The sequence below is a fragment of the Balaenoptera acutorostrata genome, chromosome 11, assembly GCF_949987535.1.
Source record: "Balaenoptera acutorostrata chromosome 11, mBalAcu1.1, whole genome shotgun sequence".
NCBI classification, from domain to species: Eukaryota; Metazoa; Chordata; class Mammalia; order Artiodactyla; family Balaenopteridae; genus Balaenoptera; species Balaenoptera acutorostrata.
In genome coordinates this window covers 98,610,143-98,898,500 of record NC_080074.1, presented here as the reverse complement: position 1 = coordinate 98,898,500, position 288,358 = coordinate 98,610,143, and the positions used below count along the sequence as shown (strand labels likewise).

At 37.3% G+C, this 288,358-nt stretch overlaps 10 protein-coding genes across 19 annotated transcripts; 4 read left to right on the top strand and 6 right to left on the bottom strand.

Annotated features, from left to right (window-relative positions):
* Nucleotides 1-24,356: 24,356 nt before the first annotated feature.
* On the bottom strand, nt 24,357-39,027 carry LOC103013148 (C-type lectin domain family 12 member A-like). Its single transcript, XM_028162315.2, has 6 exons — nt 38,914-39,027; nt 32,979-33,077; nt 30,685-30,801; nt 28,108-28,271; nt 25,459-25,567; nt 24,357-24,593 (listed from the first exon to the last, which is right to left on the bottom strand). The coding sequence occupies exons 1-6, from the start codon at nt 38,999-39,001 to the stop codon at nt 24,577-24,579; spliced, it is 594 nt and encodes a 197-aa protein (XP_028018116.2). The 5' UTR covers nt 39,002-39,027; the 3' UTR covers nt 24,357-24,576.
* Nucleotides 39,028-52,823: 13,796 nt separating this feature from the next.
* On the bottom strand, nt 52,824-287,271 carry LOC103012302 (C-type lectin domain family 12 member A). Of its 3 annotated transcripts, none has more exons than XM_057557167.1 (7): nt 287,211-287,271; nt 65,740-65,859; nt 61,021-61,119; nt 60,554-60,742; nt 59,550-59,701; nt 58,127-58,233; nt 52,824-53,105 (listed from the first exon to the last, which is right to left on the bottom strand). In XM_057557167.1, exons 2-7 carry the CDS (start codon nt 65,828-65,830, stop codon nt 52,937-52,939), a joined length of 807 nt encoding a protein of 268 aa, XP_057413150.1. In that variant the 5' UTR covers nt 65,831-65,859; nt 287,211-287,271; the 3' UTR covers nt 52,824-52,936. The 3 variants fall into 3 exon arrangements, with proteins under 3 accessions (XP_057413150.1, XP_007196154.1, XP_007196156.1); XM_007196092.3 differs by lacking the exon at nt 287,211-287,271 and adding an exon at nt 70,573-71,033; XM_007196094.2 differs by lacking the exon at nt 287,211-287,271 and adding an exon at nt 70,275-70,312.
* On the bottom strand, nt 72,449-78,804 carry LOC103012013 (C-type lectin domain family 12 member B). 2 transcript variants are annotated; one of them, XM_007196091.3, is made up of 6 exons: nt 78,714-78,804; nt 76,829-76,927; nt 75,088-75,306; nt 74,433-74,587; nt 74,114-74,229; nt 72,449-72,599 (listed from the first exon to the last, which is right to left on the bottom strand). In XM_007196091.3, exons 1-6 carry the CDS (start codon nt 78,802-78,804, stop codon nt 72,449-72,451), a joined length of 831 nt encoding a protein of 276 aa, XP_007196153.2. The 2 variants fall into 2 exon arrangements, with proteins under 2 accessions (XP_007196153.2, XP_057413152.1); XM_057557169.1 differs by having other exon boundaries at nt 72,449-72,512.
* CLEC1B (C-type lectin domain family 1 member B) lies at nt 89,147-96,365 on the top strand. Its single transcript, XM_007196089.3, has 6 exons — nt 89,147-89,210; nt 89,831-89,929; nt 91,079-91,192; nt 91,355-91,506; nt 93,743-93,849; nt 95,718-96,365. The coding sequence occupies exons 1-6, from the start codon at nt 89,147-89,149 to the stop codon at nt 95,860-95,862; spliced, it is 681 nt and encodes a 226-aa protein (XP_007196151.1). The 3' UTR covers nt 95,863-96,365.
* Nucleotides 99,926-110,617, top strand: CLEC9A (C-type lectin domain containing 9A). Its single transcript, XM_007196086.3, is given in 7 exon segments — nt 99,926-100,016; nt 101,508-101,588; nt 106,426-106,572; nt 108,397-108,530; nt 108,532-108,549; nt 109,698-109,819; nt 110,497-110,617. Coding segments are annotated over 7 exon segments (714 nt in total).
* Nucleotides 106,566-134,716, bottom strand: CLEC1A (C-type lectin domain family 1 member A). 2 transcript variants are annotated; one of them, XR_452337.3, is made up of 7 exons: nt 134,446-134,716; nt 123,692-123,790; nt 122,084-122,260; nt 119,399-119,550; nt 116,404-116,522; nt 115,123-115,452; nt 106,566-110,658 (listed from the first exon to the last, which is right to left on the bottom strand). XR_452337.3 is itself a non-coding variant. In XM_007196087.3 (6 exons), the coding sequence occupies exons 1-6, from the start codon at nt 134,582-134,584 to the stop codon at nt 115,293-115,295; spliced, it is 846 nt and encodes a 281-aa protein (XP_007196149.1). In that variant the 5' UTR covers nt 134,585-134,716; the 3' UTR covers nt 112,914-115,292. The 2 variants fall into 2 exon arrangements, 1 of the variants encoding a protein (XP_007196149.1); XM_007196087.3 differs by lacking the exon at nt 106,566-110,658 and having other exon boundaries at nt 112,914-115,452.
* CLEC7A (C-type lectin domain containing 7A) lies at nt 137,592-149,184 on the bottom strand. Of its 5 annotated transcripts, XM_007196081.1 has the most exons (6): nt 149,016-149,184; nt 147,202-147,300; nt 145,874-146,011; nt 144,641-144,792; nt 143,154-143,272; nt 137,592-138,272 (listed from the first exon to the last, which is right to left on the bottom strand). In XM_007196081.1, exons 1-6 carry the CDS (start codon nt 149,116-149,118, stop codon nt 138,143-138,145), a joined length of 741 nt encoding a protein of 246 aa, XP_007196143.1. In that variant the 5' UTR covers nt 149,119-149,184; the 3' UTR covers nt 137,592-138,142. The 5 variants fall into 5 exon arrangements, with proteins under 5 accessions (XP_007196143.1, XP_007196146.1, XP_007196144.1 ...); XM_007196084.1 differs by lacking the exon at nt 143,154-143,272; XM_007196082.1 differs by lacking the exon at nt 145,874-146,011.
* On the bottom strand, nt 161,538-171,246 carry OLR1 (oxidized low density lipoprotein receptor 1). Of its 2 annotated transcripts, none has more exons than XM_007196079.2 (6): nt 171,109-171,246; nt 169,312-169,413; nt 167,519-167,764; nt 163,573-163,712; nt 163,163-163,278; nt 161,538-162,833 (listed from the first exon to the last, which is right to left on the bottom strand). In XM_007196079.2, the coding sequence occupies exons 1-6, from the start codon at nt 171,182-171,184 to the stop codon at nt 162,689-162,691; spliced, it is 825 nt and encodes a 274-aa protein (XP_007196141.1). In that variant the 5' UTR covers nt 171,185-171,246; the 3' UTR covers nt 161,538-162,688. The 2 variants fall into 2 exon arrangements, with proteins under 2 accessions (XP_007196141.1, XP_007196142.1); XM_007196080.1 differs by having other exon boundaries at nt 162,752-162,833; nt 163,131-163,278.
* On the top strand, nt 178,283-186,257 carry TMEM52B (transmembrane protein 52B). The gene is made up of 5 exons (XM_007196078.3): nt 178,283-178,903; nt 181,029-181,072; nt 182,956-182,994; nt 183,543-183,709; nt 184,676-186,257. Exons 1-5 carry the CDS (start codon nt 178,850-178,852, stop codon nt 184,918-184,920), a joined length of 549 nt encoding a protein of 182 aa, XP_007196140.1. The 5' UTR covers nt 178,283-178,849; the 3' UTR covers nt 184,921-186,257.
* On the top strand, nt 200,361-209,017 carry GABARAPL1 (GABA type A receptor associated protein like 1). The gene is made up of 4 exons (XM_007196077.3): nt 200,361-200,725; nt 205,299-205,377; nt 206,582-206,700; nt 207,629-209,017. The coding sequence occupies exons 1-4, from the start codon at nt 200,636-200,638 to the stop codon at nt 207,692-207,694; spliced, it is 354 nt and encodes a 117-aa protein (XP_007196139.1). The 5' UTR covers nt 200,361-200,635; the 3' UTR covers nt 207,695-209,017.
* Nucleotides 287,272-288,358: the final 1,087 nt, after the last annotated feature.

The window sequence follows — 288,358 nt, the reverse complement described above, 5'->3', positions numbered from 1 at the left end:
GCCAATGAGAATTCAAAGCAATAGCAAACAAATCAAAGGCAAAGCCCTGAGTAGAACAAGGCAAGGCTCAAACTAGTTGGACTTTCATTTAGTCCAGAATAAAAGAAACCCTGTGGCTCACATGTAGTATAGTCCATCTCAACATATAGAAGTAAATATTGGTATTTGATCCTCACTAAAGACCATATATTTATTTGAAGTTTCTCTTTGGCATCTAATTGTTGAGGGCTCTTTTGGGAGACAATGTGGAGGAAATTATTGAGGTAGCTAATTATAGACTCAGAATCCTTACCATCCTTAACACTTTTAATAACAAATGCATATTATTAAGGCTTACCAATTGCTGAATGCTTCTCCATTTGTCCATATCCAGAGTTTGCTTGCATTGTGTTTTTTCAGTCCAATCCAATAAAAAGAGGGTCCCAGATAGGGCATCAAAGATTCCTTTTACAAAATGCAGAGTTCTATAATGGATCTCTCCTAGTTTTCTCATCCTCACTATGGTCCTTCTTTGAGCCCATTACTCTCTTGCTCGAGTTATTGCAACAGCCTGATAACATACACTCTGCCTTTATATTTGTCGTTCACCGACACATCACATTTAAAAGAAAATGATTCTTTTAAAACTTAAATCAGATCATGTCACACTTTTTTTTTTTTTTTTCATTTTCTGCAATATTGCCTTAGTTTTACCTGGAGGAAAAACCAAAGTCTTTACAAAAGCCTACAAGACCCAGATGATCCACATCTCTCACTCACTTCCTCATTTTAGGTACATTGATGGCTGCTTTTTTCCTGTTCCTTGAATATTCCAGGCAAATACCTACCTTAAGATCCGTGCTCTACCTGTTTCCTTTTCTGGGAAGTTTATCTCTCAGATATTCCCTTGACCGACTAACTCCCTTATCTACATTACATTTTTGCTCAAGTGTTATCATATCACTGAGATGACTATCTTACTTGGGGTCTCCCCATTCAAAACACTCATAAGACCCCCTTAACTTATAATTTTTTGCATAAAATTTACTAACTTGCGATATGTTACATAGTTTATATATTTATTATGATTATTTTTTATTCCTTGTTTCTTCCCTTGGGATGTAACCTCCATAAAGGCAAAGATCTTTGACTGTTTTGTTGACTGATCTAACACACCCTTGAAGTATACCTGTCATATAGTAGTGACTCAATAAATTAAATGAAATGTATATTGCAAAGGAAACATCTAACCACTTCATTCTTGGAGTTGAATATGGCCAGAGATCCATAATGGGCCATGCACTTTGCCTGGCCATCTATCCAAGTTTTTCCATATTCAGATTGAAAGAAGCAATTATTATTGATTCGGTTCCAGCCTTGTGGACATATAGTTGCATCCTCAGAGCAGGTCTTGTTGTCAAAGAGCTTTGGATTTCTAGCTAAAATTAACACAATCATAGAGGGAAAAAAATGAAGAAAGTGTAAGAAAATGGAAGCGTTTCACCTTCAGTGTAAAAGATTCTCATATATTTCAGACTGAGAAAATGTATGTTACTTCCATATTCAATTCAAACAATTTTAACATCAATTCAGAAAAATTAAAGATCAAGAACAGAGCGTGAACCAAACCACCATTGAAGAATGCAGATCTATGCATAATTTAAGATAGTAATAATAAACAAACTTCCAGAAACTCAATCTTCTCTAGCCATTTTTCCTTCCATTTTTTCATACTTCTGGTATTTTCTCTATTTATCCATTTTCTTCCCTGTTATTTACCATGGTGACTGGGACACGTCTCACCATAAATGAAGTATTTCTCCTTATTGCTAACCTCAGAGAGCTGGCTCCCTATTGCTGACTTAGCTGAGACTAGATGGTCTTTCAAGAATAGCATCTCTTGTTAAAATTATTCATTTATCCTTAAACTCAAAGCAATAGAGGGGAAAAAATGTTGAAATCTTACTAGCTTTTTACCATTCACTTTTTACTCTCTAACTTACCTCCACTAGGTAGATGAAATTACTTGTTAAGGTGTGAAATCTTCAGAGAAACAAGGTTTAACAAAAGGACACCTCTTACCCACAGCTGAAAGAAATGACTGGTTCACATTCAAGACTATGAATGGAAGACCTCAAATTGGACAATAAACCAGCAGTGTGGGACTATACATATGAGCCGTGGTATAAAAGCCAAGTGGAAAAATCAGGTCACCAATACTAATTTCAAAATGATTTTAAAATGTCAAGTTCAAACAAACAGCTTGTTCAAAAATCAAGTATTTGGTTCAGAACTTGAGTCACCAGAAAGCCAGGTTTTCTCATTCACTCACTAATTTGTTTATTCATTCATTCAACAATTACCATTTGAGCTTCCATCATGTGCCAGACACTGTTGTAGGTCTAGAAATACAACAGTGTATATAACATACAAAATCCTTCTCCTTAATGGGACTTACATGTCTAGTAAGCTATACTAGTTTGTCATAAAATATATCAGAGTGAAGGGGATTGGGACCGTTGGTGGAAAGAGCTGCAATTTTAACGAGGTAGTCAGGATAGTGTTCAATGAGAAGCTGATATTTACTAAGGACTTGAAGGATGTAGCTAGTAAGGCATATACACATATAGGGGAAGATCTTCCCAAACAAAAAGAAGAGCTAGGACAAGGGACAAAGGTGAATGTGCCTGCCTTGTTCACAAAATAGTGAGGATGCTTGGAGGACTGGAGAAGAATGAGTGAAGGGGCAAATAGTAAGAGATGAGATCACAAAGGTAATTCAGTGACTGTATCCAACAGAGCCTTATGGGCCATTGGCAGGATTTTGGCATTACTCCGACTGAATAAAATACCATAGCAGCATTTTGTACAGGTCTGATTTGTCTTAAAAAATTGTTAAAAATATATTCTAGAACTGTCCTGCCCAGTATGGTAGCCACTAGCTACATGTGGCTATTGAGCACTTGAAATATTGCTAGTCCAAATCCAGATGTCTTGTTAAGTATAAAGCACACGTTGAATATCAAAAACTTACTACAAAAAACTAATGTAAAAATCCCAATAATGTTTACATTGTTACATGGTGAAATGATAATATATTGACTATATTGGGTTAAATAAAAATACAATGAAAACTGTTGTCATTTTTCTCTTTTTACTTTCAGTGTGGCTTTTAAAATTTAAATGACATTTGTGACTCACATTATGTTTTTACTGGACAGTGTCACTCTAGGAGGTCAAGGGTAGAAAAGGGAAGAACATTTAGAAGAGAGAAGATGTTGGTTAGGAACCGGGGTGTACAAATGATGAAAAGTACTCAGATTCTGGAAATATTTTGAAAGACCAGGCAGAATTTGCTAATTATATTTGGGCTTTGAGAGTGGGAAAAGAGTCAAAAGATGACTGTAAGATTTTTGGCTTGAAAGCTGAAAAGATAAAGTTGCTATTTCCTGAGATGAGGAAGACCACAGATAGAAAAGGTTATAGGAGATAGACAGATTAAAAATTTCAACTTGGACAATGTTAGGTTTGAGATGTTTATTAGAGAGTCAGTAGTTGGATTTAAAAATTTGGAATTCAGAGAGAAGACCCAGACCAGAGATGTATTTGGAAACCATCAGTATTGATGTAAAAGTTGTAAGTCTGGTTCAGGTCACCAAGGGTACAAAGGTAGATGAAGAGAGGACCTGCTAAGGGATTGAACTATGGGGCAAAGGTAAGAGGTCAGGGAGAAAAGAAGGAACAAACAAAAGAAACCTGCAAGAAGCAACAAATTAGGTAGGAAGCAAAGCATGAGAGAATGGTGTTTGGGAAGCCAAATGAACAAATCATTTCCAAGAAGAGAGAGTGCCGAATGCTGCACAGATCAAGTTAGATGAAGACTAAGAATGGAAATGGAAGTTACTAATGAACTTGAAACATAAAGTTGGTGGAAAAAGAGGAAGTGGGAGCCTGAACAGGGTAGATTTAACAGAAAATGACAGACATTAGAAAAAACTAGCAAAGAAAATTTTTCAAGGAGGTTGCTTTACAGAGGAGACAATGAATAAATTGGTAGCTAAAGGAAGAGTAAAGTCTAGTGAGGTTATTTTTTTAGGGTAGGAGAGATATCACTATATTGTATTGCTGATGCAGATGTTTCAGTTGAACATGAAAAGACTGATGATGTAGAAGAGAGACAGGAAAATTACTAGAGTAATATTGATCAGGTAAGAGGCTATAGGATCTAGTGTAGAACATGAATACTCCACTTATATAGTACCAAGGATCTGGATAGAGTATATGTGTAGAGATAGAGGTAATAAGATAGGTGTGGTGAGGAGAGTTATTTGGAAGTTTTCTACTAATCGTTACAATTTGTAAAGTAAAATTGGAAGCAAGGATATAGAATTGACAGTGAAGATGTGGACTCATTAAAGGTTTGGAGAGAAAGGAGAAAGCATAAAATAATCATCTATGGAAGCGAGAGAGTTAATGCAGTAGGGAAATGTAATATAATTGGTATAGACCCCACCCCACTTCTTTTTAACTTTATCCTAATTACACCTGGTATGATTCTCTGACACTCATGTTCTTCTTCTCCTCTAAGGTGCTCTCTGATACATGCCTACTTGACTTTATGATTCAGCACAAATACTTCTCCCTTCGTAAAGCCTCACTAACTACTAGAGGCAGACTTATAATCTCCTTCTCTTCTGCTTCAAATTGAAAGTACTTCTATTTAGCAGTTATTTTATCGTGTTACTATTTGTTTACATGCTTGTTTCTTCAGTTAACGATGAATCCCTTCCAGGCCAGAAAATCCACTTTTTTCATTTGGGGATCATCATATGCCTGAAGTTCAATAGATATTTATTAAAAGAATGATCATTCTAGAAGGCAAAGCAGGGTGACTAATTTTGAAGAAGAGCTAGATGCTTTGGTTGGGAGAATACTTTCTGAATCCAATTGTTCAGTGAAGGGGAAGGAAAAGTTAGTCACTCGTGTTACTGAATCGATAATAATATTGATACAGTCAACATATTTTTAGCAGAAATTTTTCACTTACATTTTTGAGGAAATCCTAACGCTGCCCAAAGAAGAAAGGCAATGCCTGCACATATCATACTTGATATGATTAGCATTCTCTTTGTTACTACACCTGTGAAAAACATGTCATTGTTTATCTTCTAGAGAAAAACAAACAACAGGCAAATAAACAAAAGACCCAAGTAGTGGTGTTTTTTTCCCTCTATCTTCTCTATGTGCTACTGTTCACAACCCAGTAATTAACATGTTAGCAAAATGAGGAAGGGCACAGAGATCTAATTTTCAGCAGCAGCAGTCTTAAAAGTGCTTTGGCTCCACTTTTTGGTGCCACTTCTGAGAATTATGTTACCCAATCGACCTAAATGGGAAGGAATCTAAAAAAGAGTGGATCTATGTATACATATAACAGATTCACTTTACTGTACAGCAGAAACCAACACAACATTGTAAAGCAAATGTACTAAAAAAAAAAAAAAAAACAAGAAATGGGGGGAAATCTGGTGGAGAGGGGTGGATCCACCATTTCTCTGAAGTCTTTGTTTTATAACGAAGATTGCTTTTACGTAAGGGCCAGATTATGTACGATATAAACCAAAATGCTGCGGATGCAAGGTGGAATCAAGAAAGGATGCTCAGTTCCTGTATCTGACGACAACCTCTGTCTTCCCCCCTTACCTGGTCTTTTGGTCCTCTGCTTCACAGCCTCTCTATTCCCAATCCTTTCACCCTCCATCTCCGACCCTCATGGAGAAAGCTCTTTCACGGTCACAGTTGCTGGAATAATCCTGAGGATGAACTGCTAATTATATCTGATGCACACTGCAAGAAAGCAAGATACCAGTTTTCTCGAGGGATGGGGCGGCAGCAAGACTGAACTGGAAATAATGCAGCAATCTAGCACCCTCCTCTCAGTCCCACGACTACTTCGGCCAGATATCCCCACGGGCGGTGCATATCGTTTATCCTTTTCTCTTCCGTTTTTATGGACCTGGGTAGTAACGGCTCCTAGGCAATTACCAACCCATACCCTAGCCGCAGGCGCAGCGTCTCAGCAGCCCCGGATTGGCTGGAGCACAGTGACGACTCTGAAAATTCGATATCTGATTGGCTCCTTACCTCTCTCCAGGTAACTACTCAGAGCACAGCCGGTAGAGGCGCATACCCTCCGATTTTGGTGTCTTCATACGGGCTCCCTAAAATCTCAAATCTGTGACAATCTGACAACATATGGGGTGTTGGCCAGTAAACTGTGTATACTCTCCAGCACCACAAGGTGGCTCTGCCCAGCCCCCTCTTGCCCAACTTTTTTTTTTTTTTAAATAAGTTTTTTTCCTGTTCTTTTAAACTTCTGAATTCTAAGTTTTACCTGTGGACAGTTTAGGAGGATTTAAAAGTTTCAGACACAAAGTCGAAAAGGTAAAACAGCTATATTATTAATAGTTATATTTTGTGAGATTTGGAATCCAGCTGCCTTGAAGTACAGTAACCAAGAACATGGTACAGCAGTCGCTAGAGTGAGATTGGTCAAGAGAATGTTGCCAGGCAACAGCTCAACCAGTGTCTAGTGTGTAATGATCTGAAGATGGTCTGGGGTTGAGTTTGCTGCCTGGCAACGTTCCCTTGACGGATCTCACCTCCAGCGACTATTGCACTGAGCTTGTGTGGTGCTTGCTCCCCACCAGATCTCCAGCTGTCTTGAGATATAAAGAAAAGTAGAGATGTTCACTACTGGACCAAACACTTGGTGTATAAGTGCATATGCCTCTTATATAGTTTTGTACTATTTCATTAGACCTGGATTGAGAAGTTTGTGCTGTGAAGTTTCTTCTAATAGCAAGTGACTTTGCAGAAACCTCAGTAGCTGTGCTCTTGCTCCATCCCTTTCTGTGACTTGTGAAGGCCAGAGACTAGAGTAGCAGGCAGCCATTTTATTAAAAAAAACACCGTAAATTTCCTGATGCCTTTTAGTCATTTGGAAGATATTAACTGGGCACCTAAATACCTGATAAATGCTATGAAAAAACATGGGATTAGGTAATGGATACAACGATGGATATGTGTGTGGAGGGATGGGTGGTCAGGAAACTCCTTCCTTCTCATTAAAAGAAATTTTTCTGCCTATACAAACTCATCTTCATTTTTCTAGCCAACCCATTCCAATGAAATTACGTATAGGGTGACCAGATTTAGCAAACTAAAACCTAGAATTCCCAGTTAAATTTGAATTTCAGGTCAACAAAAAAATATTGCAAATAAAACAAATAGAAACATTGCATGAGGCATACTTACATGAAAAATATACTATTTTTAATCTGAATTTACAATTTAACTGGATATCGTGTCTTTCACCTGACAACCCTACTTAGGTCACAACAATTCTTTTTTTATCTTTTAAATTGTTAGGTGCTCCAGGGCTTGGCTGGGAGTTTTCCTCGATTCTCTGGTTACTCTCCTCTGTGAAATTTTAGGTAGTGATGCAGCCCAGGGACTGAGAACAGGAAAGGAAATATGCAACAAAGAAAAGACAGACTGCTGTCCCTTCAAGGGTGGAAAGAAGCTAAAGAAAGAGGAAGAAGAAAAAGAGGACATGAGATGCTGAGAAGCAGAACTAGAGGAATCTAACGCAAGTAGTTTATTTTGAAGGTGAGAGAAACACTGAAGGAACAAGAGAATTGAAACAGGGGGCCTGTCAAGCAAGTTACCACTGTGAACATCTAGAGCTTCATTTAGCAGAGGACTTCTAGAAGCCAGTGTAAATACCATCAGGCTGTTTCCCTCTCTGTCCTCCAGGAGTATAGAGATGTTTCTTTTTCATTTCCAGCTGTAATGAGCTTCTCTTGAGCCTGAGAGGGAGAGTTTGCTGCTCTGCCTCCAGTGGCTTAAGGCTCTTATTCCACAGAGGAGAAATTTCAGGCTTTGTGTCTTTTAAACAATGACTGCTCTTCATCTCCCCAGGCCTGAAACATAAGGGAAACTTGCTAAAATGTCATGACCTGCTCTCAAACTTACAGCATCTGGTGTGGTCTGTAAAGCGCCTTCAAGTAGCTGTGATTTACCTTTGCATCTGCAGTTCTCAGGGTGTCTATGCTCTCAAGCAAAACCACAGTCTGCCTTTAGCAACTTGTTAAAAGTTTTGGCTGAATTCTTTATAACAGCTTATATGAATTGAGTATTTTCCCCAGATGAGCAAAATTTCATGCCCTGTCTCTCCTTGGAGGTACCTGTCTTTTCTTGGATTTCAGCTTAGTTGACTGCCCTGTGACCTCAGAGCTCTGCTGGGTTTAAGCAAGTTATGAATTTGCAGATTCTCCACCTCTGCTTTGTTGTAAAAGTTGGAGTGATGTACTTCCCAGCTCTCTGCACTCCGAGTGGAAATGAGTCTTCCCCTCCAGTGGCTGTCTGTTCCAGTGACCCAGCCTTGCAGACCTTACAGGTCCAAGTGTTTGCTCAGTTGCAGTGGGATAGACGTCAGCCACAGTTTAGAGTGAAGACTTGAAGGAATTAATGAATAATGGTGCTTCAGGGTAGCTCCTGTAAGTCTCCAAAGCAGCTGGCTGCAGTTGAGTGCTTAAGGCAAACATTTGGATTGTGTGCTTAAGTGACAGTTCAGATGACAGGTTCTGACACATCCTGCAGTTATAGACATAAGGACTGGGGCTGGTGGTTTCTGTGGTGAAAATGCTGAGGCAGCAGAATGGGGGAGAAGCAAGACTTTCTCATTATACTGTTGTGACCAAAACGCCTAGAACGCAGCCCTCAATCACACCTGCAGGGAAGCTGCTGGTCCCCCAGTCACGCACTTAAAAACCCACTTGTAGCATCTGAATCTCCTTCCTGGAATCTGACATCCAGACCTGCCAGATTACCGTGCATGGCCCCATATTGTGAAAGAGGAGAGGAAAGGTCAGCAACTGCTATGGCTACTGCATCTGTGACATTGTCCCCTAGTAAATGTCCCAGAAAACCTGGTGTGGATGCATTGTTTGACCAATAGCTCTTAAATATATATATGCTCAGTAGGTGTTATACAGTGAGCAATAGGGAGATCTCTCCATTCTGACCATAAAACTGTAGCTTGTATCCCATGAAACCTCCTACAAAAAAATCATTATAAAAGTTGGACAGAATTTGTAAAACAACTGAGAAGACAAACTTGAGGGACTTCAATATACTGCTTATATTCTACATGCCTGCCAGAAAAAAAACCCCAAATGCCTCTCTTTGTAGAAACATATCATTCATAATCTTTACTGTCTTTAAAATTATGAAGTATCCTAAAAAACATACTAAATGACAAAATACTAATTGATAAGCCAACTAATAAAAACTGACTTGTAGATGCTTCAGATACTGATGATATCAGATAGGAAATTTAAAATAAAAATGATTCGTGTGTTCAAGTAAAGAGAGAAAAGTATAAAGAATTTCCACAGCATAGAAATAATTCAGGAGTCAAATGAAAATTCAGAACCTAAATGAATAATAAATGAAATTTAAAATAATTTAATTAAGGATTAAGTGAGGGCAAGATGGAACTCAAGACATAAAATTGTTTAGCCATTGGCAACAAATTCCCCTTTTATTTTTTTTAAAGATTTAATTTTATTTATTTATGGCCGCATTGGGTCTTCGTTGCTGAGCACGGGCTTTCTCTAGTTGTGGTGAGCAGGGGCTACTCTTCGTTGCAGTGCGGGGGCTTCTTGTGGTGGCTTCTCTTGTTGTGTGCACAGGCTCTAGGTGTGCGGGCTTCAGTAGTTGCAGCACGTGGGCTCAGTAGTTGTGGTGCATGGGCTCAGTAGTTGTGGTTTGCAGGCTCTAGAGCGCAGGCTCAGTAGTTGTGGTGCCCCGGCTTAGATGCTCTGTGGCATGTGGGATCTTCCCGGAACTGGGATCGAACCCGTGTCCCCTGCATTGGCAGGCGGATTCTTAACCACTGTGCCACCAGGGAAGTCCCACAAATACCCCTTTTAATGTTTGTACTTTTTTCTATTTGGATCCTGACTGTGGGTTTCTTTTCTGAACCTGAGTATATCACTATGACGGTGGTTTCTCAATTCTTCAATTATATGACTCTGAAGGTATATGTCTTAGAATTTTTATCACTGTGTACTTCTCTTCAACTATCTCTATTTCTCTCCCTAGTTTCCATTGTAATAACCCACAAAAATATATATAAAACAATTTAACTATTATTTATGTTTAATATTGGGAAACATTTGTAATTATATTTGAAGATCATTTGTCAGTATTTGAGTAGAATCAAGACTAACATAGGCTGTGGAGGAGAAAACTGTAAATAATTCCAGATTTCAGTTTATTCATGAGGAAAAAAATGTTTTAGCTAGAGTTCTAAAGATCTGGCTGGGTTTAAATCAAAGAATTTGGTATGAAGTTGCAGTTATTCAAATATTTTCATCAAAGAAGACCACATTATAAACAGCAGTTTTAAATATCTTCTTCTGTTGCACCTGCCTATTCATTACATACTCTTCATTTAGCACTGATAATTTATTAAGCAACTATCCACAGTGTAACAAAGGACCAATATAACATCAGAGCAGGGCTCTGCCCATATACTGGCAGGCTCTCACCCTCCCTGAAGCAAAGAGATACCTTAATTCATTCTTTATTTATTCTTTCAATATATGTTTAGTCAGGTCCTATGTTAGAACCTGGGACACTAACCAGATTATTTATATTTTTATTACCTTTTAAATATACTCTTCAATGCTTGCTTTTTCCTCTTTAGAGTATCGAGATTTACCAGATAGAGAGACATAAGAATAAAAGAAGGAAGAGAGAAAGAAAGGAAGAGAGAGAAGATAGGGAGGGAGGGAACATATGTACAAGAGCATTGTAAGATGCAAAATAAAAAGTAAAAGCCTCCCTTTCCCTCTCTCATTGTTCTTCTGCCAGAAATAAATTTTAAGCCATTACAAAATAATTCCTTCTGAAAAAGAAAGATATAAACCTGTTATATCAGTGTCAATTTTCTCATTAGTATTTGTCTCTTTTCTATTGATTTGTATAAACATCCTGTAAATTTATAAGATGTATGTATATAATTTTTATATACATATTTTGTGTATTATATGCATACATAATACATAATATGATATACATGATTTTATTCAGTTTGCCATGGTAGTTTACTCTATTACACTTTGTCACATTAAGAGCTTTTAACTTTTATATTGTCAATTGTGTCAATCTTTTTAGTGGCTTTTCTTGTTTTGTTTAGAAAGTTCTTTCCCACTCAAGGAGAATAATAAATAAATCCACCAATGTGTATTTTTTTCTAAAATGTTAATCTTTTCATTCTTTGTATACAAATATTTGATCCACCTAGAAGGAAGAAAAGGGCCAGTCTGTTCCCACGGTAAGAGGCATGATAGCCTATGAATATGTATTTGAACTAGACAGTCAGGTTGCTTGGTCGGGTCCCAACTCTACCACTTACCATCTATGCGATGCTGGATAAGGACTTAACCTCTTATTTATTTATTTATTTTTATTTGGTTGCACCGGGTCTTACTTGAGGCAGGCGGTCTCCTTAGTTGTGGCATGTGAGTGGAATCTAGTTCCCTGACCAGGGATCAAACCCAGGCCCCCTGCAATGGGAGCGTGGAGTCTTAACCACTGAACCACCAGGGAAGTCCCAGGACTTAACCTCTTTACAGTTCACTTCTCCATCTGTAAAATAAAGGTGATAATCACAGTACTTAGCTGAAAGACTTGTAAAGATGAAACCAGCATTAGTAAAGTGTGTAGGATGAGATAATCATTATATGTTTTGCATATACTTTCATTTAAATGGTGCTGGAAGTATGTTCATGGTTATATTTTCAGACCAATTTCAATGGTTTTTTTTTTTTTTTTGCAAGTATCAGGGAAAACGTGTATTAATATTTTAATTAAGTTGACATTGTGTAGATAAATTAGGAGGATTGAACTTTTGTCTACAATATTGATCCTTTTACTCCCAAAGCATGTTTTTCTTTTTTTCTCTTGTTTTTAAAAGTTTCAAGATTTTCTTCATGCTGCTTATGCAAATTCCTGGTTAATTTATACCTATTATTTTGTTTGTTTTTAAATTCTTTAGTTGCTATTATAAAAGGGACCTATTATTTTATTTTATCTTTATTGTCTATCCAAACATAATAAAGCAGTTAAATTTTTATTGCATATTTTAAAAAATCTTTACATATTCTCTTTAGTAAAAAAAATAATAAATAAAGCCTCTCCATTTGTGTTATTTATACGCAGTAGTACCAATAAGAATTCAAAGTAAGATTTACAAATGAATGTGAGAAAAGAACTTACTCGAAAGCAGTCATTCCCCAATCCTCACCTCCATCCTGCATACTTGATCAAGAAATGAATGGGACCCTGCCTCCTAGGAAAGCTTGGTCAAATTATGACACTCACCTTGGTCAAATTTATATATCCCCTGGAGGCTCATTTCCTCCCCCCTTATGATGTGATTTCTTTTGTGTTATGATTCCTACGCGTCTTGTGTGAAATGCATAGGATTTCAGCTATGTTAAATAATTCCAGGTGGAGTCACAGTGGCCAACCTGAACGTCCATGTCAGTTGTTTTGAAACGTCTGATATATAATATACCCTTGTGAGTGTCTTCATGTGACAAATTAAGAGGTTTACTTTGGATGAGGAATCTATTTAGTAACGTCCACAGAAAGACTTTGCTAGAACAGAAGGAGGGACTGAGACAAGCCCCCTGGGGTGTAACCATTACACCCTACAGCAGGACGTCTTAAAATGGGACCACTGAGCTAAGCGACTCCGCTGGCGGACCCAACTCCACGCCGCCGAGAGCCCTTCCGGCTGTTCCGGAAGTGGCTGGAGGCTCCGTCTGGGCAGAAGGCAAGTTCCGTTCACACTTCTCGCGAGACTCATTGCCAGACGCGGAACGCTGCCCGCTTACTCGTGCTGAGACGTCTCCTTCCTGACTTGTTCCTGGAGAGGTAAGTTACCCACTTTTCTCTTTTCACTTTTTTAACTAACCTGTGTCGTGTGCTACTTGTGCACAGTAAACCGAGTGATTCATGAACTGAATATAGGCCATGTTTTGTATGTTTCCAACTTACTTGGCCGTATCCCTGGGCTTGCGGCAGGTAAAACACCCCTTTTCAGCTGAGAGTTGGCTCAAATGGATTGAGCAAGTGTGCAGAGACAGCAAGGCTCATCTCAGCTTCCCTGGCTCCTTGCAGGACGTTTCGTCCTGTCCAAAACATCCGTGAGGCATGTGGTCCACTCCAAAAGGTCCATGAGCATACTTGGTCCATGCCAAATAGTTTTGGATGGGACCCCAAATATCAAGGACCTTTCGGTGTGAATCAAATGCCTTATGGACATTTTGGACAGGACCGAATGTCTGCTCCCTGAATCTTATACAGGTTCCCTGACCTGTGGATTCAGTGCTATGATGGCGGGAAAGCCCAAGCAGAAGCTGCTAGAACTGCCTGTATCTAGCAAACAGTAAACCAAAAGCAATATTGGATTCCAGGGAGAATTTCAGAGATTAGTGCCACCCGCCGTCAGGACTTTAAAAATATAGAGGTGGTGATTCCAATGCCATCCCCATTCAACTTTCCTATTTGACCTGTGAAGAAGACAAATGGATCTTGCAGAATGACAGTAGGTTATGGTAAGTTTAACCAGGTTGTTATTCCAATTACAGGTGTTGTACCAGATGTGGTTTCATTGCTTAAACAAATTTATACATCCCCTGGTACCTGGTATGAGGCTGTCGATCTGGAAAATGTCTTATTTTTCATTCTTGCCAATAAGACCAACCAGAAGCAATTTTCTTTCAGCTGGCAAAGCCAGCAGTACACCTTCAATATTCCACCTCAGGGATATATCACCTCTCAAGTTCTATGTCATAGTTTAGTACGCAGGAGTATTGACCACCTGTTCCTTCCACAGATATCACCTTGGTCCATTACATTGTTGATGTTATTCTGATTGGACTTAATGAGTAAGTAGTAGCAACTACTCTAGATTTATTAGTAAGACATTTGTGTGTCAGAGGGTGGGAAATATATTTGACAAAAACTCAGGGGCCTTCTTCTTCAGTGAAATTTCTAAGGGTCCATTTTCGCAGGGCATATTAAGATATCTCTTCTAAGAGAAGATTAATTATTGCATCTGGCTTTTCTTACCACCGAAAAAGAGGCACAACACTTAGTGAGCTTCTTTGGATTTTGGAGGCAACATATTCCTCATTTGAGTATGTTACTCTGGTCCATTTATTTCTAGCTAGAAATAGAGATTTGAGTATTGTCTATATTTTCTATTTAAAGTCATGTACAAAGATGAGAAAGTATATAGTGAAAGAAAAAAAAATGTTAAAACTCTGAGCCAACCGACATTTGAAAGGCTGATTAAGGAGAATTCTACAAAGGAGCCAAAATAATTGAAATGAAAGAAAATGAAAGAAAACCAGTAGAAAATGATAATAAGGAAGAAAAGGATAGGAGAGGTGCAGAGATAGTTCAGTTGATAATACTTTATAAAGTTTAGGTAATGTATACTGACAAGTACACATGGGTTTGGAAATCGCTGATGCTATTTGAAAGTGTAGTTTCAGTGTAGTGATAAAAGATGAATACAAAATGTAGTGTACAAATGAGTAAAATGGTATTGAGAAATATAGACAGCAAATAGATGTCTCCTGACTCTAAGGCTTTACCTACCTTTCATTTGAAATATCCTTGCAACTAAGCTTGTATCCCCATGTAATGCACTTGTATTAAATTACTGAGATTTTTAACCTTGTGTTAACGTCTATTGTCATAATTCCCTTCTTTCCACTAAATATAGACATTTTGTAACCAATTAATAAAAAGCCAGGAGATGAGAAATCATTTTACTGACTAGGGACTTCAACTGAGTGGATCCTAGAACTTTTTAATCAAATATGTTTTTAACATATTGTTCTGATTCATAGTCATACCGACTTCTACTGAATAAATAAAACCATGGAATGATACATAGTTATGATGCTCCAGTTATTCCTGTGCTGTGAGTATTATAATAATGTAATAAAGTGGGAAAAGGCAGAACATTGAATCATAAGACCTGACTTAACTTCACCATGTATTAAATACAACCTTAGTCATAAAACCTAAATTGTGAAGCCCAGTTTCTTCTTTTATCTGTATAAGTGATTATGATAACCTATACAAATCAAAAGGTTCATGTGAGCCCTACAAGGAGAAAATATCTGAAAATTCATTTTTAGTGTCAAGTGCTATCCCACTGAAATCTTTTCATTAACATCATCTTCTTCTCCACTCTTTGGTATATTGTTTCAAAAGTACAATATGTGTAGAATTCCAGTAATAAACATGTAAAGTTAGAGGTAGATCCTGGTTTCACATTATACATGAAGTTAAACCTCAGATAGATTAATATCTAAATGTGAAAATTAAAATAACAATACTTGGAGAAGAAGATACATTATCATTTTATTTCAAAAAAATACCATAGAAAGTAATGAATACATGATTGAAAAGTTGGGAAAACCTATGTTCAAGTTTAAAGATACAGAGGGTGGAAATTTTTGTCCATTTAATTCACTATTGAACTACAGGACTTTTTTCGGATCTCATTTTTTATCTTGACAGGGCGTTGGCAAAGTTCAGAAACATCACTTCTCATGCTTCCATCATTAGTTCTGGTTTAAACTTCAGATTGGCCTTGTAAGCTCCTTTCTCATCAGTAATTCATTACATTTTGTCTTCTTCACCTTTTTATTTTATTATATTCCTTATGAAAATAGGAAGGATATTCTTGACTTAAGGACAAAGGACTAAACTCTAAAATCTAAGCTAATAATGGGAAATACATTTTTATCTACTTTTCCTCAGATCAGTTTTGTTCTGCCACTTCACTAAAACCAGGCATCATCAAAAAATACATATATTATTACCCAATTCCTTAGAAAAAGACTCTTCCTTGAGCTGAACAATCCTTTCAACTTCCACTAGAGCAGTCATGAATATGACAGAATTCTGGTATTTTGTATCAATGTGAAGCTCATAACCTCTAACACGGGACTAAAAGTGTAAAGCAGAAGATTCTACTTAAGAATTTTACAGTAAAATTTCAGAATTTCAATAGCTGTAAGGGAAGAAATAAAGATTACAGACATAGTTTTCAGGGGGAAACTGCAAAATTTTTTTCTGTAAAATATAACCATGGTAGAATATTTGACCTATTGAGAGTAAGATGCTCAATAAAAAAACAAGTACATAGTTTTCTAACCTGTAAAAAAAGAGAAAGTAAAGTGTTCTCTCCCATCTCTTATGTTAAAACTTTGTATTTTTAATACCCCAAAGAAAATTAGTTTTGCTCACTTACTATATTTGAAAGCAATACAAATTCATTTGCAAAATCTGTTCTCATTTTCCCCTTTAATTTAGTCTTGCATATTCTTTATTCTCTCTACTTATTCTAAATTACATGCATATTCTAAGGGGGAAATGCCCTTAGAAGATATCTGGGGTAAGAAAAAGATTGAGTCTTCAAAGACATCCTCTGTGCTAACCTCACAAAAGGTCACAATAGCCCTAGCAAGTGGTTTCTTCCATCTTCAAAAAACCACAGATATTTCCACATGGCTCTACTACTTCTGAGTGAGGCAAACACACAGCAAATATATTTTCTGGACTGAGCTGAAACACATGCTCTAAATTTCCCATTCTTAAGAATTCACAATTTAACAAGCAAAATTGTGTCTAAGTGCTTGTTCATAATCAGTAAGTAGCTTGCTTGAACTAGGGTGGTTGGAGGGTAAATAGGTAACATTAAAATATATAAAAATCTTGTTTCTTTATTTAGAAAATAAAAATGAAGTATAGAAAAGATATTTTCTTTCTGCTGCTACTACTGCAAGAAATCATCACTCATTATCTTCTCTCGAGCATCGGTCAATTGATAATGTGACTGAAGTTGATTTTAATTGGTTACATGATTTTGATATGTCCCACTAACATTAAATCACCTGCACTAGGTGTGGAAGGGTGACTAGGAATTAATTGGGCAAGTATAAAATGTAATACTAAAGTTGCAAGGAGCAGCATAGGCAAAGGCTTGGATGTAAGATATATATTTTGTGGGTTTTAGGAAAGTAAACATAGTAACTTATTTTTACGAGCAATGTGGTACATAAGAGCATTGGAAATACATTTCTTTCCTATGTAATTTAGAGCTTTATATACCAGATATTCATAGAATGTTCTGGGAGAAAAGACAAAGGGAGGGGAGGCATCAAAACTATTTTACACTAGAGTTGTATAGAAAATGAAAAATACGGAATAAATGAAAAAGTTACAGTGGTGTGGGTTATCTCAGGCTGATGGTTTACTATGTAAATAGCATAAAGACATTAAGAGTGAGAGGATCATGTGTCTAGATTATGTACATTTGCGTAACTTAAAATAATTGGGAGTAAGTTCTATGTATCGATGTTATGGTGCATAATTAAAGACCTTATGCAACATGCTAAAATTAAGCTATATTCAATGAAATGCATTCTTTAGGGATTTGACATTTTCTGATATTTTAAAAGAAAGATTAATCTAACAAATGAAAGGATGGAGAAGACCTGGTAGACTACATTATTAGTGGTGAGAGATGATTAGGACATAGAATGAGCTAAAGTGGAGAATGTGATAGATACATAAGAAAAAAGCTTCTAGACTAGATTTATTTGACTTTGGTAGGGGAGGGGGTAAAATTTAGGTAGAAACATAATGCTTCCCGTATTTCTACACTGGAAAATTGGAAGTTGGTATAATAAACTTGGCTTTATTTAGTTTGAGTTTCTTTTGGCTTAATTGGGGAAAACAGACCAATTGGGGAGATTAAAAAGTTGTTTTGGAGGTTAGGAGAGAGGACTGCTTGTGACAATGATGAGGGCTTCATCCACGTTTGGGTAAATGCTGATATCTTGGGCATATGAAGAAAGCAGCATGTATAAAGAAAATAAGGTCTACCATAGAACTTCAGAAAAGGACAGTGGAGAGAGAGAGGAGCCTGAAAAGATAGAAAAGCAGTTAAAGAGCAATAGGATCACCATGAGTGAGGTTAAGGATGAGAGAATTCCAAAGAGGAATTAGTTTTCTATAGTGTGAAATGTTCAAGGACTAAAAATTGACTATTTAATTGGCAATTCTGTGATCAGTGGTGATCTTAAGTGTGATTAGATTTCTCTTAAAGTTTTTTAAGAAGTAATTAAAGATGTGAAAGTGCATACCACAAATAAAAAATACTCATTAAGAGTCTCTTAGAATGAAAAGTTTCCATGTTTGTGAGGATATAGATATCTGAGTTTCACTAGACTGCTGCTGATGTAAGTCTAGAGGATGGAGAAGAGATGACATTATCTGAAGCATATGGAGCTAGAGTGAAATCTCCATTGTCATCCAAAGTACTTAATCTCTTCTCCAGAATTAAAGCCTTCCTCTCTCTCTCTCTCTCTCTCAAACACACACACACACACACACACACACACACACACACACACTTGCACATATTCACTCACAGAAAGAAATAGTATCCCTTTCCAAAGACCATGCCACTCCATGTATGAGCATAACTTTCTCTTGGTTTTAAAATGTTATGTCTGTATTGTATTAGAGCAGGGTTTCAAAGTAAAGGGTGGAAAGAGGTATCATCCTAATACCAATCAGAAGGAAACTGAAGTAGCTATGTTAATTTTAGACAAAGCCAACTTCAGAACAAGGAAAATTATCAGAGATAAAGAGGCACATTTAAATGATGATAAAATGGTCAATTCTCCAAGAAGATATAACAATCTAAATGTGTCTGTACCTATCAACTGAACATCAAAATATGTGAGACAAAAGCTGATAGAACTAAAAGGAGAAATAGATAAATAGCTAGCATAGCTAAAGAGTTCAACACCCTTCTATCAATAATTGACAGATCTAGTGGGCAGAAAATCTGTAAAGATACAGCTGAATGGAACAACATTATCAATCAACTTGATTGAATTGACATTCACAGACTACTTCATCCAGCAACCGCAGAATACACATTCTTATTAAGCTCAAATGAAATATTTAACGAAATAGACCACACTTTAGCAAATTTAAAAGAATCAAGGTCATACAAAGTATGCTCTCAAACCACAATGACATAAAACTAGAAATAAATAAGATAAAGATAGTTAGAAAAATTCCCAAATAATTGGAAATTTATAGCATCCTTCTAAAATAACTAAAAGGTCAAAGAAGTCTCAAAAGACATTTTAAAAATATTTTGAACTAAACAAAAATTAACATGTCTATTTTCTGAACATCAAAATTTGTGGGATGTAGTAAGAACAGAGCTTAGAGGAAAATGTATAGCACTAAATGCATATATTAGAAAATAAGAAAGATCTAAAATTAATAATCTAAGCTTCTATGTTAAGAAACTAGAGAAAGAACAATTTACAGATAAGCAGGGGAAGGAGGCTAGAATGATCTGTGTGGTAATAGATTAGAGTTGGAGACGACAGTATAACGGGTAGCTTAATATAAGCATAACTGACTACTTATAGAAATATTTATAGATACATGTATATACAAGTGTTAGTACACTAACATGTATTTCTTTGCATTTTCAGCTAAAAGAACCTGTAAGCAATTAACATTCCAGTAGCAATGAGCTACTGCCATGCAGATCTTGGTTCTTAATACCACTCTCCAGTAAAGGGAACCAGGTTCCTTAGAGAAATGGTTGCTTCTAGGACTGGAGGTGGAAGTATACAAGATGAGTCTGCTCAAACAAGCAAATAAAGCAACAAAACCTACATTGATGAGGGAGTGTCAAAGGCCACAGAAGCCGTTTGAAAGAATTCTCAAAAGTCAAAATTGCAATAATTTGAGCAACGTAGTAAATAAAGTAGGACTGGATAAATAACCCAAAATATAAAATAAATATTCATGAGTCCTTACTGATATAAATGGTTGAATGAATAAATAAATAAATGGAGAGGAGATAATATTCCTTCCAGGCGAATTCCAAGTAATTTATAGCCTCAAAAATTGGGAACCATAAATTCCCACTCTTTAAGTTTGGGGCTACATATAGTGACTTCCTTCCAAAGAGTACAGTATGGAAAAGGGGGAAAAGAAGAGCAGCTTTCCAGATGTGAAAACAGGTACTATTTCAGTGAGATGATCAGGATCAGTATGAACAGCGATAAATCATGTTTATATTGTATACCCTTAATGTGATGTGATGAATACTAATACTCTGTGGTTTTCCTTCCAAAAACCCATAATACCAGTTTAACCATGAGAAGGGCATCAGATCGTTTTCAATAGAGGGGCATTCTATAATATTTGTCCAGCTTTCAAAACTGTTGAGATGATCAAATAAAGGAAAGTCTGAGAAACTATTGGAGTCAAGAGGACACTAGAGAGATATAAAAATTAAATGTAATGTGATACCTGCTGTGCATGGGGTCTGGAACAGAAAAATATTTGACAACAACTAAGGAAATTTGAAAAAAAGTATAAACTTTAGTTAATAATTTATCCCTATTGGTACATTAATTGTGGCAAAGATACCAGCCTAATGTTAGATATTAATGACAGCTAAAACTGGATGTAAGATCTGTGGAAATCCTTTCTATTTTCTTAATTTTTCAGTAAGTTCTAAATATATTCAATTTCAATAAATACACTTTATTATTTTTTATTTTCCCTTTCCCTAAAGGGATTTCCAAGCTTGTCTTTTTTTAAAGTTTAGCCATAGTAAACATAGTTGTTCTATTTCCATTTTCTGTGCTTGATAAGTCCATGATATGACAAGAGTGACTCATTCTGTTGTTAACTTATTTCTGCTAGTTCTCATAAATTGTGTCCTGTTTCCTTGCAGTAGCCTTTTACTGAGATGTATGCAAGACTGCATGTATTCCCTAGCCAAAACCATATGTGTATACGTATACACACACCCTGGTTTCTCTCCCTACCTTTCCAGAGCAGTCCCCTCAGAGCTACTGAGAAGCTGTTTCCAGGTCTATAGTCCTCAGTAAGACCCTATATAAAATTCAACTCTCAGCTCTTACATTTTGTGTTTTTCTTTCTGTTGACAATCTGTATTCTGGGATGAAGTTACCCTTCTCCAGAAAGGAGTTACATGTTACTTCTCTCAGGATCCAGGGCTTTACCAATTTTGACCCCTTAACCTATGAATAAAGATTGAAATTTCTTGAAAATACAGATGATTGTAACCTGGGCTGTAAGATCTTAGAAGGGCTTGTTTACTTTTGGTTCAATCTTACAATGAAGGTAGAATTATTTGAGTTCCTAGCTCATAGTATGGAGATTACTTTATTCCAACCTCCATTTCTCCAGGACCCAGGCTCTATCTAAATAAAAGGTCAAATTTGTGGGAAATTGCAGATACCTTCTCAGAAAAATAGGCATAATGTCTTAATTAGTTCTCTGAGTTCCTGTTATCTCCTCAGTTTTGGCCTGATTATTTCTTAGCTTTAATGAATGACTAGGGATGTTTCAACATAAGAGTAAAAGAGAGGATTAGTGCTAGATCATACCTTCATTAAGTATCAACTTTATTGTCTTGAGAATACGTCATAGATTTGATAAAAATATGTAATAGTCTGGAGAAAAAGAATGACATGATTATAAAATGGAGCACACCTCAGATGCTAATTTTCATTTATTATGTGAACTTTTAAAAATGTCAGAAATAGTACATGTTTACTCTAAAAAAATAAGTCAGCCATATATCTGATATTAATAAAACTAGTTTACTTCTCAGCCAGAATCAGCACAGGATTATATCTAAAAGGAATTTACTTCTTACTTTTAAAAAATTGCAAAAGTAGTATTAGTTATATGGATGTTTTCTGGAATTTTAATTTTAATTGCATTTCATTTATTGATTAATCTGACAGAAGTGATGCTGCTTTTAGAAGGTTGAACTTTCTATCCAAGAAAAAGTTACATTACTTCTTTTGTTGAACTTATCTTGGTATCTTTCACTATAATTTTAAATTGTCATCATTTTATATCTCTTATTAATTTATTCACATGAATTTATTTATTTGTTATTATGGTGGACAATACCTTTTATATCATTAGAGAGAACAATTTGCTATTGTAACAATTTTCTATTTATTTAAGATAGGGTATATCCCATGGATATTTGTCATGAGATTAGTCAGCTTAATGAATTATCTGTGTCTTATAATTTTCAGTCAGTTTTTCTACATCAAATTTATTTTCTACAAATCCATAATCAGTATTTTGTCTTGTTTTTATAATCAATCATCACTAATTTTTATTTCCCTCTTTGTTTCACTGGCTAGAATTCTGGAGCAATGTTAAATAGTAATGATGATAAAACAATTTTGGTGATTACAAAATGTATAGAATCACTGTTTTGTTTATTTTGGCTGTAATTTTAAATATACAGTCATTAATATGTTAAAGCACTATTCTACTATTTCTAATTCACTCAGATTTCTCCTTTTTCTCCTCTTCCTCCTCTTTCTTCTGCTTCTTAAATCTGGAGTAGATGTTAAATCTATCATATGTTTTTCCTCATCTATTAAGAGATCAGATATAACCATTCAGAAAGACATGCTTAAGAAAGGGATAGGTGTTATAAATATACAGTAACACGTGGAAAAATATGATTATGCAGTAAGTGTTAGGTTCTTGGTGTCATGAATTATTTGCTCAAGTTCCCAGGAACATGAATTGCCAATATTTCACATGAAGTTTGCAATAGCACAAAGAAAGAATTTTACTAAAAGGAAGGCTAAAGAAAAATCACATCGTTTCTAAAAAAAACAAAAACAGAAACAAAACACTTTTTTTAAAACCAAGGTATAGAATATTTGAGTTAAAGGGTAAATAATAATTTTTTACTAATATCTTATAGGTACATACTGAGCAGCTTGAAGGAAAAGACAAAGTCATTGATCTTCTCTATATCCAGTATGCTACAATAGTGGGAGTAAGATAGATATTATTGAATTTAAAAATTGCTATAACCTACAGTATTTAACGGAGGTACTCAAATTGTGCAGTAACTGAATTGTATTAGAGGCACAGACAGATCTTGCTTTTCATGGTTCTCACACGTGCAGATTTCAGAGAGCACGGTTCACTTAAATAACATCAGCCACCCAACTACAGGATTCAGTTTTCATTTACCACAGTATATTAATTCTGAGTAATCGCATGAAGTACAAACTTTGCTGCTATGTAAATAACAGATACTCATTATGGTCAATCTTGTTACTTCTTTTAATATTTCTCCAGGATTGGTTACTGAGAATCTCTTATTCAGTTCACATATAGATAGTAATGCATACCATTGTTTTCCCTCCTTGCCTCCAAGTTTATAGAGATAACTGTCAGCAAAATAATTTAGTTTTTAAAGCACTTCTACTGTTAGATAATGCTCTAGGTCATACTATTCTCTTAGGGTCTTGAGTGAAAATGTGAAAATTTGCTTTTTATCATTAAACGCAACATCATTAATCCAGTCAATGGACCAAGGACTTATTTCAACTTTTAAGATCTTTTATCTTAGATGGACATTTGGACAGACTACAGATAATGCAATCGTAACCGAGTTTTAGAAATATGATATAAAGCATACAGCTGAAAATATTCAAGCATCCTGGCAGGAAGTAACAGTGAATAACATCTTTATAGTATGACAGGAACTTTTAGCACACTGTGCAAATAATAATCTAAATATAGTTATAAAAGAAATCGCTCACTGTGAGAATGTTGACACCGCCATCATTTTAGAGAATCTCAATATGCAGTCAGAGGAACTTACCAAAGAAAGTTTTTTGACATAAATAAGGAAAGTAGTTGCAATGAAGAAAATGACATTGTCTAAAGGAAGTGACACCAGCAAAAAAAACCTTCACATTAAAGGAGCTGTTGGAAATATTTCATGTCTTTGAGCGCAGAAAGGATAAAATGATAGAAGCCGATTCCCAGCTTAGAAAAGAGTGTGACAATTTGCCTAAGATAGAAAAAACTGTTCCATCTGGATAGTAAAGTGTATTGCAAGAAGTTGTACCACTGTTCATGCTACTTTTGATAAACAAAATAAGCCACTTTAATTCTTAATGTTTCTAATATTTTAAATTAAAGTGGACTAGGTAATATTAATTTCACTTTTTAAAAAATTTTCCTATACAATTACAATCAACTGTAAGGTTTTAAAAAAAATTTCCTATACAATTACAATCAACTGTAAGGGAGTTTTTAATGTTTTGACAAAAAGTTTTAAAGGTCACAAAACAATCAGATTTACCCCATTTGATTCTGAGATTGTTTTTGCATAGTTTCAGCTTACACGGTCATTTCTATATCCTGCATTATTACAAGTGTTTGCATTTACATAAGATTGAGAATTTGGTACATCTACTTTGTTTTCACAGATACAATAACTACTAGAGTCATTAGATTTTCCAGTTATTCCATTTCCATTGAATACTGCATACTTCACTGTTTCGGCACTTGAAATACTTATGGAGGTACCAAACCTGGAACAAAAAGATAAATGAAAATGAGTCCTGTGCTTTATGTTGAAAAACAATTACCTCATAAATCCAATATATTGCTTCCAAACTTATCATTTTTTTCTTGTTAGAGTATTTTAGTTAAAAGAGAAGAAAGTGACAATAGCTCTGGTGATTCCTTACACTATTTTAAGAATTCTCCAGCCCCCTCAACTGTCTAGGACCCCAAATTACCTCTGGTCTATCTGTTACCAATTTTACCCAAGAGGTCATTGAGTAATCTTGGCTTGCCCAGGACACTACTGATTTATGCCCGGTGTCTTGGCGTAATTATCAATAGTGCCTCATTTCACTCTCAAAAGTGTTCTGGTTTGGACAATAAATCATATGGTCACCCAGATTATAACTCACTTAAAATACTATCATAATCCTCCATTAGTAAAGTATATAAGCTTATATTATTTCTTTAAACAATGTAAAGTAGTAGAAACAAAGCAGAATTTCTTGGCTCCAAGGAGACACTTTATTTTTTATTGCACTGGGTAATGTCCTTGACCCTGATTTGACTTTGTCCTTTTACCTTGTCTCCTTTCCTTATTGTCCTAGGAAAGCATGGAGCAGTAGTATGAAATAAGGGAAAGGAAGTACAGCAAAGCTTCTGAATTTCTACCCCAAGTGCTCTCAATTCCAAGGAACTCCTATATAGAATAGATTTTTTTTGCTAAAAAAGAATTGCCTAAGTTACAGACAAATGCTCCCTGAATTTCTTGCCTTCTCTTTATACACCTTTGACCATATATGGAGGATGGCTGTCAGAGAAACATCTTCTAAATTAGCATGCCAGATATACCTTTATTATTGACAAAAAGGAAGAGACAGGTTAACTCACATGTCAAAATGGAAAAATTTGAAACATTCTCTGCTGTGTGATTTGTGTTGTCGAGAGTAAAATTCAGATCCGTCCAGGAGATAGGTGATGGAAGACATCTAATGAGCAGCTATAAAAAAAGGAAACATCGGTTACTTTGTACAACTGGGAGCTAATTCAAGTGCAACAGAACCAAGTTCATGTCATCAAAATTCCATTCAACAATCATTTCATTTCTTCTTGGTTCCTTGTCCCTTTTCCCTCAGTGAAATTTAAAGACCTTCTTTATTCTTCTCAAGTGTCCTACTTAACAGCATCACTACACTCTTAACATTTTGCAGATGATAGGCAAAAACAAGTCATCAGATGAGCAAATACCACCCTATAGACATCTGCAGAGGTTCTAATTTTCTTTTCTGCATTCACTGTGGAATAGGTTCCCGTTCATTAAACACTCGCCTTTCCAATGAGGCCCCCCACTCTTTTCCAATTTACTTGTCTCTATCCTACTTTTTAAGATTTTTCCTCCCCACGCTGAACTAAATCATAATGTCTTTAAAACTCTTCCTGGCCTCATGAATTTTCTCTCAAGATATAAAAGATATTTTGCCTTCCATTAACTTCCAAGATTCTTAAGAGAAAATCTGGAGTTTAAGCTCTGTTTTAATGCTTCTTTCTCATTCAGATTTCAAGCCGTCTCTAACTATCCTCTTTGAGGACTGACACATGCTACAGTTTGGATGAGCCTTGAGGACATTATGCTAAGTAAAATAAGTTAGTCACAGAAAAACAAATACTTTATGATTTCATTTATATGAGGTACCTAGACTAGTCAAATTCATAGAAACAGAAAGTAGAATAGTGCTTGGCAGGGGGTGGAAAGAGGGGGAAGTGGGAAGTTGTTGTTTAGTGAGTATGGCGTTTCAGTTTTGCAGAATGAATAGAGTTCTAGAGATTGGTTGTACGGCAGTGTGAATGCATTGAACACTACTGAACTGTACACTTAAAAATGGTTAAGGTGGGAAATTTTATGTTATGTATATTTTACCACAGTTTTAAAAAACTTCATTGGCTGGAATCTGAGAGGACTCTAGCCAATGAAACCCTAATAGTGAGAGTCTGTGGAACCCCAAAACTTTGGAACTTCCTTCTTTGAGGAAGAACCAGCTCAAAAGAATTATCTCTGACAGGAAATAAGTAAGTAGCTGTCAGATAAGGTAACTTCTGAAAAACTCACAAAACCGCTCAGTAAGGAAGCCATTAATGGCGCGTCTGTTCTTCTTTTCCTCCAGTTTGAAGCTGTACTTTTCATTTTTCATAAATGTAACATCATAATTGCAGTTAGATGATCATTTGCATAATTCTTGATTTATTATTTCGATTCGCCTTAGATTATAAGCTTTCGTAAGATTTATTACATTTATTACTGTTATAGCCCCAGCATTTAGTCCACGTTGCAGACCTTAGTAAACCCTTAAGAAGCACTCGTTTGAAATGTGATCAATATTTAAGCCGTATTACCGACTGCATTTAAAATACTCTTGCCAGAGTCATCTTTAAATTGTCAACTAATCCTTTATTTTTAGACATACCCTGGGCTTTGGAGATAGGCAGACTAGGATTTGAGCTTGCCTTCTGCTTCTTATTACTCATGTGACCTTAAGAAATTTACTTATCCTCTGTGAATTTCAGTTTCTGGATCTTAAATTTAGGGATAACGTATAGAGACTGTTTGATAGAAGGCATGATGCCATGGGAACTAATGAAGAAAACAGTTTCGAGAATAGTGCAATTAACAGTGAAAACACCTCAAAATGGTTAAATAATGCATATAAGTAGTGACACAAATTATTTACTATGTGCCTATAACGAGCCACAAACTGGAAATCTGAGTTGGATTAATCAAGTTCAAAAGGGAAAGAAGAATAATTCAGGTAGTAAAACCATAAAGGCCAAAAATCACAGAGGCATGAACCACATTCAGATTAATGCTGATGACAAAATCTTTTGGATTGGAGCATGCTGTGTGTTACAAGAAATTAAACAAATGGATTGTGCTGGATAGTAAGGGTTTTGGCATTCTACAGTTGGGAGTTTGGTATTTTTTCTACACTCACATATTAAGAAAAACAACAGCAAAATAATCATGAGCATTGCCGTAACTTTATCTGATCTTTTTTTTATTTTAACTTTTAAAGAGGGTTGTAATATATGAAGATAAGACAGATAACTTACATGATTGTACCAAGTGGTTTATAGCCCAGAGTATGATTTTTCATCACTGGACAACTGCTCTAAGGGGGAGGAGAATCGTATGATGTAATTTGCATCAGTGGTCACTTAAAATATACCTCGCAATTGGAAATAAACCCTTACTCTCTCCTTCCTGGTTCTACAAAAAACAGAAATCACAGGGAACAAGAAATACCAAAGAAATATACTTCCATAGCTTACCATGTGGACCAGCAAATAACTGTAAATCCTTGCTTTCTGGACCCATGATACAGGAATTTTCCAATGACTCCACTCAGGGAGAAGGCAAAAGTAAAGGGCATGAAGGCCATTTATTAGGAAAGGCCAAGGAGTAATGCTGTTACCCAAATGCTCCTTACCTGTACTTTAACAATACCAAGAAATTTCTATGGATGTATTGCAAATCATAGCACAGACCTTGGTTCTATTCCAGTTTTCCCCATTGCCCATATTCATCAGGGAGCAGTGATTCTTTCCGTGGTCACTGTTACTCATATTCCAACTCATTGGTTCAGCAGAAAAGTAACAGCAGCTACTTCCATGCCATATCCACAACTCTGAGCATAAGTAAAATCCCGGGTCTGAAAAACAAACGAGGAAAGTCTATAAAGATATGATACTGATAACACACATACGCATAATATGTAGGCACAGATAAGCATATATATCAGAATTTCTAAGCATTTGCATTATACATTGAAATGATTAACAGAAGTTATATTTTGAAACAGATGATTGCTTAAAATATGAGAGAAGAGAGTGTGACCTGAAATGAAACAGGATTTGGATCTGGAACAATCTGAAGATAGAAGAAAAATCGTAGCTATAGAGGGGAAAAAACGATGAAGGGATTATTAAAAGCACTCAGAGAAAACTTCAGAATGTTTAGTTTGCTGTAACAGGACCCTAGCCCCTATCTATTCTGCTATGTTTTCTACAGAAACCTTATCACCTCACTGTTTCCAGTGACATTTCTATGAGACTCTGCTTTAAATGATTCATTATTTTCCCATAGATTTCAGGTTGAAATTCAGATTCTCCCCATTATTTATAGGAACCCTCATGGCACTCCAGTTTTAGCTCTTATTAGTCCACTTAGCTTCCTGTCATCCATTTATCTTGAATATCTTGAATTTGTCCTGAGAATGCCATGCTATCTCATTACTTTTATGGAAATATGCCTCCAATCCCTGCACTGAATATTATACCCCTATTCAGTCTGGACTGTTTCCTCCAACTATATTGTTTCTTGCACTATGTGTTTATGTTTATGAGCACTCATTAAACTGAATTGTAATTTTTTTGTTTACTTGTCTGCTTCTCCTCTCACACCGTAAGTGACTCAAGACGAGAAATTGTTATAACTGTTAGGCAGAAAAATTTATATTCTCAGGGTTTCCCAGGTGCTTGACATATGGTGTGCAGTGCATTTTTTTTTTTTAATTTAAGAAGATAAAGAGTGAAGAGAGGGAGGGATAAAATCAGTGAGCATCTATAGAATTTTCCAGAGAGGAAAGGAGATAGTTCATCTCTGGAAAAAATTGAATGAGCTATCCGGCAAAGCCTTGGTTTCTACTGTAATTGTTGGTGCCGTACTTTATATCCAGCTTCATTTAAACTGGAAAGTTGCCTGTTCATCACTCCACCCTGGCCTTCCACCCTTAAAATATCCACATAAATTTCTCACTTCTGGAGAGATCTAGTGGAAAAGCTGTCCTCTTTATTTATTTATTTGGTATCTTCTTTAAATAGCAGTAGCCAGTCCGCACCAGCCATCACTTCCTTTCTTGAATATGAACAGAGAAGCAAGAATCATAGGGTATATAGGAGCACCAGCACAAGAAAGAGAATTCTCATGATAAAAGAAAAACAAAAGAAAAAACTGCCCTCCCCCCAAAAATGAATTTCTGAAAGAAGAGATTGACATCTTAAAATACACCTCTAATTAATATACTTAGATGTCCCCAAAAGATAGTATATACATAAGGTAGGAATAGGATGCTACAAAAAACAACTCTCAAAAATCATTAAAAAATATGATTGTCGAAAAAATCATCAGTAGAAAGATTGAAAAATAAAATTCAGGAAATCTCCCAGAATCTAATGCTAAAAGAGGCAGAAAATACAAAGAAAAGATGACAATCTGCAAATCTGAACATCCAAAGGAGAGAAGTCATGGAAAGAACAGAGGAAATGAAGTAGAGAACAAAATAAACTTATAAGGAATAACACATATCTTCCCTAAATTTGAAAGCCCTAAACTTTCAGATTGAGAAGGCCCACAGAGTACGCGGCAAATAAATAATTTAAAAACACTCATACCCAAGAATATCCTAAAATTTCAGATCCCCAGCAGCCAAAGTCAGGTCATTTTTATAGAATGAAAATCACACTGGGAACAGACCTCTTACTAACATTGTTTGCCAGAGACAATGAAGTAACTCTCTCAATATTCTCTAAGAAATGAATTTTTAACCATCAAATTTATAGTTAGCCAAATTAAAGACTTTTTCAGACATGCAATAATACAGAACATTTATCGCCCATATACCCAGCTAAACTCCATTATAGCTAAACTCCATTAAAATGTGTGTAAATGTCAGTGTTAAAGAAGGAAAAAAGAAGAAAGAGGGAATCAAGAAAACAGTCTAACCCAACAGAGAGAGAGAGGAAGGAGGTTAGTTTGATAAAAATAATAATTAAACATATAAAGAAACTAAGTCAAGAAAGACAAAAAGTATTTACTTAATAGAAGAATTTGTAAATGGTTACCATATTTCCATGTTATTTTTTAAATTTCAGAAATATTTCAAGATTTTGAACGCAGTGAAAAGACAAGGGAAAATTGGAGAAAACTATGTTACTGATGAGACTCTGAAACAGAGAGATCTTTCACTTTCATTTTCCTTCTGCTTTAACTCTTCAAAGTACTTTGAGGTAAAGTTATTCAACACTTGTAATGTGTTTTCTAACATATTAAAATGATGTGCTCACCTGAGACATTTGTAGGCATATTCGTGGGTAATGTCGTAGTTCTCTCCACCCGTTCCGTTACATTTTCTTGCGTGTCATAATGTGTCCTGCTGCCGAAGATGATAAGTTTGTAGTAATCTATAAGTCATATCAGGAGATTAATGACTTAAACATACTCAGAATCTACCAGTAAATTATACTACTATCACAGTAGTCATTTAAAAATTTAATAGAGAGCACATATTTAAATGATAGCTACGTAAGTGTAGAATACTATATACTTTTAAGATTAACATTTATTTGAGATAACAGTATTTGATGTTACTCAACAGAGTACTAGTTCTTGTTTAAGGAACTGCCCAAATAAGTTTAAAAATACAAAACAAAAAATATCTATGAGAAACAGAGATTTCAAAATGAAAGTGCAATTCAGTAGTTAGTTTTTAAAAATGCAAACCACTCTTTTGAGATTAGGAGGCACCAGAATACATTGGTGAGCCTATGCGTTGTAATTTTGAGTTTCTTGGACAGATATAACCATAATTTATGGATACAGAGTTAGTAAACCAGCCTCAGAATTAAAAAAAATAATTTCTGAAGATAGGAATCATGTATCTAAGAACTTCAGAAGATTCAGAAAACATAGCATCTCCATTTTGCGGATTATTACACAGAACCTATCTTTTCTACAAGACTGATATTAGTTTATCTGCCAGCCCTTCCACCTCATAGAATCTTTCATTTTTAATTTAAGTTTTATGAGGATTAAATGAGAAACAATCACAAAGAATGGACACTCAAGAAATGTTAACAATTTTTGTCCTAATCATCCTCTATTTCCTCAGAATGGCTTTGTACCCACTGTTGTCGGAGGGAAGGGAAAGGGAATAGCATTTCCCAATAGCACCCAGGCTTGAGAAGCGATGCTCCCCAAATACTGAGTTGTTTAAAAAAAAAAAAACCTTTTATTTATCAAATACATAATTAACGGATATTTAAAGAAACAAAGTATTGTAATGATTGGGAAGACAGTCAAGAAAGAGAAAAAAACATGCTCAATATAGCAAAGGAAAGACAATGGGGTATTAAACCATAAAGTGTAAAATAAAATGATAGATGTATGATCAAATATTCCCCACTAGTCACTTACAAACTGCACAGAACTGGAAAAGTACTTTGGGCTCTCTGACTCTGGAAACTGAGGAAAAATGTAACTATAAAGTATGGTTGGGGTAAAGATTAAAGGAGATAATGCATGTGAAGAGCTTGGGAAAACAGTACTCAAAAAGGTAAGTAAATTGTTATGAGAGTGTTTATTTACATTACTCAATGAAATGTTGATATAAAATGATATCCATGATACAAAAGATATTAATGTATATCTTTATATTTTAATAGTTATTACCTCCCATTGGCAGATACTAATTGCTTTCAGTTTCTTGTCCTTTCCTATATTTTGAAGTTTTGGCAAGATCTTTATTGCAAATATATTTTAAAGTACTTGAGATTCCCTTTTTTCGTAAATGTGGAACAAACTGCTGAAAGAATAGGTTGAGATGTGCTTTTACTTGTAAATATACTTCAGCTTTAATAGTCAAAAGCCTACTAGTTTCTGCTTGTTTATTCATTTGTTTGTTCATTCACTCATTCGTGTATTCAACTAATACATTCATTCAACCAAAAAATGCAGAGAATGAATAATCCACAGTCTGTGCCCTTAAGAAGCTTGCAGTGTATTGGAGGAAAGAGACTCTACCCACCAATTATTATACTATCGTCAGGAACAATTATGGAAATTCTAGAAAAAATTAGTTTATCATTTGGGAGAAATTATTTTTCAAATGACAGCACCATGAAGCCAGATCATATCTATCTGAAATTGTGATTCTTAGAATAAAATAACTGGCCTACTAATGAAAAAATTAAAGAAAATCAAGTAACGATAGTGGTATCTTGAAAGATGTTTGCAATTAGAATGGGTTGGGCAGGGAGAAAATGTCATGAAAATAAAGAGTTTGTTTCTAATAAATGAAATCATCATGAAAACTCTCAGAGTATAAATTAGTTATACTTCTGTCGTTGTACTGATTTTATAACTTAGAAACATAGGCTTTACATTGCTATCTTCATCATTGGTTGCACTGAAGGAATCTGATATTAAAATAGCCTAAAAAGAATGACTAATGTTACATGGTCATACAGAAATGAAACCTGTTTTCCTGGAAATTTCATATGGGTATGTCTCAGGACTAGGATTCATTTGTGACATGCCTGATAAAAGCAAGGGGCAGCCTCAGAGAAAAGTGGAAACTTACTCATTAAGCCCAGGGTTCCCAGTCCAGCCAGCACCACCAGGTTCAGCAACAGTGAAATGAAAGCAATAGGGCACCACACCTTCGATGGAGTGCTACGTCCTATGAGGAAAATGACAAGAAGCCACACATTTTAGGCTGCTTCCTCTTTCCTTAACCCCTTCCATCCCCTACTCCTCTGTTCATAGTAGTGTTGGATCTCTATTTTATTGTTTAATTAAAAATACTGCTTGTAAAGTCAAGGAGTTCTCATTTATATTCAGCCAACGTGAATACACCTCTACATTCACACTAAAAACACAGAATTTTATGTAAATGTGATCATATGACATATTCTGGATATTTTTATGAATACTCTCTTGTTTATATTTTAGCAGTCTTTCTTCCCCTCTACCTTCTTAATCTTGTTCTCATTGGTCTACCTTCCCATCTCCAGGTAATCAGTGTTAACCACCTGCTGGATGTTCTTCATTACTTTTTCCAGGCTCGTTTTGAAATATACTATTTAATGTAATTGCCAGTCGGTTCCCTGATGATTTGATCTTTTCAAGTGATCTATTTAATATGTTAGTAGAAAATCCAGTCTCCAATATGAATTTTTATAGTACTTTCATTCCCTCACTGCTTCTCTCCCTTACCCTAGGGTTTAGTAAAATCAGTTCTAGACTATTATAGACTTTCTCTCGCAGTATATCTATTTCATTGAAAAATTGTTTAGCACGTTTATATTTATAGTTTTCGTATGATGCCATTATCAGCTATTATTTTTTTGCATGCCTCTAAATGTTCCCTTAAGTTCTTATTAATTAATCATGTGACTGGAAATTTTCTTGAGTATTTCTCAGATGGTGTGTATGACGATTTTTTTATTTTGCTAAAATGGATTAATTCTATCTTTTCTGATTTCAGGATGAATGAATGACAGTTATTTTCTCTCCATGTTTACTCAATACTAGATATATCTAATTACTTTATTTCCTTGTTTATATCTATTCTTTTTATTCTTTATGGAATCTTATTATTTACATATTAGATTACTTGGCTTTATTATCCAATCATGATTTTCATATCTCTTTAATTTTGAATAATTTCTTCTGTATGATCTTTCAGGACATGCAACTGGGCCTTAATTATCATTTTCTCTTTCAACTCATCCACTGGAGTTATTACAGTGAAAGTGATGTTTCAAATTTTAAAATTTTAGTGCCATAATTTAATGTCATAAATTATCTTATTATGTTGGTTGTTTAATTTGATTATCTTTCCCTTCCAGGGATTCTGTTTTACTAGGAGCTGCTTGTTAGGCTTTTTCTTCCTCCTCTGGCTTCTGGGTCCCCTAAAATTAGTTGCTTTTATTTGTTTTCCCTTAGTTTTACTGACTCTTGGATTTGAGATCAAGCTTTGGAGTACTTTGAGAAGCGTCAAATCTATGTGTGATGGAATGCACAGTTGTTTCTTTCACTGTGTCAGTGGCACGCCAGATGACAAGCTGTTAATTTTATGCCCCATAAAAGAAGAAACCTGGTCCATTGTCTTCTCAGATGAAGTCTGGTGCTCTCTATGATTTAGGATTACAGAGGGCCTTTTCTGCATGCCTGTTTAGTTTGCATACTAATCCTCTGAGGCCAGAAAGACAAGTAGGTCCTCCCAGGACCACACAAGAAAGTTGGTATCACCTTTTTTCTATGGAGTCTAATAATCTCAACAGACTAAGTTCTTTCTAGGCACCAGAGAGGCCTGAATCTTCCTCTAAGCCTTTTTTCTGTGAATATCCAGGCTGTTAAGTAGCACAGTGGTACACAAATCTATCACCTCTTCTCTTCATTGGAACCTCATAAGAGTTTGGGGCATAAACATATCCCCAATGCCCTGCCTAGCTACTAGCCCCTACAGTTGCTCCTTTCAGGGGAAGTATTTGCTAGTAGGAAATGGGAAAGAAAGGCAGAATGAAAGTACATTTGGGCTGATTGAAATGTTGATTAAAAATCAGTCTGGAATGAATGGTTATAGATAGATATCATCCCTTTACCTTGGTTTTCTCTAAAAGCTCCAATAAAATATAGAAAATAGGTTAAAGAAGGTGTAGATTCACAATAATAAAGAGAAAGGAAACCACAGAAATGGCATTTTGGAAGGCAGATAACAGATACAAAAGCTACTAGTAACTTTTTGTACACCCTTAGAAACAGAAGCAAAGTCAGCAGTGAGAAAACAGAAGAAGCAAGCTGATTCTCACTTAAGAACCCCAAAGGCTCCATGTATCAGTGATACGTGGTACTTTATCTTTCCAAGTGGAGATATGGGTGAGCCTGAAAACTGAAAAAATACCTGAAAGTCGACATAAGATGTTGGTACTCCCCTCATACCATATTTTTCTCTCCACTTCGTACAACTGAGTTACCCTCTCTTACCCATTATAATAGCAGAATACCCTGGGCAGAGTACTGGAGGATTCATTCATCTCTAGAGCAATTTAACTGGCCCAAGAGGGGAAAAAAAAACATACAAATATTGAAAATTGGATTTCTCAGTGAACTGCTCCAGTCCATGAAGGCTACCATTTAACAAGCCCATCTCATCTACACAAGGTCTCACTAAATCAATTTAGTACCACACACTTAAATGAGTGCAGGCAACCAAGGGTCATCAGATATTTTAAGAAAGCAGCCAATATAAAAGACTGAAGAAACAGAAAACACAGACAGCAAGAATTTAGAGGAAGCAGAAGTACAATGAGACCACTTCAGAAACTCTGTCAATAAACTAGAATTCTCTTAGATGGCTGATGGAGGTATAAATGTGGAAAACAGTTTTGTCCATTTCTTATATAGTTAAACACACACCATCCAACCCAGGCTTCTACTCCAAGGTATTTACCTAATAAAATTTCTAAAAATATGTCTACACAAAGACTTCTACATCATAGCAGCCTCATTTATACTAGCTCCAAACTGGAAGCAACTGAAATGTTCATCTACAGATAAATGGATCAACATAGTATAGTATAGCCACACACTGGAATACTACTCAGCCATGGAAAGGAATTCACTGCTAATGCACAGAACATGGATGAATCTCAAAAACATTATGTTTAATGAAAGAAGCCAGTCACTGAAGAATATGTATTATTTGAACCTATTTATATAAAGCTCTAGACTTAACAGATTAGTCTAGAATGACAGAAAGTAAATCTTTCTGATTAGCTGGGGCTAAAACTAAGACTGGTGGTGATGGTGGTGAGGGTAACTTGAAAGACACACAAGGTGTCTTCTTGGGGTGGCGGAAATATTGTATCTTAATTTTGGTGGTTTGTATGCTTAAAGTGGGCATATTATTTTGTATTTAAATTACGCTTCAATAATGTTGACTTGAAAGTACAATTTTTAAAACCATCAGAGAAGTAAGATAAGATTTTGCATCCACACATAAGAATAGAATGCCATAAAAAAAGCCTTTAGAAAACAATAGCAGGAGTTCATTGAAAATAAAATAATACCAGGAACACATTTTTAATAGAAAAAGATAATTTAAGAAAGTCACCCATGAAATATAATAAAAGATAAAATGATGAAAAATGGGAGGGTTAGTGAGGTTAATATTATAAAAATGGTAAAGATCAGAAAACTATATGAAACCTCTGGAGGTAGATAGAGAAAATAATCAAAAAGAGATGATTTTCCATAACTAAAGGGCATGAGTTTATTACCTTTGGTTTATCCTCCCTTTCTCAAAATTTTTGTTTTATTTTTTGTTGAAGTATAGTTGATTTACAATGTTGTGTCAGTTTCTGATGTACAGCAAAGTGATTCAGTTTTATATATGTATTTTTTTCAGATTCTTTTCCATTATAGGTTATTATAAGGTATTGAATATAGTTCCCTGTGCTACACAGTAGGTCCTTGTTGGTTATCTATTTTATATATACTAGTGTGTGTATGTTAATCTCAGGTTCCTAATTTATTCCTCCCCCTGATCCCTTTTGGTAACCGTAAGTTTGTTTTCTATGTCTGTGAGTCTGTTTCTGTTTTGTAAATAAGTTCATTTGTATCATTTTTCAGATTCCACATGTAAGTGATATCATATGGTATATGTCTTTGACTTACTTCATTTAGTATGATAATCTCTACGTCCATCCATTTCACTGCAAATGGCAATATTTCATTCTTTTTTATGGCTGAGTAATATTCTATTGTATATATGTACCACATCTTCTTTATCCATTCATCTGTCGATTTAGGTAGCCTACATGTCTTGGCTATTGTGAATAGTGCTGCAATGAACATTGGGGTTCATGTATCTTTTCGAATTACGGTTTTCTCCAGATATATGCCCAGGAGTGAGATTGCTGGATCATATGGTAGCTCTATTTTTAGTTTTTAAAGGAACCTCCATACTGTTTTCTATAGTGGCTGCACCAATTTACATGCCCACCAACAGTTAGTAGGGTTCCCTTTTCTCCACAACTTCTCCAGAAATTATCTATCTTTTATTTTTAAAAGCAATCTTTATTTTTTCTGCCCCAGCATCTCCCACTATGTCCTTAATTTTCTTCTTGCCACAGTGGCTCTATTTATTGAAGTAGGTCTCACCTCTCACAGCTCTGCTCTTGGCCGCCTTGGCTGTGCCCTCAATGCTCCCTGTTGCAGTTTCAGCTGCAACACCCAGCTCCAACTCAGGCACTTCATGGTTGTCTTTTCAGGAAAAAAACAGTGGCAGTGTTTTTAAAAAATCAATCTTTTCTCTCACCTTCCTTTTACTTTCTAACTATCCAGATATTCCCAGTGTTCCTGGCTTGATTCTGATTCCGATGATAGATTTTTTAAATAGACACTTTGTGACCTTTTATAAAAATGGAATTCAAACAGTTTACTCAGATGTATAGAAAAGGAAACACATATTAGGAAATACGTATCAGAACATAAATTGCATCTCCAATTTTATAAATAGCTTGAGTCAGTGGCCTATGATGTCAATTGGATGGTGAGGATGTGGTACTTCTCCCAAATACATGCAGTGCCTTCATCAAACGTTATAGAGACAGAGAAGATGACTCTTTGGGGGGAAACTAGTCCCTAAAACATCATCCACTAACCTGATGCCAAAAATTCTATAATCAATCAGAGATTTGTTCGTATTGAGTGCTTTTACTTCATTATTTAAATGTAAAATACTTTGAGGTAGATTTATGACTTTAAAAAATCCACATCTATATAGAAGATATAATTTTATATTAAGATAAAAAGGACTTAAAAACACATACAAAAGCAGAAAAAATAATGTAAATAACAAATAACAAAAAAATAATCCGAGGGAATGCACAAGAAACCATGTATCCCATAGCAATAAAGAAATGTCAGTGAATATGACTTTCATGTTTCTAAAAAGTATCTTCCTACTGCTTCATTGTTATTAACTGTCTAGGAATTGAATCACAGACTACAATTCTATTATTCTGAGATAAGGAACCTTCAGTCTTATTCCTTCTCAGAATGAAATAAATGTTTACGACGTCATCACTGACTGGGGTGCCATGGTCCTATGAAACCCTTAGCATATGCCTATTTCATATCTTCTAGCAGTTAAATAAAAACACTGGATAGTTATGTTCATGCTATTACTGTCTTTCCTTCCCCTAATATCCTGTGTGTAAGATCATCCTAAAATGTCTAAAAAATATAAGAAATGCTACTTTGGTGGCAACGGAGATCTGGATTTCCAGAGGCTTAGACCACAGTCTTTTTTCACACACTATGATGATCTTACAAACTAAATAAGATAGACAAAACTAAGCTCTGGTGTAGTGACTGCTGTACGGACTAGCACTCCAAAATTTAAATCTCAGGGGGGACTAACAGCCTTGAGTTGAAAACACGAGAACCCACCAGCATAGCTGAATAACCGCTTCTCTGGTCTTTCTGATCCTCACTGAGAGTCTTACCCATTCTTTTGAGACTGTGGCTCTCCTGGGGTTCCTTCGTCTTAGGACTTGAAAACTTGAGAGTTGCATAGGTCACTTCTTCAGGCATCACTGAAAGAACAGAGCACAATTCAGTCACCCTGTGTACTGTGCATATCACCCTGAACTCGCAGAAGCTGCTGTTGGGTGACCTATGCACGCAGGCACTGAGTTGACTGATCTACCTTTGTAAAGACCAAGCAAAAGAAGTAGTGCCAGAAAACAGAACTGTTCCACTGAGAATTTCATAACTGCACTATTCTCACCTCTGTACATCCCTCTTACCTCTCGTTTCCTAACTTCCTCCAGTAAAACACCAGGTTGAAGAAATGACTAAGAGAAAAATGTGGGTTTTAAATGTAAATAATCTTTTTTTTTCAGCTAGTGGGAAAACCGTCTGGATCTCCAGACTCGAGACTATCCTAGGGAAATACAAAGAAAGTGTATTTATTTCTGCATATATAATCAGCTCTTAATCAGCATGTGCCTGTGAGAACTGTGTTGTAATTGCATGCAGTACGTAACCCATGGCTGACTCCCAGGAAATCACAGGAGAGTTAATTCTCACCAAAACATTTTTCCTTCCATTTTTCCTTTATTTTTGTGGATTGAAGAATCCTGAGAACTTAAAAGCAGAATATTAATGGAGCAATACAAAATGAAGAAAAAGAGAGCTGCAGTGAGCTACACTAAATAAAGATTGTCCTTCCCTCTCCTCCCTTTTATTGACTTTCAAGAAAGATTGGGGCATTGTGCAATAAGCAGACAGAACCTCCCACCGAATTTTAAAAAAGAAAGAAAAAACTATAAGGAGTAAATTTAGGAAAGTGTTATGAAACTTGATACAAGGAAAAAGACATTACCTTAAACTACAGACTTCAAAACATTTTAAAAACAGAATGGTTCAGACCCAGTAAGAAATATTCATAACTCATTGCAATCAGGTAGGAATACAGTGAACTTTTCTTTATGATAGAGGGGAGAAACTGTACTCCAACCAGGGGTTGGAGTGGAGGCAGGGATGGGGCAGGAAATATGTGGGTAACATGTGCTTTAGTGCTTTCTTTAATATTAAGTAAATTAGGGAAGTCTCTAGGTGTCACCTCACTTATTTATTAAAAACTAAATGGATGGACCTAAAGCTTTTTTTTTTTTAACATCTTTTTATTTATTTATTTATTTATTTATTTATTTATTTATTTATGGCTGTGTTGGGTCTTCGTTTCTGTGCGAGGGCTTTCTCTAGCTGTGGCAAGCGGGGGCCATTCTTCATCGCCGTGCACGGGCCTCTCACTGTCGCGGCCTCTGTTGTTGCGGAGCACAGGCTCCAGACGCGCAGGCTCAGCAGTTGTGGCTCACGGGCCCAGTCGCTCCGTGGCACGTGGGATCCTCCCAGACCAGGGCCCGAACCCATGTCCCCTGCATTGGCAGGCAGACTCCCAACCACTGTGCCACCAGGGAAGCCCTAACATCTTTATTGGAGTACAATTGCTTTACAATGTTGTGTTAGTTTCTGCTGTATAACAAAGTGAATCAGCCATATGTATACATATATCCCCATATCCCCTCCCTCTTGAGCCTCCCTCCCACCCTCTCTATCCTACCCCTCTGTCACAAAGCATAGAGTTGATCTCCCTGTGCGATGCAGCTGCTTCCCACTAGCTAGCTATTTTACATTTGGTAGTGTATATATGTCAATGCTACTCTGTCACTTCTTCCCAGCTTACCCTTCCCCCTCCCCATGTCCTCAAATCCATTCTCTACATCTGTGTCTTTATTCCTGTCCTGCCCCTAGGTTCATCAGAACCATTTTTTTTTAATTCCATATATATGGGTTACCATACAGTATTTGTTTTTCTCTTTCTGACTTACTTCACTCAGTATGACAGACTCTAGGTCCATCCACCTCACTACAAATACCTCCATTTCATTCCTTTTTATGGCTGAGTAATATTCCATTGTATATATGTGCCACATCTTCTTTATCCATTCATCTGTTGATGGACACTTAAGTTGCTTCCATGTCATGCCTACTGTAAATAGTGCTGCAGTGAACATTGTGGTACATGACTGTTTTTGAATTATGGTTTTCTCAGGGTATATGCCCAGTAGTGGGATTGCTGGGTCGTATGGTAGTTCTATTTTTAGTTTTTTAAGGAACCTCCATACTGTTCTCCATAGAGGCTGTATCAATTTACTTTCACACCAACAGTGCAAGAGGGTTCCCTTTTCTCCACACCCTTTCCAGCATTTATTGTTTGTAGATTTTTTGATGATGGCCATTCTGACCGGTGTGAGGTGATAGCACATTGTGGTTTTGATTTGCATTTCTCTAATGATTAGTGATGTTGAGCATCCTTTCATGTGTTTGTTGGCAACCTGTATGTCTTCTTGGGAAAAATGTCTATTTAGGTCTTCCACCCATTTCTGGATTGGGTTGTTTGTTCTTTAGATATTGAGCTGCTTGTATATTTTAGAGATTAATCCTTTGTCAGTTGCTTCATTTGCAAATATTTTCTCCCATTCTGAGGGTTGTCTTTTGTCTTGTTTATGGTTTCCTTTGCTGTGCAAAAGCTTTTAAGTTTCATTATGTCCCATTTGTTTATTTTTGTTTTTATTTCCATTTCTCTAGGAGGTGGGTCAAAAAGGATCTTGCTGTGATGTATGTCATAGAGTGTTCTGCCTATGTTGTCCTCTAAGAGTTTTATAGTGTCTGGCCTTACATTTAGGTCTTTAATTCATTCTGAGTTTATTTTTGTGTATGGTGTTAGGAAGTGTTCTAATTTCATTCTTTTACATGTAGCTGTTCAGTTTTCCCAGCACACTTATTGAAGAGGCTGACTTTTCTCCATTGTATATTTTTGCCTCCTTTGTCAAAGATAAGGTGACCATATGTGCGTGGGTTTATCTCTGGGCTTTCTACCCTGTTCCATTGATCTATATTTCTGTTTGTGTGCCAGTACCATACTGTCTTGATTACTGTAGCTTTGTAGTATAGTCTGAACTCAGGGAGCCTGATTCCTCCAGCTCCGTTTTTCTTTCTTAAGATTGCTTTGGCTATTCGGAGTCTTTTGTGTTTCCATACAAATCGTGAAATTTTTTGTTCTAGTTCTGAGAAGAAATGCCATTGGTAGCTTGATAGGGATTGCAATGAATCTGTAGATTGCTTTGGGTAGTATAGCCATTTTCATAATGTTGATTCTTCCAATCCAAGAACATGGTATATCTCTCAATTTGTTTGTATCATCTTTAATTTCTTTCATCAGTGTCTTATAGTTTTCTGCATACAGGTCTTTTGTCTCCTTAGGAAGGTTTATTCCCAAGTATTTTATTCTTTTTGTTGCAGTGGTAAATGGGATTGTTTCCTTAATTTCTCTTTCAGATTTTTCATCATTAGTGTATAGGAATGCAAGACATTTCTGTGCATTAATTTTGTATCCTGCTACTTTACCAAATTCATTGATTAGCTCTAGCAGCTTTCCGGTAGCATCTTTAGGATTCTTTATGTATAGTATCATGTCATCTGCAAACAGTGACAGTTGTACTTCTTCTTTTTTGATTTGGATTCTTTTTATGTCTTTTTCTTCTTTGATTGCTGTGGCTAAAACTTCCAAAACTATGTTGAATAATAGTGGTGAGAGTGGACATCCTTGTCTTGTTCCTGATCTTAGAGGAAATGGTTTCAGTTTTTCACCATTGAGAACAATGTCGGCTGTGAGTTTGTCATATATGGCCTTTATTATGTTGAGTTAAGTTCCCTCTATGCCTACTTTCTGGAGAGTTTTTACCATAAATGGGTGTTGAATTTTGTCAAGAACTTTTTCTGCATCTATTGAGATGATCATATGGTTTCTATCCTTCCGTTTGTTAATATGGTGTATTACATTGATTGATTAGCATATATTGAAGAATCCCCTTCAGCCTGTCTTCACACAGCCATCCCCAGTCCTTTCCCTGGGATCTGACCTCCAAAGCCTAAGCCTCAGCTCCCAGCCCCTGCCCGCCCCGGCGGATGGGCTGACAAGCGTCTCAGGCTGATGAGTGCTGGTCAGCACCGATCCTTTGTGTGGGAATCTCTCTGCTTTGCCCTCCGCACCCGTGTTGCTGTGCTCTCCCCTGTGGCTCTGAAGCTTCCCCCCGACCACGCTACCCCCCGCACCCCCCCATCTCCACCAGTGAAGGGGCTTCCTAGTGTGTGGAAACTTTTCCTCCTTCACAGCTCCCTCCCACTGGTGCAGGTCCCATCCCTATTCTTTTGTCTCTGTTTTTTCCTTTTCTTTTGCCCTACCCAGGTGCATGGGGAGTTTCTTGCCTTTTGGGAAGTCTGAGGTCTGCCAGCATTCAGTAGGTGTTCTGTAGGAGTTGTTCCACATGTAGATGTATTTCTGATGTATTTGTGGGGAGGAAGGTGATCTCCACGTCTTCCTCCTCCGCCATCTTGAAGGTCTCTCAGACCTAAAGCTTTTAACCTATTTTTTCTAAATGTATATGATACTCTCATTCTACTTCTCCTTCCAAGAGTGAATCTATTTAATGCTTCTTTGAGGTCTTAAAACATACATTTGCTTTGAGCCAGTAATCTCACTGTTTGGACTTGATGCAGAGATAGATAAAGATCTATGCACTTTCATGTTCATCATATTGTTAATTTATAAAGGGTGAGAAATGATAAAAGAGTTAAATATTAGACAAAAAGAAAAATTGAAATTCTTGACCATTCAGATAATGAGATCAGAAGCCAAGTTGATGTTTTGTACCTCTCTTCTTAACAGAAAATGTGTTTATGGTGTACAGTGTCTAGGGTAAAATAAAAACATTATAAAGGTAGAAGTTAAGGAATATTTCATGTGTTGTTGAGAAAGAGAATATAAATATATATATACATGTATGTATGAAAACCACGTTCTGATATGTAAACCTCGATAAAAAGGGAAAGACCAAAAACTCTTACCCTGAAGCCCAGAATTTTCACTGTCTTGAATTTGCTCTGGAGGAACAGGTGTTTCCACCATCCTCCTAAATGTGCATCCTCAAGGATACTACCTGAGCAAAACTCATTCAATATTCTAATCTACTTTCTGAAAACTTGAGTAGTAGTTTACTTCCTAAATCTTCAAAGGATCAGCTTTCTTCTCCCAGATACAGATGTGCATCCCATCTTAGTCTAATCATAATAAACTTTGTCTCCATAAATATAAATGCAATGTATTTTATTTCATAAGTGGATTCTGCCTATTAACTTTGAAAAGTAAACATTTTTCCTTGGGGGTTCAGAAACATTTGCTTATTCATCCATTTATTCATTCCTTTATTCAACAGATTGAGTACCTACTGTATGCTATGCAATATTCTAGAGTAAATGATAGAAACTTTTTTTTCCTTGAGGTAGTTTACATTCTATACTTCATATATTACTTGTAAATATATATTTTATATTAATATTTTATATATTTAATCATGGATAAGCAATATAATGTAAAGTAGTGACAAGTACTATGGATAGAAATAAAGCAAGGTAGAAGAAAGCGTGAGAGAGAAAGGAGAGGAGGCTTATACTAAATGGGAGACTCATGGAAGGCCTCTCTGTGGAGCCGTCATTTGAAACAACCAGAGAATAATGACAAAAATATTATTCTATGAAAACATGCTAATTAAATACTGTAATACCTACTATCTTTTTTAGTTACTGAAATCTAAGAGTCACAAGTTATTCACTCTTCAATTTCAAAGGTTTCAGTTCCTTTTAAATTTCCCCTTTCTTTTCAATTTCATCATAATATGTTCCTCCTTTTCAACTTTTGGCCCAAAACTGATCCCTTGACAAATTTGACCAAGGCAGGAAATGTGTCAAATATTTGTTCTCATTTGATCTGAATAAGAATTACTTCATGTTCCCAGCCTCTGATCCACTGATGCAGTCCTGGTAACTTGGTGCACATTGACTCTTGGGTGTGTTTCACAACCAAAGATTCTTTATCTTGAAAGCCTGAATCACAACCCCTTCATCCCTGGATATATCCAAACCGACCGATTCACAAACATGGTACCAGCTGGAAAAATAACAAGCCAGCTAAAGAAGGCAGCAACCAAAAAAGCTGACAGATATGGGATCTGGCTAACAGTGGACAATCCTCACAAGTGCAGTAACAAATGTTCCAGGCTGATTATTGCAACAGCTCTTGCAAAATACTGGTACAGAATGAAGTAGGAGGACCGGGGGAACTCTGGGAGAACAGGACACATCACAGAATATGCAATATAACAATCCAAATATCTGGAGGATATGATATAAGAAAAAGTAAGGAAAGAAGAAAGGGAACTAGGCAATCAAGAGGCAAAAGCAAAAAACTAGAATAACTATGTTCAAATGTGAGGCAAACACAAATTTGGCATGACTGAACAATTAGACAGATTCCATTTGAAATTTATGCTAAGAATATTGTCCTTTGAGTTGCTAAGTGGAGATGCAGAGAAAGATTTGCAATCACTGCATTGAAATTAATCATTATGCAATTGTAATGTGATAAATAAATAAATGCATTTAAAAAATTCACTTTTAAAATCAGCCAAAGGTAAAATCATGAAATAATTATGACTATGGAGTATATGCATACTATTCATAATATTGAAATATTAGCAGTATAAAAGCGGAGGATCAAATGACAGAGACTAAGAGATAGTAAGATGAGAAGAGAGAGGGGGAGGACAGGAGAATAGGAGGAAGTGGAGAATTTAGATATATGCCCCATGGTGGTTAAATAAGAAATAAAGATTTATGTGAAGGGGTGAGGGAAAGGAAGTGAGAGAGAGTGGTCTTAAATGAATCATTTATCAAAACAGAGCCAGTAGATAATTTCTAAAGTTTATAAATCTATATAGAATAGTATAAATATTATTTAAAGCTACAAAGGTAATCACTGTAAGAAATAAAAACAAATTATTAAAAACAGTTGCCATTGAGGAGCGAGACAGTCATTTGAGGGGAGATGTTTTTATTGGCTAATAAGCTGTTCTGGTCTATTTTGTTTTAAACAAGTACACATATTACTTTGAAAAAATGAAAATAATAGCAATTGTGTATATTCATATCTATTAAACAAGGTTCTCTCCATTTCATAATTTGCCTTCATTCTGACCTTGCCTCAACAGGTTTCTTTACTGTTGATTCTGCCCTCAATTTAAAACCCACTGATTAGCATATTAAACTTTCTGCGGTGAAGTATGGGTACAGATTATGAATTTTATATATATATATATATATATTTTTTTTAAGATGTTGGTCTATAATTTTCTTTACTTGTGATGTCTTTTTTTTTTTTTTTAAGCCAGCATTTTATTTATTTATTTATTTTTGGCTGTGTTGGGTCTTCGTTTCTGTGCGAGGGCTTTCTCCAGTTGCGGCAAGCGGGGGCCACTCTTCATCGCGGTGCGCGGGCCTCTCACTATCGCAGCCTCTCTTGTTGTGGAGCACAGGCTCCAGACGCGCAGGCTCAGTAGTTGTGGCTCACGGGCCCAGTTGCTCCGCGGCATATGGGATCCTCCCAGACCAGGGCGCAAACCCGCGTCCCCTGCATTGGCAGGCAGACTCTCAACCACTGCGCCACCAGGGAAGCCCCTTTATATTTGTTTTATTCCTGTATATATAAATTGAATCTCTAAGTATTAAAGTTTACAATTAAAATAATTGATATTCATTTGATAAAAACAATATAAATGTATCACTCATTTGAATAACTTTTAAACAAATGTATTGGAAATGTTTTCTTTAATGACACTAGTGCATTCTATAATTAGTTCAGGTACATTTACATAATTATGATTGAGACAGTTTTCAACAGTTTTTATTTTTTGTTATTTATAGATGCATAAACTAAGAAAATTCCTGTTCATAAAAATAAAAAGATGAAAACAGAACGATTCATTCTAGCAGTGCCACTCGGCTGTTTGAATTCCTTGTGAATTACCTGCCAAGGTTACATAGTTATTTAATAGCAAATATCACTTATTTACCTAATAAGCTGATTAAATCCTCTCCCAATTTTTGTGAAAGAATTGGAAACCATGAGAAAATAATTTGCTACCTAGTCATTAGTTTCATTCATTTTCTCAAGTTTGGGGGAAAATATAAAGCTTAAGATTTATCTCTGTGACAGCTCTATCATACTTTTTCACTTAGAGACTACTAGTTGAACCCAGTATACTCAGAGCATGTTGAATTATCAAAATCCTATTAATTCCATTAAACTCCAACATATTTTTAAAAGAAAATGTTTATATCTCATTGTTTTTAGTATATCTGTGTCAATAAAGGATAGCCACATAGTTCAATGAATTTATGAAAAATATTTTTTATAATCTTATTGACAAACCTAGTAATCATTATCATCCTCCAATCTGACTTATACAGTGTCAAAAAATACCTTATTCCTATTCATGTTAACAATATGCATTTTTAAGAAATACGTTAAAAGCCACTAAAGATATATTATGAACTATATTTGTAACTCCAAAGTAGTTAAATCATATTTAAAATAATGTAGACCTAATGAAGTTAATTTACACACTTTCATGTTATAAAGGTAAAGTAATCAATTAATATGTTATTTCTCATTGCTTAACTTGTAATCATGCAAGGTATGGTGTTGGTAAAATTTTAAGATATAAATGGGGTAAAGTATAGAACACAAGGCACAACATTTTATCAATTTAGTTGTGTGTGTGTTTGTATGTGTGTGTATACACATGCATGAATCAAATCCATGGTCAAATTTTCCAACATATATAATTAACCCCCTCCAAATATGTATATATTGTCCTGTTGAAATCTACTCTGTTAAAAAATCGGTATATAATATCTTCATTAACAAAAGTTAAATAATTTATAAAGTGAAATAAAATGAGGCTTGATTATATTTGGAAAAGACAGGTTATGATAGAATTTGACCCAGTATTTTTTTCAGACAACTTATTTTTAAAAATCAAATGAAAGTTTAGCCATGGGTTTTACTAATTGACTTTAAAAATTGGCAGATATGGAAAAAACTTCAGTTACCAGAAAGAGACTCATTATTACTGACCTATTATGCTTTGAGTATTCAGTGGTGATTTTTCAACTTACAACACATCCTTGGGACCAGTATTCAGAGTAGCAAAAATAACTTGTTAACATTGACGTAGTGAAAAATAAACATTTTAATGCTTAATTTTAGCTTTACTCTAATGGAACTTTTCCTTGAGAAAATTGTGTGATTAAACACAATTTGTCATAATTCCTAACACACTGTCACATGTCTCATTTCAGAGCAGCTCACAAGTGTCAAGAGATTTCACGCATAAACAAAGCTTCACTTTGCCATTTGGGCAAAGGCAAAAGTCATTGCTTAGTTACTTTCCATGTACTTCATCTTGGAAAAAAAATTGGCAAACTGTCCCTACCAAAACAGTTTGGTGGGAATGACTTGGGTCATTCATTCCCAAGTGAAAATGTATTAATTCACAATGTGGGGATAGGATGAAATTGATTAATACACTATTCCCAAAAAATAGACCCTTTCCCTTCAACTACCTCAAAGTACTACAGAAGTATGGTAGAAATGGGATTTAAAAGGTCTCAGAGAACACACTCCTTACATAATTGCTTTTTACATTGGCCAGGTGATTGGCTTTTTGATCCAACTTATCCCCTGCATCCTGTTCTTATTCTAATATTTGGCATATGAGAACTATTTCAACAAAATAATTTGTTAAAGAGGCAATTCAACAGATTGTTATGCTTCCTTTGAAATGAGGCACATTGATTAACAAAAAATCAGCAAGTATATAGTGGACTTGAGCAGATCTATCAACCCACTTGATCTGTTTGACATTCTACATGAACCAATGATGAATAGTCAAACATATTGAAACATACTGAAAAACATACTGAAAAAGAAAGACATATTGGAAAACTTACTGTCTACCTGACTTAAGACTCTTTAAAAAGCTATCATATGTAAGACAGTGTGATGTTATTGTCAGATAAATAATTCAATTAAAAATATTGAAGTCCATAATAGACCCTATGTATGTGGCCAGTTGATTATTTTTCACTGAAGACAGCATATTAATTTCTAAAGTAGGATATCATTATGAAAAAATGGATTTTTATCCATACTTTGCACCATAGAAAATAACAATAAAAACAGCAACAACAAAAACTCATGATGGATCATAGACCTAAATGTAAAATCTGAAACTATAAAACTTCAAAAAGAACATAAAGGAGAAAATGTTTATGATTTGGGGTTAGGCAAAGATTTTCTAGATACAACACCAAAAGCAGATCCAAAAATAACAAAATAAATAAAAAATTAGGCTTGATGAAAATTAAGAACTTCCACTTTTTGAAAGACACCTAAGGACATGAACAAACAAGCCAAACACTGGGAAAAAATATTTGCCATTCACATATCTGATATAACACGTCTGATATCCAGACTATATAAGGAACTCTCAACACTGAAAAATGATAATAAAATATTACAAAATGGGCAAAAGATTAGAACGGACACATTATCAAAGAAGTTATACAAGTGGCAAATAAGCACAAAAAAAGACAGTCGACATAATTATGCATTGGAGAAATGCAAATTAATATCACAAAGGACACCCCTATATAACTCTTAGAATGTAAAAATAAAACTTACCATATCAAGTCTTGGTGAAGATACTGAACAAACAAAACTCTTTTTTCCCCAGTTTTATTAAGATATAATTGATACACAGCACTGTAGAAGTTTAAGGTGTACAGTGTAATGATTTGACTTACATTGTGAAATGATGACCACAATAAATTTAGTTATTCATCATGTCATACAGATACAAAAGAAAAAATATTTTCCTTGTGATGAGAACTCTTGGGATTTGCTCTCTTAACAACGTTCAAATATACCACACAGCAGTCTTAACTATAGTCATCATGTTGTACATTAGATCCCCAGGACCTATTTATCTCATAACTGGAAGTCTGGACCTTTTGACCACCTCATTTCATATCCTCTCTTTTGGACTCTTGATCTGGGTCCGTGGATGTATATCTATCCTGGTATCAAAACTGTTTTATTATTGTGACTTTAGAGTAAGTCTTGTTATTGAGTACTGTACTTTCTCCAAATATTCTTCTTTTTCAATATTATCTTGGCAATTCTAAATCTTATGCATTTCTGTGTTAATTTTAGAATTAGCGTGTCACTTTAAAAAAAAAATCCATCTGAAAAGTTCAGGGATTGTATTAAATCTAGAGGCAACTTTGGGAAAGTAGACATCCCCCAGATATGAACTTTTCTAATCCAAGTATATAGTTATCTCTCCACTTATTAAGGTTTTCTTTAATTTTGTCAGCAACATTAACAGGCTTGATTTCCAAGGAAGCAGATTCTGAAAACAAGATTAGTATGATGGAGGTTTATCAGGGACACCCTTGGTGCGTCCACCTGTGGAAGAGAACAGAAAGAAGCAGGGTCGGGCAGAAGGGGAAGTTGGGCTGTGATGGGTTCTCAGTGAGGCCTCAGTCAATTCCAGTTGGAGCTCTGAAGCTGGTATAGACCTTTTGAGTTTGACCCAGTTAGGGCAGGACAGCCAGGCCTTCATATTCCCACATCACTAATCCTTGGATATGAGCTGCCTTGGGAAGGCAAGATGACCTTGGTTGAGTTAATTCTCTTCAACAGAGGCAAGGGCTCGTACTTGATGGTTGTATGTTGACAGCTCTCCCAGCAACCAGAAGAATAAGCCCTTCAGTCCTGAAGAGGGATCTGTGAATTACATTATGGAGTCCACTACAGTTTAAGTTTCTTCAGCCTAGATGTATTCCTTCATGGAAGTGAAGCAAGTCCAGGTTGAAGGTATGTCTCTTTTCTTGGAATAAACTTGTAAGAGGAAGGTGTGTGGAATGAATTCTAGCCCCTGGCGCTGCAGCTGAGCTCAGAGTCACAACTGATCTTCATCGTCTCCCTCTCCTATTACTCCTCCTCAATTCCTCTCACTCTCAGCACCTCTGCTGATCTTAGAGTCACCTACCTACCTGGGGTCTGAGCCCATCCTACCATTCTCAGGCTGTGACTGCAATTTGTCTTTTTACCATCAAAATAGGGGATAGATTAGAAAGATGTCCTCAGCTGGAATAACTGGATGCCAAACATCTTTCTTCCTGTCCCTATTGTGTAACAGCAAACTTACCCCTCTCCTGTTGATCGGCGTCAATTACTCATCCCAAGATAGTGATTCATCTAACAAGATGTTGTGCCCCCTGGTGGAAGTTTTTGTCCTTTACAGGCAAGATTGGACAGAAGGCACACATCTCCCAAGTTGGTTATTGGAAATGATGGTAAGAAGGATCACTCCTGCTTCTCCCCTTGGTTTCTAGACCCATGTATTCTACCTGCTGAGAACACAGCACTATATAAAGGTTACTGATTTAAGTATACATTATAATTTGGAAGATGGCATCATGTTGTCAGAAGTATTAACTCTGAGCTGGTTCTCCAACTGTGCTTTCAACAGGCCCTGAGTCTTGCCATTGTGCTATCTGACCTGCAGCTGTATGGGGCTTCAATTTGTGATATAACTAGTGGATCTCATGGTCAATTGTCCAAGCCCTTACCTCTTTGCTAGAAAGCATCAGACGTGGTGTTATGTAAGGTCCTATTCTAGTTGATCAAATATTCTCCAAGTTTGTGGATATTGGTTCTGGCTGAACGCTATGGACAGGACAAGCAATTCTATACCCAAAATATGCCTCTGTTCCTGTCAAAGTGAGTCATGGCTCCTTCCATTGTGGAACGGGTACATATTAGCAAATTTGACAGCAAACAGCTTATTGTTTTCTCTGAGGCATCTTACAGTGGATTCCTGGTCCTTGCTATGCCGTGCTTACCAGTCACTGGATATAGAGATCCCTCGGAAGGTGGTGTAACTTTGGGTGAGGCAATAGGATCACACAGCATATGATATTTACATGTAGAGATTTTTCACTTTTTTATTATTATATTTATTACTATTTTGTTTTTGGATGCTATTATCAATGGTATTGCTTTTTAAATTTTATTTTGCATTACTTACTGCTAACAAGGAAATATGATTGATGTATATATATTGAGTATATATTATATATAATTTATCAGTGACCTTGATAAATTATTTAACAGTTTATAAATTATATTTGTTTTTATGTACATAATTAAATTATCTAAAAATCGTATTTCTTTCTCATTTTTTATATTATTAATTTTTTTTCTTGCTTTGTTTCACTTCTAGAACCTCCAATAAACAGTAGAGGTTGTTGAATAAAATAATTGATAAAGACAATTTTTATATTCTTCCAGGTTCAAAAGAAAAACTTTCACTCTTTTACTAGAAATATGATGTTAGGCTTAGGGTTTTTTGTTACTGTTGTTAGTTGTATTTTCTTTTTTCTTTTCTCTTTTTAATGTCAACATTATCAGATTAAAGATATCTTCTGCTTCTAGTTTTCTAAGCGATTTTATTATGATTGGGTGTTGAATTTTATCTAATGCTTTTTCTACATCTGTTGAAATAGTACTGTATTCTGTTTTATTTTTCTTCCAAAAAGCAAATCAATGTATATTGTCCCACTTGATTATTTCTATATATTCCAATATTTAGTTTTCTTTGATTTTCTGTAAAGTTGATATTTACCATGTTTCTGGAGAAGCAGGAAAAATTAGCTTCAGTTTCTGTATTCTCACCCAAAACACTGTTTATGCGCAACGGTATCTGGCTTGTATCTGGATGATAAAGTATAACTTTAGGTATGACTTTAGGTTCTATTCACTTAGCAAACGAGGAGAAAGAAGAAAGTTTGAAAATTTAAATTGTTAGGAGAGAGGCAGAAATGTAGTCTCAGTGCATCTTTATTCCATTTGTGTGATCCGCAAGATGTATGCTCCCTAAAGTTGCCTTTAATTGCAGGATAATAGCTGGGGCAAAATAATTGCACTAACTACATTCATGCTTCTGGTACTTCACTCATTAGTATACTCTCAATCTTCACTGGATTGGCCAGCTTCTCACATATAATACGTTTAGTCTCGGTGCACCTAGTATGATAAACATATGTGTTATCTGTGTATCCACAATACATCCAGTCATCTAAGTCATTTGTATTTCTTGTAAACCTGAAAGAGAAAATAAAGAATTACACTTGGCAAGTCAAACATTTGAAACACATTCACAGAAAAAAAATTACTTTCCCAACATATCATTGCTCCTAGGGTCTGCATTGTCTAAAATAAAGTTTAATCATTATTTAGAATGTCAAGTGTCCAAATTACTCATTTTTATTGACAAATATGCAGTGTCACACACTGCCTGATTTCTCTCTGCCTTTTCTGCTTTCTCACATCTGGAATAGTTGTTGTCCTTTATTTCCAGACACCTCCCTTTCCCAATACCTAATATGATTTAGAGTAATGCAATTCTATTAGATTCTCTAGGAAAATTGGACCAGTAGTATATCTTTGAGACTGTCCTCCTCAAATCATAATCACCGAAACCAGGAATTAACCTCATCTGTGATACCTTAAGCTCAATATCATCTCCAAGTGACATTTCCCTCCCTCCAGCCATTTTTTAGAGATTTTACTATGAAGTTCTGAATAATTACCAGCCCCTAATACAGGATTACTGATGAGGGACTATGCATTAAAGACAAACTTGTAAACTGAGTATATTATCTTTGGGAAAAAATGTAACATCAATATTGGGTCAATAAATAATGATCAATCAATAAATAAGGTCCTCAGTTACATTTTCAAAAGTGAAATTTCCCACTTGAAGTGGCATAATACAGATGTTATTGATCACATCCCAATTCCAGAAACAAACCCAAAAATAACATCGAGGATAAAAAACAAAAGGGAATTACATATATTATATATGATAATATATACATAATAATGTACTATGCACCTATACTAGGATATAATTTTTATTTCTGTATTATTTCTTGATGATTTGAAATATTTACTATGTTTTCCATCCCATTATAGATTACCTTCCCATTAGCAATAGTTACAAATAAACACGTGGAAATCCTACTTTTTGAAATGAGTCCATCTATACTGTTCCCTGATGCTCACATTACCTTTACCTCTAGTACTTCACGCCAAATGAGGTCTTCAGAATAGATAACCTTCTCTCCTCCATTTGTGCATATCCTATCCCCCATTCTGTGCTATCATTGTAGACTGCCAAAGATAGAGCTGCCTTGTCTTTCTGACCCCTATTCCTACACATACTATTTCTATCGGATGGAAAAAGCAAACAAGACAAAACAAAACAACAACAACAAAAACAATCAAAGCTTCTATTTGCCACTTTGCCCAACGTGGTGAGTACGGAGGAACCTCAGGGTTTAGATTCAGGCAGCACCTCAACAGCTATCCTGAGCTCACCCCTGCTTGATGTGTCCTCAACCAGCAAATACGTATACATTTGTGAGATTGGGACAGCATCCAGCAGCTTGAGGCTCTGGTTTCTTTCTTTAGTCTAATCCTGTCTGCTTCCCAAATTTAAGGAATTATAAAACACAAATGGATAAGCCTAACACCCCCCCCCCCCTTATAAACAGAACAAATGCAACATATGAATCCATTTATATTTATAACCACATGTCTTAACCACAACAAAATATTTTATATATCCCATATATGCAATATATCATGCCCATGTTCATTTTATTCTCTTTACCAGAAATGTTCTTCTAGTCAATCTCTAAATTTTTTATTCACAAAATGGCCATTTCAGGGCTTCCCTGGTGGCGCAGTGGTTGAGAATCTGCCTGCCAATGCAGGGGACACGGGTTCGAGCCCTGGTCCGGGAAGATCCCACGTGCCGCGGAGCAACTAAGCCCGTGCGCCACAACTACTGAGCCTGCATTCCAGAGCCCACGAGCCACAACGACTGTAGCCCGCGTGCCTAGAGCCCGTGCTCGGCAACAAGAGGAGCCACCGCAATGAGAAGCCCTTGCACCGCAACGAAGAGTAGCCCCTGCTTGCCGCAGCTACAGAGAGCCCGCGCACAGCAACAAAGACCCAGTGCAGCCAAAAATAAATAAATAAATAAATTTATTTTTTTTAAAATGTCCATTTCAACTGTCAGTTATAACACAAATTTCAAAGCTAAAATTTATTTTTTGTTATTCCGTGTATCCTTACTGAAGCATTTATCACATTTTATTCTTTTCGTCTGTAAAATTGTTTAATTAGCCTGTGCATACAATTAATGGTTAAGTAACTAAGGGAAGAATCAGTCTTTCATTCCTCTTTGAATCCCAGCATTTAGCACAACTTTAAGTACATATTCGAGCCTAGTGAATTTTGTTGGCTTCTGTAATTTTCTTAGATAAACGTATTACTCACAGAAATTCTCCCTTATTTGGCTTATAAGTTCCTTAGTCACTTGTCAAGATAATGGGAAGACATTCGCAGAAACTTTTTCGTTATTAAACACAGTACAGAAGCCTGATGGAAAAGAGTTCTTTAAAGATGCAATTTCAATAGAAACTAGTTTTCACTGTAATCTACACTGCTACTATAGTGTAGGGAATTCGCCTTTACTGAAACCAGCTATAAAACTTTAACAACCGTATTACCAATGATAATAGTATTTTGAACTGAAGATATGATGAGGAAACAAACTTATGTATAGTCAATCTTTTAATTAAGCTTTGACTGTTTGGGGAAGGGAAAGCGCCTCTTAATGAGGTGACTGTAAAACACTTAGGGTCTTGTCTCTTAAAATGGCTTTAAATCTTGACCTTAGGAGTGATTTGAAGTCCTATACTGCAGTGCAGATAAGTGGCTCAGTTGATCACAACTATATTTTAACAACTTTGTTCCCCTAGTGTGGTAAATTGACCGAGAGGTGACCATTTGTAAAACATTTGAAAACATGTTTTCATCGTTCCACTTTCAAAAGTATTGCTTTTGTTAAACCCAATATTTAGCTTTTCTTGTGATACATTCTGTTAGCCTGTGTAAAAGGATTAAATTTCAATAGGGTTGTAAAAATTCTATTTTTATGTGAATTTAAGTGCAGCCACATACTGTTTTTTAAAGCATATGTTTTACCACTAATTTCCCAAAGTTACAATAAAATCCTACAAGTAAAAATCTACTAGAATTTACTGTAAGGCAGACTGTAAAATGGTAGAAAATTATTTCACAGGTTAGGCACTGAAATTTTGAGGTATATTAGGTGTATAAGGCACTTCACTTGGATGCCTTTTCATTTGTAGGCAGCCTCAGGAGCACCAAAATAAGTTGGAATTCCAGTACTAAGAAATATTTATGTTTGTAATATTGAAAGGCAGTGTTCGTTACTTGGAAAGTTGCGGCCAAAGTAATCAACTCTGTAGGCTCCAAGCTGTTGGGAATGCTGGTACTCATTAATGTTTTTTGCTGAATGGTTGGAATCACATGATGCACCACACCAATTAATCTTTAAGTAACGTTATTTTATAGAACTGTTTAAATGGTGTGCTTTAGATGAGGTGTGTTCCTCTCTGCGCATTGTCTTAAACGAAACATTTAGGGCTGAACAGGCTTTATGTAATTCCTCATTTCATGGTAGAATTTGATCCCGTGGGTTAATTTGATCCCGTGGGTTAATTTGATCCCCACTTAAGTGGGTTCTTGTTTATTGGGTTTTAAACTATAATTTGCATGCCATGGAGGAATTTGAATACTGTCTTAATGAAGGACATGCTTGTAATCACATACTTGCGTTGCTCAGGTTTCATTACCGTGTGATAAGGTTTTTTCCTCTAACTTGACATTTAAAAACTATTAGTGATTTCCTGTTTCTTTTATTAGTTAAGCAGTCTAAAACTTGGAACGTTTTAGCATGGAGTCAACAGTGAAGACTACCAGATGATTTTGTATTGGAGAAAAGAAAAGTAACCTAAATTGTGAATTTCAGTGCTTTATAAGGTGTCTTCAGAGTCAGCTTTTGCATTATAGGGGCTGTTACAGGCCAGCTGAGATGACCACTTACAGTTTATACAGAACTCATATGTATAAATCAACATTCTTAGGATATTACTATATATCCTTTGAATAAACCCCTGTGAAGCACTTCCTCCCCCCTAAAATGGTGCATAACGTAAACATGAAATGTGTAGTATGCAGATACCATTTATTAAATAGTTTGTAGTGTATAAATTTAGAACATTTCTTTTCAACAAAGGGTGAATTGATTGCTAATTTACCATTTAATTCTCTCAGGAACAGGCAAAACAACTTCTCATCTTGGATAATCAGATGCAAAGTCATCTACGAACTTAGAGCTGAAGTTAGAAATAATATAAATGGCCCTTTCAAGCTTGACCAGCTGAAAATAACTAAAACACTTTTCTTTAAGTGAAAGTACAGGATTTTTCACATCTAGCAATTTTAGAGTTCAGTGTTAACACAATATTTCTAGTGAGAAATTGTTATTAGAAGCATGGGAGTGAAATAGTATGAAATGGTGGTGAGTGCGTCTATCATATTACTGTAGGTACTTGGACTGGTGCAAACTTGATTCCCTTTCACGGCCCTATTTAGGAGCTGTTAAAATCCAGTACCATTTTTTGTTTCATGTAATAGGAAATAGCCAAATTCACTTTAAAGCTTCTCAACTATTTATGAAGAGCTCACCTGTTTTAATTGAAATTCACTAGAATTGAATGTGGCATGAAACCACTTAGCCTGTGTATTGGACAAAAATATTAATATCATAATAAAATTCTACATGTTAAGAGAATTCTTGTAGGCTTTTAAAAAATGATTTCTTTTTGGTTAGGTTTAAGAAATATGTGCAATACAGGAAGACAGATCAGGTGAACGTGTCGTAGCAGACAATTTTTTAAAACGGTGTTAGACTTGAATTCATCCAGTTATTGTTTGAATGAGGGTGGGTGGGTAGAAGGATAATGAAATTACTGTATTGTTTCTTTCCTTAAGGAAAAAGATGTGAATCCTAGCCTTACTTAGGGAAGTCTTTGAAGCTGTGATGGACAAAAGTCTAAATTAAATGTATGTATGCTTCATTATATTGCTCTTAAGACTACTGAGATGGCAGTTTAATTCTTAAAAACAATAAAATGAAAGCATAAATACTAAAAAAAAAAAATTCAACAAGAATAAAGACTTACCAGTCAGAGGATATAATTGTCTCATCCAAGATCTTGTAGCCTTTTTTATATTTTCTGGGAGATAATCCCAGCCAATAGTCATATAACCTCAGGGATTTTATAAATTCCTACAGGAAGCAGAGGTTGTTTGTTAAAATCATTTTCTCCCATTTCTATAAATTACCTCACAATGTAATTTCTTACAAATTACTGTGCTAAGGTGACATCTTTGACATTCTACTACTATTTTCTATGCCATTAAAACAAATTGAGACAAAGTGTCTCTTACTGTAAGATTTCCTTCAACATTTATACCTCAGTTACTGTCTCACATGGAGAAGGATCTACTAATCCATGTGTAACTTTAACTTAGGGTCAGTGAGGGTCACAAACTTCAGGATTCAAATGCTAAGCAGTAAATACTCAGTTCGGGGGCAAAAGAGGTGGTTATTCACAAAAACACAAGTTAAGAGAAACACAAGGAGCAGGAGAAAAATATAGGAAGGTCAGATGAGAGTGGTTATAGAATAGAATTCAAAACCAGTCCAGAAATTTGTAGCCAAAGTAATAGTTTTTTCTCATATTCCAGTAATTCGTTGAGCAAATAACTATGAATGGATCATTTGAGAATAATCAGATAAGGAAGAGACTATGGATTGATTTCCGCTCTTCTATAAAGGAGGGCAAGGATTCTTAGAGTAGGGAAGCTGAGACTTTTGGGGAAATATATTTTTGCTTAAAAATAAATATGGGATTACTGTCTGAAAGACCAGAAATGCTAATTAATGAGTAAAATATAGAGATATTATTTAAATATTAGAATAAATAAATAAATATATAAATAAATCTTCCAGAGAACTCACTTTTCCTGGGACCCAGGAGGAACTCAGTGCAATATATCTGCTTGGCACTTGCCTTTGCTACCCCATCTTAATTCTACTTTTTTATACATATTTTATCCAAGCTATCTTTTTATTCTAATACATGTTGGCTTTTTCTCTTAGTTTAAAAAATACAAAATGGTGGAAACAAAGAACCTCCTCCTGTGTAGATCTTATGGAATTGGTAACAGTCAGGAATAATTACAGATCTTCTGTTTTTAGATAAATGCTCAGAAATAGTGCTCTAAGAGTTGATCCTAAAGTTCCAGTTTGGAAATGTTCGCAGACCTAAAGATTCTGGGTGCCCCATATCTACCCATCTGCCCTTCAGCCTCTGAGATTCCTCTGCTGCTAAGGTCCTAAGCTAAGGTTTCATATGACTAACCTTGGCTTGATACCCTGAGATAAGTGTACTAAGTTTTATTCACCTCATACCCCAACTAAAATAAGCCAGACTCATGTCTGGACTAATACAAATCTTCCGCAACATGCCTCACTCCTCTCTGTTCTATGATGGGGAAAGTGACTTCCTTCCTCACAGGCAGAGATCCGTGAGATCTTACCAACATGCTTTTGTTTGTAATCTTCAACAGGCTGGCATTGTGGTCAGAACATATCTTGTCACTCTTTTGCCACGTTTCGTAATGCATAAATTGTATATAACACCTGTCCTCGTGCCACATCCATTTCTTTGGACAAGGTTTACATTTGTGCTCTGGAAGAAGAACATACTTTCATTTGGTTTGTGGGGTTAATCTTCATAATTCTTATTATTTCCATTGTTCTCTATGTTAAATTAACCACATTTACTTGTCTTTCTTCTTACATCAAAGGTGAAGAAAATAAATCCTGTGTTCCAGGCTTCTGTATACCACCACAATGTGTCCAAAACATAATTAGAGCATATTTGAAGTTAAACACTCAGATTCCAGTGTATTTTCCTACCTCAGGAGCCCTGAATAGCAATTAATTAATCTCCTTCTTTCCCTTTGTCATTTTGCGTATTTCTACATGGCAATAAAAGGTAATAACAAGAAACATTGCCTCTTCCAACTAGAGCATTTCCAGGTCTCTGACTTGCTGAATATTCGGAAGACTTCTCAAGAGGACAAAGAACATGTTTTAGTTATAATAACTATAGAAACTTAGAGATATTAAAAGACCAATTCCTCCCAATTCCAAAGGTAAGACTTGACTTCTTTTCTTAACGTTAACTCATCAAACACTGACTGAAATTTAGGAATGAGGTCATCTGTAAAGAGATGACCTATCTTCCATCGCTGTCCTTTTTAAAGGATTAGAGAAGGATTAGAGAAACTGTAGACTGTCTAATGTTTTTGTAAGTAACTATCATCTTCTGATAATTTGGGGGCCTATAGTTACTATTCTGTTTTTCTTCTAACTGCACAGAAATATCAGTGAGTCTTCTGTCAACCACATTTAATTCTTTCCTCCAAATAATGGTTTCCTAGGGAAAAGCTGCTAGCTGTTGATGAAATGGTTCTCAAGTGACTCCTAGGTTTAGTTCATTGTCTAGTAAATAACTCAGAGAGAAATATAGGATTACCTGGGATTTTTGTATATAACTCATGACATAATTTGGTGGCTGTTTCTTGAAGTGTGATAGAGAGATTCCTGATCTTCTCAGAGCTATTCATGTTATGCATTAGTTGTAGAGAAACATTTCTCTGAAGTTCTTCTTTGAAATTTTGTAGTTTATTCAACTTTTCCATGTCTATCTTCGAAGTTATGTAAACTCCGGATTAAAAAAAAAAGAGATGATAAAAAATTGTAATCCCTCAGTACAACCATCACCTCCTTTTTGCTGAATTGTATTAAGAATATTAAAGGTCTAGGGAAGCAATTATTTCATGAGAGTGAGAGAAAGAGACTAAGTACCGTGTTGTAAGTACCTAGTTATAAGTCCCTTTGTGGGCATATCACCTATAATCATTCCAAAGCCTCAAATCAAAGAGTAAAACTCGTGCAATTCTAGGTGTTTTCCCTGTCAATAAAAACACAGGTAATACATACATAGGCTTCCTAAGACTCCCAGTCCAATCAGCAGCAGAAGGCATAGAAGAGTCAGAGCCCAGGCTCTTTGACGCCATACGTGGGACGCAGCAGGTGGTACTGTTGGAAGCAAAATTAGCAAAGACACCTGGAATGGTACACATCTTAATTTGATTCATGCATTCATTTATTTTGCCTTTATTTCTTTCCTCCCATGTCCCTGGTGAAGGAATGCATTTTGCTAGAAACTCAAGGATATTTTAAAATAACTTTTAAGAGAATAACTCAAGAAGAAGTCAAAAACATTTTGTTAATTGTTTCGCATGCAAACTGATTCTCAAAGGAGAGGCTGTTAATTCATAGGCTGATTCAAGAAACAGGCAAAAATTGGGTTGAAAAAGAAGTGAGAAGACCAATCAGTCTGGAAATAACGTATCTTGTCTGTACAAAATTGGGGAAACTGAGTAGCAGGCAGCTAACAGAAAGGTCGATTTGAGTATTCCTTCCTTGAGTCGACAATTGTGGCGTGTCAGAGAAAATAATTTCATTTATTTATGTTTGCCCCAGGAAATCCTGAGAGTTCGGCTGTGGAACATAAATGATCAGCTGTCTCTGTAATGTCTCTGGCTGTCCTCCCATCAGCCAGATCTTAGGCTAGACTTGCATAATTTCCTCAGAATTTTTTCATGCTTTTAGCAACAAACTTTTGTTGAATGTTTCTTTTTTGCTGAACAGTGAGGCTCCAAACAGATCATTTCCCTACTAAAAATCCTCCAGTTTATAATATAAACTTTATATTATAAATTAATTATTAAGTTACTATGTGATTTAAATTATCATCATTTGTATACATGGATGCTAGATATTTCAAGAAAATATAATTCAGGGTTAACATTACCTCACTATACTTCTGATCTATGTCCTACATATCACAGTTGGTGATAACAGTGATACTGTGAAATATAGAAAGAATTGAAAATAAAATGTGAAACAACTTTTTTAGACCTTGAACAATAGTTAATGGCAAAAGAATTACATAGTCAAGATCATATCTAAGGTTAGAATCATGACTTCAAGTGCTATCATTCTTACGAACTTTTTCTAATGTATTTATGTATACAATTAATCAAAAATTATCTATTGAATACCATCTGAACACTGGACACTAGTCTGGGTGCTAACAATACAGAAGTGAGCAAGACATGCCAGTTCCTGCTTTCATAGGAGATTAATTTTAATTGTGAGAGAAAATAAATGGATAGATAGGTGATAGATACATGATAGATAGATAGATAGATAGATAGATAGATAGATAGATAGAGATATATCTCAAATTGTTATATGGTATGCACAGATTTGAAACTGAGTTATATTATAGAGAGCAGGTAGTTCAGATCTTATGGCCACTGAGAATCAGCATGAAAAATCAGTGCAAAGAAATTACAGACAGCAAGAACACCTAGTTCAAAGACTCTAATTTTGGGGAAAGCTTTATCTATTTGAAAAACAGAAAAGATTCAGAGTGGCTAAAGAATTGTGGCCAAGGTGAGAAATGATATTAGAAGTGGTCAAAGAAAAAGTCTGGAGACAGATTTACAGGCTTTGTTAGCCAGAGTAAGGGCATTGGAGTTATTGGGAAAACCACTGGAGGGGTGCAATCAGGAAGAGAAAATAATTAAGTTTTTTTTTTTAATAGAAAGATCACTGTCACTGAATATAGAGAGTGAATTGTAGGGCTACAGTATTGGAAGCAGGAAGAATAGCAAGAAACATTTCAGTATGCTACACATGAGAGAATGGTAGCTTGATTTTACTAGTATTAGAAAATGATGACCCATGGATAGATTAACAGTACATCTTATAGTTAGAATCTATAGTTCAAATTTATGAAATGTTTATGAGAGCTCCAACTTGATAAAGTTGGTAGATAATAAGATGTATACATTTATAGGCAGTACAGCATTATGATAAATAGCACAGCACATTCTCAGATTAGTGTGCCTGGGCTTGAATCCTGGTTCTTCTGTGTATCACCCGTGGGACCTTGGACAAGTTATTTAACCTCTCTGTGTCTTAGTTTCTACATTGGTTAAAAAAAGAGAGCCACAGAGTTTCAGAGATTAAGTGATTTAATATTTGTAACACAATTAGCACAGTGCTAGCATATGGCAAACAATTAGTGATTGTATTTAAATATGTATTTATATTTGTAATGAATGAGATGAGGATGATTGGAGAGAAGAAATAGTTTTAGAGAAAAAATAAATGTTTCTATTTTTTGTCTTTTAAATTTGAAATGAAATTAGAACCCCATGTTCAGTGACATAAGAAAAGGGGACCCAGAACAGAGCCCTGAAGTAATCTGTAGGGAATCTGATACAAGGGGAAAAGTTGAAAGAGAACATTGAGAGGGCGCAGCCACTGTGGTAGCAGAAACCATGAGGATGTGGCCATGAAAGTGGGCAAAGACAAGTATTCAAATAAAAGGGACTGTTCAGCTTTGCAAATGCTGCAGGAAATCCAAGTAGTACAAGAACAAAGATGTGACTGTCAGGGTGAATCAGGGAGGAGGTCATCTGTGACCTAGACAAGAATCGTCTCCATGAGACAATGAGAGCAGAAGCCCAGGAGAGCCAGATGAGAAGAGAACGAGAGATGGAGAACTGGGAGTCTGTGACCAAAGACAATACACTCGAAAAGTTGGGTTGTGAAAGGAAACAAAGAAATGGAAGAATAAATGGAGAGTTTTAAGTGGCCAAGTAGGGACTGTGTTTTGTTAAAACAAGAGTAGCAGAGTATGTTGGTGCACCAAGGAGGGGTAATTAACTAGAGGAAGGAGAGAGAATAACAGAGGAGAGAAAGGAGAAAATTATGGAAGAAATGTCTTTGAGAAGGACACCTGGATTGAAATTTAGAGCCAAGTGAGGAGGTCTGCCTTTTGATAAGAGTAAAGAAGTACATTGTAAATATTATCTAGAAGTAAGGCAGAGAGTATGAGTGAGGATATGGCAGGATGGAAATTCTGGTAATAGAGAGAAAAGGGGTGGTGTGAAGTAGGAGCAAAGCTCATCAAGTGAGAGTAAGCTGGGCTCGAAACTTTGTGTGTTTTTACCCGCAGTGTTCAGCTGCTCAGGTGGGGCACAGACTGGGTGGATACTTAAATTTAATAAGAATTGGAATTTTTCAAGGAAAAAACAGAGGAGGGGGTGTATAAGAGAGTAAGAGAGTAAGGGTAGATGTTAAATAATACAAAACTTATATTACATAATATAGACTTTAAGCTGAATAATGAGAAGATTAGACAAAATTGAGAAAGTCAACAAGACATACGAGACATGGATTCGAGATTTCTGCAGAGACAAGGAATTTCTGAAGTGCAAATTTAGAATAAGGAGGATTAATAGGACAGGAAATGAGAAAGGATGTGATGGCACATGTAAAGAGCAATGATGGTATATTAAGTTCATGGTATGTTCCTCTCACACCATAAAAAAGGAGAAATACAAACAGGGAAATTCAGACAGGAAGTATTATAAAATCAGTAACTTCCCACCCTTTTTAAAAAAGTCTGTATTAAAGGAAAAGGCCACAGAATTAAGCTGATATCCTTTCTCAGGATTTACAATGCTGATGATAAATGGCTCCAAGGTTTAACAATGAAAATTCTGTTCACAGTAAAGTTAGAACTTTAAAGAATGTTACATGTTGTATGGGGAAAAAAAACACTTAAAGAATGCATGAGAATTTTTCTATTAGTCCCCTTCTCCTAATTTCACTGTTTCCACCATGTTTTTTGTTCTCCATATGTACTGTTTAATTTATACACACTGATTTTAAGTATGGATATACTGGGGCAGATTTCATCCAAAAGGCCAGAAGCCAGGAGGTAGAAGCTACTTACAATAAGAGAAATATGGGATTCTGAGTAGGATGGAAATTAGGGTATACTTTATTGAAGTAAAAACTGAAAGGAAACACAAGTAGTCCATTTATCGTAATTAAATTTGAATAAAAAAATACAAAACTTCCAGGCACAAGGTGGATTTGAATGTTGTATCTTCTAATATTTCTTTATCTCTTTTCTTTCTTTAGTCCTTGCTGTGTCTTTTCATTTAACTGAACCTCTTCTATGTTTTAGAAAGTTGGGAAAAGATCTCCAAAGAAGTAGGAAAGTTTTTAGAGTAATATAGGCCCAATTTGGTAAAAAAATCAAATAAAATCCTCTAAAGGTCCTCTCTGTCTGTCTGTCTCTCTCTTTGTCTCTCTGTCTCTATTTCTTTTTTAGACATACATACATACGCACGCACACACACACACGCACGCACACACACACACATGCGCACACACACACACACTAGCATTTTCTTATAAAAAAGAACATACAAAGCCATGACTTTCCTGGACAACACGTCTTCATTGTCCATGGCTTCCTTTCATGGGGGAAAAATGTTTCACAATCCAGTCATACGAAAATACTATCCTGTCCTAATTATCTTGATCGTGATATGAAAACAAAACAGAAAATTTGTAAAAGATTGAGTGTTCAATGCACTGATCATTGCCTTAAAAAAAAATTTATAGTCATTTTGTATGGACATTTTTGGTAAAAATAAGAAGATTAATTAAAAATTCAAATGGAGAGTTCATTGCCAATTCACTAACACCCAAGGGGCAGGGCATCTGCTCTTATACTTCTGCCACTTTCTGCACTCTGACCACATCCATAGCTTAAAATCTTACCTTTTATCCCAAATTTGTCAAACTCCTGGATTTTTCCTGTCTTACTGGAGTCCTGGAATTTTAGATCTGCATAAGTGACTTCTTCAGACATTGATGGCTATGCAAAGAAAGCCCGACAAACTGCAAAAAAAAAAAAAAGAAAGAAAAGAAGAGGGTGAACTAAAAGAGTTGGATGATAAACAGGAGTTGTGTTTTCAACTTCTGTTTATAAACCAAAGCTTAAACTTATAACCTTAAACTTCTGGTTTTAATGCACAGTACCAATCACCCACACTCCCGGAAACGAGCTGCCATACATGGCCTCAGAGAAGAACAGAGAGCATCTTTCTTCTTCTTATCCCTTCCTTTTCTCATTTCTCTATATCTACTGACCACAGAAAGTAGTTTCTAAATTTGTGTTTGGATATTGTTAGTGTTGTGCGAAGGGGCACAAATCACCAGTGCCACATGGTGCAGATATAACATAGAGTTTCTTGGAAAAAAGTCTTAAGGAGAGAAATAACAGAAAGCTCACAGCCCTCAAGCACTCACTAGTCTACAGCCATGGCCTGTATGTGTCGTGGCAAAGGTCCTGATAGAGGGATTTGCATCAGCCAGGAGATCACACATGCACAGAGAGAGGGAGAGCGTAAGCCCCACCCCGTCACCCTGTTACACAGGTACAGGATAGACTAAAAGGACCGAGGGAACGCCTAGTTTCTCTAGTAACAAGAAATATACTAAGCGATCTGGAATAGGGGCTGTGCTAGGGCGTGTGCATACTGACAGCTACGGTCAGTATACCAAAGCCCCAGAAACAGCTTTGCAGGTCAGGAGGTTAGCAGACATTTGGTCCTGGCCAAAACGTCCATAAGACATTTGGTCCATGCCAAAAGGTCCTTGAACTTTGGTCCTATCCATTATGTCCATGAGCATATTTGGTCCACGCCAAATGGTTTTGGACAGGACCAAATATGACCAAGTATCAAGGACCTTTTGGTGCGGATCAAATGTCTTATGGACCGAATGTGTTATGGACATTTTGGATAGGACCAAATGTCCTGTAAGGGGGAATTCTGCCAGCTGCTGAGTATATCTATTCTAATTGTGCATTCCGGAAATGAAAAATAACCACCAAAAGGGTTTGGGGACACAATGGGCCCACTGTGAGATGGACCTAAGCTAAAACTCCATTGGTCACCTGACCTCCATAAGCTCTTACTCTGCCTGGTGGGCCACAGTGATATTTTGGGTCTCCTGGAATTAGTATAGGTTCAGAGCATTTCCTTAAAGGTCTGACTCTTTTCTTTTCTGAAATGCACAGCGACCCTAGTAGACTAGCCGATTTAGGACCTGCCAGTCTAGAAGCCCTGGTTTCCGGAGTGGGAACAATTTCCTCAGGCAGCACAGAGAGAATCTCGTTCACGTGTAAGCTATGGCTGCTACTCTGCACTTCTTATGCCAGGAGCCCAGCAGGAAAGAAAATGAGTCACAATCCTGACGGGGCTAATTAAACCTGATTATCAGGAGAATGAAGGGCTGCTGCATAAGAGGGAAAGTGAAGCACGTGTTTGGCCCCAAGCTGACCCACTAGGATATCTCTTGATAGTCCCCTGTGAAATTTTGACAGCTAATAGGTAAGAAATGGTATTTTGTAGCCAGGGGCTTAGAGCCCTTAGTGATGAGTACCTTGATCACCCTACCAGGTAAAACATCTAGTCTAGGTGAGGGTGTTGTCAAGGGTGCGTGGAACTGGAATGGTGGTGGAGTAGGAAGGTGATGGATATTAGCTACAACTTCAAGACAAACTGTAATGACGGGGAGTGTGGTTTGTCCCACTAATCTTTTGTGAGTTTCACCAGGAAAAGAGACTGAATAGAACACTGGAGGGGCTGGGCAGGGAACATTTATATACTAACCAAGCAGATCAAACAGTGCGAGAGTAGATTGCAGCAGATGCTTTGGTTTGCTGGCCAGATACTCCTGTCAGGACTGATGTACTCACTTCCCAAGCTACTGGGAATGTTAGCAACTGAATTCTCTCTGCTGAGTCTTTTTCTGGGAATTGCTCTCTGCCAAAGGGAGTCACCCCTCTCAGGGACAGCCTGCATCAAATGAGTAGACAAGGTGACAAGTTGGGGGTAATAAAGGTCCAGCCTTCTGGCCTCAAGATGTGCAACTTTGAAGGATCAGCCTAGCTCCAGAGTTCCCCATAGGATTAGCTGAGGCCTCAGTGGCAACTGAGTTGTATGGATGAACTTTTCTCTTTATCCAATGTTGCTTCCCTCACCCTCTAAGCTGTTACTCACAAGGGCATTTACCATTAAAGCTTCTACACAGAAATCCCAGAGTTTTAGAGTCTATTTCCTAAGGAGTCTTATATATTAAAAAAAACTAAAGTGATTATTTTCTTGATCCACTTTATATTTTTTAAGGGAATAAAAACATTTTGTCACATTATGACTCTGGTTGCTTCCTTTTTACTTAACTTTTATTGTACTCACTCTTACTTATTCATTATCCATCCATTCAATGAATGAGCATGCTCTAATTGCAGAAACTATTATGCCTAAGATTATACAATAAATAGTTTACTTGTGGGTTTTCGTGTGGCATGTAAGGAGGTTGGAAATTATCACTCCCATCCACATAACAAGTAAAAAACCTAAAAGGAAACAACCCTTCTTAGATGCATCAGAGAACTGAGGTCACAGGGCAAACCACTGTGTCATAAATCGAAGAGACAGACAAGTAGAAACGGAGAATCACAGCTCCCTAGAGCAGAGGCCTAGGAGTAGAAAAATCCACAAGAGCTGGTACCAGAGCAGGAAAACCTAAACTTTAATTGACAAACTTATGAGAAGGAGATTAAGGGAAGGTTCTGCAAAGATAATGACAGCCCACCCAAACAACATCGATGAATAGAGTAAGTTCTGTCAATCAAAGAGTTTCAAAAACACAGTTTCTGCATGGGATATATTCTTCAACAAATACAGTACCATTAAAAATATTCCCTCTCCCTTCTGAATTCTTTGTCAGGCAGTTTGGATATCTCCACTTCTTTAGAGTTGGTTACTGATGCTTTATTTTGTTCCTTTGGTGGTGTCATTTTTTCCTGATTCCTTGATCCTTGTAGCCTTGAGTTGGTGTCTGCACATACGATGAATTAGTCTTCTCTTCCACACTTTGTAGACTGGCTCTGGCAAGGAAAGCCGTTTACCATTTAGCCCTGCCAGAGATTCTGGGAGGTCCTGGTGCCAGAATCCACAGACATGCAGGCCTGGAACCTGGGTCCAGGGGCAGTTTGGCCTAGTGCCTGGATCAATAGGCACCGGCCGAATTATTGGGTAGACTTGGAGCCTGGTTCTATGGAGGTGGGTCTGGAGCCTGAGTCTATTGGGGTGGTTCTGGAGGATGGGTCAACAGGGGCTGGCCAGGTGCCGGGGTCTGCAGGGACTAATTTGGTGCTAGGGTGGATCTAGAGCCTGAGTCTGTGGCAACAAGCCTAGAGCCCGGGTCCATGGGTTCTGGATTGGAACGGGGCTGGCCCAGCACCAGAGTTCACTGAGGCAGGCCGGGTACCAGCGTTCATGACAAAGACAGATGTTCATTGCACTCTCTTTACCAGGTGGTGCTGCATTTCATGGGCTTGGGGAGGCATGATGCAAGTAAAGTGAAACTGTCCTTCTTACTCTCATCAGTGTGTCCCTTCTTATTTCTGTGTTCCACCTGTTGCTGTAATCTCTCACCTGGATTCCACTGCTCTTGTGAAGGTGTTTCATATGTGAATGGTTGTCAAATCAGTGTTTCTGTGAGGGATGAGGACCCTCCTATTCCATCTTACTGATGACTCTTCCTCAATTAATCTCTTAAGGAAAGATTTTTCCTAAAATAGTTTAAGTTCACAGGTCTTGTACTTTAGACACCTGTCATAGATTGACCAGTACTGGCATGAAGCTGGAACTCAATATTGCTTCCTATATTGTTTCTCTTTCTGTCGTTACTTATCTCAAATAACAATAGGTCTCCGTTATGCTTCGCGTCTACTAAGTGCCAAATGGCCTTAAAATGAAATACTCATGAGTTCTGAGAACATTTTTTTTAATATGATTGTATAATGAAATTAGCAATTGAATCATAAGCTGTTATCACGATATTCTATAAAACATTCACTGGTGTTCTCTGGTGAGGGATACATTTTCCCAATATTCTGTTTCTTTCTTAGTGGAAAAAGGCCCAGTTTCAGCTGTTGAAGATTGATCGTATGTTCCAAATGCTAACCCTTTCCTTTGGCTGGATCAGAAGAGAATAAGAAAGATAAATGAAGATATTTTGGTAGTTTTTTGGATACTTTAGTCTTTTCACATGTCTGACGGTTTGTTTTGATAGAGAAGTTCATACTGAATTACACAGTGTATCATCATACTTTTGGAACTTTAAACTTCTTAGAGAGGAGCTTCAAGACGGCAGAGGAGTAAGATGCGGAGATCACCTTCCTCCCCACAAATACATCAGAAATACATCTACACGTGGAACAGCTCCTACAGAACACTTACTGAACGCTGGCAGAAGACCTCAGACCTCCCAAAAGGCAAGAAACTCCCCACGTACCTGGGTAGGGCAAAAGAAAAGAGAAAAAACAGAGACAAAAGAATAGGGACGGGACCTGCACCAGTGGGAGGGAGCCGTGAAGGAGGAAAGATTTCCACACACTAGGAAGCCCCTTCGCGGGCAGAGACTGCGGGTGGCGGAGGGGGGAAGCTTCGGAGCCACGGAGGAGAGCGCAGCCACAGGGGTGCGGAGGGCAAAGCGGAGAGGTTCCCGCACGGAGGCTCGGCGCCGAGCAGCACTCACCAGCCCGAGAGGCTTGTCTGCTTAGCCGCCGGGGCGGGCGGGGCTGGGAGCTGAGGCTCGGCTTCGGTCGGATCGCAGGGAGAGGACTGGGGCTGGCGGCGTGAACACAGGCTGAAGGGGCTAGTGCGCCACGGCTAGCCGGGAGGGAGTCCCGGAAAAAGTCTGCAGCTGCGGAAGAGGCAAGAGACTTTTTCTTCCCTCTTTGTTTCCTGGTGCGCGAGGAGAGGGGATTAAGACCGCCTCTTAAAGGAGCCCCACAGACAGGCGCGAGCCGCGGCTAACAGCGCGGACCCCAGAGACGGGCAGGAGACGCTGGGGCTGCTGCTGCCGCCACCAAGAAGCCTGTGTGCGAGCACAGGTCACTCTCCACACCGCCCCTCCCGGGAGCCTGTGCAGCCCGCCACGGCCAGCGTCCCGTGATCCAGGGACAACTTCCCCGGGAGAACGCACGGCGCGCCTCAGGCTGCTGCAACGTCATGATGCCTCGGCCGCCGCAGGCTCGCCCCGCCTCCTCCGTACCCCTCCCTCCCCCGGCCTGAGTGAGCCAGAGCCCCCGAAGCAGCGGCTCCTTTAACCCCATCCTGTCTGGGCGGGAACAGACGCCCTCAGGCGACCTACACGCAGAGGCGGGTCCAAATCCAAAGCTGAACCCCAGGAGCTGTGCGAACAGGGAAGAGAAGGGGAAATCTCTCCCAGCAGCCTCAGAAGCAGCGGATTAAAGCTCCACAAACAACTTGCTGTGCCTGCATCTGTGGAATACCTGAATACACAACGAATCATCCCAAATTCAGGAGTGGACTTAGGGAGCAACGATATATATATTTTACCCTTTTTCTCTTTTTGTGACTGTGTATGTGTATGCTTCTGTGTGTGATTTTGTCTGTATAGCTTTGCTTTTACCATTTGTCCTAGGGTTCTGTCTGTCCTTTTTTTTTTTCTGTAGTATAGTTTTTAGCACTTGTTATCATTGGTCGATTTGTTTTTTGGTTTTGTTGCTCTCTTCTTTATTTTTTTTATTACTTTAAAAAAATTTTTTTAATAATTATTTTTTATTTTAATAACTTTATTTTATTTTACTTTATTTTATTTTATCTTCTTCTTTCTTTCTTCCTTTTTCTTCCTTTTATTCTGAGCCATGTGGATGACAGGCTCTTGGTGCTCCAGCCAGGCATCAGGGCTATGCCTCTGAGGTGGGAGACCCAAGTTCAGTACATTGGTCCACAAGAGACCTCCCAGCTCCACGTCATATCAAACGGCGAAAATCTCCCAGAGATCTCCATCTCAACGCCAAGACCCAGCTCCACTCAACGACCAGCAAGCTACAGTGCTGGACACCCTATGCCAAACAACTAGCAAGACAGGAACACAACCCCACCCACTAGCAGAGAGGCTGCCTAAAATCATAATAAGGCCACAGACACCCCAAAACACACCACCAGACATGGACCTGCCCACCAGAAAGACAAGATCCAGCCTCATCCACTAGAACACAGGCACTAGTCCCCTCCACCAGGAAGCCTACACAACCCACTGAACCAAGTGCATATGTAACAACAAAGCAAGAAAACTCTTTTATTTGAGAGAGAGAGAGGAAAGTCAGTGAAATGAGTCTGAGATTGAATAAGAGGACCATAGAACAGCTATTCCTGTAGGTTCCCAATGAGTTCAATACTGAATAACAAGAACATCCGATCAGAAGGCATCAGACGATGAGGTGGAGACTGTCTGTGAAGCAGATTTACTCACCTGTTGCCTGATGGTTTAAGTACACAGTCACTATTTAATCTGTTTTGGGCTCGAATAGTGTAGCTCTTTCCTTCCTCACATCAGCTTATTCACAAGTCCGTTACTTCCTGGTGAATTTGAAGGAAGCATATTAATCCAAATCTTCAATCTTCACTAATGCAGCTGTCTTCTCACAAATCCAAGAAATTTCAGCACTGCAGCGGGAAATATAAATATTCCCTCTTTGAAAATAAGCACAGCCTTTGGATCCATTGACCTGGGCATATTCGTTAGTACTAAATCTGAAAAATAATTTTAAATTAACTACAAATGTCATATTTGAAACTGATCACAATTCAGTGTTCTCAGGTCCCCTGACAACAAAATATCATACGTCTGAATGCGGAGAGACTTCTACGGCCACCACCCATCAAAATCCCTAAAGCTGGCATATCTGAGTTTTTTTAATTTCAAATTAATCATGATCTCAGATAGAATTATTTAAGAAGGAAACTTAACTTTGGGGTTGAGAATATTTATTCTCTCCATTAACGTGGTAGAAACTACCCAATGCAGATTATATTAAAAGTACTAGAATTTCTTTACTCTGGAACTTTCTGAAGAAAAACAGAAAAATAAAATCACATTCTGTGTAAAAATGTATTACATCTTACTATGCACAAATATAATTTTGTATATGTTTATACATATGGAGGAGGTGAAAAGAGAGTAAGAGATTAAGAGAGAAAAATGAATGACTTCATAGATGTGTTTCTGCTATCGGCTCCTAGTTCCTCTGCTAAAGAATGGATGATAGGGCTTCCCTGATGGCGTAGTGGTTGAGAATCTGCCTGCCAATGCAGGGGACACGGGTTCGAGCCCTGGTCTGGGAAGATCCCACATGCCACGGAGCAACTGGGCCCGTGAGCCACAACTACTGAGCCTGCGCATCTGGAGCCTGTGCTCCGCAACGAGAGGCCACGATAGTGAGAGGCCCACGCACCGCGATGAAGAGTGGCCCCGCTTGCCACAACTAGAGAAAGCCCTTGCACAGAAACGAAGACCCAACGCAGCCATAAATAAATAAATAAAATAATAATTTAAAAAAAAAAGAATGGATGATAATTCTTAAGTAATGTCATCAGAAAATTATGCTCATTATGTCTAAATCTTCTGTGTTCCCCAGACTGCTTTTATTCAAATGATTCAAATGTTCTGCGTTACACTGCAATACTCTTTTCTTGCTTCAGGGCTGGGCTTACTACTAGATCTTACTCATAGTGTAGGCACTTTTATTTAATCTCTCTACAACAATTTTTTTTATCTATAAAATGGGAATATAACAATGTTTTTATCATAGGGATAATATTTTAAAATACTTTAAACTAGTAAGTATTACTTGTGTCAGTTAAATAAAGAAATAAATTTATTTATTTATTTATTTTAAATAATTGACTTCTTTATTTTATTCTATTTTTTGGCTGCGCAACATGTGGGATCTTAGTTCCCCGACCAGGGATTGAACCCCTGCCCCCTGCAGTGGAAGTGTGGAGTCCTAACCACTAGACTGCCAGGGAAGTTCCAAGAAATAAATTTAAACTAATAGATAGAGTTCAGTGTCCTGCCATGAATTTATCTCATGCATGAAACGAGTTACTCCTCCTTTCCATCTCTATTAGTGAAGCTCTCTTTTCTTTGTAGGTTGTACTCTTTTTTTAATCTAGATTTACAATTCTTACAATTAACATTTATTTTCTTCGTATTTCATTTCTTCGTATCCTTAGCTTTTTTATTTCCCCAATAGTTAGAGACTTACAAGGATGGAGAGGGGCTAGAACCATCCTCCCATAGCCAACTTCTGCCAGATGGGTCCCATGATAATCCCAAACAGAAGAAAGGAAACTTGGGTAATGGCTGTGACTTCAGAAAATCCTGAAAGAGAAAACAGGAAAAATGTTCCGTGAGAGCCACATTCCAGTTTGTAGGAGCAAGAGAGATGGGAACATTCATCAAATTCGTGTATTAATTCTTATTCAAGATGTACTGAATCCCTACCATGTGAGTCAGAAATTCCATTTATTTCCTTTCCAGTATATGGATAATTTATATAACCAGGGAAGGAGATTCAACCAGACCTTTTCCTCCAGGCTATCTATCTTCACCAGCGTGGAGTTCTTATCCTTGAAGCTTTTTCTACTGTTAGGCCAGGTTTTCTCCTCATTTGTCACAAAATAATAGCAGCTGTTTTGGTACCATTGCCAGGTCTTAGGACAAGGATTACATTTGTGGTCTGAAAAAGAAATTACACCCAATAGCACAAACTACACAACTTTGGAGCGGCTAGGGACTGGAAAGTAAATCATGTAATTTGACAATAGAGCCTCAGAGCCAGCACCCTGAAAACATACTGCTTTAGGAGCCTCTGAAAATGAAGTCACCCCCGATAATGCATTGGGACAATGGTGATTGAAATACTCTTTTCAGGGCTCAGTCTTCTGGCTTCAGAATTACCAGCTATACTTTTAACTTCTTATAACAACAGGATCACCTAAAAACAGTTCACAAAATGAGGGGCTGAAGTATCCCGATTGGTATCATTCCAAGGTGATTCCCAAATTCACCTCTGTGTTTTCAAAAAAAGGATTTTGTATCTTCCCTTGTCTTCTGTAAATTTAGTGCAGCATCATTAGAAGTCATTGGTAACACACTCTCATATTCCGAGGTGGTGCACGTAATCAGCTTTAGCCAGAGCAACAGATTTGATCTGACTGGTCAGCAGGTCCTGATTACCTGAAGTGTGAATGATTAGCTCTTGGCAGAGTTTGATGGCCATTTGTCTCTGCCTCTTCAATAGACTGGAGATCTGTGACTTGAGAAATTCCTTCTCCATGGGAAAGTTCCTGTAGTTGCTCAGCTGCTGGGATAAGTTATCCTGCTGTTGGTGGATGATTTTCTGAAGTTGACTCAGTTTCTCTGAATCTGAGTTAATTTCATTAGATGTCTGCAAAACTCCAAGAAAGAACAGGGGACAAACTCATATATCCTTCCATTCTTATTATAGCCATAGATAATTCTCTTAACACAGAAATATTGTTTAATATTTATTAGTAATTCCTAATAATCCAGGTATCATGGAAGAAACACACCTGATGCCTTTCTATTCCAAATTGTGTAGAGCTTATCCTTATAATTTTACTTATATTTTTAATTATGATTGTACTTGTATTAAAATAATAAATTAATAGTTATATATGTCTGAAAGTTCATCTAAGGTAGTACCAGTCATTTTGTCATTCATAGTGGTGGATTTTTTTTTTTTCTTTTTGGAGTTGATTAATGTAATTGTTGTTTTAATAGGAACAGAATCCTTTGGGGCCATGGGTATCTCAAAGTATGGTCTGCATATTATCTGCATCAGAATCACCTAGGATATTTGTTGTTTGTTTTTTTTTTAAAAAAAGCAGATTTTAATGCCACACTAGACCATTTTTGGTCCTGAATTCATAAAATCTGAATTTTTAATAAGCACTTCAACTGATTCACCAGCACAATAAACTTAATAACCATTGCACTAAAAGTACTATAGGGAAAAAAAAATGTTCACCCTTGTATGGTGAACCAATGAATATATATTGTTGCATTTCATTCATTCATTTAAATATACATATTGTAGATCAACTGCTAATCCTCATAACGATTGGCTCCTGAATATCTGTTACTGCTGCTAGAACATCATATTTCTTTCCACAAAAGCAAGCTACATCATTAGCCTCTATTTATAGGTCTAAATAAGTATAACTAAATTCCAATTATCCTTGAGATGAAAAGAAATGAAAGTAGCAAAGGAGGTGTTATTATTCAGCAAATAAACTTCCTTGGTACCAGTTCCCTGAAAGTGAATGCTGTGTCAACTCACCTACTCTGTACCTCATATACTTAACAGCATCCTTCAAAATGTGTGTTCTCAGGACATTTTTCCACCAACTTTCTATTTACTGAGTAAGATATTATCAGGCAAGTCTTCCTCCTTGTTTGTATCTTTTTTTTTTCCTTCATAGCAGTCAAGCTGTAGCTGCTGTTTAGAAGTTTTTTCTACCCTAGAAAGGTCTTGGGTGAGAAGATTAAGCCAGTCTTGAACTATGTCTTAGAGGTAAATGAAATGTCATGCCCTTCTTTGAATCCACTTCCCTCAACTCCCTGTTTCTCAGCATTGGAATAATAAGTGGATGTGTGTCTAGGCAGACAAGAGCCTCCTTATTCCAATCAATAACTTGAAAAATAAAAGTTGTCTTCATAGTCCAGTCAAGTTTATCAAACAAAAACCATGTATTTTGGGCAAAATCCTCATAAGAATGAAGTATGTCCCTTGCAGGTTTATCTTGGAGACATGGAGAATGAGAGGGATAGGAGGTGCAGAAGATATTAGAGGATTCGGAATGCTAGCACCTATCATATAATCTAACCTGAATTTATATAGTTTACAGCTATGTTTCCTAACCACCTTTCTTGGGTTTGATGCAAGCACACTTACACATAATCCCCAAGGTCACCAGCCCAATCAGCAGCATCAGACAAAGAGTGAGCAGACCCAGGGCAGCCTGACGCCATATGGGGGATGGAGCTGGATACCCTGAAAAAAGCCAGCAGAGGGATTAGCAAACAGAACTGCCTTGTGATTGTCACACTTTGAGTTGATTATTTCTCCTACTTAGCAAGCTTCCAGATATTAAAATTTCTCTCTTGCTTCTTCAATTCCCCTATTTAGAAAATACCTAAAATGATGCACCATAAGGGCCCCACCATAGTTCTCCTCCATATTTTTTCTTCACCATCCTCTGTTCCTTTAAGAGTCTCCTAATTTTTAGGTTTTTGCTTTACATCACCACACACCTTTCTTCTTCAGGATTACTGAATCCATGTATGAGATGTTGTGGTAACTTGTTCTCTGGTTGATCCTGACAATGGGAGAGACCCCAAGTTTTTGAGATTGCAAACCTCCATAAGGCAGATGTTTTGTGAATTCTGTTTTCATCTATTATATATTCTAGTTTTCACCTAGTAGATAATGAATTAATACTGAATGAAAGAATGAATGAATAGGCAATCTAACCTGCCAACACTAGAACAGACCAGAAAGCCAGATGATAACTCTTCAATATTTAGCATCTTACATATATATATATATGTGTGTGTGTGTGTGTGTGTGTGTATACATGGTATGTGTACATATATATATGATTTTTATACTTGCCTCACCTTCCTATTCCCTAATTCTGGATCTAGTGGCATCTAGCTCAGTGTCTCAGATAGATTAATACAATCTCCCTGCCAATGCACCACATCCACAACTGCCTTTTTCTCAAGGATTAGATTTTTAAAAACAAAACAAAACAAAGATGTATAACCACCTTTATCAGACACACGCAAAGTCTATTCCCATCCTCTTTTTGGATATCATCCCCCCAAACCACATACACACACACATACACACATATACACACGTGCTTAAAATAAAAATAAATCTAAAGAGCCGGAGAACGTTTTAGACGATTCAGGACAACAAACTGTCCTAAACTGTCAACAGATTCTTGAAGGTAAGGGATGTTGTCTGATACATTAAATTGGATTCCTGACCATAGAGACAGTTATTTCTCCCAGTTTGATACAAGGGACTGAGTGGAAGAAAAGAACTGAGTCTCAACTCTACCACATAAGAGTTGCATGAACTTGGTTAAATTATTTAATGACTTTCAGCTCAGTTTTCTCATTAATACACTGGAGAAAGTACTATTATTCCATTTCCTTCATAGTTATGTTTTGATAAAGACATGGTATAATGTATATAAAATACTATACAGATATTAATATTGATTCAACATGACTAATTATACTGGGAATTTCAACCTACCTTTAAAAAGTTTCTAAATACTTATAAGACAGAAACCAGCTCTTACCTCTTTCTGACTCATCCTCCAATTTTTCTCTTCAGTTATTTATACCTTCAGAAAGAAAAATTCCCTCCACCTTCTCTCTTTTAGAAGGCTCCAAACTGGCTTCTAAGAGGATATGCCCCTTGGCATCTCTCACAAGGTATAAATATCAAGGACTACAGTTATAAAAAGAAATCTCTTAGCCCCCAAACTCAGTCTCTGGCATATTTAGTCAAAATGATTCACTATAACACAAGAGCTTCATGACACATAGCGATATCACACGATCTTAAAAGGTCCTGGAAGCCACATATTTCCTCCTCAGTGAGGGAAGCCCCACTCTACTAAAAAATTCCCCAACTTTGTCTCCATTTTGGAGATTCCACAGTACACCTGTTTTTAGCATCAGTATCAAAGCCAGCACCTCAAGGCATCTAACACCTGTCCATCCTCCGAGATTACATCTTGCTTTCTCTGAACTCCGACCTCTTTTCCTTAGGTTATTTCTATCCCAATTATTTCTTGCTGCAACAGAATCCTGAAATGTGAGTGTCGCGTAGGTCACTTCTTCAGACATTGTAGAAGAAAGCTCTACTCTAAGGGTAATTAATGTTTCAATATCTTCAGACCAGGAACAGGATGTTCTTTTCAAGGCTGGGAGTTCTTATATCCACACCCAACCGACCCGAGACACATCCCACGTTCCCTCTGTAAAGACAGAATGAAGATCAGTTTTTCTGCAGAGAAAGTAAACTATTGCCCTTAGAAATCAGAATACTATAGATCTCAACTGTTTGCTCCTTCGGCATTGTTTCTTTTTTTTTGTTTGTTTGTTTCTTGCTGTGAAGCAAAGAAGGGGTACTTGCAAGCAGAGCAGGGATGATGGTTTCGTGGGGAAATTCCCATAATCCTCAGCACAGGGGCTGCTCTGAGTGTTTTACTAAAGGCTCGGGTTGTCCTCTTCACATGTGTCAAAGGTCAGCTAATCCTGTATGGAGGCTTTAGATCTGGTTTACACTCAGCCATATCAGATATCAAGGAGATACACATACTAAAACAGCAAGAGCCCTGTAGTTATGCATACTGAGACAGGAACAGCTGTATAGTTAAAAACCACCCACACCTGGTTGCAGATTTAAAAAACCAAATGTGTGTGAGAGACAGACAGATGGTGTTGGCAATGTGCTCGGAGAAGAAATTAATAGCTATTAAAACTGGGCATGAGTGGGAGTTTCCTTCTTACATGGCTACGTTCCTAACAGAATAATGCTCCTTTAGGTAACAAGTAATAACTCAGGACAAGATTTTTAAAACGACCTCCTGCTGTTTTAGAAGAGTGAAAAAAGCAGGCAGATTCTGGAGAGAATGAGGCTGGCACATGGGAAGGTGCTTTTGTTTCTGTTTTTAATTTGTTTGCTTGCTTGGCTTTTAGCCCGAGGGAAGCCCACAGTCACGGTTGTGGCGCAGCTGAAATTCCTATAGAAAACTTACCGTCTTCCAGGTCCCAAAAATCAGAAGATAGAGTGTGGGGTAACCACAGGCACAGATAGTGCTAGATACTCATATTGAACACTGGATATGGGGAAATCTCCAGAGTGTCTTTATGCCTGAAGTCTCTTTCAGCTACAATTTATTTACATTTCATTAAAAAATAACCTGATGAACTAACCAACCTCTATCTCCTCTTAGGCCTAAAAATGCCCTGAAAAGATGTTTCCAAAAAAACTGAAGTAAACTCACTGCACAAGGATTTACCCGGTGATACTGTAGGTTTCAACAACATCACATGAGCATTAAAGAGGTGACAGTTTATATAGAAAGTGTTTTGGCTGTTTATTGGAAGAACATGAGAAAAGACAGCACACTGCACATGTGGCTGGTCGTTTAGTCACAACAAGCATCGGATTTACAGAGCTCTTAAAGGACTGCATCTACTGCTAATCCACCATACTTTTCATAAAACATACTAATTTATTCAAGAAAATAAATTGTTGTTAAGAACCTGTGTTAGGCAGAATAATAGCCCCCCAAAGATATCTGTGTCCTAATCCCCAGAACCTATGAATACGGTAGTTTACATGGCAAAAGGAACACTGCAAATATGACTAAGATTACAGATTTTGAGATGAGGAAATTATCCTGCATTATCTGGGTGGGCACATTTTAATCATAGGAAAGTGGAGAACCATTCCTAGCTGTGGTCAGAGAGAGATGTGACAACAAAGAAGGGTCAGAGAGATACAGTGTTGCTGGGTGAAGGTAGAGAAAGGGGGCCAGAAGGCAATGAATATAAACAAGCTAAAGGATGAAAAGTTGAGGAAATGGATTCCACCACAGAGCATTCAGAAAGGAGCACAGCTCAGCCTTAACTTTACCCCAGTGAGATCCGGGTCAGACTTCTAACCTACAGAGCTGTGAGATGATAAATTTTTGTTGTTTAAGCTGCTATTTTTGTGTGATTTTGGTAAAGCAGCAAATACAGAACTCAAAAAATATTTGTGGGCAATACATGAGGAAGGAAACTGAGGAATCATTTCTAAAGGTCTCCTTTGGGGTGAGGAGGAGAAGATTAGGTAACTGTACTCAGGAAGAGAATGTGGGTTGGGTTTTTTGTTTTCAGATGGCTGGGGGAGTGATCCAGAACCTCCCAAGGTTCACCTCTGTGTGAAGATTATTTTAGTCACAGGTCTCCAGAAAGAATTGCAGCTGCTTTAGGGGTGTGAACGATTATCCAGTGGGCTGCAGAAATGCAATGTAGCAATAATAATTCTTCAGAATTATTTCTGTATTTATATTTTCTGTATAAATACAGAAATGTACATATATTTCTTGTTTTTTTTTTTTTCAAACTGATGGAGAGCTCAGTACAAAAAAAGAAAAAGAAAAAAGTGTGTGGAAGCTCTGGGTCATAATCAACTAAACCCCACCACCAAAAATGTGAAAATGAATAATAAATCTATGCTTATGTTTCTATTCTAGGTAAATTAGGTAAAGGCACAGACCATTGATATAAGCAAAAGTTAAATCAAATAGGTGATTACAAAAATTAGAACTTGGGAATTCCCTGGCAGTTCAGTGGTTAGGAGTTGGCGCTTTCACTGCCATGGGCCCGGGTTTGATCCCTGGTTGGGGAATTAAAATCCTGCAAGCCACGTGGCCAAAAAATAAATAAATACATAAATAATAAAAAAATAAATAAAAATTAGCTGCCCATTAAAAAAAAAGAGAACTCAAGGGTGTTTTTCTTTGTTTTGGTCTTTCACTTAATTTTGCAAAGACTGTGTTTTCATTTTCATTTCCCTAATTCTTTCATATGCCTTAAAGTTCCCTTAAAAAGTATTTAGTTTCTTACTATCTTATATGAAATAATGCTTCGGTTAAACCATGATGAGGAATCTCATCTGGTTCCTAATTATTTCTATAGCAAAGAAGATTGATCATACTTCCTACACACTTTCTACTATTACATGATCCTAAAATGCTATATTATCTGTTATTAGTTGATTTTAGAAATTACTGTCTACACTTTCCCCCTTAAAAATATCCAGCTCCTCTGTAGCACATTATATCAGATTATACTATCAAATAACACAACACGTTGCAAGCATCTACAAATTCCAGGGCATTTCTCATTTCTTTACCATTTTTTCAAATGTCTTAAATCTCCTTGTTCACCTCTATTACTGTCATGATTATCAGTAATTTCAGTATTCTTACAGGTGAAAATTCCAATACCCTGTGCTCCCAGGTCCTGGATTTACCTCCAGTCACCTTTGACCACACCACAAATCGACCACTCATTATGGTGATCATTCATTAAAGCTATGCTTTCCATTATTGTCATTACTAGCCACATGTGACTATTTAAACTTCAATGAATTAAAATTAAAAATTCATTTCCTCAGTCATACTAGTCATACTTCAAGTGCTCAATATCCACAGGTGGGGCTCTTGGCTGTGGACCTGGACAGCACAATGTATAACATTTCCATTATCACAGAAAATACTATTGGACAGTGCTGCAGTAGATCCAGACAATTTCATTACCAATGTGAGCACCCCCTCTATTACCTCAGTTGTAGATTTCTACTCTCTAAATTCCAAGTCTTTTCTTTCCAGATCATTCCCTAGAGTGAGTCTATGGCCTACGGTACTCTGATGCCCCCTGGGGTATCAAATTCAGTGACCATGCCACCTTTTCATTGTCCTAAATCCTTCATGTCTCATTTCCTGTTTTACCTGGCTTAGACCGTTTATCAGGGTCAATTATAATGATCACTTCCTTACGTACAGCTACAAGTTCAATGCTTGTCCCTTCCTTCATTGTAGCTATCCGAAAAATGCATCCCGGTGACTCCAACTCTACCTACTCCGTACTTGTGTACGAGCAGCTAAATGTGACCGCATTCTCTGGTCTTATTTTACATTTTTGAATGATAACTTGCCAGCAGTCTTACTAATCAGTCTATTCTGTGAATCTGCTAGAAGATTACTCCCAATTTCTCTTTCTTTTTCAATTCTCAAATTTCTGTTCTCCTTTTTCAAACTCAATTAAAAACCTGGCCTCTTATCTTGAGAAAATCAAAATATCAGAAGAGCATTTCCTCTGCCCCATGAGCAAATATACAAAAAATATTTTACATCTGTATATGTAAAGCAATATCATTTTCAACCGTTTTCTGTGGTTAAATTCTACACACTCTCATCTATTGTCAATCTCCATCTACAAATTGAAATCCATTCCATCTGCTTAGTCAAATATTTTTAACTTGTAAATATCTCTCTCTCTCTGGAATCATCATTTTTTTAAATCTCTAGTGGTTTACTCACCTTAACTTGTAAACATGATATAATATTTCCATTAAAAATAAGCCAAAAAATGTTTGCTTACACCCCTGCCACACACACACACGCACACACACTATCACCCCATTTCTCTAATTCTCTTAACAACAAAAGGGTTCAAAAGCTGTCTATGCCTGCTGGATCTTCCTGTTTTCCCGAACCCACTTTAATCAGGCTTTTCCCCTCACTATTTCTAGTAAGATGCTAGTAAGTCACTGTTAACCTCTACATCAACACATCTAATGGCTATTTCTCAGGATTCATTTTACTCAACCTATAAACAGCATTTGACATAACTGATTATTCCCTTTAATTTAAAATTCTTCTCCAAAATACTTTGCTCTCCAGGACACCATTATCTTGTTTTTCTTTTACTTCATTACCTAATCTTCCATCAGATTTGCTGATTCCTCCTTAGCTGACTTCAAAATACTTTTGAGCCCCAGAGTTCAGTCCTTGACCCTCTATCTTCTGTGTATTCTCATCGCTGGATGAGCTCTTCCAGATTCAGGGCTTCAAGTAACAGCCATACATAGATGACCTCCAAATGTATATCTTCATGCCAGAGTTTGATCGCCAGGTTCAGGTATCTGAATGGAGACTTGGCATATTCACTTAATATGTGAGAGAATTTTCAGACTTAACACATTAAAAAAATGAACAACCGTTTTCCAATCATTTCACTCTACATTTCTCCATTTCAGTAAATGAGAACTTCACGCTTACAGTTCCTCAGCCAAAAACTTAAAATCACCTTTGACTTCCCTTGCTGCCCTCACATGAATTAAATCCATCAGAAAATACTGTTCATTGAAGAAAATAAGGGAACACAGGCTTTAAATAGAGAAGTATTGTTCACCTGGGATACATGAAAAGAAATAATGAGTTTACACCATGGGAAGTTGTATTCTCACTTTGTTCTTCAATGATCATTCCATTCCCACGTATTATGCTTATGTCAGAGAACACTTTCAAAGAAGGACCTATATTGGATAGTACCCAGAGAATGAGCAGAATAGGAATGAATTCAAAATTATTTACAAAAAGGAATGGAGAAAATTGAAAATTAAACCTGGAGGTACCAAAAGACCTAAAGAAAAGATAAAAGCAGAAACAACAACAACAAATGACCACAAGGAGGAGCCAGAGGATGAATATAGGAAAGAATTTAGTTTTGAAATGTATCAACAGACTCATCCAATCAGGGTAATAAAATATCCTGTTTAAAATAAAGGACTATGAAGACAGACCGATTGATTCAAATCCTGGATCAACATTTACTTGTCCAGTGACTTTTGGCAAGTCACTTAACCTCTGTGCTTTATTTTTCTTTCTAGTAAAACTGGCATAAGTATAACACCTACCACAAAGGCAATTAATACAAGCATATAAAAGCAATAATAAATGGTATCGTTGTTATTATATCAGAATTAAGCATAAATTATTTTGGATGCTCTTAAAAGTGGAAGATTTTGCACAGCAAAGAAAACCATTGACAAAATGAAAAGACAGCCTACTGAATGGGAGAAAATATTTGCAAAATATGGATGATGATAAGGGTTAATGTACAAACTATATAAAGAGCTCACACAATTCAATATCGAAAAAACAAACAATCTGATTTAAAAATTGGCAGAAGACCTGAATAAACATTTTTCCAAAGAAGATACACAGATGGCCAACAGGCACATGAAAAGATGCTCAACATCACTAGGCATCAGAGAAAGGCAAATCAAAACCACAATGAGATATCACCTCACATCTGTCAGAATGGCTCTCATCGAAGAGACCACAAATAACAAATGTTGGCAAGGATGTGCAGAAAAGGGAACCCTCCTACACTGTTGGTGGGAATGTAAATTGGTGTGGTCACTACGGAAAACAGTACAAATGTTCCTCAAAAAACTAAAAATAGAACTACCATATGATCCAACAATTCCACTCTTGGGTATATATCTGAAGAAAACAAAAACACTAATTTGAAAAGATACAGAACCCCAATGTTCATAGCAGCACTACTTACAATACCCAAGATATAGAAGCAATCTAAGTGTCCATCAACAGACGAATGGATAAAGAAGATGTGGTACATATATTCAGTAGAATATTACTCAACCATAAAAAAAAGAATGAAATTCTGCCATTTGCAACAATGTGGATGGACCTGGAGAGTATTATGTTTAGTGAAATAAATCAGACAAAGACAAATATCATATGATATCACTTGTATGTGGAATCTAGAAGTTAAAATGAATGTGTATAACAAAACAGAAACACACTCACAGATATAGAGAAGAAATTAGTGGTCACCAGTGGGTGGGGGAGGGGCAAGATAGGGGGATATTGGATTAAGAGATACAAACTGCTATGTATAAAATTAGTAAGCAACAAGGATATGTTGTACAGCACAGGAAAATATAGCCATTATTTTGTAATAACTTTCAATGGAGTGTAATCTATAAAAACATTGAATCACTATTTTGTACACTTGAAAAATAATATAATATTGTAAATCAACTATACTTCCATTTTAAAAAATGGAAGAAAACTGTGCAATTCTCCACCCCCTTCTAGTAAAGGTTAAACAAACCAGTTCAAATGAGCACAACCAGGGTTGCTCCAAGCCCCACAAATAAAGCTCTATTATATGACTTTCTTCATAGCATTTATGATGATCTGAAATCGTCTTGCTCTTTTCTTTCTTTTCTTCTTTGCTATCTGTGTTCACCACTCTCCACTAGAACATAAGCTCAATAAGAGTACAACTCTTGTCTGTTTCGTTCACCACTTGATCCCCAGAAAATAGGATAGTGCTTGGGACATACACAGTGATCAATAGATATATGTTCAAATAATTGATTGGTTAATTGTCCCTGAAATGTAAGTTTTACAGTGATTTTAATAGGACACCTTGTATCCCGATATACTGTGACGTGAATACTCAGTTCAAATATGCTTGATCAGTTCACGTTCCTTGATCACAGATCACACCATACTCATTCCAATCCCTAACTTTGTTTCAGATGCGTGCCCTCCCTGATAAATATTCCCCTTTCCTCTCTCTTATTATGCAATCTTCGCCTTTCTGTCAAACCTTAAGTCTTATCTATTCCATTTGAATATTATTTGACTTTCTTACTTACAGGGATTTTGTATGCACATGCATGATAAACGTCTCAGTGTTGTGAATGTGGTCTAACACAATTTTCCCCTTCATTTTATCTACTATTTTGTAACCAAAAGCTCTGCCACAGTTGTTGTCTGATAGTTATACATTTAGTTTATTCACTTTTAATAAAGCTCATTCCACTTTTCAGTCCACAGGTTTAAGCTTTCTGAAAATGAAAGAGAAAGTGTTAATTAGGCATTTTTTTCATGACAGGAAATTCTAGCCTTTCCCAAAGATAAACAGTATTTGATATGTGTGTAGAAGGCTAGAAAGTCAGAAGTGAACCAACAATTTGAATTCAGAGGACTGAGAGAGGGAACAGGATATCACTGACAAATGCACCTAAGGGTTAGCTTAAAGGTGATGTACAGTAAAATGTCTATAAAAAGATATTACTAACTGCAAAATGTTCATGTCCTTTATATTTTTTTTCAGTTTAGAGACATTATTATAACACTCATACTAGTCAACATCATTTTCTTTTTGTCTTTCTTTTTTACACATCCTCTAGCCATCATTATATATTGATCAGTCTTATCCACCGTGCTATGCATTTCACTAATTTCCTTTGTTTTTGTATCTATACCTTGTCATTGTGATCCTAGTGTCTTTTACTGGTTCTTCAGCTATAAGCATAGAAAATGGAGTCTGGGTAATACCTAAATTTGAAAGACATCATAGTACAGTGGAAGGAACTTGGAAACTAGGTAGATGGTGACGCTTTTTGCAAAAAGCATGATCATAGAAAATTCCCAAGATTCCCTAAATTGCTTTCTGCATGTGTAATAGTCCAATAAATGCCCATTTTACATATACTCATCCATTCATTCATTCATTCCTTCACCAAATTTCTACTGCGTGGTAACTGTATGTCAGTCACTGTTTTAGAGCCATGGAATACATTCCTGTGAGTATACATGACAAAAATGTTATATATATATATATATATATATATATGTACACACACACACACACACACACACACACACACACATATATGCAATGGAAAAGAGTGAAACAAGAAAGAGGGACAAAAATGTGGCCTGGGGTGGGGTGGAGTGGAAAGTTGTTCTAAATACTAAGAGGCAAAGGTTAAGTAGCTAAAGTCTAAGACTCCGTGCTCCATAAGGACTAGTGCCATGATTTTCTCCATGAATACTCGCTATTAATTTCAGTGTCTGACACATAATTAAATTAATGAGATATTTGCTTTAAAATAAAAGAGATAACTTATGTAACACTCAACCTCTACAATATTAAACAAAGGTTTTTATTCCAAATTCAAACTCATCAGGATATTTGGAATAAAGACTTCTTCAGCTATACTTTCCTAAGCCAAGAAAAGAGGGGGCGATAAAATATGCAAGTAGAAATAAAATGTCAATGATAGGCCTTATAGGGTGATTGAGAGATAGCTGGAAAAGCCTCTGGATTTCGGAAAAGAGAAAAGAAAATTTTGTTGTTATCTATTGTTTTTTCCTGCAGTTCTCTGCTTAATTTTTTTTTAAATTTTTTATTTATTATTTATTTATTATTTTTATTTTTGGCTGTGTTGGGTCTTCGTTTCTGTGCGAGGGCTTTCTCTAGTTGTGGCAAGCGGGGGCCACTCTTCATCGTGGTGCGCGGGCCTCTCACTATCGCGGCCTCTCTTGTTGCGGAGCACAGGCTCCAGACGCGCAGGCTCAGTAGTTGTGGCTCACGGGCCCAGTTGCTCCGCGGCATGTGGGATCCTCCCAGACCAGGGCTCGAACCCGTGTCCCCTGCATTGGCAGGCAGATTCTCAACCACTGCGCCACCAGGGAAGCCCTCTCTGCTTAATTTTTGCTGAGTAACTCAGCTTGTATTTATGGGGTACGTGGAGAGAGGAAGCAGAATTAAGACTAATGTTATCAGGGCCTCCTTTGACCCTGACAGTCTCTGTACTTACCCAGCATATTTCTAACACCACAAAGTCACGCTTGATGGATACAAATAAAGGCAAATATATTTTTATGAAGCAGAGATCCAGCCATAAGACACTCAGCTTATGGTTAAAGTTATCAGAGATCCAAAAGCCATTCCTGGAAATTTACTTTAAAGTGAAAACATTACTGAAAGGCAATATATCAAGACATTAATTTTGTATTATTTCACTTTATTAGATTGTTTTCCTTTGATGCCTAAACCTAAGCCATATAAATCCTGCCTCATGTGGAGTTCTCAAATTTTTTAAAACTTTGATTTGCAGGGGCTAAAGAGTATAATATAATTTGAATATCTTTGACTCATTACTTAAAATGTCAGCTTGTTCAGTTTTTCATTTTAATGCAATCAAATAAATGGATGGATGAATAACTCTAAAAAAAAACACTTTGATTTGCAAAACATGCAAGAATTTGGATGAATCTGGGTCATAACTAGACCTTCTAACACAAGACCATGAAACATCTAATATAGCTCATCTTAGATCAGATTATATTAGAGTCTTACACCACAATGAGATAGACTCTATATCTGTTGATGTTTTATCCATGAGTTTTCATCAGAAATAAGTTCATTTAAACAACATGATTTAGACTCTGCCAAGGTTAAGATGAAGCATGAACTTCTGTTCTTTGAAAGGATATACACGATGGAATAGTCAGAATGGAAGTTAAGGAAACAGGAAACAAATGCCATATCTACTCGTTTACCACAAGTTATTATTTTTGTGTTTTGGTGTTCAAGGTCCATGTATATCTGAGCGGCTATTAAAGGGCTTCCTGGAAAGAAACAAAAAACAAAAAATCATGTGCCCCAACTCATACGTCTCCACCTTACCAGAGAGAGGAGGACCACAGACGGGTAGACATTGAAATCATAAGGGTGGGCACTACATGTTGCAAAGTCATTGAATGCTGAGTTCACTTTCATTCCAAGGGAAGCCATGCAGGATGAAGATGGATATGTCGCCTTAAATATTAAAACTCAAAAACCAGCTCTCACTTCAGGTAAGAATGCCCAGAGGCAGCAATTTGGAAATTAACTGTTGAAATGGATCCACCCTAGTTTCCTTTTTTCTACTAGTGATAGCATACATAGTTTTGTTTTATTTTCCTGAATGACCTTCTTTCCCTACATCATTTGAGTGGTATCTACAGGGGCTACCTGTGTTATTTAGAATATAAACAACAAATGATACAAGCAGGGCACGTTGCATTAAGGCTTATAGATTTAAATGCTGGAGGGAATAGAAATCTAAGGTATAAGAGGAGGAAATGTTTGAAAACTCCACTTTCTAAGATGTCAGCAAGTGGGTGTGATTCCACAGTTGTGGCTTATAAACACCATTATTTAGAGGAGTGAGCACAAAATAAAACAAAGACAAACACAAACACACAAGACCTTAGCTGCTAGTTACATTTTGACTCAGAGAGAAGTCCAGTGGGAGTGGGGATGGAGTGGGTTGTGTTTACTGTTGGTGATTACCAAGGGAGCAAAGGCAAGATGGGCCAGAGAAGCTGTTTATATCACTTGGACAATCCTGAGAGGGCAGGGGATGGGGGTGAAGCTGTCCCCCAAAACTATGCCATACTGCCTGCCCCCTAACATCTTGATTGTATGCCCACAGTTGACCCTGCTTCCTCCTCTTTGTGGCGTGTGATGGCTTTGATTCTGCTGATCTTGTGCATGGGGATGGTTGTTGGGCTGGTGGCTCTGGGGATTATGTGTAAGTATTGACTTATTGCCAATGATTTGATCTGAGGAAAGCAATACGTAAGTTTCCTGGTGTATGCCATGAAGCTTAATTGTCACTATATATTTGTCGCTACTGCAATTATCCTATACATAGCTGCCAGGATATTCTCAATAAAGGAGAACTCTGAACTTTACCTTTTGATTAAAATTACCTTTTAGGTTTTAAAATTAATTAAAAATTATTGTTTAAGAATTTTAAGCTGGTCTTTAAGATCTTCCTCAGTATAGATCCACACTATCTTTTGAAACTTTTTATTTTTTCCTCCCTATTCTGTGCATCTTAAGATCCAGCCTGAGATTTTGCTGATTCTATCCCCTCTTCCTAAAATGTCCTCCTTCCCATTTTTTAAGATGAATGTATTTACTTCCACTGAGACAATTCATATCCCACCTAACTTATAAATATTTTTTCTTCCTATACATCTAAAAGCCCTCCAATGTCACATTATCATCTGTATAATTGTTGTTTGTTCAGATACTTGTTTATTTTTTCATAAGATATTTTAGAACTTTGCATTCACTACTTTGATTTACCTGAATATCACAGTACTTCGAGCACAACAAGAAATCAATACTTTTTTGTTTTTGTTTTTTTGTTTTTTGCCATGCCGCAGGGCATGTAGGATCTTAGTTCCCCAACCAGGGATCGATCCCGTGCCCCCTGCAGTGGGAGCACGAGTCTTAACCAGTGGACCACCAGGGAAGTCCTCAATATGTATTTTTTAAGTGAATGGATATTCTGGCATTACATAGAAAACATAACAGCAGAGGTCATTCACCTCTGTGAAATGTGCTTAGAAATCTGTGTTCAAGGAAAGGTCAAAACAACTGCTTTGGGCATGCGAATTGATTATGGCATGTTCTTACTTGTGGTCATCTCCTTCAAATAGTTTGCCTATTCTTTTGGAGAGCTCTCGGTTGTCATTCTGCCTGGCACTTAATGTTTTCTTTATAACCCCTTTCCCTGATCCCTTTTCAGCACACTTTTACTCATAATGTATCTAGTAAACACTCCATAGATTTACAACTCTACTGAACATAAAGTTCATTGAGAGGACTTTTTCTTTGCATCACTCCTTATTATCCTAATTACAAATTATTATCTAATTTTTACAACTAGCTGTCACGCAGCAAAACTACCTACAAGCTGAGAATGAACATCTCTCAGGAACTCTGAAACAATTAGCGAGGAAGTTCTGCCAAGATTTACTACGACAATCAGGACAAAAGGAAAGTAAGTATGATTTGGTAGTCTCTTCATCTCCCCTAACTCTGGAGTATTCTTGTGATGCTATCTGTCAGGAATCTTGAGATCTTCAGGAAACATTGAATATGAGGAAAAAGTAAGACCATCCTTTCAGAATGAAAGGCATCCTATGCTTGGATTCTCCTTAAGGCCATAAATGCAGCCCATGTGACGTACACTGGAGATATTATGGAGACAGTTGCTATGGATTCTTCAGGCACAACTTGACATGGAAAGACAGTAAGAAGTACTGTGCTGATGTAAATGCTACTCTTCTGAAGATCACCACGGAGGACATGCTGGTAAGAATATTTCTATGTCAAATATTTTGGAGTCACAAGGAGAGAAATCTCAAATGAAACACTTGACTTTTTTTTTTTTTTTTACATTTTTATGTCTTGCAGTTTGTGCTAATCTCAGAACCTTATCAAGCTCAGTAAAAATTACATTTGAGAGTAGAAAGTGCTGAAATAGAACTAATGAAACTTTGAGTTCTGGTCTTGTGTCTGCAACAAGAGTTAAGATCATTTCTTGGCTTCCTTAACTCTGTTTATTAATTCAAAACAGGATCTGAAAGTATAAAGAAATTCAATATGATTGTAAAATATAAATATAAGTGTTATCCCAACATTACATGCATTCTCAGTTTTTGCTAAATTATTGACACTTTGAACGAACCATGATGCAAACTCTATCTTTTCATAGGCCCTACCAGGCATAGTTTGGGGCACAATCTTATTTGCATAACACACAGGATTTCAGTTGAAAATTTTTTATTAAACATGTCTCCTCTTCTATATTTCCCTTTTTGACAGCTTCTAACAAAAGCTCTCTTTTCAAGTAATGTACATTCACATCCACTAATGCACTCTCCCTATATTATTGAATGTAGCTTTTCTTTTTCATAAATCCTGGGAGCAAGCCAGGAACCAAGCCTTGGGGTCTCCCTTCTACCCAATAACAGTTTGTCAAAACATATATTTTTAAAAAGGCAGAAATTATTTATTGTACTTATCCTACAATTTCTAATATAGTAATTATTCACATTTTTGCATATTGAAATAAATGCAAATATAAATTGGAATAGATGATCAGGATTTGGGCTCTATGCAGACAGAAATTCAATAGAATTCAAATATTCAGGCAAGCCGTTTTCTACAGAACTGCTATAGGTAATCAGCAAAATTGACTTGTGCCTTACTGAGAGCTGAAGTAACCAGTAGTGGACCAGACATGAGGAAATCAGCCCAGTGATGTCCATGCTCATTTGGGTGTCCTGTTATTCTAATTTGCTGTACCATATACTATTTTTGTGGCTCAGACTCATAGAGAAGATATTCAGATAAGTTAACTTCTTTGAAATCAGGCAAAATAAGAGAGTACCTGCTTTGAAATCTCAATTCTATTACAAAGAGATTAATTGGAGACTAAACAAGTCTTGAATCTTATTACTCTAGGCTGATATCAGGTTGGAGATGAACAACTAAAAGAGGAAGTAATGTAATTTTTGAGAAATAAAAAATAGTTAAATTTCAGGTAGACTGTATCTGTCAGGTCCTATAGTGAAGTATACAATATGGATGTACTTTAAAGAAAAAAAAACATAAATTAACAAAAAGGTGACAGGTAGCTCAAGCTTTAAGAAATAAGTGACTCTCACAAAATATCTCTTATGGAATGCCATTTTGTGTCTCACGTGTCTGCCAAGATGCTCAAGTCATTTTTTATTTGCCAAGAATGTGTCCTCACCTGTTTTTTCCGGGAGGTATGTGATTACGTGAACATTTGACCTCTTTTTAATTCTGTTACCCATAGATCGATTGATTGACTGATTTATTCATCCATTAATTCAACAAATATGTGCTGGAACTATTCCAGGACCTGAACCTATGTGTTAATAAAACCTACAAAAATTCCTAAATTCATGGAACTTTATTCCAGTTGGAGCAATAGGCAAAGAACAAAATAAACAAGTATAGTATATAGTATAGTAAATAGTGATCATTTCAAAGTAGAAAAAAGTAGATGCACGTCATTTGTAAATCCCTTTGAGAAAGACATTGTATAACTCTCTTTTACCCAGTCAACTAAAATAAATGAATATTCCTGTATGCAAGATTTTGTAGGCAAGCTAAGCAATGAAACCAAAGCGAGTAGAGCTTAATTCTAGGGAATATAACGTTTCATCAACAATGTATTTCTTTTCATTTTCCTTCTCTAGTTGTTTACCACTCATTTCATTTAAGAGCCATATTTGATACTTTATTTGGGATTCTAACCTTCAATTGATGGAAGATAAACACATAGGAATATTAGAATATTGTCTATCTTGCTTACAGTTTTCCCTGTATCCTGCAAGTATTTTTATGCAAAAACAAGTGAACTTGGTACAATTCTAAATATCAAATATAATTAGTATTAATATAGACATATAATCTACTTTTTATGTCCAGCATCTTATCATGAAGCTTTGCCTTTATGCCGTTACAAGAACTGTAGAAACACTCTGACCATTATATTTACTTGTGTTTGCAATAGCAATACATCAGTAGCAGGACTGGATTAATTCGTTGGGTTGGATTGTCCCGCCAGAAATCCAGTGACGTCTGGATGTGGGAAGATGGCTCAGTTCCCTCCAAGCATTTGTAAGTTATTGGATGCTCAGAATACAAGGCACAACTAGGAATTTTGAGTCCTGAGGTCTTCTACCCTCTTGAGTACAGGTTACTTAAAAGTTGGGAGGTGGCTCTGTGGTTTACTGTGTGTTACATAAGCATTGGCTGAGTCACTTACACCATAATCCTAACAACAGAGCACTTGTAATAAGATTCTACTTTCCTACTCTCCCATTCCTCTGCTTTTTATCTAAGTCGCAATCCACCTCTGTTCCTGATACTTTTTTCCCATTCATTTCTACCCTTAACTTCACCACTGGAACATTTTATGTATGTGGTTTTGTTTTGTTTTGTTTTTTTAGCTTGATCTGATTCTCTTCACATATTTTCAGAACAAAATTATCATCCTCATTATTTTATGGTTGAAGGTTATTTCTTTGAGGCTTCTTTTGACTTTTTAGTATCATTTTACCTCGTCTTTTACCTTAGGGGTATCCAAGAATCAGGCACATTATCAGTCACAAGGTGATTCTAATGTTCATGTCAAAAGGGAGCCCCAGACCTCAGCTAGAAAGAACCAGACCAGAATCGGCCCCATTTTGAGTTCGTGCCATTTGTCTGTAGCCTTCTACAGACAATCCAGGCAAAGGGCCCAATTACATTGGGTTACTTAATATGGTTTTCCAATCTCTAATCACCTTTTGTTAATCTTGTGCAATGTCTCTCCAGTTAAAATTTAAACTTATAACCAAAAACCTATACAATCTGATCATTACTTAAAGTTTTAATTAATTTATTCAACAGATATTTATTAAGCATTTACCCTGGGTAGGAGCCAAGAATATTATGAGTACAAGCAAGTTTCTTCATAGACCTGGGTTTTATTCTTATCATTTGTTGCCTTATTCATAATAGTGCAGGCACGCTGGTGATCCCTCTGTTCTTTCAATGAATCAAACATGTTTTGAGGTCTTAGGGCTTTTTGTACTTGCTCTTCCCTTCTAGAAAGCTCTGCCTCCAGAACTCCATGAAGGACTCCCCCTTGTCACTCAAGTCTGTTTAATCCTCAATTCCTCAATGAGACCAGCTTTAATTACCCAAACTAAACTAGCCTCCCTCCACCACATGCACTTGAGTCTATCATATCACACTGTCTGTTTCATCATGACTCTTACCACTCTCTGAAATTTTCTATTTATCTGTTGGCTTCTTACCAACCTTCTCTCATTATAATGTAAGTTCCCCAGTAGAAAGGACCTTGTCTTTGTTTACCACTCTGTCATCAGCACATAAAACAACTTTGGCTCGTAGTAGATATCCCATAGATATTGGCAAATGAATGAATAAATATACATTCTTTGTCCTCTTGTCATAGCACTGTAGCAGGAAATATAACAAGCAATTACAATACACTCTTGTATCCAGCTGCCCTATAACATAAATCCCCATTTCAAAAATTTTTAATCAACTTATTTTTCCTTGAGCTCATTTCCAACCTGTGCAGCTACTTGCCTTACAGGACTCCTCTCTGTTTATCTAAGTCCTACCCTTCCTTCAAGGCAGAACTAAAGTATGATCTTCCATGAAAAGATGAAAAGGTAAAGCCTTTCTCATTATTTCAGATACCCATCCATCTTTTCCTCTGGACTCCTATTGTACCTACTGTTCACTTCTGCTTAATCTTATGCCATATTAATTTGCTATCGAGCTATTCAAGTGTACATACTTTATACTCCCAAGCAGATTGGAAGTTTCTCAATGATCTGAATGTTGCTTTTTAGTTTTTTGCCTCATACTTCTTATCTCCACTTTATGCAACAAAACACTATACACAGAGTTTGATTGTTGATTGTTTATTTAGCTTTCAAAGGAACTCATTCTACCTTTTCCATTCACAGGTTCAAACTTTCTGGAACTGCAACAGAAAATATGAATTGTGCTTATTTTCATAATGGGAAAATTCACCCTACCTTCTGTGAGAACAAACATTATTTAATGTGTGAAAGGAAGACAGGCATGGCAAAGGTGGACCAACTACTTTAATGCAAAGACATGCACAGCATGTCACAGACAAGTGCTTGATAGTACAATAAGAGATCTGGATGAAGGAATCACTAGCCATAGAATTGCTTATTTTTCCCTTTATTCCCCTTAGAGTCATCTTTACATTATCTTTCCTACCAACACCACTTAGTTCCTTCTTTATATAACCCTTTATACTGAGGAATAACTTAGTGCCTTCTTTATACATCCAGAAACCAGTCTATGAGCTGATTGTTTGTTTCCCAATGGTTCTGCTTCCATTAATTTTCATTCTTCTTGTCTTCCATTCCTAATTATCTCAACATGCTGTGATTCACTGCATCTTCAGACATAAGCATATACATTTTACATTGAAACAAGAAAGGCTAGCGCTTAAATGACTTAAGCTCTGCAAAACATCTAAGTCTGAGACTATGCAAAATATCTAAGTTTGAAAGACAGCATAAGATGGTGGAAAGTACACTAAACTTGGAGTCAGTAGAATAATTTAGATGGCATGATCACTCAAGTACAACCATGGCTCAATCATGTTGCCTCTTAACTTCCATTTTCTAATATTTAAAATAGGATAACACCTGTCTTATATACCTCACAGTTCCACAACCGAAAATAAAACTTCAAAGTATTAATTATATCAGAAACTCCATGAAAGCAAACCCCATGACTTTCTTATTTTCTATTCTATGCCAGCAAGCACAGCTCCTGGCTCACAGGAAACAGAAAAATATTTGCTTCTCTTTGTGTGAGATAGTTCATTAGAAAGCACAGCAATCAGTAAAACACTATACAGATAAAATTTCTATTCCAAGTCCCCCTATGGTCAGACTCAAGAGCAGTAATTTTCTGTCCAAGAGAAGGATAATAAAGTTTGCAAGAAAACTGACAGGGCTTGAAAATGAGTAAATGCTTTTTAACAAGTTGCACAGGCTAGTTGAACAGCAAGCAAAAATGCTTTATATAGTTCTTTTCCTGACAGCTCTATGTTTGGCTTTTGCTGAGTAACTCATGCAGTATTTATAGATATGTGGAGAGGCACCCTTTAACAGGATAATAGGCAAAAATTTCATTTCTTTTCACAGCTCCCCTGAAGGTACTCTTTCTCCTTAAATTCGTGGCAATAAAATTTATGAACATGATTCTCAAACATCTCAACTGAGGTGCTTGTTAAAACATGCAAATGTTCAAACACAAATACTTATGGTACTCAGTGGGAAGGCTGAGGAGACAGAGTCCTATGTTTTTAATAAGCACCCTGACTTGATTCTGATACAAGTATCCTTTAGTACATTTCGAGAAATGTTACTTTGGAACTTACTCTCTATCTGGCTTTTGGTAAATTGGTTAGTCTCTTTAAAACTCAGTTTCTTCATCTATGAAATGAGTTTAATATTATTACCTTACTCATAAAGTAATTGTGAGGATTATTTAATATAATTATGTAAGGCATTGAGCAGAGTACCAAGCATATAATTAATACTCGATGAATATGTGTAACTTTTATAGCTTTGTGCACTGACACCTAAAGACACTTGAATCTATTTTGTTTTAGACTATCAATAAACAAGCAGGTTTGGCAGGGGAGGGGCAGCAAGAGGGGGCACTGAGGAAAAATAATAGAAATACTATAGATTCTGCTTCCACTTGAAATGTGTTGAGATCTTGGCTTTTGGGGTATAATGCCATTATTTTCCTGTTTTTACTTGTCTATTTAGAGAAACCAAATTGGAACTAATAATTCAGAAAACTGCCCAAAAATCAGCCATAGCTCTGAAATTTAATGTTTTATCTCCCCCAAATGGAAAAGCATACATTTTATATCACTATTCATGACTGAATTTTAAAGAATAATATTGTAGTGGATGGTAAAAGTGCAATTAAAAAATGTGAACCAATCAAACTGTACCTACAAAGATTCTTTTTTTCTGATACTCATACCAAAAGCATCTTATACATAAAATCAGAATAGCATAGACTTTAGTAGCACAGGTAAGTGAACTTGGGAAAATAGTTTGACTTCTCCATGCCTCAATTTGCAATTTTGTTACAACATACTAATAATAGTAACTATGTCACAGAGCTATTTTGAGAATCAAAATAATTCAAGTAAAAGGCCTTTGAAACAGTGCTTGGAATATAATGAACAATAAATAAGATAGCATGATTAAAAACATTAAACGTCATACAAGTAACACGCTAATCTTTGGCTGGGAGAGCCCAATGTTTCCCCCAAAGATTTATCAGAGAACATACTGTATTGGGGAAAACTAGATCTTTCTGAGCCTGATATTTAGTGCTGATAAAATTTGAGAGCCCCTGGAAATTAATGACAACCACTGAACTTCCGTTCCTGCATTCCTCCTGACATTGCTCTTAATGCATATTTGTTGTGCTTATTGTTTCTTCCTCTTCTTCACCTCAAGATAGAAATTATTTTAATGTAAAGGCTATAGGGAGTTAAGTCACATTATTTTCTCTGTCAGAATCTCAGGTCACATAAAAATCATATGACATATTTGGAGAATTTGCTGGATATTCTCCATTTGCCTCTTGAGATCCTCTTGGCCCCATCCTATGTCTTGGGAGGCAGAACTCCAATGTACAGCAATATCTGGGCAAACTTGGCCTCTGGCTTCCAGTTAATTCCTCTATTGGGAGGTACTAGCAGTGATCAGGGGCGTGAAAGGGGAGAACGGTCCGGGTGTTTATGCCGCTGGCTGTCGCCTACCACACCCTGGTTTGGCAAAGGCTGCATTTTCTGTGTCTTAGGCCATGACCCTTTCAGATAGGTCACAAAGTTCCAATAATCACCCTCCCCTTAACCCTTCAGGCCTGGGTGTGATAATCGTTCCCCAATGCATATTTCACAACCCCTTTCTGGTTTCCTTAATCCTTCCCCAATCTTTATAAAACCGTCTTTGTTAAATGCCCTCAGATGCCCCCTTGAGTGCGCCATTTGTTTTCTTCTGTTACAGAGATCAATGGTTGATCCAGTGAGACACTGTGGCCTAAAGGAATTTTGCAGATTGTTGGGACTTGCAGACTGTAAATTACTGAGACACTACTTTTGGCCGTAAGGACAAATGGCCAATATATGAATGATGATTAAAGTATCAAATTTCTCAATACCAATGCTGTAGTCACAGGATGTGGCAGAAACAGCCCTCTATCCACTAAATAATTCATGCTTCCCTTCTAGAGTGAAATTATTATAGAAAGTTTGCTAGCCAGGCAAAAATTAGGCTTATCAGGACCAAACTGTAGATCCAAACAGGGCATTATTAGTGGATGTGAATGTCACACATGATAATTCAAGGTTACGGCTTTTAAGAAGCAGATGTGGATATGCCATCTTCTCCTTTTCTTTCCATGGGCTAGAAGTATGACATTCCAACCACTCACAAAATAGAAGGAGCAGGGTTGCATTTGGAGGAAAACTACCCGCTAACCAGGATTACTGGAGCTAAAATGTTACGTGAGCGAGAAATAAACTTTGTGTTAAATGACTGATATTTTGAGGGTTACTTGTCACAGCAACTGCATCACCCCAACTAATACAGTGTGTAAATTTATTTGAGGGATGAAATCCCTTCCCAGTTTTCTTGTTTAAGGATGTACAGTGATTACAATTCCTTCCACGCTGGTTGGCCCAATGTGAGCTATCCTTGTATTTTTGCTATTAAGGTCATTCCCACACTTCACATCCTATACCAAATGTAAGCTCATTCTCTGCACTTCTGGCCTTTTCATTTTAACAGTAATCCAGTGCTATCACCTTCAACATCTGCTACATTGTAGAAACCAGAGCAATAACCTATTCTATTATTGGCCATTTTGAATTCAGTTTCTTTCTCACGTCCCTCTTTACCAAGTTATGCTTTGGCTTAAACTTCTACTTTCTGGATGAAGATGCATCTATTCAATTCCTTAAACTCAAACATATTTCCCCACTGGTGTGAAAAGATAGCTAATTTCAGTTCTTCCATTAATCCGCTCCTGACTACAAAAGGAGTTATTTGTCTCAGCTTCTCATGTGGACCCCCTTACCTATCAAAGCACCTCAGACATGCAGGAGGAAGAGACATACACCTCTCTTCAGTGGGATAATCCAGCACCAAACCCTTACCAGAAACATCTGTCTTCCACCAAAAATTCAGGTAACCAGTTCTACTTATTTAGACCAAGACCTTGTGGTTTATGGGTTTTCTTTCTTTCCTGTTCTATGATGAGCCCAAGGTGATTTTTCTAATCTGAGATAACCCACTTAAGAGTATTATAATATGCATAATATGATAATATTAAAAATGAAATGAAGTGGAGGAGGAGTAAGTAAAAGTGAAAAAGGAAAAGAGAAATAGACTTGACAAATATGTATTACACTGGTTTTCTCTCTCTCTCTCTCTCTCTCACTGGAAAGACAAAGAATTCCTGGATTTGGAAAATAAGTGAAAACAATCATATATTTTGTGTAATTTTAATTCCCACGTAAAAACACCCTGCACATTATCTGATAAATACTAAGATGTAAAAGAGAAAACGTAGGTTGAAAAAACTGGCAAACACTCATCAGCCTGGATCAGTTCTGTCTTTATAATTTAATATTCGTATTAGTCTCCTATTGTTTAGGTAATACATTACCACAGACTTAGGGGCTTAATACAACACAAATTTATTTTCTTATAGTTCTAGAGATCAGAAGTCCAAAATGGGTTCCGCTGGGCTGAAACCAAGGTGTCATGGGGCTACCTTCCCTAGAGAGGCTCTAAGGGGCAACACATGCCCTGTCTTCTCCAGTTTCTAGAGCTGCATTTCTTGCTTTCTTTAGCTTATGGCTCCTTTTCCATCTTCAAAAGACAGTAGCACATTTTCAAATGTCTCTCTGCTTCCTCCATCATATGGCAGTCTGTACCTCTAATCTAAATCTCACTTATAAGTACCCAGATAAAACAAGATAATCTCCCCATCCCAAGATCCTTAACTTAATTATACCTTTAAAATCTCCTTTTCCACGTAAGGTAACACTTACTGGTTCCAGAGATTAGGACATAGACATTTCGGGCAAAGCTGTTATTCAGCCTATGACATTATCCAAAGATAAATTTTATACATTTTTCTGTAACTAGCATTAAGAATATAACAAATCACACATTCATTTTCCCTTCCTGAATAGTTGCAAAATTACCTTAAAAAAATTGTCCTCATCCAAAATCGTACGTTTAAAGGGAAATACCTTTGAACCAATCATGCTCAAGTGACACTGACAAGAGATGAGGAGATTGGAGACAGCCTCTTTGCTCTCAAAAACTAAAGCCTGCTGCCTGGCTTGCCATCATCTCTAAAAGATTGTTGGAAGAGAATACATCTAACTAGTTACTAAGTTTGTGGTGTTATATAAGGATAAGAGAAGTATGTTATTAAAACTGTTCAGTTTGGCATTTTTCCAAATCCAGTGTATTCCAAGTTATGACTTGCATTTCAAAGAGTTTGGGTTCACCTTTTCCTGTTACACACAGTTACACGGCCTCGCTGATTCTCTAGGAGGAATGTCTAATGTTAACTCCCTAGTTTACTCAGTGTCGTCCTATCCTGCCCCACCTCTTTCCTCTACTTTCTCTAATACAATTTCATTGTCTCTATTCCTTGTTCAGGAACGTGGTGTCTCGTGACAGTGGTTTTATGTATCTTCTGCATAGGCTCATTAGCAACCTCCATTTTCTTGGGTGTCAAGTGTAAGTACAAAAGGATATCTTCAAAATAATCTATAGATAGGTTACATACTTCATGTAGTGTTATATACAATTATATGTATGTATGTCATGGAACTGGAACTTCATAATTTATAAATGGATAAACAAATCAGTTAGAAACATCTAAATGACATAAATGATATAAAATAATGGCTTCCTTATTTAAGTTATGGGACATTTATTTGATATAACTCTCTAAGCACTCGGATGCTAATGATAACTTTTTTTTTTTTTTTTTGAAAGGAAGAGCCCAGATGGCCAGTCTCAGATGGTAAAGGCCTTTATTTTTTTTTAATTTAAATTTATTTATTTATTTATTTTTGGCTGTGTTGGGTCTTCGTTTCTGTGCGAGGGCTTTCTCTAGTTGCGGCGAGTGGGGGCCACTCTTCATTGCGGTGCGCGGGCCTCTCACTATCACGGCCTCTCTTGTTGTGGAGCACAGGCTCCAGACGCGCAGGCTCAGTAGTTGTGGCTCACGGGCCTAGTTGCTCCGCGGCATGTGGGATCTTCCCAGACCAGGGCTCGAACCCGTGTCCCCTGCATTGGCAGACAGATTCTCAACCACTGCGCCGCCAGGGAAGCCCTAATGATAACTTTTAATTGTTCAATTGCATGTTGTTTAACTCAAATCTAATACCATAGGTCTGTTTGGGGAAAATGATGCAAATAATTGCTTATATCATGATTCAATTTATGAATCATGTTAGTATGCCAAAGCTTGTAATTTGTAAGTTTTCAGTATAGGCTCTTCCTTTTCTAATATACATTTGTTCTAAATTTGACTTATACGATTATTTTAATATGAGTTTTTCACTTTATATTTGATGAGGTACCATTTAGTATGTTTAAGGTAAATGTGAGAACTTTGAGCCAATATTTAACCACATTTCTTTATTCCTTTTAGTCCAAACTGAAGACATGTTTCTATATCTAGCAAATGAATTTTTTATAAAATGTAACAATTACAGAACTGCAGGTTCCAGAAAAAGGACTAAGACCCTTTATTATCACTCATGCTAGCACTAAGCAATATCCTTAGCAAGACAGAGATGAAGGTTATAGTCTGGATAATTCTTATTTCTTGTATACCTTGGCAAATCATTTTTCTGTCTAGGAGGAATTAGCTGGCAAAGGAGAATTAGGAGTTCTGAAATGAAGAAGAGAAGAGTACAAGGTTTGCTTCCACAAAGTACAGGAAACTTGACCTTGTTCATGTTAGCTATGATCTTATTTTCCTGGTGGTTCAGAGAGGAATGTTTTAATAATTTCTAGGCTCTCAAGAAGTAATTGTTACCTTGTCTATCTCCTCAAATAAAATTTCACAGCCCAGCATAAATGTCAGAACTTCCCTTATCTCACCCTATCCTCCCTCTGTACTTTATTAAAATACACATAAATATAAATATATATAGTATATATAATATACTATATATATTTATATATATAATGCTAGTCCATTTTTAAAAGAAATTCACAATTAATTATCTGTTTATCAAGCATATATACTGGAAGCAGATTTGCAGAGTTGGAAGAGAACTACCATATATCCATAAAAATCCAGTTTTTTCTGTAAAAACTGGGGACTCTCAATGAAATATTGCCAAGTTCCATTCTAACTGCAAGAATACATATTTATCTGACATTGCAAATATCAAAAGTTATGGTTCAGGTATCAATTCTGTATAACAAATTTCAGTGTTATTTTATAAATATTAACTACTTGGGGTAAAAAGATGAAAGAAACTTGAAGTACGGAGAACAGTTTCAATTCAAAGCAAAATAACTGAAGGTGCAACATCTTGAAACAATATTGTCAAGTGAATGGAATGTAGAATTTGTGTTATACATAAAAATAAATCTATAGTCTCCAATCATCAGTTATTATATAGCTAAAAAGCATATAGTACATACTAAGGATGTTGATAAAATCATACTGTACATTTTTATGTCCTCAAAAATCTTGCTCTCTGATGGGCACATAATTTTGTTTTCTTCTCTGTCTAGTTTATGAAATCTGTTAAGATCAACCATGACAATCATGTTCTTAACAAACTCTGGGTTATCTTAAACTGAATGAATTAATTTTGATCTAGAAATCCCACTTCTGGAAAGTTTTCCTATTGATAAACCTGCACATGTAGCAATAGGAAGAAAAAAAAAAAAGATTGAAAAAAATGCAATTGCCTATCAGTAAGGGACCACTTAATTAAAAAATGATACCTCCACACTGTGGGATACCAAGAAGCAAGAAGAAGGAGGAGAAGGAGGAAGTGGAGATGAAGGTGGCGGAGGGGGAGAGGGAGGAGGGGCGGGGAAGGCACTAAAGGCAGGATGTGTATTACAAAAGTGTCTGGAGAGACCAGGTTCCAACAGGCACCTCTTCCTCTCCATGTAAGTGTCCTTTCACGACCCAATTTCTCTCTTGGATCAGGAACCACCAATGTGTACACAAGACACCTTGGTACTTGGGAGCCCAAAATGAAGTCTTGTTTGGGAATTTATGTCTTGCTGACCACGTGACATATTCCTGAGAGGTAACTAGCCTCAACAGCAGAGCCTTCTCAGGGTCTCTTTGTAACCAGGGACAAATCATCAATCGTATGTCATCAATAAACAATGCTGACAAGACAGTATAATCTGGCCCCCCAAAACCTCATACCCATGATAACAAAGCTACACTATTCATTTGTATGTTTCATGCCTTGTCCGGAGATCAGTGTCATGTAGGAATTTTAAAAACACTGCTCAGGTTGATTCCAGGCCAGCCCGAATTAATTCTCATGGCACAATAAGGACCACATATATAAGACTAGAAACCCAATGAAAAAAATTACAAAGGATATAATTATACACTTCATTGAAAAGAAAATACAACTGACGTTTATTTATACACGTGTGAAAAGAGTTTCAACATCAAACATAAAAAGATACATGCAAATCCAAATGAAATTGAGAGAACTTTTGCATGAGATAATAGAAGACATACATTAGTGTCTCTCCCCTCTACTCTGCTGTGACAAGGGCACTAGGAGTATCTCTTGTCCTAAAATTTGGTCTTTGATCCCTTCCCTGACCCAGGGCTCCTGAAACGCTTGTAAATTCCTAAGTGAAAAGAACACTTGGAGCATCTTTTGTTCTAATGAGGTGACTCTGGGTGAGCTCCTGTGTGGGGGCTGGTCACCAGCAAGACCACACCATGATTAGAAGCTTGGAATTATCAGCTCCACCCCCCATCCTCCAGAGAGGGGAGAGGAGCTGGAAATGGCATTAACAATTGATCATGCATGGGACTTCCCTGGCGGCGTAGTGGTTAAGAATCTGCCTGCCAATGCAGGGGACACAGGTTCGAGCCCTGGTCTGGGAAGATCCCACATGCCGCGAAGCAACTAAGCCTGCGAGCCACAACTACTGAAGCCCACTCACCACAACTACTGAAGCCCACGTGCCTAGAGCCCGTGCTCCACAACAAGAAAAGCCACCCCAATGAGAAGCCTGCGCACCGCAGTGAAGAGTAGCCCCTGCTCACTGCAACTAGAGAAAGCCCACACGCAGCAACGAAGACCCAATGCAGGCAAAAATAAATAAATAAAATAAATAAATTTATATATAAAAAAAATGATCATGCCTATGTGAGGAAGCCTCCATAAAATCCCTATTGTGTGGAGTCAGAGAACTTCCAGGTTGGTGAACACATCCACACTGGGAGAGTGACACACCCAACTCCAACTTCATGGGGACAGAAGCTCTTGAGCTCAGGACCCTCCCAGACCTCTCCCAATGTATCTCTTGACCTGGTTGTTCATATGTACCCTTTATCATATCCTTTAAAAAACTGGTAACTCATTTCCCTATCAGTGAGCTGCCTTAGCAAATTAATTGAACCCAGGAGGGAGTCATGGGAACCTCCAATTTGTAGCCAAACCAAACAGAAGTTGTGGAAACCTGGGGACCTACTACTTGCATTGGCATCTGAAGGGGGGAGCAATCTTTGGGACTGAGCCCTTGACTTGTGGGATTGTTACTTTCTCCAAGAAGATAGTGTCAGATTGAATTAAATTATAGGACATTGAGCTGGTGTTGTGGAGAAGGGCAAGGGGGGTGGTGGTGGGGAAACCATACATTTGGTGACCAGAAGTGTCAGAAAAGTCAAGGTGATTCACAGGAGAAAGGCTTATAGAAGGAAAAACTGAGTTTTTCCTATACAGTTTGCTTCGGCACACATGGAAGGTAATTTGGAAATATCTAATACAATTTAAATGCACAAAACTTTGACCTATCAATGTATCTTACAAATATACTTACACATGTGTGAAATCATGTATAACTAAGGTTCTTTATTGCAGTATTTCAGTAATATCAAAAGATTACAAATAGTCTAAACTAGAGAATTATTAAAATAAATCATGACATATCCATACAGTAGAATCCTATATAACAAAAGAATGAGAAAGCTCTTTATGTACTAACACAGTATTATGTCCAAAATATATTTTAAGTGTTAAAATAAAAAGTGAAAAACCATGTAAAAAGATTGTTACCATTTGTGTAAAGGCGAAGGAGGGGATTTTATATTCATTTGCATGCAAAGTTCAAAATATCTCTGGAAGAATAAAAAAGAAATTGGCAAACCTGACTACTTTGGGAGACTGGAATTGGGTGAATAAGGAAACAGGAATGGCAAAGAGCCTTTTTGCTGTGCATTCTTTGTAGGTTTTAATCACAAATATAATCAGTAATGTGTAGTTCTCTTTAGTCTATGTTGAAGGTTTACTTTGTTATATGTCAGTATTTTATCAGGAATGGTTGTTATTGTTTGAAGTGCTCCAGGTGTCCACTACTGCAATGAAGCAGCAAGAAAAACTCATCCAATGGGACAGAGTACTGCTCAACTTCACACAGTGGAAGAGAAACCATGGCCTCCAGATGAAATATTGCCAAACATTGAGGCAGAAGTCTTTCAGTTCAGGTAATTGATACAAAATCAGTTTCCACTGCGTGGATACACATGTATACACCAATTCCTCAAAACAACAACAACAAAAAACAAGTGACATACATTTTATTCTTTGTAAAATTATAGTCAAGATTTCATGATAGGAGAGAAATACTTTTGATCTACTCTTCAGTTCAATCTCATATATATACATATATATATCAATAGTATGTGGAAAATACTGAGGTTCCAAGAAATACAGATAAGGAAAATATACAGTCAAATGTCAAAATGGAATATGTGAGATTAGTAGGTAAGATTAAACAACAAAAAATGCAACATATTATGTGTTATCCAATCATTCAAATTTATGTGTATCTTTAATTAGAGCTCCAAATGCCTCAATTTATTTAGTTTAGATCTTGCTTTAGATTCAAATTTAGATATCTCTTGAAGCAGAAAATTCATTTTGAAAATCAGGGTATTTACAAAAATTATAACAATGCAGGGTTCAGCTCTTTTTTAAAAATTCTATGAAGTGACTTTGGTTTTATCTTTTTCATCCCTTACAAGCATTTTAAACCTGTCTATTTTGACTTGTTAATAGTGTGTCAAGTACTCTGTGGTTACTTAACTAGCGTTTAATAATACTAATACATAAAATTTAGAGAATTAACTTCCTTGTAGTGGATATCATTTTAGTAATTGTCAATAAAAGAGGTCAAAAACCTACCATAGCTCCTTCTAATTGAAATTTAGTCAAGTAAATGTTTAAAAAACTTCCATGTTTTTAAATATAACAGACTACTGAAAGCATGAGTTAGGCCCACCTCTGAGCCATCAACCTTAAATCAGTGACAATATCCATTTTGGAGACTTACAAATCCAGCATGTTCTCAACCTTTCAACTGCCACCTCAACACTACTTATGCTATGACTTTAACAATATTCAGGATACTGATTAGAGTGTATTTCAAACAAAGGATATTGAAGAGCCTTAAATAACTTGACATCTGTGCTGTGGAGACTGATAATGAACTATTTTTGGTCTTAAGTAGAAGGCTTTTCTCTAATAACTAGTGTTCTGGCAGTTTCAGTGTCTTTCCCTCTATAAAACTGTGCCAGAAACACTTGGTCAAATTCTTCCTCTTTGGTTCCCCTTTTATACATTTAAGCATCCTTCTTTTGTGAATACATTCTTTCTTAACACAGGTTCTGTAAAACTGGTTAAACACTATGGCTTATTCTTAGTTATATCAAAGTCCTAAAATAAACATATTGGTCACTTGTGTTTTTGTTTACTTTTCCTCACCCACAAGTTTTAAAATCATTCCTCAAGGTGCATTGTTTGTTCTCTCCATTCTATGCGGAAAAGTTTTCATGTTTAACTCTCAGAATTTAAACATCAACTTGAGGCTTATTATGCTACTCAATTAATTGGGAATGTACTTATTATTATGCTCGGTACATTCCCAATTAAATTGGGCCAATAAGATTAAAAGACATGAAACAATAAGCAAACAAATGAAGATTATAAATGATGTAAAGTTAAAAGAAGGAAAGATTTCTAAAAATAGAATAATCAGATCAATTATTATAGAGGAGGAACAATTTGGGAATAGATATTCTCAAATTAATTTTATCTTAAACTAATTCTTAGAGACCTACTGCACTTGGAAATAATTGTATAAATCTTACTGTATTCAGCCTCAAAGCAGCTGAAGTTGGTAAGTACTGCATCATATGAACCATTGGGTTAAAGAGTCCAGCTTTACTGGGAGTGACACAAGGGTTCTTTTGAGAAGATATGCTACTAATATTTTTACAATAACTTTAATAAAATGTTTATATTTGAAACCCATAACTGCAGCCCTTGTCCAGACAACTGGATTCAGAATGGAGAAAGGTATTACCATGTCTTTGAAAACTGGACAATTTGACACACCAGTAGAGAGGATTGTTTGAAGGAGGGATCTAAGCTTCTACAAATAAGACAGCAAAGAAGAAATGGTAAACACTGTTTTATGGTTTCACATCATTCTGAAAATACCATATTACCCATTAAAAGAAAAGACTGGTTCTCATAAGACAGAATTCCTTGATACTCTATAACAATGGTAGATTTGTTGAAAAAAAGGTTTAACACACAAAGTAAGAATTAGCATGGCTTGTTTTCCTTTTAACTGGAGAAACAAAAAACGAGATGGTTATTCAAAAATCAAGGAGAATATGTTAGTTCTATGTCCTTTGTTAATCAAAAAGGGGAAAGGGTAAGAGAAATACCGTTTTGTAACATGGTAACCCACTCCAAGATATGCATACATTATAAGTGTATGTATGTTTTAAATGTCTTATTTTCAATGCTGTAGGGAAGTATAATAAGCTATAACAATTTTGTAATTATCAAGAAAAGTAGAAGTATAAAAAGTGAGATGACATCATGAAATGGAGAGATTTATGAAAATAAGCATCTGCTAAATGAAAAGTTTAATTGACCTTAAATCTAGTTTACTAACATCTTAACGAGCAAACAGTAGGATGTTTCCCTGAAATCATTCTACCCATAAATTATGTGCGAAGTAGAAGACATATTTACACATTTATGAATTTATTAAAAATATATGCCTACTATATTTAGTAACGAGTCAAAGTTCATTTTTGCAAGAGTAATAGTAGAACAATTTGTTAAGGCTATACAATAAACCAAGGCAACTTGGACTAACTTATTACAATTATGGGTTCATACTATTTTTTCTGTGCAAATTTAGTGACAAAAGTTAGAAATATTTCTTCTCACAAAATATGCCTACCGTTAAGTTGCTTCTGGAATCTTCTAAACTATTTCTGACATTGAAATATCCTGGGAAAGTCATATACTATATGCCAAATTCTGAATCTGTTAAAACTATTTTGATACCAGATGCCTAATTTTTCCATAGTCCTTAACACCACATTGATCATTTAGCAATAGGGAAAAAGGTATCCTTTCTTTTAAAAATCCTCTCTCTCTCTCTCTCTTTCCAGCTCTCAAATTCTAATTACTTCTGTGGAAACAAAATACCACACTTTATATTTCATGGTAATTTATTGGGGTTTTTCTGGTAGTACCCCCCTGCCTCTCCATCCTCGGTTCACTGTTCAAGTCTTGTTTCTTATAGGACTTTATCACTGGCAGCCTGAGGTAGATCAAAAGAAGCTATGATTACTGGGTGGGACTGTCTCAGGATGGGTCCAGCCAACCTTGGCTTTGGCAAGACGGCTCCTCTCCTTCCCCTGATCTGTAAGTCTCTGAGGGAAACATTCCCAGAAGAATTAGACACAGGAGGGAAATCAAAAGTTCATTTTATTTTATACCTTACATTTCCTCCAGAAGACATAACCAGCATGATAATTTCACAGGCTTCTGATTGGAATCAAAGCCAAGATAATTTAAGAATGGCTACATGACTTCTAAATTTTCTCCATCTCAGCCCCACTGCCATTACACTGTAGCACATTCACATCAAAATTTGAGAGTCTGAATGAACAATATTATGTGATTATCAAGTACATTTCCTTTGTATCATTTAAAGGCTAGAGCGCTAAGGGCAAGAGACTATAGTAATTATTAGGCAATTTCCATAGTAAGCTTTCAGAAAGAACTGGGGAGGCTGGTCAGCAGCCTTTGTATTTTGAGAATTAAGAATCAGAAAAGAGATTCCAAATTAGACCCTATCCTTTTGTATCCAAGCTTTTTTTTTTTTTTAAATGCTGCTTGTTGAAGTAATATTTACATACTTTATTGAGAGAAAATAGTTCTGTTATTGAAGAAGAAGGGCAAAACTACCTCAAGAGGGTAACAGATTAAAACAAAAGGAAAAGCTGTGCATCTCTCATTTTATTGCCCAGAGGACATTCCCATAAGCCCAACACCTAACCTCAGATACACTGACTTGCCTCTCCAGGTCACTAATACAGGGACCCCCAATCAACTAACCAGGTCTGTGGATACCTCAGAAACAACGGCCTTTCTTCCGCTAACTGCAGCATTTGGAAATATTTCATCTGTGAGAAATACGCATTAAGATCTTCTACCTGAAAGAAATTTTGCTTGAAGTGATTGCTCCATTACGGTAATACCTGCAACAGATCATTGGAAAACCTGTAACAATGAGTTTAAGAGCCAGCGCAGAAGTAAACCAGTGCAAGGGTTGTGAAACCAGCTACCTGAGACACAGAACCTATCTTGCATTTACACTGGGTAATATTCCTCAACATTTTCCAGATGTTCCTTTGACATTGTTCAAATTAATTACCAAGAATAAAATTGGTTTAGAGCAACAGAGGACAAAACTCTAAAGAGTGAAAAACAAGCTGAAGAAAAATCATTTCTATTTGTCATTTTTTTTCTTCCTCTCTCTCTCTCTCTCTCTCTTTAATTTAGAGTGACTGTGAACTCCACAGAAAAATCTATAAGTCACTGGGGAGATGATGCAGTTTTAGCTGACTGATGCTCTTTTTAATAAATGAATAAATGTGATCTTTTAAACTCACTGTCTGCCAGATCTTTCTGTGCATTTGCTGGGTTTCCAGGCATTATGTTATCGGATCAGTAGGATAGGAGGATAGAGATATGGATTTTCAAATTGGAAGGAAGACAGCCTGCTATCTGCTGCCTGTAAGACAATACGATTTTTAGGACTGCAGAATTCTACTGGAGAGATGAACAACCAGAGCTACACGTAAGTGGAAAGAATAGTCAGGCTGCCAATATCAGCGTGTCTCCAGTAAAGAAGAGCTGCGAGCTGCCTTCCTGCCTCTCACTGACCATCCCCACCACTCGCAAATCAGAAGACTCACAATCTGGATTCTCAAGGTTAACACTCCAGCACTTCTAACTACTTGTCTCTGTGTCTCAATGTCCTCCTTGAAAAACAGTAATAGAACTTGCTTCAAAATATTGTTTGAGGACTAAATTATTAATATATGTAAACTTGCTGAGAACTCCATCTGTTCTTGCTCTTGTTACCTGGAGCATCAGTCATCTCTAGGCACCAACCTCATTTCTGTATTCCAGATAAAAATGACCCCTTTACTGCTCATGTTATAAGAAGATTGAGAAGATAAAGTTTATGGGTTAATTGTCACCAAGTATCTGGAGAGAATATCTGTCTTAAAGCCAGTAAATCTATAGACAATCTCTGTCCTAGGTCTGCAGACTCCTTGAAGCATGGACTAGCTTGTTCCCCACAGACAATGGATGTGAAAGTGTCTGATGACTTACAGAAAGGAAAATTTCACTCATTATTATTACATTACTTTTCTACCACTTACCTACCATCCCTAGAAAAACACCTTACCATTCAGTAGATTCTCATCAAATAGATGTTAAATTCAATATAATTTTACTTACTCTTTCATTTCTCACAAGGAGTAGCTGAGATACATTAGATTCTCATCTTTCTCTCCTCATAAAAAAGACACCACTTAAATAAATAAGGTGAAATAAAACCTAATTCACGGAGGCAGTAGAAATCATTTAAGTGAACCTGGAAGTCTATTGTAAAAGATGACCTCTGAAGGAGACATTCCTTTAGGGATGGGAAGGGCATGTTTTTGTGTTTTGTTTCTTTATTTACCCTTGACTTGGAGCTTAAATGGTGGGAATTTCAATAAAAGGGATTATTCTCTAGTTTTCTGCTGAACCTAGAAAAGGAAAATAGCAAAGAAAACACAGTATAAATTGTCCCCTCTGGTTTTTACAGCTGGCAGCTCAATGTAATAACCTGGAATAAAGGGGAAATAATAGCAAATTTTAGAAGCAAAGACTGTTTGTCTTCAAGATTCTTCAAAGTATTGTCATGGAGCTGTGTTTAGAGAAAGGATAGGAAGCATTTAATAACTCTTTTTAGAAGAAGTACAATGAAGCCAGAGGCAAACATCCTACAGCTGACATCATCCGCCAGCATGTGATGCAGTATTTACAAGTCCGAGTTTTATCTACAGAGCAGCTGGCATAAGCTTCTACAGATTTCCTCAGTGGTAATACTGCTTTCCACACAGATGGTATGGGGGGAAGATTTTTCCTTGCAGTTTGCTGTTGGCCCAGAAAAGCAAGGCCTTTTTCAACACAGTGGTAAAAGACTGGACCTTAACACCGGGATAATCAGTTTCATATCCTAGTCCCACCAATAATGAGCTGGGTATCTGATCCATCTCACTGAGTTCCAGATTAGTTTTTAAAAAGGGAAAGGATAGAAAAAATAAAACCCTGTCCTATAAATGTAAAGACGCTTTTTTAACATGCTCTATCCAAAGGACATTAAACGTATGAAAAGAAAAACTTTGGTAATATTGATAGAATAATAATATCATTAGATTCTAAAAATCGATTCATACAATGAAACTTGTAAAAGAAGTTATGTACACTTGAAATCAGATTATGCAGCTTTTTGTATTCTTCAAAAACTGCAAGAATTCCATTAGAAAGTATTCGACTCCCAAATATTGAGGGCAACCCTGAGGCAACTTTCTAGACCTTTCTACGTATTTCACCATCTGCTACTATCTCTAAAGTAAAAGCTCCCAGCACACTTCTCACATTTCCTGCTGTTACAAGGCCCCTGACCTGTTTCCTGTTGATAAATTTTAAGAGCTGGTTCAATATCCTCAGGAAAAGAAATAGCTCATTGTTTACCCTGGGGAACTCGGATCTACCAGGAAAGGCCATGTTCCTCATTTAACATTTCCCCACAGTTTCTTCAGAATTACCTAAACACACAAGAGCCTAGAAGAAAAAAAGTTTTCTCGTGTTGGAAAACCCATTCACAGGGTGCTACCCTCTCTGATTCTCAACGGAAAATTGTTCTCAGAAAGTCATATTATGATTATTGCCTATTCTTAAAATTAAAAAAAAAAAGTTTGTGGAGTGAATGCTGTGCTATACTCCTTTCTGTTCTTCTGAAATATTTGCTCATGTCGTGATTAGTACTGTGGATTTTATTAGGTAGATGAGGAGGCTGAGGGCAAAGATGGAGAGGAATCAGCTCAAGAATAACAAACGTCAGATATATGCTGTTATTTTTCCTTCCTCAACATCTAAAGTGACACTTTCCCTTAGGCTGCAGATCTGGAGAGAAAACACTAATCATCACCCACTAACCAGGCAGCTAGACTTGTTAAAGCAATGACATTTAAAGAGACACCCGTCATCCAGCCCTGAACTAGTCTGCAGTCACGTAAGATGCCAGGGGTCAAAACTGAATGAGTGCCACCTCAATTTTACTTAGTTCACAAAATCATTTGACTTTCTCAGATTAACCATATTTTCCTTCTGCAGTAACAAGGCTTAAATAACACTTAATTACTTAACTAAAAGTCTAATCCATGTCTCTCGTTATGTGCTTATTATATCAACCATGTTCATTAAATATCTGCACCCATCATGGAAAATATTTAGTAATATCCACAGGCCCCCAGTGTAGGGGCCTCTCTATAATTTGTTCACGAATATAGATCTCTGAAGAAGGTTGTTTATGCTTGCTTTCACTTCCCTACTTTTAAAAACTAAATCACTCCTAGGCTTTTCTACATATTTTTAACATCCCTTACATTTTACATTGCAATGTAGATTATGAAACTAATTCCACATGTACCTCATTTCAGCCAACAATAACACCCTGCGGAAACTGTAAATATGTCTACTTTATACTTGATGAAATAAGTTTTGTGAAGTAAAGGGACTTGCCAGATAATAAATTACAATACGGGATCTAAAACTTCATTTTATGGCCACAAATGCAGTTCTTTTTGCAGGACACAATAAATCGATGCAAAATTTGTTCAATGCTGAAGAAATTTCCTAACTAATTAACAGAAAATTGAAGGGAAAATTCTTAAGGAAGAAATCTACAAGCAACGATTGATAAGTGACACAGTCTTACAGGAATAAATACAAACATCTCCCCTTTATCATGTATTTGCTAATTCAATGTCATTTCACCATGAGATAGATGTTTACTGAAAATAAAACTGAAGCATCCCAGTTTCCACTGTTGAAAACAAAGAATGATAATAAATTATCCTTTCTAGTGTTAAACCCCTAAAATTGATTTATCTCTAAGTCGATGAAGTCAGTGGTTGTGATGGTGTTATTTGCAATGATTTCTGTTATGTGCGTGCATATTTTCCTGAGCTAGGGGCACCTGCACAGAAGCCAGCTGTGTATGCAGATGTCACAGTGTCTCTTTCACTTGCCATGACCTGATTGGATAACTCACCCTATCACAATTCGGTCAACTCATCTTTAGCCACACATTGATGATATAAACGTGCCTCAAAAGATTTAAAATTTAAAATGTTAAAACCATCCTCTTGAAGACAGCATGCCTCTCCAAGACTTCTTATTTTTCTCAAATCATGAAATAATCAGTACTCTTGTAGAGTCCCCACAAACTCTCAGTAAGGCACACACAACCACAACACTGATTGCTCTCACATTTTGAAGAGCGTCTTTACGTTGAATTTTTCCCCAAATCACAAGTCCATTCTAAAACCACCAACACTTTCCATTATTTACATTTATTATTATCAAATCTTCAGTACCTGGAAGGTATAAACAGGGATGAAATGGAAGGAAAAGGAACAGAAACCACACTAGGCCAGGCGCACATAAAGAGCTTGACTTTTGTTCTGCAGAGCAGAATCTTCCACTTCTCTGAAGGGAGGCTGCAGTTGCAGCTGTAGTTGGAGAACCATTGGCCTCCGTGTCCGGCTCAGAGAGGCTCAAGGAGCCTCTGCAGTTTCACTGTGGCCGCAGCTCTTTCACACGCGCATCGCCTCAACTCCTTGCAGTCCTTGGAGAAAGCCTTTCCATTGAGGATGGTCACACAGTCCCTACTTCTTAGGCTGGTGAAATCTACTACAATCTCAAACCTCAAAAAAGAAAAAAAAAAGTCCATTTTATCATAGTTTACTTGTAAAATACAAAAGTCCACAGAGAGTGTCCTAAGCTTGATAAAATGATAGAATAGACACCCATAATGAGTTTACTGGAAAGATGGGGCCACCAGACTCTTTCCTCAGTTTCCATAAGCATTCTTAGAAGCATCAGGTCACCCAAAACAACAAAAACTATTTCTAACTAAAATTAAAATACACGTCATGATCCAATTTATCATTCGATTTTACTGCCATCTGAAAAATTATCTACCTTCTCTGTGACTCAGTTTATTTAACTGTAAAAAATAATCACATTGAATATGTACTATCTCCTGGAAAAAGAAATCCTATATTGGTATATAGAAAGGTGTCTGCTTAAACAAGGCTTTAAACTGTAATATATTTTGATATAGATATTACACTCACCGATCTCAAACAATATACCATACACATTCCTATCTAAATGCTCATATAAGTAAAACTAATTTTTGATAATATTACTGTTTATATTGTGAGTAAATCTATTCTCAGAGACTGTATTTTGAGAGATGTTCTCCCCATTTCACTGTACAGAAAGCCAAGAAATCTGAGGTCTTATACTTTCTCTGGGTATTGACAAGTTGTAGAGTTGTGCGATCTTAGGCAGGTCACCCATTACAACCTGGGCTTCAGTTTATTCACCCATAAGAGAGCCCTCTCTCTCCCTCTCTCTCCCTCCCTCTCTCTCCCTCTCTCTCAGAGAATCCCGGTCTGTCTCTCTCACTGGTTTATGAGCCATTCTGAGAGTAAGTACTATGTTTTATACACCTTTGGAAGTCCTCCTACAAACACAGTATCCATACAAAGCAGATGTTCTCGCTTGTTGAACCAAATGGTTGGACTCTTGTCACTCAAGCAAAAGCTCTCTATTAAATGCCTTTCCCATGAAATGTGCTGAAGGCTTACAGTTCATGGGAGTAAGGGGCTCCGTCCATCCACAGCCAGGCCTTGCCATTGCCGTTGCGGGATAGCCCTGTCCAATAAGAGTAGAAAAACTCAGAGTAGCTCTGAGGCATGGCAAACTCCTGTGAAAGGCACACAAGAAAACCTTTAGCTTTACAATTGTTATATACATACAGAGATGTGTAGGGCTGGCCCTCACTTTTAATATGAGAACAACACATGAGTCTTGCCCACATAGATGATAGTACATTTAAGAAAAAGAGTGTCCATGCTGAGGTCAGTTAATTTGTCCAAGTTAAAGAATTATTTTGTCTTAATAAGCATAGACTATATGCTGATGTTCCAAAACCAAGAATCACATCAACCAAGATTTATAAATGACCCATTATTTTCAAGTCACAGGATTAAACAAGATTGATATAAAAAATATGGGATGTAGAGATGTGGAGTGATTCTGGAAACTGGAAGAATCTGGAAGGAAAAGTGTAGGAATGGGAAGTAATCTTCATGAATACATGTGAAAAGGACTGACCAGGAAGGAGAAAAGAATAACGAATATACTTTAATGCAAAGAGGGGTAAAAGAAAAACTTATAAGGCTGATTTATGTCTCAGACTGAGACGGGAAAAAAGAGAAATGTTTCATATATATGCATATACATTTTTGTGTATTTACATATATGTAATTCCTTTTCTACTATCCATATTGAAAAATGTTTAAAGTTATTTATTTCCTTCTATACATCTCACTCTTTAACACAGAAATTATCTAAATCTTTTATCATTATCCATTGTTATACCTTCCTTTTCCACGATACTATGAGTTCCTTAAGGACATATACTTTGTTTTGTTCATTTTCATATCCTCAATCCCTCGGATAATTAATGGTACATATTGGTTCAATAAAAGATTATTGGAAATATAAATGAAACTATCATTAAGCGATAGTTACAGAATAGGCATATCAAAGAAACTGTAGTTGAAAATATTGTTTCCAACTGAATGGTGGCCCCTTCACATTAAAAGTTCTATAAATAAATCGTATGAAAGTGACTTAAATATATGCAAATTCGTGAAGTGCATGAGATAAAATTACTACGTAACTTTCATAATAATACTTCTAACCACTGCATGTAGTATACTTCAGTGGTATATCTGAATCCTCAGTTTGTGCTGGAGGTGGAGGAAACAGAGAATAAAAAAAATTAGGAGGTTTTATGCCAGGATACATTGGCTTAGTCAAATAAATCGCCTCTTTCTCTGCCTAAATTGAGCCATCAAGAGCCACCTGGAGGGGTGGAATAGGGAGGGTGGGAGGGAGACGCAAGAGGGAGGAGATATGGGGATATATGTATATGTACAGCTGATTCACTTTGTTATACAGCAGAAACTAACACACCACTGTAAAGCAATTATACTCCAATAAAGACGTTTAAAAAAAAAAGAAAGGATGAAAAAGATTATTTTAGAGGTTTGAGAGAGATCGCAGAGTTTCATTCATCACAGATTTCAGGAAGTGGATAGGAATTAAGATGTAACTAGAAAGATGTTAAGAGTTTGCACAGTTAGCAGGGTATTAATTTCAATTAAATAACTCTTTGTTGATAAACTACTCTGTGCCAAGACCTCTGCTAAAACAATGATAAATAAATAATGGTCGTACCACTTGAGGAATTAAATCCAAAGTCTATAGATACAGCCACTATGGAGAACAGTTTGGAGGTTCCTTAAAAAACTAAAAATAGAACTACCATACGACCCAGCAATGCCACTACTGGGCATATACCCTGAGAAAACCATAATTCAAAAAGAGTAATGTACCACAATGTTCATTGCAGCACTATTTACAATAGCCAGGACATGGAACCTACCTAAATGTCCATCAACAGATGAATGGGTAAAGAAGATGTGGCACATATATACCATGGAACATTACTCAGCCATAAAAAGAAATGAAATTGAACTATTTGTAGTGAGGTGGATGGACCTAGAGTCTGTCATACAGAGTGAAGTAAGTCAGAAAGAGAAAAACAAATACCGTATGCTAACATATATATGGAATCTTAAAAAAAAAAAAATGGTTCTGAAGAACCTAGGGGCAGGACAGGAATAAAGATGCAGATGTAGAGAATGGACTTGAGGACACGGGGAGGGGGAAAAGTAAACTAGGACGAAGTGAGAGAGTGGCATGGACATATATACACTACCAAATGTAAAATAGATAGCTAGTGGGAAGCAGCCGCATAGAACAGGGAGATCAGCTCGGTGCTTTGTGACCACCTAGAGGAGTGGGAAAGGGAGGGCGGGAGGGAGACCCAAGAGGGAGGAGTTATGGGGATATATGTATATGTATAGCTGATTCACTTTGTTATAAAGCAGAAACTAACACACCATTGTAAAGCAATTATACTCCAATAAAGATGTTTAAAAAGAAAAAATCCAAAGGCAATAAAAAATGTAAGAGAAAAGGGAACAATCACGTCATTTTAATAGTGAACTTTAATTGCATGTACTTACTCAATATATGCCAATTTCATTTTCATATTTGCCTTGACCAGTCTATGTTAGGGTGTAAACTTCTGGAAGGCTAGATATTTATTTGCAGATTATGGCAATGATTTAATTAAATGTTTTTCAATCAAAAGTTTTGTCACTTTCACATGGAAAGACAGGAAGTGCTATTTTCATGTCTCTGACGTGGCATCAATATTGTTGCCTTCCTCCCCAAACCAAAAGAGGTTAAGAAATTAAGACCCTCTTCATTTGATTCCTGACTGATGGGGAACTTGAAGGTCTTTCTCTCATGTTTCTAAGGGGTGGATACTTGTGGAGATCATTCCACAAATGATGACCTCATGGGATCATTCAAACCAATAGGAATAAGACTTAGGCCTTGATTGCAATAAACAGGAGAGTCTGTGGGCTTTGACTCCTTAGAATCTTTGAAAGATTTCTTTCTGAGAGTACTTCAAACACTGACCAAGCCTCAGGAACTTACCAGTACTTCCTGTGTATTTATCTTCAGCATGGTCGAGTTCTCAGCAATGCAGAAATATTCACAACCCTGCCAACTCTTGCTTTCTTTATAGAATTGGTAGCATTTGTCCCCATGCCACTTCCATTTTTCTGGGCAAGGGCTGCATCTGTGTTCTTGAAAAGAAAGCAAATTTAATGTTATTTTCTACCCAGGTCTGTTGTTTTTGTTCTCTTGAAATTACATAATATTTGATGATGCAAGAAAGAACTGATTCCCTCGCTGTTAGATATTTAATCGCCCAATGATAATTACAAATATCTGCTGAACACCCACTATCTGCCAGGAATTATAATTGGGTATACAATGGGAATTAAAATAGACACTACCTGCTTTTATGGACAATGGAATCTAGTAATGAATGATTGGAACGTCAGTGTTCCTTGCCCCATGTAATTCAGCATACAGAGAGGATATTCAATTTCATAAAGAACTTTTCATCTGTTCAAAAACTCAATATGCATTGGATTTGGGAAACCATTGAAGTTTCTGTAATTTTCTTCCACAAAATCCACTTATATAGTAGTAAAAGGATTTTTTAATGAAATATATATCAATAAGATCTGGATTATTTTTTCATTCAAAGCATAAGTGAATAAAATTTTAGAAAAAAATCACATAAATACAATACTAAGCCAAGCATGAGTTAAAATGGTAAATCTCCATGTGTCAGAAATTGAAATTGTCATCAAAGTCAGAGAAATAAGTGCACAAGTCAAGGGTAAGAGGACTGAGTGCGTCGTGATTGTAAATATAGGAACTAGGCCCTGAGAACCATGGTCTTATCACCTATGTGGATACATGGCCTTGGGCCTTTGAGAGTTGGGCACCTGTATCCACATCCCTTGTTGGTGTATGGTGAGATGGGAACTCAATGATTCCACAAAAATGTCTTTATTTTTAAAAGCAATCCAGTGTCAAAATGTTAACATGTGAAAATCTGAGTGGTCAATACACAAATGGATGTTACATTATTGTTCGTATTTTTCTGACGTTTAAAATATTTCATAAGGTAAAATGAGGTTTTAAATAAATCAATAATTTGGGAGATTTGCTTTGAAAGTCGGGTTATATCTCTGGCCCAGACCTTTTTCCTTATATATCAAACTGCCTACTCCTATCACCACACACATCTAAGGGATATTTCAAAGTCAACATGCTCAAAACAGCATCCCTGGTTCCTAACCTCCCCCCTCATGACCACAGAATTCTTCCCCATTTCACTTGATCACATCTTTATGCTTCTAGTTGCTTTGCCCCAGAACTCTGGAGTTATCTTTGACTCCTTTATCTCCCTCACACCCCACTTTATTCCATCATGCATTCATCTCCACCAATAATATCCTAGCTTGAGGAACCATTCCCTCTTTCCTGGATTATTGCAATAGTCATCTCTTATGTGATTTCTCTGTTTCTATCCTTCCTACCCTCTCCCAGTCTATTTTCAACATATTTGTAGAATGAGCCTTTAAAAACTCATGTCAGACATGTATTTCTCCTGCTCGGGGTCCTGAAATGAATCTTTCTTTTGCTCAAAATAGAAGCCAAACCCCTTACAATGTCCCTTAATGCCATGAATAATCTGGTAGGTGTGTTAATTATCTTGATCTTGATAATCACTGCATAATGTATGTGTATATCAACTCATCATGTAGTATACTTTAAATATATATAATTATATTTGTCAATTATTCCTCAATAAAGTTAAAGACGAATAAAGAAAATAAATAAAATTATGACCACTGAGATCATTAGTCGTGTAGCAAAGAATCACTTAGAGAAGTGGAAGTGTGCGTGTTGATGTTATTTACTGGGCAGCAATGAAATCAGGCTGTCTGGTTAGTGTGGAAACCAGTCTGTGTGTGGAAGACTAGGAGATTTCATCTTACTGTAGAGTCCCCGAAAGATAAATCAGAGACTTGGAAATGTGTCTGGCTTCCTGTGCACGCATAATAAGGAGAACAGAAAAGAAGACAGACTTGAATAGAGCTGGGTGTTATGAAACCCAGAAGGATAGAAGAAAAAGAAGACAAAGAATTAAGGTGATGCTTCTAGGCTTGTCCAGTAGTATTTACCAAAGCACAGTTCATCCAACATTGGCATTGTCATCATAGGTGGTCCTTAATAAAATGCAGATTTTTGGTACCCAGACAAGTCATACTACATTCAAATAACTAGAGCTTGATTCCATTTATCTGTCTTTTTAACTCGATTCCTATGTGATTCTTAAAATCCAGGAACTATAGTTATGAGTTCTAACTCTAATATGAGTTATTAACTTCTTAATGAGGAAGGATTTGTGAAAACATTATGAAATGTATCCTACTCTTAGGTATTTATGTGCCAAGGTCAATTGAGAAAAAAACCTGTATTTTATTTACTTGTAGTGTTATTTTGGTTAATTGAAGTTAATTGTATTTATTATTCTAAATGTCTGAATTTGCTGAATCCCTTCACGTTCTGTAACACAGACACAGCTGAACTACATGATCCCAATAACTGGGGATGATCTGGATGTCCAAACTCTTTATTACGTTTGCCAGACAACTAGTTGAATAATACATGGTTCCCAGGTACACTGATGGGAGAATCAGCCCTATACGGACAGATATCCTGAGGGCAGAGGGGCGCTCAATGAACAGGACTCACCTCCAGTTTTGTTATAGAGCTCACGACAGAGTTTTTCAGCCACGTGATGCAAAGTTTCTGCAAGCTTCCTTTTCTGAGTTTGGAGAGATTGCAGCTGTCGGGAGAGATTCCCCAGCCTTTCTTCCTTTTGAGAAATGTTTTCTTGCTGAGTGTTGGAGAGCTGGTAGAACTGAAAAACTAACCCAAGTTACCAAGTCAGACTGGACACCTTATAGGCTTCACTTCTATTTCTATTTCTATTTTCTACATCTGGGGAAGACAACAACAGTATGTTATTTAAGATCCCAGGCTCTGGGCGCATTGCCTACACTCAGGTTTGGACTATAGTACATAATAAATTGTATTGCCTTGGGCAAATTAATTTCTGTTTCCGTATCTGAAAATATGGAGTCATAATGACAATTCCTGACTTCAGGGATAAATTCCTTAACCATATTTACTGCTAAATAAACCTTTCTGTGTACGCTGTCAAACCATTACTCAACCTAAAATCATAAATCCATTTATCTAGTGATCGTTATATTGAGTATTGAAAATGTACCATATATTGTTATCCCATTCAGTCACTGCAAGAGTCATGTTATTGTTTCTATATTTTTATAGCTTTGCAACTGGGCTCAGTGAGAATAGGTAACCTTCTCAACATCACTTGGCTAGAAAATTTCAACACTTAGCTTTAAACTCCAGGTTTCTAAATCTAAGTAAAAAAAATTCTTCATAAATCATGAGAGTTGCTTTATACCGTTAAAAAGAATGGTGTATGCAAACCAACAGTTATATCAAAATGAAGTAAAAATTTGGGAGCCAGGGTAGAAACACTAAGATACATTTTTTTTTTAATTTTAAAATGTAAGATTACAAACAAGTTCTAAAATTTCCTATAAAAATCCAATTTTGACATTTGAACCTGCTTTTCTATGTGATCTTTTACCTTGAACCACCTTCTTCAACTGTTCAGGACATATTGCCGTAGGGTCCCATCTGATGAAACCCATTTATTTACTCACTCCCTTTTTAAGTTTTTTACTCTGCCCTTACTAGTTTGAAATTTAAAGACTTTATACGTGAATTCTTCCTTATTTGATTTTCATGAATCTTTGCAAAATGATTCTATAACTTCCTGGACTTTTTGAAAAACATTACAGCGATTAAGACCTGGTCTATTCTCCGTATATTGAGGGGGGTGGGATATAAATGAAATCTTTTCCTCTGATTAGCCCACTGAGCCATGAATGCTAAAAGCAAAAACCACCGCCGCTGTCATCTTTTGTGGAATGGAAGAGGGCTGAAGTATGCATTCATTAAAAATTGCTGATGTTAAATATTGATATATAAACAAACAACAAAAACCTTATCTCAGAATGTAAAAGTCTAGCTGGTAAGTGACTGTTGCATTTTAATGTTTCTTCCACTATGCTCATCATTTACAGAGTTGCATTAGAATAAGGTACATCATTTACAGAGTTGCATTAGAATAAGGACTTATACACAGGCTCCAGAATCAAAGTAAAAAAAAAAGAAAAAAAAAAAGAATATCATAACAAGTATTTCTCATCCCAGACAAACCTTGGAACCAGGATCTTCCCCCAAGTCAGAGTGCAGACTTACACACAAGCCCCAGAGCTGCCAGGCTAATGAGCAGCACCAAACACAGAGTCAGCAGGATCAGGGCCACTGGACGCCAAGCTGAAGAGGGACGCCGGTGCTCTGCAGGGGACAAAAGAAAAGACACTTTTTCTTCCTCCTGGATCTATGTCAGCAGCAAGCTAGTGAGAGGAGTTGGTTCCGGGAAGAAGCACAAATTTTCAGGGCAACAGTATTCAGGGGCTAGATAACATTGCCTCTGTCCTGGGAAACGCTGTCACAAGGCTCCACGCCGAGCCTCACTTATCACGGCTGGATTCTTTCACAAGCCCCACCCACTCCTACCCTCCCCATCCACCCCGTCCTACTTTGCACTGAATCAAGTTCTATGCATTACCATCATCTCCATACGGCTATTTGTATAACGTTCTTTCTGTCAAAATGAGAGTTGTAAAAGACTCTTATGAAAATGCCTTCACAAAGAACAATTTTTCACATCATCAGAGAAGAGGCGGAATTAATTTGTTGTTACTTTTTGCAAAACGCCCCCCTCCCATATGGTTCTTCTGAAAAAGCAAATTGCCTATCAGTAATGAGAAATGATTGTTTTACTGTTTCTTTTTGGGCTTTTTTTGTCAGAAGTCTCTCTCTTGTAAGGATTTTGTTTGCTCCTTCATTTGATTTTATAGCTCCAAAAATAGATTCTAAAAGCAACATGATCATCAGTTTCTCAAGGATGGATCTAAGTGATCTCAACTTTGTACCTGTTAAGGAAAAAAAGAAAAAAAAGCTGTAGCCAGCATCCTTCCTTTGCCCACACCCGACGGGTTTGCCTTGTGGTGATTGCAGAGGCTCTGCTGGGTCAAGAGTAAGCCCATCACCTAGTGAGGTCAACTATCAATCTGAACAGCCAGCAATATCTGATCAGGAAGACCCTCATTCAGCTGCAGGTATCCTCTAGCATTGTGATTAAAATAAAAAAAAGGGACAGTAAAACTCTCAAACAAACCCTGGTCTCTTCGTGACCTGTGAGTTTTGCTTCATTGGGAATTCAAGTCAGGTTCGAAAACAGAAACATTAAAGACACAGAAATTCGTTTCCTCTTTAGCAAAGTCCTCTGTGTGATAAATTTCAGGTACAGAAATTTGTGTTAAACATTATTGCCAAATGGGGAATGATAACTAGCAAAGATAGTATAGAAATAGAAAATATGATCAGGATCCTCTGAGACTTACAATCTAACAGGGAAAACAAGTAAAAATCAGGATACAGACATTGATATATTTTAAAATGTGAATCTTATTTTCACTTTATAATCATATCCTTCATAAAAACTTTCAATAGTGTGCATTATTTTTAGATTAAAATCTACAGCACTTTTCCTAAGACCCAGATGGCTCTTTTTTAAAAGTGGACATTTTATTATGGTACGTTGTGACTTAAAAACTGCCTATAGTTTTACTGTACTTAGAATAAAATTCTACAAGAATCTTTTTCATCTGGACCCTGCTTAGGTTTGTCACCCATTTCTGAACTATTCTTCTCTCACTCAAATGCTCTAGTCACAGTGGGCTTCTGTTTATCCTTGATCCAAACAAGTGTGTCCATGTCTTGGTAACTTTGCATTAGCTCTTCCTATTCCCTTGCATTAATCAGTCCTCAGATGGGTTATTGGTAACCTACTTCCTGTTACCCAGCTTTCCACTTAAATGGCACATGGTTGGAAGGTGTCCTTGGAAGTCCATTTCTAGCACATCACCGCATTATGTATGTTTTTTAAAAATAAGACTATTAAGTGATATTTCCATGGTTTTTCTTTGTTTTTGTCTATCGCCTCCCCTTGAATGTACCTTCCATTGAAACAATGATCTTGTCTATCTTGTTCACAGTGTATTTCCAGTACTGAAAATAGTGCCTGGCATATAAGGGCTGAATACATATTTGAACGCGTGAATGAATGAAGAATGAAATTATGAAAAATTAATATTACCTAACTGTAATTTTTACAGAGGCACAGAGCCTTGTGGTGACTGCAGAGGCCCTGCTGGGTCAAGAGTAAGCCCATCACCTAGTGAGGTCATCTAAAATAACCTAGTGAGGTTATCTAAAATTAAACTTTACAGGTTGATTTTTTAAAAAAATCTATTGACTTTTCAGCAATATTTCTGTCAGCACAGGGCCGACTCAGCTAAATTCATCTCCTGGCCAAACTGCTTTCTACACACTGACTTATGTGGGATTCTGAATCATAAACAGATATAATAGAGATTTGCTTTCTCCCCTATTTCCTTCAATTAGCTGGCTTATCTGATTTGGCCTAAATTTTTCTGGAAATTGCTAGCTTCTCACGGCATTGTCCTTAAGAATATCTCAAATCAACAGAACATAAAAGAGTAAGATCACAGAGCAGAATATAGCTTAAGCTAAACATCCTCTCCAAAACCCTACGTCTCTTTAAAGTTCTATATAGCCCAAGAAAATTAACCAGGTGGATGTTTCTAGACTCCAGAGGCAAGTACATATGTAGACCCACCACCATGGTAGCTTTATTTTCTCCATCATCTGTTATTACCATCAAATATACTCTATATCTTACTTATTTGAGGGAAGGGGGGTTATGTCTGTCTTACTCCAGGAGAAAAAAGCTCCTTCTTGGAAAAGACTATTGTCTGTTTAGTCACTAGAACATCAGTTCTGGCACCTAGAACATCAGTTGAAATAAGTTCAATTAAAATTGAATGAATGAATGTGTTTAGTATGTATAAATATCTCTGTTATATACTTGGCTCCTCCTGCTGAAACCCATTCATATTAATACACATCTCAAAGGCATAAAATTTTAAAAGATCCTGTCCCTTTTTTATGATTAATAATTCCCCAGCCAACATTAGAAAGGAGAAGAAGAACTATGTAAATCAACCAAATCATTTATACCTCCAGAAACCCACTTTTCCTTGTATAATATTTGGGGCAAGGGAGATGTTGATTTTCTGCTCAAAGGATCAACAAGAGTGGACTTAAATCCTTACTGTGAAATGAGGGGATGGAATTTAGGGATTAGAACATTATTTAATAATAATTATATCCATGCAAAGAATAAATACATGATCCTTCCTAAGGCTGCCTCTAGGACATAATAAGAAAGAAGTGTAGTGTATCTCTGCTAAAGGAAACAAAGTTTTAAAAGTTCCCTCCTAAGGAATTATCTTTCCCTGATCATTTGGAAATGTCTTTACCCGGACTCTCCTCTCTCTACCTCTTCCTTGCTCCCTGTCTCCTTCCCTCCCTGCTTCAATATTCACAATCCCTCCTGTTTTAACTAAGGACCCAGAGAAACACAACCCTAGGGAGTTTCTACAGCAGGTGTGACCATTTCCTAGTAAACCAGGCTTCCATGATGGAAAGGCTATAGTGTTGAAAGTTTTACTTTTTCCTTTTCTTTGAAGCTGTATTTCCCTCTAGGTATTTTCTTTTCTAACTGTGGGTTTACCATTCCTGAGTTTTATTCCAAGTGCCCTGATCATAATGAGGTGTCTCTCTAGGGACCACTCCCACCCTAAAATAAGAAAAAATAAGCTGCCTGGGAGGTGCTTCAGTTTGGCTTGGCTTTCTTGCGGTTTTAGTTTTTGGAAGAGAACCCCTATGCTGTCTCGAGGCATGTTTAGAAAAAGGTGTGGACAGGCCAAGGAATGATACAAAGATCCCTAGGAATAATATGATATATATAGAAAAAAACACCCCTTTCCTGTATCCTCTTACTATAACTATACTATAAAAGGCTACAGTGCTAAGGTCAAGTTTTGAATATAAATCCCTTTGTAGTTATGCAAAACTTTGTGGATGAAGAAAGTTGTCATACTTGACCAGCTGCCCTTCATCAGGCATCAGAGGGAACACTTTGTACACCTCCACTCCCAGGCCTTCTAAGAAATGAAACAAACATTATCAAATGTAGGCTATTAATATGCCTCTGAAATAGAAAGGATCGTAAAAGCTTGAAAAGACACAAAGAATTTAAATAATTTGCACAAAGCCACATTGCAAACTAATGGCAGAGCCAGGATTAAATTGTCACGCTTAGCACCTCAGTTTGTACCTTTCCCTGTGAACCATAGCACATCAGTTTCTACCCTTCCTGTGAACCAGCCTCACAGGGACATGGGGCTAAACAGGTGACAAGGTATATAATATTTCAGAAGTGACTTGCCTCATCCTTTAGATTACTGACAACATTTTTCAATCATGAGACATTGCTGATTATATATCTGACTTTTGGATATATTTTTAAATTTTAAATATTGTCTTTTTAGCAACTTTGTTTCCTTAATCCTCGCATGTGGTACACAGTAAACCTCACGGGAAAAGGTTGGAGGTTCTGTGGTTTGAGCATATTTTTCAGCGTTCGTGAAAATGCATGTTTCCTTTCTCTTACGAATCGATTTCAGATATTTGCTATTTTCATTCTTAAAGTAAATGAGTGTTACTTCTATAATTTCAACAGACTATACTTCTAAAAACATATAAGCTATTTCTAGAATATCGAGTTTCTAATTCACAGCGATTAGAAAGTCAATTGTATTTTTCCTTCTCCTTTTGAGCAAAATTTACATGAGTCCATTGTACATCCAGTCAAGGGGTTTTGTTTCTGAAACATAATTCAAAAATAACATTACTATTAATGATAATTGCTAACATTCCTTGAGTTGTTGAGATAAATGCTGTATATGAATTATCTCATCGATCTTTACAAATACCTTATGAGGTAGATGCTATTATAATCCCAATGTTATAAGTAGGCAACTGAGACCTAGAGAGCTTAGTTGCCTTACCCAAGGACACACAGCAACTGATAATAGTACTTACTGAGTGTGTTATATATGTTGTAGTATTTCATTTGAATCTCCCAATAATTATTCAAGAGGGCACTATTTTTTTTTTTTTTTGAAACTTTGGAAGCCATTTTAATAAATGAAAAGTCCAGCAAAGGTACATTTACCGAGAATAAAGCTGCCCAGGATAATGAAAGTGCCAGGTAGTTTGAGGTGTTTTTTGTTGTTGATAATTGATGTTCTTTTTGCTCCGCTTTTGTCTGGAATTGCAGCGGACACTGTGGTGCCTGCTCCCCCCTTGCAGAGCCAAGGTTTAGAGCAGCTGTTGTACCAGGAAGCCCTTGAACTAGTTTAACTCGGTGGGTTGAGACTCATGGGCGTTCCCCAGGTGACAATTCTTCCATAATGCCCTCAAGGGCTATCCATGCTGTCACAAATGGCAAGCTTCCATTCTGTTTTATTCCATTGTATGTATTGGTGATGATTTTCTAGATGCAACACCAATGGCACGATCCATGAAAGAAATAGTTGATAAGCTGAACTTCATTAAAATTTACAATGTCTGCTCTGTGAAAGACACTGTGGAACAGCAATTTCCTTGGCTCTTGTCCTCTCCAGGGAAAGAATTCAGATGAGAGGCATAGAGCAGTTTTAAGTAGTAAACTGCTACTTTAATTAAGTTTAATTAAGTTTAAATTAAGCAAAGGGAAAGTACACTCCCAAGAAAGGATGAGAGTGGGCTGTCTGGAAAGCAGAAGCAGCCAAGAAGGCACTATTTTTAACCTTTATTTGGATAAGAAAACTGCAGTGCCCAGGAGCTGCTTAATTTGCTTTGGGTTGCACAGCTAGTAAATGATGGAGCCAGACGTTCTATCCAAGCACTCTCATTCCAGAGCTGATTGTTTTATTTTTTTTAATTAATTAATTAATTAATTATATTTTTGTCTGCGTTGGGTCTTCATTGCTCTGTGCGGGCTTCCTCTAGTTGCAGCGAGCGGGGCTACTCATTGCGGTGGCTTCTCTTTCTTGCAGAGCACGAGCTCTAGGCGTGCGGGCTTCACTAGTTGTGGTTCGTGGGCTCTAGAGCGCAGGCTCAGTAGTTGTGGCGCACGGGCTTAGCTGCTCCGTGGCATGTGGGATCTTCCCGGACCAGGGCTCGAACCCGTGTCCCTTGCTTTGGCAGGCGGATTCTTAACCACTGCGCCACCAGGGAAGTCCCCAGAGCCATTGTTTAAAATCATTTTCCAACCCTCCCAACAAATCCCACATTAATATTTGTCTGTATATGGCAGTTCCATATGGAATTACAGAAACACTAGCATTTTACAACTTGCAACTTTTCACTTCTATATTGTGAATATGTTTGTAATAGTCATTTTAAATCATACATTCTCCACTCTACCACCAAGGTGAGCTTACTAAATTTACTCTCTCCCTTAAGGAGAAAATATCCCTCAGCATGCTATAAAAGGCCCTCCACGGTAGACTCTCATCCTACTTTTTAGCCACAGCTGCCCCAAACCCCCTCATCCACCCCTTCTTTGAGGACTACCCATTCCTCAGACAAACAGCCTACCTTGCCATCCTGTTTGATTCTGCTGATGTCTCCCAAAATGATCTTATCCTGATCTAAATTCCAATCCAAAGTCAATACCTCATCTCTTCCCTCTGTACCCTTGTCTTCCTTCTTTTACCCAGGAATACACTGCACCAAGTTAGTTCTTATCTCTGTGCTTTTAGCTTTGCACGTGTGTTCCTCACTCTGGAAAGGTCACCCAGTGCCTAAGTTGCTCTTCCTGGAAAACCTAGACTCAGACTTACCGACTAGGTCAAATGTCACCTCGACCAAAAATACCCACATGACTAAACATGGTCAGTAACTTATTCATTCTTCTTTGCTTCTGTGGCCTCCTACATATGTTCAATAGCAGTGCATGACATGTTCTTCTAATTAGTGATTCAGATTATTCCTTCCACTTCTCCAAGCACCTAAAAATAGAGTCTCCCCAGTGCTACCATAATGCTAAATATTTAGTAGGCATGAATTAAAGATTTGTTGAATCAATTAGATGAGATTTATGCCATGACTTTTCCTTTTTTAATTTTTATTGGAGTCCAGTTGATTTACAATGTTGTGTTAGTTTCAGGTGTACAGCAAAGTGAGTCAGTTATATATATACATATATCCACTCTTTTTTTAGATTCTTTTCCCATATAGGCCATTGCAGAGTATTGAGTAGAGTTCCCTGTGCTATATAATAATCTATTTTCCTTCTTATTCCTAAAACAGTAAGCTGTTTTTTGCCTTCCTCATACTTGTACTCTCTGCCGTATTGACTGTTTATTATTTTTTAAATTCACTGTTCATTACCATTGACTTGTCCATTTCTCTTGAAGTTATTGTCTCTTGGCTTCCTCTCTCCCGTTCCACATCATCATTCCTTACCACTCATCCTTAGCAGCTCCTACTGGAGTCTCTTTCTTAGCCTGCCCCTCAGTTGTACTCCCTAAGATCCTCTCTTTGGCACTCTTCTCCAGTGTTTTGTCTTGTTTTGTTTTCATTTGCATTTTACATTCCCCAGTGATCTCACTCAGAAAGTTTAATTCCTACCTAAATGCCAACAATTCTCACATGTATACGCAGTTCAGAATCCTTACCTCTGACCCACACGCTGTATATACAAGTGCCTTAGAGCAACTCCAATTGCATGTGCCTTCTCTTACAAGCATCTCAAACTTAGACTGAATCCATCATCTTTCCTATTCCTCCTGCAGTTTCTAGCTCACGTCATGGTAGCGCCATCTACACGTCGTCAGGTGGAACCTACTCCACCTATGCTCTCCCTCTCCTTGCCTTCCCCCTTGTAACCAGTCACCGATTCTCTAAACTCTCCCTCCTCAATATCTCTTATATCTGATTCCTCCTCCTCACTTCCACACCACTTCAGTTCAGGTTCTTCTCCTCTCATCCTTAGACTAGTGCAAAATCTGGGTATTAGCTCATCCAGTTTCATACTCCTCAGGCAGCCTAGATGGTCTTCTAAAAACACAAAATTGATCATGTTATTCCCTGTTTAAATCCTACTCATTTCACCTACTGAATAGAATCAAAATACCTCCGTATGACATGATGTCTTCCGTAACTTTCCAGACTTACCTCTTGTCAACCTTCCCCCTCCAACTCTGCCCCTCAGTCATAACATATTTGTTAATGTCCTCTGAAAAACAGTTACATAAGATTGCCATGGCTCTCCTCTTATGTGTCTGCCTGCTTGTAGTGACTGCAGCCACTTAAACCTCCCATTTCTGCTCCCATATCATGGGGAACATCTTAAAGTCAAGTCCATTCAATGGTCACTCCCTCTCTCAAACTTTTCCTGATCTCTACCCCTACCAGACAGAAGTGACCAAGCTCTCCCTTATACCAAGCTCATGCCCCATCACGGCACTGTATCACACTTGCTGCTCAGTTGACGGTTGTATTAGACTTTAAGTTTCCTCATATGCAGGGATCATGTCATGTTTGACGTTGTATCCTCAGTACTTTGCAACATGCCTGGCATAACATGACCCCAAGCATAAATCTAGGGAAAGGAGGTCTGAGGGTGTTGTCTTTCGTTTTTACTTTCTATCCTCTGAATGATTTGGCATTTTTTAACACAGACATAAATTTTATATCGAAAAATTGAAAACTAGAAAATAAGTGAATGTGTATCATTTATTTTTATTAATTCTAAAGAAAATATTAAAATTTTCTAGTCATAGCTGTGCCCCGATATTAAGTTGAATCTGAATCTTCTGCATTGCCAAAAAATTCCCAGAGTAGTTGTTGCTATTATTTTTAACAGCAAAATGATGTCAGATCTGTTTTTCTAACAGATAATTAGACTTCTAGAGTGACATTCCTCTAAACACTTGCATTATCACCAGATGGAAACAAAATGTCAGACACATTGGGTAAGATAACTATTTTCAGGTGTTTGCCTCCAAGATCCTTCTTTGTAACCCCTATTCCTGCTGTTTCCATTTCCATTCTTACAGAAAGGCTGCCAGATGTTTCAGCTGGTGCTTTATCCTGCTCCACCCCCCTCTCCACCCTCAACCTCCGCGGAACTTATCTGTACACCCTGTTCTTGACTATGCTGATCACTAAGCCTTGTGAGAATTCCCAGCTCTAGTCAAAGGTGAAAATGAAGTTGTACACAAACCACTTGAAACCACAGCTGGCTCTTCACAGGATTTGTTGGAGGAAAACATACCGTGTCCTGTTACACATATCCGGTGGCTACAGACACTGACATCCCAAAGTTATCACTTTGCTTCCCATCAAGGAGGCTGGAAATCCCCAGGACCGCCTCACAACTTACTAGATAGTTTAGTAAAACTAAATAAGTAAATAAAAATGTAAAAAGCAGCTACATTAGTGGGTCTCAGGTCGAGGGTCATTCAACGAATAGAAAGTGAATGGAAAAGTTTAGTAAGAAAAGGGAAGAACACCTAAAAGTTTTTTGATAAAGGAGAAAAGGAAGAGAACGGTGAAAAAGTGAGCGCCCAGATTTTAAAAGGTGAAGAATATCTGGATATGGTCAAAAAGTTAGGACCTATGAAAATACAGGCACTACATGAATCTCTCTCTGATGCAGATACACACAAAACTTTTAAACAGATCACTTTAAGAATTCTCAAGGAATGAAATATTGAAAAGGAACTCACATTTTTGATGTGTCTACAACGTACCAAGGACTTTTATTACTTAGTTATCAACCTTAGTACTTAGAGCCACCTGATAAGAGAGGTTTTGTTACTTCTATTTAACATTAGTTCAAGTTAAGATGAATTAATATGTATAAGTGCTTAGAACAATATCAGACACATAATAGGCACTGTATACATGGTTACCATCATTAACATTTTATAAAAGAAGAAGCTGAGGCCACAGGATACTTAAGTTACTTGTCCAATATCACACAGTAAGTGACACCCCTGGTATTAGAACCTAGTCCTGTCTCTACTACAGTTTGATGTCTTTTTACTTGAACTTACCTCACATTTCTGCCTTAGATTGGCTGAGTTTCCTAGGAAATAAAATCCTTCTTTATGTGTGTGAATTGTCTCTTCAATGGACATAGTAATAATATATATCATTACATAGTAATGATATATATTATTACTATGTCAAAGGGTGAATTATTTGAAATAGAAGCAAAAGATGTAACTAAAACTAAATACTTTCATAATTTAATCCAATCATCTCAATAATATTCTAGGAGTCAACAGAACAAAAGGGAATGGGATGGGATGTAATTGCATCTGGGGCCACTATTTACATCAACAAGTCAGGATTTCAAAGGTGAAGGGACCTTGGAAGGCATTTGATTTAATGCCCTGTCACTTCATAGATGATAAAGCAAATACTTAACGTTGGCATGACTCTCACAAGACCTCACAACTTCAAGATGCAGAACTATTATAACAAAATATCAGGGTTGGTGTGTCTGCTTGGAAAACCCCCTCTAAAGCCATGAGTTCAAAACTTGCAAAAAGGTAGCCTTTATAAATCTCAATTTCCAGATCAGATCACAGCTGGTAAGTAAAACAGCACTGGATCTGGCCTTCACGGGAACGCAGGAAGGGGAAGGGACATTGCACTCACTGTAGATACAGTCTCACGTCTCTGTGCTGAAACTGCTTGGTAAAAGCAACACACCCTCAACTGCAAACCGCTCTGCCAGAGACAGAATCTTAGAGAAACATCTATGCATATACGTTTAATTTTTCACACGTTCATATATGTGGCAGGCGAGTTGTAGAAAGTGCACCGTTACACATTATTGTAAATCATGAAAACATTTTCTCTCTTTCCTCCACTTTGTGCATTCCTAGGAGAGGTGGCTCATCTTGTGCATTTCTCAAGGGTCTGGCCAATTTGGACTACGGGAGACAGGGTACCTGTGTGGCCAGGCTCTGGCCGCTGGGTTGCAGTAGAGGCTCGAGAATGCAGGCTCATCGTGGTGTCCCCATCAGCGTCCAGCATGTCCCTCGTGCTGCTGTACTTGGCCTGCATCCGGATTCCTGCAGTGGTGGCCATGAGCTATGATGGTTGGATTTCCCCAAGTGAGACAGCTCAGAAACCGAGGCACTGAATGGCATTCCTAAGGTTCTTCTCTCTGAGCAAGTAGCAGAGGAAGCCTCCAACTCCAGTTCCTGTCTGGAGAGGCCCAGCCCCTCTCCTGTGAACTTGGACTCTGATTGCCAAATTGGTCAGGGGGAGGGGAAGTAGCATGTGTTTTCTATTTGGGCGGTCTCTGAACAATTACCGAAGGGGTTGCCCTTGTCAGCTCTCTTTTGCTTACTTGTTACTACTTCCTGTGTAACTGCAGTGTAAAAGGTGGCAAGAGTTTACAATTGCCGAAGATTCCTTCAGACTCTGCAGAGCAATAAGCCCAGTCAGAGGGACCTCACCTGGTTCTTACCCATCATACACTCACTGTGTCACTCAGAGTAAGTTTAACCTCTCTGTGCATTTGTGAAAAGAGAAAAGACTATAGGACAAGCCTCTTCCTTTCTCCAAGGGCACAGTGTAAAGCATCATATACACGGAATGTCAGCCTAAGAGAGCCCTTTGGGGGATATCTAATTGATACTACTCTTTCATTTTACAAAAAGGGAGATTGAAGTCCAGCTAGATGAAGTGACTGCTCTAAAGTCACATAGCTGGTTAGGGACAGAATTAGCTTTAAAAATGCTCTCTTGTAGTCAATTCAATGATCTTTCTTCGTACAGCATGTGGACTCAATTTAACATTTTGTATACAAAACATTTGGTACACAATGATCATGAACAATCACATATTTTACTGGAAGTCAGGACTTTTAGGATTATTACTACCTATGACTTTAGAAAACCAGGTAACAATTTTTTGCCTAAATTTCCTAAGCTGAGAGGGAAATCAGAAGATTGCTTTAGATAATATCCAAAAATTTTTTCCAAATAAGTACAACAGAATTACATTATTCTATCAATGCTTTTCTGTATTTTGGGAGATAGCCTGGTTAAATCAAACATACTAAACACAAAGGAATGTGGAAGATGCTTGGGCTGGAGCAACCAGACCCTAGGAGAGATGGATCAGGAAGCATATACTGTGAATTCACTATGTGTCTCAAGCTGTGCATTGTTTCATCAGATCATTTTAAATTAAACAAATCTAAAGAGACCTTTCTCCTGCATAATGCCCTATAAAAAGTAGCATATCAAAAGTTATTTGGTCATTTGCATTGGATTGATGTATTAGAAAATGTTACAGGAGAGAAGGCAGTATAAAATTGCAAGGGAGAGAGGTAAGTGAAGCACATATGAACATGAAGTAAGAAGATAGGATATTAGAAATTGTCACAGCTGAGGTGTTATAATTTAGGAGGTGCTGATAATTACGATTCCAATGAAATAGCACTTAGAGTTATTTCTCAAGCTTTATTCAAGTAGATCCTTGATAATTTTTACCAACCCACATTAACATTTTTAATACTTGTCCTTAAATATTTTTTTCAACCATGACAAAAATATTTTTTGGATACCTACTTTATTGCAGGCACTATTCTCAGATTCTGAGATCCATCGTGGAAAACAAAACTCTCTGTACTTTTAGTGCCTACATTGTACGGAAGAAGGCAGATGATATACAAGAAAGGTAATAAGTAAGTAAATAGTAGAATATACTATACTGTGATAAGAGTTATGGAAATATACAGAGGGTGAGCGAGGTTAAGAATGTACAGGAAGGTGGGCTGGTAATTTTAAATAAGGTAGTCAGAGTCAGCCTCATTAACACGTGATACTTGGGCAAAGACTTGAAAGAGGTAAAAGAGTAAGTCCTGCAGGTATCTAGGGTAAGAATAGTTCAGGTAAAGGGACGGGGAAGCTCAAAGACCCTGAGATGCAAGCATGCCAGCTGTGGCTGGAAACAATAGAGAAACCATCATCCTAAATGGAATGAGTCATGAGGAGAAAAGCAGCTTAGCTCGAAGGAGTAAATGGCCAGCAATTGTCTTGGTGAGTAGACAGTTGTAAAGGTCTTTTGGTTTTTGTTTCACTTTATTTATTTATTTTTTACTCAGATATGCAGGAAGTCAAGGAGAGTTTTAGTAGAGAGCTGGCATGGTTTGTTTTAAATTTAATGGAATCAGTCTGCTACGTTTGAAAATGGACTATAGAAAGACAAGTGTAGATGCTGGGAGACTTCCTTGAAAATTATTGCAATAACTCAGGCAAGAGGAGATGGTGGCCCTTGAATAAGTAAGTGTTTCCTCTAGCATGATCATTACTCATCTTGAATTTGCCCTTTAGACATACGTCAGCTAGTAGCTATTTTCCCTTTTCTGTCTCTTGGAAAAGTGTGGATGTTTTCTGTTCATTCCCATGCACGTTCCCACTTTGGCTGTGGTATACACGTGTATTGACAAGTGAGGTATGGTATGCCTTGGACAGCCTAGAGCATTCTGACTTTACACCATCACTTTTGTTAAAGTCGTGCTTTTATCTTTAAGTTATGGGTTATCGTTGCCTCACCTGTCTGGTCTAGATAAGTGCAGCTGGACATTCAGCATACAGAATGATTTCCCTGATTATCAAGATTTCTTCAACTCATCCACTCCATTCGGAGGATACAGGAGACCCAATTAAACCAAAAACAAAATTTAAATGCATGGCATCGCTTCGAAATCCCATTTTATGCCTTAATTTAACTCTCAACCTGAATTATCTTTGCCCTTCCACATTTCTTTTCAGACAGTGACAACACAAGTTAGTGTCTTAAAAGACAATAGTCAACCTCACCAAAAATTTCTATCTTCTTCTCTTAGGTTTTTAAATATTTAAGATCCAAAATCTATTCTTCAACACAAAACTACCTATTATACTACCTCCTCCCCAGGGCCAAATTCATCATCATTTCTGGGGAGAGGGCAAATAGAGATAGTGTTAATTACACAAGGCACATAATTTAAAGGCCAAAGTTTCTTTAATTAACATTTTTTATTAAAATGAAGTTTGCATAACATTAACCATTTTAAAGGGAAAAATCCAGTGAACGTGATGCAATTTCTGTTCACATATTAATGAATACAAGAAGGCTGTAAATGCCTCTCCAGTAATATGGAAATCCCCATTGGAAATATAAATAGCACCAATGGGAAAGTTTAAAAGAAAATAAGAAAGAGACAAATCCTCACATGAGGGAACTTAGTTATGTTCCAATAATACCTTTTTACAGTAATTAATTCCTGAGGAATTGCTGAAAACTGCAAAACAGTAATCATAAAAAGTAATAAAACATGTTTTGCATTACAAAATGTTAAGACCTCTGTCAATAGGACAGTTACTTTTTTATATTCATTATCAGATCTTTTTTTGATTGATAGTATTTAAAAAGGAGAAAGCTTTCTTATAACAGCAGATTCCCTACAATTTCACATTATACAAGATTCTCTTAGAGATATGGCAGACATATTCTCTCGGCTGTTTGAGAAAAAAAGAGATGGAATTGGATGATTTTTTTATGATGCTTTTGGTCATAAACATGTTGTTTTCTGCCCTCCTTACTATCTTACATATTTCTCTCTGCTCCTCCATGGCAACATCCCCACCGTTATATTGACAGCTTCTTCTCACAAATACTGTATGAAGGCCGACTACAAAGTTGGTCGTAAATGACTGACACATGAATCCATACACAACTGTGAGATGAGTCTTGTTTGGTAACTGTTCTGATTTGAAACCTGTTAAAATAAAATACAATAAGGTAATTGTATAGAACAAACATAAGGAATGTTGTCCACTGTCTCCACAGTGTTGAAATAAATTGGTAAGGATATTGGTGAAAAGTTTCTGAAGTGTACATATCATTGAAAAAGGAAACTTGAATTTAGATTCTATTTGTTTCCAGTGGTAACAAAATAACTTTCATTACTAAGGCATAAAAATGACTCAAAAAAATTTTAAGAAATACTACTAGTTGCATAAAATTAAATAAAACTGACAAAAAAGAAAAACTATTTAACGTTCTATAGACAGTTCTTTACTTCTCTTTTAACCTTTTACCTAGAAGTATGTTTATCAAATGAAGCAACAGTTTAGCGAAAATATTATTGGGTATGTTTAGTGAGTAGACCAAGTTGAAGCGTTCTTGCTAAAAGTTATTTAGAACCAAATGAAGAATCATTGACATCAAAGCCATTTAAAGGCAGTTCAAACAACCGTATATTTTTAATGCATCCTGAAGTTTGCATTGTATTGCAATATAATGAGAGACGATTATGAGAACTACCATGGGCAAATAGAAGCATGACTCTGTTCTACTTGCTCTTTAGTCTCCTAAAGGAGCAGTGTTAATTATTTAGTCAAGCTCAAAGGGCATCACTGAGCCTCAGTGTAAAAGCTATGGTCTGGTACTTTTCATCCTGTACATCTATCTCTTCTTGGCCCTGGAGTTGGAGGACTGAGAGAATTCTTCTATTGAAACAACTAGACTAAGGACATGAAACAACTTTGATCCAGCCTCAGAGAGAATTCTGACCAGTGATCTTCTCCAAAAAATTTTCTTGACCTCTAAGAGATTTTGGAGTATGTACAGAGCCAGATTAAATTACTGTCACCAATGAGTAGTTACATATCAAAATGTTAATTTGGACCTACTCTTATGACTTTAGAGAGTCCACTAGTCATTTTTTAAAACAGAAAAGAAAACACAAGACAAAGGGCTATAGAAAAGTAGGAGATATATTTTGTCAAGATTCTTTATTAATAAATTCACTGTGCTTTGGCTAGTGGAAGTGAAATAGTTAAGTGGTATTAAAATCAAAATGTGATAATACTCAGTTTGTACTATTCATATCTGATGGTGCTTGCCAGAAGCAAATGAAACGCTTCTCTATAAACTTCAAATTAATTCTACAAACATTTAAGAGATAATGTTAAGAGCACTATCAAAAAAAAAAATCAGACATATCAATATGAATAAAAATTAGAAGAAAAAGATAATAGAAACAGTTACAAATGAGTATATGACACTGGTATTATCAAACACAAATGTTAAAACAACTATACAGTGTTTTCTAGGAGTTAAAACACAATACTGAGAATGTTAGAAGAAAGCTAGGAATTATAAATAGTAACTGGGTAGATTTGAGAAATTGTAAAACTGAAAAATTCATCAAACAAAATTAAAAGCTTAACTGAGGCTTTCAATGGCAGTGTAGCTACAGATGAGGAAAAATAAGCACTGGAAGATAGGTGAGAAATAAATACATAGGTTACAGAAAAAAGGATAAAAATATAGGAAAAAGCAAATGAGACATATAGGATATTGTGAATGGGTCTGTAATACATTTAACTGGAATTCTAGAAGAAGGGAATAAAGTCAGGAAGGAAGCAACATCTGAAGCAAGTGTGGCTGAAAACTTTTCAAAGCTGAAAAAAGACATCAGATTTAAAACATATATTACTTTCAAATAGCTGACTTTTCAAAAACAACAATAAAAATAGAATACATTATAATAATATCTTTGAATGCCTGAAAGAAAAAAACCTACAAATTTCTAATTTTATACTCAAAATATTTTTTAGAAAAGTTGAAATAAAGACAGTTTTAGACAAGCACAGAAAATCTGACCTTAAAACTTCAACTCTAAAGGAAATACTAAAGAGTATTCTTCAGATTTAAGAAAATGATTCAAAATGGAAGGTAGGAGAGGCAGAGAGGATTAAGAAGCAATGAAAACTGTAAATATGTGGGAAAATCTAATAAACTGACTGCATAAATCTATATTGTTTTCTAGGGCTATACTTTTATTGAATCCAAGATGCCATCAACCATTGGTGTACCATTTATTTAATTCTGTGAAATAAATGCCTTCAAGATGGGAATTTAACAGAAAACCCTGCAGAAGCTGGAAAACAAAGGACTATTTTGGTGCAGGAGTAAATGAAAAATAAAACTGCCAAACAAAAAAGAGTAACAATGAAAAGTGCATTTCTCAATCTTGCCACCAGGTGGAAGGTGGGAGGAAAAAATTATACCCCCTATGATGTTGAGCCACAAGCTGCTACCCATACAATTTTTCTGTCTGAACCCATGATAACAGTATACACACACACACACACACACACACACACACACACACACACACACATATATATATACAAAACCCCTAGTGGAGTGTTTAATTTAAGTAGTCTCAGGTTTGTGGTGCTCCTCTTTGACTGGCAGAAACAAATGCTAAGCTTTGACAGAGCTCAATTTTAGTGCAGGATGACAATGATTATAAAAGACCAGCAGTTGTAAGACATATGCCAATTTTAGAGATACTAAAATGTGGGAAAATATGGGCCAGAGTTAACATACACAAAAATAATAGCATGTAATTTGGGGAGGGAGTACACAGAGTAAAGAAATACTCTAATATTTTACAGTGCATAGGAAAAACATGAAAAAGCCAATTGATATTAGACTTCGATGAGTGAAGACTATATGTTGAAATCTCTAGAGTAACTGCTAAAATTAGTTAAAAAGTAAATTCTAAATTAACATAAGAAAAGGTGGAACAATTAAAAAAAAAATTCAAAAAAGAGGAAAGAAAGGAAAGAAAAAGTACATTGAATGAGCCTGAGCCTGCAAGATATAACAATTCTAAACTATATGTGCCTAATAATATGGCTTCAACACATCAACAAAAATGTTTACAGAATTGTGAGTAGAATTACTGTGGAAGATTTTATTGTAATTCTCTCAGTATGGGAAGATGAAGCAAATAAAAACAAGAGAACTGTGAAATCCCTGGTGGTCCAGTGGTTAGAACTCAGCATTTTCACTGCTGAGGGCCTGGGTTCAATCCCTGGTCGGGGAACTAAGATCCTGCAAGCTGCGCTGCATGGTGTGGCCAAAGAAACAAACAAACAAAACCCAAAAACCCAAAAACCAGAGAACTGCAATCACACTGAGTATGTTCTCTGACCACAATGGAATTAAGCTAAAACCTAAAACAAAAGGATAACTATAAACACACAGATATTTCTAAATTAAGAAATACATTTCTAAGTAACTCATTGGCCAAAGAACAACTCACAATGAAAATTAGAAAGTATTTTGAACTGAATGAAAATGAAAATACACTAAAATTATAGCCTTAAATGTACATCTTTTTTTTTTGAGGAAAAAAAAGGATGAACTTCATGAGTCCACACAAGAAATTAGAGAAAAAGTAGCAAATTCAACACAAAGAAATTGAATGGAAAGAAATAATAAAGGTGAAAACCAAAATTAATGGGAAAAAAAGAGAGAAAAAAAGACACAGAGGGAGAAAGAATCAACACAGCCACAAGTTATTTCTTTGAAAACTACACCCAATGAGATTGATTAAAAAAAAAAAAGAAAAGAAAGAAGAAAGCACACACACACACATATGCAAATACATACACACACCAATAATAGAAATTGAAAAGGGGAATATAATTTCATATTCTGCAGATATTAAAGAAAAAATGAATGACAACTGCAGTGAGGAAGACTTCAACACTTTGTGAGAGTTAATTTCATGTGTCAACTTTACTAGCCACAGCCAGATCAAACATTATTTTCGAGTGTGTCATTTGAATCAGTGAACTAGACTCAGTAAACTAGACTTCACTCCCCAATGTGGTTGGGCATCATCCAATCCATTGAGGGCCTAAATAGAACAAAAAGGCAGAAGCAGAAATTTGTTCCTTTCTTCCTGCCTCACTGTGTGAGTGGCGACATCTCATCTCATCTCACCCTCTCCTGCTCTGGCACTGGGTTTTACGCCATTGGCTCCCCTGGTTTTAAGCCCTTCATACTTGGACTGAAGCTCATACACTACATGATTTCCTGGTTATCCAGCTTGCAGACAGCAGATTGTCGGATTTCTCAGTCTTCATAATCATGTGTGAGCTTATTCCTCATAATAAGTCTCCATATGTAAATTCTTCTTCATCGTGTGTATATTAGTGCGTACACATACAATGAGGAAAAATTTATAATCATGCAAATGTGCATATGTCTAAAAGAGCTTTATAAAATGTGAAATGTAGTTGCTTTTCAAATTAATAATAATAGCATGTATCACACATTTACTATGTGCAAGATGCTGTGCTAAGTGATTTTACTTTTATCTCAAAATCCTAAGAGGTGCGTACTATTTTTATTCTCATTTACAGATGCAGAAAGAGGGGTGCAGTTAGATTAAGGAACTCATCCAGTTTCACACAATGAGTGGGCCAGTCATTGACTCAAGCTGAGGACTGACTTCAAAGCACTGCTCTTAAGCACAGTTTTACACTGAGTCACAGTGATTGCTCCTTCCTGGGGAGCTTCAAACACATGCCCTCCTAGTGAGAAAGCTGAGGGAGCACTTGTGTTGACAGCTCGAGATGGCCAGTCAGCTCTTTGTGACTCTTAAGTCCTCCTCTACCCTCTTTTGTTTTTGTTTTTGTTTTTTTCCTGGCTCACTCTTTCTCTCTCCCCATCACTATGTATCTTTTTCTCTCTCTTTCTTATTATGGCCAACAGATCAGATTCTTAACTGCCTGACATGTTCTCACCTCTCTGAGGAAGAGTATGAAGCTTTGCCTCTCCAGATACTTACAAGTTAGACAACAACATTGAACCATCGTCCCAGAGCCATTGTTCTTCAGTCTGACGGCGAGAAAGCCCTATCCAAAATGAATGGTCAGGTTGGGAAGACACTTGCCTAGATATAAATTCCTGTAAGGAAACATAAATACAAATACAAGTCAAGGAGAGAGAGACAGTGTGATAGACAGAGATGATAGAGATAAAGAGAAGATACAGAAGCAGACTCTTAGAGATTTTGAGAAACAGAGATTGAGTCACCTTGGTGGGGGTTGCACACATATACTGGCATCAACCTAGACAGAAGTGTCAATTCTTGAATGCCATTGAGTGTCTCAAAAGTCATATCTCATTTCTTCAGAGTCGTTATTGTTTAATTTTCCAATAAAGAATAGATCCTTAATGTCAACATTGTATGGCCTGCATTCAACCTACCTGACAAAATCCAAGGGAGACAAAATATCCTAGGCAATGTTCATGGATGACAGGCCACTATCTTCTCCACAATTTTAATAGAAAATATAAATTTACATGACTTTTGTCAAGAAATGCTTCTCAGAGTTAGATGACAATTTTAAAGTAGTTTAGTCCCACTGCATGAGTTATGCATAAGTAACCTGGGGGTTAAAGATCGTATTTGAATTGTTGACAAATATAGCACAACATAGCGGCAATTACAGGAAGGTCTAAAAGCCAGACAGACTTCCAGTCCTATGCTCTTTTTTAAATCATACATCTACTTCCATTAATTTTTGTGTGAACTATAACTGTTGGGTAAGACAGAATATAAACAAAAAAATGGAGTAGTAAAAGTAAGTATAGAAGTTATAGATTGTTTAGATTTGTAGTATAGAATGTTTCCTGACTATTAACCCCTTCTCATAGTTCATTGGAGTTCTATCCGTCATTCAAGATGCATAGTAAGTTGCACTTTTTCTGTGAAATTTTTATGTCAGCAGGGATCTCTCTGAATTTCTATGGCATTTGTTGCCAGTACGAGATATTTTACTTTTAATAGCTGAGTTGTTTCTATTTTCTTACAAATTATTTGAGCATTGCTAAAACAAGCCTACTTTTTAAACATCTTTGCCTTTCCTAGTATCTTGCAAGGAGTAAATGATTTATAAATGTATATTATCATAGCTGCTGTTTTTCTTGATAATTATGATAACAAGGGGAAGATTTTTCTATTTCACTCTGCCACATTTACAACCTGAAATCCAAACCCACAAAAATGAGTAGTGGCCTGATTATTATAGTCAACTCGGAGTTGTGCTTAAAGGATTTATTTTAAAGTAAAATGTGTTCATATTTTAATTAATTAATTAAAAAGAGAAGCATATATTATGCACTTTACTCACTTAATGTATGCTATTATTATAATTATGGAGAATATGTAAAATGACTTTCTTTTAGGGAAAATCATCATTACCTGGAACCTACCTCTATTTTTCTGTTCAGTATAGACCACAGATAATTATAACTGAAATCTACACTTACCAACTCTTTTAAGCTGTCTATCTTCAGGAGATTAGAGCCCAGTTGAAAGCACCGTCTTTTACTTGTATCCCAGGAATCTAATGATGTGCTAAATAGATAACAGCTATTCTGATGTGTGATCCAGTTAGGGGGACAAGAGCTAGAAAGAACTCCTGGAAATAAAAGATAAATACAATGAGATTCATACTATACCAATTCCCTCTTTCAGTGCAAGTACCATGCATCCTAAGGACACTTAATAAATAATCAATGAATTACCATTAATAGATTTCATTTTCAATTCAAACTGTATGGATACAACCTTACAGAAGAGGCTACATTAAAACCCCTTATTCATTTACAATTAAAAAATGAATTGAGTGACTATAAACAGTGTTTTAGACAGTGAACCCTCTTTTCCTTCTTGATTTGTCTTCCATTCCTTCAAAGTCAGACCAGAACTCCTTTTCTCCATGATAACTAATAAATCAATTCAAAATCAATCACTGAGACATACAGTAATTTCATGTTAACTTATTTTACAAGTGTGAGATCCATTTCAGAATGCAATTTTCCAAATAAGAAAAGTATAAGAGCAATCATTCACATTATAGAGTAATGTGATACAAATAGTGAGAAGGTAGGTGTCCAGAGATGGAAAATTGCAGTCAAAATATTGCCATAGTCAATAATAATGCAATTAGAAATTGAAGTTTAGTGTATATAAAATTGTAATTAAATAAATGAACTTGCATGATTAAAGAAAAACAAATTTAACCAGAGTTTTCAGAAACATATCTATTAGGTTTATTTCTTTTATAAATGTTTAATTCTTAGCAACAATTTCCCTTCTTTCCTTTTTCTATCCATTTTTCTTTTCTGATGTCCTATTTCCTATTTTAACTATATCACTTTAAAATGTCAATTCCCTAAGGGATGAGAACACTTTTTGTTCCTTCACATCAAATTATACAATCTCCTATAAGCCTAAATACATAGCCTGTGATAAATTAGTTACTGATTTTAAAAAAATCCAAATAAGTTGGAGATTCAACTAAGTTCATAAGGTATTTATGATATCACTTTATATATGACAGGGGATGTATTTTACTGGGACAATACTGCTGTGGGCTTTCCTTGGATGCACAATCACCACACGTAAAAGTACTTTCTTCACCCCTTGCTCCAAACCTTAGCACCAATAATTAACCCTTCTGAATCAAGGACTTTATTAATCTTTTAATTCTGCCTTGCCTGTGGTCGTGAGAGCCTTGGTAGGAGCCATATTCCTTTCTAAAGACGATTGTGTGGGTTGACTGTGGTTCTCTTTATTTCTTGATTGAAAGCTGTTATTCTTCAACAGGTTGCTCCCTGAACTGGATCTCCAGATAGCTTCATATACCAACAACAATAGTAATTACAGAAGAAAAAGTCATTTTGCCATGTTTGAGAATTAAAATCCCCAAACCCATATTTTTGTTGGAATGTAAAGGGTTACATACTTGATTAGTGATAGATAATACATTGCTGATGGAGAGGTAAAGTTAGATGATAGATAGATAGATAGATATAATAGATGATAGATTAAATATATAGAAAAAAGAAATAACTTCCATGAAGAAGGTTTAATACAAAAGAGAAAAATGAAGCAGATGGAGAACGAGTATGAGGGGAAAGTAAGAGGTAAATGGAATACAGTCAATTGGTACTATGATAGATTTGAAAGAGTAATAAGTCTTCTATCTTTCTTCTATTATTTAAAAATGAGAGTCCCTTGAGAGGCCGCAATGGTGAGAGGCCCGCGCACCGCGATGAAGAGTGGTCCCCACTTGCCGCAACTAGAGAAAGCCCTCGCAGAGAAACGAAGACTCAACACAGTCATAAATAAATAAATAAATAAATAAAAGAACGTGAATTTCTTTAAAAAAAAAAAATGAGAGTCCCTTGAGAACCTGCCTGGTGCCTATAACATAGAATGTACTCAATAAACACTTACCTATTTAAGAAATCTTTCATATAGCCTCTTTGAAGGTACAATAATACTTTATTCAATTTTGAATGCATGAACAATAAAATCTATGGAAATTTATTCATCCGTCACAAAATAACTAGTTAGTATTTGATAAGTGCCTCAGGTGTTTCCTGATATTATCCAAAGGAGTTTAGATTAAAGATCAGGTATAAAACAATTTCCTTAAATCATGAGACATAAAAAATAGTTTATAGTCTCTTTAGAGAATTTATTTCGTTAGGAAGATAAGCACCAATTGTACTTCCTTCTTTACCTCCGCTGGTTTACTTTCATTAACTTATCCTAGGAATTCCATAGCTTTGAAACCAGCTATTCAAGGAGAGCATGCAGTTAAGAGTATGAGTTTTTAAGACAGATCACCCAAATTTCTAATCATGATCCTACCAATAACTAGTTTATGACCCTAGAAATAAAATGAGAACTCATAGCGCCAATTCAATAGGGTCAATACACAGATTCAATTAGATTATGTTACGCTCTTAAAAGAGTGCCTGGAACAGTATAAATGCTTATTAAATGTCTGTTGTTAATCTCTCCCACCAATACTCACCCATGGTACACAGGACCACAGTTATCACCAGCATTACCAAGCATAATATTCCCAAAGTCACAGCAATGGGACGCCAACGAGGGGAGGCAGCACAAAATCCTGAGGCGCCACAGGGAGCAGAAATTGAGTAAAGAAATTGGATGATGGATCACAGAGCACTTCAATTCTACAATTCATCAAAATCTGACACCCAGATAAGCTACACATCTAGGATTAGTCTGAATTTTTCTCCACCTTTAGCATACCTCTTCAGGTTCTGAAACTTGATATCTATGCACTCCTAATTTCAGCTCCACATTGATGTCTATAGTTCTTGACAGTACCAGGATTCCAGAAATCCTACCTATTCTTAGAAGAGATAGCTTAATGTAGCAGAAATAATTCTGGTTACTAAGGGTAATCTTCCCCTTTCACTTATTTCTTGCACGTCCTTGGGCAAATTACTTCCTCTGTTTTTCCATTTCTCTTTGTGAAAAATTAGGTTAATAATACATCAAAGGATTATTGTGGGCATTAAGTTAACATATGTAAAAGTACCTAGTTTAGGGACTACTAACACATTATAGGTAACACAATTTGTCCACACACATCTATAAACACACACATGCCTCCTTACCTCTTGCATCATCTAGTTTTTCCACTCTTCCCCATCAGGTTGCCCAAGAAAAGAATTGCATAAGTGACAAGAGGAAAATAATTGTGCAATGGGAATAAACAGAAAGCAGAAGAGAGTAAATTCTGCCTTCAAAACCTGTGAATAATCTCTTGATAACAGGAAACTCGCTTTATATTACTATCACCACTTAAAAACGGAGAATAAGCAATAAGAGTATTTCAGAGAATTGTCAAATAGGGGAATCATAGAGGAGATTAAATTGCTCATTCAGTGAAGAGAGAAATCTTTTAATGCCCTTCTCCAGATTTCACCTCTTTTATGTTATGTCTAAGACTCATGTCCTGATAATGGGATCTTTTTGTCTAATACATATATATTTCTTCACTGGTATACAAAGAACTCCCTTTTGTTTAAAAAAAAAATGCCAAATCAATCTCATTACCACACACACACACAAAAACAGACTCAGGATTCTAAACCCTATGACTTCTGACTTCCCTTTGGCCTTTTCCATAAAATCACAAGTTGTTTTTTCCATCTTTTCATTCTTCTCATTCTTATCTCCAATATCCTGATGTTGTTCATATACACTTCTTTGTTTCCTTGACCTCCATTCTGCAATTTACTCTTTTATGTCAAATAAACAAGTCACTCCTATTGAAATTCTTTCAGCCTTGCATTTCATCACACTTATTACCAACTCCTTATTTTTGAAGTGTCTGTCCCTATAGAACAGAGAAATTGTGAGTATTTTCTATCATCATAATAATTAAACACAGTTGACCCTTGAATGACACAGGGATTAGGGGCACCGCCCCTCCCCAAAGTCAAAAATCCCCATATAACTTAGAGTTGGCCCTCTGTATCTCAGTTCTTCCATATCCACAGTTTGGAATCCATGGATTCAACCAACAGCAGATCGTGTAGTACTGTAGTATTTACTTTTGAAAAACATCCATGTATAAGTGGACCTGTGCCATTCAAACCCATGTGTTCAATGGTCAACTTTACTAATGATTAGTCACTGAATGGTTACCAAAAGTCTTAGTGCACATTCAAATTACCTTCAGTGACTTCTGAAAACCTTTTACAATATATTAATAAAAGCCCGACAAATCGCAAGTCTCTCCAATTTTTTCCACTTCCAGTTTTAGTTGATAAGAATGTAAATGTTGAAGTCAGAAAGAAAAAAATATACCTTTCTCTGAGACCACAGATTTCCTGATGATATTGCAAGAGCTGAAGTCTAATTGAGTATATCCATCTTCATCCAAATTTCCTATGGAAGAATGGAATTCCATTGTTCGATTGAGTTCCTGAGTTGCCTCAGCAAATGAGAGCTCTTTCTCCTCTTCTCCGAAGACAACTGCCTGTGGGCAAAAGAGGACCTATGAGTCAAGTCATGTGGGGGAGGCATTTACTAGGCTTTAACAAGTTGAGCTTAAGCAGTCCAACCAGATACCCAAAAGCAGGAAATGAAAAATATGCTCTGGTAATTTCCCATTGGTATCTTTAGATCCTGTTTTTGAGACTGATGATTCTTAAGAGAATTATAAGGTAACACAATAGATAGATCTTTGTTTCAGATCAAACATAAGAAAAATGAAACCATTAATGTCTTATGCTGCTTTCATTATTCTCACAACCGAACTGGACATCATTAATTGACTTGGCTTATGTAAACCTAAAACAATTTTGGTCCCTTGAGTTCACCAATACTTTGTTACAACTGTTCATTCATTCATTTATTCATGTACTGCTCTTTCAGTAAACATGTATCAAATGCCCATCTTTTCAATTGACAGGAGGTGGGGATAAAAGGATAAATGATACCTGTGAAGAAGCTCATTGAGTAAAAGAGGAAACCCACAGATAGGTTCATGAAGGATACCATAAGGAGGTACATTGTTGTAACAACAGAGAGAGGAAACAAATCTCTTTGGGGCTTGTCAGAGATTTATAATACAAAGTAGAAAATTATTTATTCAACAATGACTATGAACTAAGTACTACCCATTGCACATGTTTTCTCATACAATCTCAGTTTTCCAACAAGTCTATGAGATAGGCACTATTACTCCTATTTTCTTTTTTAAGTATAGTTGATTTACGATGTTGTGTTAGTTTCTGGTGTACAGCAAAGTGATTCAGATATATATTTTTCATATTCTTTTCCTTATGGTTTATTACAAGATATTGAATACAGTTCCCTGTGCTAGACTGTAGGACCTTGTTGTTTAGTCCTATTTTCAAATGACAAAACTGAGACATAGAAATTTTACTCCCTTGCTCAGTTTTAAGAAACTAATAAAAATATTGAAGCAAGCAAGCAAACCAAAGTCCCCTCTTACTGCAAAACTCATGATCTTTTCTGTTATGCTACCCTGCCCCCTTCACCATTCTGTACACTTATATTGCAAGTAACAGCTTATGGAGAATTCTGGAACTGAAATACTATGTTAAATGCTTAATGTTTCCTCTTTGCCAATTTCCACAGTAATACCCAAGTTAATGAGATATGGAAAAACATTTATCGTTGCTAGAAACTAGAGGTACCGATCTGTTCACAAGACTTCAAAGCAAGAAGAATGGAAGAGACAACTGGCTGTTGTAAAAGATAAAACCAGACACTCATTAAATGTAAATTGATACAGCCTCTATGGAGAACAGTATGGAGGTTCCTTAAAAAACTGAAAAGAGAACTACCATATCACCCAGCAATGCCACTACTGGACATACACCCTGAGAAAACCATAATTCAAAAAGAGTCATGTACCACAATGTTCATTGCAGCATTATTTACAATAGCCAGGACATGGAAGCGACCTAAGTGTCCATCGACAGATGAATGGATAAAGAAGATGTGGCACATATATACAATGGAATATTACTCAGCCATAAAAAGAAACTGAGTTATTTGTAGTGAGTTGGATGGACCTAGAGTCTGTCCTACAGAGTGAATTAAGTCAGAAAGAGAAAAACAAATACCATATGCTAACACATATATATGGAATCTAAAAAAAAAAAAAAAAATGGTTCTGAAGAACCTAGGGGCAGGATAGGAATAAAGATGCAGACGTAGAGAATGGACTTGAGGACACAGGGAGGGGGAAGGGTAAGCTGAGATGAAGTGAGAGAGAGTGGCATGGACATATATACACTACCAAATGTAAAATAGATAGCTAGTGGGAAGCAGCCGCATAGCACAGGGAGATCAGCTCGGTGCTTTGTGATCACCTAGAGGGGTGGGATAGGGAGGGTGGGAGGGAGACACAAGGTGGAGGGGATATGGGGATATATATATACATATGCTGATTCACTTTGTTATACAGCAGCAATTAACACAGCATTGTAAAGCAACTATACTCTAACAAAGATGTAAAAAAAAAAAAAGCGGTGAGGACAGATTTCCTTCAGTAATACGATTACAACGGAGAAGAGGGCCCAGCATAAACTGAACTCAACTTCCCCAAAACAAAAGACTAGTGACTTTTTAAAGGCTGGGCTGTGCTAAGGGAAAGGCACTGAGTGGTATTAAGAGGGTTAATCCATGTGACTAGACCATGTGGATGTGTTCATTGGTGCTTCTCCGGAAGAAAAACAAGCTTCTTCTTCCTTTGGACCGGAGACAGTGTTGCGTATTGAAGCAAGGTTGTGCCCCATTGAAGCTAGGGCCCTACCCTCCCATGGGGACTGGGAGAGGGCAGGTTATCTCCCTAACTAATTCCCTGAGTGTTTGCTTTCAGAGATGGCTCTCAGGACCCTGAGGAAAGTTTTAGGTGGTAGCTTTACACCTCAAAGTATAGTTGATTTACAGTATTGTGTTAGTTTCAGGTATACAGCCAAATGATTTGGATATATATATATATGTGTGTATATTTATATGTCTATATTCATTTTTTTGTGTTCTCAATAGTGGCTTGTCTTTAATTTTTTTAATTAATTAATTTTTTTATAGTAGGTCCTTATTGGCTATCTATTTTAAATATTGCAGTGTATACATGTCAATCCCAAACTCCCAATCTATCCCTCCCCACTACCCTTCCCTGCTAGTAACCATAAGTTCATTCTCTGTTTCTGTTTTGTAAATAAGTTCATTTATACCATTTTTTTTTAGATTCCACATATAAGCGATGTCATATGATATTTGTCTTTTTCTGTCTGACTTATTTCACTTAGTATGATAATTTCCAGTTCCATCCATATTGCTGCAAATGGCATTATTTCATTCTTTTTAATGGCTGAATAATATTCCATTATATATATATATTCCATTATATATATATATATATATATATATATATATATATATATATACCACATCTTCTTTATCCATTCATCTGTTGATGGACATTTAGATTGTTTCCATGTCTTGGCTATTGTAAAGAGTGCTGCAATGAAGATTGGGGTACATGTATCCTTTCAAAACATGTTTTTCTCTGAATAAATGCCCAGGAGTGGGATTTCTGTATCATATAATAGCTTTATTTTTAGTTTTTTTAAGGAACCTCCATCCAGTTCTCTATAGTGTCTGTACCAATTTACATTCCCACCAACAGTGCAAGAGCGTTCCTTTTTCTCCACACCCTCTGCAGCATTTATTGTTTGTAGATCTTTGATGATGGCCATTCTAACTGGTGTGAGGTGATATCTCATTGTAGTTTTGATTTGCTTTTCTCTAATAATTAGTGATGTTGAGCATTTTTCATGTGCCTCTTGGCCATCTGTATGTCTTCTTTGGAGAAATATTTAGGTCTTCTGCCCCTTTTTTTGATTGGGTTGTTTGTTTTTTTGATATTGAGCTGCATGAGCTGTTTGTAATAATTTTGGAAATTAATCCCTTGTTGGTCGCATCATTTGCGAATATTTTCTGTGGGTTGTCTTTTCGCTTTGTTTGTGGTTTCCTTTGCAGTGCAAAAGCTTTTAAGTTTAATTAGGTCCCATTTGTTTATTTTTGTTTTTATTTCCATTACTCTGGGAGATGGATAGAAAAAGATATTGCTGCGATTTATGTCAAAGTGTGTTCTGCCTATGTTTTCCTCTAAGTTTTATACAGCAAAATGATTTGGATACATATATATATATGTATATATATGTGTGTGTGTGTGTCTATATTCGGGTTTTTTTATTCTTTTCCATTATAGTTTATTACAAGATATTGAATATAGTTCTTGTGCTATACAGTAAATCCTTGCTGTTTATCTATTGTTTATCTATTTTATATATGGTAGTGTGCATCTGTTAATCTCATACTACCAATTTGTCCCTCCCCACCCTTTCCCCTTTTGTAACCATAAGTTTATTTTCTATGTCTGTAAGTCTATTTCTGTTTTGTAAATAAGTTAATTTGTACTATTTTTTAGATTCCACGTATAAGTTATATCATATAATATTCTTTTTGATCACACAAACACATCAATTTGTACCTGTCTCAGGAATGAATTTTGCGCTTATACTTTGGCTAATATGCTTTGCCTTGAGAACTTTGCATGGTGGGGTTTTTCTTGATAATTAGTTCTTAGTTCAAATATCACTCTTTCTGGTAGGTCTTCCCTGATCATTCAGTCCGCCGCAGAATATGACCACAGCACCTGTCCGTCACACTGAATCACATCAGACAGCTTTTCTTTTTTTCTCTGAAGTGCTTCACACCATTGGAATACATCTCATGTGTTTGTAGTTAGACTCGCCATGTTTCCATGTTTGCAAGCCCCATGAGTTAGGAACCCTGCTTGTTCATTTCTTGCTCATTCACATATATATCCCAAGAACCTAGACTAGTTTCTGATTCATTGTAGGTTATCAGTAAATATACGTATAAAAGATTATGAGAAGTAAGCAAAAATACTTTAAAAATAATAATACATGTACAAAATATATATAAGTGCCTACCTATATTATAGCCTAAAATTGCCTAATGCTATTGTCTGGTTCAGCTTATAAACTCCAAAAGGACAAGCATTCTGTCTCTATAGGTATTCTATGTCCAATGTCTAGACCAGTGTCTTAATGGTCCTGTCTATTGGGGGAAATAGGCAAGAACACTAACAATTATACTTCTTATGAACTAAGAGCTAAATTGTTGGAATTCCAATTTCTAGTCCCAAATCACAACCACGTTGTCTTTAAATTGACTGTGGAGAGCAGGGGAAAACAAAGAATGGTGGGTGTTATTTTCAAGTGGGAAGTGTTTCTTGTATGTACGTTTGTTTATTTTAGGTTACCTGTGGCATTGTCCCTGTTTTTTCCACCCACTGTGGCTCTTCTTTCTCCATTGCATTTGCTTTCGTTACTGTATTGGCCAGTCATGTTTTGGTCAAATACGTTGACTATATTTTCTTTTTTTCCTGTACCTTTAAACTCTGTATCATCTTTAATAGGAAGAAAAATATAGCAAAATGTGATGCAGTACAAGCCAAACAGGAAAGTGTCTAGACTGTCCCAGTATCAATACAACCAGAGCATCCCTGATTTTACTTGTTTTATATCTGGCAATTTAGTACATAATTTTATTGAACCCATAAAATATTTGGAAGCTATTCACCTGGTATATTCTATTCATTTCTTTTTAAAAGTGGAAACAACCTGAGATAAGGCAATTGAATTGCAGAGGGGGAAAAAAATCTCCAAGTTATTGGCAGAATTTCTAAATTCAAAGTCCACATTCTAGCTAATGAATGAACGATGTCCCTCCTGATTCTGTCACTGGATTAACTGAGTGACTTTAGATGTATTGTTTCATTTTCTCTGCTTGTTTCCTCACCAGCCAAACGATGATGGGTCTTTAAGCCCAGCTAGTATCCTTGGATGGTGAATAAGAAAGATACAGGATAACTAAAAAAAGAAAACAGAGTCCCTGTGGGGTGTGGTCTGAGTCAATACGAATTCATTAAAAAGATTTAGCAAAATCGAGCAGAAGTGAATGAGGTGATGGCGCCACCTGCTGCTTTATATTATGAATTTCAAGGCAAATTAGAGGAAGTTAATCTGTTTTATTCACTTGTGAGTAAAACTGAAGCATTTCTGCAGGGTGGACCTGACTCATAATAAAAACGTGACTTTCACTCTGCTTAAAGGCATCTGTATTACTTTATTCTTAAGAAATTGTAGTTGTTGGGAGTTATTCTATTGTGAGCAGCCGTTGGATTCCTTCAATAATAACCACATATGTTTATTGTCCTTTTAATTTTCAATGTCTGCCAATGTGTCATAAGTTCCTGGAGAGCAGGAAACTTGTCTTGTTCACTACAAATTCCCAGCATCTAGAGTAGTGCTTCACATATTAAATGAATGAATAAAATTGTACATATGTAGCTATTTTTAATTTGTTTGTTTTCTTCCTACACACTAGACTGTAAGGATCCTAAGGATAGGCTCTCTGTATGTTAATTACTGCCTACTCTGTTAGGACTAAAGAAAGAAAGCATCTGAGTGAGATCTGTTAAATAAGTGAATGTGTAACCCCAAAAAAGTGAGAAAAATTTCTAATCCACATCTCTGTCACAGCAAATTAGAATAACTTGGAGAAAGCAAAATATTCTGATACTATTATTTTGATATTTAGGTTACTGAGGTATATAAGCAGGTGTTTTAAAATTATATATTAGGCATCCTACTTCATTTCCAATATATAACCCACATGCTTAATAAGATGGGCATAATATTGAGAAAAAGTTGTCTATTTAATTTTTTTTTAATGTTTGGGGTCTGTTGTAAATAAGTAAAAGATTTAGTGCTATAGAAGCATATCCCAGAAAAGAGCTTAGCAAACACAGATGATTTAATGTTTATGAATATATTCAGGTAGATTCCTGCTGTCTGTCTTATAGGATGCTTTACTAAGCTTAAATTATGTATGTTCTCTAAGAGCAGAATTATAAATCATCTGTCAGCTGTGCTCTTAATGGGGTAAAGAACTAGGGAAGCGCTGAGGCATGTGGCTCTTCACTGGAGAGTAATGTGGACCCCTAAGTTTAATGGGTTCTACAAATGTCCAATCTAATAATTTTCAAAGCCACTGAGATTTCCTTGTGGTTCAGGTACAAGTCAAATACCTAATACTCCTACTTAAAATTCTATGTTTTCGCAACCGTGCAAATGCTCAGGACCATGTACTTCTCTCTCATTTTTAAAATGTGCTCCCAGGAAACGAGTGGTTCATTAACTTTCTGGTTCATGGCATCCTTCATGGGTTAATACCTTGCACATCACCAGGGTGAGGATGACTGATCATGGAGGGGATTTTGGAAATAAATATAGGTGCAAAGAAGGTACATTTGGAGACATTAAGGTATAAAGATCAGATATTTTAAATTTGCTCATTTTACTTGCTAAGATTTAAAAACTTGAACAATAGATGCAGGAAAGCATACCTATTCTGCTCATCTTTCCAAACCAGAACAGCCTAACTCTGTGAAATACTCTAAGGTAATTCAGTATTTTAAATAGTATTCACTTATATACCATCTATTCTCATTGACCCAAATGCCCTGCAAGCCCTAATAAACTCAGAAAATCTCTACAAAGAAGAAACTGAAGAAATGCTGAACAATACTCTTTATGGTTCACGAAACAAGAGGCAAGTCAGGAGGTATTCCACAGGACAGTATTTCAACAACAACAACAGCAAAAAAGAATCCTAAGCAATGTTTATAAACACCATTAAACCTAAGTTAAGGAGTTATGTGGTCAATTTGTTGTATGAGATTAAGAACCTGCTACCAAAAACAGAAACACTTGTAGGACACTATAAATACAAGGAAAAAATGAACTAATAGTATAGTTAACATTTCTTCAACTCTAACCAAATCCTAGGCACTACATGAATTATTATATAAACATTATCCCATTAAATCCTCATATATCTATGACCTACTAGAAATAAAATGAAGATCTACGAGTTACTAGTGTTATTCCTATCTTTCAGTTAAGGTAATCAAGCTAATAAAGATGTTAAGTAACTTTCCTTAGATCACAGAGATGTAAAAAACTGGGATTTGAACTCAGTCCAAATTCAGAGTGCATTCCCTTCATGAGAAATAAACATGGCCTAAACAGTAAGTTATTTACATCAGGGGTCAGCAAACTCTTTCAGCAAGGGATGAGAGAATAAATATTTCAGACTCTGTGGGTCACTTACAGTCTCTGCTGCATATTTGTTTTAATAACGCTTTAAAAATGTAGAAACCAGTCTTAGCTTTCAGGGCATCCATAAATAGACTGCAGGCCAAGGCTGTAGTTGTAGCCCTCGTTTAAATAGTAACAAGCAAGGACAAGAACATTTACGTCTTTGGGATCAAGAAGCAGTCTATAAACTGAGAGATATATCCCCAAGATAGATCAGATTAAGGCAGTTTCCTCCAAATCTAAGGTTTAGGAAGACAAGTTGCCAACGTCCGGAAGAATTGAAGACAGAAATAGTAAAAGTGACTGAATAATGACTCATCGGCACTGTCAGCTTGGCTAAAGAAGATAGCTCTGTTATCAACTTTGAAATTTCTATACCAGACACAGAGGCAAGAAATTCATCTTCCAATCTGGACTAGATTTGCTTTTTCCAGGGATCCTTTCAGCCTAACATGTTTTTGTTCAGAGATATCAGTAGTTCCAACGGAAAGAGAAACTAAAGTCCCTAATTACAAAATCCTTCTCTTGGACGTTTGTTCAAAGCCAAATGGAGTAATAAGGACCGTGCCACCTACAAATTGGCTCTTGCCATCTACCTCTACAGGGTTTAAATCATGAGCCGCTGTAGCTGCTGACCTTCAACACCCCTGAAAGGAGTTCAGGGTGGAGATCAGGAACGAGGCCCTCTGTGCTCTGGGAAAAATGGGCAGAACAGGTTTTTAGATAGTTAGATATTTTCAGGAGAAAATTTTATGAGCCTAATTCTTGCATCTCCTCGTACCTAGAAAAGCACTAAAATCATCAGTGGTGACATCTGCTCCTCGTGACTAGCGGCCACCCTCTGCCAAGATGTGTGCTTGACTGCACGTCCCCCCTTCACTAAAATTATATATAACACTGACCTTCCCCCCTACTTTTTGGAGGCACTTTCTCAGAGCTATCTGAAATGTCATCCCCTGGGCTATAGTCCTCATTTTGCCCCAAATAAAACTTAACTCACAACACTCATGTTGTGCAATTTTTTTTTCAGTCGACAGCTGGATTTACCTTCCAACCTGACAGATACAAACAAAAACAGACAAAATGCATGAATCAGCAGTTTTCAAAACACTGGATATCAAGCAACAAAGCAGGACAATGATCTATGAGAGATGGAAACAAACAAGGTGAGTGCCGGGATTGCCCCAGTTTACCATGCTGGTGGAGTTTGCAGGCCACACACAGGGAAGGGGAACTGAGGAGATTACTGGAAAACCCCTGAATTGAGACAGACAAAGGCAGCAAGTGTTCAGGCAAGAGAGTATGAGAGAGGAGAGCTGCACAGAGAGAGAACCCCAGAGACCTGCAGAGAATCTCCTACAGATCAGAGCATGAGTGTGAGGGAGTAACCAGAGGGTCTGGAGAAAGAACCATGAAAATTAAACAAAGGGGTTTTGTTTCCGGTAAAGTTGCTATTTTTGCTTATTAATTCTAATAATTCGTAGATCTGGGGGGGATTTAACAAGCACTTAATGATATCATCTGCAAGTGATGACAGTCTTATGTCTTCATTTCCAATCTTAATATCTTTTAATTCTTTATCTTATTTCATGGCCTATAGCAACTTTACTGGATACAAAACCCCATATTCAAATATATGTTGTATTTATATATACCAGCAAAAATAGACAATTTTTTGTCATTTACAATAGCAAGAAAACTATCAATATCCTAATAATAAATACAATAATAAATGTAATAAAAATGTGCAAGAGTGTTATATTAAAAGCTCCAAATTACTGTGCAGAGAATTTTTAATAATATCTAAATAAATGGAAAGATATATCATTAAAAAAATAAAATAAAATAAACAAAGGAAATAATGCCCAAGTTCACGTGGGGCAGGAAACAGTGCCCTTTCCCAACAGCAAGACTGGACAAGAGCATAGCCCATTGAGTATTGGGTGGGATACTCAGAAAATATTTCCTTCGTAATGGAGAATCATTAACCCCAGACTGAGAACTTCTTTGGCACTGCCTGACAATCATAAAAGCAATACTCAGGAACATCACACTGTTTCTATGTAACTTAAATTGTTCTCACAGTAAAACTCAGGAATATTTAGAGGAATGAAAAATATCTAGCATTGACCTAATATAATATTGTAAGTCAATTATACAGTAGATCCTTGAACGAGATGGGTTTGAAATGCATGGATCCACAAATATGTGGATTTTTATCACTAAGTCCATACTACAGTACTACGCAATCCACATTTGGAAAGGAGGATACAGAGGGCTGACTACAAAGTTATACATAGATTTTCCGCCTCATGAAGGGGCTGGTGCCCCTAGCCCCCGCACCGTTCAAGGGTTAACTGTACTCCAATTAAAAAATAAAATTACAAAAAACAACTTAGAGGTTAGAATTAGAAGGCACAGACATTAAGATAGTTAATATGTTCTTCATATGTTCGTAGATTTAAAAAGCTACATAGAGACATGGAGGACTTGTTTTTAAAGGATACTTCTAGAGATGAGAACTACAAAGTGTGAGATGAAAAACACGCTGTATGATATTAATGATAGACACTCAGTAGAAAAGATTCATGGACTTGATTATATAGCAATAGAAGCTAACAAAAATGAAACACTGAGAGATAATTTTAAAAGGAAGGAACAAGGACAGGGAGGGAGGGAGGGAAGAGAGCAGGAAAGAAAGAAGTATTAGGGCCCTGTGGCAGCCCAATATTCACATAACTGGAGTCCCTCAACAGTGTGTGTGTGAATAGGGGCTGGGGGGAGGGGAGAGAGGTGGAGTGAGGGGGATACTGGGAGGCGGGGCAGAAAAAACATTTGAAGAGGTAATAGCCTAGCAGCTTAAATTTTTTTCAAACTTGATGGAAAAGAAGAAAGATTTCCTCACAAGCAGACCCTCACTATAGGAAATGATAAAGAAAGTCCTTTAAGAAAAATTAAAATATCACATGATGTAATGTGGATCTAAAAAAGAGATGAAGAGCACCCAAAATGGTCACTACATGGGCAAATATGTAAGATTTTTTTTGCTTACTGTTTAAATGTCTTTAAAAGATGATTTACTATTTAAGCAAAAATGATAACTATGCATTGTGGTGTTTACAACAGATATAAAAATAAAATGTATGGCAACATTAGTGTGAAGGCTGGGAGAAAAGAAATGGAAGTATGCTATTCTAAGGTTCTATTCGTAGACATGAAGTTGTATAATATCCCTTCAAGGTAGACTGCAGTAAGTCGTGATGTGTATATAAATCCTGAAACAACTACTAAAATAACAAAACAAAGAGTAATAGCTAATAAGCCAACAGGAAGATAAAATGGGAGAGTAAGCAATATTTAATTAATACTAAAAAAGGCAAGAAAAGAGGAAAAGGCAACAAGGACAATTGAAACAAAGTGAAAGGAAATATCAAGATGGTAGACTTAAATCTAATTACATCAATATCACATTAAATGTAATGGTTTAAACACACAAACAAAAGACAGAAATTGTCAAATTATATAAAATAGCAGCACTCAACTATTTGTCACCTAAGAGAAACACACCCTAACTAAAAAGACAAAAAATAGGTTAAAAGTAAAAGAATGGAAAAAGACATATCATATTTACATTAATCAGAGAAAAAATGGAGTGCCTGTATTAATTTCATTCAAATAGAGTTCAGAGCAAACGTTATAGAGCCAAACTGATTTTTTTTTTAAAAAGGGGAGGCATAAATTAACAATGTCAGGAATAAAAGAAGTAGCATCACTACGGACTCTAGAGATATTGAAGTAATAAGAAAATATAAAGAAAAATGTTAGGCCAAAAAAATTAAACAACTGAGATGAAATGGACAAATTCCTTGAAAGACACTAACCACCAAAGCTCATTCAAGAATAAATCATTTGAATAGCACTGCATCTATTAAAGAAACTGAACCTTTAACAGTAAATAATTAAAAATCTTGTGAAACAAAGAAAACTCCATGCCCAGATGACTTCAATGGCAAATTGCTTCAAACATTGAATGAACAAATCATAGCAATTCTACACAAAATCTTCCAGAAAATTGGCATAAAGGAGTACTACTCTGAAACCTAAACCAGACAAAGCTGTTAAATGAAAAGAAAATTACATATAAATATCATACATAAACATAGTTGCAAAAATCCTAAGCCAAATTTTAGCAGATCTAATCCAGTGATATGTTAAAATGATAATACATCTCGAGAATCGAAAGTTGGCTTAAACTTCTATAACTATTTAAGTTAATTCATGTTAAAAAACTAAAAAGAGAAAAGAAAAACTATATGATCATCTCAGCAGATATAGGAAAAGTATTAGACAAATCAATACCCATTTCTGATAAAACCTCAGTATTCTAGGAACAAAAGGAAAATTTCTCAAACTGATAATATTCATCTATGAAAAATATACAGTTAACACCTTACTTAATGGTATAACATTGACTTATTCCCAAGATCAAGAACAAAATAAGAATTTGCACTCTCACCATTTTTATTCAATATTGTACTGGAGGTCCTAGTCTATGAAATCAAGCAAGGAAAAGAAATAAAAATCATCCAGAAAGGAAAAAATAAAAATATTTTTATTTGCAGATGACATGATTATGTATGAGGAAAATCCAATGAAATACACACACACACACACACACAAATACACAAACTTACTAGGAGAAATAAGCGAGCTTATCAAGGTTTCAGGATATAAGGTTAATACAAAAAACTATTATAATTCTATACAATAGCAAAGGACATTGGAAATAAAAACTACAATGATAACAATACCATCTACAGTAGCATAAAAAATGTGAAATACATGATGATAATCTAATAAAATATGTGAAACAGCTATACAGAGAAAATTACAAAACATTGCGTAAAGAAAATCCATGAGTTGAACAAATCAGTATTTTAAAGAATTCAATTTCCCCCAATTTATCTATAGATTCAGTGAAATCACATTCAAAATTTCAAAAAGTTTTTTTAGAAATTGACAAGCCAATTCAAAAATTAAGATGGAAATGCAAAGACATAGATTAACCAAAACAACATTGAAGAACTACCTCCATGTGATTTCAAGATATATTATAAAACTACAGAATCCAAAATATCACAATGGTGTTATGCACAAAGAATATACAAATAGATCGATAGAACAGAATAGAGTCCAGAAATAGACCCAGACATGTATGGATAATTGTTAACAAAAGTGCAAAGGCAACGTAGTGAAGAAAGAATAGTCTTTGCAGCAAATGTTGCAAAAACAATTGAATATCCACATGCAAAAAGGAAAAGAAAAAGAACTTCCATACATCCATACGTGACTTACAAATTATCCCCCCAAAAGTTATAGATTTCCACATAAAATCTGAAACTATAAAATGTCTAGAAGAAAACATAGCAGAAAAATTGTTGTGACCTTGAGTTAAGCAACAAGTTCTTAGAAACAACAATAGAAACAGGAAAATGGACTTCACTGAAGACTGGCAGGGGGGCTTGGAACAAGCTAGGTGAAAAAAATATACATAGAGAATTGAAACTTTTGCTATCAAGGTGTCAAGCAGCTGGGCCCCAGTCTCTGCTAAGGAGTTCTGCACTTTAGCTAGTAACAGGAAGTTCTCAGGGCTTTTATGGTTTGCACCTAAGTGACGAAGTATAGCTTAATTTTCAGAAGAAAATTCAAAGGTCTTCTCCTCCTTTTCTTCCAGAGCCTTCACATTCACTGTACTCTCAATACGTTCCCCTTCTTCTGACATATACTGAATGCAGTTAAAATGCAGTTTTCAGCAAAAACAGTTCCCCTTTGTATATATGCACAGGTGCCTGAAGGATACATCTGGAAAGCAGCTCCCTGGAGTCTAAACCTGCAGGCAGGGGGAAAAACAAATTTAGATTTACTGCCACCTTGTGTCAGGCACTTAGCCTTGTCTGAAAGCTTCAAGTCAGCAATAAACGTGAGAAGGAAAATTTAAGAGAAGATCTGAATGGGTAAACGGGCAAGTCCCTGTGTGAGAGAGCTGGGGAGAGAGATTCAGAAATTCCCCAAGCTTCTTTCCAGCAAGAAGAGGACATTGTGTGGAATGTGGCAGTAACTTCACTAGTAAGTTCAGCAAAGAATAGGAAACTTACAAGTGGGGCATCAAAAAGAATAGGCAACTTACAAGTGCAGCATCAAAAAGAAGAGGAAGCTTACAAGTGGGGCATCAAAGGAGAACCATCCTCCCAGAGCCATGAGTAGTTGGGTTTCTTCAGAGACAACCCCATCCAGAATGGGAAACTGGAATGGGCAATTGCTTGCTGGATGAATTCCTGTGGGAAGTAACGTTTCTGAGTTGATGAAAGAGTCGATGTGGACTTTTTAGATTAGATTCACAAAACGAAAGAAACCAAAGAGCTCTTAGACATCCTCTTGATGGCTTTACAGAAATTCTACTGGAGCCTAGAGATACTTCATAACCTGTCCATCCAAGGTCATGCATGTAACCAGTGGCCAGCCTAGGCTAGAAAACAGGTACATATTCTGATTCTCAAGGAAGGCCTTAACCTGATCTATTTCCCTGTAAACCAATATTCCAGCCCAACACACATCCATTAAAAACTCACCAGATCATCTGAGCTATTAATCTTCAGCATGTGGGCATCCAAAGACAAGCAGTTCTCCCGGCTTTTTTCCCAATTAAATGGGCCAGAGGAAAATTGGTAACAGTTTTCTTCATGCCAGAGCCAGTCTTGGGGACAAGGACCTAGGAAATGTAATATACTTCATTAGTGAGTTATGCCTGAGTAAAAATATTGCTACAATTCTTAAATCAATTCATCTCTCAGGGCTCTCACATGCTACCGCCTCTTCTTAATTAGAACTATACCCAGACTCTGCAAATACCTAAATAGCCTAGAGTCTTTATTGCTCCATTTTTTGGAGAAAAAAGAAATGAAGCATTCTGATTTTAGAAAACTCAATTAAAAAGCAAGGCTTGAGCTGGGATGTAATTTTAGAATCTGATCTAATTTTTTAAAAATTATGTTTGGAATCATGGAAGTGAGAGTTGGGAGGATGAATATGTAATAGCTATTCTGCTACTAAAACAGATATGCTTATATATTTTAAAACTTCAGGTCTTTGAATGATGGATTTGGGCTTAGATCCTGTGCCTCCTGTTTCTGGACATGTAGCCCTTTGTGCCTCCTGAGTACTTGAATTACGGCTAGTCTGCATTGAGATGATGTTCTGTAAGTGTAAAATATACCCCTGATTTTGAAAACTCACTATGAAAAAAAGAATATAAAATATCCCATTAATAATATTTATACTGATTAGTGTCAAAATAATATTTCAAGTATATTGGGTTAAATAAAATATGTCACTAAAATTAATTCATCTGTTTATTTTTCATGTTTACTGTGATTCCTAGGAAATTTAATGTTGCATACGTGGCACACACTGTATTTCTTTTGGACAGAGCTGTTCTAGGGAGAACAGTATATTGATGCAAAGAGAGCATCTCAATTTAAATAAGATTTCAGAAAGTAGGGAAAAGTTTTCAGCAGAAAATTCCCAGAGAGTCCAAAAAACTCAACTCAGGGCTTAGGCGATAGGCAAAATATGTGTTTTACAGATATTTTAAACGATCCCCGAATCCTCTTCCTCCTCCCCCTTCCCCTCCCCCCTCCTTCTTCTCCCCTTCATCAACATCATCTCTTCTGTGTGTTACTAACACTTGGAATCTCTTTACTGGGGAACAAAGCCCTTTGTTCTATGCTGTGGCCAAAAAAAAAAAAAAAAAACCAAACCTCAAATCCTTGAGCAAGGCAACATTTTAATTTCAATTTTCATTGTGGCATAAAACCATCGGATAATTTTGTAAGAATAGGCTTTATCAGAGAGGACAAAGTAGAAGGGCACTGAACTAGGAAAGAAGAAAGTGAATGAGAAAGGGCATACATAAGGCTGGATTGAAAGCAAAGAATGCAAGCTTCCTAACTTATTAATTTGCCTAGTCCTGTCTTACTATGTCAAAGGAAAGAGTATATTGGTTTTCCTGAACTAAAAGAAAGGTCTAGGTAGGTTTTCCAAGCTATGAAAAAGTGAAAAAGATGAATGTTAAAATGTGGCATTCAAACCACCTGTATTTCCTTTAATTATTATTATTTTTTAATTTAACAAACACAATAACCATTGTGTTAACCAACGTGCCAAAAATGGTTGGCAGTAATTTTTATGTATTGGCTCATTTAATCCTCATAACCACAGTATGTAAGAGTTAGGTTAATTTTCTTCCTTTGAAAGATAGAGAAAATGGGAATTTGAACATGGGCAGTCTAACGCTAGCATCTATGTGTTTAATCACTATATCACACTACCTCTCAAACTCCTGAGTTTGAATTAACTGAGGAAATATTTCTTGATGCCCCTCAAGATATTTTGATACAGGGTTTTGGGGTAAATCTGGAACTTGCCACTTTTAACAAGCTACTTAGGTGATAATTTTGTACACTAAGGGTTGAGAACCAGCACTAATTCCGGTGCTAAAATGTAGTCTGTTACTTTGAAGACTGTATCTTTCTAGCTGGCTGACCTCAAGCAAATCACATATGCTAATTTCTCAGCGTCTTGCCCTCTTCATACATATACCGAGGACCACAGACTGGTTAGTAAGAAAGATAAAACTTGTCTCAAACTTGAGAAAACTGGCGTAATTTTTTTGCATAGTATTTTATTATTAATGTTTTTTTTTTTTTTAATTTATTTATTTATTTATTTATTTATTTATTTTTGGCTGTGCTGGGTCTTCGGTTCGTGCGAGGGCTTTCTCCAGTTGCGGCAAGTGGGGGCCACTCTTCATCGCGGTGCGGGGACCGCTCTTCATCGCGGTGCGCGGGCCTTTCACTATCGCGGCCCCTCCCGTTGCGGGGCACAGGCTCCAGACGCGCAGGCTCAGCAGCTGTGGCTCACGGGCCCAGCTGCTCCGTGGCATGTGGGATCTTCCCAGACCAGGGCTCGAACCCGTGTCTCCTGCATTAGCAGGCAGATTCTCAACCACTGCGCCACCAGGGAAGCCCTATTAATGTTTTTGAGAATCTTCTCAAAGCTGCTTGATGAACAGCAGTGCTTTATTTGGCATCTCTACTAATTGGCCTTTATCTGACACTGCCAAGGAATGAAAACACGTTACTTGGTGTATCTACTACAAAAGACATATCATCTATTATTTTTGATTAGTTGTCCACACTTGGCATCTCTGGGATATGGTTCTGAACAATCCTGACATAATTTTACTCCCATACAACTGATAAAAACAATACTATTTTACAGCTCCACCTGTGAAATAAACCATTTTTGGTATGTAGCTATGTCTGCTTATATAAACATTCCTGTCCTTGATATATTAGCCTCCTTCCTTTAAGCCTTCTTTGAGATGGTTTTATTTCCTAAACAGCTCTTTCCTTAAAGAGATTCAATATATGTTTGACACTTGCTAAAAAAATCAGCTTGTCTATAAACGTCTGCTAATTTTGGAAATTTAAATAACCCTGTACATACTGAAGGGATTTATACACTGCAAAACTTTATACAAAACTACTTATCATTATTATCATTTAACTTACCTGGGTTTCAATTTTTTCTTCTATAAAATAAATGGATGGGTACCTATAAACTGTTACTTTATAATCTTTATTCAACAAAATTACGTGGTTGAGATTAAGGTGAGCTGTACAAGCAAGAAGCTGCAGAAATCTCTGTCTATTAGTGGCAGCTAGTTACTAATGCCAAGAAAGCAATGTACCACTGAAAGTGACTCTATTTCACACTTTCAAATTCTCCCCATGACTAAAAGCACATACCTGATTTAATTATACGTTGTAGAAAAACTATACTAACTGTACAGATGACTTCTGTAATATTGAGTTCACATTATCATCTCCATGTTAGAAATGTTTCTATCTGCCTCCTAGATTCTGAGTTCACCTAGTCAGCTGAGATCAACTCAGTCCTTCTCATATACAGTGACTTCCTGGGCCTCTCATAACTTTGTCTAATTTGAAGTATCTACTTAACACTTTCAAGCCAGCTCACCTCTATTGATTCAATTTACATTGATGTAGTACACTTTATGAGAAACAGTCCCATAGAATAATGCTAATGAAGAGGAAGGGGTCCCCAGGACAAAGGAGACCCCTTAGGAAAGGAAATCAATGATTAAGATACATTGGAATGGAAAGAGAGAAGAATCTGTGCAAAGGGTAAAGGTGAGGGATTTCTTCCAGAAAAATCTCAAAACTAGAAACTTAAAAAGAAAGAGAAGGCTCTTGTGAGGCAGGAAAACTTAAATCCACCAAAAAGTATGGTTAATTGAATCAGATTAACTCAAGAACTTGGCATGGGATAGGGTGAGGATGACAAAAAGAGAGGACTTCTGGTGTAGAACATGATGAACAAAAAGGATACATATATCAATATGCCAATTTTGTGCCTAGAGATATTTCCAAAAAATGTTAAGATTTACAGAGAAGCTTCCACTGTCTCTCTTCACTCCTCCCTCCCTCATACCTGAATAGTTTGCTGCTTTTTTCAGAGCTTCTTGGAGATTCAGGTTCTGATGATGAAGTTCCATTAGTTTCTTGGATTTTTCATCCAGCTTGTGGGCAAGGGTTTCTATCATTTCTTTGAGTTCCCATTGTGACTCCTGGGAAGATTTTTCTGTCTGGTGCTGGGCTGAAATCTGTCCCTCCAGGATATCTTCCTGGTGAGTAAGGTTTGCTTGCTGTTGTTTTAGGAGATCAGACACCTGGGATACTAAATCAGAACTGAATTAAGACTCCATTTCCAACCCCAGTAAAAATTCCTCCACAGGATTTTGAGCAAATCAAAGAACTGAATCAAACCATTTGTTTTGACAACAAACTGCTGCAAGATGACCCAAATTTATTCAGGAATTACAGATTTGGAAATTATTTGATATTCATGCAATATTTTTTTAATTTGAGGAACTGTCACAGATACTTGTGATTTAAAAAAATAAAGACAGGATTTTACTCGTTGTTGAGAGTTACACACAAGTTAAAAGGAATCACAAGATAAGTCTTATACGAGTGGCATAAATAAAATATAGACAATCTAAGATAGTCAGACACCAACCAGACTCAGTGACTGTTAGTAGCACTGGTCATTAATGACTTACTCTAGTTGTGTCTTAATTCCTCTGACCTTTCTCTACCCTTCCACATTTCCTGATTTTAGTTAAAAACTGTGACACTCAACCCGTTTTTGAGAAACCCTCCCATGGAATTTTTTTAAGCTGCTAACACAAGAGTCTGAAAACATATTTTTCAGTTTTAGTTTGTTATTTTCTTTGTTTTTTGTTGTTTTTTTTTTGTTTTTTTTTTTTTTTTTAGGAAGGGTGGAGATGAAAGGAAAGTTGTGAAATCAAGCGGGCAACAAATGTTAAGGGTCCAATGTCTCAGTTCTAGAAGCTTGACGGTTCAGTACAAAGTAGACCTCTTGGGTTGAAAGCCAGATTTGACCCTGTTGCAAAGTGGTCCAAGCCTCAGAGGAAGACTCTTCCAATGACCATCTCTGAGTCAAGGGCTCTTCTCCCAGATCAGTAGGAAAAGTTTTAAAGATTGAAAGTGTTCATAGATTGAAAACATAAGTTGTTTGAGACCTTAAACAACCGAGAAACAAATTAGCACTTCAAAGGCCTTAGTAATCTGGATTCTAGGACTCTAGAGAGCTAGGATTCTAGGATTCTAGAGATAAATAACTCAGATCCATGCCCTAAATACACAGGTGTATTAGACGGATGATCAGCACCATTTTCTTTCTTTCTTAGCCATTTTCATCTTTCCTTTCATTTCTTTTCCTCTCAACATCCCCTCTTTCCTAAATGGCCATATTATAAATTTGAAGAATGTTTTGTTTTAAATGTTTTATTTATGAAGACTGTATTTCTGGGCTCTTTAAATGGGTATTAAAACTCTATTAAAGCTCAGCATGAACTAAATGAAGTTTCTTTTACTTTTGGGTCCCTCGGGTGACCTTGTGGATTAGTAACTTCAAATTATTTTCTTCCTTATTATTCTGGGATTTAAATAGGCTTTATCCATGAAGTTATGAAAACAAAACCAAACAAAAACCTACCATTCATAATCTTCATCCCATGCCTCAATCTAGTTGAGGGAAGAGCACAATATACCCATTCATCTTCCCACTCACTCTTAAGACAATTTGCCTAAAATGTATCTAAATCAAGGCTGTTTATAGTTGTTATGAAACCAACAAATAAACCATGTTTATAAGTTCTCATTTTTTTTTCTCCAGCTTTTCCCGGCTTCAGCACTTACATTGGATTATCAGCAATATAACGGTCACCAGTAATCCCAGACAAAGGATCCCTAGAGTCATAGCAGCAGGGTACCACCTCCGAGAGGAAAGAAAACGAAGACCTAAAGTGACAGAGGATAGATTCAGAAAGACAAAAATGATGGAGGCAAGGGATCAAACAATTCTTTGGATACTGTCTGTACCTGGTACTTTGCATTACTTACCTCTAGTATTCCCAATGGCTTTGCAAATAATTCATTACTCACATTTACAGATGTGAACTATGTACAGTTAAAGAATTTAAGTAATTTACCTATGGTCATGCAGCTAACAACATTTAGGAGCCAGGATTCGATACCAGATATTTGACTCCAGGTATCTGATTCTAAAGCTTATGCTTTGTCTACTGTCCCCACAGTGAGTCTTCAAGAAACTCTCAGCCCAGCTTGGTTAGATTAACTTCCTCCACAGGGTAGAGAGCCTGATGTTTTTAATATGGATCATGTGTATGTACACACACGTGTGCACACACACACATGCACACACATGCACACACACACGCACACGCAGTTATAAGTAACATATCATAAACGAATGTCAGATATCAAGCAAATAAGCCTTTAGTCAGTTAACCGAGAAAACCTCAAAGAACTAATACATAATTTTGTGCTATTCAATTTTTATTTGGAACTGGTGTTATTGACCAAAGAAAAATAGGAATGAAATCTCAATATTCACTTGATTCATATTAACATCATGTCCACTACTCACACCAGCTGTGGCCTTCTTGTTACAAGAGAAAAATTCACCATTATTATAAAAATAAATAAATCATGTAGCTCACAGGTGTACGAATATCTTATTATGAGGTCCACCACTTAAAAAGCACAGATATTACTGGTTCAGCAGGAAAACATTTCGTGTAATGGATTTGGACTCCTCACCTTGTAAGATAAACAAATAAGGCACTGACAATGTTACCCTCTATATGCAAACAAGGAAACTGACAATTCAGTGACTTGCCTAAGATCACACAGATGTTAAGATCCAAACATAGGTCTTTAATCCAATTGTCAGTAGCTATGTGACTTAGAACGTCACATCACAAAACTTCCAGCATGAATGTATAATGATCCAAATCAATCAGTGGTCACATATATTCACAGAGTTCTCATGTGTCAAAAGCACTCCTAATAGACCCTACAGATGATCCAAACAAAATAGAAATTTTGACAGGAAGCAATATGGTTTATTCTCTGATGCAAAAGTTATTAAGCTCCTAGAAATGTGTATGCAAAGTTGGCAGAAAGGAAGTTGAAGACAGTTATGTGTCTTGCAAATAATTGCCCAATCCTAGCCTTGGAGGCAAATATCTGAGTAAATCTTTCAATCAACATTTCTCTCTGGTCAATATTCATTCCATCTTATAGATCAATCCTAGCTCTACCACTTACTAGCCACATAAAACTGGGTAAAACTCTGTAAAAGGGAGATAGTATTAGTCCTAATCTCAAGGTGTGAAGATTTAGAGAAATAATGCATGTAAAGTGAATATCATAGAAAATAGCCTATAGCAAATGTTCAATAAAAGTTAGTTTCCACCCTCTACTACAGCATCATTCATACCAAGTTAGTTTATTCATCAACATCATCTTCGTTATCACCATTATATCTGACTTGTTTTTCCTTTAAGTAAGTGCTATTAACTCTTTAATATTTTCCCATATTCAGGTGTTGTAGTCTTCTAATCCTATATTCAGTTAGTTTACATTTCTAACCTAATTCTGTCCCTGTACATATTTAGCCACCCCTAGTACCTTTGTCTCTCTCTCCATTTGGCTTCTGGTCAAGTTGATCCTTCATACTCTTGCTCTTGAGGTCATCAAAAGTCATTTCCAAATTTATTCCAAGAATGAGAGAGTGAAGCAGTCAAGGACTTCTACAAAGTAAAAATGTGTGAGCTCCTGCTGGAGTGTTTAAATAGCTACTGATATCTAGTAGAATGACTCAATCATTGGTAGGAGGAAGGAGAGGCTTTGCTTCATACTGGGAAGTTGGCTGACGCAAACTCTTGGGTTATGTCTATTGCAGGAGGGGAAAGTGGTGATTCTGATAGTGTTTCAGGATATTTCACTAAGTAATTTATAAAAGGGAAAAATGTATTTTCCATGAGCATTAGAGGAGAGGAATTTGTACCCACGTTTCAGATATGGAAACTGAAATTTAAAAGGGTAATTCACAGTAAATTTGTGGAAGAGTGTGCATTAGACCAGACTACTTGATGCCAATATCCATATTTGTTTATTTCACTGTAGCAGACTATCTCTATACTGAGTCTTTCATAAGTCTCACATTTTCCTTTTTAATTTTGACTTTTTTTCATCAGCTATAGACTTGGGAATTTGGGGATTAATCACTTATGACTCATGTCTCTAGCCATGATAACCTAGGTAATTTTAGAACTTAGGAGTGCTATTTCATACAGTGGCAGTATAACATAGCAGCAGAGAGAACTTTGGAGCCAGATGGAGCTTGTTTCATATCCTTCCTTTGCTATTCCCTTGGTCTCTAATCTTGGGGAATGTCTTTGGCTATACATTAGGACATTATAATGTCCACTTGATAATGTTGATAATGTTGCTATAGGTGTTCAAATGAGATATTGGGTGAAAATGCTAAGCTTTGTACTTCAAACATAATAAGAAATCAATAAATGGTAGTTATTAATATTAGCAGTAGTAATACTCAACACAGTGGAATTGCTCATCAAAGAATACATTTTATATGTTTGCCTTGAGTCACAAAGACTTCTATGGGATCCCAATAAAGATACTATATGTATTCACTGATAGAATTCTCAGCTATTTTTCCCTCACAACCTCATAACCAGAAAAAAAAATCTTGTTGCAGTTATACATGCTTTTTAAAAATATCCTTATCTTTTAGAGATATCTATTAGAGATATAGCTAGTATTTGCTTTAAACTATACCAGGAGAAAAATAAAAAGAAGGGAATACATAAAAGATTGGAGAAAAATATGTAAATAAACAAAATCTAGGAAACTATTAGGAAAATGAATAGTTTTCACCAGTAATAATTTTTCACCAAAATGAAAGTCTAATTAGGATTCCATTTCTCTCCTCCTCTCTAAATTTTTTGTATTCCCCTTTTCTGTGCAGGGTATCTGAGGCCAACCTGAAAATAGTTGATCATTTAAAGTGCTACTCTATGAGACAGATCACAAAGGAAGCTCAGCAACTCGCAAATACATCCTAGTCCAATCAGCTTGTAACAAATCAATGTTACTTACTTTTATCCCTCAAGCCCCATGCCACCTCCCTTGATTGTGAGTGCCAGGAAGCAAGGTTAGACACATTACTGCATTTGCCAAGGGGACTTTCACATAAATAGGATCTCAGGAAATTATTTTAATGATGATTAATAAATACTGAAATGATACCACAATGAAGTGGACACTTTATCATTTCCCACAGCGATGCTATTTTGGATGCCATCAATATTCTAGTGGATTAAGATGAGACATATAGGTACCCTTGTTGAGGAAATGGACATGACACATATTTCTTGTGAGCCCATCACATCCTCATAGCTTTTTATGGGAAGAAGTATCTCAGAAGGATGCATGTGAGTATGTAGTTAAAATGCCCAAAGAAAGACACAAGACCAGAAAGAAATACGTTCCTTACAGAAGGCCTAAGATTGAGCTAGATCGCCCAGATTTCTGATATTCACCTCCACACTTCACCCATGAGACCCAGGAGAACATAATCATCCATTGTCCTTTGGGTCAATACTCACAGGACTCTCCCTAAGCAGTCCAGGACTTGGTGGTGAGCTCTACGAGTCCTATACTTCCTTCAAAAACAATTTTTTTTTCTTTAAAAAATCCTCTCACCTTAACACCCACAGGTCGGATTGTCATCGTCAGTTTCTTTTTCTCCCCTCATTTTATATACTCTAACATGCACTGTATTGATTTTCAACTTCATTAATGTTATTCCATTTCTCCAACTAAATTATAAGCCCTTTAAAAGTAAGGATAGACCCCCTTCTATTAAGGAAATCTCATTCTTTTCTACCACCCTAGCATACCATACTAATTGTGCTAATATTCTAAAGACAGTTGACAGTTAACACGAGATTCTTAATTGTGAAGACATCACCAGCATAAACTGGATTTTTAAACTACAAAGAAATCTAAGAAAAGTCTATCTCGATTCTTTTATTTTGAGAAAGTGGAACTAAAGTCCCCAAAATTTAAGTGGTTTACTGAATATCTCTTTTCTACCTGATGCTAGACAAGAACTCAGTTCACTGTTCTTTCAATTATACCAGATCATAAAAGACATAGGTGACTTCTTCTAAGTGATATTATAAACGCAGTATGAATCTCTCTCAAAGGATTCAGTGAGAGACTTTTCAGATCACCAAGGCAGAGCATATCCGCTTCATAGTAGACTTTAAATGTGGTATGCAGTAGAGGATGCCCACATCAGGGGCACCCTCAAATCTTTTCCTGATGTCCCTCCAACCAGAAGCTCACGCAGAAGTGCCACAACACGGACAGTATGAAAACTAGACCAGTCACCATCTTCTGGGTGATCTAGCCCCTCAACATGGCCATATTTTGCCTTTTGTTATTCAAACCTGTAGGTGTTAAGCTATTCCTCTCTCTTTTTATTGCGGTAAAACTTACACAACATAAAACTTTTACCATTTTAGCCATTTTTAGGTGTACAGTTTCATGGCATTAAACACATTCACATTGTTGTGCAGCCATCACCACTATCCATCTCCAGGACGTTTTTCATCTTCTCCAACTGAAACTCTGTATCCATTAAACAATAACTCCTGTGATGGTTGATTTTATGTGTCAACTTGACTGGGTCACAGCGTGCCCAGATATTTGGTCAAACATTCTTCTGACTGTTTCTTCAGGGGCGTTTTTGGATGAGATTACCGTTTTAATCAGTAGAGTAAAGCAGATTTCTCCCCAAGTGAGTGGGTTTCATCCAATCAGTTGAAAGTCTGAACAGAACAAAAAACTACCCTTTCTCCAAAAAAGAAAAAAATTCTCCAGGAGACAGCCTTTGGACTGGAACTGCACCATTGGCTCTCCTAGGTCTTGAGTCTGCCAGCCCACACTACAGATTTGGACTTGCCAGCCTCCATAATTAAATGAGTCAATACCTTATAATAAATCCCCTTCTCTCTATATATACAAATTCTATTGTTTTCATTTCCCTGGAAAACCCTGACTAATACAACTCCCCGTTCCTTTGTCCTCCCAGATCCTGGAAACCACCATCCTACTTTCTGCCTCTGTGAATTTGACTACTGCAGGGACCTCATACAAGTGAGATCATACGATATTTGTCCTTTTGTGTCTGACCTATTTCACTTAGCATAATATCTTTAAGGTTCATCCATGTTGTGGTATGTGTCAGAATTTCCTTCCTTTTTAAGGCTGAATAATATACCACTGCATAGGTATACCACATTTTCTTTATCCATTCATTCATTGAGGGACATTTGGGTTTCTCCTGTTTTTGAAACATCCACGGGAATAATTTCTACAATTTTTATGTGGCAGATAGCTGGACAGACTTGACAGGCCTTAAGTGGTTCTCATTATCCCTGCTTGTGTAATCGCCTCCTCTTGAGTGTGGGTGGGATCTGTGGCTTGGAGTGCAGCAAAGGTGATGTAATGTAGGTGATCACATATATGTGGTTACGTAAGGTGTAGTGCCTATCTCACTAAAGCACGGATCTCTCCCTGTGCACTCTCTCTCCCTCCCTCTCTCTCCCCGGCTGTATTTAAAGAAACAACTTACATGAATCTTTTTTTTTTTTTGGCTGTGTTGGGTCTTTGTTTCTGTGCGAGGGCTTTCTCCAGCTGCGGCAAGTGGGGGCCACTCTTCATCACAGTGCACGGGCCTCTCACTATCGCGGCCTCTCTTATTGTGGAGCACAGGCTCCAGACACATACGCTCAGTAGTTGTGGCTCACGGGCCTAGCTGCTCCGTGGCATGTGGGATCTTCCCAGACCAGGGCTCGAACCCGTGTCCCCTGCATTGGCAGGCAGACTCTCAACAACTGCGCCACCAGGGAAGCCCAACTTACACGAATCTTACAGCCACAGAGAAATGAATTCTGCCTAGAGAAGCTCAGAAATGAATCCTTCCCCAGTTAAGCCTTTAGATGAGAATACAACCCAGCAGACACCTGGATGGTAGCCTTGTGAGACCCTAAGCAAGGGACCCAACTAAGCTGTGCCCACACTTCTGACCCACAGATACTGTGAGATAATAAATATGTGTCATTTTACATTGCTGCTTACATAATTTGTGGTAATGTGTTACATGGTATATAAAGTTAATAATTCTGTGATAATCTTAATCCTCCTGTTTTGTAAAATTCCTTAAATCTCATCCTATCACTGACTTTCAGTGCCTCTGAGGTTCCCACTCAATACTTAGGCTGCTTAAAAAAAATGAAAAAAAAATCGAGGACTTCCCTGGCAGTCCAGCAGTTAAGATTCTGCGCTCCCACTGCAGGGGTACAGGTTCTATCCGTAGTCTGGGAGCTAAATTCCACATGTCGCGTGGTACGGCCAAAAAAAAACTTAGGCTGCAATCATGGTTCATAAAGTAGAGACACTATTATTTTATGTCTTCCTAGTGGAGCTTCCAGTAGATGCAAGATAAAACTGGTTTCTCCTGCCATATTATCTATTTTTGAAGCCGTGGCTGTGGTCCAACCCACTGTCAGCTCTTCATAGCTCACTCTTGGTGTCTCAGAGTAATAATAGTCCTAGCCTCTGTTTCATTGAAGCACAGAGAGGAAGGGAACCTGCAGTGAGTCACCTGACCTAGGCAAGGTCAAAAGGAGAATAATCAAAGGAACCAGAAGAAATTCTTTAACCCCACGTGTTATAGCTGTTGTTTAACAATTCCCTGAAGCATAGGTGAAAAGGCTTTGGTGCAGTACTCTCCATTTGTTCCACTCCATGTCCTTAACAACCTGGGCAGAAGCTAATGATTCACAAGCGAAATGGAACACAAGACTGTGTAGGGTTGTAATGAGTTCATTCCCCTCTACCTCACGTACCTGCCCTTCCAGTGTGGACCTCTTCTGTCTTCCCACCCGAATCCTCTTTCCTGTCTCATCGTTCCCTACATGGATGCTTTGATAGGGACTGAGCTCAGAGTTAAAACTGCCACAAGGCATAATCACTTCCATTAGGATAAACAAGAAGTTCTCTTTCTCCTGGGAATAATCCAGTGGAGGGAGGGGTGGGGGGAGGGCAAGGGGCAGTAGTAATTCTAAGAAAGAAAAGTAACAAGAAGGTCATTAACAGAATTCCATTTTGTTCTAACCTGTTAGGAAGCTGGAGGGCAAAGAGATGATGGCAATCACATGGCAGGAAAGTGCAATTGGGGGGAAAAAGTCATGTTAATGGGCAAACCTGTTCATGCAGGTGAAGGCTGGCAGGGCTGGGAGAAGAGAGGGCCAGGACAGCAAGGGGAAATACTCAAGAACGGGAATGCTAGGAAAGCCAAAACAAGGTCATGGTAACAATACACATGAGAGGCAGGAGGACATCAGTTATCCAGCATATTGAAGGGAAAAGTTACTGTTAAAATTGAGTGGAAATCAAGACAATCTTAGTTAACACTTACAAAATACTTGTTATATCAGGACTAGTGTATGTATTTCATACACGTTAACATAGTTAATCTCTATAAGTGTATGAAGTAACATTATTTTATCCATTTTATATAGGATGAAACTGAGCCAACAGAGAGATGTAATAACTTGCCTAAGATCCCACACCTAATAAGTGACCAAGTAAGTATTATATTTAATCCCAACCAAGCTGGGTTCTTAGCCATGATGCCCTACTGCCTGTCTGACAAGAGAAAGAGAAGGGCAAGGTTAATGATGTTATACGAACATGTACATGACACTCTGACTAGAAATATTCTAATCAAAATGCCTTCATGATGCAACATAAAGCAACATCTAGGGCAGGTCCAGTGGGCATTCCACTCCTATTTAATGAATGGGAACATTGAGAACTGAAGAAATTATATAATAATTTAGTGGAGGGCCGAGATTAGAATTCTGCTCTCTTACCCTGTAAAATACCTCCTACCTGGCCAAGTTTTCTGCTGAAATTTGGAAAGTACTCTTACATTTAAAAAAATAATGTAGTGTTCATTTATTTTTGGAAATGAATGATTTTGAATCACCAGTATCATACCAGATTTTTCTCTCACTACTTGATTTCCTTAGCTAAGAAATAAAATTAAGTTTATATTCTCCACTCTCATATCACATTGTTATGCGGTGGGAGGGCTTTGAGAATCAACCCCGCCCAATGGTCTCCCCTCAACAACTCAGTAAAATCAGATTTTCAGAGTTAGTATCTGAAAGTTGTCTTTTTCCCAATGTTTATAAGATAGATCCCTGTAAACAAATGTCCAATTTTCTCATGAAAGACTTTGTATTTAAAAAAATTTTAATACTTTGTATTAATTAAAAGATTACTGGCTTAAGCATACATCATTTATACAGAATTCATTTGTTCCTATAGAGGTGCATCTTTACAAATTTTCTATGTCCTTACCATGTGTGCTTATTTTTGCTCTGACTTTACATAATATGAGAGAGACAGAGCGAGAGTGAGAGAGACATATAGATCTTGAATCTTGTTTTTAAAATGTCTCTTTAACTATTTCAATGGGAATTGAAGTCAGGGTGGAGGGGGATTTCATAGACAGCACCCAGAAATTCTAATCTCCCCACCTGCTTTCTCCAAAGATGCTATAGATTTCCAGTTCATTTGGCAACCTCTCAGCCCTACTCCAGTGTCTAGGAATAAATGACCCAGAACCAGGAGAGTTGATTATCAACATAGTGAAGGGGAGGCCTGCATAGTGAAGGGGAGAGCAAGAGAGGCGGGCTAATCATACAGAGAGGGGAGTGAATGGAGATTGGCAGGGTGACTTTCAACTGCCAACAGTCACCCTGGAGTGCTTGGGTGAAGGACCAAGAATATTACTCCTTTTCTGATGGAGAAGAGAACTTATGTGGTCACCCTCAACATGCCTTTGATTCTCCTTCAAGTCCAGTTTCTCACCACTGCCTAGAAAAATATCCAATTCACAGGACTGATGTGTCCTTCCTGAACGTCTTCCTTTTTGGAGGCAGTGTGAGAAAGTTAAAGACATCTAGAAAGGACTAAGAGTAGAATGGAAGAAGAGAAGACACAGGGAAGCAAATGTGGAGACCTTAAAACCAGGAATAGAAATAGAGAAAGAAGCTAGGATGAAAGGGGAGAGAAAAATCACAGAAAATAACAGCCCGAGGGGGTAAGCGAAGAGAAAGAGAGAGGAGGAAAAACCGATTTATTGCTGAGAAGAGTTTCTCTCCTTAAGTCCTCTAGGTCAAGAAGTCAGACATGGCACAGAGCATGGAAAGGAGGCAACGGATGCCCAGTGCATGATCTGGAGAAGCAGGAGTCCAGCCCGATGGGAGTGCAATCCCGAGCCCCGATGGCTTCTGCCGTGGTGTATTTCATCCAGGTGAGTTGTGAAAACGCAGGCATAAGACTTCTGTTTGTTTCTTTGTTTCTGAGATAAATCAACTCTCAGAAGAACCTGGAGGGAAATGAATGAGGGGGGAAGACATATACAGAACCAAAGGGATGGTAGGGAAAAGAATAACTAGAATGTTCCCTTAGTATTATAAGGTTACATATAGTGCATGTATGACTAATGACATCAGTGAAAAGAAGGACATATATACTAGTAGGAGAGCAATGGCAATTTAGAAGTGTCTCTTATGTATATTTCTCTCTTTTAACATCTCTTCACCTGTCCCTCAAAACCCCAAGTAAGTTACTGGGAATTCCCTGGTCGTCCAGTCGTTAGGACTCCTCACTTCCACTGCAGGGGGCACGGGTTCGATCCCTGGGCAGAGAACTAAGGTCCCACAAGCTGCGTGGCATGGCCAAAAAAAAAAAAAAATTCCAAGTAAATTATTAAAACTAAGTACATAATTCCCCTAAATGGTGTTTCCCATATCAGCCCTAATACTACTCTAGCAGTTTAGGTGCCTCTGGATCAGAGATAAATTGAGAAAGAAAACTCTTTTAAAATACTTTGCACTTTTTATTTCTCCCCACTGAGAAGCAGAAGATTCTGAGTAACTCATTAGCCGAGAAAGAGTCATTGGACTGAGGAATTCTGGATCACTTTCAGGGGGAAATTGACACAGATATAAAATCTATTAAGAAGAAAAACAAATGAAGAAACGGGCTGGTTTCAGATTCCTGAACAGCTCCTAACAGGGAGGGTGCTATTTTACTTCCTATATACCAGTTAATTGAATGTGTGAAACCATAGCTTTTTCTTTCTTTTTCTTGTATTTTCTTTTTACTTCTTCTTCTCCTCCTTGTCGTTCCCTTCCTTTCTTTTCTCGTTTCTTCTCTTTTTGCAACAGGCCTGAAAAGAGGCATTTTATCGGCTGAGCACTTTAGGCTTTTTTTTTAAACTTTAATCAAGAAAACAAAGCGAAGTACCAGGGGTGGGTTGAGGAAACACATACTTTGTCATCCTTAGTGGCCATTTATTTTAAATTAAAACAAACCCAGGAGTTTCTCAAATGTTTTCTGCAGAGATCAGCTGTTTGTTCTTTTACAAATCCTTTTCCCCCAATGTCACATGTAGGTGTGTCCCCTGCCTGCCTCCACCCTCCCCCCAAACTCCCAATAAGTACAAATTCTTGCCTCTTTTTAGAGTAACTTTGTGGCCTTTGTTGTTGATTTCCTGAAATATCAAGTCATCCAAGTTACTGGAAGAGAGAGACAGTTTCTAGAACAGAAGTTTACCTAGAGAGGGTTTTGAAGGAGAAAGTCAACTGAAATATAAGGTAAAAGAAGGAGTGGGACATTCCTTTCCTGGGAGTAGAAGGGACCTGACAGCAGTGTCAACAGTTGTTAGAACAGACTTGTCCCTGGTTCTAGTGATTCATTCCACACATATCCATGAGAGAGTTTGATCTGAATTCTGGCCAAATCAATAGGTGTATGCAGTTGGTCATGTTACTCAAACCTCTCTGCCTTAGTCTCTTAACGTTTCAAAATAATGTACCCACCAGCATGGTTATTGTGATGAAATGTTATGAAATCTTAAAAATTCTTAGCAATCTGGCTGGCACAGAGTAGCAATTCAATCAATAGGTTTTTCCCCTCCCTTTCCCCCCTTCTTCTCTTGTACGGTGAGTTATTGACGTACGGAGGGAATAAAAAAGAGCAGTGGGGTTGAATTCAACTTGTAACTGATAGAGAATTAGGAGAAAAAGAACAGTATCCTGAGAGGCAGGTCAGGAAATTTCTAGGACAAACAAATTGATATAAATGCTGTCCCTCATTCACAGAGGCGGTGATGTTCACCCACCACCAAAAAACCAAAACCGAAACAGATTAGCTATTTGCTCTTCCAGGTTTTCCCACTGCGAATTTAATAAAGATCAGGTATAGGAGAGATGAAAACGGTCCTGAACATGACTGACCCCATGACCTTGTCCTTGTATTTGCCCTGCTGTCACCAACTGACCTGACAGCGCAGTCATGAGGGGCGGCTCATAGGCTGCTGAGCAGAGCAGATGAGACCATTTCCCTGTCTGAGATTGTTTCCCTTCCTACAGCTTCCTTGGGCAAGATGTGAGGAGAACTGTGTCAATCCTGAACAGTAAGTATCTAAGAGTCCACACTGGGAGGAAAGCATGACAGACAAAGACATCAACACCCAAAACAGGGTCAAAATGTCTTGAGATATCTCTGACTTCCCTTATTTCTACTTAAATGGCATCAAGCCACTAATCTCACAGACAGGTTATCCCAAAACAGGTGTTCTTGTCATCCTAAGTACTCAAGATAACACTGCTGATGGCGTTTTTCCAAAGCCAATCTTCCTGTCAAAACAGCAGACTTAATCTCAATTTATACAGTCACAGTGATTTGCAAAAGATTTTCTTTCCCAAGCCTCTCAGTGAGTCACGGAGACAGACAGGATTCGATACTGACCCGCAGATATACTTGGGTGATTGCCAACGTAGCACCACCATTTCAAATCTGCAAAGCGTTTCCTATTTTTCAGGGCATGTTAAAATTTATTGCAGACTTCATTTAGCTATCACTTTGAGGTAGTTATCCCTCAATCTAAGCCTGTCACAATTAGGTCCTGTGTAGACACAGAGGACACAAAGATAAAAGGGAAGAGTCATTCCTCTTGGAGGTAAACTATTTAAGAAAGCAGGGACAGTTTGAATGAAAAGACTTAACTTAGGCTGAAGGAAAACACATATTTAGCCAAGGGAAGAGTTTCCCTACAGCCAAGTCTGTGAAACCCAAGGGAAATGGTGATGGCCTTGGTTACTTGCCACAAGCTCTCTGAGGTTTTAGACACCTACCACCATAAGAGGGATATTTTTAATAGAATCAGAATTGTAACATTGTACAACTGGAAGGGGCTTTGAACAAACGGGGAATGTGAGAACACCTAGAGACACTGTTCAGTGAAAAAGAAAACTGTATGATCTACAACTGTGCAAACAGAGAGGATATAGAAGTGGATTTCAACAGATCACTAGATCATAAAGTATTAAATGTATTCATCTTCAGTGACAAACAAATATTTTCCTTCCTCTCCCCTTCACACTCCCCAACTTATCCCACACTCCTTCTCCCTTGTAATCCATATTATCTTCATTCTATAGAGAAACTTGATAATTGCCCTAGTTCATTCAGAATATTTAATTAGCTTTTGTTGTGATGAAGTTGGTTTCTACATTTTTTCCCCTTTCTTGTTGGGCCTCAATGGATATGCTTATCTGTTTTGATCCTGGATGTGAAAATTTAAAGCCCTTTTTACGGTGGGAGTTTTTATGGTGGCCCTTTTTTTTTTTCCTGCTTTTTATTTTTTATTGAAGTATAGTTGATTTACAGTGTTGTGATGTGTTAGTTTCTGATGTACAGCAAAGTGATTCAAATATGTATATATATATATATATATATATATATATATTCTTTTTCATATTCTTTTCCATTATGGTTTATTATAGGATAGTGTGTATAGTTCCCTGAGCTATATAGTAGGAACTTGTTGTTTATATGGTGGCCCTTTTGGCAACAACTTGCAAAACATAAATTACAAACTATCATGCTTATAACTGAAATTTTATGTTTAACTTTTATTTACCTCAAATATATACAAACCTTAACTTTCACATTTATTTTCACTCTTTGTAAACTTGCATTGAAAGTTCTTTCTTGGTAATTGTCATCAAAACTGTTTACAATGGTCATGGTTACATGTTCTATTAACATTATTTTCATGATCACTAGTTTAGTCTGTCTCATAATGACTTACACAATGCCATCTATAATATAAATCACTACTGAAGGCATCCCATTTCATAATAGATTCAGCTGGTTACATCGAAGTTAATATAACCTGTGATGCTTTTATTATAACAAGGTATCATACATTGTAACTTGTATTTCTGATTCTGGAATTATAACAGGCATTGACTATATTTTTATCGCAAACAAACCTTTATTCTTTCTCCATAGTTGCCTGACCACAGATTGGGTACATCTCTGGTATATATGGTAAGTTTCAGCTATATTACCCAGAAAGATGTTTAAAAGGGAGTTTTTCTCAGGGGGTATTACTTTTATTTATTTATTTATTTATTTTAGTTTTTAAATATATTGACAGCAGAAAAGAAACTAAGACATCCAGCCTATTTCCTAGCATCTCATGGAGTAAAGCTTCTTTACCTCATCTCTAACCTGTGTGACAATATACCAGGATTTCCTATTTCAATACCATCTCCTGGGCCAACATCAACGGATTATTGTGTACTTTCTCAGGGTCAGCTCTAGAGAAAGCCACAGAGAGGAGATTACTTCAGTGAAAAGTAGCCCCTCCAAACCACGTTTAAATCTGTCATGAATTGCTCTAGTGAACTGACTTAGTCTTGCTGGCAAAATAAGGAAGTATACACGTGAAGGGAAAGCCTGGGAATTAAAATCTGATAGTCATTCTATAAAACACTCAAACAAAAATCAAAATGCAGACACTGAAGACTGATTACGCCGAAGTTGGGAAAAACTCCAGACCACAGAGCTCTCACTGCTCGGTGGGGCCCTTACAGGTTGCTGGTGGTCATCGGCGCGCTGCTTCTCCTGTGTGGCCTGACTTCTGTGTGCTTCCGCTGCTGCCTGGGTCACCAGCAAAATGGGGAAGACGAGGGCCGGCCACCCTATGAAGTGACGGTCATCGCTTTTGACCAGGACAGCACTCTCCAGAGCACGATCACTTGTGAGTACACTAACGTAGAACATGGGAGGTGAACCCGGGTTTAAACGATCGCTTAGGACAGTGCAACGGTGTAAAAACATTGATCAAATAGTGTTAAAGTTTCTAAAACTTAGGGCAGCTTTAATTTCCCAAAGCCTGATGGTGCAGTGACCTGGTCTCCCATGGATGCTGTATTTTCAGTTTTTGGCCAGATAATGGAGTGAAGAAAGAAATGAAATGTTGGAGACAATATTGGAAATGTCTTACCAGAAGAATTCCCAAGTTTATAAATAATTATTTTAAGCTCTGAACATATCCCTTTTTCGAAAATGTCTTAGATTTTTGTGAAAACTTACACTTTCTATTATCTATACTAATTTTTTTTAACTTTGGAGAAATTAGTCGTGTGTACTTTCTTTATTCACCAGGTCTTAAACCATTAGATATTAAACCCAACACTGGATGATCATAAAACACTTTCCTTTATTTCCCTCTGTTCTCTTCTTTGGATTATATTCTTTCCTAAAATTGGAGAGTGAATACAAGGCAGAACAGCAGGCGGTAATACCCTGTGATATTTATTTTGAAAAGAGAGAACGCTATAGCACATTGTTCACCTATCCTGCTTTTCTTTTCTCACTGTCATTTTGGGGAAAAGATAAATAGGCAGAAACAACTATTTCTAAGGAGTCTGCAACTTCAGTGTGTTGGTATAAAGTGTTCCAAATCCATAAAGGGGAAAGGGCAGGGTTGTGAGATATGGGAGCCCACTTTAGAATTTGAGGAAGCCAGAGAAGACGGAATCTCCTAGCAAAGAGTGAAGCTGGTTTCTGAACAAGCTTCACAGGATTTTCCTAATATCTGTGGCCAAGAGTGACAATGGATTTGGACACCTGTTTAAAATGCAAGGGGACTGAGTGTGCCGTAAGTCTCTGGTTTCTGTGGACGCCGCGTTTACTTGAGCTCCCGTCCTTCTTTCCTCTCCAGCCCTGCAGTCAGTGTTTGGCCCTGCGGCTCGAAGAATCCTGGCCGTGGCTCACTCCCCCAGCTCCCTGAGCCCGCTGCCGTCCTCCCTGGACACCCTCCCAGGGTATGAAGAAGCTCTTCACATGACTCGCTTCACTGTTTCCAGGTGTGGCCAGAAAGCACCTGATCTACCCCCAGTGCCAGAAGAAAAGCAGCTGCCCCCAATGGCAAAGGAGTCTCCTCGAATAGAACACCGTTCTAATTGATGGGAACTCTGGTTTGATCAATGGGTTGGGGGTTTCCCCAGGGTTGGTAGAGATTCACAGACAAATGGAACATTTTTTTCCCCCTAACTTTCAGAAGGCTTAGGATGGCCATCTAAACAACATTCAGTGGCAAAGATGGATTCCAACCCAGACACATATATTTTCTGCTATGGCATGCTCTAGTCGAGAACTCTTCTTTATCCAGTGGCCACAATTTGCAGTTAACCTGTAGCAATGCTGATTACTACTGAACAGGAAAGCATCAAAGGGATCTTGGATTCCTTCAGCTATTGAGTTCCTTTCCCCATAGGATGCTGCAAGTTGCTGGTTTCTCTACCAGCAAATAGATTATGTACACTTGTAGAGAAAGACCAGCCTGCAGGCACAGCCAGAGACGTTCATGCACTGAATTCATACATGCTTCCTCTCGAGAGAGCATTCACTTTTATGCTAAATGACAATGATAATTTTGTAAGTCATGTAATGCCTCACTGGACATCCAGAATCCAGGGGTGGGATTGCAGGCCTGGGCTTAGAGGACACAGCAGAGTAATGAAGTGCCAAATATCAAGGTCTTTCTTTCACTCTGGTTCTACCCACCAGCAGTAGGGGAAACTGCATAGAATGCAGTAACAGTTCTATTCATTTTTTAGTTCCTCTGCCCTGCAAACATACGCGCACACACGGAAGCACGCAAGCATAGACACACGCACGCTTTTCTAACTCTGAAAGAATAGTGCCGCTTTGCTTCTTTCCTCTTTCCTGCTTTGACCAAGTGTCTCTACAGTAGTGACAAACACTTGCTTCTAGTGGTGGCCTTCACTGCCACCTAGTGGAGCCATGGTAGAAATGCATCCTCCTGTTGGAGCCCATCTGCATACCTCTCTGGTTTCTGGAGCACTAACTGGGTGAGATACTTCCCAGGGCACGATCATACTGTGTAGTGCTAAGCTGTCCACATAACATACTACCTCCAAAATGTACTGTTATTGGAAAATTTATAGGACGTGAAGTGTATTGGGGGAAATACTGCTTGCCAGTGACCTTAGAAAAGTCATTGAACTCCCTCAGGCACAGTTTTCTCATCCATAAATTAGGAGATACAACTCTTCCAAGGATTGTTGTGAAGATCAAATAAGCTATATGTAAATGTGACAAGATTTGTAAATTATTATGCACATGTATTTGTTACTCTTATTCTTGACAACTCATTTTCACCTGCCTGCTATGACTCTACTGAAAATTATGTTCTGATTTGCCCTTTGGCAACCCAGCCTGCTATGTCATTGCCAAGTCACACCTGATGTAGCTTTATTTCATCAATAAATATTTGTTGATTGAGGTAAACAACTGAAGACATGTGATTCCTCGTGATATGTCCTGTGTAAGAAAGGTAAGAGAGGTAAGAAATATTTGAGAAAATTTGTTTATTAGGCAAATAGGTCCATTCCTCAGGGAGCAATACAGACCCGGGGATGACTGATTAATGCACCACCTCATTAAATACTTTCTTGGGATGTTCACTCAGCCAGGAGGGAAAATGTTCTAAGCGAGTATAACCTGCTGGTGATCTGAATTTACTCTGAGTCTCTTAAGACATGGCCTCTGGAAATTGTTAATGCATGAACTGTTAATAGCACCCGAGGGGGCCTTGTTTTGCCACTGCCAAATGAATCTCTTCATTGTTACATATTCCATGAAATATTCTAGGCCCTTTCATTCTTCAAAATACTACAGTCTTAAAGACGTTAAAACGTCCTTGGGTATAACAAGATCTTGAAAGAAATCCTGCCTGTAAGGATCTTATTCTAAAGAGATCTCTCCGCCCCACTTTCCCCTCCCCCTTGCCCTCTCCTTAGCCACAGAGAGTCACCTTAGCATTACATCACAAGCAATCAGCAGCCACTTGGCTTCACTCCTTTATCTCCTCAGCCGAAGACATCTGTTCATCAGCTCGGTCACTTTCACCATTGGTCTCAGTCTTGTTTAACTCCTTTTAACTTTCCTCATACCCATCCGTCAAACTTTAAACATTGGTTCAGTGACGCTAACTGATTTCTCCCCAAAGCCTACATCCCTGAGCAGTGCTGCAGTCTGAAAGAGACATTGGGAAGTAGGATCACCAGGACTTGCTGATGGATTGGGTAGGGAAATGTAGTAAGGGAAAATGATTCCTAGATCAGTGACCCGAGCCAACGTGCGGAAGGCATAGCTGTTTATGAGGATGGGGAAGGCTAGCAGAGACCTGATTTAGGGGGAGATTAAATTCAGGGATTTCTAAAATGGGGGAAAGGCATTCTGTGGCAAAATATAAACCAAGTGAGTCTGAAATGAGGTCTAATACACGAAAGCAGCCAGGAAGGTTCAGGTGCGCCAATGAGAAAAATCCTTTTCCTCGAGATTGAATGAGGAAAGCCTCCATCTGTCAAAAAGAAAAAGAAGTTTCATATTGGATCTTGATACTCAGCAGTGTTTGTAAAATAAGCCCCTGAGAATGGCCCAGAGATTATTGGGATTTGCCAATTTGGGACTCTGGGGTCTGGACAGAAGGATATGAGTTTGGAAGCCATCAAGTTAAAATGTATATTTATAGATATGGGTGTAAATGAGATAACTCTCCCTCCTCCTTCTTCCTCTTGCTTATTTTTTAATTGTTCACTTTCTATTAGTTTCTTCCCTTTAGTATACATTAGTTTAGTATGCATTATATATTCTAAAAAGAAAGGAGAGCATAATTTGAAGGAGAAAAGTATCACATTGTTAAGCCTGGCGCTAAGTAATTCAGACGCTGCGCTTGAAGACAGCCACGAAAGTTTTTTAGCAGGAGAGATCCATGGGGTCAATGTTTTCGAAAGACACTGATGAAAATGTCTGAGGTCTTAGCTGAAGTGTGAAGAAGGCAGGTCTTGCTTCCAGCCAGGAGCATATATTAAAAATCCTAGTCAAAACTGATGAGAACCTGAAAATGAATGGGAGGCTGGGCGAGAAGTGGTGGTGATGAAATGAATGATAATCATTTCTTCTTTTCAGCAGAGCTCTGAGCTGTGCTCACATTGCAAAAACAAATAACAAAATGGTTAGGAAATATAACCTTTACACCATTGTTCTCTAGGTCTTTCCTCTAATTTTAAGCAGTGGAGAATCTCTGCCACCTCTTTCTCAGTCTGAATGATACAAATATGGATTGATATAAACCTCCTACAGCCTGGCTGTGAAGCTGCACTATTCATTCTCTACAGCTTAATTTGGGTTTTCTGGCGGTGAGGACACTAGTGAAAAAAAACCCCACATTTTAAAACATCATTTTTTACTTGCCAAAACTGAAATTCTTACAATCAGGGCTATGTCCAGTATCTGAAAGGAAGTGTTAATATCTACATAGCAAGAGGAAAAGACTCTGAGAGCATGAAGTCCCTAATCTGTGAGACACCTGGAAGATGGGTCTGGATTAGTTTACACAAGGATAATAAAGGCACTCCTTTCTGCAGGAAGATGGGTCTGAGAGAAGATTGATTGGGCTGTGATGACTGGTTTTGTCTGAGGTTTGGAGGCAAATAGAACAGTACAAGATACCTTGTAGTGGCTTGTTTCTGATCCAAGTCTAGGTCAAGAGCTAGAGCATAGAATCTGGTTGAGTTGGCCTTATGGGTCTGGCCGATGAGACCTTTATTAGACGGTCTGATTAGTTAACACATTAGGAGTGTACTTGTATATGAGAGCATGGATATAAAGCAAAAATGGAATTTATGTAACAAATATAAGAAGCAGGGGAGAAAAACTGCAAAGTCTGGGAACAGTGAGTTTTGTTTTCTTTCCATTTGTTAAGCAGATTGTCTGGAAGGCAATAAAGAAGCCAGGATAGGAAGTCCGCCCTTGAACAGGCTGACCGGGAAAAAAAATTCAGTGATTTATGGATTGTCCAAGATATATTGAGCATTCAGCTGTGGAAAATATTTTACAAGCTGTGTCTGAATAATGTTGGCCAGTGTCCTTCTGTTGGCACCTCCACCTCAGCTAAGCCAGAATTGCGCTATTTCCCACCTCAGAATTCCTCATATCTGTAGAGTTTGGAAAGGGTGTCATGAAAGTGGTCGTGTTTGAGTTGAAACCTGCAGGATCATAGAACTTTAAATGTCAAATAGACATTATAAGTGCATTTTCTGTCTATGAGCAAAGATGAGAAAGATGAGAACGTGAGTCATGGAGAATGTTAAAAATTCCAAGAGTGATAGAAAAGGAATGGATCTGAAAAGATAGGTTGCCATCTGTTTATGGGAGGCATTAAATATTGTAACCAAATGCAGGTTTGGCCACTCGCTGCTCAAGAGCCAATAACGAATTGAGGGGCAAGCTTCAGTAGAGAAGAAAGGTTACCTTACTCAGAAAAACCGGCAATATGGGGAGATGGTGGACTTATGTCCAGAGACCAACTCTGAAGATTCTGCTCAGCCATGACGATTTTTAAAGGGAAAACAATCTCAGTTAATCATTAAGGCAGAAGGTCAGATTCTTCGTCATCTTTCCACTGTGTGCAAACCTGCTGACTTCTCCTGATCTATCTTGGGACGCCGTCTTGCTCATGTGGCCCACCTGCAATTGGATGTTCTCTTGCCCACGTGCTCTGCCTCTACATGTGAGGTCCATCTGCAAATTTACTAAGGGAAAGCTAGGGGTAGAAGGTCAGTCATTCTTTAACTACTTAATTCTTCATTCTTATTCCTTCTAATCCGGGAAAGGAATCAACAGGTTAGGTAAGGTGTTGTGTATGTTTAGTAAAGCAGAAATCAGGAGCTAAGTTAAATGTTGCCTAGTGATCTCATCTTTATGATTAAGGTCTAAAGAAAACAGGGATGGACAAAAGAAAAGAGGCAGAGGAGCTGCTTACAATATGAGCTTAAGCAGTTCGGTCTTTATCCTGCCTTGTATGAAAGCTATTGAAAGTTTTTGAATAGGGAAAAGAGATCATGTAACTTGTAAGATGCTTCAGTTGTCACTAGAGGATGAATAAGAGAAGTGAGATGTAGAGGACAGGGACACCATTATGGCCCTTCAGCTACCCCAAAGACAACACTCCAATTTCTTCCATAAGAGCTTAGTTATAGGCAAAGTTATGGAATAAGGCAGACTAAATTTAAAGCCTCTTCACTGTGTTTCAGCTTCCTGGTAGGACTCATCCTACGTGTTTATGTGGCCCTTTGGTAATTACTGTCTTTGTTTCACAAATGATATCAGTGTTCTTAGTGTCTGGACTTTCTTGGGTCCCAATTTGAATATCAAACTTGCCTACATAGGATCTGTCTTGTACAACCCTCTTGCACTAGACTTAGCACCTGCTCTTCCTTCCCATGTAAATTCTAATTACTATGGGTGGTAGAATTGAGTGCCCTCTTCTCCCTCTCCCCCAAAAGAGTGTAAATCCAAACTCGGGAAATATCAAAGTAGATAAATGTAAATCCAATTCAAAGGGGACAAAAGTTCATCAGGAGTCAAACAATTGGTAAGTAATCGTAACCATTTGAATGCCTTCAGTGCCCTATCTCATCCTCCAAACTATGTGCTCCCTTTTGTCAGCTTTGGAGGCTGAGTTGCAGGCAAGTGATGTAACTGGTGGAGAGCTGAGTGCCTGAGCTGGCTTTACACTCAACTTCCTCAGACTTCAAACACCAAACTGGAAAACATTTGGCTCTTATTTTTTTCATTTAATTTTTATTCCTTTTAATCAAATGCACACCTTCATACAGATTACAAAGTCAAATAGCTCTACAAGGCTTGTGAAGAAAAGGAGTGCCTTCCCACCACACGCATACATGCACATAGAATCCCTACTTTTTAGCTGACTTTTTAAAAATCTGCATTTCTTCAAATACTATACATATGTTTCTATTCCTTTTCTCTTTTTTCTTTGAAGTATAGTTGATGTACAATGTTGTGTTAGTTTCAGGTGTACAGCAAAGTGATTCAGTTATATATATATATGTGTGTGTGTATATATATATATATATCTTTTTTTTCATATTCTTTTCCATTATACGTTATTACAAGATATTGAATACAGTTCTCTGGGCTATATAGTAGGTCCTTGTCATATGTTTCTATTCTTGATTTTTATTTTCAGTTTGGACCATTATCTATTGACTTGCCATTATGGAAGATGAAAATATGGCCCTTTTTCGCCACCATCCCTACCGTTGCGATCACGACACATCTGAACATTTCTTGTGCCCCCCTATTTTCTAAATATAGTTATATCATAATTTTGATTAGCTGAGTATAATGGGAAGCAGGAAAAATGACTATTAAGGATTAAGTTCCTGAAACCAGTCTTTCTGGGTTAAAATTCTGGCTCTTTCCCTTCCTCTTTGTCCAATCTTTCTGTAGTGACTTAACTGTTTTACGCTTCCATTTCTTTTTTTTTTTTTTTTTTAAAGGATTTTCTTATTTATTTATTTATTTATTTTTGGCTGTGTTGGGTCTTCGGTTCGTGCGAGGGCTTTCTCCAGTTGCGGCAAGCGGGGGCCACTCTTCATCGCGGTGCGGGGACCGCTCTTCATCGCGGTGCGCGGGCCTTTCTCTATCGCGGCCCCTCCCGTCGCGGGGCACAGGCTCCAGACGCGCAGGCTCAGCAATTGTGGCTCACGGGCCCAGCTGCTCCGTGGCATGTGGGATCTTCCCAGACCAGGGCTCGAACCCGTGTCCCCTGCATTAGCAGGCAGATTCTCAACCACTGCGCCACCAGGGAAGCCCCTACGCTTCCATTTCTTAAGCTGTAAAATGATCGTCAAATGAGTACACATACATTACATTATTGCGTGAGGATTATGGAGGTTAATACATATATTCATACTATATATAAAGCGTGTATACATGAATAACTATCAATTACTTTTACTATCTTGAAGATTATCTTCATCTCTCTCGTGTTAAATCCTGTCTTCTATGTCCCATGTCTTTTCCTTTCTTGGTTTACTTCCTCATCTGGGGGCTGCTCCTGGAAAAAGGTACATAAGAAGTGAATTTTTGAAGAGCTTCAATGTTTATGAAATGTCTTGTGCTACCCTCATACTTAAGTAATAGTTTAGCTTTGCATAAAATTCTAGGAAGAAAATAAATCCCCTTAGGATTGTGTAGGCATAACTAGCTTTAAATAAAATCTGACCTCCCTCCCTCATTTTCTGAAATCTCCCTCTCTGAGATTCCTAGTATTTGAATGTTGGACTTCTAATTCCCCTGGCCTCCTTTTCCATCTTTCTGTTTTATTGCTTTACTTTCTAGGAAATTTCATTAACTTTCTTCTAATACTTCTATTGAATGTTTTCCTTCTCTTACTTTTAATTTTTAAGATTTTTTTATATGAATACTCTTTGGTTGTAGCTATTTTTGTTTCATGGATGCAATATCTTCTTTTGTTTCTCCAAAGATATTAATGATAATTTTTTTGGTATTTTTATCTCCCCGAATAGTCTTTCTTATTTTCTCCAAGTTATTTTTCACTAATTGTTTACTTCATATTAGATCTTTTTTTGAAATCCTTGAGTCCTTGCTGCCTGATCATACTTAAGAACAAGGCACTAAAAAGCTCATTTGAAATTTCTGTATGTGTGCAAAAACCCAGCTGGGCTGCTAGAATTCTGGGAACAGAAGGAGGAAGAAGGTTGGGGGTTCAAGGGTCAGTATGTAAGTTCTCACCTAACCTTCCAGTTTTCAGTAGCCGTCTTCTACTAAGCCCACTTTCCCCCCTAGCTTTCCCAGTCCATAGACCTTGTTAATCATGCAAAAATAAATCTCCAGTCTCTACAGGGATGGGGAGATAATCTGGAGGTAAAGATGGCTGAGCCTTTCTAAGTTCTGTAAAGGATAATGGACTACTTTAGATCTTCCCTAGCACCAGGTTTGGACTGCCTTTTTCAGATCTCCTCTGTCGTTTATTATTTGTCAGTCTTCTTTTTAGACACCAATATTGTTTTCTGTTTTCTTCTTTTTGACTTTGTGAGTTTTTGATTCCCTTTTTCTCCTTTACAGTCTGTACTTGTTTTCTAGAGCTGAAGGATTCTTTTTTTAAATTTTTGTTGGAGTATAGTTGATTTACAGTGATGTGTTTGTTTCAGCTGTACAGCAAAGTGAATCAGTTATACGTATACATATATCCACTCTTTATTTTTTTTTTAAGATTCTTTCCTCATGTAGGCCATTACAGAGTATTCAGTAGAGTTCCCTGTGCTATACAGCAGGTTATTATTATTTATCTATTTTATATATAGTAGTGTGTATGTGTCAATCCCAATCTCCCAATTTATCCCTCCCCCCCATCCCCTGGTAACCATAAGTTTGTTTTCTACATCCATGACTCTACTTCTGTTTTTTAAATAAGTTCATTTGTACGCTTTTTTTTTTTTTTAGATTCCACATATAAGCGATATCATGATATTTGTCTTTCTGTGTCTGACTTACTTCACTCAGTATGACAATCTCTAGGTCCATCCATGTTGCTGCAAATGGCATTATTTTGTTCTTTTTTATTGCTGAGTAATATTCCATTGTATATATATGTACCACATTTTCTTTATCTGTTCCTCTGTTGACAGACATTTAGGTTGCTTCCATGTCCTGGCTATTGTAAATAGTGCTGCAATGAACATTGGGGTGCATGTGTCTTTTTGAATTATGGTATATACCTAGGAGTGGGATCGCTGGGTCATACGGTAGTTCTACTTTTAGTTTTTTAAGGAACCTCCATACTGTTCTCCATAGAGGCTGTACTAACTTACATTCCCACCAACAGTGTAGGAGGGTTCCCCTTTCTCCAGACCCTTTCCAGCATTTTTTGTTTGTAGATTTTTGATGATGGCCATTCTGACTGGTATAAGGTGATACTTCACTGTAGTTTTGATTTGCATTTCTCTAATAATTAGTGATGTTGAGCATCTTTTCATGTGCTTTTGGGCCATCTGTATATCTAGAGCTGAAGGATTCTGATGCCAGTTCCCATGTGTGGGTTTTTTCCCCACACCAAGCAATTCTCGTACACCAGCTGGATGTCCTACAATTCAACTGAATTCTGACACTATCTCCCCAGATCCCACAGTTAAGGACTCAGTCTTATAGGACTACCCTCCCCCACCAACACACACACATCATTTCAGATGCCAATCACAAGTCCAGGTTGTCACGTGGGATTCTGACTGATAGACTATAGTTCAGAGGTTCCAATGACCTCCTCTTCTCGTTTGATTAATTTGCTCCAGCGACTCACAGAACTCTTCCATAAGTAGACAAAACAGTTTACTTATGGATGAGGTGCATAGGGCAGGGTACGTGGGAAGGGGCACGGAGCTTCCGTGCTCTTCTCCAGTGAGCCACTCATCTGGCACCTCCATGTATTCATCCACCTGAAGGTCTCAGAACCCTGTCTTTTTGGATATTAATGGAGGCTTCATCACTTTGGCAAGCTGGATTATGTCATTGACTATTGGTGATTGAACTCAATTTCCAGCCCTTTTCTCCTCCCTGGAGGTGGGGGTTGGGGTGACTGAATGTTCCAACTCTCCAATCACATGGTTGGTTCCTCTGGTGACCAGCCCCTATCCTTAGGTTACCTAGGGTCATTCCAGAAGTCACTCATTAATGTAACAAAAGACACGTTTATTGCTCTCAACACTTAGGAAATTCCAAGAGTTTTCAGAGCTCTGTGTCAGGGACGGGGTGAAGACCAAATATATATTTCTTTGTACAAATCACAATATCACAGGCTGCCATAAGGACTACAAATTGGATGGTTTAGACAACAGAAATTTATTCTCTCAGTTCTGGAGGCTAGAAGTCTGAAATCAAGGTATGAGCAGGGTTGGTTCCTTTTGAACGTGGTGAGGGAGACTCTGTTTCCTGGCTCTCTCCTAGCTTCTGGTAACCTTCAGCATTCTCTGACTTGCAGATTGCACTTTTCCAGTGTCTTCACATCCTCTTTCCTTTATGCATGTCTGTCTCTGTGTCCCAATTTCCTCCTTTTTAGGAGGACACCAGTCCTATTGGATTAACATCTACCCTAATGGCCTCATCTTAACTTGATCATCTGCAAAGACCCTATTTCCAAAGTCACATTCACAGGTACTGGGGTTAGGACTTTAACATTTTGGGGGGGTGTGTATTTCAACCCATGACACAGTTGCTTACAGCAGCGGTCCGCAACCTTTTTGGCACCAGGGACCGGTTTTGTGGAAGACAATTTTTCCACGGAAAATTTTTCCACGGATGGGGGATGGTTCAGGCAGTAATGCGAGTGATGGGGAGCGGCGCATGAAGCTTCACCCCCTCCTCCGCTGCTCACCTCTTGCTGTGTGGCCAGTTCCTAACAGGCCGTGGACCGGTACTGGTCCGTGGCCCGGGGTATGGGGACCCCTGTTTTAGTGGAATTTCAAGAGACAGCAAAGATAAATATATCCTTTTCCATCTACCATCTTAAATCAGAAGTCTACCCCTTACTCTTTTCACTATCACATACTGCACATTTTTTGAGTCTTTACTTTGTATCCAAAGTACTGAGAATATAAATACACATAATATGCCATCAAGTGACACAGAAGCAACTGCGAGAGACTACCTGAAACTAAGGACTTAAATGCCATTAGAATTGCCTCTAACTCTTTATCTGTCTCTATCCCTACCTATATATCTTGCCTCTCTGAATATCATCTTCTCTATCTCTTGTTGGAACCCAGAACAGGCCATCCCAAAATATGCCTCAATGGCATATTGATTATTTTAAATTAAAGTTACTTCAGAAACAGCTGATGCAAGAGGGACACTGACCCTCCTCTCTGTCTACCTGAAAGCAGGAAATAAATCTCCCATGTGAAAGGTGCACTCCCTGCATCTAAGGTAGAAGGACACTTTTATTGCCAGATATGGGAAATTCAGGGACAAGAAACTTGTGTAAGCAAAGCTTGTTACTTCTTTAATTTACCACTGCAAGCCCAAACTCTGTTTAGATTCTTCATTAATTGAGTACCCTAAACCTGTTTCTTTGCCCTGTCAGTTTCTCACAAATGTGCTGTTTCCTTGTCTAAAAAGTATAAAAGATGACTGCTTTGCCCATTTCTCAGATCTCATTTCTGAGATTTTTGTGTGCACTAATTAAACTTTGTTTCTTTTTCTCCTGTTCATCAACCTTGTGTCAATTTTTTATTAGTCCAGCTGCAAGAACTCATGAAGGGTAGAGGGGGAAATTTTCCCCTCCCAGATATTCTTTTATGTTGAACTGGTACATTTGGACTGCAGGAGACTAAAACAATGGCTCCTGTAAACCTGTGATCTTACATCATCAAAGTTCATCTCCAAAGTAGAGGCTCACTTCTCTTAGTTCACAAATGAGAAGTTCTAAGGATAGATTCTGATTAGTCTTGTGTAAAGTTACTTGGCCTTATAAATGGTCAAGGCAGTGAGGGTCTATAATTGGTGGATTCTACTAGAAGAATTATGTGGTATCAGTGAAACGAGAAATTCCCTCTAAAACCATGCATATCCCCCGCCCCTCCCCCCCAAAAAAAACTCAATGAGAAGTAATAGGCATAATATTATCTAATGTACAATACATCATTACAAAATGCGTTGTGACAATGACAAGCACACAATGCTTTGGAGGCCGGTTGAAAGGATACAAAAGGATCCAGGTAAATGAAATCAAAAAGGTTTCCTGGAGAAAGTGATGCCTGTACTAAATCCTGAATGATTTATAGGAATCAGACAGAAAAAAAAAATAGGAGAAAATGTTTTCACAGGAAGAGGCTTTGAGAATATCCAATGGCCAGAAACAAGGGCAATATTAGAGAAAGAGGTAACTTAAGTGACTTAGTATGCCTGAAACAGAGAGAGCAAAATAGGGAATGGCAATATATGAGGCTAGCGAGAAAAACATCAGCCAGATCCTAAGTACTCCATTTCTCTACTAAGGAATTTGTACTTTTTCCAAAGACTACAGAGAATCTCTGACCACTGAAAGACATTAAGAAGAGAAATGATACGATGAAATGTGGTTTTATTATAGTTATTCTGGTATCAGTGAGCTTTTTCTTTCTCTATCTCCTAGAAACGATAAAGATAAAAATTAAAGACTAAGAATGGATTTGAGTAATAATGGTGGTTTTAAAACATGTCCACAAATTCTTTAACATTCCTTCCATCTAGGTTGGAATTACCCTTCCAACCAAGGGTAATTCCTACTTGGTTCAGGACATCTTTTTCTTTTTTTAAAAAAATAATTTATATTGCAGTATAGTTGATTTATAATGTGTTAGTTTCAGGTATACAGCAAAGTGAATCAGTTATACAAGTACATATATCCACTCTTTTTTAGATTCTTTTCCCATATAGGTAATTACAGAGTACTGAGTAAAGTTCTTTGTGCTATACAGTAAGTCCTTATTAGTTATCTATTTTATATAAACTAGTGGGTATATGTCAATCCCAATCTCCCAATTTATCCCCCCACCCCCATACTCTCTGGTAACCATAAGTTTGTTTTCTACATCTGTGACTGTATTTCTATTTTGTAAATAAGTTCATTCATACCATTTTTTTTAGATTCCACATATAAGCGATATCATATGATATTTGTCTTTCTCTGTCTGACTTACTTCACTCAGTATGACAATCTCTAGGTCCATCCATTGCTGCAAATGACATTATTTCATTCTTTTTTATGGCCGTGTAATATTCCATTGTGTATATGTACCACATCTTCCTTATTTACTCCTCTGTCAATGGACATTTAGGTTGCTTCCATGTCTTAGCTCTTGTAAATAGTGTTGCAGTGAACATTGGGGTACATGTACCTTTTCAAATTATGTTTTTTTCCAGATATATGCCCAGGAGTGGGATTGCTGGATCATACGGTAGTTCTAGATTTAGGTTTTCAGGGAGGTTCTGGACATCTTGATTGCTTCCAAGTTTTGGCAATTATGAATAAAGCTGCTATAAACACCTGTGTGCAGGTTTTTATGTAGACAGAAGTTTTCAACTTCTTTGGGTAAATGTTAATGTCGAGGAGGAAGAAATTTCCCTCTGCCCTTCTTGGTTCTTCTGGCTGGTCTAAGAATTAAATCGACATGAGACACATTAACAGGAGAAAACCAAACAAAAGTTTAATAACAAATATACACAGGAGAGACCCAGGAGAACAGAGTAACTCACCAAAATGTCCGAAGCCCTTACCTTAAATACCTTCCTCAGCTAAGGACAAAAGAGGATGGATGTTTGAAGGTGGGGAGAGTCAGTTATGGGAAGTTACCAGGAAAAACACAGTAAACAAGGGTAAGGTTATTTTGCAGATTTAAGTCCTTGACTTCTCTGTTGATAAGAGTTTCTAGAGATTTGGCCACAGTCCTCTGCCAGGTGCAACAAGGGAGACATGCTTATAAAGGAGATTTTCCTTACAAACACAAATGTCACTTACAAAAGGGTAACTCCTTAGTTTTCAGAGTTTTCCCCATGTGTGCTGTTTCTTAGAAAACAACCAGCTTAAAATAATTAATATACCAGAGATATCTTTAAGGTGGCAAATTCTGCTCCCCCTACACTAAGGGGTTGATTGCTATATTTTATTGTAAGCGTATGTTTAGTTTTCTACGAAAGGACCAACCATCTTCCAAAGTGGCTGTACCATTTTTCATTCTCATCAGCAATGAATGAAAGTTCCTGAAATGTGAAATTTTCAATATCGCCTTTGGTTAAAAGGGGGATTTGGAAATATTTTTATCTGAATGCATGTTTTAATTTATAAAATTACCTCCTATATAATATTTTAAGTGTTCTGCTACAAATAAAGGTAGAGAGCAAGCTGTGGGAGTTGAAGGATTGGGTAGTCTAAGATAAAGTATTAGCATTTAGAGAAGCCTTAAGGCAGAAAGAGTAATTGAAATTTCATCTCCAAATTATTTTTCATATATACATTGCCACTGTGGTTAGGTATTTTTAAAATAAAAGTTAAAATCAGCTTTAAACTAGCTATGATTGTTTCCAGTAGATCTGATGGGAAAACAACACTCTTAAAAAATATTAATCTCCATCGTAATTACTTTTCTCAATTGGTTTTAAAGTACTCCTTTGAGAGATTTAGCTATATTTGGGTCAAAGCTCAAATGAGCTAAAATGTTCTGTTTGAGAATAAGGACTGAACATTATAAACATACAATGTGATAAAAGAATTCCTGGATTTTCATACATGAGAAGGATTGAAAAATGCCAGAGAGAAAAATAATGAGCATCAAAGGCTATGCAATTCATTTTCCTTGTTTCAATAATGAAACTTAGTTTCTTTTCTTTTGTGGGTTTGTTTTTCAAATCAGAGATAAGGAGACCTTGCTGAAAGTAGACAGGTGACTGGGGCCACTGTTGTCTCATACATTTTTTCAGAACTTCCGCGCTTTGTTTAGGGCAAAGCAGCCCTTCATTCTTCATCTTTTCTTCACTCTTTTTTATCTTACAATTTCTGCTGCTCTTCCCCTACAGGTCCCTGGAATCACTGTCGTTAGTAGTGGTTGGAAAGGCCTTTGTCCTCGGATTCTTAGCAGGGAAAGGGGAGGGCCAGAGGGAGGCGACACTGGCACCAGGTCCACCCTCCGGTCTGCCACCAGCCCTTCAGGTGGCACTTTGTATTCAGGTTAGGAGAGGAGTAATCTTCTCCCGTGAATTTTTGCCTTAGGAAAAACAAAAAATGTTTGAGGACTACTGAGTTAATCACCTGAATCGCTTGATATTTTCTTTTCCGAAGACAGATCCGACTTCTGGGTTAAGAAGAGAAAGTAAATCATTTCTATATCTGAACGTGTGTGAAGCCCTTCGTGGTCGGGACTGACATCACTTCTCTGGACCTTGATTACACCTCTTGCCCTTCACCTTATACGTCTCTTCAGATCCCTTAGTCATGCTCTGTTTGTGCCGCTGCTCTAGGAGCAGCCTGCGGCCAAGACCTAAACAACATGACGCCAACGTGGTGAAGGAGGGGTCACGGTCGGAGGCAGCCAGCCCAGCACCGAAGGCGCCGGGCGAGTGCAATCCAACGAGCGAAGGGCGAAAGGCAAGCACGGGGCACCTCTGCATGGGCCAAAGGAATGCCAGGACCCCCATCCCATCTCTTCCCCGACTCCTGATCCCAACAGGCTGAAAAAAGCTGGATTTTCGCCATCTGTATTTGTTTTGGGGCCCAACCAAGAAACTGCGAAGGAGAGGGAAGAAGACATTTTTAGAACATTTTTTTGTTTGAAAAACACCTTTAATGTCACAGTCATCATAAAATAAGAGGTGAAAATTGCTCGTGTTCCCAGTGAACTCTATTCAAGGAAAGTTTAGATGGAAGGAGAAAACACTGAAACGGACAGAGTTCCCGCCCACCCCCATCGCGCGGACCACGGGTCGCGGGGGGCGGGCCGGGGGCGGGGCTTCGTGACGTCACAGGACCAACGCGCCGCCGTGTTGTTTTTGTGCCTGCGGGTCTCGGGAAAAGCCTCCGGCAGTTCTTTACCTGGCCCTCCCGTGCCTCTGGACCGGGGGCCCCGAGACCCCTTCTGAAAGCTCTGCGGAGCCGCGTTGCGACGGGGGCTGGCCTTCCTGAAGCGGGTCTGAGACACATTGCGATTTGTTCCGAGGGAATCAAGACGGGAGAGACGCCTTCGTCCGCGAGGGAGGCAGGCCCCGTCCGGGGATCTTAGAAACCCTGCGGTCCATCATGAAGTTCCAGTATAAGGAGGACCATCCCTTTGAGTATCGGAAAAAGGAAGGAGAAAAGATCCGGAAGAAATATCCGGACCGGGTCCCTGTGAGTGTGGAGGGGGAGGAGGGGAAATGAGGGGGGGGGGCGGCGGAGTCGTGATGGCTGCCAGGGGCACAGAAGGGTGGCCCCGAAAAGTACTTAACCTGGATGCCCTTCACTGCGGAGAGAGCCAGTGGAAGGAACGTTCGCACTGCGGACCCTTTAAAACCCGTATCCCCAGGGCCCCATCTTTGGAGCTGACCGCAGTTTTAGCGCGGAGCCTACGTTTGAGTGACTCAGCAGTATTCAGAGGATGTGTGAGCTGGGATGTACTCAAAATGTGGGCCTTTTTGTGCGAGAATGATTAGGTTGGGGCTACCCATTTGCTGCCTTTAAGACTACATGGAAATTGTTCTGGGAATAACAGATGCGGTGGATTTGCTCCCATCTGTTTTCTCCTTAGGTGGGTTTGCGTTAATCAAGTTGACTGGCCCTTAGAGCCTTGGGTTTGGGAGGGAAGTGTTCGGAAGCCAGTGGATCCTTTATTTTTGTCTCTGAGGGTTAGGAAGCGGGGGTGGGGGGATGGGGGCGCCCCAAGACAGGCCTGGCCCAGAAAACAAGGTCACGTTCTCCGCGCAGCAGCCGGGTTGCCTCATCATTGTTGGCCCCGGGGCGTGTGGGGCTGCAGCCAGCCTTCCTCCGGTATTTATCCTGAACACATTGTACCTGGACACAATGAGGAAGGACTGAGACCTTTTTTCTCTCGGGTTTTTGGACTCTGGCGTATGTAATGTAAAAACTAGTGCAGGCAGTGAGGAGGTACAGGGAAGAAATAGTAAGGCATCTTTCCGCATCCGGGCGCTTTTCTCCCTCTCCCCCTCCCCCCTCCCCCCGCCTCCTGCCTGGTTTTTCTCTACTGTGGGCTACGCAGCCGGATGGGAAGACAGAAGGCTTTGAAGTGTGGTGGAGGGAACAGTCGCTGAGCTTTGGCGATGGGGGACTAGAGACCCTAAGACTGTGCTCTTTATCTTCGGGCAGGGACATTCGGATAAATATTACAGATAATTTGCAGGTAAAGGAATTGCCATTATCTGATGGTGAGAGGTACTCTTGAATTCCTTTCCAAACCTCATCTAACTCTGATGTTCTTACAGCTGCCAGAAGCGACCTGGGCCGTATAAATCCCTTGCAGTCCTTTTCCTATAAGGGTAGAGGAGATATTAGAGCTGTTCCATTCCCCAGGAATTACGTACAAAAGGGTTTTCAGCTAAAAAGGAGAGCTAGCCCTATTACCCACTGACGGATTCGTGACAAATTGATTTCTTGGTCTGTGGACCTTGCATGACTGCTTTAAAAGTTTCCCCCAAATCTTGGTGATACCCATCCTACTCTCTTATAATAATATTTGAAAGGGACAACTAACTTTGATTGATAACTTACCATGTAGCTGGGAGTATTCTCAGTGCCCCGTCTATATTCATTCACTTAGTCCTCACACCGTTATAATCCCATTCTGCAGATGCAGGATCTGAAGCACAGAGAACTGAAGTAACTTCCTGAAGGGTTTCACAGGGCTGCTGTGTGGCAGAGCTGGGATTCTGACCCTGGCTGTTGGGCCCTCCATGTCGTATTGTTTCTCAATCTCTAATGCAATTCTGTTCAACAGAACTATTTAAGTGTGTCGTGTGTGCCTCGCACTGTTAGGTATTGGAAATACAGAAGTCCACTGTTGCTGCCTTCAAGAGTTCGCAGATGGTAGTAGGATGCCAGAACGGCATCCCAGTCAGCAAAATGACTACCGTGTATTCAGAACGCTAAGTATGAGGCTCTGTTCCAGTAGCTCCGTATAAGTCACAAACTCAGAATTGTACCTGTTCCTAAATCTAGTTAAAATTCTCATCCATTTCCTCAAAACAGTCTTTTCCATTTCAATCATTTACATGCATTCACCCAGAATAGTTCAGCTAATCCCCCCTATTTTTGTTCTGCTCATTGTTTGGTGTTAAATGTTTTACTTCTGTGATAGTTTGTAAGCCATTCTGACTCTCCCTTAGATCTCATGATTCCTCCAGTTAGGTTTTAACCAGTGGTCAGCCTCTAGCTGCTCCTTAGGTGCTCAGCCTGTGGCCTTCTTTCTAGTTGTGATGCAAAAGGATCTCTACCCTCTGAATCCTAAGATTTGGTGCATGTTCTGGGCAGAACCCTGAATCTTGCTGTGCTCAAGTGTTGTGTTTACGGAAAAGAGGGTTAGACTAAATGACTGCTAAAGCCCTTTCCCCCTAGACCATTGGTGTAATTAAAGCAGTCACGTACCCTGACTGCTTACGTGACTTGAGTGTAGCCTGAGCACCTCTGTAGCTGCCGCCCAAAAGAATAGGCGTGCTTGGGCCTTGAGAGAGTTTCATGGGATTTTGAAGTTACCTTTCTAGCTACAGTGTATTGAAAACTTGCAACATAGCAGGAAACTGTTAGGAAGAGATTGCCTGTTTTTTGAAATTCATGAGCAGCCCTATGGAATATTAGTCACATTTCACAGAGGAGGAAAACTGAGACCCAAACAGGCAAAGCATCTAGGCCCAGGGCCCACTGTTAAGTGAAGGGTTCCTGGGAACTTGAATATTTTCTGGTAAACGAAGGCCTTAATGATTCCTCCTCCCCTCCTGTTCCTCCACATCCCACCCTCTCCTCCCGATGTCACAACTGCACTTGGCTTTGTCGCTGTCTTTTTCTGCTCCCTTCACGTGGTTTCCATGTCTTATTAATCTGGGCTGGAACTGCCACGTCGTCTCAGAGTTCCTGCGTGACACAAGGCAGCCTCCTTCCCTTTGATTTTATGCGCCTGCGGCCTCCTGACCATCCTCATTGTTGGGCCATCACTGGTCTCTTCCTACTTTTTCTTTTAATTTCTGACTCACATATCACTGCTGCAGTTTTGATTTTTATTTATTTATTTTTTCTTCCGGTTTTATGGAGATATAATAGCCATATGGCGCTGTATAAGTTTAAAGTGTACAGCGTAATGATTTGACTTACATACCTCATGGAATGATGATCACAGTAAGTTGAGTGAACATCCATGATCTCATACACAGATACAAAATTAAAGAAGTAGAAAAAGAATTTTTTTTTTTGTGATGAGAACTCTTAGGATTTACTCTCAAAGTGTAATTGACCTACAACACTGTGTTAACTCCTGTTACACAACGTAGTGATTTTTTCTATACATTTCAAAATGATCACCGTGATAAGTATAGTTAATTATGGTATGTCACCATATTACTTAGTTATTATTATATTCCTCACACTATACATTTTGTACCTGTGACTCATTTATTTTGCAACTGGATTTATTTTTATTGTTAAGTGTGATCATGTCCTTCTGGTCTTCCAGGTGCAGGATTCTTTTTCTGTGCAAAAATAAGTAGGTTTTTCACTTGTTATTCTCTCCCCTTAAATTTAAAAGCTTCAGATTTCTCCAAATCAATCCTTATGTTTAGATCTTTATACTTTACAAAGCCTTTTCACATAAAATTTTATGGATTATTCAAGTTCATTGTCTCAGTTCCATGCTTCTGTAAAAGATGTGTTTGAAAGTTATCGTCTTCCTTTTACTTGTCGGAATGCTGAAGCTCAGAGAGGTTAAGTGACCTGTTGAAGGTCACACAGCTACTAAGGATACTTGTCCAGTGTGTATTTCTGTTTCTTTAAATTTTCTGTACTTCCTATATCTTCTACCGAGAGTGATTGTTTTCTAAACTAAAAATCTAAAGCTGATGGTTTTAAAATAGATTTTAAATATTTCTAAATTAAATTAAATTATATATTATATCACATATAATATATAAATAGTAAATATATTTATATAATATTTACATTTAAGTATATTTAAATTAATATTAAAAATTTATTTATAAGATATTTTCTATTTTATAAATCTTCATGTATAAAGAGTCTTTAAATTTTACATATCTTTTTTCTTTTCGTTACAGACATATATGATCTTTCTAAAACTTGAAATATTATAGAAATATTTAATGTAAACATTGAAAATCTCTTAAAATCCTAACAGATAATCAGTATTGATTAATGGGTTAGTTATTGTACTGACGTCATTTTAAAGAATATAAGAAATGTTTTAATACTTACTTTTTTTAGTTAATAGTGTCTTGAATATGTTTTTTGCAGTCGTTATCAAAAATTTTGACAAAGTATAAAATTTGAACCACATTATCTGTACCTTTAATAAATAGCATTTACAAGAAAGAATAAAACTAATAGGTACTCAGGACCATCTGAGAAAATTCACACAATCTTCTTGGTGCTTTAACTAAATACCAGAAAGTATATATCCTGTAGTATACCTTACAGGTAATTCGTAATTAAAATCAAGGTTTTAAAATCTTTACTTTTCATAACATGCCCTCCTCATCCTCTTGTTATTGCAGTAATAAAACTATAACCTTATTACGAAAGTCCATTTCCCCATACATTTTGTAAGGGGTAAGGGGGAATAAGAAATGGAACAGCTTTATTGGCCCTAGACAAACTCACTTCAGATAGGGCAACTGTAGGATGTAGAGGGGAAAATGCTAGGTTGGATTCTGCAGTTTTTATCCCCACTCTCTACTTCTCCTCCCAGGTGATCGTGGAGAAGGCTCCCAAGGCCAGGGTGCCTGATCTGGACAAGAGGAAGTACCTAGTGCCCTCTGACCTCACTGGTAATGCTCTTTCCCTCCCCTGACAACGTCCTCCCATGGGAAAGCATTCCCAGCCTTCTTGTGTGCATGCGATTGTGGGATTGAGAGGAAGCAGAATTGAAGAGAGTGAGTGGGATTCTCCTGAGAGGTGATTCAAAAACGGTGATGTCATAGTTCTTTCCCATCACCAATTTCCTTAAGCATTTCCCATGATAGTGCTTTGTTTGATTTAGATGCAGCAAAGTACGAAAGCTTGAGAGAAAAGATCTGAGGTCCATTATTTAAACCGCTTAAAATTCAGCTTTGTTATTGTGATACCAATTTACTCCAAAAGGAAAACCAGACTAGTTTATTGGGAGGATCACATTTTAGAGATTCTCAGCTGACTACCTTGTCTCAAGCTACAGTTTTTTGTTAATACATCTTGTAGATACTGTTTGGATAGGATATATTCATTCTTCACGTTGATTCTTAATGGAGTAACTACTGCATCCAGGAGACCCTTGGAAAGATTCTGTAGATGTGTTTGCTCCAGAGTTATTAGACTTGCATATCAGCCTTCTAGAAATCTTTCAGTGTGCTTAGTGAAGGGTAATGCATTGAACCCCACTTATTGCCCCAACATTGGGATGACTCATTGTGCTGAGATTACTGCAGCCTATTAGACTGCTTCCCATCACAAGTTTGTCTTAGCTGGGAGTGGGAAGTGTGTTTCTTTCTTTCTTTTTGTTTTTTTCTTCTTCTTTTTGGCTGCACCACGTGGCTTGCAGGATCTTATTTCCCCGACCAGGGATCAAACCCGGGTCCTGGCAGTGAAAGCGCCAGAGTCCTAACCACTGGACTGCCAGGGAATTCCCTGGAAGTGTGTTTCAAATCAGATTTAGACAATGATGGGAGTGTTTCAGTCTGGAGAAACATTGTATTCCCTCAAAGGTGTCTTCAGGCTTTGAGTGGATATGCTAACATTAGGTCTGAAATTGAGTAAAGTGGGGAAGGATTGAGGAATTAAACTCCTCCATGGCATGTCAAGAAATATGCAGGCTTCTTTGAGTATCACTTTTTATTTCTAAAGCTGTAGGACGGTATTGGGCTCTGCTCAGGTGATACGTAAGTCTGGTACTTTTGGAAACAGGTGCAGTAGGATTTTTTTCTGGATCTTACCGTTCTGCTAACCTCTCATTTTCTTCCGCCTTTCCTTCCTTTTCTAAAACCTACCTTCATCCAGTTGGCCAGTTCTACTTCTTAATCCGGAAGAGGATCCACCTGAGACCCGAAGACGCCTTATTCTTCTTTGTCAACAACACCATCCCTCCCACTAGCGCGACCATGGGCCAGCTGTATGAGGTAATGGTCCTGGTGACAATACTGTGCAGTCTGGCCTTCTCTAGCTTTTGTCCCAGGTGTGTTATCAACATCCCAGGTGTGTTATCAACATACCTGGGAAGTGGGGCAGGAGGTGTTGTTTATCAGGTTCCTTTCACATGGCCGTGTCAGGCTCTGTGAGGTCAGACGCCACTTGTCCCTTAGGGAGTGAGCAGCCCACTAGATTCAGCCCCTTTGAATTCTCTTTTCAGTCTCGCCTTGCTATAGTGTTTTAACATCGGATCGTCTTTATTGAAACAGCAGGAAGTGGTCTCTGACTGCAGAAATTCCAGATAAAATGAAATTTAAAATTAAGGCAGTCTTTAAATGGATTCATTTGCCTTCACAGATAAACTCAGTTGGAGGGAATAACTTGAGTGTTTTATTTGGTTTAATTTGGTTTAACTGTCAGAATCTGATGAGAAAACTATAATAAAGGACTTTATCATGCTGTATCACCTAAGATTGTTACTGCATTATTATTCCTTAAAGGGTTTCACACAATACTGCCTTCTTTTTGTGTCCCATTAGTGACTTGCACAAACTTTTCTAATAACCTCTCATTTTTATTCCACAGCATACATTCCCTATTAGTTTTTACTCCAGTATATATAGTTACATTGTATCTATGTATATAGTTACATTGTATCTATGTTGCCCTTGCCAGAATGAGCTTTTTAGGGGGGTCGTGTTTGTACCCCTGATGGGTATGGTGTTCTCCACAAAGGTGTTTGTGAACTCAGAGTTCAAAGTTGAATCCCAGCCACTTCTGCGTCTTCTTCGATCCTCTTTTCAGTGGGGACTAATGATACCTCCTCTGCCTACCTTACAGAGTTGCGTGAGGCTCTGAATCCTAGGGCTAATGAATGTGATGATGTTTTCTAAACCGTCGTCTTACCTCTTCCCCTAGGACAACCACGAGGAAGACTATTTTCTGTACGTGGCCTACAGTGACGAGAGCGTCTACGGGAAGTGAGTGGCGGACGCCGGCCGATGGGAGCACCCGGACTCGGGGCAGGGGGAGGGGCGTGTGTGGGGCTTGGGGAGAGAGAGGGGGGAGGGCTCCCCCCGTGGAGGAGACGGAGGTGAAGACATCTGGAAACACTACACTGCACACACCATCACCATATTTTCACATGCTCAATTGATGTTTTTTGCTGCTTTCTCGGCCCGGGGAGAAAGCATGTCAGGACAGAGCTGTTGGGTTGGCTCCGTAGAAAAGTGAAGATGCTCTAGTCTGACCACACTGCTGCGAATTAACTCTTGTGGGATTTCCATAGAAGAATCGGGGGGTGGGCAAGTTGGGGCCAGAGATCGTGGACCACCAGTAACTTCCTGCTCTCCTTCTCTTCGGGCAGAGATTCTGTTTTTGACATTTGCACAAGACATGTAGGGAAAGGGGATGGGAATGTTTTAGGACCACTGGTAGTGGACCATTCCTGGGGACCAAAAGAGACCCACTGTAATTGAAGCATTGTGACCCCTGACCTCTCCTATCTCCACGTCTCCTCCCGCATCCCAATTGCCATCTCACAAGCATCACAGTCCCCACCCCAGTGGTGGCAGTAGACCTCAGACCCAGACACTTAGATGGAGCTCTCCTCCCGCTGGAAAATAGGGGCCAGGCGTGAGGGGTGGCAGGATTGCGAAGATAGCATTGATAGCATTAAACTGGAACTGACAAAGTATTGAGCATCTCTGTCTAACCTGCTTTGCTCTTTGGTGCCCCTTTTCCCCACACCTACCTTGGACTTGAATGAGCCTCAGCCATTTCCAGTGATAGGCTAAAACCACTCGTCTGGCATTTCCCAAACTTCACTCCATGAATGGGGACAAAGATGAGTTATGTATGGAAGGGGCAGGTATGAGGTAAGATGGATTGTCCACACCTCCAGCTCATCCAGAATTCTTGCTCCCGGGCTGCTGTCCTTCACTCTCACACGCACGGAAATGCCCAGTGAGGGCCAGCTGCTTCCCTCCTTGGGTTTTCACTTACCACGGCTGCTAGATAGAAACATTTGAGAGGGTGACTTTTAGTAGCTCCTGGGGATTCTATCTGATTCCGATTGTTTTCACTTTACGGGTTGTGATGTGGGTGGGAGTGGGAAGCAGGAATCGCACTCAGATGGGACATTTCAATTCATCTCATACATGACACTTCAGTTCATCTCCGCTAATGAAAAGGGTCCTTCCCGTGGTGGAAATCCGTGTGTCAGTTCTGTCAGCTGCAGGCTCTTGTGTCACGAAGTTTCTGCTGTCAGGCCGAGGAAATAAAAGAATTGCATACCTTAAAAACCTACCGTGAGTTCAGAAATGTTGCTTTTATTTAGTAGGTCTTAGAATCGACGGGGTGTGGACTCCCAAGTAGAAAACTCTGAGCTGGGGTGACTGTCGGCTGGGTGCCCACGTGCGGGCAGACGTGTACCTGCCTGTCACCGCCCAGGAGTCACCGGCCAGAGGTGAACGGAGGCGGGGCGGCGTGCCCAGGGTGTCGGTGGAGCGTGGGTGATTTTCTCCTCCGCAGATAAATGCCTTGTCACCGCTTTACGTGTTCCTCAGAGCTGAAGGTGGAAGGCTGCCTGCGTTAGAAGATTGGGGGTGGGGGAGGGAGGGGTGCTTGTTAAAATGCAGATGTCTAGGCCTCGCCCAGATTTGGCTGACTCAGAACCTCAGCGTGGGCAGCTGTATTTTTAACCGGCTTCTCGTGACTCCGCTGCACGCCGAGGTTGGAGAGGCGTTGCTCTGGTCCCTGGTTCTGCTGTAAGTCCTAACCCAACCTGTTCTTTCCACATCCTGGTCAATATGAGGCCACCATCTCCCAAAGCAACACCTGGCGCCTCCTTAAGGCTCCTGGGGTCAGAACGAGCTCGATGCCTTCCGAGCTTCGGAGAGTCTTCATTCAGGAACCGATATGTAGGTAGGCGGCGGGGTGCCCGTTGAGAGACAATGAAAAACAGATTAGTAGAAATTCCTTTCTGAAAGAACTTTAATATCCATTTCTAATCTTCTTTAATCTCTTGCAGGGCTATATCCCCACGTGGTGTCTACCTCTGTAGAGTTTTATGGAAATACAAGAGTCAGCAGAAAAGAAGTAGGTGGTCGTAAGGGATCCATGGCAGGATTCCACCCATGACCAAACCCAAATCATGCCCAGTGTACTGACTGAGAGTTAAGTTAGGACTGAGAGGGAGGGTAGAAGAAGCCCAAGCCCAGCAAAGGCCACATGCAGGAAATACAGAAAGTTCTAGGGAATTTTCACGTTGACGTCAAGGCATTGGAAATGGATACCTGTCACTACTGGGCAAGTATTGGGGTGTTGCTGATAAAGCCAAATGGAAGCTAATACTGGAATTGAGATAATGAACTTGAAACTAAAGACTTGCCCGCACTACCTAGGAATGAGATTGGGTAGATGTTTAAAAGAAAAACACATGGCAGGTCCCAGTCCTCCGTACACATTGGAAGCAGTGGTGCGGGAGACTAGGCCACAGCTAAACCAAAGAAGTGCCCTGAATTTAGAGACTGTGCCTCCCCCAGGAGGCCTTTGCTTATTTTGGTCCTACTTACCTCTAGATTTTCCTGGTAGAAGAAGTTTATCCTCGGATGGGACATTACATACCATATCAGACCAGCCCTCTGACCTAGGTGCATAAAGTTTAAACAACTAAGTTGAGAGACAAAGGCAGGCTGGATATTTCATTGTTCTCAGTTGGATGTGATGCTCTTTCCTGCACATCAGTATCTCAGCAGCATTTCCCTGTTTCCTGCTGGTCAAGCTTTAAAGCTTCTTAGCACCCTCAGTCCATTGTGAGTCATCTTGAACTAAAAGCAGGTTAGGAAATGTCCTTTCATTAACTGGGTCCCATGTAAGATTGACTGACACCCTGATGCATATTCCTGGGGACCAGTCTTGAATGATGTGTCACGTAAGTCCATTCTTCCCTTGGAGGCCAGTATGACATCAATGGCAGAGTTGAGTCAGTCCTTAACTTTTACTATATATTTGGGTAGAAGGATCTCAGATAACAGCTGTAGGATAAGTATACATCTAGGTTTCCAAGGACAGTCTAGATTTATGCTTATTGTCCTGATTGGTTTATTAATGGTTCCTTATTGCACTGCCACAAGTCCCCCAGTGGACAAAATGTTACATGGTCACGCTGCTTACACTTAGTATAAAAAGGGAAGCTTAGTTCCGCCACCCATCCCAATGCAGCCTGCCCCAGCACAGTGTGGGTAGAGACCAGAAAAAGAAGGCCACTCCTGAATGGCAGATTGTTCTGCTTCATTCTATTTTTTTCCCCAGTGCAGAGTTGTTTTCTTCCTTTAAAGCATTGTGTACTTAAAAAAAAAGTTCACAGACCATATTGTGAAATCAGAAGTTAAGATTGCAAAAGAACAAAACAAATGGTTAAATCGTGAATAGTGGCGATTAGGCAGACAGATGCACTGCCTTGCACAACTCCAGGGGGTGCCCTGCCGTGGTGGTGTGAACAGCACTCCCCAGAGCTGGCTGGTGCCCAGGCTCTGCCTTGGTGCATTCACCCTTTGGACACAATATTGTCAGTTATTGCAAGTTGCTGTGACTCTGTTGCGTGTATTAAGCACACAGTTCTGTCAATACATCGCCTCTGTCGGTAACCACCCAGTATGATAGGTGCGGTATGATTTTGAGATTCTCTGTGTGGGCTGGGACGGCACATGTACACTTGCCCGTGGATACAGCCCCAAGTCAACTGCGATAACAAGTCATTTCTGAAAAATAAACTAGTTGATAAACTGATTGCATCCACTTTTTTTTTACTCGATACAAAACTTGGAATCAACTATTTCTAGCTGTGTTTTCTTTGAGATATATTTTTTACTCTGACAAATTTGACCAAGTTCCAAGCATTCATCCTCGTTTTGTTTTTGCTGCATGAAACCACCAGTTATTTTCAGAAACTGGTCCACTTTGTCCTTGAGTGGCTCTGGGTCCAGTTGGTCACTTTACTGCCGCCCGAGTAACCAGTTCCTTCCTATGTCCCCTGCTCCTCACCCGCCCCTTTGTTTACCTGGATATTACAGTGCGGGGCCTGCAGTTTGGTCCGCTCCAGTCTGTGGCGTACTCCCGTGGATGACTCAGGGCTTCAGAGCTTGTTTTTCTCATGCTTCGAACCGCCCACCGCCCCAAACAAAAAGCATTGAGTCCTCATCCCCAAAGCTGTAAGATGTGAAGATGTCAGCCTGTTTCCCCTGTTGTGTTATAGGACCATATATATATATATTTTTTACTTTTATTCTTACTGTTAAGGGCACTTTAGTACTTTGTAAATACAGACGACCAGGTTATTTTCAAAGTTTGAAGTAACAGGAAGGGATCACCCCTAGAAGGAGTCAGATGACATCCCCACATGCCACCGTGCAGGTGCATACATATTTCAGCAGTGACTAACGGACGACCCTAGTCCCTCTCTTGGTGCATATTCCACAGTGTGGACCCATCAGTTTTGACAGTTCTACTTTCAACATAGCAGTGGATTTATTTAAGAGCCTCGTGGCTTCTGTTCAGAGGTATTTAGCACCTAAAACTTGCATGAAGTGATCCTGACCTCTTGGGTTGGGGGAGTAAAACACATTTGTTTTTACACATCTCAGAGGGCTCAATGTTGCCTCACATCACTCAATCAAAGCTTGGTGATTGCTTGTTATTCAAAGAAAAGGAAAAATAAGCCATGTTATAGGTGCTAACATTGGCTAACTAACTCCCTACCGCCTTCAAGTCTTGGCTCAGCTGTCATCTCAGGCTACCCAGAGCACCTCTTTTAATATCTCAACAAGCTCCACCCACTCGCAGCTCCCACTCATTCCCTCCTTGATCTACTTTTGTCCTGTTCGCTGAGCACTGATCACCTTCTGACGTTTTCTCAAGTTCATGGCCTGCTCTCACTAGATTGTAAGCTCCACAAAGGCAGAAGCTTTATTTTGTTCCGTGGTTTACACAAACTGGTCAGAACAGTGCCTGGCCTAGAGTTGATGCTCAAAAAATAGTGAAAGCATAGTAGCTTCTGGTAGGATTGAAGGTTTCAGTTCAGGGACTAAGGTAATTAAGAACTAAATTATCTATAAAAGCACAAGTTACAAAAGGGCCATTCAAGGAACTTTGGGAACACCTTGGAGCTTACTAGAAAGAAGATTTGGAGGCAGGGCATAGGGCTTGAATCCGAGCTCTGCCACTTAACCAGCTAGGTGACGTGGACCAATTTATTTTTTGTATTAAAGGAAATTCAGAATTTCCTTCCTGTCAGATATAATAATTACATCATAGGTTGTGAATACTAAATCCTTTGCAAATCATTAAATAGCGTTATTGCATATTAGTAAGTTTTATTTAAAACTAAAATGCCAGTGACTTAGGCTAGCTGGCAGGAATAATCTAGGTTTTCATGTTTTTATCCTTTGGTAATACCACAGGACCTGATTCATCAGCAGATGCATCATGTGGCATATGAGTCAGGGAAAATGGAACAGCATATGTTGAGCAGGGTGTCTCCAAAAACAGTTTTCAGACTGATGGGAACTACAGCCAAGAGGGCTCTTTTCCTTTTGGTTAATAAACTCTCCTTGAGGATTGATTTCTTGCTGGCAGTAGCTGCTATTTATTTTCAAAGATGGTCTTGCCGTTCCCCTTTTCCAAAAAGAAACCTAGATGTGGGACAGAATAGCTGGAACATTTTTCAGCCTTATCAGGTTAGAAGCAATATGAATCTTTTTTTTAAGCTGATTTTTTGCTAAACAACTATAAAATGTCCAAATATTCATCATGCTGTACACACGTTAACAAATATAACTCCCGCCCATTAGTTTTTATAGCACCCAAGCCCAAGGTACTGTATGAAACACTGCGTTCTGGAGAGGATGCCCTCGGCTGGGGTGTCCTGTATCTCGATGTGACTGCAACGCCCAGAAGCACTTTCTCCTGCGTGCGGTCCCAGCAGGCTGGTCCTGGAATGGCAAATTAGGTGTCTTTTTTGTTTGCCTTCTTTGTCAATTTTATGCTCCCTAAATGACAGATCCCTTGAGGACCCACACTTCTTAAGTACCCACAAGTGAGCCAGGAGGCAAATTCAAGGAGAAAGGGTGGGAGAGAACAAACCTTTATCGGCCAGTTATTAAGTATAAATCACTGTGCAAGATGCTCAATGTTTTCTCACTTAATCTTGGAAAATAAACTCTGAGGTGAATATTTTAATTCAATTTGCTAAATAGGAGAAAGGAAGGTAACTTTTCCAAGATCAAATAGCTAACTTTGAGCTAGATTCAAACCCAGGACTGACTGATTACAAACTTCACGTGCGGGTCTTCCCCATGGTCAAAGCAGGTTAGGGCTTTTCCGTGATTCCACGTGCAGTTTTGATCAGATTAAAGGCTGAAGCTATAAAGTGTTTCAGTTTCTCCTTGTGATGGTGCCCTGTCCTGATTTGCTTGTGCTTGCTGATTACAAATATACCAAGTACTTTTACACTCCAGGCTCTCTCCTTATATCTCTCTCTATCTGGAATCCCCTTCCTTGTCCTGCCTCTCTACTGAACTCTCTCCAGAAGTAGCCCCAGTGTGCGGATTATACAAGGACAAGTATCATGAAACTAAAATAACAGTGGCTTACACAGGACATTTACTCCGTTCTTGTGTAAAAATGTCCAGTTCTGGCATGATGGCTCTGCCTCCTGAGGCTACTCTTGCCCTCTCTGTTCCATATCAATTGAGTGTAATCCTCAGCCTGAAAGTCAGAGGCAACATATGTTCCCTGTAATCCGAGGGAGGAAGAGAGCCAGAAGAGGACAGCATACAGCCCCGCTCTCTCTGAAGGAAAGTTCCCTGAAGGTGCTAAGGACAGCACCACTGATTTCTACTGGCCAGAGCTGAATAACCTGGCCACTCCTACTGCAAATGGAGTTGGGGAAATCTAGTCTGTGTCTTAGGTGACCATCCTCCTGGCTCAAAACTTTATTACTTTGGAAAAAGAGCAGAAAGGATCGTCTATGAACCAGCTCCTAATGACTCCAACACTTTCTTGGAAAATTTGGCAACATAATTCTCTGTGCAGCTACTGTATCCTTCTACACTATACTTCTGCTGAAGCATGGTACATTTCACTGTGTTATGTTTTGTATTGTTTATTTTGTTTCAAAGATATCCTTCTTCCCAAATTGTATTTTTAGGGCTGGGACCGTATCTTATTTGTCTCTGTGTCCCAGGTAGCCAGCAAGTGACTAGGAGCTAGTGATTGTTAAATGAAGTAATGAATAAATAAACATGTGGATGCTTTTACCAGAAAATGAGATTTACCTATTTTAGAGCATATCCACCTGAGCTCTTTAACTTAATCTAGATACTTCTGGTATTACTTTCTTAGCCAATCAACTAGGAATACCTTTATATCATTAGTGGCATGATTTTCAATAAAGTTATATAGGAGATATACTATAAAATGAATTGAGAATGTGGTATCATTGTGATGCAATTATCCATTAATGGATGTGTTTAATGTCCTAACCACATAGTAATAAAACAGCATTACCATTCTTAGGTTTCCAAGGTCAATTTTATTACTAGCATAATAAGGAATTGAGTTATTTTCATGAATATAAGGCAAATTGCCTCACTCTCTTTTTCTCCCTTGGCTAAAAATGTATAATAGGACTAAAGTGAATAGGTATTAAGTAAAATTAACACTTTGAATCTCTATCTTGACCCTTTCTTTTGCTTATAAGGAATTTGAGATAGAAGTCAAGTGATTTGCATAATGTTCCCAGTTTTAATAATTTTCAACCTTTTTTGGAAATTTAATTATTGATATACTTTATGAACATATTCAATTATTGATATACTTTATGAACATAAGTTCTTTTTAAAATGCAACTATAATTATAGTTAAAAAAAAACAACCAAAACTCTAACACAGGGACCAGCACAAGTAACTAAAGATTAAGGTGGTAGAAAGGATCTTAAGAGTGTGAAAGAATCTTAAAAGTAAGTATTAAGAGCTGAGTCTTAAAGGATGCAGCAGTACAATTTTCCAAATGACCAGGTCTCCTTAAATGGGCAATTTCAACTCCACAATACACATACCTATAGATGCATGATCCATGTTTGTGTATATACACATACACATACATGCATGCACACATTAAACATATCTGTTGAACAACAAAAATGATGACAAATTCCACTAGACATATATATACTCAAATACAATTTTAAAATCTAATATGTTGACAGTTGTATTTTAGACCTAAAGTTAATAGCTTTAATTTTATCGTCTATTTGCATAGTTATATATTGTGTATGTTTACATGATAAATATAAAAAATATCTTTAGATTGTGAATTGCGTTTAAAAAAAAAAGGAAAGATGCAGCAGAGACGGCTTGTCCTTCCCTCCCCAGAATCCATTTTCCTCTTCTCCCATAGCAATAGATTTCTTAGCCAGGTACATGGCCATCCAAAATAAAGATGAGATTTTCCTGCTCTACTTGTAGCTCTGTATAAATATACCAGTTACTTTTATAAGGTTAACTTTACGACTTTCAACTTCCTCATCAGTAAATTAGAATAATACCTGGCTCTCATAGTTTTGTACATAGTTCTATTAGAGTGGTGTTAATCCTAAAATACTGTAACTTTTCCTTTAGGTGTTTCTCTCCTTTATTGTCTTGAGTTCCTTAAGACCTGGATTACATTCAGTTCATCTTTATGTCCCATTGCTCAGTTCTTAGTACATTTTTGTTGAATCTAAAACTACCATACAGTACAATACAGCAAGAAAGACTAAAGCAGATGGGGCATTTTCCATATCATGCATATTAAATACAAATTTCAAAATTCTCTAGCTAGCAGAGACATCCTTGGAAGCAAAATTAAACCTTCAAAGTCAACTAGAAGAGAACATAAATTGGTAAGTTACTTCCTCACTGTTTGTTACTTGCTTCTGTAACCACCTTCAACTAGGGTCACTCTGCCCTTTGCTGTTTATGCTGTAGCTTTAGTGGTTCTCTCAGATCCTCAAACTCACCAAGATTTTTATAACCTCAAGACTTTCCAAAGATTTATCTGGAATACTTGTCTCACTATATTAGTTAAGGTTCTCCAGAGAAACAGAACCAATAGGATTATAGAGAGATATGTTTTTACAAGATGTAAGTACATACCTCATTCTCCCTTTTTCTTCAAAAGTTGTTCCTCAAACATGAACAGTCAAACTACTAACCACGGTTCTATCTTCAGGTTTTACTCATTTGTCTTCTACTTGAAACATACAATGAGAAATCCATTTATTTGGCAAGAGAAGTATATCAGGGAACATTCAATAGGAGAAAAAAGAAAAGAAAAAAAAAGTAGCATTCCCTGTTGGCAGGGGTCTGTGTTGAGCTATGATTCCTCCGAGAACACTGAAGAAGACGCTTGGCTTTTTCTGGTGAGACACACCTGCAGGCATTTCTTGCTGGGAAGTGGTCCCTCCCACTGCAGTCCTGATGGTCACAGCTGCCATGGTTCCAGCAGGCAGGGCTGGTGGCCCAAGCCATCTGCTTCAGACTGTGGCAGGATATTCAGCTGAGAGGGCAGCAGGCAGAGATGGCTTTTTTTTTTTTAAAGCTCCTGAAAATAGTTACAGGGTTCTCATTAGCAAGGCTCTTCTGAAAATTGAAAACTGGTCGGTCTTTGTAAGTATTGATGGCTTAAGCCCATCCTTCAGGGCAAAAAACAGAAAAGGTATCTCTCTAAAGAGTGGATATATGTATATGTATAACTGATTCACTTTGCTGTACACATGAAACTAACACAACACCATAAATCAACTATACTCCAATTAAAAAAAAAAAAAAAGAAAGAAAGAAAGAAAAGGAAAAGATGTCTCTCTGTGTTCCTTGATGGGCAAGGCCTCTGCTCTCGCCCTTTGACCAGCAGAGCTGCACCTGGCTCCGCCCCAGATCACCTAGGAAACCTGAGACAAGGAGAACACTAAGTTATCAAATCACAGAGCCACCTGGAAGGAACCTCTGGTTTCTCCTTTACAGTATTTAGCTGTTGGTTTCCCTTGGCTGAAGATTTGAGCATGCTGATTCCACGCAACCCACCAAACTGCCAAGATAATACATAAAACATATGTTTACCTTTTCCAAATCCTTTCCAACTCCATTGTCTTATTTAATCCTTACAACAAACTCTTGGAGTCATTATCCGCATTTTGCAGATGAGAAAACACTGTCAAAAGGTTTGTGTCCAATGGATCAGGGTTAGACAAGCATGGCCACCCTTCTCTGTTTCCTCATCTATGAATTAGTAGTAATGCCAGCTGTAGCAGTGGGTGTTGATTAAATGAGATAAAGCTTCAAGCATAGCTGTGACTCTTTATCCTGGGTAAATGTTCCCTTTCTAGTTTTTAGTGAGGAAATATGCTCAGAGGGTGAAAGCATTTATGCATGGTTTTACTCCCAGTAATTGAGAGAGCTGGGATCCAAGTCTAGTCATTTCAAATCCCATGCACTTTCCCTTATATTGATATATAGGCGTGGGGCATGGTTCCTTCCTGAAAACGTGTTAGGAGGGGGAGGAAAAAATTCTAAGAACAAGGAGAAGTTACATCAAAAAGCCATCAAGGAGGATGGGGTGGTATGAGGAGGTCAGTGATTCTCAAATTTAAGACTGTATCAGAATCACCTGGAGGGCTGGTTAAACTATTTTTGGGAGCCCCACTCCTAGAGTTTCTGATTCCAGAGGTGTAGAGTGGGGCTGGAATGTGAATTTCTAAGATGTTCCCAGGTGATACTGATACTACTGGTTCAAGGATCACACTTTGAAAAGCACTGTAGTAGAGAATATTTGAACATTCCTTATCTAAAACACACCCCACACCCTCAGTGAATCAGCAAGTTGCGTGATATGACTAAGCAATATTTCTGTGAGATGCATGACATTACCAGCGTCTGATTCATCTGGATTGGTGGCTAAATATGGGAGGTTTCTAATCACTCCTTCAAACTTAGTCATGTGAATTTCTGAGAGGTAAATACAGGAAACTACGTTTTAAGCAAGGTTTTCCGTATACAGATGGACTCTTTAGAACCACTAGGTAGAGTTTGTTCTTGCCAAACAATGAGAGAAATTCACAATAAGGTCCACAATAAAATGTATCTAGGCTTAAAAAGGAATGAAAACTAGGAGACTACCATTAGGGATGGATATATATATATAGATATAGAACAGATTTATTGGGGCCTAGTCAAGAAAAATTTGGGGTTTCTTTTAATCTAATTATTTTAAAAATTTGGATAACGTTGGTGTGTTATCATCTGCATATGACTGCTGTTATGTAGGGGGGTTTGTTTATTCTTGAACAAAATAACCTGGGTTTTTATAACCACATTCAATTAAAATTACCAACCATCCCACTGAGTGGGTTTAAGGTACATGGTGTTTCCAATCCCGGTTGCATTGGCATCAGTAGTGCGTTTTTAAAAACTGCTGAAACCAACCAGGGGCCCTCTTCAGTATCGGGACATAGGGGAGGGTCTGGGCATCTTTACTTTTTACAAACCCTTCAAGGGATCTCTGCAGCCACGGTTCTGAACAACTCAATTGGATGCTTTTTGTCTAACAAACTCATTGGTACCAGTTCTGGAAATAGTAGCTTTTCTTCTGAATTTGCTTCATTTTCCTAGTAAGTGACAGCCCTAGAATAATTCTTGCCAGATCTGTATTTCCTTCTCCATTAATCCTTGCGGTGCAGCAGAATCTAAGACAATCCCATTCAATGAACTAGATTTCTGCTACAGATGAGTGGAAGCTCTAGAATGAGGCTTCTCGCACATCTTTAAGAAAACAAGCCAACCGTCTTCCATCCGCCATGACTCTGATGCTGTTTTTTTTTTTTTTAAACATCTTTATTGAAGTATAATTGCCTTACAATAGTGTGTTAGCTTCTGCTTTATAACAAAGTGAATCAGTTATACATATACAATATGTTCCCATTTCTCTTCCCTCTTGCATCTCCCTCCCTCCCACCCCTCTAGGTGGTCACAAAGCACCGAGCTGATCTCCCTGTGCTATGCGGCTGCTTCCCACTAGTTATCTATTTTACATTTGGTAGTGTATATATATGTCCATGATCTGAGTGAAAGGCTGATGAGCCAACTTGCAAGACAGCCCCCAAGCCCGGAAACAATTATGTTATTACACTTCTGGCCACAAGGTGGCGGGCCAGATCCGTTTAATTAGCTTGAATTGCCACTGGCTGCAATGATCATTTTCCCATTTACCACTAATAAAAGAGCGTATCACTGTTCTGTAAACAAAGATCACAGAATCTTAGGACTAGATGGAGATACGAGATCATCTTGTTCATTGATTGTCAACTTTTTAATACCTCCCGAAGTAGGGAGATGCATTACACATTTTAAATAGTTATTCTGACTTTCTAGTGTCTCTTTCAAAATCTAAATAAATACTGACACTCTTATCTCAGACACATGGATATGCCTCTGTTCCAAAAATTCCCAGTGATGCATATCCAGGAATGCAATTACAGGCATACCCCAGAGATATCACAGGTTCGTTCCAAACCACAGCAATAAAGTGAATATTGCAATAAAGTGTCACAAATTTTTTGGTTCCCCAGTACATATAAAAGTTATGTTTGCACTTTACTGTAGTCTATTAAGTGTGGAATAGTATTTTGTCTAAAACAATGTAAATACTTTAATTTATTGGTAAAAAATGCTAACCCTCACCTGAGCCTTCAGCGACTTGTAATCTTTGCAATAGTAACATCAGAGATCACTATTCACAGATCACCATCACAAATATAATAATAATGAGAAAGTTTGAAATACTGTGAGAATTACCAAAATGTGGCACAGAGACATGAAGTGAGCAAATATTGTTGGGAAAATGGTGCGATAGGCCTGCTCAACGCAGGGTTGCTACAAATCTTCAATTTGTGAGAAATGCAACATCTATAACATAGATTTGTTCCCTCTTTCATTTTGTAGAGGGAAGACCAAGTAAAGATTTATAAGGGGGGGAAAAGCAAAATGCTTATGCTTTATCTCAGTTTTTATATCTCTGAGAGTATTTACCTCTATAAAAAGTGAAGTTTTGTTGATAGACCATCACCACAATCCAAAAAGCAGGTATCAATTATCAATTCCTTTTTTTTTTTCTTTTTAATTTTTTGGCCACACCGTGCAGCATGTGGGATCTTAGTTCCCCCATCAGGGATCAAACGTGCACCCCGTGCATTGGAAGCACGGAGTCTTAACCACTGGACCGCCAGGGAAGTCCCTTAGCTATCAATTCCTTTAAATGTCTCTCAGAACTGACTTTGGTCTCATTGCCTCAATGTTACCAATTAATGAAGAGCTTCCTCACGCGGAGGTGGTAAAGGCGGATGAGGCAGGTAAAGGAAAGGGAAACGATCACTTTTGAGCATCTTTTTCCAAACGTGCTCTACTCCTAGTTTGTTTAGGAGACTAAGCTTTCAAATAAGGATAAAAAGACTAGAACTACATTTTGGTATTGCCTTAAAAAAGAAGACAAAATAAAATATTAAAAAACCTCTGCAGCCACAAAATACACACCTAAATTTGCTTAAACTATTCAAATCTAAAGAGATTATATATATACAGTAGTCCTCTGCTTATCTCTCCAACCTCATCCATCACTTCATCCATCGCATGTCAATTGCCCTCTCACTAATTAATCTTGAACCACACTGGTCCTATATCTGTTTCGGGAACTACACCAAGCAGTTTCCTATTTCAGGGCCGTGCGCATGCTCGTATGTAAGGCAAATGCATTTTTTTCAAACATTTTCCAACAATAATTTCTTAATATCATCAGTTAGTTTATATTTTTAAAGAAGATTAAATAGTGATTCGCTTCTGAAACTGGTTGATTCATCTTTACCTTTGTTGTTGTTATTGTTGTTTATATTGCTGACAAAACTGGATTGTTTGTCCTTTAGGGTTTTCTATACCCTGGCTTTGCTGATGTCATGCTGTATTGTTGTTCGACATGCTCTTTTGTTTTTTCTATTTCTTGTGTATTGATAGTGAAATAGATACTTGATAAGATTCAGATTGGATTCACTTTGGAGAAAAAAAGCGCCCTACTATTTTATAAGGGTTGTGTACTTGCATTCAGAGAAAGTTACTATTTAGTGTTTTATTTTTGTAATATTAGCAGCAGTTGATGATCATTAACTATATCCATAACTCATTACACCTGGCAAAATACTGATTTTTTTTAACATCTTTATTGGAGTATAATTGCTTTACAGTGGTGTGTTAGTTTCTGCTGTATAACAAAGTGAATCAGCTATATGTACACATATATCCCCATATCCTCTCCCTCTTGCGTCGCCCTCCCACCCCTCTAGGTGGTCACAAAGCACTGAGCTGATCGCCCTGTGCTATGCAGCTGCTTCCCACTAGCTATCTCTTTTACATTTGGTAGTATATATAAGTCCATGCCACTCTCTCACTTCATCCCAGTTTACCCTTCCCCCTCCCCATGTCCTCAAGTCCATTCTCTATGTCTGCGTCTTTATTCTTGTCCTGCCCCTAGGTTCTTCAGAACCTTTTTTTTTTTTTTTTTTTTTTTTAGATTTCATATATATGTGTTAGCATACGCTATTTGTTTTTCTCTTTCTGACTTAATTCACTCTGTAGGACAGACTCTAGGTCTATCCACCTCACTACAAATAGTTCAATTTCGTTTCTTTTTATGGCTGAGTAGTATTCCATTGTATATATGTGCCACATCTTCTTTATCCATTCATCTATCAATGGACACTTAGGTTGCTTCCATGTCCTGACTATTGTAAATAGTGCTGCAATGAACATTGTGGTGCATGTCTGGTTTTGAATTATGGTTTTCTCAGGGTATATGCCCAGTAGTGGGATTGCTGGGTCATATGGTAGTTCTATTTTAGTTTTTTAAGGAACCTCCATACTGTTCTCCATAGTGGCTGTATCAATTTACATTCCCACCAACAGTGCAAGAGGGTCCCCTTTTCTCCACACCCTCTCCAGCATGTATTGTTTGTAGATTTTTTGATGATGGCCATTCTGACTGGTGTAAGATGATATCTCATTGTAGTTTTGATTTGCATTTCTCTAATGATTAATGATGTTGAGCATTCTTTCATGTGTTTGTTGGCATTCTGTATATCTTCTTTGGAGAAACGTCTATTTAGGTTTTTGGCCCATTTTTGGATTGGGTTGTTTTTTTTTTGATATTGAGCTGCATGAGATGCTTGTATATTTTGAAGATTCATCCTTTGTCAGTTGCTTCATTTGCAAATATTTTCTCCCATTCTGAGCGTTGTCTTTTTGTCTTATTTGTGGTTTCCTTTGCTGTGCAAAAGCTTTAAAGTTTCATTGGGTCCCATTTATTTATTTTTGTTTTTATTTCCATTTCTCTAGGAGGTGGGTCAAAAAGGATCTTGCTGTGATGTATGTCATAGAGTGTTCTGCCTATGTTTTCCTCTAAGAGTTTGATAGTGTCTGGCCTTACATTTAGGTCTTTAATCCATTTTGAGTTTATTTTTGTGTATGGTGTTAGGGAGTGTTCTAATTTCATTCTTTTACATGTAGCTGTCCAGTTTTCCCAGCACCACCTATTGAAGAGGCTGTCTTTTCTCCACTGTATATTCTTGCCTCCTTTATCAAAAATAAGGTGACCATATGTGTGTGGGTTTATCTCTGGGCTTTCTATCATGTTGCATTGATCTATATTTCTGTTTTTGTGCCAGTACCATACTGTCTTGATTACTGTAGCTTTGTAGTATAGTCTGAACTCAGGGAGCCTGATTCCTCCAGCTCCATTTTTCGTTCTCAAGATTGCTTTGGCTATTCGGGGTCTTTTGTGTTTCCATACAAATCGTGAAATTTTTTGTTCTAGTTCTGTGAAAAATGCCATTGGTAGTTTGATAGGGATTGCATTGAATCTGTAGATTGCTTTGGGTAGTAGAGTCATTTTCACAATGTTGATTCTTCCAATCCAAGAACATGGTATATCTCTCCATCTGTTTGTATCATCTTTAATTTCTTTCATCAGTGTCTTATAATTTTCTGCATACAGGACTTTTGTCTCCTTAGGTAGGTTTATTCCTAGATATTTTATTCTTTTTGCTGCAATGGTAAGTGCGAGTGTTTTCTTAATTTCACTTTCAGAGTTTTCATCATTAGTGTATAGGAATGCAAGAGAGTTCTGTGCATTAATTTTGTATCCTGCTACGTTACCAAATTCGTTGATTAGTTCTAGTAGTTTTCTGGTAGCATCTTTAGGATTCTCTATGTATAGTATCATGTCATCTGCAAACAGTGACAGCTTTACTTCTTCTTTACCGATTTGGATTCCTTTTATTTCTTTTTTTTCTCTGATTGCTGTGGCTAAAACTTCCAAAACTATGTTGAATAATAGTGGTGAGAGTGGGCAACCTTGTCTTCTTCCTGATCTTAGTGGAAATGGTTTCAGTTTTTCACCACTGAGGACAATGTTGGCTGCGGGTTTGTCATATATGGCCTTTATTATGTTGAGGAAAGTTCCCTCTATGCCTACTTTCTGGAGGGTTTTTATCATAAATGGGTTTTGAATTTTGTCGAAAGATTTCTCTGCATCTATTGAGATGATCATATAGTTTTTCTCCTTCAATTTGTTAATATGGTGTATCACATTGATTGATTTGCGTATATTGAAGAATCCTTGCATTCCTGTGATAAACCCCACTTGATCATGGTGTATGATACTTTTAATGTGCTGTTGGATTCTGTTTGCTAGTATTCTGTTGAGGATTTTTGCATCTATGTTCATCAGAGATATTGGCCTGTAGTTTTCTTTCCTTGTGACATCTTTGTCTGGTTTTGGTATCAGGGTGATGGTTGGCATCGTAGAATGAGTTTGGGAGTGTTCCTCCCTCTGCTATATTTTGGAAGAGTTTGAGAAGGATAGGTGTTAGCTCTTCTCTAAATGTTTGATAGAATCCGCCTGTGAAGCCTTCTGGTCCTGGGCTTTTTTTTGGTTAGAAGATTTTTAATCACAGTTTCAATTACAGTGCTTGTGATTGGTCTGTTTATATTTTCTATTTCTTCCTGGTTCAGTCTTGGAAGGTGGTGCTTTTCTAAGAATTTGTCCATTTCTTTCAGGTGGTCCATTTTATTGGCATATAGTTGCTTGTGGTAATCTCTTATGATCCTTTGTATTTCTTAAGTGTCAGTTCTTACTTCTCCTTTTTCATTTCTAATTCTGCTGATTTGAGTCTTTTCCCTTTTTTTCTTGATGAGTCTGGCTAATGGTTTATCAATTTTTTTTATCTTCTCAAAGAATGAGCTTTTAGTTTTATTGACCTTTGCTATCATTTCCTTCATTTCTTTTTCGTCTATTTCTGATCTGATCTTTTTTATTTCTATTCTTCTGCTAACTTTGGATATTTTTTGTTCTTCTTCCTCTAATTGCTTTAGGTGTAAGGTTAGGTTTTTTATTTGAGATTTTTCTTGTTTCTTGAGGTAGGTTTGTAATGATATAAACTTCCCTCTTAGAACTGCTTTTGCTGCATCCCATAGGTTTTGGATCATCGTGTTTTCATTGTCATTTGTTTCTAGGTATTTTTTGATTTCCTCTTTGATTTATTCAGTGATCTCTTGGTTATTTAGTAGCATATTGTTTAGCCTCCATGTGTTTGTATTTTTTACAGTTTTTTTTCCTGTAGTTGATATCTAGTCTCATAGTGTTTGGTTGGAAAAGGTACTTGATATGATTTCAATTTTCTTAAATTTACCAAGGCTTGATTTGTGACCCAAGATATGATCTATCCTGGAGAATGTTCCATGTGCAGTTGAGAAGAAAGTGTATTCTGTTGTTTTTGGATGGAATGTCCTATAAATATCAATTAACTCCATCTTGTTTAATGTGTCATTTAATGCTTGTGTTTCCTTATTTATTTTCATTTTGGATGATCTGTCCATTGGTGAAAGTGGGGACTTAGAGTCCCCTACTATGATTGTGTTACTGTCGATGTCCCCTTTTATGGCTGTTAGCATTTGCCTTATGTTTTGAGGTGCTCCTAGGTTGGGTGCATAAATATTTACAATTGTTATATCTTCTTCTTGGATTGGTCCCTTGATCATTATGTAGTGTCCTTCTCTGTCTCTTGTAATAGTCTTTATTTTAAAGTCTATTTTGTCTGATGTGAGAATTGCTACTCCAGCTTTCTTTTGATTTCCATCTGCATGGAATATCTTTTTCCATCCCCTCACTTTCAGTCTGTATGTGTCCCTTGGTCTGAAGTGGGTCTCTTGTAGACAGTATGTATATGGGTCTTGTTTTTGTATCCATTCAGCCAGCCTACGTCTTTGTTTGGAGCATTTAATCCATTTACATTTAAGGTAATTATCGATATGTATGTTCCTATTACCATTTAAAAAATTTTTTTTGGTTTGTTTTTGTAGGTCTTTTTCTTCCCTTGTGTTTTTTGCCTAGAGAAGTACCTTTAGCATTTGTTGTAAAGCTGGTTTGGTGGTGATGAATTCTCTTAACTTTTGCTTGTCTATAAAGCTTTTGATTTCTCCATCACATCTGAATGAGATCCTTGCTGGGTAGAGTAATCTTAGTTGTAGGTTTTTCCCTTTCATCACCTTAAATATGTCCTGCCACTCCCTTCTGGCTTGCAGAGTTTCTGCTGAAAAGTAAATTATTGTCAAATAGTTACAACACTAAGAATAAAAATTTTCAAAAAGAAGCGAGTCCCAACAAAAGTTTACTGGTTCTTACTGTTATAAAATATGATGATTGCCCTGATATTTAGGTGAAAACTCTTCCAAGTCTTGACAAAAAACAAACAAAAAACAGAGGAGTACCTAGACACAAAAAGATAGCAACAACAAAATGAGTAAGAATGGTCAAGAATTCTCTTATACTATACAAAAGGAAAAGAGAGGTTTTATTTTCAAGAAAACTAAATAAAACTGAGATTATTATATATAGGATTTTGTGTTTGTTTAATATAGTTCTATTAATTATGTATCATCTTTTACATGTAGTGATAATTAGTAAAATTTTCAACTTGATTCTTTGGAAGTTATATAATTATAACAATGCAGCACATATGCTATAATACATTGCTTTATTAGCTACTGTTGAAGGGTCATATCTGAAGCATTAACATGCCATGTTACAACTCACCCTGTTTAGAAGTCAGTGAATAATATAACTGAATTATTAGTATAAACAGGCAGATATCACACATAATTTATACACATTTCATCCAAAATATCCCTGAAGTATATATCAATATTATCCTTGGAAGAAGAGCCTGAAAAGCTTTTGAACCACAGAAATAAAGTTAAGCATTGCCATTCAGATCAACATTATATTGTGAAAATTTAAAAACAGAACTGGTGAAATAATTTTATAGCAAGGGTAGGTATATTCACCACCCTGATTGTACTATTAACATTTGACTATACTTTCTCCAGCACATATCTATCTCTCATGCCTTTATCCATACTCGATACATTTTATTTTTTATGCATTTCAAAATAATATCCAGATGTCAGCACACTTCCCCCTGAATACTACAGCATGTATATCACTAACTAATTTCAATATTTGTTTACAATCCTCTTTTTCTTTTGAAGTAAAATTTATATACAATGAAATGCACAGATTTTAGCATACCATTCAACGAGTTTTTCATACAGTCTGTTGCAAACCCTGATTAAGATGAAGAATATTACTCTTTCCCAGAAAATTCCCTCAAGTCCATTCCAATAGATTCCCTCAAGTCCATTCCAATAGAGCCCACTCTTTAAAGTCAACCACTATTCTGATGTTTCTCTAGTATGTGTTATATATTCTTTTTCAAGAATTTGGAATAATACAGCATGTCCTGTTTTGCATAAAACATTTTTTCTCTCAGTGTAATGTTCTGAGTCATCCATGTTATTATATGTGATGTTCACATTTCAGACAAAATGTGATATTAATTTCCACCGATTTTGTTTTCCAATGTGGGCAAGATTTTATTTTTGGTTTCTTAGAGTTCCTTTGGCATCCTTACTTCCAGAGTAGTAGTTCCAGAAGTGATGACTTCATTTCCACCATCTTCATGCATTCAGTTTTGATGCAATTTTATCACAGACTGGCACAAAGTACAGGACTCTGTTTCTGATTACACAGGCTTCCACTGCATGCCAGACTCGTGACTCCCAAAGTTGATCCCATTGTTTTCTGGTAGAGGAGACCACAAAGCACAGGGCATTGCCCCCTACCCACTCCTGGTAGGTTAATTACATCGAATACTTAACCCCTTTTTGGAGTTATCCATGGTGCCTTACTGCTGTTAGCAATTTTCTAAACAATAGTGTTACTATTTCACTTTGATCAACCAATTCCAGCAACATTACTTTAATCTGTATCAGGTTTTCAGTTTTTGACATTATTTACATTCTGACAATTGTGAACATTTTAATATAAAGCCATTCAAAATGACTAATAGTTAAGGTATTTGATGGACCACCATACCCCTTACCATTCTTGGGCATCTTGTCGTTTTTGAATTTTTGGTATGGTCTTCTCAAAAATTTATGAAAGAAATTTGTGACTCTATTTTCCTTCTTCTTAGTTAGGCAATTTGGTCACTGAATGAGATTGTCCCCAGGAAGATGTGTGTGTGTGTGTGTGTGTATGTATGTATTTTCAACCAAAAATAAAAATATATAGCAGGGATTTGGCACCTATATCAGTCCTATTACTAGAAAAAAAATAGTAGTTAGAACCAACTAGGTCCAAGATGGAGGGAAATTTGACTTCCAGTAGACCTTGAGCCTCATTATATGCTCACTGTAATGCATTAGCATATGCTAAATGACACACCCACGGGTGCCAATGACAGTTTAGAAGCTAACCATAAAAGGCCACAAAGTGGGCAGTAGCCCAATTCCTGGAAATCCCCGCCCTTTCCCCAAAATAGTTGGAAAATCCTCCCACTCATTAGCCCATGAAATTACCCAGCCCATAAAAACTAACCACCCCATATTTCAGGGCCTCTCGCCTTCTAAGATGGCCCACACTCTGTCTCTGGACTGTGTTTCTTTCTAAATAAATCCGTTTCTTACCCCTCCCACTCAAAATATATAGTGTGACTACGTCTTATATTTAACACAATCCCTGAACTGGTGCTGTCTTGAATCCCCTATATTGTCTGTTGATTTTCTTAATTATCTCATAAGGTTTTGTCTCATGACAACCATGGATATTTAAATCAATACTGTTATTTTAAAATAAAATCTTAGCTTTGTATATTCTTCCTAAAACTGCCATTTAGATACAGAGCTTTTATAACTGGTTGCTAAGAATAGATTGTTTCCTTCAGTATGTTCTGCAAATCTCCCCTGTTTCATTCACTTATTATTTCAGGAATTATTTCTATCATGGTCTCATGCTCTAGCTTTCTGTTTGTCTAATATGAATATTTATATATTTATTTTGATAATTTTCTTGTCCAATCACAATTTAGTTCTCTAAGAGGGAATAATTCAACTTTTCAAAAGATTCTGTTTTATATAAGTAGGAAGTATGACAGGTATTCAGGAGTTTTTCCTGATAATGCATTTACTTCCCCATTATTTCCTTTAAAAAAAAACATGTTACCCATTGCGCTCACTTGAGAAGAAATCTCTTGGAAATAAATATATTATTTAGAATGTGACTATAACATTTGCATAGTCATATGTATGACTTTCATCAATGATTTCTCCATCCTCATGTTATTTCTCATTTTTTATTACATTAAATATTTTTCCAGCCTCATATTATTTTACATTGTTTTCTGTCTCTTCTTTCCTCTTCCAAAGAAAAATCCAGTCATGATTTTGAAGCTAATTCTGTTACCTATGGTGATGTATGCCCAACTGATAATAACACTGATGTGACAAAATGGTCATGATCCTTCACATCCAAGCTGTAAATTAAGGATCTTGAGATGGGAAGATTATCCTGGATTATCCAGGTGTGTCCTAAATGTAATCACAAATGTCCTTACAAGACGGAAGCAGGGTGTGCTTTGACAAGGGATCGATGAGATGGGGAGAAATCTATGTGGCTATGGAAACAGAGATTGGAGTGAGTGGCCACAATTCAAGGAATGCTAGCAGCCCCAGAAACTGGATGAGACAAGGAAAGTATTCTCACTTGAAGCCTGCAGATGAAACCAGCCCTGATAAAACCTTAACATTAGTCCTGTAAGACTCATTTCAGATTTCTAGCCTCCAAAACTATAAGATAATAAATTTTTGTTGTTTTCATTTACTAAGATTGTGGTGATTTGTTACAGTAGCAATAGCAAACAAACACAGATGCTATAAAAGAATACTGTCTGGTCAAATATAAAGCTCAAACAGAAGGTGTGGAACACAGGATATCTTTGGTTTGAGGGAATAATCATAAACAGGCAATAAACCAGTGGAAGTTCACTGCCCACGTGAGGAGAACTGCAGGTACAGGACTCTGTGGGAATTTTTCAAGAGTAAGGCCTGGATGAAATGAAGGAGCAGGCCTCTAAAATATTTGGGGGAGGAGCCATGCAAACAGTGCATAGGCTCTGAGATGCAAGACTGCATGGTTTGTTTGAGGAAGAGCAGGAAGACATTGTGACTAGAGTAGAGTGAATGAGGGGAAGAGGGATAGGAAATAAGACCAGAGGACTAGTCAGGGAAGCAAGGGCGTGGTGAGTAGTTTGGATCTTATTTGAAGTAGGGTCTGGCACTGGTGAGGGTCCAGGCAGGTAAACAAAGCCCATGCCAGATCATTAAATGGAGGGTATTGAATACAGGGAAATATTTACAAAACAGTTGGAGAGCCTGAAAAGACAAACAGGAGAAAGAAGACAGCCCAGAGATGAGAAAAACAGAAAGCTGGGACCATTCCCAGGGCTGGGAGAGCCGAGGGAGCAGGTGGGTTCTCCGGAACCACTTGGTGAGAACTGGGACCACAGTGGATGGTGTGTGCTGGGAGCTGGGAAGGGGCAGCAGTTGCTGTTTGGCAGGAGTTAAACCCACATGGCTGGTGTAGCCATGGCAGGAGATGCAGCCTGAAGCAAGTAGAGAAAAGCAAAAACACCAGGCTTCTCCTCACTTCTCACCTTCCAAATGTCAAGCCAGTTGCTCCCATTGACTGAACCTGACTGGAAACTGGTTGGTCCTGGAAACTGTGAAATGTATTCTGCATGAATCAGCACCTGAGACAGGAGCAGAGCAGGGGAAGGTCGAGGAGGACGAAAAAGATAGTGACGGACACAGGGTGGAAGAAACCAGGTCTCCCAAGGACACAGAAGCACAGTATTTTGGGAGAGATACTTCTCATACCCAATTGGAAGTATGACTTGCTAACACAGTATTTTGTGAAGAGATTTTTTGAACCTATCTTGTCTAATCTATATGTCAGCTTTTTTACTGTAACATGTGGGTAAGATCATTCAGATAAATTATCAGTATGGAACCATGTGTAGAAAGGTTCAGTAATTGGTGGTGGGGGGTGTTGAAACATGTTTTGTAAAGAAAGAATTGAGAATACTTTATTTGATATACTGACATGAAAGATACAACTCTGTCGCCCCTTATCCACAATGCTGAAATCCATGTATCTGTAAAGTAAAACATTTTCATCTGTCTGGTGTGAGAACCTGAACTAAGCTAATTATAGATTTTGCCTTTTACATTTTGCTGAATAAACATTAATGCGTTTGGATTTCATATGACCCCACTGGGAACTAATTCATGTAATTCATATATGTATTCATATGTAACACTTGTTAATCCAAAAAAAAAGTCTGAATATTAAAATACATGTCTCTCCATGGACTTTACATAAGGTATCACGGACTTCTCTTTGCACATTATACCTTCTTTAAAGAAAATGATGAGAAAGCACTATCTATAAAAGAAAAATTGCTGATATTTTTGGACTTGATTTGTCTTTATTTTCTGATTCTGTTGGGCGTTATGTGTGGTTCATGCTGGCTATGTCTCCTGTCACTCTGGATTAGAATAACTTTTTTTTTTTTAATTTAGAAATTTGGCTTCTACTTGTCAAATAAGTTTTAAGTTTTAGATTGTGTTCTTGATAAAATTGACATTTAACTACAGACTCTTGCAGCAGATTTCTAAGAATAGTTTGATTCTTTTAATATATTCTGCAAAATCATGGCTGTTTGATTCACCTTTTATCTCAGGAATAATTTTTGCCATATGATAGCTTTCTTTTCTTCTGGTGTGAGCTGCCTGTTCTGAAAACTTTCTGTTGAATTCAATCACTTTTCTGTGGTGACAAGGGTTTATTAGAAACTTGGGACAGGCAATAAATTTTTTCACTAAGAGTTCAATATTTTTAAAAATCATATTTACATAAATAGCAGCCAGGATAATTTTCATTTGGTATCATTGAAACCCTCCCCCATAGCAACTTCGGTGTTGTTCCTGATGTGTCTTTATTTTCCAATATCTCCATCTACAAAATATGCTACCTCTGTCCATTCTCTCATACATTCTATGCAGGTTAAAAAATATCTCATGTAAAATATGATTAGAGTATCCACAGGCCAATCAATGTTTTACTATCCTCATCATTTTTTTTTCTTTGTTTGGCTCTTTATTCTTCTGTCCTCCTCTCTTAGTGGGTAAAGGCTGTTATGATTCTGAATTTAGTGTGGTTTCCTGTGATCACACTTGCCTGAATGATAACAACACAATGACGTTAAAGTGACAAAGATCACCCACGTTCAGGCTTGTACACCTCACTTTCAGTCTCTTTCCTCCTTAAGCTTTATCTTCTCTTCCTTGGCCAGATACACTGCTTTGACTCCCGATATATTTTGCAACTGTTGCTTGTTCTTTTAATCAGAAATGCTGTTTACTCCATACCCATCCACCTCCTCCCCAGAACTGTATGGTCACATCTAGAGTAGTTTAAGTGTTATATGTTATTTCAAGCAGCAACAAGCCTGTGGTTGGAAATATTCTGCGCTGTACAGTGTGATGTACCAGCCACACATGTACAAACTGTATTGAACCGATTGAGTGTATTCAACTGATGCATAAATGTGTGAACAAAGAATGATATGTTGATTGATCCTTAGTGACCATCTTAGTAGCATTTCTGACAATTTCAGCACTGCGCCATATCAGAATCCAGACAATTTAGTTAAAATTTAATCTCCAAACTTACTATAACTATTGCCCTCTGTCCTGTGAGCCCCAACATATATATTTTTTCTAATGTTTTATTATTTATTAGTTGCTAGGTATATGTTAATACCTATACATACATTGAACAATTCTCATGACATATTTCTAATAAACTATTCAGTTCAGTTTCACACTTTTCAGATGAGGAAAATGAATCTCCCAGGGATTATGTATCCTATTCAACTTTATAGATCTAACACATGACAGAATCAGGCATTTGAAACAATTGACTTTTGACATCTCGTATTTAGCAGGTTCAAGAAGGAAGAGAAGAGAATGTCCACCCAATTTGGATCAACTAAAAATTAGAATTGAATGCTAAATAGGCCATCTTCGTGTTGTCATTTCTTTTAGCTTTGTGCTGCTATTGTTCTAAATGCTCTGTGTACCTTTTCTCATTAGATTATCTCACTCAGTTGATGAATTGGAACGATTATGATCATCTTTGAACAAACCCATTTAATTCAGTTTTCCTTTCCTATATAGTATTATCACATTGCTGTTGAACCCGTTCATAGTTGATTCTTTTCTTCCCCTTTTATAAAAATACATTTTCACATTTCCTTTTTAAATGAGGTATAGTTTTTTAAATTTATTTTTTATACAGCAGGTTCTTATTAGTTATCTATTTTATACATATTAGTGTATAATTGAGGTATAGTTGATTTACAATATTATATGTTTCAGGTGTAAAATATAGTGATTCACAACTTTTAAAGGTTAAATCCCATTTGTAGTTATTATAAAATATCAGCTATATTCCCTATTTTGTACTATATATCCTTGTAACTTACTTATTTTATACATAGTAATTTGTATCTCTTTCCCCTTCCCCTATCTTGCCCCTCCTTCATTCCCACTCCCCAAGATCTTAGTTGATTCTTAAGAGTTATTCAGTTTTAGAATGCTACCCCTCACTTGGTTCCATTCATACATTCATGCATTCATTAATCCATTGAACAGATAATTATTTTTTAAAAGTCTGCAATGGTTTAGACATGGTTCTAGGAGCTTCAGATAACAGAAGTAAAATGGACAGATAAAATCTGTTCTCTGATGCTACTTTTTCTGAAGGGCTGACAAATAGCAGTGACAGAGTGGACACTATTTTAGAGTCAGAATTTTGGTAGTGTGCATGTGAATTTTCCTCTCTTCTCCATGCATTCTATGTATATATAGAACTGTAGTAATAGAAATTCAGTTCACAATATAGGGTGTAGTAACTTGTCTTTTTTTTAACTGCTCTGAAATTATTTTATTTTATTTTATTTTATTTTATTTCATTTCATTTTATTTTATTTTTATTGTGGTAAGAACATTGGACATGACATCTACCCTCTTAACAAATTTTAAACTATAGGCACAATGTTCTACAATAGATTTTTAGAACTTATTCATATTGCAAAACTAAAACATTATACCCGTTGAACAGCAACTCCCCATTCCTCCCACCCCCAATCCCTGGTAACCACCATTCTATTCTCTGTTTCTATGAATTTGACTCTTTTCGGTACCTCATCTAAGTGGATCATGAGATATTTGTCCTTCTGTGTCTGGCTTATTTCTCTTAGCATGTCTTCCTGGTTTATCCAGTGTTGTTGCATATGCCAGTACTGTATTATTTTGATAACTGTAGCCTTGTAATGTGTTTTGTGATCAAGGAGTGTGATAATTTCAGCTTAGTTCTTTTTATTCAAAATTGCTTTGATTATTCAGGATTTCATGTGATTCCATACCCATTTTAGGGTTGGGTTTATTTTTTGTAAAAACTGCCATTGGGGTTTTGATAGAGATTTCATTGAATCTGTATATCACTTTGGATAACTTGGACATTTCAACAATATTAAGTCTTCCAACTCATAAACAGAATGTCTTTTCATTCATTTGTGTCTTCTTTAATTTCTTCCATCCAGAGAAAACCATAATCCAAAAGGATACATGCACCCCAGTGTTTATTGCAGCACTATTTACAATAACCAGGACATGGGAGCAACCTAAATGTCCATGGACAGAAGAGTGGATAAAGATGTGGTACATATATACAATGGACTATTACTCAGCCATATAAAAGAGTGAAATAATGCCATTTACAGCAACATGGATGGACCTAGAGATTATCATACTAAGTGAAGTCAGACAGAGAAAGATAAATATCATATGATATCACTCATATGTGGAATCTAATTTTTAAAAAATGAAACAAATGAACTTATTTACAAAACAGAAGCAAACTTACAGATATCAAAAGCAAACTTAGGGTAACCAAGGGGAAACATGGGGGGGAGATATAAATCAGTAGTGTGTGTATGGGATTAACATACACACACTACTATATATAAGATAGATAACCAAAAAGAACCTACTGTATAGCACTGGGAACTCTACTCAATATTCTGGGATAACCTATATGAGAAAAGAATCTTAAAAAGAATGAATATATGTGTATGTATAACTGAATCACTTTGCTGTACACCTGAAACTAACACAATAATGTGAATCAACTATACTCCAATAAAATTAAAATTTTTAAAAAAATTCTTCCATTGAAGATTTGTAATTTTCAGTGCACAACTTTTTCACCTCCTAGGTTAAGTTTATTCCTAACTATTTTATTATTTTTGATGCTATTGTAAATGAGATTATTTTCTTAATTTTTTTCATAGTTCACTAGCTTGTTTTTAATGTATAGAAATGCAATTGATTTTTGTATGTTGATTTGTATCTGTAACTTTGCTGAATTAGCTTATTAGTTCAACAGGTTTGTTTTTTTTTTTTTACATTGAGATATAATTGACACATAATATTATATTAGTTTCAGGTGTACAACACAATAATTTGACAGTGGCCCACAGTGGAATGCTGGGCACTCCATGGTTTAATGTAGAGGAAGGGATTCGATGGCTTAGGGAGATCAGAACGTTAGAGTGGATTTGTCATTTAAGACCTACTCAACCATATGGGGAGGATCTAGAAGACATACCTTTCACCATTACTGCAAAAAAAAATTTGTAAGAGGACACTAGCCATCCTTGAAGAGCTCTATGGTTACTCTTCTCTCTAGGCCAGACCTCACAGTGAGAACTGCGGTCACTGAATTGGGAAAGGTAAATGCAATGGGGAGTAATCGCACCCTGAGGTGTCAGGGGCCAAGTGGCAGCATTCAACCACCAAAAGCAAGGTGGGTGTGGTTACCATAATGGACAGTAGGATCAAAGAGACAATCAGAATAGTCTGGCTTATGCAGACGTACGGCATTGGATTGTTGATCTTGGTGTTCCCAGAGGTAAAATATATAAGAAGCCTATTAAATTCTTACTTGATAACTTATTCAGTTTGGGCTTCTACAGCAGAATACCATATAATGGGTGGCTTACAAATAACAGAAATTTATTTCTTACAATTTTGGAGGCTGGGAAGTCCAAGATCAAGATGGGCTGACAGATTTGGTATCTGGCAAGATCCTCCTTCCTGGTCTATAGACTACAGTCTTCTTTTTGTGTCCTTACATCATGTAAGGAATAAGGAAGCTTTTTGTAGACTCTTTTGTAAGGGCATTAATCTTATTTATGAAGGTTTTACCTTCATGACCTCATCACCTCCTAAAGGACCCACTTTCTAAAACCATGACAATGTGGGTTAGGATTTCAACATACAAATTTGGGGATGACGCAAACATTATCTACAGCATGCTGCTACAGGCCCACAAAATATAACATTCCGCTGACTTCTAGCCTTCATAGTTATTCACTGGATAATCCACTAACAATCTTACCAAGGATCCTTTGTACATGGCTAGTTATTATTCTTTTGTTGTTTTCAAGATTCTCTCTTTGTCTTTGGCTTTTGACAGTTTGATTGTATGCTTCAGTATGGCTCTCTTTCGGTTTATCTTACTTGAGATTTTTGGATTTATAGATTCATGTGTTTCATCAAATTTAGATGTTTTTGACCATTATTTCTTCAAATAATCTCTGCCCCTTTCTCTCTTTTTGGTCTGTGACACCCATAATGCATATGTTGGTATTCTTGACAGTTTCCTGTAAGTTCCTTCAGTTCTGTTCACTTTTCTTCATATTTTTCTCTTTCTGGTCCTCAGATTCAATAATTTTAAAGATCGTGGCTTCAAGTTAGCTGATTCTTTTATCTGTCTAATCTTCTTTTGACATCATGCATTAAATTTTTCTATTCAGTTATTGTATTGTTCAGCTCTATATTTCTGTTTGGTTCTTTTATGATATTTTCTATTTATATTTTTGAAATTCTCATTTTGTTCATATATAATTTTCCTGTTTTCCTTTAATTTTTTTTGTCTGTGTTTTTCTTTTTTTTTTTTTTTAATAAGACACTTTTTTTTTTTTTAATAGCTACTTTATTTATTTATTTATGACTGTGTTGGGTCTTCGGTTCGTGCGAGGGCTTTCTCTAGTTGCGGCAAGTGGGGGCCACTCTTCATCGCGGTGCGCGGGCCTTTCACTATCGCGGCCCCTCCCGTTGCGGGGCACAGGCTCCAGACGCGCAGGCTCAGTAGTTGTGGCTCACGGGCCCAGCTGCTCCGTGGCATGTGGGATCTTCCCAGACCAGGGCTCGAACCCGTGTCCCCTGCATTAGCAGGCAGATTCTAAACCACTGCGCCACCAGGGAAGCCCTGTCTGTGTTTTTCTTTAGCTCTGTGAGCATATTTAGTACAGTTGCTTTAAAGGTTTGTTTACATAGACTGATATCTGTGCTTCTTCATGGACAGTTTCTGCAGATTCATTTTGTCTTTTGAGTGAGCTGTATTTTCCTGTTCCTTTATATGACTTGTGATTAGTTGTTGTTGAAAATTGGGCATTTGGTAAAACAGCTGCCTTTCCCAGTCTTTGCAAATTGGCTCTGTGTCAGGGCAATTCTATATTTATTAGTTTTGAACTTTGAGTCTTGGGATTAGCCTGAGATGAAGCCTTAAGGTCTTCTCAGGCCTTTTTGAACTTGCATCGTGCCTGGGTCTCTGTATAGATTTTTTATTCCCTCATATATATGGTTGCTGTTGAATGTCTTTACTTCCCAAAGAATCACACCTAGCTTCTCCTCAGAGCCTTAGATGATCTGTTGTGTGCCTTCCCCTCTTATCTCTTGCTCTGGGTGCATATGGGTCTGTAGTGTCCTTCAGCTTTTACCTGCAGTGTCTGCCATATTTATTACTATTACCAACATGGAATATACCTACTCTTTCCCAAGATAATGGTCTTTTGGAAGCAGAGCATATTTTGTCCAGTAAATTTGGGGTGAGATACACCTTCTTTTGAAGGAACAATGATCGGGCATTAGCCTAAATAGAATAGTCAGTAATAAGATGATCATGGGAATTATATCTGGAGACTATAAAATCCTGGTACAGAAAATTTACTGAAAATAGAAATTAAGATAATAAATATGTTTGGAGCCTCAGCTTTAAAATGGTTTGAAGAATCAGCTACCATCAGTTCCACAGGAGGATAATAAACTAGTTCTTATAGAAACATATATTAAAGAGAGGAAATAGAGCAAAAAAGATGTTGTAAATTTATTTTAGGGCTTTACTTGAGACTGAAAGAAATGCGAAGCAAGATTACATGAAGATGAGGCTCCTTAGTGTGGCTTCCTCATACAAAACCACATGGTTATTTTTCTAGAAAAAATGGTTGAGAAAAATACATTATGGGTTATGAAACTATATATATACCTCTGAGATAAATGAATCTGTAAGAACTATGAAGAAGTCAAGGGAACCTAAGTAGTTTTTAAAAAAAGGACCAATTGACAGAGGTAAATAAAATTACCCTGCAAGTGAAAGTAGTTGATAGGAAAAGGAGAATACTGTGACTTGAAGGCTTTTGAGCTTGCTTCCATTTTTGAGATTAGAGTTATTCATTCTTATACTCCAATGTCCACCCTCAATATTTTTTGGGCCCCTCAATACCCAGAAAGTTTCCAAGAGATAAGGCTGAAGTTCTTGCTTGAACTCCTGCTGCCCTCAGAATGATTGTCTTTGTCTAAGAATGATTCTGATATGAATCCTTCTACTTCAGTGATTTCATGGAGTATTATCTATTAATTAAGAATTATCTTATTAAGGGACTTCCCTAGCAGTTCAGTGGTTAAGACTTCACCTTCCAATGCAGGGGGTGCGGGCCGATCCCTCGTCGGGGAGATAAGATCCCACATGCCTCGCGGCCAAAAACCCAAATCATAAAACAGAAGCAATATTGTAACAAATTCAATGAAGACTTAAAAAATGGGGACTTCCCTGGTGGTGCAGTGGTTAGGAATCCACCTGTCAATGCAGAGGACACAGGTTCGTGCCCTGGTCCAGGAAGATCCCACATGTCGCGAAGCAGCTGAGCCCATGCGTCACAACTACTGAGCCTTCGTGCTACAACTACTGAAGCCCGCGTGCCTAGGGCCCATGCTCTGAAACAAAGAGAAGCCACCGCAATGAGAAGCCCACATACCGCAACGAAGAGTAGCCCCCACTCACCGCAACTAGAGAAAGCCCACGTGCAGCAATGAAGACTGAACACAGCTAAAAATAAAATTAACTAATTAATTAATTAAAAAAAAGAAGACTTTAAAAATGGTCCCCATCAAAAAAATCTTTTTTTTTAGTTATTTCTGAGATATACATTTTAAAGTAATAACTAGAATTATGACTTATAACATTATACCAGAACATATAAGATTTTTAGAAATCTCATGTAATGTCTGAAACATTTATATTAACATATTTCCATACAAATAACCCAATGAAAGTTTAGTATTAGTTGTTTTGTTTGTTTTTTTATACTGCAGGTTCTCATTAGTCATCAATTTTAAACATATCAGTGTATACATGTCAATCCCAATCACCCAAAAAATTCACATCAAAAAAATCTTTTAAAAAAAGAATTATCCCATTAAATTATTATCATTCTATCAATTGAGATAATTCCTTCATTATCTTCATACTTACTTAATATTTTATTATTTCAATGATTATTCTGAAAATTTCAACATGCATTCTTGACTTTGTAATGTCCAAGATAAATAGTTGCTTTACCTCTTCTTATATATTTTAATAGCCTCAGATCCTTTTAACTCCACTTATGCCCCTTTTAATTTAACCTTGTCAAGGTTAACCTTTAACCTTGTGACTAAATGCTCTTCAGTTTGCATGTTCTATGTGGTTTCCTCCCATTTATTTACCAAGGTCTGAGATTTTAATATATTAGCATTTACTTCTATATGCAAATACATTTGCAATTACAAATCACATAACCATTTAAGCCCATATTTTGGTATTTTGGGTTTGATTAAGAGATCTCCAATTATTATAATATGTTGAGTTTAGCATGCTTGAGTGAACACAGGATGTTAAAATGTCTCTATAATTATCTTCTGTATAAGAAAATGTAGGAAGGAATATCATGCCATACATTTCCAATTCTTCCTTGTTATTTGTCTTGATAAGACTGGAGCTCAGTGCTTCAGAACAATTTCCTTGCTGCCAAGACTTTATTTTCAGCAGAAATAAAATATCAGTTTTCTTCAGAGAAGGACCTTGACAACAAAAAGTGCATCCATGAGGATAACTTTGTCACCCATGTTAGCTCTGTGTATTATAATTTTTGTATTATTGTTTTCAATTATCCTCCTTAACTTCAAGAGAAGTCCACGATATATAAGAATTTTTCTGATAAGCGCACCACAGTTACTAACTCTGATCTTATACTTATTAATTGTATATATACATCTAAATTTAAACAGCTTACATTGATATCAAGGTTCTCATTGCAATCTAATACATACCTCTGTTTTATATAATTTTGCAAGGTGAAGTCTCATTTTGATGGTTGGTTTCCCATGTATTCAGAAGTTCTTCTAGACAATAAACTGAAATTTATAAAATTTACAAAAGAAAATACATTTTAAGACATCACTTTTAGACACTCAAGAATGCAAATAAAATAGAAAAATTTTTAAATGTAAGTACAATATATCCATTCATTTTTTATTATTAACTGCAGAATAAATTGGAAATTACCACTTGTAAATAACTGACATTAAAGTATAAAACTTTTTATTTATGACAGATATTTATGAGGTAATTACTGGTGCTTTAATCATTGCAACTTTCCACATCTGATTGATGCTATTCTAAGCAGTTAATATACCCAGACAGTCAGGACATAATGACCAAACCTATCTTTGAAGCAAATGCCTTTGACATAACACACATCCACAAAGTACTATTTATTCTATCACTACAATGCTTCATATATCTATTTCCTTCTTCACAGTTCCATAACCTTTTCCCTATTCAGATTTTCATTATTTTTATGTGGAACTTTTATCATATTCTATAAACTCTCTTCACTAGTTCTCACTTTCCACTATTTTTCTCAAAATGCCTCTAGAATTAATACCCCCATTGCACAGCTTTACTAATGTTACCCTTTCAATATCATGAGACTAACAATTATTTATATATTAAATTCAAGCTCCTTAAAATAAAATACTTATAAAATTGTGCCATTTTCTTAACAGCTGTATTTCTAACTATTTTCAAATATGAAACCTTTAACCCACATCATGATGTATTTTGTTTTGTTTTGGAGACTCTGGCACTCCAGGTGCCACAACTTGAATTTGAAATAAATAGAGTGAATGGAATGTTCCTAGCTCAAATTTATTTTATTTAGTCTGAATGGTCTATGGTCACTTCTAAGATATTTTGGAGACTTCACATAAATTGTAAAGAAAATCTTTCTGCATCCCTATTTTTTAAAGATCTGATCCCAGCCCAACTACAAAATCATATAACTTGTTGTTGGACATAAAGTTTCAATCGGTCAAGTGCAGACTCATATGACCAAGACTTTAAGTTCTCTGGACCATATTATTCCAGCTTGAGTCCCAAATGCATTGCTGGACTCATAAGAATAAATGTACTAGAAGGGAGGATAAAGATGGCAGAGTAAGAGATCATGGACCTCACCTCTCCCAACAAATGCATCAATAATGCATCTACATGTGGAATAATTCTCATGGAAAACGAACTGGAAACTGGCAGAAGTACTCCTATACAACCAAGACTGTAAGAATGGTACACATATAATTGGGTAGGACCAAAAAAAAAAAAAAACTGGATCAGAACCTGTATCCCTGGGCGGGAACTAAGAGGAAAAGGGAAATTTCACGGGTGGACACTCACCCTGGGATGTGAGAGGGTTGAACCACAGCCTGGGCGTCCCAATCCTGGGCTCCTACGCGGAAGAGACAAGCCCCCTTGGCTGTTTGGAGAAGCTCTGGGGCAGACATAGGGGCTGGAGAAGCCTAGACTACACTCGTGTGGAGTGCCCAGATGCTGCTTGCCACCAGACAGGTGGAAAGAGGTCTTCCCTAGCAGCTGCTGCTTCACTGTGCCCCCAAATCCAAGCTAAATGAGTGCCCTGGCCCCACTCACTCCATGCCACAGCTTGACACTGGATCTAGGGCATCCAGAACCTGGGAAAGGCTTGATGTAGGGACACAGAGGCAACCCAAGGCCCATGGTGTGGTCCAGGTGGGGCAACAGTGGACAAACAGCACCCCACAAGCAGCCCAGACATCTGACAGCAGCATAGCTGCTTGAATTCCCACAGCCTACCATGCCACACTCCCCAGTCCCAGCCAAGAAAACACTCTGTCCCCACCTACTCCATGTCACAACCTCGCACTAAATCTGGGATGACCACAACGGGGGGAAAGATATAACTTCGGGCTGTGCCTGAGAAGAGCCACAGATGCCTACACAGGCAGCACGTCAGACTTCTGTAATTGCACAAGCCTCACTTACTTCAGCATTCTCCTCATTTGGGGCAAAGTCCCCAGGGTAGGGAGAAGGAAAAACACACAAAGGAAACAGAGCCAGCTCAAGCCTGACCCTCACAACGTCTGCTCTAGCAACTTGGAAACAGACCCTGCCCCAACAGTGCAACTATGGCCACTGAGCAGAGAGGAAGTCCCACCTCACACCTTGAGCAGGCTTTAGCTCCTCCATCACCACCGCACCCCCTGCCAAGGTGATAGTGGCCAGCACACCCTGAGGAAGATGTGACTGGCATTCACGTCAATCCAGTCTTCCCACCAAAGGCGTCATACACATACAGTCTACATAGCGGTGCTCCCACATAAGAACACCCCTTCAAGAACGCACTAGGTAACTGTTTCACCTAAACTCATAAAGACAGAGAAAGTTATGTAAAGTGAAAAGGCAAAGGAGATACTCTCAATTGAAAGAGTAAGAGAAAAATCCCTGAAAATTAAATAATGAAATAGAGATAATCAGTCTACCAGACAATGAACTCAAAACATCAGTAATAAAATTTCTAACTGAATTAGGGAAGAGAACTGATCATAGACCATTTTAACAAGAAACTAGAAACTATAAAGAAGACCCAATCAAAACTAGATAATTCAATTTCTGAGATAAAAAGCACTCTAGAAGCAATGAATAGCAGACTAAATGACACAGAAGAATGCATAAGTGATTTGGAATTTAGAAGAATGGAAATCACCCAATTAGAAGAGCAAACAGAAAGACAAATTAAAAAGAAAAAAGCAACATGCAAGATCTGTGGGATAATATAAAGTGTGCCAACTACACATAATAAGGGTTCCAGAAAGAGAAGAGAGAGAAAAGGGAATCAAAAATGTATTTGAAGAAAGTATGGCTGAAAATTTCCCAAACGTAAGGAAGGAAACAGAGATCCAGGTACATGAAACACAGACAGTCCCAAACGAGATGAAACCAAACAGACCTACACCAAGACATGTCACAATTAAAATGGTGCAATTTAAAGATAAAGACAGGATTTTAAAGGCAGCAAGAGACAAAAACAGAGTCAGTCACAAGAGAACCTCCATGAGACTATCAGCTGATTTCTCTGCAGAAGCTTTGCAGGCCAGAAGGGAATGGCATGACATATTCAAAGTTCTGAAAGGGAAAGCCCTGCAACCTAGGCTACTATATCCAGCCAGATTATCATTTAGAAGAGAAAGAGAGATAAAGAATGTCTTAGACAAGCAAAAACCAAAAGAATTCAGCAATACTAAACCTACCTTAAAAGAAATGTTAAAGGGTCTTCTCTAAATGAAAAAAAAAAGTAAGAGTCTATATTAAAGGGAAAATCCCAATAGGAAAGGCAAATATATAGTAAGGATTGAAGATCACTCAAGCCAGGACATAGATTAAAAAATAAAACAAAACAAAACAACTAAATATATATACACCACGGATACACACATTCATATGATTTTATGATCAGGCTGTTTTCTCTTATTTTGATATATTTATTTTATACCAGTACTATAATGTTAAATTACCTGTAGCTTTGTAGACTATTTTGGTACCTGGAAAGGCTAGATTGCTACCTCTCTTTTTTAATATATTTCAATATGTATTTTGTTAATCTTATAATTTTTTACTTCTGTGTCTAAATTATAATTAACGTACTTATCATGAAAATACACGTGTATTGGAATCACATAAATCTTAGATGAATCTATAATAGTATAATCATCTACACAGGATTAGTCTTCCCATCAAGGTACATTTAATATATACTCAGTTCATTAAGTGTCCTTCTTTATGTCTTTTAATAAAATATTACAATCTCTTTCACATAAGCCATGTACATTACTAGGTGTATTAATTTATTTAATAAAAAAGTTCACTAAGTACCTCTAATGTGACAACATAGTTTTCAAAAGCAAAGGTTAAAATGTAGAGCAAACACACACACAGGTTCTTTCTAACTAAGCTAACATGCTAGTGGGAGAGACAGACATTAAATACATAACTACACAAATAATTACACAGGAGAGACTGTGAAAGATGCTACAAATGAGTCGTACCTAAGATATTGTAATAGAGAAATTTGGCCTAATTATAAAAGAATAGTTTACTCTAGGATTTAGTTACCTAGAAGAAAAGTAGAAGAAAGAATGCTTTAGGTAAAAAACAAAATAGTCTATGTATATGCTTTGTAGCAAGAAGGATTACAGATAAAGTTATAATTGATAATCAATCTACCCAGAGAAGTCCTGATTTATGCTTGTTGCCCCAGAGTAATTATTGACATCATCTACTCTCATTCTTAAACTTATCCTTGTTTTTATGATGCTACATGGTAAGTCTAAACATGAGTCATTCCGTGAACTAAAAGACAACTGTGACTGGAGCCTAGAGATCGAAAAAGTATGTGATACTAGCTGGTGCAGAGAGACATGGACCAAGTAAGGAATGACCTTATAAACCATGTTAAGGATTTGAAATTTTATATTGAATTTAAAGTATTAATAAGCTAAGTACGGTGAGTTTATAAAATTTATATTTTGAAGAGGTTACTCTGGAAATTGAATGGAAGAGGTCAAGAGTGGATTGTAGTTAGATCACTAGGAGGCTTATAGCATAGACTGAGAGAGAGAGAGAGAGAGAGAAAGGGACAGAGAGAAAGAATTGTCCTAGATTAGATGAGTAGTAATGCAACTGTAGAGAAGTGTACTAATTCACGAAATAATCAGTGGAATAATCAGTGGCAGTTAGATAGCACAGATGATTCCTAGGTTCATCTCACTAGACATCAGGGGCCAAGAGAGACAACAGTATTAAAGTATCTGCTTTTTTTTCTTGATGCTGGTAAGGATCAGGGCTGGGAAGACAGTCTATTTAAAAATATTGTGGGCAAGGTGTTTTTCAAGATATCAAGGAAGAAATGTCAAATGAGAGGCTTAAAATGTGGACCTGGATATTGGACATTAGCTCTAGATTGTATATAATGAAAGTCTGTTAACTTTGTATTGAGCTTCATTATTGAAGTGTTCTTATTATGATTGCTTTTTTTCAGTAGATTTTCTTGGTATATCTGGGTAACAAAGCACATCATCGACATACAATTTCAGTAATTAATTTTAAATATTTGTATCTAAAAAGGTTTTCCTGCATTTCTGATTTCTTCGCCCTGGACAGCCAAAGGAATAATAGCAATTATATCAGTCGTCTTTGTCTTCATGATTCTGCTGAAAATGATTCTAATTTTTTTACTATGAAACATAATATTTGGTGAAAGCTCTTATAAATACCCTTAATCAAGTTCAATGTTTCCTTCTACTTGTAGGTATTTCTTTTCTCCTCTATATTGACAAATCTCTTGGTAAATGTACAAATCCATCCCTGACTTTAAGCAAAATTTGGTCATCATGTAGTATTATTTCAGTACAGTAGTGTATTATGTTCACTTTTTTATGTAGGATTTTTGCTTCTATGCTTGTAACGGATGTTGTTCCAAAATATTTTCCTGTGTATGAAAATAATTTGAATAATGCTATGCTTACCTTATGAATTTGGATGGGAATCTTCCATCTTTTGCCAGCTACTAAACAGTTTGTCTAGGAGTCAATTTTTGTTATTAAGATATTTTCAAATTCATTCTTAAAAATTACCATCGTTGTGCATCCAAATAGATATTCATTTATTTATCTATAGAATATAGTCATATTTATTCAATTTCTCTACATTGTCTTGAGTCTCTTTATCATCATATATGTCTTTGTAAGAAATTATACATTTAAACAAGGTTTTTATGCTTATCACTAAAAATTATACATTATGCTATATTCTCATTGATTTAGATCTACTTATGCCTTTTGAATAAATTTATCCTTCATATGTTTGGGACTGTTGTTTTTTCTGCTTTGTAAACATAAATTATCTTACTTTTGATATTTGAAGGAGTTTTCACATTTCTGGTTTTCTGATAGTACTGTTTATGAGTCTTATTTTTTTATAAAAAGCTACATATATTTTATAATATTAAGACATAACTGAATTCAAGCAGTGTACAGGCTTAGTCCAATATCCTGATAATTTTTTTTCATTTTTTGATGAATCTCTGCCCACCATCATTTATTTCTTCTATTAGGTTCTTTCTTTCAAATTACCTTTACTTGATGTCCTTAATTTTGAACTGCCCAACCAATAAATTCTATAAATATTTTCAAGTTTTATTACATCTCACAGCTGGGTAAATCTAAGGTCAGTAACAATATGGTAACATATAAAATGCTGCTATTATTTTTCATCTTTATCAAAACCCTCAGCTACCCACTGACATCTTTGATAAGATCACCTGGGCCTATGCTATTGTTGATAATTCAAAAATTGAATTGCTAAAAAAACTTTTATAAAATTAAAATAACAAATGAGAAAAATAACTTTAGGAAATCCTTAGAAATAATTTTAAATGCTTTAAAAATCCTATTCTAGTAATATTAAACAAGTTAATGAAAAACTGAAAAATACTTACCCTTAGCTATCATAAATGCAGCTAGTACCAGAACAATTAAATAAAGCAAGGCAAATATCACTGCAGCAAGGCACCATGGAGACTCTGCCCAAAGAGAGAAAGGTGATTCACTATGATGATCAATGGAAACAAGACTGAGGAGTTGGGATTAGAAGGAATTTTGGTTAGGAATATTCAACCCATTAAATTGGAATGAAATCTAAACCCATGGGAGTACTGCATTGTTGGTATTCCCCAGTCTGTTAGGAAAATTCCAAAAATTATTTGAAAATTTGGATATAGCCAGGGAAAATATGAATATTTTTATGTAGGAATGTAGTTGAACTAACAAGTTGCTCTAGTAAAGAAATTTTATAATTAAAAAGAGCACTTCAGAAATCCTACTAGGGATTTAATTCATCACCCTCCTTTAATTAAAAAAAATTTTCTTCCATCTTTGTAGCAGAACTAGGTTAAGAATAAAACTCCTGGGCTTCCCTGGTGGCGCAGTGGTTAAGAATCTGCCTGCCAACGCAGGGCACGTGGGTTTGAGTACCGGTCTGGGAAGATCCCACATGCCACGGAGCAACTAAGCCCATGCACCACAATTACTGAGCCTGCACTCTAGAGCCCGCATGCTGCAACTACTGAAGCCCGCGCACCTAGAGTCTGTGCTCCGCAACAAGAGACGCCACCGCAATGAGAAGCCAGCGCACTGCAACGAAGAGTAGCCCCCCGCTCTCAGCAACTAGAGAAAGCGCGGGCGCAGCAACGAAGACCCAACGCAGCCAAAAATAAATAAAAATTAACAAAAAAAAAAAGCTCCTATGTTAGCTGTTGGCCCTGACAGACACTCTGTGACAGTTTTGATAAAAGTCTAGTTATTATGACATGCCTCACAAACTCCATTTTGTTTTTAGAAAAACTGCAGCATTAAAGGAGCACTTACCTTTTGCAAAGTTAAAATATCAAACCCAAAATGTATCTATGAAGCATTCTTGATTCTATGGTTACGGTACATCATTTTAAGCCACTGTTGATTGTTCAAACAAAATGATCAGTAGTTCATTGTTCATTCTCATTTGCTCTTAACACAGCACTTTAGGTCACTATGACCAGTTTAAAAGAGTTTGTGTGAGACAAAAATCCAATTCAGAGATTAGTCTGTGAATATTTGTTCTCATGACTAGTTCATTAAAATATTAAGGCAAAAAAGGGAATCTAGAGTTCTAAATGTTTTTACCTTTTGTTTTTAAAATCCTAGTTATTTTTCTCTTCTGAATATTTGAAGAACCATGAACTTTGAGTTTTGAGTATGTTATACTTTCATCACAAGAGTCTAGAAAATATATTAGAAAAATGCATGCGATAAATAATTATAATTTATATATACACATGTATATATATACATTCTTTTATGATACATAGACATACAATTAAAAGCATGTTAGAAATCATAAACAAAAATTGCCCCCATTTTAGGCTTATAAGAAAGTTTTTAAATTGGCTCAATTAGGTAGCTGCTTTGTGAAATGTGACAAGTTTTTTTTTCTTTTTTAATCCTTAGTTTCTTATCTATAAATAGGAATAACAATAGTATTTATTTATAGATATGTTGTGGAGATTAAGTTGATGTATATAAAGTCAATAGCATAGAACTTGGAGCAATAAATATGCAATAAGTGTTGTAATTGTAAAAATGGTCATAGTAGTAGTGTAGAATAGTAATTGTAAGAATAGAATGGACAATAGCACAGGAGTAAAACTGGTTGCAGAAGCAAGAGTAGAAATTTAAAAATTAATTTAAATACCTATAATGTAAATGTCTACAATTGTTCCTTCTTATAGTTGAATTTAATCTTAATGAAAGAAGCATGAGAAAAAAAATCATCTGATTCTTGCTAGGTAGATAAATTTTCTTAGCAACATATTGCATGTACTTCTTCAGTGCAAATGAAGCAGAATTCACAGCCACAAAGTCAATAACATTTTTCCAAGTAATATTAAATCTAACTCCATTGTAAATGTTCACTTAACAAACAATGATTCAAATTCAAATCCCCTTAAACTGGAAAATCTTAAATTCACATAAAGGCAAAAGATTTTTAACTCTTCCTCTGAAAGTACCTAGCTATGGACTTTGTTATTTATATTATCTTCTCATTAAATAAAGGGATTTCTTAGCAATAGCAGCAGTACCTGTGTTTATTTCATGCAATTCCTCTGGCAAAGGTTGATGATCAGTACAGGGTCTGGACGGTGCTGGTGTCTCTGGTCCCATACTTGAACTTAGGTTGCATGGATCAGATGATGAGCAGAGGGTTAGAATGAAACAGGATCAAGGAAACAGATCTCTTCATATTGCAACATAAGACAGGATGTTTACTCTAAATTTAATATGTAAAGTACTTTTTATACTTAAGAAAATAAAAGACAATGTAATTCAGCCCCTATAGATTAAATTTGTTATTCTTCCATGTATAATGAAGCGCTTTTTTATTTCCAAAGATAAAGTTTAAAATTATATTCTCCATAACGATTTCTCCTCTGCCTTGTTATTTTTCAGAAACAGTGAATGAACAATGAAGACTAAAACACTGTTATGTAAATAAAGGATGTATTGTATTTAAATTAAGTGTAACAAACACTGATTTTTAGAAATATCTTTTTTGTGGTTATAAATATTCATGCTCATTATTAGAAGGTATCCTAGAGAAGATGAAAATGACCTACAACTCTGTTCCTGCAATACATCTGTTGAAATAATTATTCGTAACTTTTCTTAGTTTTTCAAGTGACCAATGGCTGTTTTGTTTAAAAAAGTAAAAGGAACAATTTAACTATCAATAAATTAAATAATGAGATAATTTATAATGTATGCCTACAAAAAAACTTTCACAGTCATTAAGTATGGATGAGACTGTTCTGCAAGTATTGATGTGAATAATGTTCCATATGATATATTAAGTGGGATAATATTCAAATTATTGCAAAATATGATTTTATATTATATTTGGTAGAAAAATATCTGTTGTTATCTGTGTGCTTACAGTATAATAATATGTGTCTAACCTGGTAATTTAAGATTGCAATATAATAATATTTAAGTGACTAACTTGGTAAATTTTTATTTTACGTATGTAGTTTTCCATTTTTGTGTTGCTGTTTTTAATGAACATATTTTTTTATCATTGAAAGGATGAAATTTATGTGCATTAAAGTGTGAACATAAATTTCATCCTCAGCCTAATGTGTGCTCTCAGATATACATACCACAGTGACCACAGGGGCCCCTGCCCTCACCTTTGATCAATAGAAATAAACTTCATAGCAAAAGAATATAATTTGACTGGTAGACCATAAGTGTTCTTGGGTCTTGCATTGTTTTGGAAGAGGGTAAAGACAATGATCATTTACAGACATTAATAATTTAAGTACATGTGCTTTAAATTCAAGTAAATGCTAAAAAGATGGAAAGAAAGTATATCTTCAAAAATTATAGAGGAAAACATAAACTGAGAAAAATTAATAAACCCAAAGAAGCTAGAAAGGAGAGGGGGAAAAAACCTAGAATAGACAGGACAAACAGAAAGCACAAAATTATGATATTGATAAAAAATAAAATGTGTCAACAGTAAATGTGGGTTCTGTAAATGCTCTGGTAAAAAGATAAAAATTATCACAGGATTAAAAATTTTTTTAAACGTTTTGTGTTATTTGCAAAAGTCATATCTAGTAGATAAGAGTGCTCAATGGTTGAAAATAAAAAATAAAAAATATATATAATGCAAACACTAATCAAATTAAAGCAGTTATAGCTCTTGATATCTGACAAAATACACTTTAATGCAAAATGTAGTATTTAAGGTGGGTTTCTTGATAATAATGAAAGTTTCAATTCAACAGTAATCATAATTTTAATATAACTTTTTAATATAACTTCAAAATGTAGCAAGGATAAATAATATGTATATACAGAAGGGGCAATAAACAAAACACATTCAAAGCCTTTTTCCTAGTGCTGCTTTTGGAAATGTATCATTGTTCTTGGTCTTCTTCAGTTTTTTATTATAATGTGATTTTTGTGAACTTTTTTTCTCTCTTTTATCCTGATTAATGTTAATTAGACTTCATAAATCTGTAGGTTGTTGCCTCATTATCACTGCATTGAAAAAGCCTTTGCTGTTAATTTTACAGAAGACACTTTTCCTCTTCACTCTTTCTGAAATGCTGCTTTCTAAATACATTTATTTAAGTTGCTCTATGTTTAATTTATTTTTCATAATTTCTATCTTTTTGTCTCTATGTGCTATATTTTAAACAATGCTTCAGAAATATCTTCGAATTCATTAATTTTCTCTTCATCTGTGTCAAAGTAGATGGTAAACATATCCAATATTTATTTTATTTTATTAGTAATTCAATTTAGTGCTTTTTCAAATCTACTTGGTCATTTTAAAAGTTTCTTGTTCTCTAAACACATTGCCCAATTTGTCTTATAGTCTTTTCAACATAGTAAATGTAGCTAATTTATACATATCTGATTATTGCAGTAATAATTTTGTGAATATCTTCTGCTGTCATTTTTATTCCTGCTGGTTCTTTCTAAGGTTTCTTGTTTACTTGTGTGCTTAGTTTTTTAGTTTGTTTGTTTCTGACTCAGATTTTCATCTTTCTCACTAATTTATTTATGAGAGCTTATTAAACCTGGAATGAAAGAGTTGTCCTAGAGAATATTTACATTTTCTTTTGCTAGATGACCAAGAAACATTACTAATTTTGAACACATTTAAAATAAAACCTTGGAGGAGTGATGTCACCAAGATGGAAACATAGGTCATTTCTGATTCCAGTCACCCTCAAAGAAGACATCTAGCAACTATCCATAGACAAGACACTGTTGTGAAAATCCTAGAACATGAGAGTGAGGGTGAAGCTTCCCTACAGAGACCAAGAAGGACCGCATTTGAAGGGTAAAAGGAATGGCTACATTCTGACCACAATAGATGTGATAAATCCCATTAAGAGAATGAAAAAAAAATCTTATGATAATCTCAATAGATGCAGAAAAGGCATTTGACAAAATTCAACATCCATTCATGATAAAAACTCTTAACAATTTATGTATAGAAGGAACATACCTCAATATAATAAAGGCTTTATATGACAAGCCCACATCATACTCAGTGGTGAAACGTTGAAAACTTTTCTTCTAACCTGAGGAACAAAAGAAGGGTGCTCACTCTTACTACTCCTATTCAACATAGTACTGAAAGTCCTAGCTAGAGCAATCAGGCAAGCAAAAGATATAAAAGGCATCAGAATTGGAAAGCAGAAGTAAAATTGTCTCTATTTGCAGATGACATGATTTTATATAAAGAAAATCCTAAAGACTCAATCAAAAACATGTTAGATCTAATTAATAAATTTAGTAAAGTTGCGGTATACAAAATTAACATAAAAATCAGTAGCGTTTCTATACACTAACAACAAATGATCTGAAAAATAAAGACAACAATCCTATTTACAATAGCATCAAAAACAATAAAATACTTAGAAATAAATTTAATCAAGGTGAAAACTCTCTATTCTGAAAACTATAAGACACTGATGAAAGAAATTGAAAAAATGCAAATAAATGGAAAGATATCTCATGTTCATGGATTGGAAGAATTAATATTGTTAAAATGTCTGTGCTACCCAAAGCCATACTTCCTGATTTGAAACTATATCAGAAAGCTATAGCAATCAAAACAGCATGGTACTGGCATAAAAGCAGACACATAGACCAATGGAACAGAATGGACAGCCCAGAGATACACCCTTGCATATATGGCCAATTAATATTTTACAAGGGAGACAAGAATGCTCAATGGAGAAATGACAGTCTCTTCAATAAACGGTGCTTGGAAAATTGGATATTCACATGCATCCTTCATGCAAAAGGATGAAGGTAGACCTTTATCTTAACTACTCACAAATATTAACTCAAAATGAATTAAAAACTTAAATGTAAGACCTGAAATCAAAACTCCTGGATGTAAACATAGGGGAAAGTCTTCTTTATATGTGTCTCGGCAAAGTTTTTTGGACATAACAACAAAAGCACAAGCAACAAAAGCAAAGTGGGATTGCATCAAGCCAAAAGCTTCTGCACACCAAAAGAAATGATCAACAAAATGAAAAGCCAACTTACTGAATGGAGAGAAAATATTTACAAAACACATCTAACAAGGGGTTGCTATTAAGATAGATAAGGAATTCATACAACTCAATAGCAAAACAAAACAAACAAAAAACCACTCCAAACCCCACAAATAATTCAATTAAATAATGCCAAAGGACCTGAATAGATATTTTCTCAAAGAATATATTCAAATGGTCAACAGGTACATGAAAATGTGCTCCATACCACTAATTATTTGGGAAATGTAAATCAAAATCACAATGAGATATCACCTCACACCTGTTAAAATGGCTATAATCAAAAAGACAAAAGATAACAAATGGCAAGAATGTGGAGAAAAGGGACACTTGTGCACTGTTGTTGGAAATGTAAGTTGGCATAGCCACTATGGAAAACAGTATAGAGTTCCTAAAAATCAAAAATTAAACTACCAAAATTACTATCCTAAAGAGATATCTGCACCTCCATGTTCTTTGCAGCACTATTTATAACAGCCAAGACATGAAACAACCTAAATGTCCATTGACAAATAAATGGATAAAGAAAATGTGATATAGATATCACATACATATATATATGGCATACTATTCAGCCATAAAAAGAAGGAAATCCTGTCAACTGTGGTAAAATGGATGAGATTTGAGGGTGTTATGCTAAGTTAAATAAATCAGACAGAGTAAGACAAATGCTGTATGATCTCCCTTATATGTGAATCTAAAACAAAACAAAACAAAAAAACCTCATAGAAATAGAGACAAGATCTGTGGTTGCCAGAGGCTGGGTGAGGTGAATAGGGGAAGTACGTAAAGGACGTCAAAGGGTACAAACTTCCAGCTATAAGATAAATTATGGGGAGGTAATGTACAGTATAATAACTATAGTTAACAGTACTGTATTGTATATTTGAAAGTTACTAAGAGAGTAGATCTTAAAAGTTCTAATCACAAGGGGAAAATGGTAACTATGTAAGGTAATTGATGTTAAAATTTATTATGATAATCATTTTGCAATATATACATATATCAAGTTATTATGTTGTACACCTTAAGCTTACACAATATTATATATCAGTTATATCCAATAAGCTGGAAAAAACACAAAAAAATAAAACCTTGGCTTGGTGATCTTTTTAACCGAAGAGGCGGTGTTAGTATGGCCTGGAAATCCACAAGAAGCCTGGCTTCAGGAGTGCTATTTCAAGAAGGAAATTTTCCTTTTAGTAATTTAGGGGAAGCTGATTTTGTTTAAGTTACCCTTATCCTAAGAATGTAGTGAGGGTTGCCAGATTTAGAAAATAAACATACTTTGAAAAAATAAAGATTCTCTACAAATTCACTATCTCAACTCACTTCTAAAAGCCATTATATATTAAAATATCAATTTTCCTTACAACCAGCAAGAGTTTTAGTGAGTTAGTTAACCCACATATCAATAGCAGACAATAAATAGATCAGATACATGTGACACAAAGCAGAGAAGAGTGGTTTTTTTAATTGAAAATAATATATTTTGATATAATAATATTTTAATAACTTCAATGTAATGTCAATCATGGCTTTACCAAAAATGTCAGAGCTATCTTTGATATAACAATTAGTTTTTAAAACATGTTTGCATTAAATGTAGCAGACTGAATGACTTCCCTGGATCCAGTGGTTATGACTCTGTGCTCCCAATGCAGAGGGCACAGGTTCGATCTCTCATCAGGGAACTAAGATTCCACATGCCACACCATGCAGCCAAAAAAATAAAAAACAACCAAAAAAATTGTAGTGACTGAGAAACCAGTTAGGAGCATGAATATTTTCCCACATACTAGACATAATTATAATTCTTGATCTAGAGTTTGATATATATATATATATATATATATATATATATATATATATATATACACTTCTTTATCCACTCATCTGTTGATGGACACGTAGGTTGCTTCCATGTCTTGCCTATTGTAAATCGTGCTGCTATGAACACTGGGGTGCATGTATCTTTCCAAATTAGTGTTTTTGGTTTTTTCCACATATATACCCAGGAGTGGAACTGATGGATCATATAGTAATTCTATTTTTAGTTTTTTGAGGAACCTCCATATTGTTTTCCACAGCGGTTGCACCAATTTACTTTCCCACCAACAGTGTACAAGGGTTCACTTTTCTCCACATCCTCTCCAACATCTGTTATTTGTACACTTGTTGATGATGGCCATTCTGACAGATGTGAGGTGGTATCTCATTGTTGTTTTAATTTTCATTTCTCTAATAATTAGTGATGTTGAGCATCTTTTCATGGGCCTGTTAGACATCTGTATGTCTTCTTTGGAAAAGTGTCTATTTAGGTCTTCTGCTTATTTTTTGACTGGGTTTGTTTTTGATATTGAGTTGTATAAAAGAATGAAATTCTGTCATTTGCAGCAATGTGGATGGACGTAGAGAATATTATGCTTAGAGAAGTAAGTCAGAGTAATACACTGTATTATATTACTTATATGTGTAATCTAAAAAATAATACAAATGAACATATATGCAATACAGAAACACACTCACAGATATAAAAAACAAACTAGTGGCTACCAAAGGGAAGAGGCAAGGAAGAAGGGCAAATTAGGTATATGGGATTAAGAGACACAAACCACTCTGTATAAAATAGATAAGCAACAAGAATATATTGTATAGCATAAGGATATATTGTATAACCATTATCTTATAATAACTTTCAAAGGAGTATATTCAGTAAAAACACTGAATCACTATGCTGTACACCTGAAACTAATATAACATTGTAAATCAATTATACTTTAAAAAATACAAAGAATAAGTAAAATAAATTTGTTCAAGGCCACTAAGAATCATAGTGAGATTTGAAATCCTGATGCAAATTAGCACCAGGCACTTTGAATCCCTACATCAGATATATGCAACCTGAACGCCGAAAGAGAGAAGATGGAATTTAATTCAGCTGAGTGCAAGTTAATTAGGTATATACACTGAAAAATGAGCAGCTTGTGGCAATGCAATCATACATGAGACTCATCATAAGGTCTACGTTTATGTGACTAAGTCATGGCAGTGGTGATGAATAAGGAGAAAATAAAAGTTAAGAGATTAGTGCCTTAATGACATTCAAGAAGAAATTCAGTGGAATGAAGAAAGTTGGTAGAAAGGATAAACGTTATCCTCATAAATATTTTTAAGATATTTAATGTTCCAAAGATGGAGTTGCTTCTGATCTTCTGTCTCAAATTAATGGACCCCTTGAGACTGAGATACATTTTTCTGGATTTCCACTACTGATTCTCAAACTTGTATGGCATATTGAGAACTCTAAAATATGTTCATTGAGTTAAGGAATGGAGGGAGGAAGGGGAAAAGAAAAAAAAATAAACAGATGTCATTATTTGACTTCCTAATTAATATAGTCACTTTTATTTTTTTATTTTTTACATCTTTATTGGAGAATAATTGCTTAACAATGTTGTGTTAGTTTCTGCTGTATAATAAAGTGAATAAGCTATATGTATACATACATCCCCATACTCCTCCCTCTTGTGTCTCCCTCCCACCCTCCCAATCCCACCCCTCTAGGTGGTCACAAAGCACCGAGCTGATCTCCTTGTGCTATGCAGCTGCTTCCCACTAGCTATCTCTTTTACATTTGGTAGTGTATACATGTCAATGCTACTCTCTCACTTCATCCCAGCTTACCCTAACACCCCTCCATGTCCTCAAGTGCATTCTCTATGTCTGTGTGATTATTCCTGTCCTGTCCCTAGGTTCATCAGAACCTTTTTTTAAAATTCCATATATATGTGTTAGCATACGATATTTGTTTTTCTCTTTCTGATTTACTTCACTCTGTATGACAGACTCTAGGTCCATACACCTCAGTACAAATAACTCAATTTCATTTCTTTTTATGGCTGAGTAATATTCCACTGTGTATATGTGCCACATCTCCTTTATCCATTCATCTGCTGAAGGGCACTTAGATTGCTTCCATGTCCTGGCTATTGTAAATAGAGCTGCAATGAATATTGTGGTACATGTCTCTCTTTGAATTATGGTTTTCTCAGGGTATATGCCCAGTAGTGGGATTGCTAGGTCGTATGGTAGTTCTATTTTTAGTTTTTTATGGAACCTCCATACTGTTCTCTATAGTGGCTGCATCAATTTACATTCCCACCAACAGTGCAAGAGGGTCCCTTTTTCCACACACTCTCCAGCATTTTTGGTTTGTAGATTTTTTGATGATGGCCATTCTGACCGGTGTGTGTTGATACCTCATTGTGGTTTTGATTTGCGTTTCTCTAATAATTAGTGATGTTGAGCATTCATTCATGTGTTTGCTGGCACTCTGTATATCTTCTTTGGAGAAATGTCTATTTAGGTCTTCTGTCCATTTTTGGATTGGGTTGTTTGTTTTTTTGATATTGAGCTGCATGTGTTGGTTGTATATTTTAGAGATTAATCCTTTGTAGGTTGCTTTGTATGCAAATATTTTCTCTCATTCTGAGGGTTGTCTTTTTGTCTTATTTATCGTTTCCTTTGCTGTGCAAAGCCTTTAAGTTTCATTAGGTCCCATTTGTTTATTTTTGTTTTTATTTCCATTACTCTAGGAGATGGGTCAAAAAGGATCTTGCTGTGATTTATGTCATAGAGCATTCTGCCTATGTTTTCCTCTAAGAGTTTTATAGTGTCTGGCCTAACATTTAGGTCTTTAATCCATTTTGAGTTTGTTTTTGTGTATGGGGTTAGGGAGTATTCTAATTTCATTCTTTTACATGTAGCTGTCCAGATTTCCCAGCTCCACTTATTGAAGAGGCTGTCTTTTCTCCATTCTATGTTCTTGCCTCCTTTGTTGTAAATTAGGTGACCATATGTGCATGGGTTTATCTCTGGGCTTTCTATGCTGTACCATTGATCTGTATTTCTGTTTTTGTGCCAGTATCATACTGTCTTGATTACTGTAGTTTTGTAGTATAGTTAGAAGTCAGGGAGCCTGATTCCTCCAGCTCCGTTTTTCTTTCTCAAGATTGCTTTGGCTATTCGGGGTCTTTTGTGTTTCCATACAAATTGTAAAATTTTTTGTTCTAGTTCTGTGAAAAATGCCATTGGTAGTTTGATAGGAATTGCCTTCAATCTGTGATTGCTTTGGGTGGTATAGTTATTTTCATAATGTTGATACTTCCACTCCAAGAACATGGTATATCTCCCCATCTGTTTGTATAGTCTTTGATTTCTTTCATCAGTGTCTTATAGTTTTCTGCATAGAGGTCTTTTTTTCTCCTTAGGTAGGTTTATTCCTAGGTATTTTATTCTTTTTGTTGCAGTAATAAATGGGAGTGCTTCCTTAACTTCTCTTTCAGATTTTTCATTGTTAGTGAATAGGAATGCAAGAGATTTCTGTGCATTAATTTTGTATCCTGCTACTTTACCAAATTCACTGATTAGCTCTAGTAGTTTTCTGGTAGCATCTTTGGGATTCTCTATGTATAGTATCATGTAATCTGCAAACAGTGACAGTTTTACTTCTTCTTTTCTGATTTGAATTATTTTTATTTCTTTTTCTTCTCTGATTACTCTGGCTAAAACTTCCAAAATTATGTTGAATAATAGTGGTTAGAGTGGGCACCCTTGTCCTGTCCCTGATCTTAGAGGTTTCAGTTTTTCACCATTGAGAATGATGTTGGCTGTGGGTTTGTCATATATGGCCCTTATTATGTTGAAGTAGGTTCCCTCTATGCCCACTTCCTGGAGAGTTTTTATCATAAATGGGTATTGAATTTTGTTGAAATCTTTTCTGCATCTATTGAGATGATCATATGGTTTTTATTCTTAAATTTATTAATATGGTGTATCACACTGATTGATTTGCACATATTGAAGAATCCTTGCATTCCTGGGATAAACCCCACTTGATCATGGTGTATGATCCTTTTAACATGCTGTTGGATTCTGTTTGCTAGTATTTTGTTGAGGTTTTTTGCATCTATTTTCAACATTGGTATTGGCCTGTAGTTTTCTTTTTATGTGACATCTTTGTCTGGTGTTTGTATCAGGGTGATGGTGGCCTCGTGGAATGAGTTTGGGAGTGTTCCTCCCTCTGCTATATTTTAGAAGAGTTTGAGAAGGATAGGTGTTAGTTCTTCTCTAAATATTTGATAGAATTTGCCTGTGAAGCCATCTGGTCCTGGGCTTTTGTTTGTTGGAAGCTTTTTAATCACAGTTTCAATTTCAGTGCTTGTGATTAGTCTCTTTATATTTTCTGTTTCTTCCTGGTTCAGTCTCAGAAGGTTTTGCTTTTCTAAGAATTAGTCCATTTCTTCCAGGTGGTCCATTTTATTGGCATATAGTTGCTTGTAGTAATCTCTCATGATCCTTTGTATTTCTGCAGTGTCAGTTGTTACTTCTCCTTTTTCCTTTCTAATTCTGATGATTTAAGTCTTCTGTCTTCTTTTCTTGATGAGTCTGGCTAATGGTTTATCAATTTTGTTTATCTTCTCAAGGAACCAGCTTTTAGGTTTATTGATCTTTGCTATTGTTTCCTTCATTTCTTTTTCACTTATTTCTGATCCGGTCTTTATGATTTATTTCCTTCCGCTAACTTAGGGGTTTCTTTTGTTCTTCTTCCTCTAATTGCTTTAGGTGTAAGGTTAGGTTGTTTATTTGAGATGTTTCTTGTTTCTTGAGGTAGGATTGTATTGGTATAAACTTCCCTCTCAGAATGCTTTTGCTGCATCCTATAGGTTTTGGGTCGTCGTGTTTTCATTGTCATTTGTTTCTAGGTATTTTTTGATTTCCTCTTTGATTTATTCAGTGATCTCTTGGTTATGTAGTAGCATATTGTTTAGCCTCCATGTGTTTGTATTTTTTACAGTTTTTTTCCTGTAGTTGATATCTAGTCTCATAGTGTTTGGTTGGAAAAGGTACTTGATATGATTTCAATTTTCTTAAATTTACCAAGGCTTGATTTGTGACCCAAGATATGATCTATCCTGGAGAATGTTCCATGTGCACTTGAGAAGAAAGTGTATTCTGTTGTATTTGGATGGAATGTGCTATAAATATCAATTAAGTCCATTTGGTCTAATGTGTCATTTAAAGCCTGTGTTTCCTTATTTATTTTCATTTTGGATGATCTGTTCATTGGTGAAAGTGGGGTGTTAAAGTCCCCTACTATGATTGTGTTAGTGTCGATTTCCCCTCTTATGGCTGTTAGCATTTGCCTTATGTATTGAGATGCTCCTATGTTGGGTGCATAAATATTTACAATTGTTATATCTTCTTCCTGGATTGATCCTTTGATCATTACATAGTGTCCTTTTTTGTCTCTTGTAATAGTCTTTATTTTAAAGTCTATTTTGTCTGATATGAGTATTGCTACTCCAGCTTTCTTTTGATTTCCATTTGCATGGAATATTTTTTCCATCCCCTCACTTTCAGTCTGTATGTGTCCCTAGGTCTGAAGTGGGTCTCTTGTAGACAGCATATATACGGGTCTAGTTTTCATATCCATTCAGCCAGTCTGTGTCTTTTGTTTTGGGCATTTAATCCATTTTCATTTAAGGTAATTATCAATATGTATGTTCCTGTTACCATTTTCTTGATTGTTTTGTGTTTGTACTTTTAGGTCCTTTTCTTCTCTTGTGTTTCCTGCCTAGAGAAGTTCCTTTAGCATTTGTTGTAAAGCTGGTTCGGTGATGCTGAATTCTCTTAACTTTTGCTTGTCTGTAAAGGTTTTAATTTCTCTGTCAAATCTGAATGAGATCCTTGCTGGGTAGAGTAATCTTGGTTGTTGGTTTTTCCCTTTCATCACTTTAAACATGTCCTGCCACTCCCTTCTGGCTTGCAGAGTTTCTGCTGAAAGATCAGCTCTTAACCTTATGGGGATTCCCTCGCATGTTATTTGTTGCTTTTCCCTTGGTGCTTTTAATATTTTTTCTTTGCATTTAATTTTTGATAGTTTGATTAATATGTGTCTTGGCATGTTTCTCCTTGTATGGGACTCTCTGCACTACCTGGAATTGATTGACTGTTTCCTTTCCCATGTTAGAGAAGTTTTCAACTATAATCTCTTCAAATATTTTCTCAGACCGTTTCTTTCTCTCTTCTTCTTCTGGGACCCCTATAATTCGAATGTTGGTGCATTTAATGTTTTCTCAGAGGTCTCTGAGACTGTCCTCAATTCTTCTCATTCTTTTTTCTTTATTCTGCTTTGCAGTAGTTTTTTCCACTATTTTATCTTCCAGGTCACTTATCTGTTCTTCTGCCTCAGTTATTCTGCTATTGATTCCTTCTAGAGAATTTTTAATTTCATTTATTGTGTCGTTCATCATTGTTTGTTTGCTCTATAGTTCTTCTAGGTCCTTGTTAAACATTTCTTGTATTTTCTCCATTCTGTTTCCAAGATTTTGGATCATCTTTACTATCATTACTCTGAATTCTTTTTCAGGTAGACTGCCTATTTCCTCTTCATTTGTTTGGTCTGGTGGGTTTTTACCTTGCTCCTTTATCTGCTGCGTATTTCTCTGTCTTCTCATTTTGTATAACTCACTGTGTTTTGGGTCTCCTTTTTGCAGGCTGCAGGTTTGTAGTTCCTGTTGTTTTTGGTGTTTGCCCCCAGTGGGTGAGGTTGGTTCAGTGGCTTGTGTAGGCCTCTTGGTGGAGGGGACTAGTGCCTGTGTTCTGGCGTGTGCGGCTGGATCTTGTCCCTCTTGTGGGCAGGACCCTGTCTGGTGATGTGTTTTGGGGTGTCTGTGAGCTTAGTATGATTTTAGGCAGCCTCTCTGCTAATGGATGGGGTTGTGTTCCTGTCTTGCTAGTTGTTTCTCATGGGACGTCCAGCACTGGAGCTTGCTGGCTGTTGTTGGAGCTGGGTCTTAGTGTTGAGTTGGAGATCTCTGGAGAGCTCTCACCATTTAATATTACATGGGGCCAGGAGGTCTCTGGTGGTCCATCATCCTGAACTCAGCTCTCCTACCTCGGGGGCTCAGGCCTGCCACCCGTCCGGAGCACCAAGGCCCTGCCTACATCATGGCTCAGAAGAAAAGGAAGAAAATATAAAGGATCAGACAGAACCCCAAAACAGATGGTAAAAGCAAAAGTAAACAGACAAAATCACACAAAGAAACACACACACACACTCACAAAAAGAGGGGAAAAAAAGGAAGAGAGCAACCAAACCAATAAACAAACCCACAAATGAAAACAATCACTGAAAACTAAACTAAGATAAACATAAAACCAAAAACAAATCAAATGCAGAAAGTAAACCCCAAGTCCACAGTGCCCCCAATGTCCACCACCTAAATTTTTGGAACACTCGTTGTCTATTCAGGTATTCCACAGATGCAGGGTTTACCAAGCCACTTGCGGGGATTTTGTCCGCTGCTCCTGAGGCTGCATGGAGAAATTTCCCTTTCTCTTGTTTGTTTGCACAGCTCATGCGGTTCAGCTTTGGTTTGGGCCCCGCCTCTGTGTGTAAGTCACCCTCAGGTGTCTGTTCCTCACCCAGATAGGAGGGGGTTAAATCAGCGGCTGATTAGGACCCTTTAGCTCACTCAGGCCCAGGAGAGAGAGGGGTACGGTAGTCACAATTGGAATGTGGAGCATGCGTGCAGTGGCAGAGGCCAGAGTGATGTTGCAACAGCCTGAGGTGTGCCATGTGTTCTCCCAGGGAGGTTGGCCCTGGATCACTGGACCCTTGCATGTTGCACAGGCTCCCGGGGGTGTGTGGGTAGTGACCTGTGCTTGCACACAGGATTCTTCGTGGCAGTGGTGGCAGCGGTAGCAGTCTGTGCCTGTCTCTGTGGTCTGAGATGATAGCTGTAGGTCGTGCCTGTCTCTGGATCTCACTTGAGGTGGTGTTCTGCCTTCTGTGTGCACACAAAGCAGGAATCTCCTCTCCTCATGCACCCGGAGACAGTGGTCGCTTGCCTCTCTGGCAGGTTCAGACTATTTCCCATATTCCCTCCAGGCTAGCTGTGGTGCTCTAGCCCCCTTCAGACTGTGTTCACGCCGCCAACCCCAGTCCTCTCTCTGGGATCTGACCTCTGAAGCCCGAGCCTCAGTTTCCAGCCCCGCCCGCCCCAGCGGGTGAGCAGACAAGCGTCTCAGGCTGATGTGTGCTGGTTGGCACCATCCTCTGTGTGGGAATCTCTCCGCTTTGCCCTCTGCACCCCTGTTGCTGTGCTCTCCTCTGTGGCTCTGAAGCTTCCTCCTCGCCACCCCCCATCCCTAGTAAAGGGGCTCCCTAGTGTGTGGAAACTTTTCCTCCTTCACAGCTCCCTCCCAGAGGTGCAGGTCCCATCCCTATTCTTTTGTGTCTTTTTTTTTCTTTTTTCTTTTGCCTTACCCAGGTACGTGTGGATTTTCTTGCCTTTTTGGAAGTCTGTGGTCTTCTGCCAGTGTTCAGTAGGAGTTCTGCAGGAGTTGTTCCACATGTAGATGTATTTCTGATATATTTGTGGGGAGGAAGGTGATCTCCACATCTTACTTCTCTGCCATCATGAAGTTCTCCCCCCCTTTTATTTTTATTGTAGGGGAGAGCTCAGTGTATCAATGAATCAATTGCCATTTTGACTTTGGATAGCTCATTATTATTTTTCCCACATTGTTGTGGAAAGGGATGAAAGACAGTGAGATTTGGAAGTCAGATTTGAATTTGTGAATTAGGAGTGCACTTCTGCCATTAACTTATTATGTTGATTTGTGCAAACAACCGGTGTAAAAAATAACATTTTCTTCTCATTTAAATGTCTAATTAATTAGACATTTGAATGTCTAATTAATTTAGACATTTAATTATTGTCTAAAATTGGATAAAAATATTTCACGGACTGGTTGTGAGAATTAAAAAATATTTGAATATATCTTAACAGTAGAATGTTCTATAAACATTATATTTATTATTTGCCCTGTGATCTTGCTCCAACTATTTCCTCTGGTTTTTAAAAAAATTCATATATTTTATTTTTTAGAGTAGTTTTAGGTGACAGAAAAATTGAACAGAAAGTACAGACAGTGCCCATATATCTCATATAGACTTCCGAGTTTCAGCCATTATGAATAAAGCTGCTATAAATATTTATAGACGGGTTTTTGTGTGGATATAAGTTATCAAATCATTTAGGTGAATACAAAGGGATGTGATTGTGGTATTGTATGGTATGAGGTTGTTTAATTTTGTAAAAAACTGCCTAATCATCTTCTAAAGTGGTTGTACCTTTTTGCATTCCCACCATCTATGAATGAGAGTCCCTATAGCTCCACATCCTCATCAGCATTTGCTGTTATCAATGACTTAGATTTTAGTCATTCTCGTAATTGTGAGTGGTTGCTTCCTGTTATTGTAATTTGTAATTTCCTAATGACATCTGATGTTGACCACTTATTTATGTGCATATTTGCCATCTGTATATCTTCATTGGAGAGGTCAGTTCAGATATTTTGCTCATCTTTAAATTGGATTACTTGTTTTCTTATTTTGGCATTTTAAGAGTTCTTTGTATATTTTGAATACAGCTCCTTTATTAGATATGTGCTTTGAAAAGATTTTCTTCCAGTCTGTGGCTTGCCTTTTCATTCTCTTAAGTGTCTTTCACAGACTAGTTTTTAATTTTAGCGAAGTCCAGCTTAGTTTTTTTTTTTCATGAATTGTGCTTTTGGTGTTGTACCTAAAAATTCGTTGCCAAATCCATTATACATTTAGGTCTAGGATTCATTTTGAGCCAATTTATTGGAAAGGTTTAAAGTCTGTGTTTAGATTCATGTCCAGTTGTTCCAGCACCATTTGTTGAAAAGTCTATCTTTTCTCTTTGAATGGCTTTTGTTGTTTGGTCAAAGGTCAGATGCCTCTATTTGTAGGGGTACCTCTCTTATGATTCTACTTGTGTTTTAAATTGCCTCTCGGGAGAGTTCTCACCTCTTCCGTGGAGGCTCATTTCTGGGGTGCTGAGCATCCTGTGCCTTTTCCTCATGTCCATGGCCATTTGGAGTGACACGAATTCTAAGTTACTACAGAGTGTTCTACTTTGTCTTCCCCTTCAGACCATTATTTATTTCACAGAATGTGGTAAATAGATACCTTATCAAAAATTTTCCCTTCTTTACTTTTTTTTGATTGTTTACTCCTATACACATAATGTTTTAATGTTCTATTTTGCCGTTTTAGCTTAAAGTATGATCTAATTATAATATCTGACTATTTTTGTAGCATACTCTAAATAAACATCTCTCACAGTTCTGCAAAAAAGCAAGCAATGGTTTTATACCCTGATACCTATGCTGCAAAGACCTTCATTATTTATATCAACTCCACAAACCTAAAGTCTTCGATAGGAAATCTACTCTATGTTACAGAAGATATAAATATGAATGACATGGTCCATCTGTTAAGTAACTTATATTCTAATTTAATAGATATTTTAGTATAACTAACCTGACTACAAGATACCAACATAGAAACAGATTCTTAACAGAGATGCATGTATAATTCCATAGGTTTTTAAGAGAGTAGAACTAATTATCCCTGCAGAAATCTGTGACTTGTGAGGAAAATAAAAACAAATGTTTTAATTTCTAATTCATAACTTAATCATAACTCACTTTTTGTTGTTTTTATGTAATGTTACTAAAATGATTTAAAAGTGTATTTCCATTTCCAGAATTAGGCTTGGGAATCTATTTAATGCAATGATAGAAAGCTTTGCCTAGAACCTCACTGTCATTCTTGAACAAAGTATTGATTTTGGTCAGTGTTTTGTCTTTGGTGACTTAGGATGCCCTTTGGGAGCCGTGCTTCCAAGGTCATATTTCCACATGTGATGATTTCATCTTTGCCATCTTTATGGATTTTTAAAAAATTATTTATTTATTTATTTATGGCTGTGTTGGGTCTTCGTTTCTGTGCAAGGGCTTTCTCTAGTTGCGGCAAGTGGGGGCCACTCTTCATCGTGGTGCGCGGGCCTCTCACTATCGCGGCCTCTCTTGCTGCAGAGCACAGGCTCCAGACGCGCAGGCTCAGTAATTGTGGCTCACGGGCCCAGTTGCTCCGCGGCATGTGGGATCTTCCCAGACCAGGGCTCGAACCCGTGTCCCCTGAATTGGCGGGCAGATTCTCAACCACTGCGCCACCAGGGAAGCCCATCTTTATGGATTTTAATCAATTTTATTATGCAGTGATATTTGCCCTGGTTTGGTACAGGATAAAACCTTAACATTCTGGATATCTTTACAATTTGAACCTTCTTAGAGAGCCAGGTCTTATGAGCAGAATTTGACAGTGAGAATCTGGAAGTAGAGTAGAAGGGTGGAAGAAGGCAAGAGAATTAAAGCAACAAACTGAATTTAGGACAATGTGAAGGGTCCCCAGTCAACAAGGGATTCCACAGCAAGAACAAGAGAATAAATACATAGCAGCAAAGGCAAGATGTTGACGTAGATATTTGTTGATTCTTTTGTAATTAACTTTGTACTTCTCTGGTAAACCTGAATGGTATTATGTTAGAAAATTGTGTTTAAATTAATTGAACACAGGTAAAAGTTTATGAAGGCAGAAAAGTGCTTTTCAATCTTAATTATTCTTAACTATTTACAAAATCAGATTCCCATGTTCCACCACAGAAATTGTGAATCTATGTCTGGGGTGAAGCTAAGGAATCTATAGTATAAGTAAGTACAGTAGGTGATACTGAGGTAGATGTTTAACTGGTTACTCTTTAAGAAAGATTAGAAAAGAGAAGGGAATTGTCCAAAGTTTCATATAGAATTGTTAACTTTTCTCCTTGCTCTGTTGGCGACTCCTGTGACACACAATTCTTTGGTTGTCATATATTATGAAAGTGTTGTATAACCTTAGTCTAGTTACATAGTTCACACTGATTGAGATATCTTGGTTCTCAAGACCATATTTCTCTAACCACTTCTTTTGCTCTGTCAATGGTACTTCCAATCCAGATCACAAGAAACCCTGTCAAACACTTAGCCACAGCCCAGGTCCTTTAGCTTTAACAGAAATGTAGTTTGACTGTCAAAATAAGTTTTACAAAAACATTCAATTCTATGCCTTTAGACTCCCATTTCTATGCCTACTCTTCTATTTCTTCTTTTTTTTATAATTAATGCCAATCTGAAGCATTTTCTACCAAATTTGTAATACTAATTAAATTTCTTTCTATCCATACTAAAACCAAAATCAAAGCAAAATAAAAATTTGAAAAAATAAGAAAATGAAATATTACAAAACTCACATATCTATGCATAACCATAGCAAATGCCTACTCATTGTGGATTCCTGTATGTATTAAAAATCTGAATATTCAAATATTCAAAGTCCATTTAAAATCAGTGGCTTTAGTTTGATAGACACATTAGTAAATATTTCCACCCCCTCCAAAAAATAGTTCTTCAAGGAATTCTCTAATGCAGAAACCAAATAGAATATTCCCTTTGCTTATAAATCATTGCCTATTAAATCATTAATAATAATGTTCTGTTCAATACAGTCACCCACATCATCATTATACCCAATCTCATGGAGAAAGGGTACATTCTAGGTTCAGCTGATGGAGTTTGGCAGGAAAGCAAAATTTATGAGATCTTGTATGTGGGGACTTGGGGGCCGATTCAGTGCACTGCTGTTGTGGCTTCTACACTTGAATGTACAGTAGAAATTAATGTATTATATGCTTGCACTTTTCCATCCCATCTGTGACAGGATTCTCTCAATCAGAAGAGACCAAATTTGAACAGTGCTAGAAGGACAAACTTCTTAACATTTGCCACTAGTGGGGGTGTCAGGATTTATAGAAAATGTCTCTACCCACCGATGTCCAAAGCATTCACTATACAGATTATATATAGATGATGCTCTATGGGTTGGAAAGTCAGAAGCTTTGGTCTCAAGAGGCCTGGATGCAGTGTTACCATATCTCTGCCAGCAGTTGTGGAGAGGGCTGATAAACCCCAAAAAGTTCAGGAATCTGCTACCCAAGTAGTTTCTTGGGGTAACGTGGGCTGATTCACAATATTTAATTTCTCCAGAAGTCCAAGAAACACTGCTGTCTCTTCACCTTCACTACCCCCTCCAACAAAGGGGCCCAGCATCTTAACGGATGTTGGAGAAAGCATTAGGCATTGCACTTGATGGGTTAACCTGCATTCAGCATACTTCAAGAGGTTGTTGGAAGAACAGCAAGCAGTTGTCTGCCTTTGTAGCCTCATAACCTTAATAATCCCTTGGAAATACAACTTTCTACAACTGATGCTTTTGCTGTAAAGGAGCCTTTCAGCAAAGGAAGGAAGTCTCTACCTTCCCTTGGGGATTTAAATTTGTTTTCTCCCTAACATAGCTACGTTTTACATTCTTTCTGAAAAACAGCTGTTAATTGCTCTAAATCAAATTTTCTTGTAAAAACTAAACACTTGACTCATGGAACCTTGTGACTCCTTGGCCTGACAGTCCTATTTTGGGGTGATACAACCTGGACTCAATAACAACCATGTAAGAAGGACACCACAAGACTTCCTTGTCAAATGGAAATGCTCTATTGAAGAACACAGATAGGCTGGCTCCAGCAGTGTCAGCTTTCCCTGTAAAAGTGGCACCTATTCTTTTGTAGAAACTTTACCCCAACTCCATCACCTAAAGAAAAGTGATGGGCTTGGTAGGTACTTGAGTCACAGAGGTCCCCCGAATACTTAGGTCAGTTTCACTGATGCCTTGGCTCTTTGCAATCTGATACGGATATGTCTGTTTTGGCACAGTGCCAGCTATGCAGAACCAACAGCTGACATGGTCATTACACTCAGTTGGCAGAACTCACAGCCATTCTTGTAGCTCTAGCCAGTATTCCTCTGGATGAATCTCATGTTTTTTATTGACTCATGGATGAATTGTTGCCAGTGCCCTACCTGTGTGTCTTAGATTTGGAAACTACTCTAGCAGGTAGGTAAGACTCACCTCCTCTGGGCCATAAACTGTAGAAAGAATATACAGCTACTGATTTAACTCTCCAGCTCTTTCATGTAGCTGCCCACATTCTCTACCATTGCTGCCTGGATCCATTATCTTACTGGACATGACAATACAGTGCCACGGTAGACTGACACAAATGATAGGACTCTGTTTCTAATTCAGAGGCAACCACTGCGTGCCGGACTTGTGAACCCAGCCCAAGCTGATCCTACCTTTTTCTGGGGGAGGAGACCAAAATGCACAGAACATTGGCCCCAGCACTCCCAGCAGATTAACTATATCAGATATCTGACCTCCTCTTGGAGTTCTCAGTGGTACCTCACTGCTGTCAGCACTTATCTAGGCAATAGTGTTACTATTCTAGACTGATCAACCAATTCTGCCCATACCAATTTGGTCCCATAAAAATAATGTGTCAGGTTTTCAGCTTTCCAGACCATTTGCAGCCTGACCATGGTGCACATTTTATTGTAAAACCACTCAAAGTGGCTAATATCGTAGATATCTGATGGACCTCCACGCTCCCTACCATCCATAGGTAGCTGGTGTTGTTGAGCTTTGGTATGACCTCCTCAAAACTACACAAAAGAAGTGTCTGACCCTATCTTTCTTACCTTCTCTTGTTCCATACAGCATGTATTTAAAAACAATCCCTGAACGAGTGCTGTCTTGATTCCTCTTTATTTTCTTATACTGTTACTTCTCTAGTGTATCCAGAGAGACTGTTTCATGATGACCATGAATTTTAAAACTCTTAGTAATATTTGCAAAATAATTCCGTAATTTTAAATCATATTCTTCCTAAAACTGCCACTAAGTATAGAGTTTCTGCTACTGATTGTTAAATATGAATTGTTTCTTTCAATAAGTTCTGCAAATCATGGTTGTTTTGTTTACTTATTGTTTCAGGAATTATTTTTAGTATGGTCTAGCTTTCTGCTTCTGTAATATGAATGCCTGAATGTGTTTTCCAAAAGCTTTTTTCACCCCGTTACATTTTATTTTTTTTTAAGAAGTGCAAGATTTTAAAAGATTCTGTTTTACATAAATAAACAGTATGACAGGTTTTTATATACGCATTTAGTTGCCCATTAATTCTCTTTACAAAATATTTTAACAAAATATACCCAATTGAGAAGAAGTCTCCAAGGAGTACATGTTTAGAACAGGACTATACCATTTACATGGTTGTATGTATGACTTGCATTCGTGGTTTTTTTCATCCTCATGTTATTTCTTATTCTCCTTACGTCAAATGTTTTTCCAGCCTCTTATTTCACCTTGTTATGTCTTTTCATTCCTCCCTGCTTCCTCTTCAAGAGAAAAATCCAGTCTTGTTCTGAAGCTAATGTTAGCTATGATGATGCATGTTCAAGGGATAATGGCACTAATGTGACAGTTAAAGTGGCAGTGAGCCCCACGTCCAAGTTTGTAAATCTCCATTTTGATTTGCTTCTCTACCTTTAAGCTAAAGCTACTGCTTCTTGGCCAGTAACATTGGTCCTGCACAGGTTTTCCTTTCAATATCTTCTGCAGTAGAATCTTACTTTTCATCAGAAATTTCATCCTCCTTTCCTTAAAGCCCTCTTAGAATCTCCAAGAACCATTACAATAACATCAATAGTGGTCTAGGTGCTAAATGCCCTGTCAAGTGCTGGTCACACTGTGGTTGGAAAATTCTGTTCAGAGGAATGTACAGTGAGTGAATATGTTAGCAACACCTTTACATACCTAGAGTGTGTTGACCAAATGCCTGACACTTAAACTAAAAATAACCACAGAAGAAAATCCAGTATTCTTTCTGAAAAAAAATGCAACTTGCCATATCAGAATGCAGACGGTTTATTTATTTAGTAATTATATGGCAAATATTTTTTAGCATCCAATATCCTAGAAAAATGCCACAGAGCACTTTATCAGAGCTCAGGTTTTTTACTTAATGAATAAAATAAATAGATTTTTTAAGCTATCTCTATCCTAGGCAACACCGTGTAGGGCAGCAGGATAATGATTATATTGTGCTCCGCTGTTGAGTGTCAGAAGATGACAAGAGTCCACAGGGACAGATTTTAGGCATTACCAGGATATGACCAATCAAGGAGGATGCTCGAGAATTAAATAATTTGTCTCTTTTTTCCTCTCACCTTCTGATCTCCTGCCAATGGCTGAAACCAGCCAGAAGCCAGAGGGCAAGGAAGGCTGAGTGGTGCAATTTTTAGAGTTCACCTTCCAGGGGCACAGAGGGCAGCAAAGAAGCATGGAAATGGATGTGGAAGGGGTGTTATGAAGAAAGATGTTAGAATCATAGCCTCTGGTGACAGAGTACTGAAAGTGTCACTGGGAACACGTTGCATGGCTTGCAACACTGGTGAGGGTCCAGGCAGATAAACAAAGCCCATGCCAGGTCATTAAATGGAGGGAATTTAATACAAAGAAATATTTACAAAGCAGTTGTAGAGCTGAAAAGACAAACAGGAGAAAGAAGACAGCCCAGAGATGAGAAAAACAGAAAGCTGGGACCATTCCCAGGGCTGGGGGAGCTGAGGGAGCAGGTGGGTTCTCCGGAACCACTTGGTGAGAACTAGGACCACAGTGGATGGTGTGTGCTGGGAGCTGGGAAGGGGCAGCAGTTGCTGTTTGGCAGGAGTTAAACCCACATGGCTGGTGTAGCCACGGCAGGAGATGCAGCCTGAAGCAAGTAGAGAAAAGCAAAAACACCAGGCTTCTCCCCACTTCTCACCTTCCAAATGTCAAGCCAGTTGCTCCCATTGACTGAACCTGACTGGAAACTGGTTGGTCCTGGAAACTGTGAAATGTATTCTGCATGAATCAGCACCTGAGACAGGAGCAGAGCAGGCGAAGTTTGAGGAGGACGAAAAGGATACTGACGGACACAGGGTGGAAGAAACCAGGTCTCCCAAGGACACAGAAGCACAGTATTTTGGGAGAGATACTTCTCATACCCAATTGGAAGTATGACTCGCTAACACAGTATTTTGTGAAGAGATTCATTGAACCTGTCTTGTCTAATCTATATGTCAGCTTCTTTACTGTAACATGTGGGTAGGATCATTCCAATAAATTATCAATATGGAACCATGTGTAGAAAGGTTCAGTAAGAAGGGAAGGGATTTTAGAAAAAAGGTTTTTGAAGAAAGAACTGAATATAATTTAATCCATATACTGACATGGGAGATACACGTGGCTAATCAGTTATCCACTTATCCACAATGCTGAAAGCCAAAGTATCTATAAAGCAAAATATTTTTAGAAGTTTGGTTCCAAAACCTGGATGAAGCTAATTATGGTTTTTGTTTTATGCATTTTGCTAAGGAAATATTGATGTGCTTGGTTATAGGGTGAACCATCAAATTCCATTGGTACTGTTAATTTACATATGTATATGCACATATTATATTTTAAAGTACAAAATTGTGACTTGTAAAATACATTTTTCCCAAGGATTTTGGATACAAAATTAAGGACTATATTTGTATCTTACACACCATTTAATTTTCCGTTCTAACTCTTTAAAGAAATGGCGAGAGGGCTTCCCTGGTGGCGCAGTGGTTGAGAATCTGCCTGCCAATGCAGAGGACGCGGGTTCGAGCCCTGGTCCGGGAGGATCCCACATGCCGCGGAGCAACTAGGCCCGTGAGCCACAATTACTGAGCCTGCGCGTCTGGAGCCTGTGCTCAGCAACAGGAGAGGCCGCGATAGTGAGAGGCCCACGCACCGCGATGAAGAGTGGCCCCCGCTTGCCACAACTAGAGAAAGCCCTCGCACAGAAACGAAGACCCAACACAGCCATACATACATACATAAATAAAAAAAGAATGTAAGCAGAAAAGAATATCATTAAAAAAAAAAAAAAGCTAAAAAAAAAAAAAAGAAATGGCGAGAAAACACTTTATAAAAGAACAATCTCTGATGTATTCTGCTTGATTTCTCGATTCCTCTCTCCTCTCTCTCTCCCTCTCCCTCTCTCTCTTGGCTCTATTGGTGTCACCTGCTTAACCGTACTAGCAATGTCTCATGTTCACCTGCATTAGAATAGCATTGCTTTATTTTTAAAAACACCTTCTATTATTTGTAAAATAAGTTTTTACTTTAGATCGTGTTCCTGCTAAAATTGACATTTAAGTACAGTACAGTCTTGCTACTGATTGCTAAGAATAGCTTGCTTCTTTTAAAACACTCAGTAAAATCATGACTGTTTGATTCACCTTTTTTTCTGGAACTATTTTTGCCACATTCCTGCTTTCTTTTCCTCTCATGTGAATTGACTGTCTTGAAGACTTTCTGTTCTAATCACTGTTCTGTCATGGCACTGGTTCAGGGAGGAACTTAGGGAGAAACAGTTCTTTTTGCAAGGTTGTATATAAGCAGGACCCCCAATAATGTTTGTATGGTATTATTTAACACCTTTCCCCATCGCAGCTTAGGGGTTGTCATTTGTGCCCTCACTTATTCATTATTTCCATCTACAAAATATCCATCTCTAAGCACTCTATCAGAAGAAAATCCAGGTTTAAAAAAAGACATCATGTAAAATACAACTCTAGTATTTACAGTCAAATCGATGCTTTATTACCCTTGTGTTATTTTTCTTTGGGTTTGGCTCTTTCCTCTTCCCTCCTCCTCTCATAGTGGGTAGATGCTGTTATGATTCTGAATTTAGGGCCATTTCCTCTGGTCATGTTTGTTTGAACGATAATGATGCCGTTAAAGTGATAATGATCACCACATCCAGGCTTGTAAACCTCACTTTTGGTTCCTTCTCCTCCTTGAGCTTTATCTTCTGTTCCTTGACCAGGTGAACTGCTTCAATTCCCACTATTTTTTTGTAGTAGCTTCTTGTCTTTGTGTGTTTGTTTTTTTTTTAACAGACATGCTATCTCCTCTGCCCAAAATCCACTCACCTCAACCCGAAGATTGTATGGTCATATCGAGGCTAGTGTAGGTGTTGTGTTATTTCGAGAATCAGCAAATCTGCGGTTGGAAATATTCTGTACTGTACAGTACACCTCTATACACATAGAGCACATTGAGCTGATGATTGAGGTCTGACCAAGGGGGCAGGGCCACGTCAGAATCGACATGTCATTTCTAATAAATTATTTAATTGCGTTTTACCTTTTCAGATGATGGAAATGAATATTAAAGGGGTTCTGTAACCTACTCAAGTTTACAAATCTAACAAGAAACAGAATCAGACGCTTGAAGCCACTGACTTTTGACGTCTCGTATTTAGCAGGTTGAAGAAGGGCAGAGGAGAATCATCTGATGAAGATCAATTAGAAATTGGTTTTGAATGCGAAACAGTGTATGTTCGTACTGTCGTCTCATTTATCTCTGTGCTGCTATTTTTCTAGATTCTCTGTGTGCCTTGTTCTCATTCGATTATCCCACTGATGCCACAATTTTCATGCTACTGAGGCAGGTGTGTTGATTCTGACCTCAGTTAGTTGTTAAGAGACATTCAATTTTTTATAAATCTACTTATTGCCTGATTCCATTTATATATTCAGACATTCATTCATGAAACAGGTAATTATTTTACAAATCAGACAAGGCGTTGTTCTAAGAGCTGTAGATACAGAAGTAAAGAAGACAGGTAAAACCTTTGTTCTCATGATACTTTTTCTGGCATTCCTGACAGAGATAAAGACAAGACAGACACTATTTTAGAGCCAGAGTTCAATAATATGCACATGAATTTTCCTCCCTTATCCACTTTTTCTGCACTCTTGGAACTAGATTAATAGAAATTCAATTTGTCACACAGAGGAGGTTATAGTAATTTCTTAATTTGAACATATTTTCTCATTTCGTGTGTTTGTTGTTTTTTAGGTCCTGGGACTGCCATAACTGTTTATGCTCAGTTTTATTCATATAATGAACTTCAATGGTTTTTTTTAGATGATTAAAAACCTGGGAGAGACCAAGATGTATACGCAGTATAGGCTGCAGTTTTGGAATTAGATGAAAGAGCCACTGGGGGAGTAGAAGGGTATGTCTGAGATCAGTACAGTTATTAAACATTATTATTTATAAAATACTTAGAGGAGGCATGGCTCATAGTAAGTACTTGTTGGAGTTTGTTACATCAGTACATACATGCATGAAGGCAAATTACTGAGAAAATTAGGCTCAACACATACTTCTCACGGAAAGTTTGCAAAAAATATTATGTAAATAATAGAGCATTTTCCCCTTCCTGTTACATGGTACAATAAGCACACAAAATCTAAGAAATGTTCATTCCAATAGTTCTTTTAGCAAATAGAGTCCATATTGGTATTTTCTGCACTAGTGGGAAATATCTTTTCTACAGAAGTGTGTGATTTCCAGCATCTGTGAATTTTTATCACCATTAGTAGTGATGCCTTAGACAGAAATTGGCAGTGAACTTTTGATATCAGAAGTGACTGGAGGAAGGGAGATGCAAGAGGGAAGAGATATGGGAACATATGTATATGTATAACTGATTCACTTTGTTATAAAGCAGAAACTAACACACCATTGTAAAGCAATTATACTCCAATAAAGATGTTTAAAAAAAAAAACAAAAGAAATACTCCTTTAAGTAACCACCACAGGAGATAATTTATGAGTGTACTGAGGTTCAGAGACTTAATATGTTTGAACATCGCTAGTTTAGGAAAAACCTGTTCTTCATCTTTGGAAAATTAAGAACTTTCTCCATCACTGTTACATTTCCCCATCACTGTTTCTCACAGAGTTTTAACCATGCATATTAATTATAACTTTTAGCCAGAGTAACTAATTTCTATTACCCAGAGAAAACTACTAGGTAGATAATTAGAAAATGTCTATTATACAAAGCATTTTATAAGACCAGAGGAACTCACGAGCACACATCACTCAACTTTCCACTGTCATACATATCCATTTGACATCTTAAAGTGACAAAAATAAACACATTTGTTAACATAACATATTTATTTTAAAAATATGTATGTGCCTTTCACTGTCTTCAAGTTATTTTACAACTCTGTAAGTTATGGAAAACTGATAGGATATTGTCAAACTCTAGCTATTCTCAACAATAAACATAGTATGATTCTCCATTTGAGGGGTTATTTCAGGAGATTATCAGAATGGCTTTGGTTCTAGTTTGTTTCAGTTTTTTAATATTTTTAAGCAATATCTATACCTCTATAATGAACATAATGGTTTTATAAATAAACATTTGTTTTAAAGAAGTTAAAATCCATTTAGAGGAAATGTCAGTAACATCAAATATTAATGCACATTTAATGTATTTAAGGAGAAAAATGAAAACAGCAATAGCTTGGAGTCACTAATTATAACTGACACAACAGGTCAAATGGGAAGGAAAATTATTTATCTCAAACTATAGTTGGTCCAGTCAGAACTAACATGTTATCATAAAAGATATTTCTTTCCTTGTATAAAAAACATATACATATTGACCATGCAAGCCGTCCTGATTCATTATCTTGTGCCTTTCAATGACTTTTTAATTTCAGAAAAATTTGGAAACAATGGAGGGAGAGGATTACAATCTAAAAATTACAATCTAAAATAACAGAAATGCACCTTGCATTTTTCCCATTTCAAAAAATTAGATGTCAAATTTTATTGTTGGAAAGTTGCTAATATTTTAAACATAACTGCAATCTTAATATATGCTTCTTCATTATTGTTAATGTTTTAATATAATTTAAAACAAGTGTGAAGTTACTATTAGAATTCAGAGTAAATTTATTAGATTATATTTTTAAAATATCTAATATTTATATCTGTAAAAAATAAAATAAAGGAAAATAGAATGAAATAAAATTTCAAACAAAAAAAAAGAGAAAATATGCATGCAGCAGTGGTCATATTAGGATGAAATATCACACAGCATAAGGGAAATCATAAAGGCAGGACTAAAAAAGATGGAGATTAACAATCAAGAAGACATTTAGATAAGAAGATAAGTTAAAGAAAATATGTGATTAATGGATTAGATCTGTTAGTCATTCCAAATAATGACTTCTCCATAACCCCTGCTTTAAATTTAACATTTGAGTAGGTTTAAATATATGTTAGTAATGGTACCTCTTGAATATATTTTCATTTCTGATTTGACCAGAACCGAAGAATGTACTAAAATTAAAATTTTAATTAAAGTTGAAATAAAACTAAACTTTCCTGACTAGATAAAATTTGTTAGATTTCTCAAAATGCTTTAGATAACATGAGTAAAAATGATGTATATGAAGCAATGAAACAATATTCAACTCTTAGAGAAAACAGTGGAGCAAGACTTGAAGTAGATAAGTGCTTTTTGCTTTGACCAGAGCCTTTTAACACACATGCTTATCTCATATAGTCTCAAAATTTAATGGCTTACTGCAATAATGATTTTATTATTTCTCATGTTTCTGTGGGTTGGTTGGGCAGGGCTCAGCCAAGATAGCTCTTGTGTCTGTTCCATATGATGTTGGCTGGGTCATCCATGTGGCTGCTATTTGGACAGACGTATCCATGATGTCACCAGTCACATGTCTGGCCCCCCCAGCTGGGATGGCTGCAAGCCTGAGGCTTGTCTCTCCTTGGTCCTTATTCTCAAAGACTTTTTTCCCTTCATGGTCATTCATCTTCCATGGCCCCTCTTACCGTGTGACCTCTCTAGCATGATAGTGCAGACTGCCTTACATGGTGGCTTAGTTCTTCACAAGAGAGAAAGAGCCTCAAGGCCTCTTAACTTGGTTAGGGAACTTGAGAAACATCATATCTACCACATTCTATTGGTTAAAGCAAGTAACAGGTCAGTTCAGATTCAAAGTGGAAGGGGACAATACAAGGGCATGAATACAAGAAGATGATATTGGTCATATTGTAACAACCTGCCACATACATCAATCAGTTATCAACTTAGTCATGTGTCAATAAGTGTGAAAACTGAAGTTGAACATCTGCTGTTGCTCTTCAATGTTAGGTGCAGGAGATGCAAAGATAGTAAAACATACTCCAAACCTATCCATAGTGTTATGAATTCTGATTCTCTGTAGGATTTAATTCAACCAAAACGGACTTTTTCACGAGATTGGTTTGGTTCAGGAAAAAAAAAAAATCTGGAAATGAGAAGATAGCTCAAACATATCTACTAAATTGTGAGTATTGAAAATCATAAATTTTGAATGTTAGAATGGATGTTTCATCATATAAATAAACTGTTTCTATTTTTTTTTAAAAAAATCAACCTTAGATCTTCAAAGGCAAGTGTGGAGGAAGTTAAATGGGAAAGTACCGCTCGCCTCAGTAATAATACTGCTGGAGTCTGTGCATTTCATTTGTTTACATCTCTACTTAAAATTTTATTTATATAAAAGTTCTTCTCTAAAAGATAAAATTATGAAAATCACTGACTTAAATCTAATCCTTTCACTCTAGAACTGCTGCAACTAAAACCTGGAAATTTGACCTTTTTTGGATCACATACTGGTTAGTTATTTAACTGTGTTTGGAGGTCTTGTCCTCTGATTCCACGTTAGCATTTTCCCCATTAATCTACATGAAACCAGGATCCCTTTCCTGTAGCACTAGCTACAGTGGCTTCCGTTGAGCCTAGCAAAGTCTCTGTATCGTATAACCAGAGTCTGGGGCACCACAATGCACCTTACTATCCCTGAGTTCCTTTGAGTTGTATCGTGTGCCATTTGTGGTGTTTGTCTTATTTCATCACTGGACCATTAGTGCCCAACGTGGGACAGAAACTACTCTTTTGGAAGTGGAACAAGTATGTTTTGCGTCCACTTTGGAAGCGGGAAGCATCTTATTTTGGGGGAACAATGATTAGCATTCAGTGGAATGGGATGGTCAATGATAGAGTAATCATGGAAATTATATCTTGAAACTACAGAATCATGGAGTGGAGGATCTATTGAAATATAGAAATCCAACACAGTAAATTTGCTTAAAATCTCAACTATTGAAACAGAAGAGCCAACAAATACCATGTCCACAAGGAGACAGATTAGCCCGTCTCAAACCATGTTATGCCTCCAGGAAGGAAACAGAGCAAGGGGACCCTAAAAGTTTATTACAGAACTTTACTTGGTGCCTGACTGAAGACTCCTATGTCTTTAATAAGAAAGGAGCCACTGTAACTCCACTTACGCTGGTCGTTGTAACCTGAACTAACTGCGTTGTTGTCACTGCCAGCATGTAGATAAATTTAATAGTGGCAGCCACTAAAGACATTGCTTGCATATCACTGCAGATTTCCCAAGCACAGCTCACTGAGATGGCTGACTGCTGTACACAACTGTATAGACATTAATTTGGAAACACTTTTGTATTTCCAAGATGGCATCTAGTGTTCATACACACCCATAGGGCCACTCTTACCACACTTTTGCTCACGCTTGTCTATGTTTGCACTGTATTCCAGCTCTGAAATTATGGGACCCTGGCCCACTTCTTATTCATGTGCAGCCACTCTCCTATATTTCCTGGAATTTTCTTTGGTGCTAGAATAGTGAATCCTAGGTGCTTGCTGAGCTCTTCAATCAGGGCAAAGGACAAATAGTCTGGCATTTCCAGAGGGGCATGACAGATCTCTGCTGGAAGTATGTGAATATATCCAACCCTGGAAGCAGGTAGGGGTTAACACGTGAGTAACTTTTCCCTTCTTTGTATTTCAGGTTCGGTTAGGCTGACCTAATCAGTCCTTTATTACTCTTGTAGGCAGTATTCCGGAGTAAAACCTTGCCATCCTCTGGCTACTAATTTTTGTGCCTTGTAAGGATATTTGTCTGTCTGTTAAGCTTAATGTAAAGTAGAAATTGGAAAAATTTTAGAAACATATCAATTGTAGCTCACATTCCCCTGCACAATCATTTCTTTTTCTTTTTCTTTTTCTTTTTTTTGTAACTGACATTTTGTTACTAGTAAAGCATCAGAAAGTTGTTGATTATATTTTCTGTCAAAAAGTTGGAGTACAGCGCTTCCCTGGTGGCGCAGTGGTTGAGAATCTGCCTGCCAATGCAGGGGACACGGGTTCGAGCCCTGGCCCGGGAAGATCCCACATGCCGCGGAGCAACTAAGCCCGTGAGCCACAACTACTGAGCCTGCGCGTCTGGAGCCTGTGCTCCGCAACAAGAGAGGCCGCGATAGTGAGAGGCCCGCGCACCGCGATGAAGAGTGGCCCCCGCTTGCCGCAACTAGAGAAAGCCCTCGCACAGAAACGAAGACCCAACACAGCCAAAAATAAACAAATAAATAAATAAGTAAGGGAGTTCCTTTAAAAAAAAAAAAGTTGGAGTACAGATGTTGGATATTTCTGATTAAAAGTAGATTCATCTGCTTTGGAAACAAACTAAAAATTAACTTAACATTCTCTAAGGAAAACAAAATAATTCAGGACTCTTGACTAAAGTTTAGCCATTCTTTCCAGGAGAGCTAGATTTAGAATAAGGAAGCACTTCCAGGCTTGGATTATACATTTCCTAGTAACACTCTGAGGTCTATTTTAGTAAAGGAGCCAGATGAATGTTAGCACCTCAACTGTGGGTGCCAAGCTGTACGACTTGCTTATTCACTTTTTTCGAGTCTGTTGAGTTGTCTCACAGTGTGGCTTTGCTTCACTGTCTGAATCAAAATTTTATCATACTTCATACTTGTACAGCTTTTCAAATCCTCCTTCTTTGTTTTATATTTCTCCATCTGACAAACTCTTCTACACGTGAGTGGTCTTATTGTTAGACCCCTGTGATAGAATTAAAATACCACCTTGCAAAGATTTTTGTTTTCTTTTTGTGTTTGGCACTTAGTAGGCATTCAGCAATCATTTCTTAAATCAAGAAACCACTTTTGGCTTGAAAGATTTTCAAAGCAAATGTTGATGCTTGTTAATGTAATAGTCGGGTAAACGCTTAATCATTTAATAATAGAATATCTTTAAAATAGCAATTTATTTTTACAACGTTGATTTTTAACCCATTCAGATATCAGCTTCACATTTTCATGAAAGCTGTTCCTACTTTGTATCGATAAAAATCTTATGATTCTTATACAAGAGAAAATATGATTCTGTTCTCTCTAGAGTGCTGAAGAGGAAGTGTAAAAATCACTCAGATTAAGTAATGGTAGTTTCAAAACATTTAGCACATTATTTTAAAGGCAGGACCAAGTAAAGAGCAAGGATGTGATACTTTTCTTGGATGCCTCCACATTTTCATCGATTTCTCATAGTTTTCCATAGTGGAATAGCAACACCCAACATTCACTTTCTTCTCGTGTTAATTACTGGGAACAGAAAGAGAATTAACTACATTTAAAGGACCTGGGAGAAAGTAGAGGCATACCTCAGAAATATTGCAGGTCCTGCCCACCTCAATAAAGCAAATATCAAAATAAAGTGATTCACATGAATTTTTTGGTTTTCCAGTGCATGTGAAAGTTATGTTGACACTATACTGTAGTCTATTGAGTGTGCAATAGCATTATGTCTAAAGCAACAATGTATATACCTTAATTAAAAAATACTTTATTTCTAAAAATTGCTAACCATCATCTGAGTTTCCAGCGAATCATAATCTTTCAGCTGCTGGAAGGTCTTGCCTCGATGTTGACAGCTGCTGACTGATCAGAGTCGTGGTTGCTGAAGGTTGGGGTCGCCGTGGCAGTTTCTTAAAATAAGACAGCAGTGAAGTTTGCCACGTCAATTGATTCTTCCTTTTACAAACAATTTCTCTGCAGCATGCAGTGCTATTTGATAGTACTTTACCCACAGTAGAACTTCTTTCAAAATTGGAGTCAGTCTTCTCAAAACCTGCAGCTGGTTTATAAACTAAGTTTTTATAATATTCTAAATCCTTTGTTGTCACCTCAACAATCTTCACCGCGCCTTCACCAGGAGTAGATTTCATCTCAAGAAACCACTGTCTTTGCTCCTCCATATGAAGCAACTCCTCATCCATTCAAGTTTTAACAGGAGATGGCAGCAATTCAGTCACATCTTCAGGCTCCACTTCTAATTCTAGCTCTCTTGCTGTTTCCACCACATCTGCCATTACTTCCTCCACTGAAGTCTTGAACCCCTCCAAGTCATCCACGAGGGTGGGAAGCATTTTCTTCCAAGCTCCTATTAATGTTGATATTTTCATTTCTTCTCATGAGTCATGAATGTTCTTAATGCCATTTAGAACGGTGAATCCTTTCCAGAAGGTTTTTAATTTACTTTGCTCAGTTCCATCAGAGGAGTCACAGTCTATGGTAGCCAAGGCCTCGTGAAATATATTTCTTAAACAATAAGACTTGAAAGTCAAAATTACTCCTTGAACCCTGGGCTGCAGAATGGATGTTGTGTTGTGTTATGTTTTCAGGCATGAAAACAACATTAATTTCATTGTGCATCTTCTTCAGAGCTCTTGGGTGACTCAGGTGAATTGTCAGTGATCAAGAATATTTTGAAAGGAATCTTTTTTTCTGAGCAGTTGTCTCAACAGTGGGCTTAAAATATTCAGTAAACCATGTTGTAAACAGATGTGCTGTCACAAAGCCTGTAGCTTTGTTGTTCCATTTATAGAGCACAGGCAGAGTAGATTTAGCATAATTCTGAAGGGCCCTAGAATTTTCAGAATGATAAATGAGCACTGGCTTCAACTTCAAGTCACCAGCTGCATTAGCCCCTAACTAGAGAGTCAGCCTGTCCTTTGAAGTTCTGAAGCCAGGCACTGACTTCTCTCCAGCTATGAAAGTCCTAGATGGCATCTTTTTCCAATATAAGGCTGTTTCATCTACATTGAAAATCTGTTGTTGAGTGTAGCCACCTTATAATTATCTTACTTAGATCTTCTGGATAACTTGCCTCAGCTTCTACATCAGCACTTGCTGCTTCACTTGGCACTTGTATGTTATAGAGACAGCTTCTTTCCTTAAGCCTCATAAATTAATCTCCACTAGCTTCAAATTTTCTTCTGCAGCTTCCTCCCTCTCTCAGCCTTCATAGAATTGGAGAGAGTTAGGGCCTTACTCTGGACTAGGGTTTGATTTAAGGGAATGTTGTAGCTGGTTACAAACCTTAAATTTGTAAAAAAAAACCAAAAAACAAAAAACAAAAAACCCCACAGTATCTGCGAAGTGCAATAAAGCAAAGTGAAATTATAGGAGGTATGCCTGTAAACAGAATACAGGCCATTTCTGTTCCTTTTATTTTTCTAGTTTTCAACCCTTGAAGGAGTCTATAACCAGGAAAAAATCATATTAAACAAGTAAATTACAAAACTTCATATATATGATGTAAAAATTCTCCACTAACCTAAGGGAACAGGATACAATCAAATTCCTTAGTATAACAAAGAAAGTTTTTCTCAACCAAGACATGTTATATTTTCTACTTTATGTCATGTAGCAGACTTATAGTACCTAAATTCTTATATGCACCTCTCTGATGTTGTTGATAAAATGTGCTATAATTTTCTAACCTTTTCAGTAGACATAGATCTTAAAATAAGATGTAATATATATTCATATCATTCTGCCCCTAGTACCTGTTGGAACACTGTAAACATAATATTCACACGTAGTGAATAGCAAATATCCTTTAAGTGTTACAGCCAAATTATAATGTTTACTTCCATCTTTGCACTTAATCTTTTTGGTCAAAGATTTCTCACCTCTCTTACCACATACACACCCACAAACATGCTCACATATAAACACACATGCACACACAAATAGAAGAAGGAGGGAGCAAGGTAAGAGTTCCACCACGAAATCTAACTTCAAACAAATCCAAATAAATTCTAACAAGGACCACCCAGCTTGGTGCCAATATCCTCTTCAAGTGAATTATTTTATATATGAAAGTATCATAAAATTCACTAATAGATATTAGTGTATACAGACAGATATTTTTAAAAATTAAATTATGCTTCTTAGGAGACAGAAGCCATGAAATCAGGGAAATTAGGAAACAAAGCATATAACTGAAAGCTTGCTAAGACTTTAAAAACGACCTTAGGTTGTACAAAATTATGGTAAGAACTTGGTTTAATTATTTGTCTAAATCTGGGTTTTGCCTCCATAGGAACATTCAGATAGTTCATAGTCAATGATGCGTGTAGTATGTATAGTATATAAATATGCAAATATATGTAATTACTATGTAATAATATCCAATGCATCGGTGGCTATTTATGTATCTAAAACCAAATAAAGACTCAAAATTACCAGGATAGTTGAAGCAAAATCACATATATTCTCTTACAATTACGCTAAGTGACTCTCCACATTTTTATCTATTACAGGTTGACAAAACTGAGTTAGACTCAGTTCAGCCATTGCTATCTAGTTGACTTGGAGCATATTTCTTTGATAAAACTGTGTCTTCAACTATGAAATTTAAGAAATAATGCTATTAATAACATAGGGTAAATGAAGATTATAAAGGTAAATCATGCAAAATATCTAGCACAAAACTGGCATAAACCCCAAAATTATTTTAGATAATTATTAAATATAATATATATAATAAATTATAGACCACGTCTCGACTAAAGAATTATAGAATGAATTATAAGATTTTAACAATAATCCTTTATGTAAATCTTTTTTCTCAGATTAATTTCAGGCTAGTGGAGCTTGGAAATGTGTAAATTGACACTCATCACTGGATGAGCGCTGAGCGCAAAAGTTGAAAGGTACGTTCTTGAAACTGAGGTTTTTACAGATTTGAATAATCTCCTGTTCGGGTACTGATTCTTACTATTCTTAGAGAATCCTTTTACTTCCCCTGTCTTTTTCTCGATGCCTTTTTCATTAACAGATTCTGACTATAGAACTTTTCAATGTAGATATTTTTGCCTAAAGGCCAAAAAAGAGGCTCAGTGCATTTTAATGACACTTAGTAAAAAAAATGCTTGTGCTTTAGATTTCAAAAAGCGACCCATTTGTCACCTTTGGGGTGTTATTTGAGTGATAACCCAAAGACTCTCCAACAGCTCGCCACAGAGACACTGTTTCCAGCTACGTGGGGGAAGACAAGCCGCAGCTGCCGCCAAGGAGCAAGCTCTTTGCAGCTCTTCCGTGAAGTTTTTACACTTTGCTTAATTCTCAGGTGATGGGGCTTATCAGTTAGAAGAGCTGTATGTTAAGGGCCGACATTAAGAAATTTTGAAACAAATTGTACGTTCTCTTCACTCTGGTTTTATAAACCTCTCCCAACCCTAAACAATCAGAGAATGCCAATGTTTTATCCAAAATATATGTTACCTGTTAGATCATTATTATTTGAATGCTTCTTTTTCTCTGTAAACATCTCACTTTATAAAATAGCTATTAAGCAGAGTCGAGTGCTAAGAAAGATCTAGATATGTCCAAGAATTTCACATTGTTTTATTTCTTTCACTTGAGTCTGAGTAAGCTATTCCTAAACCAGATGCAGAACTGATTTCCGCTGTGGTTTTATTGCTTGTTTATCCTTTTATTTCTTTTGATGGGAAACAGTACTCTTGGCACTTTTAACTTCATGCAAAACAGGGACACTTTCTTGTGTAATGTCTCTGGTCAATATCTATGATTGAATTTGTAACTGTCAGTTAAAATCGTAACAGTAAAGCGATACCATACTTGTAAAAACAACAGTGCAGTATCTAAAACCAATAATATAATTATAAAGATATTGGGTAACATGTCAGAGGTCAAATTAAAATAATATGTTGAACAAGAACTGAAAATCAGATTCTCACCAATGGCAAATATTTCTCACTTGATTGGAGCTACAAGGTGATCATCTCTACTTCTTAGAGAAGGCCAGAGCAAGACCTGTTGAAGAACAATCCTAATTAATTCTTAAAAAACTTTCATCAGTGGAAATGAATGACCAATAAGAGACCAGCTAGTCAATTTTAAATGGCATCAGGATCTGGGACAAGATTATTCAGACATGGGAGAAATTTAAATGATTTCCTATTGCTAGGTATACTTGTGTGATCTTCACATTAAAGAAGGTATTGCACAGAGAATTTCTGGTGTATTAATAAATTTCTGCATCAGTAAAATAGTGAAATATAAAAATACTTCACTAGAGGGACTTCCCTGGTGGTCCAGTGGTTAAAACTCTGTGCTTCCACTGCAGGGGCACATGATTGATCCCTGGTTGGGGAACTAAGATCCTGCATGCTGCGTGGCCAAAACAAAAACAAAAACAAAATAATTCACTAGGATTAAATATAGTCATCCTCATGGAAGCAACCTAAGTGTCCATCAACAGATGAATGGATAAAGAAGATGTGGCACATATATACAATGGAATATTACTCAGCCATAAAAAGAAACGAGGGGCAGGGAGAAGATGGCGGAAGAGTAAGACGCAGAGATCACCTTCCTTCCCACAGACACATTAGAAATACATCTACACGTGGAACTGCTCCTACAGAACACCCACTGAACGCTGGCAGAAAACCTCAGACCTCCCAAAAGGCAAGAAACTCCCCACGTACCTGGGTAGGGCAAAAGAAAAAAGAAACAACAGAGACAAAAGAATAGGGACGGGACCTGCACCAGTGGGAGGGAGCCGTGAAGGAGGAAAGGTTTCCACGCACTAGGAAGCCCCTTCGCAGGCAGAGACGGCGGGTGGCGGAGGGGGAAGCTTCGGAGCCACGGAGGAGAGCGCAGCCACAGGGGTGCGGAGGGCAAAGCGGAGAGATTCCCGCACGGAGGCTCGGCGCCGAGCAGCACTCACCAGCCCGAGAGGCTTGTCTGCTCAGCCGCCGGGGCGGGCGGGGCTGGGAGCTGAGGCTCGGGCTTCGGTGCTGGCCGGGAGGGAGTCCGGGAAAAAGTCTGCAGCTGCCGAAGAGGCAAGAGACTTTTTCTTGCCTCTTTGTTTCCTGGTGTGCGAGGAGAGGGGATTCAGAGCGCCGCCTAAACGAGCTCCAGAGACAGGCGCGAGCCGCGGCTAACAGCGCGGACCCCAGGGACGGGCGTGAGACGCTAAGGCTGCTGCTGCCGCCACCAAGAAGCCTGTGAGCGAGCACAGGTCACTCTCCACACCGCCCCTCCCAGGAGCCGGTACAGCCCGCCACTGCCAGGCTCCCGTGATCCAGTGACAATTTCCCCGGGAGAACGCACGGCGCGCCTCAGGCTGCTGCAACGTCACGACGCCTCTGCCGCCGCAGGCTCGCCCCGCCTCCTCCGCACCGCTCCCTCCCCCGGCCTGAGTCAGCCAGAGCCCCCGAAGCAGCTGCTCCTTTAACCCCGTCCTGTCTGGGCGGGAACAGACGCCCTCAGGCGACCTACACGCAGAGGCGGGTCAAAATCCAAAGCTGAACCCTGGCAGCTGTGCGAACAAAGAAGAGAAATGGAAATCTCTCCCAGCAGCCTCAGGAGCAGCAGATTAGATCTCCACAATCAACTTGATGTACCTGCATCTGTGGAATACCTGAATAGACAACAAATCATCCCAAATTCAGGAGGTGGACTTTGGGAGCAGGATATATTAATTTTTCCCCTTTTCCTTTTTTTGTGAGTGTATATGTACATGCTTCTGGGTGAGATTTTGTCTGTATAGCTTTGCTTTATAATAGCTTTATTTTACTTCACTATATTATATCCTCTTTCTTTCTTTCTTTCTTTCTACTTTTTCTCCCTTTTACTCTGAGCCGTGTGGACGAAAGGCTCTTGGTGCTCCAGCCAGGCATCAGGGCTGTGCCGCTGAGGCGGGAGAGCCAACTTCAGGACACTGGTCCACAAGAGACCTCCCAGCTCCACGTAATACCAAATGGCGAAAATCTCTCAGAGATCTCAATCTCAACACCAAGACCCAGCTTCACTCAATGACCAGCAAGCTACAGTGCTGGACACCCTATGCCAAACAACTAGCAAGACAGGAAC

Coding starts and splice junctions, on each gene's coding strand:
- LOC103013148 (XM_028162315.2), bottom strand. CDS start 39,001: ATGCCTGAAGAAGTGACCTATGCAACTCTCAAGTTTTCAAGTCCTAAG. Junction 33,078..38,913: donor CCACAGTCTCAAAAGAATGG/GTAAGACTCTCA, acceptor TTTTCCTCATAG/GACGTAGCACTCCATCGAAG. Junction 25,568..28,107: donor AAAACTGGAATAGAACCAAG/GTCTGTGCTATG, acceptor CTTTTTTTATAG/CTGCTCATTAGATGTCTTCC.
- LOC103012302 (XM_057557167.1), bottom strand. CDS start 65,830: ATGTCTGAAGAAGTCACTTATGCAGATCTAAAATTCCAGGACTCCAGT. Junction 58,234..59,549: donor TTACAAACAAAAGCATGTTG/GTAAGATCTCAC, acceptor TGCTTCCTGTAG/GAATTTATAAAATCCCTGAG. Junction 53,106..58,126: donor ACAATTATATCCTCTGACTG/GTAAGTCTTTAT, acceptor TTTCTCTTTCAG/GTTTACAAGAAATACAAATG.
- LOC103012013 (XM_007196091.3), bottom strand. CDS start 78,804: ATGTCTGAAGAAGTGACCTACGCGACACTCACATTTCAGGATTCTGTT. Junction 76,928..78,713: donor AAATAACCTAAGGAAAAGAG/GTCGGAGTTCAG, acceptor GGCTTTTTTCAG/GGTATCCAGCTCCATCCCCC. Junction 74,588..75,087: donor GCTAATCATTCACACTTCAG/GTAATCAGGACC, acceptor TTTCTTTTTCAG/ACCACAAATGTAATCCTTGT.
- CLEC1B (XM_007196089.3), top strand. CDS start 89,147: ATGCAGGATGAAGATGGATATGTCGCCTTAAATATTAAAACTCAAAAA. Junction 91,193..91,354: donor ACAATCAGGACAAAAGGAAA/GTAAGTATGATT, acceptor ATTCTCCTTAAG/GCCATAAATGCAGCCCATGT. Junction 93,850..95,717: donor TCAGTTCCCTCCAAGCATTT/GTAAGTTATTGG, acceptor TTCCATTCACAG/GTTCAAACTTTCTGGAACTG.
- CLEC1A (XM_007196087.3), bottom strand. CDS start 134,584: ATGGCCACCACTGCAGGAATCCGGATGCAGGCCAAGTACAGCAGCACG. Junction 122,261..123,691: donor GGCAGCTCTGGGGCTTGTGT/GTAAGTCTGCAC, acceptor AACTTGGGTTAG/TTTTTCAGTTCTACCAGCTC. Junction 115,453..116,403: donor GCCCCTTACTCCCATGAACT/GTAAGCCTTCAG, acceptor TTCTTTTTTGAG/GTTTGAGATTGTAGTAGATT.
- CLEC7A (XM_007196081.1), bottom strand. CDS start 149,118: ATGGAATTCCATTCTTCCATAGGAAATTTGGATGAAGATGGATATACT. Junction 147,301..149,015: donor ATCTGTGGTCTCAGAGAAAG/GTATATTTTTTT, acceptor GTGGCGCCTCAG/GATTTTGTGCTGCCTCCCCT. Junction 146,012..147,201: donor TGTGGTCCTGTGTACCATGG/GTGAGTATTGGT, acceptor TGGTATATGAAG/CTATCTGGAGATCCAGTTCA.
- OLR1 (XM_007196079.2), bottom strand. CDS start 171,184: ATGACTTTTGATGACCTCAAGAGCAAGAGTATGAAGGATCAACTTGAC. Junction 163,279..163,572: donor TTAATAGCTCAGATGATCTG/GTGAGTTTTTAA, acceptor TACTTCCCACAG/GAATTCATCCAGCAAGCAAT. Junction 162,834..163,162: donor TCTCCTTTGATGCCCCACTT/GTAAGCTTCCTC, acceptor CCCTGCCTGCAG/GTTTAGACTCCAGGGAGCTG.
- TMEM52B (XM_007196078.3), top strand. CDS start 178,850: ATGGGAGTGCAATCCCGAGCCCCGATGGCTTCTGCCGTGGTGTATTTC. Junction 182,995..183,542: donor GTACATCTCTGGTATATATG/GTAAGTTTCAGC, acceptor GGGCCCTTACAG/GTTGCTGGTGGTCATCGGCG. Junction 183,710..184,675: donor TCTCCAGAGCACGATCACTT/GTGAGTACACTA, acceptor TTTCCTCTCCAG/CCCTGCAGTCAGTGTTTGGC.
- GABARAPL1 (XM_007196077.3), top strand. CDS start 200,636: ATGAAGTTCCAGTATAAGGAGGACCATCCCTTTGAGTATCGGAAAAAG. Junction 200,726..205,298: donor AATATCCGGACCGGGTCCCT/GTGAGTGTGGAG, acceptor TTCTCCTCCCAG/GTGATCGTGGAGAAGGCTCC. Junction 205,378..206,581: donor AGTGCCCTCTGACCTCACTG/GTAATGCTCTTT, acceptor ACCTTCATCCAG/TTGGCCAGTTCTACTTCTTA.